This window comes from Lates calcarifer, linkage group LG6, assembly GCF_001640805.2.
Source record: "Lates calcarifer isolate ASB-BC8 linkage group LG6, TLL_Latcal_v3, whole genome shotgun sequence".
NCBI lineage: Eukaryota > Metazoa > Chordata > Actinopteri > Centropomidae > Lates > Lates calcarifer.
The window spans coordinates 23,092,971-23,318,028 of NC_066838.1; the positions used below are offsets into that span (position 1 = coordinate 23,092,971).

At 40.5% G+C, this 225,058-nt stretch overlaps 13 protein-coding genes and 1 long non-coding RNA gene across 27 annotated transcripts; 8 read left to right on the top strand and 6 right to left on the bottom strand.

Annotated features, from left to right (window-relative positions):
• Nucleotides 1–1,970: 1,970 nt before the first annotated feature.
• Nucleotides 1,971–4,318, bottom strand: fam43b (family with sequence similarity 43 member B). Its single transcript, XM_018686055.2, has one exon. It carries the CDS (start codon nt 4,111–4,113, stop codon nt 3,115–3,117), a length of 999 nt encoding a protein of 332 aa, XP_018541571.1. The 5' UTR covers nt 4,114–4,318; the 3' UTR covers nt 1,971–3,114.
• Nucleotides 4,319–14,681: 10,363 nt separating this feature from the next.
• mul1b (mitochondrial E3 ubiquitin protein ligase 1b) lies at nt 14,682–20,650 on the top strand. 2 transcript variants are annotated; one of them, XM_018686170.2, is made up of 5 exons: nt 14,682–14,802; nt 15,674–15,812; nt 15,924–16,011; nt 16,129–16,249; nt 17,711–20,650. In XM_018686170.2, exons 2-5 carry the CDS (start codon nt 15,693–15,695, stop codon nt 18,438–18,440), a joined length of 1,059 nt encoding a protein of 352 aa, XP_018541686.1. In that variant the 5' UTR covers nt 14,682–14,802; nt 15,674–15,692; the 3' UTR covers nt 18,441–20,650. The 2 variants fall into 2 exon arrangements, with proteins under 2 accessions (XP_018541686.1, XP_018541764.1); XM_018686248.2 differs by lacking the exon at nt 14,682–14,802 and adding an exon at nt 14,819–14,974.
• A 7,016-nt stretch (nt 20,651–27,666) lies between these two features.
• On the bottom strand, nt 27,667–55,874 carry vwa5b1 (von Willebrand factor A domain containing 5B1). The gene is made up of 22 exons (XM_018686432.2): nt 53,923–55,874; nt 51,297–51,453; nt 50,935–51,096; nt 48,697–48,916; nt 48,370–48,524; nt 47,344–47,475; nt 45,822–45,946; nt 44,278–44,454; nt 43,152–43,262; nt 42,004–42,206; nt 40,598–40,712; nt 40,201–40,386; nt 39,790–39,991; nt 38,985–39,181; nt 37,496–37,775; nt 36,535–36,828; nt 35,827–35,964; nt 34,675–34,806; nt 34,000–34,071; nt 32,429–32,498; nt 31,036–31,159; nt 27,667–30,464 (listed from the first exon to the last, which is right to left on the bottom strand). Exons 2-22 carry the CDS (start codon nt 51,433–51,435, stop codon nt 29,805–29,807), a joined length of 3,894 nt encoding a protein of 1,297 aa, XP_018541948.1. The 5' UTR covers nt 51,436–51,453; nt 53,923–55,874; the 3' UTR covers nt 27,667–29,804.
• An 837-nt stretch (nt 55,875–56,711) lies between these two features.
• On the top strand, nt 56,712–62,936 carry ddx19a (DEAD-box helicase 19a). The gene is made up of 11 exons (XM_018686546.2): nt 56,712–56,931; nt 57,125–57,188; nt 57,310–57,505; nt 58,656–58,748; nt 59,762–59,864; nt 59,962–60,076; nt 60,177–60,354; nt 60,463–60,700; nt 61,673–61,835; nt 61,948–62,139; nt 62,219–62,936. Exons 1-11 carry the CDS (start codon nt 56,869–56,871, stop codon nt 62,278–62,280), a joined length of 1,467 nt encoding a protein of 488 aa, XP_018542062.1. The 5' UTR covers nt 56,712–56,868; the 3' UTR covers nt 62,281–62,936.
• Nucleotides 62,937–63,268: 332 nt separating this feature from the next.
• Nucleotides 63,269–65,626, bottom strand: ubxn10 (UBX domain protein 10). Of its 2 annotated transcripts, none has more exons than XM_018686733.2 (2): nt 65,338–65,626; nt 63,269–65,158 (listed from the first exon to the last, which is right to left on the bottom strand). In XM_018686733.2, the coding sequence occupies exon 2, from the start codon at nt 65,083–65,085 to the stop codon at nt 64,315–64,317; it is 771 nt and encodes a 256-aa protein (XP_018542249.1). In that variant the 5' UTR covers nt 65,086–65,158; nt 65,338–65,626; the 3' UTR covers nt 63,269–64,314. The 2 variants fall into 2 exon arrangements, with proteins under 2 accessions (XP_018542249.1, XP_018542173.1); XM_018686657.2 differs by having other exon boundaries at nt 65,331–65,626.
• Nucleotides 65,627–65,739: 113 nt separating this feature from the next.
• On the bottom strand, nt 65,740–68,868 carry cptp (ceramide-1-phosphate transfer protein). Of its 2 annotated transcripts, none has more exons than XM_018686852.1 (3): nt 68,808–68,868; nt 68,495–68,647; nt 65,740–67,426 (listed from the first exon to the last, which is right to left on the bottom strand). In XM_018686852.1, exons 2-3 carry the CDS (start codon nt 68,626–68,628, stop codon nt 66,904–66,906), a joined length of 657 nt encoding a protein of 218 aa, XP_018542368.1. In that variant the 5' UTR covers nt 68,629–68,647; nt 68,808–68,868; the 3' UTR covers nt 65,740–66,903. The 2 variants fall into 2 exon arrangements, with proteins under 2 accessions (XP_018542368.1, XP_050927346.1); XM_051071389.1 differs by having other exon boundaries at nt 68,761–68,862.
• A 420-nt stretch (nt 68,869–69,288) lies between these two features.
• On the top strand, nt 69,289–80,627 carry ints11 (integrator complex subunit 11). Its single transcript, XM_018686964.2, has 17 exons — nt 69,289–69,481; nt 69,744–69,841; nt 70,663–70,736; nt 70,849–71,077; nt 71,190–71,288; nt 71,371–71,405; nt 71,499–71,637; nt 71,893–71,957; nt 72,364–72,553; nt 72,651–72,734; nt 72,811–72,900; nt 73,838–74,000; nt 74,110–74,220; nt 75,936–75,997; nt 76,143–76,285; nt 76,511–76,640; nt 80,500–80,627. The coding sequence occupies exons 1-17, from the start codon at nt 69,454–69,456 to the stop codon at nt 80,563–80,565; spliced, it is 1,806 nt and encodes a 601-aa protein (XP_018542480.1). The 5' UTR covers nt 69,289–69,453; the 3' UTR covers nt 80,566–80,627.
• Nucleotides 80,628–81,680: 1,053 nt separating this feature from the next.
• On the bottom strand, nt 81,681–83,418 carry LOC108885042 (lysophosphatidic acid receptor 6). 2 transcript variants are annotated; one of them, XM_018680324.2, is made up of 2 exons: nt 83,262–83,418; nt 81,681–82,788 (listed from the first exon to the last, which is right to left on the bottom strand). In XM_018680324.2, the coding sequence occupies exon 2, from the start codon at nt 82,696–82,698 to the stop codon at nt 81,730–81,732; it is 969 nt and encodes a 322-aa protein (XP_018535840.1). In that variant the 5' UTR covers nt 82,699–82,788; nt 83,262–83,418; the 3' UTR covers nt 81,681–81,729. The 2 variants fall into 2 exon arrangements, with proteins under 2 accessions (XP_018535840.1, XP_018535104.1); XM_018679588.2 differs by having other exon boundaries at nt 81,681–82,794.
• A 540-nt stretch (nt 83,419–83,958) lies between these two features.
• LOC108890336 (PHD and RING finger domain-containing protein 1) lies at nt 83,959–91,119 on the top strand. 4 transcript variants are annotated; one of them, XR_001962144.2, is made up of 8 exons: nt 83,959–84,520; nt 84,936–85,019; nt 85,093–85,217; nt 85,537–85,628; nt 86,003–86,199; nt 87,523–87,619; nt 87,715–87,804; nt 90,018–91,119. XR_001962144.2 is itself a non-coding variant. In XM_051071390.1 (8 exons), the coding sequence occupies exons 2-8, from the start codon at nt 84,398–84,400 to the stop codon at nt 87,744–87,746; spliced, it is 750 nt and encodes a 249-aa protein (XP_050927347.1). In that variant the 5' UTR covers nt 83,971–84,017; nt 84,380–84,397; the 3' UTR covers nt 87,747–89,134. The 4 variants fall into 4 exon arrangements, 2 of the variants coding, with proteins under 2 accessions (XP_018542781.1, XP_050927347.1); XR_001962160.2 differs by lacking the exon at nt 90,018–91,119 and adding an exon at nt 89,859–89,900; XM_051071390.1 differs by lacking the exon at nt 90,018–91,119 and having other exon boundaries at nt 83,971–84,017; nt 84,380–84,520; nt 87,715–89,134.
• A 3,756-nt stretch (nt 91,120–94,875) lies between these two features.
• On the top strand, nt 94,876–161,865 carry LOC108890208 (arf-GAP with coiled-coil, ANK repeat and PH domain-containing protein 3). 3 transcript variants are annotated; one of them, XM_018687076.2, is made up of 25 exons: nt 94,876–95,123; nt 123,386–123,443; nt 128,257–128,376; nt 129,118–129,171; nt 136,844–136,902; nt 137,269–137,452; nt 138,194–138,238; nt 138,354–138,449; nt 139,030–139,104; nt 141,514–141,525; nt 146,130–146,242; nt 147,315–147,366; nt 147,726–147,826; nt 148,506–148,617; nt 148,832–149,040; nt 151,369–151,438; nt 151,550–151,644; nt 151,741–151,958; nt 152,687–152,776; nt 153,003–153,104; nt 153,232–153,458; nt 154,202–154,311; nt 154,653–154,763; nt 154,871–154,932; nt 160,932–161,865. In XM_018687076.2, the coding sequence occupies exons 1-25, from the start codon at nt 95,077–95,079 to the stop codon at nt 161,036–161,038; spliced, it is 2,529 nt and encodes an 842-aa protein (XP_018542592.1). In that variant the 5' UTR covers nt 94,876–95,076; the 3' UTR covers nt 161,039–161,865. The 3 variants fall into 3 exon arrangements, with proteins under 3 accessions (XP_018542592.1, XP_018542662.1, XP_050927348.1); XM_018687146.2 differs by having other exon boundaries at nt 153,012–153,104; XM_051071391.1 differs by lacking the exons at nt 94,876–95,123; nt 123,386–123,443; nt 128,257–128,376; ... (5 more) ...; nt 139,030–139,104; nt 141,514–141,525 and adding an exon at nt 145,701–146,031.
• Nucleotides 161,866–162,944: 1,079 nt separating this feature from the next.
• hipk1a (homeodomain interacting protein kinase 1a) lies at nt 162,945–177,281 on the top strand. 3 transcript variants are annotated; one of them, XM_018687608.1, is made up of 17 exons: nt 162,945–163,283; nt 164,787–165,517; nt 166,527–166,900; nt 166,985–167,108; nt 168,447–168,566; nt 168,661–168,747; nt 169,761–169,942; nt 170,054–170,204; nt 170,298–170,502; nt 170,626–170,744; nt 171,730–171,867; nt 172,789–172,940; nt 173,519–173,671; nt 173,762–173,932; nt 174,020–174,213; nt 174,305–174,435; nt 175,313–177,281. In XM_018687608.1, the coding sequence occupies exons 1-17, from the start codon at nt 163,244–163,246 to the stop codon at nt 175,760–175,762; spliced, it is 3,522 nt and encodes a 1,173-aa protein (XP_018543124.1). In that variant the 5' UTR covers nt 162,945–163,243; the 3' UTR covers nt 175,763–177,281. The 3 variants fall into 3 exon arrangements, with proteins under 3 accessions (XP_018543124.1, XP_018543202.1, XP_018543276.1); XM_018687686.1 differs by lacking the exon at nt 171,730–171,867; XM_018687760.1 differs by lacking the exon at nt 171,730–171,867 and having other exon boundaries at nt 172,792–172,940.
• Nucleotides 177,282–178,995: 1,714 nt separating this feature from the next.
• On the bottom strand, nt 178,996–185,584 carry sdf4 (stromal cell derived factor 4). Of its 3 annotated transcripts, none has more exons than XM_018687872.2 (7): nt 185,353–185,584; nt 184,211–184,527; nt 182,911–183,047; nt 182,634–182,747; nt 182,341–182,499; nt 181,330–181,505; nt 178,996–180,625 (listed from the first exon to the last, which is right to left on the bottom strand). In XM_018687872.2, exons 2-7 carry the CDS (start codon nt 184,519–184,521, stop codon nt 180,449–180,451), a joined length of 1,074 nt encoding a protein of 357 aa, XP_018543388.1. In that variant the 5' UTR covers nt 184,522–184,527; nt 185,353–185,584; the 3' UTR covers nt 178,996–180,448. The 3 variants fall into 3 exon arrangements, with proteins under 3 accessions (XP_018543388.1, XP_018543458.1, XP_018543541.1); XM_018687942.2 differs by having other exon boundaries at nt 185,256–185,584; XM_018688025.2 differs by lacking the exon at nt 185,353–185,584 and adding an exon at nt 185,232–185,256.
• Nucleotides 185,585–186,993: 1,409 nt separating this feature from the next.
• Nucleotides 186,994–207,229, top strand: c1qtnf12 (C1q and TNF related 12). The gene is made up of 8 exons (XM_018688201.2): nt 186,994–188,919; nt 199,610–199,714; nt 199,816–199,927; nt 200,132–200,316; nt 201,280–201,387; nt 202,486–202,580; nt 204,740–204,818; nt 204,897–207,229. The coding sequence occupies exons 1-8, from the start codon at nt 188,740–188,742 to the stop codon at nt 204,993–204,995; spliced, it is 963 nt and encodes a 320-aa protein (XP_018543717.1). The 5' UTR covers nt 186,994–188,739; the 3' UTR covers nt 204,996–207,229.
• Nucleotides 207,230–210,204: 2,975 nt separating this feature from the next.
• On the top strand, nt 210,205–222,949 carry LOC127138997 (uncharacterized). The gene is made up of 3 exons (XR_007813355.1): nt 210,205–210,591; nt 221,392–221,482; nt 222,063–222,949. It is a non-coding gene; the product is annotated as an uncharacterized LOC127138997 (long non-coding RNA).
• Nucleotides 222,950–225,058: the final 2,109 nt, after the last annotated feature.

A 225,058-nucleotide genomic window follows, 5' to 3' on the forward strand; every position in this document is an offset into this window, starting at 1 on the left:
TTGTTTCTGTGTGTGTGTGTGTGTGTGTGTGTGTGTGTGTGTGTGTGTGTGTGTGTGCAGTCAGCAGCAATAAACTCTAAAAAACACACACAACTACTTTTTTACAAGGTCTCATTACTGTTTGTCTCTCACTGTACTGAGCAGAGTCTCATTGATCCACAGTGTCCTTCCTTCCTCTGCATGGGCTGTTCTTTATCTCTGCCATCCTCACAGAGAAGCTGCTTTTTTTTTTTTTTTTTTTTGGTACATTTCTCACTGGAACAAAATGGACTGCCACCTGCTGCCAGCTGCTCTGGGACACAACATTTTGTTCCTCCTCCTCCTCGTCGCGGTGGAGACGAGCGGGCCCGTGGTGCTGTCACTCATCGTCCTGTGCTCACTCTATCTGCATGAGAAAGAGAGAGCTGCTGAACAGCTGTGCGCAGGCAGAAGCAGAAGCTTTTTGGGTCTCGAGAGACACCCCGCTGTAAAATGGCACAGCACGGTTATATGTGATACTTGACAGGCCAGTGTGTCTGCCATGTCTGATTAGATTTTGTGTTCTTTTAAGTGCATCTCCTGTGGCTGACGATGAGACAAAACACAACAAGCTCCTGATCTGGGCTTGAGCCCTTGTTATTCTGGAAGATGAGTGTGATAAAGCTCAGCGTGCACCTTGCTGCTGCCATCTGCTCCCCTCTCTTCTGCTCGCCTGACAAGAGTTATGTTTACATAAAAGCACTGCGACTCCTCTGCTAACCACTCCATGTTAGCACAACATTGGCAGTATGTCAGACACAATGCATTTCTGCATGAATGTCAGTGAACAATGTGACTTTACATTCACGTTGTGCACTGTGTGTGTATATAATTACTCATCTATGCAGAACAGGAGTCTGTCGAATCATCTGAGGATAAAAATGAAGGAAAAGTGTAATAGAGCAATAAAACCGCATTCTCTTAGTATTCACATTCTGCAGTTATCTGTGCTATGAGCGAATCTGTGGCAAGGGCACAGGAATCCTTTATTATGTATCTTCTCTTATTAGGTCCTGTTCTTTTTCAGAGGTAGTTTATTTCAGGAAAGGAAAAATATTGATCTCGGAGGTTCCAGCTGAAAGTATCCCTTCAGAACAATCCATCCCAGTAATTCAAACCAGCTCAAAATGATTTTCTGATACATCAACAGAGCAGCACCTTTTCTCTTTTCAAAAGCAGAATTCTTAATGAGAAATGTCAAATCAAACAGCTTTTGATGTTATGTAACAGTTTTGACATCAATAATTCCACTGAGCATTAAAATATTTATTGCACTGTAATGCTATATTGTATAATCATATAATGTGCAAAATAAAAAAAGAATTCAAGAAAGAGACGCTGATGATTCTCAACTGCCTGAAAGCAAAACACCACAACATGCTCCAGTTTTAAATGTTTCATTGTTTTCACTTGCTGATGTTAGGTGATCCCAGTAAAAAAAAAACAGCTGTCGTCACTGAAATGGCTGATGTTAGCAGTAAAATGGTTGATGGGTGAGTCAACTTCCCGGTCCCCGTTTTGGATCACTCGGTTCTGTCAGAGCCTGACAGCCATCCTGCTGGGGCGGGTGCTTTATGTTCATTTCCCGAACAATTCAGTCCGCTGATTAATTGCCCTCCTCAGAATAAAGGCCCGGGAAGCCAGTACAAGGCCTGCAGAAATGTATCAAACCACATTAACATCTAATGGGACCGACTGGCAGTTTAAAGTTGACGTTGTGTCTTTTCTTATGGCAAAAGCATTTTTTACACTGTTTTATAGCAGAGGAAGCAGATTGTGCTTGTGTAAATATGCTGGGTTTTTTGTCTTTGAAGTTTAGGTTAGGCATGTTTTCACATCACAAGCATGCAAATACACCCTAGTGGAATGCAGAGTTGTTGGATTCATTTGAATAATATCTTTGATAATATCTCAAAATACCCTCCCTCCGAGACTCAAGAAGGAAACCCAAGTGAGGGTAATTTTTATTCAACATATTTGGAAAATAAATAGCTTCATCTCATAATAATCACAATGCATCTTTAGACAGTAGGACAGATTATATTACCAACAGGAGATTAGCTAAAGTCATATTCAAAACAGTTTGTGTTAAATTGTAAGTGTCCATCTGCATTTTTGCAAGGGCTCATGGAAAAACTGCATTAGCAAAACTTGGCTAAAAAGAGCACAGCAATGGCAAATTGATTTGTTCTTGTTTTTGTTGTTGTCTTGGCGAACCAGGTGACACTGCAATAGATACAACTACAAAAAAATGCATCACATAAACCAGAAATTGCTGCATGAACAGTTGTGTGTTTCGTCCCTGCTCACACATTTATCACAGTGTTCGTTTTAAAAGCCGAGGGATCAAAGATGTCACATGAGAAAAGACAAAAGCTCACCACGAAAAGGTTACTGCTGACATGTCATGCATAAATGATAAGGACTGTAAAAAATGGCAGCAATAAACATGTCGACTCAATGGCTTGCTTCCTAAATTATAGCCTTATTCATTAATCTGCCATGATCATTAGTAAAATTGTAATAAACTTCATCCTGCGATTGTGAGCGCTCCGAAAGGTCAGTCTGTGAACAACAAAGGTGAGGATTGTCATGTTAGAAAAATTACACAAATTTACAAAGAACCTCCCTGAAAAAATATTACAAGTCGTCCCTGCTGGCAAACACAGCCTTGTTTATACTCACAAAAATAAGAGATAGAGGACTAATAAACACATCCTGCTTGGTGCTGTGATCAATATGTGACCTGCGTGTCAGTGATCTCAGCATCAGCGCTCTCGTGTTTTCTTAAAAGCCACTGTCCTCGTTCGTCATTGTGCTATCGTAAGTCTGTGCATCACCAGCCCTCTTTGTAAACAGTTTTCCAAACTGCTACAGTCAAACCAGCATCTGAGCCATCTGGCCAGAATAGATATTACTCCCACAGAACGATCGTCTGCCTTTTCTCCACCACCTGGTAGTGGGAGTTTCTGGTAAACACTTCACATTACATGGACGGGGCACAGGAGGGAGCCTGAGTGGGGTACCGGTGAAGGGCAAAGAGAGGAATGTGTTACTTTAGTGTTGCAGAATCGCCTTCTATAAACTACGTTATAGTCACACTAGAGAGGTTATAAACGTAAACGTGTTGTTGTTGCTGTCACTGACAAAGTTAATTTGGCACTGCTCCAGTCTGGCAATATCTCCAATGTCCAACTCTGATAATAACTGAGTTGGGTCTGTGTTTGTTGTTAAAACCTTCTGTTTCTCCTGCTGCTCTTCTACACCCTCCCCTGATTCCCCCGCCTCCTGCTTCTCATCTTTGCTGTCCTCCTCCTCCTCCTCTTCTTCCTCTGTGATGGAGCAGAGGCGGGTGGCGCTCCCAGGGTTGTCGGCAGGCGGTCTGTAGTGGCACTGCCCATTCAGCAGCCTCCTCAGTGGCATCAGGGGCACCGCTTCCTCACCCAGCAGCTGCTGCTGGCAGTGCCGGAAATCACTCTGACGCTTCAGCCGTTTGAACTCGCTGAAGGCGGAGGTGGCGTTCTGGTAGAGGCTGTGGGCGATGGCCAGGGCCTTCTCCGACTTGCTGACCAGAACAGCATGACACCGAAGCACCACTGCCATGTTCTTGACTTGGTGTCTGTATATCCAGGCCAGGATCTTGGGTCGGCAGGGGTCAGCGGTGCAGTAGGTGATTCTGTTCAGGGAGTAAAGATGAAGGGGTTTCTTTTTCCCAGATTTGTCAGCACTCATCCGGATGCCTTGCGGCCCCACTGTTAACCTCATCTTAACACTCTGTTCCCCATAGTTGCTCCTTGCCCAGATCTTGGCAACTGCCTCCTGGGTGCAGCCGTCTCCCTTAGCCGTGATGGTGACCACACTCCCCAGGTAGCGTACATTGTAAACAGGCTCCTCTTTGTTCAGTTCCACCTTTTGCCTTTTGGTGTGGAAGATGCTGCCCATCCAATCGAAGGGGCAGTCGGGCAGCAAGTCAGGACAGGAGCGCAGCAAAGAGGAGAGGATGGAGTGGTAGGTCAGCCCTGTCCCCAGGCTCTTGGGTTTACTCTTGGTTTCATCTTCCACCAGAACAAACTTATTCCTTCTCCAGGGCAACATGGTGCGGGAGGAGTTGGAGCGAGTGAGCCCCTCTGCCGCTGCGTTTGCTCTTGTCAGCTCAGGCGAAAAAGAGTAGAAAAGCCGGTGTGTGCGAGGGAGAGAGGAAAAGCAGAGAGAAGCTGCTTTTACGAAGCACTGAGGAGAGACTGAGAGCTGCGAGCCTCAGCCAGTCTGTTCCCCTTGCTCGCTCCTCCTTCCTCTCCTCCTCCTCCTCCTCCTCCTCCTCTTTCTCCTCTGTTGTCTGCATCATGCAGCGCTGATCAGTGCAGGAGCTTTAGCCCGACGCTCAGGCACCCTCAGCCCCCCTCCCTGCTGTTTTGCTTCCAAATGGCTCCATACCAAAGCATTATTTATCCGTCCAGCTTTGCACTGAGGTGTTACTGTATTTATGTTTCTTGTAAAACAAAGGACGAGGGTACATCGCTCAGTCATTCTCTCTCAGGGCACATATGTGAATACTTATTAATTCTGGTATAGAAGTCAGTCAAATCCAAACAGTGTAATTAATTCTTCTTGTTTAGTGTTTAAATGAGTATTTCAGTGGATTGAACATGTAGTATTATTAGGATGAGGATAAAACTGCACCTTGTGCTACTTTCAAGTTGTTTGAGAAGTCGTTTAATACATGAACACTGGATGGCAACTAAATCTAAGTCTGTCCTCAAATATGCAAATAAACTTCCACTGAGACATCTAGGAATGTTTTGTCCAGTAAAGGAAGTGCTACATCTTAGTGTCAATCAGTTTGTGGAGAGGTGGTTTGGGTGGACAGTGGGAGGTCAAAGAGTAGTACTGAAAGATACATGTTTTTTTTTTGTTTGTTTGTTTGTTTGTTTTTTTGCTGAAATTTTAATGCGATAAACACATCCTGTCATGCCGCAGGCCACTTTTTGTTGACTTTTTCTCAGCCATGTTAGAGGCGTGGTTTTTAGGGATGGCAATGTTGGTCAGTCTACCACTTCTCATCAACTATTTGAGAGATTACTGTGAAATTTTGTATAAACATTCATGGTCCTAGTACTAGCAGAGAGTAGTACTACTACAGAGTAGTACTAGCAAATCTTAGAATGCTAATAGGCAATATTATACCTGCTAAACATCAACATGGTGGTATGATTATTCTGAACATGTTAGCATGCTAAGTGCAGCCGCACAAAGCTGCTAGCTTGGCTGCCTTGCTTAGTCTTGTTTAATGTTTAACAGAGACCACTGTAGTTTCCTGGCCTTAAACATAGCTACAAAAAATTGTACCACCATGCATTAGATGCTATGCACCAGCATTGTATTGCTATTTTTATTGTATTCATTGCAAGACTACAAAATACATTGTCATTGAATATTTTGCTGATACATTCCATATCGACATGAGTGAGTAAAAGAACATGGGTGAACATCTGTCTCATATTATTCCTGTCTCCACACATCTGTCTGACTGGCCAACACTTAAATAACGAGGGCAGATAGAAGCTGCTCTTTTAGTGGAGGATTCTGCTGAAATGAATCAGAATAAGGATCATCTGTGTCTGCCACTGAGCTGCACCGGGCAGCATGGACTGAACTGTGTGTGGATGGTGGATGAAGGTCTCTGCTGAGGTTACTGTGGCAACACTGGAAAATAAATGTTTCTTTTCTACTCCCAGTGTGTGCTGTGAATTAAAGAAAACCCTGAACAGAAAAAATGAATTGGTCTAGAGGCACAAGGGAGGGTGTGAGCAAATTTGCATGCAGAAATATTTTGGATTTCTTTATTTAATGTTTCTCTTCTTATCTATTCACTTTTGTTTGAAACCCCCGTTTTATTCTCAGTGGTTCACAAGGCACACAGAAAAGACTCTCTTTGTAAACCAAACACATAGCCAGAGGGTAAGTGGCTTAACTTAAAACTGTCAAACTTAAAGTTGAGAACAGTCTGGGCAGTGACTGTAAGGGAGACACTACCCTGGAGAAATGATTAAGAGACTTTTGCTCTCAGTCTAGCTGGATGTTTAGTGAATTAAAGAGTGGGACCATGATCTGATCCAGGATGAGCCAGAATCTTCTTGATTCACCAGAGACTGATTGAGGGGCCTTATACAAACAGCTGCAGTCCCATAAATCACCTCTGATGTGAGATAACTCATCTCTAACCACGGAAGATTAACGCACACCCTGATATGCTAAATTGAAAAAATCCATCATGGTTTGGCCTTTACAGAAATGGATGTGTGTATTCAGTATTGACTTATCTGCCATCTGAGATATCATCCAGTAAGAGGGCTGTTTGATGAAATTAGGAAATGTCTTGACTCTCGTGTGTTATGTGTCCAGTCTCATTATCTCCAGCCTGGCAGTTTGCTCTTTGGCTGTTTTAGCTCTAAAGTGGTGTGAAAGTGTGCAACAATTTGTTTGTGAGAAATGTTGTGACTAAGGGTAAAAGCAATACATCACAATGATCTGAGCATGCATTCAATTTACGTGTATACTGCTGTGAACAGTGAGGACAGAGGAAAAATGTGAATTTGCTCTCACAGACAGAGCGTGTGGTGCATTTTAATACAGCATTCAAGGTGAATGTTACAGAGTTTTTAAAAAATTCTTACTTCATATCATCAACATAAGCATGTTTTATCTTGTTGGAGAATTAGCAGTCCCTGCGACATGGTTAAAAAAAATATTATATAGTCAAGTGTTGTGAAATATTTCTGGCGTTTGTTCATTAGCCTTTTGCACTGGAACTAATGTCAATTTAAAACACTCAGCAAATCATCAGTGCTTCACCATTAACTCATCTGATTAAAAAGGGCAAAAAGTATTAAACAAGGCTGAATTTACAGTCATGTTAGAAGCTCTGTGAGGCTGTACTTAGGCACAGTAGTGCTTTGGGCTAAATGCTAACGTTAGCATGCTAACATGGCAACATCCTCTGGGTGCCATGAATATCTACACCAAATGTTTTAGCAATCCAACCTTGTGGAGGCACTAAAAGAAAAGTCGGGGAATCTCCAAATTCAGTTGAATATATCGCTTAGAAACTATGACTTTTTTGTGCCCCAGTAGAGCTTTATGCTGAGTAACACCCTTGTTCAAAAGTGAAGACTTTGACCTACTGTTGATGCTACTGGAAAAATCAAGGGATCGCCAAAGTCAACTGTTCTCCGGGGACCATGAATGTGTGTACAAAATCGCAATCCATTAGATACCTGTTGAGATATTTTACTGTGGACCTAAGTGATAGACCAAAAAAACTGCCATCCCTTGAGCCACACCATTATCATGGTGTTTGGTGTTTGTTGGTAATGGTTACAAATCCATCTCCAGCTCAGCTCTGAGTTCACATTCATCTCTGCCTCTCCTCCCCTTGAACATACACATCTGTTATTAAGTCACACAAGCACCCAGGGTGCCGAATGTTATAACAGGAATCCAATTACTTTTATCTAAGTGACACCCCACTCTCTCTCTCTCTTCCCAAATTCTTCTTCCTTATCTTTAGTTTCTTTTTCTTGCTCTTGAAGACAGCCTTTTATCCGGCTATATATTTCTGTCTAGCAAGGCCCCAGCAAATGTGTCCATTTGGGGTCCATGTGGGGCCATGTGGGGCAGGCACATTAGGGCTGGCCATGCATTTGCCCCACAATTTATCCTCCTCCTCTCTAAACCCCGGCACTGCATCTTCCTTCAAGACTGAACCCTAAATTGAAAGACCCCTCAGCAGTAGTCTTTCAGCTTTCTGTCGCTATGTGTAGAGACCACTTTTCTTTGTTTGTGTCTCCTCCACCATGGCAAGGGTGTTTAATGAAGACTCACAGTCTTTACAATAAAGCATAATTATAGTCTTAATCCTTGTCTGACCACATTTGTGGTGAATCTAAATCAACCCACTTAGAGAACAACATTAAGTGTCAGGTCTAATGGCGCGGGGCGATAGGACACTCGCTTGGAAACTCAGAGGTCGCAGGTTTGAATCTTAACAAGAGGAAATTAACGTTTATTGGACAAACTGAATGGAAACACCCAAAGGCTCAATGAAAGGCTGCTAAAGAATGAGATTAAATGGCACAGTCTGTTAAGATGCTTGCGTGGAAGCTCAGAGGTTGCAGGTTTGAATCCTACCAAGTGCTGTTTTGACAGCCAACACCCAAACGAAAATTGAAAAGCAGTCTGAGAGATGGTCCAGGTCTGAAGGGAGCTGTGTGACTATCAGAGGCTGTAAGGTGACTTACAGTGCAGAGTGTGAAGGATCGAAGCCTGTGCGTTGCTGGGACATGGATCAGCTTTTATCACTGAAACTGATTTTTTATCAGTAGAAATAAAAGCAAAGGTAACAGCTACTGTGAGGAGGAAGATGTATTTCTGTGGCATTTTACTTCTGTAATATGACACATTCCTCTTACCACTGCGGGAGAAAAGAACTCAGACTGATCTATGTGACGATATTGGACAATCACAACAGGATAAAATTAAGCAATTTCCTGTTAAGGATCAATAAAGTACCATTCTATTCTATTCTAAATTGTTAAATAGTTTCTAGCAGACGATGGTTTCGATCCATTGACCTCCAGGTTATGGGGCCAGCACACTTCTGCTGCAAACCCTTCTAGATGGGATTAAAACCCACAATCCCTGGTTTAGGAGGCCACTGGGTCTCTCTCTTGTCACTTAAAGACCGCATCTTGGAGGATGCATCCTGAATCACAAGACTTGTCAGGGTGCAGAATTCATTCATCCATTCTTTTTATCTGCCTCGTCTCTTTCCCTCTCTCTTGGACACACACAGAAAAACACATTTCAAACTCTTATTTTCAAGAATTCATCCTGAGAGAGCACTTTTCTTTGTTTGTGTCTCCACCGCCATGGCAAGCGTGTTTAATGAAGACAATAAAGCATAATTATAGTCTTAATCCTTGTCTGGCCATATTTGTGATGAATCTGATCAACCTACTTAGAGAACAACGTTAAGTGTCAGGTCCCCCCGGCCCTCTGGAAAGTCAGGAGCAGGAGGTTATCAGACAGAAACCAATAAATGAAATGAAATTTTGCGTAAGGGAGGGGCTAGCTATTGCCAGCAGCAGGACAGGAGGCAGAGCCCGCTGCCCAGGGGTACCACATGGGGTCACATGGGATTAGTGTGGGTTTTGTCCTGCCCACTCTGCCCCACAGTAAACCCATAACTACCCACAGTGGGCCTGCACAGGCATGTTTGCTGGGACGGCCTAATAAAATTGGGCTCTCTCTTCATCATGCTACACTCACCCAGTGCAGTGTAATCAATGAGAGGGGCCTGGCAGAGAGGGTCCCAGCTCTTAGGCGGCTGATTTATGGTTGTACGTGAGGGCAACAGCAAAGTAGTTGGGCACACAGTAAAGAATGGGAGAGGGGGGATGATGACAGGAAGGGGCTGTTGTGCTCTTCTTATGTATAACTGCTGCCTTAGATAACACGCCTGGACACAATCAAAAAAAAAAAATAAATCTCACAAAAATGATAAGGGAATGACATGGACATTTTGTACAGCTGAAGTAATTTCTTTGTTTACAAAAAGAGGATGTATAAACCTCAGGGGATGGAAATCAATATCATCTCATTCCCATGCTACAGATTCCCTGAGTACATTATGACTCATAGTGTAATGTACAGGGAGAGTGCGGGACATTAGATACAGGAAGCTCATTCCTTCCCTTAATCAGGAGACTGATACAGTCACAGGAGACCTGCAGGTCAACTTCTTCTCATTTACTCCTGAACTATTCCACAGGGAGATGCTGTACTACAGTAAGTGATTTATTAGTTTGCGTGTAAGGTCAAATAGAAAATAAGCCAATTAGCCAAATGAAATTAGAAATGAGAACTAATTAGTGTATGTTAATGTAAATTTGATATAGCTTCAGTCTTTAATCAGGATCCAGATCTGTAGCGCCTAAAGGAAGGAACAGCTAAACATACATGTTTTTTTGTTTTTTTTTCCCTGTTAGATGAGAAGATCCACACCACCCTCATGTCTGCCCATTAAGGGATCATGCTGGTGTTTTTGAACCAGGGCCTTGTTTTACCCATTTTTGGGTCTAAATGATGGATGGTAACATCTTTGTAAAATCTTTGTAATCAGTACAGTATTGAGCAAAAACGTTGTACCCAGCCACTGCAAACTGAAGCTTGATCCGTTAGTTAGTTTGTGTTGTTGTGTGGTACTTTTATTTATTTAAAAGGTCTGAATACTTCATCCACCACTGAAAGGCAGACAACAACACAATAACACAAACAAACTAACTACAATCAGCTGTTAGCTTAGCTTAGCATTAACAGCAGACACAGGTAGAAATAACTGTGTTGACAAAAGTTGACAAAGTCCACCTATCAACAGCTTTAAAGCTCACTAAATAACATGTTATGTCATAAATATTAAATGTACAAAAACTGAGGCGTAATAATGGCAATTTGTGAATTTCAGGGCTTATTTCTTGGCCAGTGACTTCCTGGAGTCTTGACCAAGTAATATTTGTTTTTAATTGATTAAATACATTTTTACAATGCCATAAAGTATCTGTCTTTCCTGTTTAAAAGCAGACTTTGGATCCGTGCTCCATGACATGTCCACTTATAGAGCATTTTCTATCATCACTTACTCATTCTGTGATAACTGCACATCACCGATACCACCATAGACAGTATCATTAGTATCATCAGTGTTACATTGTGCGTTGCAGGTAAATGTGTTACACTTCTGAAGTTTTGAAGGACAGAAATATGAGAGGCGCCACAATAAAGGCTGTGCCAAATTGCTTCATTATCATCCAGAGCTCTTGTTGAGTAATCCTCAGAGCCAATCCTCCAGGCACAGAATGCCAGCTGATTTCAATATCTCCAGGAACTGAGACTTTTTCCAAATAATATGCTTTTCAGTGGGAGAATAAGCAGATTGTATGCCAGTGTAGAACTAAAAAGCTATGCGATATGTTGAGAGAACATAGGAAAAAAATATTCCAATTATTCTAAACGGGTTTTTACATGTGAGAGACTCCGCTTTTGAAGTCTTTTTTTAATGAAATACCCAAAACTCTTTATCACAGTCCTGATTTTGAGTCCTTTAGAGGCACTTGAATGAAGTTAAATAAGATTTGTGATTGAAGCTGTATCCTATTTATATGCTGAACAATGGTTTTGTCAAGTCAGAATGGCATAAAAGTAAGAGAAGGTGCTGAAAGTTTGAGACCGTTAGTGCTAACTCACTTCTTCTCCTTCAAATCTGACACTTTAAAGGCTCATGAATCAGTTCTTTGGCTGTAAAATAATGAAGATAATGAAATAGACATTTTGACAAGTATATATTTTTTTCTATTTCAACATCTGCGTGGCAAATCCAGCACAGTATTAAATGAAATGTAGGTGCCTGCTGTTTGTTTGGGTGTCTACAGGGAAGGGAGTTTGTCTGGATGTTGACAGGTTTATAAACACATCGAATTCCAACTGTCATCCAACACTGCGACATCAAGAGGACACATATGATGTTCTTCTCGCCTCTTGTCCTCCTCCCATAAAGCTGTTGCCTCCATCTGCTGTCTCTATTTCTGCCTGTTTGAAATCCACGTGAGTGTGTGTCAGGCTGACATTCGAACGGAAGTCACTAGACAGACACAAAGGAAGTAAGGAAGTGGGAGATTTACGTGGGCAGAGTGGTCACTGGATTTGCCAGGTAGACTGTCCACAAAACAAGGTGACTAATGTTTGAATTGAAGCCCTGGGGACATTTTTGTTCTTTCACTGGGGTTGAAAAGAAAGTTGCACCTTTTTCCTGTCAGAAGTGAGCTGCAAATTCTTGTAGGCTCATTATTCACATGTCAGGTTGATTATGTCAGACTGATTCAGCCAGAGGAGCTTTTATGTGGCAGCTCTTCCTATTAAATTATTGAACTGCTAAAGTTTTAAGAAAGTAGTTCAAGAGGTCACATCAGAGTAAAACTTCAATCCTGGTTATATTTTTTCTCTAAATAAAACATCTTAATGAAAAATCCTGTCCAAAACAATTATAAGCAGAGTATTTTTATGCATTTATCTAAATGCAGAGTGAGGTTTTTGCAGTGTTCACCAACTTAAATTCACAAGTTTTTATGACCTTTTAAAATAGCACATAGAATACAATTTAATACCCAGTCATACTGCTCAAAGAATAATGGAAAGCCAGGATATTTTTGCACGTTTTCGATTCAGTTCATAATGTGTATTTACTATTTTTACTATTTTATAATTGTTTTAGTTTAATATGTAATGCTCTCTACTTCATATCTGTGTGTGGAGCAGTTATAACAAAACAATTACCCTGAGAGGATCAATTAAGTTTTTCTGATTCTGATTATAGACAAAAAGACTAATAGTTTATTGACATTGTCAGTACTTTCCAGCTGTATATGGCAGTACTTTCCAGTAATATAATTTACTTTACCAAATGAATGGAATAATCAATTTAAAAACAAAGAATTCAATTTTTTTCTAGCTACTGTGGCTAGCAGAAGCAAGTGTTTGCAACAGGTCTCATGGTACTGGTTTAAGCTCCACAATAATGCACTGAACGGCCGCCTGCATGCATAATCCACTGTTAATCTCACCCTAACCCAACTGAAAGCATTTACTAAGATGGTTATACTGGACTGAAGATAGAAGATTGGTAATGAAATGGCTATTCACTCAGAGAATTAGTCTTTAGGCTCAGACAGGATTTGTTCTTCCCTTGCCATGAACAAAACTGTTTTTACTCATAATTTTCAAACAACTCCATGACTTCTGATGTGTGATGTATCTGAAGAATATCCATTAAACACTGAGACACTTTTTTTTTTTTTTAAACACAAAGCAGCTCTGCTTGCACTGACCTAGGCTATCTGAAAAGACTGAAACTGGCTGCTGGTTATTTGCTCCACCGTTCACTTTCGAGTAATTCACTCACAACACTGTGCAGTACCAGTGTTTTAATGGATTGCAATGGGGCAGATTTGACAGCTGGAGAACCTAGAGCAAATAAACAGAATCAGAAAGGGTGTGGGATATTTTAGGATACATGTAGCCAACACAATCCATCATCTGGGTGTCCCTTGTTTTTCTGTGTAGTCTGTTGAAATCTGTTAATTTATCAAAAACAATGAAACCACTGAAGCACTGTATAGTTTCTTTATTTGGGGATTTATAATGCACTGCACTTAAGATCCCAAATTTCTGTAAAAAAACAAAAAACAAAATTGTGACTCATGTTCTTTTGAACATACCTGACTTTATGAAGTCAATTTTAGCAGTGCATGAATTTTTAATAAAAACATCTACATTAAGAACATTTTTTGCATGTTGATAACCCAACAACTCTGCAAAGAGGCAACATAATAAAAAGCAAAGTCAGTTATTTAGTTGAAATATGGTTCTTGTCAGATATGAGAAGCAATTCATTATTCAAAAGGCTTACCCATTCCCCTGAACTCACTGTTATAAATCTACTGACTAACACTCTGCCTTATGTTGTATGGTAGCAGCCGATCTCTTTCTGAGATTTGTTATTCAAATGTAACTGTGTGGATGTGTGTACACTTGTGGTAATTTTGAGTGAACCTAAAGTCATGGTTGAGGTTAGAGACTGCCAATAATACTAGTGTAGAAGCATAATTTGTATGCAGGGGGGATTAACCACTAGCTGAGAGGGTCAACACAGGGCAAGAAAGTCTTCCTGACCTCCATCTGGCCTGTGAGTGCTCCCTCACATTTTTATGGGTTGGAATCTGTATTAATTTTACTGTAGTACAGATTTTATGTCCTCTGCAGTGGCACAAGTAGACTGAGTAAATGGTGCAGCAGATAAATTAATATGACATGGAAATTAGTGGGAAAATGTTCATAACACTAACAGAGTGAGAAATCCTAGATACTTATGATGTGCATACTAACTGTCATATTGTTTTTGCAGTTAATATACAATCACTCTTAAAAAGTTAAGCAGGTAATAATCAATCTTACATCACGTTGCCACACAATTCCACAAAGATGAAGCACAACAGTGGTGGAAACTAAACTCATAAAGTATCATATCATATAGTATCATCATGAATTTGTGTCAGAAATCAGAGCTGCAACTCAGTCAAATCTGAATACAGACAGGAGGATATCATTATCTCTCATGTCTATCCGAATTAAATGCCCTTAAACCCACTTAGAGGTCAAGGAATGAATAGACGGTTATTCTAACTCCAGAACTTGCCTGAAAATCATCATGTTTTTATATTCTCCTCTGTATCTAAGTAATTTTCTGACAGGTTACAGTACATACATGAATACATTGCAAACAGGAGCTGCTAATAGCTAATTCGGCGTATTTAATGTTTCAATATGTGAACTAATCCAAGCTAAAACAAACGGCTCCCAATTTGTGGCACACAGCATTACTCTTCTTACAGCTTACTATTTCTTATGAATGTTTACATCTGTTCCACGTTTTCCTAAATAAACATGAATATTTAGGAAAACGTGTCCATAAAAAGATGGACAGTTACATGAAAATTTAAAATGCTCTGACAGGACAAATCTGGCAACTTTGAATGGCATTATTGATTCTACAGCGACATCTTCTGGCAGGGAGGAAAACTACATGTCAGTGTTATAACTGGTGTTTATCTTGAACTGTTGAGACTCGCAGGTGTTTTTAAAGCTCTGTGGACAGAGGGACGAGTGTAGACACAGGTTTGACAAATCCTTTTAACTGTGGTCCACACAAGCTGTTAGTAATTGCAACACTTTGTAACAAGACGGCTACAATATCTACTAAAAGGGTGGTTAAATGATGCTATCGCAGTTAGCCGAGGTACAGCTAGCAAACTGCTAATTTTGCTAACTAGCCAGGAAGCCCAGTCAAGTAAGTGTGTGATTGTTAGTTGAGAAATGTAACCTAGCTACGTCTTAGGTCTTTAGAGGGGTTCATCGAGAATTAATGACGAACAAAGGCTAATATCATGTTATGTCATGTCAACTTAAGCTAGTCGTGTCCCTTAATGGGCTCCAGTGATCAAAAGTTGTCGGTGTGCAGTCGATTATACTAAAGGTATTAACATTAAAACAGTCACAGCCAGCAAATAATAATGAATATTTCTGTGTGTCTGTGCAGTAACTTTAAAATGTTAGGGAGGCAGCTCAGTTATTTGTTTGTAATCTGTTAACGATGTCATGTAGGATATGAAACCTTTACCCCTGTTATATCCTGAAATATCAGCAAACTGTCCCAAAGTCAGTTTTATTCATATAAACAAATATCACAAATTTGTCTCAAGGGGCTTAACAGTCTTGAACCTTGATGTAGACCAGGAAAAAAACTTTTTACATGGAAGAAAATGTCTTTAACTTATGTTTGTTTTGTTTTTGTTTTTTTGTATATTCCTCTTGTGTAATAAAATCAGTAGTCAAGTAACTCAAAGTACAGTATTTCCTTTTGAAATTTAGCGTACCTCAACATTTTACTTAAACACAGAAATTGGGTAAACTGTGAATGCACAAAAACAACTGAATTTGGCTGACATTGTTAAGTCTAAATCTGTTATTGTCCCCTCTGTTACAACAGCACCGCCACAGATCACAGGATGGACTCCAGTGGGAAACCCTCAACCACACAGATCGTGGTTTTTGCCACCAGCTCTGCCCTGACCGCACTCTTCTACTCCATTTACAGGAACAGAGCTACGACGGTTGCCAGATTAAAGGTCAGCCACATTTCTGCTCATTCTGTCTTTGTCACGTGAATGTCACAAGTGTGTTTGTATTTATTGCTCTGTTATGTTCCATTTGTTAATCTTCAAAGTTTGTCCCTGCAGGAAGCCAAGAAAATGTCCATTGACCAGGATTTGAAAAATATCCTGTCTGAAACCCCTGGAAGATGTGTCCCATATGCTGTCATAGAAGGTTTGTTGAAGTATCTTCAGTACAAATTCAAACTTGTACAATCTGATTTGACAAATTGAATATACATAATTCAGAACAGTAGTTTTACCCTGTGTCTTTATTTATTGCTCTCTCCAGGTGTGGTGAGAAATGTGAAAGAAACTCTGAGCAGTCAGTTTGTTGATAACTGCAAAGGCGTCATTGAAAGACTGACACTGAAGGAGGAAAAGATGGTGTGGAATCGCACCACTCACCTGTGGTAAGTCAGTGAGAAGGTAAAAATATCGTTAAAGGTATTCTGAATGTAGTAAATACACTCACAAGGCGAAAACAGTGTAGTGTTTGTGTTAAAGCGAATAAATTCCTTTTTTTGGTCTGTGACAGCACTTAAATCTGCTCTGTAAATCACTTGTCCTGAAACCTGTTTCCATGCAGACAAGCATTTAAAGCAGTACCAGCAGTAACACTGTCTAACAGGTAGAGAGCAGCCTGTTACACACAAGCCTCAGACTTTAAAACAACAACCCACATTAGCTTTACTGCTTGAGTTTCCCTCATATCTGGACTTGCAAACAGGAACAGGTCTTGTCCTGCATCTTGCATAGTCAGATAGCTAATTACATATACTAGTGCAGTGTCCTGTTGGTAGGGGCTGATTGTTTGGCCTGCGTTAATCCATCTTGCAGCTTTCTGGAGAGCATCATCCAGACAACTTCACAGTTGACACTGCATTTCCTTGTTGGAGTTGGCTGCTCCACTCCACTATGATAGTGTTTGGGGCGATGGCATAGAAAGTGCTGTCACAGTTGAGTTCAGCCTTTTTCCATCTATCTATCCATCTTTTGATCCTAATCTGACTAAAACAAGAAAGGAACATATGCTGTTCACCAGGCACTCATATATTACTTCATGCACCTACAGGCCGTGTGGCACTTGTGTCAGGTGGAAATAAGTGTTGAAGCACTTTTTCTTCAAGACTTCTCTTTGATCTGCTATGACTTGTTTTGATTGTACCTTGTTTGTGCATTCATTCTGGAAGAGAATCTGCCAAATGAATAAATGTAAATACATGTAAATTAGCTTCTCAGCTGCATTGAACATCATATAAACATACCTGCAAATATCACTTCTGTTCATTGGGATGCTGGTGTGGTCCTCACAGCTAACACAGACACTGCCAGGCCCTGTCAGCAGCTGAGAGTAATTCTTATATCAAAGAACTAATAAACTATTTTCCTCTTTCTTTTAATAATAACAAACTATTAACAATACATTTAAAAACATTATTTTGTGTGCAAAAATGGAGACGAAAAATGTGCCCATACAGCTTAAACAATAAGTCGATTAATTGATTAGTCAGTCAGCAGAAACAGAAGCAGCAAATAATCAGTTTTTTAGTAATTTTTCAAACATACAAACAAAAATACCAAAAATTAGCTTGTCCTCACTCCTCTAATGTGAGGATTTTCAGTTTTTCTTTGTTTTATATCTTTGCAAAGTGAATATCTTTGGGTTTTGGACTGTTGGTCAGACAAAACAAGATGTTTCAAGGTGTTATCTTGGATTTTGAGAAACTGTGATGGGAATTTTTTTTGACATTTCATAGACCAAGCAACTAACTGATTAATCGAGGAAGTGATCGACAGATTAGTCGATACTGAAAATGATCATTTGTTGCAGCCCTGAACTTAACATTAGTAACTGGGATATTTCTAAACAGGAACAGCACAGAGAAAGTCATCCACCAGCGCACCAACACAGTTCCATTTTCCCTCGGGTCTCATGATGAAGATATCACTGCCGCAGTTCGAGTTATACGTCCACTAGATGCTGCAGAGTTGGACCTGGAGACCACATATGAGAACTTCCACCCCACAGTCCAGTCCCTGTCCAGTGTCATTGGCCATTTCATCAGCGGGGAACGGCCCAAGGGCATCCATGAAACAGAGGAGATGCTGCGGGTGGGAGACAGCATCACAGGGGTGGGAGAGCTGGTCCTGGATAACAACCTGATCAAGCTCCAACCTCCAAAGCAGGGCTTCCGTTATTTCCTCACCCGGCTGGACTACGAGTCTCTCCTGAGGAAGCAGGGGAATAGCGTCAGACTGTGGAGGATTCTGACTCTGGTCTTTGGCGTCGCTGCCTGCTCCACTCTCATCTTCATCCTGTGGAAGCGATATGTGCACCACCGACAGAGTAAGAAGGAGAGGAGCATGCTCGAGGAGTTCAAGGAGCAGCAGAAGAAACGAATGCGTGAACTTAACATAGAGGAGAGCAACGTGTCGCCAACTAGCTGTACTGTCTGCCTGAGCCGGGAGCGTTCGTGTGTGTTTCTGGAGTGTGGTCATGTGTGTGCCTGTGCTCAGTGCTATGACGCCCTGCCAGAGCCAAAGAAATGCCCCATCTGCAGGGCAGCTATTGACAGGGTGGTGCCTCTTTACAACAGCTAATGTGAGTTTTAGCAAACACAGAGAAGCGTGGAAAAGGCATTTTACAGTCACAGTAACAACGGAAATATTTCATTCAAAAGCTTTTACTCATCCTGTTTGATAATCAACAGGAATCTCTGTGCTGAATAATGACGTAATCACTTTTCTCTTCGAATGTTCAAATCAAATCTGGAAACTGTAATTCATCTTGATCAACACAATGAAATCCCTTCTTTCATCTTGATAAAGAAAATTAGATTCCTTCTGTCATCCAGAGAAACAGTGAGATATTTTCTCTCTTAGACACGCACAAATATTGATCAGACAAATGTTGGTTCTGTTTCCTGATAAAAGATCAGTCTTAGTGTCTCTTTGAACTTTCTTTTTTTTTAATGTGTTTCCCAAAGCAGCACTTAAGAATGAAGGCATGTGGAGTTAAGAGCTTTTAAATTCACTTTAAAGTAACTTGACATAACTCTCTGTTGGCCAGGCTTTAAATTAAAAACACATCAGTTACAAAGCAGAAATGTTGTAAACAAGATAATACAAGCATTCAGCATGAACATGTGCCTCCTTAAGAAGATAAGAAATCTCAAATGAAGCAGATGAATATCCACATCATTTAGGTGTAATATAACGACAACTAAAAACATGTTTTTATTATATTTGGTAAAAACAGGAAAATGCCTTTTTGTGCTAGTCAAACTAGCACTTGATTTACATCAAATGTTACTTCACAGAGAGTGTCATGGTCATGGTTTAATTGTATTTTATGAAGAGATGCATTGTTCTAGATTTACTCATTACTGTAGCCACTATCCAGGCACAGGGTGAAGGAGTAAACCTAAAAATTAATAAAAACAACAAAAATATCCAGAAAACATTTCTTATTTTTGGTCCATCCTGCAAGTTCTGGAAATTCTTAAAGTTAAACACTCTTAGATCTCAATTAGAGGGTGGAAGAAGTACTTTGATCTTTTACTTAAGTGAAAGCATTCACATATAAAATGGGTCACAAGAGAAATCACGGGGCTATGTGAGGATTAATGGCAGAGGAGGAAGAAAAATAAAGTTCTGATTTGTACATTTAAATTCATTATGATCTTATACTGAAAAATATTGGATCATTTGACCTCTTTGGGCCTCAAACAGTTTATTTAGATGAAACCATCTCAGAAGTTTAGAGGGGAAAATCGTGCTTTGGTGCGCCCAGACACTGCCTTTTTGTGAGAGGTTTGGAGCCACTGATTGAAGGCACTGCAGTGCATTTTATAAGCTCATTGTGTGTTTTATTGAATGTAAAATCTTACCTGTAAAGTAACCAGTAACTGTAGCTGTCAGGTAAATGTAGTGCCTCTGAAATGTAGTGGAGTACAAGTATCAAGTAACATAAAATGGAAGAATGTTAAAATTGTGCAGATTTTGAGTTAATGTACTCAGTTACCTTTCACCACTGGAAGCTTTCTTAGTGAATGATATTTTCTAAAAATGTCTAATATTATGAATCTTTTTGGGAAACACATAATAAGCTTAAGAAAGTTCGCAAAATGGATTTCACAATCGTCTTAGCCTTCAGATACCTGTGGGAAACAGGCCCTACCTTGTTCTTAGTCTCCACATTTGATTTGAAGTGGGTACAGATCTTTCTTCTGATGTCTAATTAAGCTTTGGCAAGGCCTCACGGTTCATTTAAGGTTGTGTTTTGTGCAGATGAGGCAGAGGAAAGGTGGCAGCTCACACCACAGATTTCTGTGTAAGAGTTTCAAGAGTGAGGTGAGGTGGTGGTGGCAGGGGGATAATTGTACAAGCTTCTGTCAGGTTGTTTCCATGTTCTGGAGAGAGGGAGCAAGCTGACCCTGTCCTGTGCAATTTTTTTTTGATCTTTTTCTGATTTTCCATTGGGTGCTTGCTAATAGAGACATGTGCAGCAGGTGCTCAGGCTCTATAGACGTTCAGCCACAGTACATGGATCAAGTGGCAACACATGGAAAAGTTGTTAGAGTACTGTACTTGGGTGACCTCTTAGACATTTCAGCTGCTGATTGTTTGGACTTGGAACCTGCCTTTCCTGGGACTTTGGCAAAAAATTAGATAAAGTCAACTCTCTCCAACACTCACCATTTTGCAACTGAAACCTCATTAAAGACAAATGTAATGCAGACCAAAAAAAACGAATTACTTTAATAAACTTGCAGTGATTGTGTAAAATAAAAAGAAAGCTGTTAAAAGAAGATGGGGATTTCTGCCAGGAGAGGGGGATGTCTGCCTTTGAGGAACATCAGGGATGCAGGATTTGGAATCACAGAGCATGAACAGACATAAAAATGCACTGCCACATGCTCCCTCAATGCAAGCAGTTGGTTTAACTCCTGCTGTATTTGTCAGTTCATTTCAAACTGCCTGTGCATTTAAATATTAAGAGCAAAATATATTTTAAATGTCACAAATCCAATAGCAATTTATAAGAGCTTGAACCTGTGTGAGATGCTCTATTTGACTCTATTTCTGTGGCATGAAACAAATTAATGTTTCAAGTGATTGTTTCCCTGTCATCCAGCCACATGTTTTCATTTTTAACAATGGGCAAGGTATGAAACCTTTATTTATTTATTTATTTTTTTGAAAATAGGCAATCACTCAAGCACATTTTTCATCAGACAATTGAAAAGCAAAGCATGGAGACAGGCTAGAGGCAGGAGAAAATGCTTCAGCACGATTCAATTTTAAGCCAGCGGGGAAGCGTAGCTACCTCCAGACTCCAGAGGAGGCCGACTTTAGGCAGCTTGAGCACAGAAGAATGCCTTTTGTACTTTCAAATGATTTTGTATTATTCCAAAAAAGAAAAAAAATCAATTTTATCATCCCACATTATGCCATGAAATCTCAGATGTATTATTTAACATTGCGCTGGGACCATGGTATTATCATTACATTAGTATTCAGTGGTGGACCCACAGATATCTATTTTCCAGGAGTGAGCTGATGCTGGTTGGTCTCCGAAGGAACCTGAGCTAAATGTCAGATATACAGTGTAATCAGGCAGGAATAGAATTATGCACTCATTCCTGCTTGATGTATTGACAGAGGCTAAAAGCCACTTTACCATCAGGGCTGCAGGATAACTGACCCAGAGATACTTAAGTATTCATGCTGCTTCTTTTCTTACTTTATTTTCCATGATTAATTGCAGTGTTATTTTTTACATTTACATTTTTTTGCCAAGATGTGTGACACATCTCAACAACTACGGGATTGATTGCTGTGAACTTTTGTATAGATATTCATGGCTTCCAGGCGATGAAGCCTGCTGATTTTGGTGGCTTTTTCCTGTTTACTCTTTTCCTCTAGCCTCACCAGCTGCCTGACATTTAGATTGATAGCCCGGAAATTTGGTACAGACAGCCATGTTTCCCTTAGGATGAATTATAATAACTTTACACTTGATTTACTTTAACTTATTAACCAGGAACTTTAGAGAGACCTGATGAAAATGGCAACATAAGACATGTGTCACATAGTTGCAAGAAAGTCTGTAACAACCTCTTTAGACTGAAGGCAATATGCAATGTGTTCGACAACAGTCCAAAATATAAAATATAGGGAATTTACCATCACATAAGACTAAGAAAGGCATCAGATCTTCACAAATGACAAGCTGGAACTGGGGAATGTTTGTCATTTTACTTTAAAAGTGACTAAAATGAATAATCGATCATCAAAATAGTTTCATTAGATTATTTTTCTGTCAAATCAAACAATAATTGCAGCTGTAAAGAAAGTACATCATTAAGTTACAGCAATCACAAGAGAGTCATCGAGAAACATGACAGAGATCAAACTACCTTGAAATATTTTTAGAATATGATGCTTGAATATGTGATATGTTTTTTCATTTTCCAAGCCCAGGTAGCATAATATGAAAATAGAGTTTTACCAAGAACTGAGTAGATTTTAAGGACATGATGTATTATTCATCAACAGTGTTTGGGCTGGTCTGATAGGACATGAGAGAGCAAACTTAGACCAAGGACAAAGAACAGAACCATGAACATTTTACATTTACTATTCTCTGTATTCAGACTATTCAAAGTTTTGAACAATTGGTAAAAGTAGAGTGGGTTGGTGGTTAAATCCCTGGCTCCTCCTGAAGTGTCTTTGGACAGGACAGTGAACCCAAGTTGCCTCACTTGTAAGTTGCTTTGGATAAGCACCTGCCAAATGACTTAATTACTGAATTAATCTGTAGCTGTATATGTTAATAAGCAGTTAGTGATCATAAGTGGTCAAACAGTCCATTGGATAGGTCTTTTAACTGATCTATAAATCACTAGTAAAGGAGGTAATCATATATTTATTATTAATAAATCCATTAATTACAGCGTATAAACCCTTTCTAAATGGCATCCTATCAGAAAGCGCCTATGATTTCATAACTTGTCAGATCTTTCGTGACAGTTTTGTACTGTCAGCTCTCAAATCTTTGCTGCCAGATGTTTACCACACCCTGACTTTAATTTTTTTGAGTGTTAAGAAATCAAGCAGTGATACCTCAAGATCTCACTGGTGAAAAAATCACTTGCTCAGCCACTAGTCACGCATTAACAAACCACTCTTTCCTCATTGTGCCACAAACATGAAAGCAGCTCCGGTCCAACACCATGGAAACCCTTCAGTCTAGCCCTGCAGTGCTTTTAGCAGCAGGAGCTGTCACTGTACTGACAGTGAGTGAACCATCAAAGACATTCCCTCTATTATTCTCCACTTGGGAGTTTTGAATTTCAATGCCACACGAGGACTGAGCAAGAACTGCATGATAAGAGGTGTACACAGGCTTAATGACGGAGGTGAGATGTTTACCGTGCACCGTTTACTCCAGGATGAATGCCATTTGCAGTTTAAAGAGATCACATTTTCCTGCACATGCACCAATCGCCCTTTATTCATATCCTCAGAATTCACAAAAGGAGTGACTACCGTGTCAGATGTGTTTTCCTTAAACAAAGATGATCTCAGACACCCAGACGGTAAAATTAACCAGGCCAATAACACCTCAGACAAGACACTGATCTGAGCAGCACATGGGATTGCTGTGTAATCTGCTCCGACAGCCATGGAAACCAGCAGCTAAATCTTTACGTTAATGTATATTTTTAAATGTGTATGTAAAAAAATCAGTTTCCTCAAAATGCACTAATTTAACTGTATAATTAACTTCTCTTTAGCTCTGTAATTTAATTAATAGCAATAATAATGGCATCAGAGGCAGCTCACACGGATCAAAGTCTTAATCCTGACTAATTCTTTCATATTGTATTTCATGTTTAACTGCACTCAAAGCTCCTTTATACCACAGGATAACTGCAATTGCTGCCACTCTCTAATAGGACACTATAAAGGCAGCCTTATTAAAAAGTGGCACCTTTGAATCTCTTCAGTTACGCTCTTCTTTTATCTAAAAAGTGGTGTTAGCTGTCAAGGCGGTGAATTGATTTTTTGATTCAATTATCCAGTCATGGTAGCATCTTGTCCAAAGTACACAGCTATGTTGCAATGAAAAAAAAACCCACATGGTTCATAAATTGTGCTTCTAGATGAGAGGAATAGTATAATCCTTTGTCTGAAGAAGATCAGAGATTTTAGGAAGGTTTTCATGTCACATCCTATTATTATCTTGTATTACTGATGAAGCTGATACAAATTAAATAATATAGTTACAGTTTGGACATTTCATGGACACACGTCAGAGTACATCCACAGGCTCAGATTTTGTCATTATAAGTGTCTGACAACATTATGCTAGGGTTCCTACAGAGATAGACCTTTTTATTAAAGAGTAAAATAATTTTGTTGAACCAGAAACATTGCTATGTATTGGTTCCAGACTTCTTTGACAAAATCAGTAATTTTACGTTGCAGAACACAGGAGTGGCTGGAATAGCGCTGCCTCAATCCATTAAGTTGTTTGTGCTATTGTGTGGTACTCTTACTTAAATAATGAATCTAATTATTTCTTCCACCTCTGAAAGTTAAACACAAACAAACTAACTGATTGAGGACAAGTATTTCAGCACCTCCTGCGTTCTGCTCGGTAAGGAGTCTGGTACCAATTCTGGCTAAACAAAAAGGATTTTACTCTTTAATAAAAGTTCTGTCTCTTATCCATAATGTTGTCAGACAGTTATAACAATCTGAGCCTGTCAGTAGTAAAAAAAAAAACAGTATTTCAGTGGACATACTTTGACGTGGACAATTGCCCAACAATTGAATTACATTCCAACAGATGTGCTTTTGCCTGGTACACTGTTCTTGCTCAATACTGCACCGATTCCAGTTATACTTTAAAAATAGCAGTACCACAATGTTTAAAGGTAAAAGTCCTGCATTCAGAATCTTATATATTTAGAATATTCTTATGTTCCTTATATTAGTGTTGTCAGCAGAATGCACTTAAGTATCAAAAGCAGCAGAACTTAATATGCAGTATGAACCCTTTTAGTGTTATATTGATATATTTTTATTTTATAAGATGATCATACATTTGTAAGCAAAATATGAATCTTTAAATGATCTATAGCTGCCAGTGGAATAAAAAGAACCATATATATACATTTTCACACAAAGACACTGAAACATAAAGTTAATCTACAGTATTTATCACTTTACTAATTAGTGATGGCTATTACAGGCAAGCACTGAGGCCTACTTCTTTAATGCTGAGACATAAACAAAGACCATATGCTCAGTGTCAGCAATAGTCTGTGCAGCTGAAGTGTCCTTGAGTGAAACTCTTGAGTCTCAACCAGCCCTCAGGCAGGATTACTGCTCTGAGCATCTGAGACTGGGCAAGGTACTTTGGCGAGATGAGAGTGTTTTTATTTATTTATTTATTTTTAGTCAAACATACACTGTTAATTTACAGAAGACAGAATAAGAGGTGGTCATTATCTTATTATTTACAGTTTGGATTAAGTACAAGAAGAAGTTAAAGCAAAAATCAAAGAGATTTGAAAGAGAAAAAAGGACTACAGACGATGAGTGTCTTTGTCTGTGATGATTTTGAATCTTTATTTATATATAATCTTCATTCTTAGTCTCTTTGTGGTCAGTTTGAGTCTCTGTGTTGTCATCCTGAGTCTCTCTGTGATCATTTTGAGTTTCCTTATAGTGTTTTTTCTTTTTGTGGTCTACACCAGCAAGCCAATAATAATCAATAAAAATTTGTGAGTAAGTTAGAGTGTAAATGGATAAATAAATGAATTATACATGATGCAGGACACTTTGGTCCAAAGTCAAGTAAACATCATGATTAAGATCATTTTCCTTGTAGCACTCCAGATAGACCGCGTTGGGGAAAAAAAAAAAACACCAAAGGTTTCCATGGGAACTGCTAATCATCCTCTTAACTCCCACACCCCAAAGTTGAGACAAGATTCATTTATTGTACCCTGACTTACCTCTGGACTAGCTTTCAGCTAGACAGTGCAATTACTTATGTTTGTTCTGTGCGCTATTTATGTGCACATTAAACTGCTGTGATATAGAGGCCTGGATTAAATTAGACATCAGCCTCCACTCTGCAGCCAGAGGAGTTTAAGTAGCTGTAATGTAAAAGAATACTTGTCACTGGAGATACACTGTCAACACACCTGTGTGGAAAAAAAAAAACATTATGGCAGTTTTTTTTCTGCCACACCCCCGCACTTGCGTTTATCTGATATTATACTTTATTATATGTGGCACACGTATAGAATATACAGTAATATAAATATTAAAATTATAAATATTTTCTTGCCTTGTTGTAACTTAGCAACAGAGCATGGCACAAAGCTCTTGTCACGTAACTTCTAACTTCTCTTTCTCTGTGTACAGTATTGCAGAAATGAATAGGCATGTTACATGCATGTTTGCTGTTTCAACACTTAATATCACAATGTGCCTGAGCAAAACTGTCAGATAATATAATTTACACTTTACACTCAGTGTGTTTCTGCATGTGTTCTCGTTAGATCTCTGCACACTGTCAGGCACTGAGTCTCGTTTGATCTCTGGAGCAGGGGTGAAGGTGGTTATTAGCACCACAGTAATGAGCAATCATTTTTCTTACACCACTGTCTGTTTTCTGTCCCCACCTCTCCACCCCCATCCCTCCCTCACCCACCCTTTTCAAGTCTCCATCTCTTATGCTGGGCATGTTTTACCTCGTAATAGGGTGGATGGTATAAATGTCTTGTCATCCTAATTACTAACACCATCTTTGATTTCAAGGAGCCATATTATAGCGTCTTTTGTTGTTAATGAGGCATGTGCTGTATCACGCAGAGAAGAAATACAACCAGTGCAGTTGATGTCACCTTGACATCACATCACCTACTGAGCCAGATGAAATTATACAGCATGTCTTCCTCCATGGGGTCTGCTGAGGAAGACCATGTTTGTTGTGAATTACAATAAGCAGACTTTAGAATGAACTGGATGTGTAAACTGTGAAGCACAAACTGTTACTGAGGTCAGAACGATGTAGCAATGTAGAAATAAGGTACAGTCCAAACCACTGTGGATAGAGGGGAAGCCATCAAGATTTAAGTGACACAGGTGTCAAATTTCACCTGACACAAGAACCTCAAGGTTGAAAGTGAATGGAAATAAGACAGCTTTTTAATAAAGAGACAACTTAGGTGAATACGTACTCTTGGAAGAAGTAAGTCTCTAAGCAATTTTTTTGAAGACAAAGAGGATTTATGCCACCTGAACTGAGATAGGAAACTTGCTCACACAGGAGAAGAATTTGAATTGAGATTTTCTGTCTTGTTGTGGCATCTTGCATGTGACTAGATATATTTAATTGGCTAATCATAGCAAACAAAATGACACATAACCCTGAATCAGGTTGGGTGTTGTGCCAGCAGCTACTTTATAGGCATAGCCAGATTAACCTCTGTCACTGTCACTGGATCCCCCTGAACTCCACTATACATGGTAGTTTTATTATTCTTCAGGTACCCAGAAACCAACCAGTGCTCTAGAGCTGAAATAATGATTCTTTTTTTGAGCAAAAATGCAGAAAATTAAATTTTCCTTCTTTCTTGAGAACGACTCTTTCTTATGTTATATAGTTCAAAGCAACATGATGCCCAGATTTGTTGCAAACTTTGACTGGGGCTTTAGAGAAATTTGAGTTGAAGGTGGCTTTCCATCATCCATTTTGAGATACCAGTGAGACAGGCCAAGATCTGCACCCATACAGAGGGGTAATGAGGCGGGAAGGATAGGTAGAGATGGATATAATTGGCATAGCAATGGTAGCAAAACCCATGTGAGTGGATAATCACACCAATGGATGGGGTATATACAAAGAGAAGGGGCCCAAGCACTGATCCATGAGGTACTTTGTTGTCAGTAGCAGGATAATAATAGCTACAGAAGCTGTGCCTTTGGTTGTAGAGTTGTTTTATTACATGCACCTGCAGAGCTGGTCATAGCATTGATAGTCATAAAGACACTACAGAAGCTTTCAACAGCCTCAAACAGTCAACAATCATTTATAAAGGCACACACAGCAAGTTGAAAGATACTGCACTATACAACTGACCCAGTACATAAAAAATACAACTTATTACAATTACAGCTGCACTTACTACTGCAATTACAGCACAAAAATATTACTATATGACATCTAACGTATTTCTCATTTCATTTCGGAGAGTGAAATACTGCACTAAGGGCTCCAATGTGGCAATTCAGTCATTAAACATTGTAACATAAACACCTGTGTCCATGCAGAAGTACTTATGCAACTCAGCCTGAGTGAAAAAAATCAATAAATACCTGAGTAAAGCAACACTGTGATGGAATAAGAAAGAGAAAAATCAATACTGACAGATGCCTACGTAGGCCACCAACAGAATCAAGAAAATATTAATAACGAAAAAAGGATGCCCACTGTATATTCAAGAAAAAGAACCCATCATTATCCTCACTGATTAAACTGCAGCAAACATTTTCAACATCTACATTTTCTGCCAACTTTAAACCTTTGGTTAGGCACTTGCGGTAAATGAGCTGTGACAATGATTGAACAAGCAGCGGCCTTTCCTCTAATTCCCGTTGGTCACTGCTCATATTAGGATTAGGTCGCACCAGCTATTTGTAAATCCATCGCTAAGTTTGTGTATAACATCCTTCCTAAGCGCCAATTAACTTCTAGCTAGTTTCAGACTAGTGAGTAAAGACTTTATTTAAATTAAAAACTTCCAAGTTTAAGTTGTTGAACAACATTTTGAAATGTTGACCACATTCCTTATCTCCTTTATCTAGCTAACGTTAGCTTTGTTAGCTGGTTCAGTTAGCTACACAACACCTACATCTGGCAGTTACAGGGTGTAAATTCTTATCAACAACAAATCTCTATGTAAGAGTTATTTTGTCTGGTTAGTAAATTAGTAAGTAATGAATATCTCTTTACATCCTAATCAGTTAGCTTATAATTAGGCTAACTTTGAACATACAAACAGATGGTGCAACTGACTCCAGGTCTCTGTTACTCTCTCTGAATCAAAAAACTAATGAATAATCAAAACCTTTACTCTTAGACCAGTATACTCAGACAAGTGAAAAAATATAAACTATATGTATCATTAAATATAGATAATAAACAATAAATAACATGCCAGTGGGATACACATTCACAGATTCCCACCGAAGCCACATATTTTTAAAACCAAATCTTAACATGTACTTAATATTTTCTTTAGCTGTTTGCATATTTTTTCTGTCTCTGCTATAATCAAACTGCAAAATGGCGAATATTAATAACACTTTAATGGTAACAGCCATTAGAAAAGACTGGCATAACTGCTAGCAAGTACCCAGATGTTCTCATGTAACATTTTTTTCCACAATACAATCAATTCAGAAAATGCTGTAAAGATGAAGATGTAAACAGTAGGCGTCAATCAGTGGAACAGTTTTCTCCAACTGTTGTTTTTGCAGCATTCTCCCCATAACATCAATATGATGACAATAAGAGCTTTTCTCAGATGTTGATGGTCAGTGGTCCAGCATGCTACTAATTTAACACTGACATTCTTCTCCATGAAACTCAAATCTGTGGCATAACTCTGATTAGATCCCTTGCTAACAGGGATCCAGCTACAGTATATGGCACCAGCGAGGTAACAGCTTGCACATAGTGCCTCTGAAGAACATTTGATATGTTTTTGGAGGAACAGCACACAAACAGAAGAGGATACACATTGTTCACAACTGCAACGGCAAAATCAGACTCCAGAGGACATACTGCTGAATGGAGAATAGTACAGCCTCAGTTAGCATAGTATCATATGGGATTGAGTACTCTGAGTGGTCTGGATTAGTCCTGAACAGGCCTCAGACACTGTTGGGGTTGTAACAGAGCATGTTCAGTTGCAGGTTTTCATCCCAGTGTCTGAGGATGATGAAGAGCTGGTTGGCAGCAGCCTTGATGGACGCTAAATCTCGGCCTTCTGGGATGTCCTGCTCACTCAACCACATGCTTGCCTTGGCGGCTACCAGTTCCCATTCTATGAAATAACTGGCAGAGCTGTGCTCCAGCCAGGCGAGGGCCACAGCTGTGGCCCACACCATGCTCTCTGGATTCAGCATCCTCTTAAGTGCCCCGCCGGGCGATGCCGTTTCTGAGCCCCCCGACCCAGAGCTCCGTCCACTGTCCACCTGGGGGTGTGGGGAGAGCGGGGGTTCAGCAGTGGTGGATGGACTTCCTAATGAGGAAGGAGTAACATCCGCCCAGGCGCCCCTGGACAGAGGAGAAGGGCTGTGGATGCCTACAGTTTGCTCTGCAGGGTGCTGATATGTTTCTGGCTCACATGGCGATCTGTGCTCTTCATCAGTGCTTTCAGTGCGGCGGCTGCTAGAGTGAGACAAGTGACCCAGGCTGGTGCGGTGGCTGGTGAAGGGGGACGTCCACTTGAGCTTGTCCATGGGCACATTAATGGTATCACACAGAGCTGTGTCCAGAGGAAATGCACCACAAGCCAACTGCAACAACAACTATACAGAAGGAAATAGTTTACAGTTTGACATAAAGTACAGCTTACATTATTTATTTATTTATTTATTTTTAAGAACCTTCAATCAGTGGTGTACTGCTTGTAGAGGAGGGGGAATGCATATGCAATCCAAGTGAAGGTGCACCTGATTTGAGGTGCCTTGCTAAGGGTGTGGTGGTAATTAAAAGAAGGGAAAAATCATTTCAGGGGCAGCTACACTGATCAGATTCAACAGATGTTTTCTCTCCATTGGACTTGGAAACTGATGAATAATATATGAACAAGATAGTATGCGTGGTCTCCGGGAAGGGCAGGGTTTAGTCTTATAATATTACATTATGTGTAGACATTGCTTTAGGTCCCCAAACAATTGGTCTATCTCTGGCAATTTTTCCAAAGAGATGGAAAGAGCTCAGAAGTGCTACCGCATATTGTTCTCTTGTATTCAAACTGGCTTGACAGATTGTGACACATTCGTTTCTCCAGATTAATCTACAGTCAGTTCAAATTAACATCCATCAAAAAAACATGCAGGTTGACAGAGCGTTCACATGTGTAGATTTGCTACCCACCAGAGGAATGTAGTCTTTGTTCTCGTTGTCGCTTTCTCCAATTGAATCACCGGACTTGCTGTGAGATCGACACATGAATCCTTTGGCAGCTCGAGTCAGCAGACGAGTCCTGCTGAGGGCCAACCTTAACAGAGGAGGGGGAGATGCAGATGTAAATCACAGTGTACAATGCATGTAGCACACACACCATTTGATTTAATCTACTGCCTTTATCAGAACAGAAAGGAGAATGGCAAGGTTTGCTGAAATATCTCAACAACTATTAGATGGATTCTTGTGAAATTTTGTACAGACATCTATGGTCTCCAGACGATGAAGCCTACTGACTTAGGTGATTTCCTGACTTTTCCTTTAGTGTCACCATGAGGTTTTATGTGGAATATCTCAACAACTGTTGGATAGATTGGCTATGAATTTCAGTACAGTCATGTCTGTCAGAATGAATTAGCTTACTTTGGTGATCTGTTAGCTGTTAACCTAGCACCATCATGAGAGTCAAGACAAACTGCAAAACATTCCCATCAGTCTCAGCTGTACTTTGTATTGAGTGCTAGTTAGCATGCTAACACATAACACATTAAATGTTAGGATAGTGAACATAGTGTCACTGTGAGTATGTTAGCACGCTGATGTTAGCATTTAGCTCAATGCTCTGCAGCACCTAAAGGGACCAATATAGTGCGCTGAAGTCATAACGTCAAATATGGGATAGCCTACATTCTATTAGCTTCATTCAGCCATTTTTATAGGTCTTTATCAAAAATTGTAACGCCCTCTTCTAAATTCTCAATATACTCCATCAGAGGTGCTGGTTATGGTCAAACAGCCTCAGACACCATACCACACAACAACTTTGTACCATTAGGATTGCTCTGTCTAAAAATTTCTGTGACAAACAATCACACTTCATACCATGGTTGGCTAGCTGTGTCTTTGGCTATTTCTGCTAATTTTCGTGTGTGCAACATTATGAATGACAACTGTCTGAAAATGCATGCCATTATCTCCTTATTTAAAAGATTATGGCATCTTGCCCCTTACTTTGATGGAACATGGTATGAACTAGTTCTTTTCCAGCATAAGTCAGCGCCACAAACGTTAACATGACTCCAGCCTCTGTTTTTAAATGAGAAAATTCTCATTCACCATTCTGGTCATGACTGGTCGTGAAATAGTCTGATATTGTTCTGATACATTAACCTCAGGACAGTATCTCTAAAAGTCAAAATCATCTGACAGAAATGGATAAATGAGGATGTTAATGTGCAGTGATTCTCTTCCTTGTGAGATGGCAGTTAAAAAGAATTATAATGCTGAAGTCCCTGTGTTTGCTCATGCAGTGGTACCGCAGCTACAGCACATTTATGCTGCCAGCCTGTTACCAATCACCCACCTGGCAGAAAAAAGGCTCTCCACCGATTTCTGTGATTGGTCAGAGGTCACAGACGGACTCCTCTGGGAGACTTAGAGACAGAGAGGCAGAGTCAGACAGAGGAAGGAGAGAGAGAAAGAAGCAGTGGCATTTTCTGTCACTTTTCTACTCTGTTCTCAACATGAGTCTCTCATAATACAGAGCTAAAACACACCCACTGAGCTGTAACAGTGACAGCCGAGGACACGCAGACAGGGGACAAATTGAAGGAAAAACCTCAGTAAACGAGTGGAGAAACATAACGAATGCAGATTCTTCCACACAGGTGCACTGCATGGTGCAGTTAAGCAATTAGCATCCAATCATGCTGTGTGGTATGTATGAAAATGCAGAGAGGGCCCAGATGATTCTGATTTTGTATCAATTTAAGTGACTATGAAAGAGGGCTCATTGTTGGGGCACAAGTGGCAGGAGCTTCAGTCACAGAGATTTCTCAGCTGGTTGGTGTTTCGATAGGAACAGTGACTAAAGTGAGATCTGCATTGAGATCTACGGAAGATCTTACGGAAAGACGTCAGTAAAAAGAGTCTGAAACTGTGGTCAACAGCACACATTTGATGACCATAATACGCATTAGTGCATTAGTGTGATATGGCACCTCTTCCTCAGGTGACTGAGAATGACAAAGCAGGATGTGATCAGACAGTGTGAGCCAGGACAGTCTGTTTATAATTATACAGAGAAGGATATTATATGTAGGGTTGCAGTGCAGAAACCCTTCATTACAAGGATGAATGCACATTAAAGAGTACAATGGATCAAAACCACTGGTCTACAGAGATGTGGAAAAAGTGATATGGTTATATGAGTCATTCTTCGCCATATTTTCAACAAGTGGGCGAGTATACACCAACAGAATGGTCCAGGCTTGAATGCTTGACCCCTACAGTGAGGGGATCCGGTGGCTCTGTTGTGCTGTGAGGGGCATTTTGCTGCCATGGTTTGGGTCCACTTTGTCCCTTTAGAGGGAAGGGTAACAGCCAATCAATACAAAGCTGTTCTGAGAGATCACATTTAACTTATGATGAAATATTTCTTTTCCCTTCAGGATGACAACGCCCCAATTTATAGAGCATGAGGGAGTCACTGAATGGTTTGAGCAATATGAACATGATGTGAATCATGTGCTGTGGCCTTTGCAGTCACCAGATCTATGGGAGATTTTGGAATGACCTGTTAGACAGGGCTCTTCGCCACCACCATCAAAACACCTCCAGAGACATGCAGAATCACTGCCAAGGAACACTGAAGATGTTCTGACACCTTACTGAGCCACTTTATGTTTGTTTTTCCTAGTTTATCTGTATATTCCATCAGCAGTGTCCCCTCTGCAGGTGAAACACTTCTGTGCATATATGTGTCTTCACTATGTGCTCGTTGTCCAGACAGCGTTTGTCAGTACAAGACACAAATTTATGTTGACTTCAGTCATCATTTACAAGAAGAGAAAATGTCAATAATCTCATGTTTCACATTTGGAGCAATACAACAACAGTCAGACAGTTTGTGCTGGCTGATGTAACTGCACTTACCTTCTGGGAAGCTACATCTTTCCCAACCAGAGGAGGAGGGGGTGCTGCATGGAGAGACACCATCCTCTCCACCTAAGACAATGATAAAAAAAAATATTGAAAATTAACTCTCAGCTCAGCTCTCCTCCCCTCTTTTTCCTCAGAACCTAACTGAACACAGAGTAATCAGGCACTTCTTATGCAGCTCATCTGCATCCGTGCCCACTGTGGACAGTCTTTTTTAACTGGCAGTGCCAAGCAGATGTTCAAGCAGTGTGCTAGTCATAGCGCCTGCTGTTGCTATGCCACCTCTGAAAACCAATTTAAAATGCCATGCCCTTTTGCTGAAGTTGGAGTATTTTTAATGTAAAGCAGTACACAGCTTTCTGATTGCTCAATATCTCATAGCTTTCTGTGCTGGAGGTGCAAGACTGCATCCTCTTTTATTTCAAATAAGGCCAGTTTTGAATAAATATAAATATATAACCTGCAGTCTTGAAAAATCTCATATTGCCTTCTCCCCAAAGAATTATACTCCTTCCTCTACATTCTCATGACTTTCATTCCCAATAAAAGTTCCCTTCTAACTTTCCCTGTAGCTCTTATTGGTTAGAGATAAAAGTTAAATCTCCATCCACTCTATAACTATTTGGGATTTATTGAAAATTTGAGCTAAAATTAAAAAATGCAGCCTACTGGGCAGCAGGACGTCTTCAACTTCCTCCGACACGCCCCCAGACTGAGAGCGACCCAACCCAATGGAATAACCTCTGTTCTTCCTGCTCCCTGAACGAGAGCTGGAGTGTGAGCCCCTCTTCAGACCTTCACCTGAAAACAAAAAAGTCAAACTTCTTCCTTTTTTTTAAGTAGGCAGATTAAAGCAACGCTTGTATCTGTGTTGCACATTTTGAAAGTCTGAAAGTTTTGAAAGGTGAATGTGAGCTGGGTTTAGTCTACTCCCATCTGTGATGCAAACCTTATGGGAAAAGTCTAAACTTTATTCAGAGGAAGGTTGCACTTTTAGAGGTATTTTTGTGATGCTACAGGCGTCTCTTCTCTGCTCTAAATGATAAAATATTTGCCCGGGGCAAAACCAATGTTTAAATCTAATATTTCCACAGACTCCTCTTTGTCACTGGCACGTCCTGGGTGTTTATCATGGCCAGTGATGTCTACTGAAACTCTGGGTTGAAACATTAGTCTCAGACAAATATTTTATTGTTCCAAGGAAACAGACATCTGTGAGATCACAAGAATACCTTATAAGATATAATCTGCCTGGATAATAGCCAAAAAATAAAGTTTTGACTTTTCCTCTGAAAGTTTAGCTCAGGGAACATTATGTGATTGAATCATGGTCTGACATAGAGAAAGCTGTGTTCACAAATGGAGCTTAGTTAAGTCTAAACATGTGGATACAGGTGAGTGTTTCAGTGAAGTGCAATGCAGAACTTAAAGTTCAACATTTTGGGAAATGCGCTTTCAATTTTTGTTGTTGTTAATGTTCTACAGAGCTAGGCTAGCTGTTTACCCATATTTTTCAGTCTTTATCTTAGGCTAAGCTAATCACCTCCTGGCATCAGCTTCATGAGATTGGAATCAGTGTAATCATCTAGCTCTCAGCAAGAGAGCAAATGACCGTATTTCCCAAAATGTCAAATTACTCCTTTAATGAGAGAGTGATTCTACCAACACAATAGCCTACTGTAAGTTAACTTTATAGACCAAACTGTCTAGTTTGTAACTGCCACATAAAGGAAGCCTGATGACACTTATGTTCAAACATGCAGAGAGAACAGAACAATGCGTTGTGTAAGCACTTTATCACATGAAATCCATATGACTTACCAGGGTTTATATATTCAATACATGTCTGCAAATACTCATTAGTGTCCAGGTCGATGGGAACAAATGCTGTGTATTTGCTCAGTATATTGCAGGCCTTGCTGGTGTGAATAGCGTAGAGCTGGTACTTCCTGCCAGAGCCTGTGAATTATAATAAATATAACATGATTATGTAACATTCCATAGGATTGCATTCTAGGAAATGCACTTATTTGATTTCTTGCCAAGATTTAGATGAGAAGATCAAAACCACAAAACCTCATATTTATTCATTTAACATGAAGCTAAAGCCAGGAGCTGGTTAGCTTAGCATAATGACAACGAAAGAGGGGGGTAAACAGCTTGGCTGGCTCTGTTGAATGGTAATAAAATCACCTATAAGCTTCTCCACACCTTACAAATTAACATGTCATATCTCATTTGTTTAATGTGTGCAAAATCCAAAGTGTAAAAATGGTGTTTGTAACACTTGTGCTGCACATAACGCCACATAAAACCACAACGTGTCATTAAACAAGATGTTATGTGTTGCATAATGAGCTTTAAAGGGAATAAAAATATGAGAGTGGTGTCAGTCTTCTCATCTAAGCCCCAAAAAGAAAGCAAATGAACATATTTCCCAAAATGTTGAACTCTTCCTTTCTGTCTTTATAACCTTAAAATCCTCAAATTTTACTCAACACAACCACCTTGAATCCACATGGAGCTCACCGTGCTCAATCTCGCACTCTTTATTCGCCATGTGCTCAAAGTCGTGTATGATGGAGCGTCCGGCCAGGTGGTGGAAGGTCTCGTTCCACAGCTCCTCGTGAACCTTTTCCTCACGTTCCCGTCCGTTCAGGAACGGCTCGATGTCGAAAACCACCTCCCACTTCATTGGTTTCCCACACAGCAGTCCGGACACCACAGCCTTGCAGTCGCCTTTGTGCTGGTTGGCAGCACCCAGATCTGAAATGTGGGTCTCCTGTGGGGTTTCTGCTTGACATAACTGGTGTCCATAACCATCTGAAATATCACAGGAGAGAAATTTGATTCCTGAATTTGCATCATTTATCAGTCACACTGTTTTCAGAGCTCCCTGAGGCTTCTTACCCGCTACTGCTCACTCGTGACTGGATTTGTATTAAATTAGTCCATCATTTATCTTTCCAAAGCTCTCTGTGTTCAGCCTGCTTAAAAAGCCCTCAAATAACTGCTATTCATCTCCCAGATAATTTTTTATTTTGTCCCCAAATATAGAAAAACATTTCCTGTCCTTCAGAGCCACCACTGTGCTCACTCATCTGCCAACACAAAAGTTCAGCCTCATTCATTTTAGCTTTAGGAAGTATCTATGCCATTTAAATCTACCTTTCAGGGGACCATTGTGGTGATCTTGGATTGAATTCAAGGGATGTTCCTTTTGTTGCCTCAATGCATCTTTGAGGACTTCTCCAGCCATTTATGGATGAATATGTGGGCTTGTTGTGGGAGGGATGGGATTATACTGTACAATACCTAAATAGTTTATTGTACCAGTGCTGTGTGAGTTGTACATCAGCATCTCTTCAATCTGACACTGGTATGCAAACAAAACCAATAAAATTTGTTTAAAATAACACAAAGAGAAAATTAATTCAATAAACTCTTTGCATTTGTCATTAATCCAGTATGGTTGTGCTCGTGATCTCACCTGTATCTCCTACGCTGCCAACAGATGGGCTGTCAGTGGAGGATCTGGATCCATCATCCCCAGCGGCATTACGAGCTGCTGGCAGCACAACACCACCGCCACCGCTGCTGCCGCTGCTGCTGCTGCTGCTGTTAGGCAGAGGGTTGTCCTGAGGCAGGGGATGGTGATGAAGCTCTGAGTCGGCCTCCTGCTGCAGGAGCAGCTCCTGCTGAGGGAACGGCCTGTGACAGCTGGCAGGACGCCCTCTGGAAGATGTAGCGCACAGGCTTGCCAGCTGGGGCTGAAAACAAAGAGAGAGTTCAATTTGCAACACCCTGGTCCTACCGCAGCTTTTAATAAGGTATGGAAACTCTTCTACTGATTGTAATTTAAGTGTGTTCATTTAATGGTGCTTACATACAGACTCTTCAAAAAGAGGAACTCATACTGAAAGAGCAGAATGTGAGGATTCACAAACTCTTACTGCCTGATGAAACTCATGCAAATCATCCATACTGGAAATAGGGCTGTAACTAACAACTATTTTCATTATCAGTCATTTTCTCATTTAATCCATCAATTATTTGGTGTAAAAAATGCCAGAAAAAAACCAGTGGAAAATGCCTGTCTCAGTTTCCAAAGCCCAGCTCAAGATTCTCATTATTGTCTGAACTAGAGACCAAAAACCAAAGATATTCAGTGAAATGTTCTCAGCTGAAGTAGTTGCCAGTTAATTTTCTTTGATTGGCTAATTAATTAATGAACTCATTGTTTCATCTGTAAATGAGATTTAATTGATTTGTGCAGTGCAATAAAATAAATCAGATTAATGTATGGTGTAATGTAATGAAGGATTGTTTATCCTGCTTTGGAGTTTTAGGAGAGGTATTGAAGCCTTCTTCTATCTATCTAGGCCTATTATCTCCTAATTTATATTTCTTTCATTTGTTTAAAAATAAAAAATAAAGAGAAAGTTACTATTTACTCATTCTAATTAGATTTGGATTGATTAAGCATGGCACAAGGGCAGTGGATGCTCAGCTGCATTTACAAAGAGAAGATATCATTTTTTCACAGCCCAGTGAATTCTGTTTAGTTATACAAAGATACACCCTGAGAAATATTCAGCCTTAATTACAATTCATAAGTGTTGCCCTTCATTACCGAGGAGAGCACATTAGTCTGTTCTTGATTACACACCAGTCCAGACAAGGGTCAGGTGTCTGTTTAATTTGTCAGCACAGTCTGAATACAAATATCACTTTTCCACATATAAAATAAGATTCTCCTGCCTGTATAACCATACTGGATTGTGCTTTATGTGTGCTTTAACATATGCAGCATGTGTATTATTATTATTATTATTATCAAAGAAATCTCAGTCTGGAAGCACTGGTTTGAGATCAATGAGCTACAACAAAATAATAAACTAAATTTTATAAACTAGACCAGAGCAGATCATCTTAAGATTGATCATGTGGATGCAACTCTTCACAGTGTGGTGCCACACCTGGTAGTCGTTCTTCCACTGTGCCTCATGCTCAGGGCTCATCTGGCCTATCAGCTCCTGGACCTTGGCTCTTCTCAGTGGATTCTTGGGCACCACAGAGCTAGGATCACTGGGAGTGTAGACCCTCTTTGCTGGGTTGTAGTCTATTATCTGGTTGGTGCTGTACGCTCGCCGTCTTGGTGATGTCTTATCCAATCCTGATGTTATGTTCCAAGATAAAAAACACAAAAACACAAACTATGTATAGTACTGTGCAAAAGTTTTAGGCACTCCAGGGGGGAATAGAAATACTGATCTGATTTAGGTTTTTTCTGTTTACTGCACTTCACATGAGGTTAATTGATGAATTGATGATTATTTTTGACAGCATCCTCATTTTACCATTAGTGCCTAAAGCTGCCTAAAACATTTGCACAGTACTGTATATGACAAAAAGATAATAATAATTGTTGAGTTTTCCACTTAAATCCATATTGTTAACAGAATAGTAATTGCTGAAGCTGGTTCTTACATAGAACAGCTTACGGGATTGTTATTAGTTTTGCAGGTCAAAAATGATGTCAGACACACTGATACTATGTGTGTGTGAATAGGTGAGCGAGCAGATACTTGGCAACTTAATCAGATCTTATATGTATGTTGTATTATCTTAAGTTAACCTACAGTGGCAGTTGTCAGGGCCTGACTACCATTGATGTTACAAAAGAGCAGTGGAACCAATAATAAGAACACACAAATTAAGATTTAACATCCGTAATCTAAGCCCTGTGCCCTCATTTAGGGATTACGTACTGTAGGTTCTTACCCATGGGGTCCTGCTCTGTGGTGACAGGGCTGCCGTCTATCATGGAGTCCTGGTAGGAGTCATACAGAGGACCAGAGGGCGCCTCCCTGTAGGAGCCCTGACTGTCGACACTCGTCTTCGCCGGGTCCTCCTCTTGTGAGTGGTAAAACACAGAACTGGCCGACTCAATGGAGCGCATCATGCTGTACCGCCTCCTCTTATCCTGTTAAGATTTTGAGTAGGTGACACATCCAAGACAAGTGCCTCAATGAAGTCCCATTAACAAGGTTTTATTAAATAGCTTCTGCACAGCTGGGCACAGCCCTTTTATCTCCTTTAGGATTTACTTCAAACAGATTTCAGAGGTAACAGATAATTGGTTTAAGTGAAGTCAGTGATCAACCTAAACATCAAAAAACATCTTCTACTCACAGATTTGGGATTGGCGTGGTAGCGGGTGGTGTCGCAAACCACACTGTAGCCAATTAGACTGTCCCCTGGAAACAGGAAGGTGTTGCCCACAGGGGACAGCAGCACTTCCTTGGTCTCAGGGAAGAGCCATTCGATGGAAATATCACTGAGTACAGGAGACATGGTTTTCTTCAGGGATTTTATCATCTGTGGAGTGAAAATAAGACGACTAAAATAGACTTTCACATATAAAACGCAGCTTCTGCCTGACCGGTACATAAAGCGAATGGCGTCTCTGAGATATGGTTTCCTAATTGGTATCAGCAGCAGACACTCTGTGCTTTGAGACCACTGCATAATGGCTCTCCAGTGGCCCTCGGAATAGCTGGCTATCGTTAGGAAAGCTGGAAATGAGTACCTTGGGTTGCAGCCTCTCTCCCTCAGCCAGGAACTCTGCTGTTCCTTTAGAAACTGTCGCCAGTCCCTGCACCAGCCTCCTGCAGGCGTTCTGCCCAATGCCAAATGTAAAACACCTGCAGGAACACATTAAATACTGCAGCTCCATGGACAGATCCACACATACATGAGCATGAAACATGACTTTTTGCAGAGATCTAAACAGATGCTGTGGATATAAATATATATAAAACATATAACAAATCAAATTTGTCAAACATAGCTTGGTGGAAAAAACAGGAAATCTTTCGTGGTGTAAAGTTGAGACATGCCTGCTGCTTTTTAGAGTTTTCCCAGGAGATTGGGAGATGCCTTATTTTACCATTTTTATTCCATTTTTCACAGAGCTGCTCCAGCATACGTCCCTTTGCATTTTTAATGAGATCAAAGAGTGCAGATAAGAAACGGAAATGTCACCTTCTAAATGGTTAAAAGCCTAACACGGATTCTGTACAACAAGAGTTTCGCCGTTGTTTGATCATGTCTCCAACCGGCTGCGCTCATTTGTAAGCATAGCGTGATAATGACCCAGGAAGTGTCGTCGAATTGGCCGAGCTCTGTGTACCTAATGCAATCGTCTGGGGGCAGTCATCCATTAAAAGGGGGACGACGAAAGTCAATTATTTCCAGAGCGACTCAGGAGAGGGATTCACAGTGTGAGGCTTGGATGGAAGAAATGAAATGATTTCCCTGTGTGCTGCAGATCTATTGTGCCACCAGTGCTCACTCTCAGGTTGACAGCTGCTGTTTGCATCCAGCAGGGAGCATTCTGACGTCCTTATTCTAGATGTAGTTTTAAAACAATGTTGTATTATTTTTAATCTAAATTTCGCTTTTCTAAGCATTGGCTTTCTGACACTTTCATTGTAATGATATATTGTGTTTGACACTGTCACAACACGAGCATAAGCATTTCCAGATTTCATTTTGAGAGGATTATAGCTCCAGTAACCAGGTGTTGCATTTAAGCCCCCGACAATCCTTGGATGTGATTTTTATGTTATCTGCGAGCTCTCCATTTGCAATTTGCATAATGAGCGTAAACAAAAGATGAATTTATTATCATTCGGTTTAGCACAACATATAGTACAGTACTTTCTCTGCCAGTGCTGTTGCTGCGACAGTGGTTTCTAATGAGCTTTGCACTTGATTCTTCACTCCTAATAACCAGGCAGCCTCCTCAGACACATATTCAGTGTCAGTGTCAGTGTGACATTATGAGCAGACATGAATCACATTCAGCATCAAATGGGTCATTTTGTAATGTGTTTAGAGGCCATAACAGCATGGGAACAGTCAATATTGATCTCCTTTTTCCTTACTCTAATGTTCAGCATGGTGCTCGAGTGCGTAAACAGTCATACTTGCCTGATGTAGCGCGCATGGCTGCGGACCAGTTCGATAACTTTGCCTGTGTTGCTGACGGCTCCGTCTGTGAGCAGGAAGAGCAGGCGGGGGTGTCCACTGAGCATCGGCTGCCTCAGGATCCAGTTGAGCGGCGCCAAGATGTTGGTCCCCCCCATGTCGGCTCTGATCTTCCTGACATACTCACAAGCCAAGGCCAGAGCCTCCTGAATCATCATGGTGAGGAGGAGAAAATATAAACCGAGGTTATGCTCACATAGCGTCCAAAATACATCATGAAGTACTGTATTACCTAGTTTCACAGCATTATATATGTTCATCTCTTAATTTTAATCATCAAAATAAAATGGTTATTTCCTCAAGACAAACACCTGCAATAATTTGGCAGAAAATTAATCAGCAGCTGCTTTAATTATTGATTTTTCAAGCAAAACTGCCAATAATTATATAGTTCCAGATAACTATATGACTATTGATTCAGTATCTTTGGATTTAGGGACAGTCGGACATGAGACATTTGAGATGTCACCTGTGGCTCTGGAAAATTGTATGAATGAATTTACTGAATCATTACTGTCAGCCTTAAATAGCAATGTGAGAAATAATATGTATGAATTTTCATTTTATCTTTTGAATAGGCTACATTATTGTAAATATAGATGATGAAGCCTGCAAGTTTAACTGTACAAATAACTACTAACGACTAACGATTTAATTGTATCTTTCATTTATATCATATTAGCACCATTAACTGCCACCCTCTCGCTGCAAAGCCAATAAATCACCTCCTCCAAGTTTTTGAGTTCTCCGAAAAGCAAGTGCCCACAGTGGTGCTGTGGTGTTTTGCAACTAAATCTATGTGAATGTCAATAGATGCTTGTGGTAATGTGGTCAGTCAAATATTAGTAAAACGCCTTAAGATAACCAGTTGGTGACACTACTTCCCCACTCAAGTGCCACTGAATCATAGCAGAACGAGATGACGCCATTAGAAGAGCGCCAGTCAAACCTCAGACTGTGGAAAACAACATGGAGATTCATCCAGCTGTTTTTTATATAGGTGAATGGAAATGATTCTAACAGTTAGGCAAAATGAGTGCGGTCAATTATGTCATAATTGTAAGGGATTTAATGACACAGAGCTCCTTTACCTCCTCATAGTTCTGGCTGGTTGTGAACAGTGATTTGAATGTAGAACCGAAGCCCACGATGTTAAAAAGGCAGCCAGGCACAAGGCTCTTGAGAATCACCACCATGGCGTCCTGAGAGAGAGACCAAGAGCAGATTAAGTACAAGTCCAGAGATCGTGCTTAATGTCCTGATGGTGTGTTTGAAATGCAGCTGCATGTGCTGATGCCTGGTTAAATGGAGGCATGGTGCTCTACACAGCTGTCATAACTGCACAGCAGATTTTCTCAAGGAGAGGTGTGAGTGGAGAATATTATTTCATCCATCACTGCCTCTCCTACAGCAGAGGGACAATTTCTAGAAGAATACCACTTATCTTAACCTTCATTCGGTTGAAGAGCACAAGGTTAACATCAGCCAGACAGTCTATAATAACAATGCTTATTCAGGCGCATTAACAAAGAAAAAAATCAATACATAATGCTCCAGTTTTTAGAGCTATTGTTAAAGGTATTCTGTAGGATTTCTCAGTGGTAAATAGTTGGTACATCACTATCAGGCTCACCTTAGCACTAAGCCCACACTGTGTAGTATTAGACACATCCAATAAAAGCCTGAGTCTGAGGCATAAATGAACATCAGTCAACATCACATCACAGGCCATGGTCAGTGGACGAGCAGCTAAATAACTAACAAAGTTATTAAAATGAAATCACATCAACCTTGGAAGTGGGTATTGAAATAACTGCAGGTGAAGTCTGATAAAACCTCAAAGACTGGCTGTCTAAAACCTAGCAACTGGGTGAAAAGTGAATGATTTGTCTGATCAATATTCTTGTGTGCATGCCTTTCACACAGCTGGCTAACCACCTCTGCAGACTGAGAGCATACAGTATGGCCATGAGCCAAGAAAGCAGTTTTAAAGCCTCTAATATCATGTGTTTTGATGCATTAACTTTCCATTTAATCTCATGTATTTTGAGGCGTAATATGTTTCAGCAGATGTAGTGTAATCTGCAAATATCATATAAGAAAAAAAAACTCTTTAAACTGGTGGGGATGTGTGATATACTACAATTTATATGTAAATCAGTGTATGCCTCAGTGCACCTATACGAGAAATAGAACACCATGCTGAGATTAAAATACCTTCACACGGTTGATGTTAACTCCGCTCATGCTGCCGCTGCGGTCAATAAGGAAGATAAACTCGCCGTGAACCTTCCTCAGGTCTGAACTGATGGACTTGAGGTCGGGACAAAAGTTCAACATGACCACAGGGTTGTGGAGGATGTCCTTATGTAGTCGCCTATGAATGACATCCACCTACAAAGACACAAAGGGACTGAGAGAACTGGATTTCCTATGAATTTGTGCATGCTTTAATTTAACACCCAAAGAAACCAAAAAAAAGAGATGAAAAAGAGACAAGTGATTAGGTCGATAGACAGAGCACATCAATTATTGTAGATGTGCAGGAAATTCCAGGCAGAGTGTGGTGAGCCTTTGGAGTGTTTCCATAGAAACCCATTTTTATGGCTAAGTGCTCTCTCTCTTTCTCCTCTTTAGGTCTGTTGGTCACTTAACAACCTTGTCACAGCGGAGATGTGAATGGAAACACATGCTTCTCTCAGGTTTAGAAACAAAGCTGCTCATCTAGGCAAGCTGAAAAAATAATAAGGCTGAACTGGTTTCAGTGTGGCTACTATTTCTGTGATTGGAATTGTAAAAATTGAGTTGGGCAGGTTGTAATAATTTACTTTTTGTACCATTAGGGCAGTGTCCACCCATGGTTCTCTTGAAGAGCAGTGGCAGTGAGGCACTTAATGTGGACACTTTTGACATTTAATGCCTTAAAGCCCAATTGCAGCACTTTGTGTCAAAGGTCAGAATCATAACTCAGTCAAATCTGAACACACTGACATGGTAATATACTTTTAGATTCAGTTTTACTTACACTTTATAAGTGTGTCATTATCTCTGATGTCTGTTGCAATGAACCTCCATAAACACGCTTAGAAATCATAGCAAGAAGAGGCACTTATAACTGCGGAGCTTGCCTGAGAAGCGTTACGTTTTTAAGTTCTTGTTAGGAGTTTTCAGCAAATCCATTGATGCACTGGAAATAGAAACTGCATAATTATTACATTAGATTATTAGATGAATCATTTAGCATAATTATTTTTCCAAAATGTGAATTAATATAGGATAAAAACAGGTCCCAAGTTGTTGCTCAGTATAATTTAATTTAAAAAAAAATTTGGGTAACATTACGGTAAAAGTGTTCAATTACAGGAGCAGATATATGAACAAGTTTTTGAGCAAAGTACAAACTGTTGTCTATACGCTTTCATGCTGGGTGGACACAGTGTCACGAACATCAGCAAAATCTATACTATTCCATTCAATAAAACAGGTAAAAATTGTGCTTGTGCAGAGGTCATAATGTCCAATTTTTGTTGAGACTGTGTCAGACAGGAGCTGATTCAAACCTGTAATAATTTTGGAACCAAAGGTTGCCGTATCATTGGATTGGATTGCATTATATTGCAAGATATAACAAAATAATGTGACAAGATCACTGCAGCTCCACAAAAATAATATTGTTCATGATACTGTGCTATCGTGTGGTCTTTACCATTCTCCATGAAATGATATTGGTACGATGTTGTTGTCAGTTCAGGTACACTCACTTTCCTCTCATTGCTGGAGTCCTTCTTGGTGGCCTTGATGAAATCGCTCCGGCCATGAAGATACTCATCATAGTCCTCCTGTGTCATGTCTCCGTTCTCGATGAGCACATGCGGCAGATGAGGCTCTAAAGTGACACAGTTGGTCAAGGCAAAGACATTACTAAATATAATACAGACAGATTGTAAAGCAGATGGACAGTGCCTGAAACTGACACCAGGTAGCAGCAGCACAGGATGGGGGAGAGCAGTAATCTGTGGTGCAGAATTATCCCTATATTGATTGAAAATTAAGAGGTGATTGGATATAAAGATGCTGTATCACAGCTGGGTCTAAAGGAAACAAAATGAGCTCAGAGGATTGAGTGAATCCAGGGGATCTGGACTCTTATTTCTGACCTTGTGTGAAATTCAGATGGACTTTAAATTAATTACTTATTCTTTAATTGGTGAATGCACCCATCCATTCATCCATCCATTTTCTGCTGCCTATTCAGGTCCAAGTCATGTACTGGGCCTTATCGTCCCCACTGGTTTTCATTGACATCTTTTATTCTTTGGCCAGAATGACCCTGAAACAGGTATTAAATTGTGGTCTATTTGGTCTATGTGGTATTAAAATGTCTTTGAAAGACTCAAATTTCACTTACAAATGTTGTAATTATGTTTTTTAGCATTGGATATAAAATGAGTTTAGCTATAATCAAAAAAACAAAAATCACCAGTGATGATTTTCAAGACTTCTGATCTTATGTAAAATTCATGCATCTGTAAATCTATACATCCATTGATCCATCCAATTTCTGCTGTTGTGATTGATTAAGGATTATTTGGGATCATTGTTCTATACTACTGGGAAATACTCACAAAAAAAGAGATCAGACTAGATCAGCCCACTGGTTTTCACTGATGTCTTCAGTTAAATTTGACAAATTTTTATGACACATAGTTTGCGTTTCTGCCCATTTATCAACCAAGATGATGATAGTTTGTTACAAAACACATGCATGCCTGTAATGCAGCTCAGTTTCCTCCATCTCTCTTCTCGAGTCGAGCATCCATGTTGTGATTGAAAGTGCAGCGCTGGTCTGAGCTGAATTAAATTGCCCAGCACTGGCCGTAGGTCTGTTTGCGAACAAAGCCCTCATAAGAGGCCTATTGGATCAGCGAGTCCGGGGCTCATTCCTGCCTCTGGGAGACAACTAGCCCACACATACTGTAGGTCAAGACAGCAATGAGGGTGAGACGAGAGCACAGGCCTGACACTGCACACCCACACAATGGAGTCTGACTCCGCTGGCATGTTATACATTAATAACAGGAGGACCTTTTTTTTCCTGATGAGGCTCTCATACACACAATATGAGGCAGTGAATCACCCTGCCACTGATTTGATTATAATCTCAACAGGACAAAAATGCTGTAAGAGAAGCTTGACAGAGCCGAAATAAACAATTTCAAAATACTGTACTTGAGACTAATTGCAGGGTCATGCTGTAAGTGAGTTTTGAAGCTGTACACCTACCGCTGGGGTAAATGAGGATTTTGACAGGACAGTCGTAAGTGTATTTGTCTGCCAGGGTGATGACGACACTGGTGGCAGAGCGAGCCAGAGGGTCTGCATCAGCTCGGATGGCATGAGAAGGGCTCTCTACACCTACACAGAGCAGAAACCATAGCAGATCAAATAACCAGCAGCTTCACCTCCAGTTATAACCAATAACCAACCAGCAAGTCCAAAACAAGTGACTCAAAATTACTGTTGTTCTGATGCTTTCAATGACTCTTGTAGTTCGAGCAAAAATGAAGAATCAATAATTCAACAACACCAGGTTGTCAAGTTTATAGTGAAGGAATAATGCAACATTTTGGAAAATACTCTTATTCGCTTTTGTGCCAACAGTTAGATGAGAAGATTGATACCACTTTCACATCTGTAAGATAAATATGAAGCTACAGCCAGGACTTATCTTATTTAATCTTAGCTTAGCTTATCTTAGCTTAGCTTAGCATAAAGACTAAAAGCAGGGGGAAACAGCTAGCTGGCTCTGTCCATAAGTAACAAAATCTCCAGCAAAGCTGCCAGCACCTCTGAAAACTCACTGGCTGTGGTTTAACGGGGGTTTAATCTGGTGCAAAAACTGTAATTAAGGAGCTCCCCTGTCTCCTGGCTGTAGCTTCATACTGAACACGCAGACACGAGAGCGATATCTTCTCATCTAACCCTTGGCAAGAACAAAAAATGTTTTCTAAAATGCCAAACATTCCCTCATTCCAACATGAGCGTTGTCCACTTATGTTATCAAAACCAAGCTCAGTTCAGAATCTGCTATACACACAAATGAACAGTGCTGAGGCTATTTTTTTCTGCGCCTCACTGCAGGATGCATCACAATCTCAACCCTCGCTGATGTCAGAGTTGTCAAGGAGCACTGAGGCACAATGCCTGATTACAGGATAGCTCAAGTGATTGTGCCTGTTATACTATTATACACACAGGCAGAATCAGTATCCCACAGTTGATGAGTGGAGTAATGGTTAGTTCTCTGACCTGCGAGGAGGTAAGGAGCGCGTATCTCCAGCTGGAAGTTAAACTCATAGTCCATGGAGTTTATGGCCTCCTCCTCCAGCAGTGAGGCCAACCACAGCTGAGGGGAGTTGGGGGTTTGATCGTGAGGACTTGTAGCACAGGTATGCCTGTCCCGCCTGAAAGTGGCAAAGCACAACTATTAAATGGGACCATCTTGAATGAACATATAATATGTTAGTATAGTCAGTTTCTATCCATTAATATTTTCAGTTTACAGACTAAATCTCATTTTAAAATACACAACATGTAACAAGGTGTTTTCTTGAGTTTATTTGATTTTTTTCTTACGCTCTAGAGAAATTTGGGGACAGTCCCTGCTCCTCGTTGATGGTCCTCTGCACTCGAGGCGTACACACCGATGGGGATGACACCCTGATGCCCCCACTGGGCAGGGTGGAGAGCTCAGAGGAGGTACTGACCAGGATATGGACGGTCTCCATAGGGGGGATGATCCCAAGGTTAACCACTAACACTGTCCTCTCCAAATCCTCATCCAACACTATGTGTCCTGTAACACCAGACTAAATTAGTAAACAACCCCTTTTTTAAAAAATGTAATGAACTTGTATGACTCTCAGGGTATCCCAGCTAATCTAAAGCTGTCCAGAAGCTGCCTGGAGTTATCTTTAATGTCTGATTTCTCTCATTTTAATCTCTAAAATAGACGCCAGCCCCATTACAGAGCACTGGAATGACTTTTTTCTGGTTTTTTGCTGATTTACATCTGAGAGCGCTCTCAGAGTTAATTCCAGAGAAGGAATTTCTATTTACATTTACTCACATTTACTCATTTGGCAGATGCTTTTATCCAAATCAACTTACAGGTGAAGTACAACACTCAAGCTTCAGTAGGAGACCTTGGAGTAAGCACTAAGTACTAAATCTGTTCAATAAGACGAAGTGCAAGGAGATTTGGTGAAGAAGTGCACAGTAAGTGCAAGTTGGGAATGTTAGGGTGTTAGAGAAAGTGCTCTTTTTTAAGTATAACATAGTCGACTATAATGCTATCTTAATGTCACATCACATTGTTTCTATTGGCTCTTGAAAAATAAAATGAAAGAAAACTCATTTCTCCCTAACACTAACCACTGTTTAGATACATGAACACTGTACATTTGGTGACTACGTGTTAGATTTTCATGTGCATACTAATTTAACAGAAGACTTAAAGTGGTGCTCCATCATTTCAGTATTCCCCTTCCAGAAAATTTGGAGACAGGTTTAAAAAAGAATGGTCTAAATCAGAGCAGCAGAGACAGAGATATTCTGACTTTTAGTCCTGACGTTCATCTGGATGTTACTTTGACACGTACCACCCACCTAAATATTGTTTTAGACCAAGCACACACCCCTGATGGCAACAACACTCCCCGATGTCAGGGGCCTCCCCCAGCAGGATAATGCTCCCACCACACGACAAAAACAGCTCAGAAATGTCTCCAGGAACACGACAAAGAGCCCAAGGTGTTGAACTGGTCTCCAGACTCCCCAGATTCCAATCTGACCCAGCATCTATGGGATGATCCAGAACAAGTCAGATCCATGGAGGGCCCATCCCAAAACCCACAGGACCCAAAAAATCTGCTGCCAATGTCCCGGTGCCAGACACTATAGGAGATCTTCAGAGATCCCATGTCCAAGCCCCAACAGGTCAGAGCTGTTTTAAATATGCAATATTAGGCAGGTCTCACAGATACTGAATCAGATTGGGATCTGGAGTTTGGAGCCCAGGTCAACAGCTTTGGCTCTTCTTCGTGTTCAAGACATTTCTGAGCAGTTTTTGTGGTGTGGTGGGAACATTATCCTGCTGGGAGAGGCCCCTGACATTGGGGAGTGTTGTTGCCATTGGAGGGGCATGTGCTTGGTTTGTGACTATATTTAGGGGGCGTGGTACGTAACAAAATAATGTCCAAATGTCAGGACCAAAGGTTCCTCAGCAGAGCACTGTGTTATAACGAGATGATCGATGTTATTCATTTCATCCACCAGTGCTCATAATGTTATGGCTGATTGGTGTATACTACGATGTCTTTCCCTAGACCCTCATAGTGTGGTTAATGGGTAAGTGCTTTTCAAACTCTACACTCTCAGTTTTTAATGAAGGCTTTCTATAAAAACATTCTGACCCCTCTCTGAACCATTAGCTCTCAGCTCTTTCCAGAGCCACAGGAGTAATTATTCAAGTTTTCTCACAGGTTAAGTACCACTCCTTTGGACGAGTAAACTGACCTTCATGTGTACAATTGATAGAGTGCCCTTTTAAACCTGCATTGGATGATTTTTTGGACCACTTAGGGAAAGCAACAGTGATATCACCTTGTAAAACTGATACGCCAAATGTGTCTTTTAGTTCTGTTTTGTCCCCCACTGACTCCTGAGGGAAATATCTGGCGTTGTAGCTGATAAATCTGCCTCTATGTTCACTAGATATTCCCTAATTTTGGATAAAAGTGCTAAGATCCTTTCACATTACATAGTCATTTGATCTGATGCAAAAAATATTGATTAGTGCATCTGTAATCTTACCACTGCCACTCTGCAGGGCTCCATTAGATGTGTTGCAGCAGTCGAGATAACAGTCCTCTATTTTTGCCTTGTCTTTGATTTGCAGTGTTATAATTTGACTGGATATCATCGCCTCGAACCCTACAACAATGGAATTTTCCTCAAGTGGATAAATGAAGATCCCTAAAAGGCAATACAGGAGGGAAAAAAACAGAAATAAGTGCATGAACCAGAGGCAGCAAAGAAGCAATTACACATATTCAGTCAATACAATCAAATTTTCAACAGTTTTTCAGAGTGTAAGGTGGATTTAAATTAATTCAAAGTGGCTAGCGTTCACCTAAGCGAGGTAAACAAATTAGTCTCCTGTAGTACACGCTTACCCTCGATTGCATGATCTTCAATATTCTCATAGGTCATAGAGGCTGTCAGAGCCAGAGTATAACCCCTGACACATGAAGTGATGTCAGAGACACTGAGGGGCAGGGCGCTCCGGTTCTCCTTGTTAATGAGTCCAGGCATGGTGCTGGTTTTAGGACTCTGGTTTGTTGTCACATGTGAAAGAAAAGAAAAACTCATCAGATAATGACACTTAATATCAGAGACAAAATCTGTCACGGGCAAAATATGGAACCTCCGAGTGTTCAACATTAGATCAATTTTAAAAAGACATTATGAAATGTTATTTCATTTTCAAATGTCTTAGGTTTGCATGTTCTCTTTGTGCCTGTGTGGGTTCTCTAGATTCCTCCCACAGTCCAAACACATTTAGGTCAATTGATGACTCTAAATTGCCTGTAGGTGTTAATGTGAATGGTTGTTTGTCCCTAAATGTCAGTCCTGCAGTAGACTGGCAATCAATCTGGGGTGTTACCCACCTCTCACCCAACGTCAGCTGACTCTTAAGGATAAGTGACATAGATAATGTATGGATGGATAAAACATGTAAACATCTTAACAAGCAAAACAAAGCAGAAATAGCTCTGAATAAACTAGCTAATATTTACTGCAGCTCTCAACACTAGTTCCTCTCATTGATGTTTAATAAGATCAAAACCCCTGGCTAGTTAGGTTGCATATTCACCCCAGTTAAGCTAAATAAATAAAAGGAAGTGGAAGATTAAAAATTACTGTGAAACTGCCATCAGGAGCTATTTGGCTAAATTTGGTAGCAAATGTCAGGACTATAACACAAAAGCATTTCATAATAATATAATTTGTGTTTCAGATTATTGTTTAATTTGTACATGTACTCATATGACTTTTTATTTTTTAATAACTCATCTATTTATTCAATATTGAACATAGTAGAAAGCCTGTCTTTGTTTTCATCACTTGTGCCACACAGTAATAACATCAAAAAACATCAAACACATAGCAGGGTCTCATTACAGAATCCAAAACTAGGATGAAAGCTGCTATCTAGATGTGAGTTCAGTGCTTCAGATTTTTTAGGTATTCCAACTTCAGTAATCTTCTGCAATGTGATGTAAAACCAAGGAGCCTGAGGTAGGGTGACAGAGATCATTTAGAGCCTTTGAGATAAAGGTCATACCAATAAAACAAATTTAAGGCGGTTTCATCATTACAAAACACCAATGCTGTAATAGGAGAGGAAAAAAGCAGCATTCGGTGCCATTTGACAGGGGAAAAAAAGAAACTTTAGCTGCATTTAAAATGCTTGTGGCAGAATAGAGCGTTGCTAATTATGTAAGTTATACAATAAAATTATCTGTTGCTTCAGGGCTATGCATCATTGTTAATGTCGCCCTCTCCACCAGCAATCTTGGTTATGTGCTGTCAAGGGTCTGTGCCTGCTGCACGACCAGAGCCCCAGCACAGGCTTGATAGGAAGTGTTATGACGAAAGCAATTTCCATAGAGACAGCTCTGCTTGCTCGCTTGCGGACTGACCAGTAGCATCTCTGAGAGCGTGCCTTCATTTGTGGCAGCGTGACTGATTGCAATTAAAACACCAGGCGATCTCTGTCCATCACACAGATCACCAAATTATATTCACATAGAAAAATTCACACCGGTCTCCCAGGACACAACTTTCACACTCGTAGTCTGGCTGCATAAGAAGTCCTTCAGAATCAATATCTAATTCAATCAGTCTTCCTAATAGCCTAACTGGGGTTTTAGGCACCACATGGTTATTCATGCCGAAGAAAAGGTCATGCAGATGCAGTTACAGACTATTTTGTTGTCTGTCTCAACAGTGCCATCATGTGTCCAGTCAGCCACAGATTGAGAAGCAGACAGAGATATCATCCCTTTGTCTCTCTACAGAAACAATCTCCTCTTTACATGTGAATAAAGAGAGACTTCTGAAGGAAAAATTCATGCTTGGCTGGACAGCAAAATATCCCTTTGCTACCAAGATGACACCACAAGTAATGTGAAAGACATTGTCAATATGTTATTAAATGATTACAAATTAATGTGAAATTAAAGATCGATCTCATGTGTTAGAGGGGATTTGCATTTAAATTCTAAATAAGTTAGCATTGTGTTTCAAAAACTACATTTCCGTGAGCTTAGCAGGTGTTTTCTTTTTCTTTTTTTTTCCTAAAGCATCTTTTCCTTTACAGTCTTTCAGCTTGTAGTAATTAGTGTTAAAAGTGGCAGTCCCAGGCTGCTTCTCTCCTGGTTGACTCACATGAATCACCCTGCCTCTCTCCAGGGGTTTGCTAAAAGACCAGCAAACCATCAACTCTCAACATTTTCTATCAGCGTTGCCACACTCCTCTGCACTCATTAGTGTCAAAACAGAGAGCAGATGCTGTGGTAGCCACCTGTTGAAACACACTGACTGTGTATATACAGTATCTGTTTACAGCACACAATCAAGATGGATCACTGGCAGTTTTAATCATCATCTCACTGGCTGACCTTTTCTTGATTTAAAACAAATGACAGGGATGTTTAATATATGCATCATCACAGAGACACGCTGCGGCATTAAAATGCATCTGATGTGATCACAGTATCAGCCCCATTATCTTACCTTTCATTTGTGTCAACTGGATATGCAGCGAGGATCTCTTTCTGTCAGAAGTCCACTTATCATGAAAGATATCCTCCTCCTCCTCCTCCTCCTCTCCGACCTCTCTCAGCTTCCCTTTTTTGTTGTCTCTCTGTGGCGTAGAGGGAATAGGAGTGCTGCCACAGGTGGCAGAAACTACAGATGCAGCAGCCACATCGTTAGTTAGACGTACAATGCAAAGGAAAGGGATGGAAAGGTTGGAGCTACTGCAGCACTTGAATCAAGCACAGCAACATGTGGTTGCAAAAAAGAAACTGTATTTATTCTCCTCCTCTTCCTCCTCCTTTTCCTCCCCCTCCCTGTGGATGCTGGAGTTGGAGGGCTTTGAGAGAGAAAGAGAAAGAGAGAGAGAGAGGGAGAGGGGGGAGCTGAGACAGAGGGTCCAGTTCTTCCAATAAATATCCCCCTTCCCATCCCCTACGCATTCAAAGCATCAGCATCACCCACTCACTCCAGCCCTCCCTGACACTGATGACAACAGGAACCATCCAGGTATCCTTTTTAATAGCAAGGGATCAGCATAAGTGACATGTACCGTAACAGCAGGAGAGTGGGGGGAAAGAGAGGGTGTGTGAAAGAGCAGATGGGTGGGTGAGGGTGCATTACATGTCTCCCTCATATCACCTATAAGGTCTCTCTCTTCCTCTCTGTGGTGTGAAAGCCCTTAATGTTTTTAATCCACCGTGTGGGTGTTTGGCTGTCTCTGTGTTTTGTGATCACTCGGTTTGATCCATCTGTTTTTTTCTTTCTTTTTCTTTTTCTTTTTTTTTTTTTTTTAGCTGGCGGGGGTTACCATGACAATTAATATGTGTTTATAAAGTCATTTGGTGTCGTCTCGAAAATGTAGATGGTGTCTGTGTGCTTTTCTGTGTGTGTTTCTGTGTGTGTGTGTGGGTGAGTTGGCTGAAACTCAGCATCCGCCTCCAAATTGAATTTACCTGCAGCCAATAAAACTTGGTCTGCACACCCCCCCTCCTCCACCACTGCCTCCCCCTCCACCCGCAGCCCTCTCACTGTCTTATCTGTTTCTCAACCTCTCAAACACAGTTACACACCAACGCTCACTTCCTCTCTTTCTCACAACAACCACAGAACAGTGTGAGGATTTAAGGCAAATCCGCTTAGATTTGGAAGTTACGTTTACGTGACTTTGAACGACAGCAACAGTTATTTTCATTATAATCAATATGCAGATTCTGTTTTTCTGGATTAATCATTTGGTCAAGATGTAAGAAAACAGAGACAAATACCCTAAAAATAAAGATTATAGTACGAAAAACCCCAAAGATGTTCAGTTCACAATCACATAAGACAAAGAACAGTAGCAAATCCTCATATTTGAGGAGCTGGAACTGGAGAATGTTTGGTATTTTTGCTTGAAAAATCACGACTGAGTCATCAATTAGTCCACTAATTGCATCATCTCTACTTTGAACAATGAGTCTGTGTCTCCATCATACGCATGCTGTTAATTGCTGAACGGGAAGTTCTGATGAATGTTTTATGCATTTCATGCTCCTAAAATATTTCTGTTTCTATGTCCGGAGTCAGAGTTTACCTGCGCTGCATTAGAGCTAAAACATTTAGGCAATTAGTCAATGGACAGGAAATTCATCAGCAGTTATCTTTTCAAAATTTTTGCAAGCAAAAATACCAAACATTCTCCCATTTCAGTTTCACAATAGTGAGAATGTGTGAAAGCATGTCTTTGTCTTAGGTATTAGTAGTTAATAGAACATCTTCACCAAGCAGTTTGAAGACATTACCTTGGGCTCAGGGATATTATGACATTTATTTACTTTTTACTTGATAATGAGCTGCACTCCTTGTTCAAAGTTGCTGCTGTTTCTAATTTTTTTTACAACAAAATCTAACATCAGCTACATTTAAGTGTAGTTTCCCTTTAACTTTCCTACTATATAGGGAAAAACTAACTAACCATTCCTTGGAGCTCTACTGTAAAAAGAGCAAGGATAATAAACAGTAACACTTTTTATAAATTGAGTGCTTTTCTTGATACTTTACATGACAAAATGAGTACAGGCCTACAGATAAACTTGTACTTAAACTAGAAAACAGGTCAACTCATACATATTAGCGCAAGTCAAGATGAATATAATGAGTGTTAGTTAAATCACCATGCACTTCAGATAACGACATAACAGAGATAAGATTTACGATACAGAAAGTAAAGATAAAATAGAAAACGAATAGAAAACATATTAGTATGTTTTCTATTCGTTTTCTATGTGCAATATTATTGCAATTACTTTTTTATGGATTTACGTAAGCATTTCACTAGTTCATCGCCATTAAACGGTGTAATACCTTTCATGTAGGCTAGTGGTTCAGTGCAGCTCATCTCTGATGGGTGTGTCAGCAGGTTCACGAGAAATATGCTACGGTGCATTCAGGCTGTCCCCATAAACTTCGTAAATGTAAAATCCAATGTGTTCAAGCGTTGTCTTTTTTTTATTCTGTTACAAATTGCGCCACAGTTGCATAACAAAGACAATAAACTACTTAGAAAAATAACTAACAACTACTTTCAAACAGAGAGATAAGCAATAAAGTAATGACAACTGTTAAATAGTCAACAGACATGATTAGCTTTCTCTAACAACTTTAACCTCTTGATAGGCCACTGAATTGTGGCTGACATAAGCTGATGTTATGAAATAATAAGCAGATTCCCATTTCTCGTCCATGTATATCTTTGATTGGTTGCCTGGGGTGGCACCGGTCTTAAAAGGCGAGAATTCCGAGTCTTGTGAAGGCAGCATCAGTGGTGCGGTCCAGTGTGTTGCGGTTGGTCCAGCTCCGGACAGCGGCACTTCGTCACTTTGACGCTAAACTTTTGGATGCAAAGTGTTGTCTGTCTACAAAAGAAAACACACTTTTCTCAAAATGTCGGAAGAGTCGTGGGCGCTGGCCGTCGACGTACAGGAGGCAACAACTCCTTGTTCACAGGTAAGTTTAACAGGTGACCAACAGCCCCCAAAAGTAGCATCAAACGCCGGCTAACTAACTTGCTCACCGGTCGTTAGCGGGCTAGCTTAATCGGCTGCCTCGCTGCTTTGCTTACACACGCAGTTTGTTGCATTTTTTTTTTTTTTTTTTTTTGTTAGCTAATAACGTGTTAAACTGTATTTTATCTTCATAGTTTGAAATCACAAAAAAAGTGGATCGACTTCGTGGTCCACGAAACCTTAAAGGCGACATAAACGGTGAGTTAATTAAAAGTTTTCTCTTATTAAATCTCCGCTAACTGATTTTATCGCTGAGTAATGGTGGTGTTTGACGGGGATTTTGTTTGGGGGGGGGGGTGTCTTCTCACCACCTGCGCAGGCAATATCATTCCGGAGAAGAGTCGAGGTGGAGGAGGAGGTGGAGGAGACGAAGACAAAATTGACTTGGCCGAACAGTCCTTGTTGAATAAACTGATCCGTCGCTCTCTGGTGCGGAACAGAAACCAGGTGGAGGTCCTGCAGAGGGACCCCACCTCTCCTCTGTACTCCGTGAAGACATTTGAGGAGCTGAGACTGTGAGTCTGCAAGGAAAAACCTCTGAGAGTTACTAGCTTGGCAATTTATTAGGAGCACCTGGCTAAAAGTAATGCAATCTAATACAACAGTCCTACAATAAAATGGAGCTTGTGGTGCTGTTGAACTTTACTGCATGACACAGAAAGGGGTTTCTGTTATTTAACCTAACCACATTTATGTAAACGAGGTTGACAAAACAATAGAAACACTATTAGAGCAGCAAAAACATTTTCAATTTGCTCCTCTGGGGAAACAAAAATCACACTGACCAGATTTATAACAAAAAAACTGAAAAAACCATAGAGATCCACTTTAAAACACAAGGAACATGCTCCATCCAGACAGGGTTTTATGTACACAAGGACCTGTGATCATACAAATGGAGAGACAGGAGGCAATATTGACTAATTATAATTGGGATGGGGTAAAAAAATGTTTTTTTTTTTTTTTTTAATGAATATGCGCTTCAAATGGGATTAAAATCACCCAAGAGAAAGCAATCCAGTCTTACATGGGCCTTAAATCAGTGTTTAGTTACTCCCTCTTTGCCAACTGTTAAGCATTATGGTAGAAATATTGTGCACAGGAAACATTGATAAAAGGAAAAACAGATTCCACCAAATAACAGTAAACTCTGGATGCAAATGTCCTGCAGTCAGTCAAGGAAGTAAAACTAAACAGAACAATAAGCAAAAGTAGATCTCAAAATCCATCATGAACTACTTCAAGAAACTAAACGTGGTGCAGCAGGACAGACTAAAAATATCTCAGAACTAAAGTGATGTGCGAGGAAGAGTGGGTGAAAATTTCTAAATCACGACTAGAAAGACTTTAAAGAAGTGTTTGCAAGCTGTGATATCTTAAGGGGAGGTTGCTAAGTATTGATTTGGTAGGGTGCCCAAACTTTTGTGCATGCCACAGTTACTTTCAAGTTCAAGAAATAAAAGGTAACGGTGCATTAGCATGTGAAGAAAGGCTCATTTTAATACCTGTTTGCTGCAGGGGTTATAATGATTTGTTTTCACTTCAAAAATCAACAAAGTGCCCACGGTTGAACACCCTTGCACCCTTTGCATACAACTGTTTTCTTTTTTTTTTTTTTTTTTCTTCCTCAAACACTGTTGCTGTTATATTGACTCTGTGCAATAGGAAACCTGAGCTGCTGAAGGGTGTGTACAACATGGGCTTCAACAGACCATCCAGGATCCAGGAGAACGCTCTGCCCATGATGCTTGCACAGCCGTGAGTTCATTTTCACTCTTCTGAGGTAGTGCCAAGAAAAGAAATGAAGTAATTAATATGTAGCGTTAACAATTTTGGTCATTAAGTAAGCTTTAATTATACTTTCAGGGAAAGTGCCTCTTTGCTGGTTCAAGCCTCTCAAATCTAAGGATTTTGTTGCTCCTCTCTCTTTTAATGTCATTAAAATTGAATATCTGTGTTTGGAGATGTGGTAAATAAGCAACTTCACAACCTCAAACTGCAAAGCACTTATCAGTTGATTGAAAATAAATATATATATATATATATATTTATTTTCAATTAGTATCAATCAGAATCATCTTCATTGCCAAGTAAGTTTACACATATGAGGAATTTGTCTGGGTATATTGGTACTAAAATGGTAATAATAAACTCAGAAAGATAAGGAAGTAAAAGTAAAAAGCAAGTATTGTTTTACAAGGAACATAAATATAAAATGTAATGTAAATATTGACAGTAATAGAACAATATGTTGAGTATATTAAGAATATGTACTGACTTTATTGTAAGGATAAGAAGCTGTGCAGAAGTTTGCAGTGTGACAGATCTTTTTAGTTTTGGTTGAGCCTCTCTGGATCTAACTCTTTATTTTCATTAGAGCTGCAATGAATTAATTGTTTCAAGCAAAAATACCAAACATTCCCTTGTTGCAGCTTCTCGTTTGTTATGCTTTTCTTCATCTTATGTTAATTAATCAACTTACTGTTTCCTACGGAGTCAAAGGACTTCAATTAAAAAGAATAAGAAAATGAGAGTTGCATATAAATGATTCTATTTTTCTCTATTTTTTTTTGTTTAAGTTTATTTTATACACAAAAAGCTGTATATCCTTTCATTTGAGAACCTGGAACTAACAAAACTTTTTGGCATTTTTGCTTGAAAAATGACCATGAACAATTAATAGATGATCAATATAGTTGTCTTTTTAATGCCAACAACTAACAGCAGTAGTTATGAAAACTCTTTCCTGCATATTCCTGCGTTCATTGCAGCCCTCAGAATCTGATCGCCCAGTCACAGTCTGGCACTGGTAAAACTGCTGCCTTTTCACTGGCCATGCTCAGCCACGCGAACCCAGCCAATAAGTGGGCTCAGGTAAGCTTATCATGTGAGTTACAGAGCCAGCCAGTGTCCACATTCAGCTGAAGACCCTGGAACGTACTCATCGTTAAAATTCGTTCGTTTTTTTCAGTGCCTCTGCATCTCGCCAACGTATGAGCTCGCTCTGCAGATTGGTCAGGTCATCGAGCAAATGGGGAAATTTTGTCCAGATGTGAAACTGGCCTACGCCATTCGAGGCAACAGGAGTAAGAATGTGACTGTAATTGCAATTGCCAGAGTGAATTAGTGGCAGAATGGTATTTCAGGTCATTAGGTTCACGGTGTTGGTTGAATGTCTGTGTTCAGTGGAGCGAGGAATCAAGTTGCAGGAGCAGATCGTCATTGGAACACCAGGCACGGTCCTCGACTGGTGCACCAAGTACAAGCTCATCGACCCCAAGAAGATCACCATGTTTGTGTTGGACGAGGCTGATGTGATGATTGCCACACAGGGTCACCGAGACCAGAGCATTCGTATCCATAGGTGCGCTCCTTGTTGAGAAACCTACAAGTAGCGATTGATATTATTAAAAGGTGCAGAGTTTCTGTCGTTTTTTCTTTCCCCCCCCTCATTCTCTTGTCACCAATGCAGACAGCTGTCAAAGGACTGTCAGATGCTCCTCTTCTCCGCAACCTTTGAGGACTCAGTGTGGAGGTTTGCAGAACAGGTGGTTCCCGACCCAAACATCATCAGGCTGAAGCGCGAGGAGGAGACGCTGGACACCATCAAGCAGTTTTACGTGCTCTGCAAGGAGAAGGAGGACAAGTTCACAGCGCTCTGCAATCTGTACGGAAGCCTCACCATTGCACAGGCCGTGATCTTCTGCCATGTAAGTCAGCCATGTTTTACCCTTCCAGAAACACAGTTCATCACACTGAATATTTCCATGTAATCTGTATATGGATACATTATCTGGGCCTTTTTGAATTTACACCTGGTTTCTTGTTACCTCAGCTTTGTCGGCACTTTGAGTGCCTTCTAATATGCATAATTCCCCAGAAGCAAAATTCTTATCAAATCCTTATGACTTTGGTTTTCCCTTTACTTTTCCTCTTTTCACTTCTTCTGTCAAATCTAATAATAATAGTGGTACATTTTATTTATAAATGCATTTCAGGACTCCCAAGGACACTTCACAAATCCAATAAGACATTCAATACATAAAGCAAGATAAAACAACAACAACAGCAGCAACAATTAACTGTTTTCTTCTTCTCTTGTGCCACCATGAGTTTGACGTTTGTGATTTTCACTTTAATATCTTATGGATTTCCATGAAATGTGGTTCAGTAATTACCTTGGTATCCATTAACATCTAATGCCATCACAAGGTCAACATTTTAATTTGTCCAGTACTTTGGTTTATGACCAAATACACACAAAAACTGATGACACTCTCCTCCGCCTCAGTAGTACTTTGTGTTCTGTGCTAATTAGCTAACATTAGCATGCTAATGTGCTTAGGGATGCAACAGTTTTCACGATTGTTGAATCTGCTGATTTTTCTCAATTAGTTGTTCATATTGTCCACAAAATGTGTTTACACCTTGAAAACAAAGCACTACATCTGAGCAAAAGTCATTGAGGGATTTGTTGTTATGCTGTGATTAAAATGTAAATGTCTCAATTTATCAAAAATAAGAAATGTTCCCTGACCAGGTAGTTTTGAGCCAAACCGCAAGGTGCAAGAAAACAGTCAAGGCGGCTGTGGTCATACTTCTCATATCCATAGATCCGAGCTGTTAGTACATTCTGGATATAGTATGAGCTGTTCAGTTTAGCTGATGCCCCCCACCCTCAGACTCGTAAGATGGCCGCTTGGCTGACCGCACACCTGACCAAAGAGGGCCACCAGGTGGCGTTGCTGAGCGGAGAAATGACAGTAGAGCAAAGAGCTGCTGTGATCGAGCGCTTCAGGAACGGGAAAGAGAAGGTGCTCGTGACCACCAACGTGTGCTCCAGAGGTGAGGGAGATAAAAGACTGACAAGAGCCAGATTTTAAAATTAAAACTTCATCTGTATGTTTTGAGATGAGTATAAATAAATACCTCAAACCCATGTGTGGTCATGTTGCAGGCATTGATGTTGAGCAAGTGTCACTCGTGGTGAACTTTGACCTCCCTGTTGACATGGATGGGAACGCAGACAATGAGACATACCTTCACCGGATTGGCCGCACAGGACGCTTCGGAAGAAGAGGGTTTGCTGTCAACATGGTTGACAACAAACACAGCATGGATATAATCAACCAAATTGAAATGCATTTCAGTATGTTCCAGTTTGTCAGTTTGATCATGTCAAACAGCACATGTAAGGATCCTAACTTGTTTTTTTCTTCCTCCCACAGATAGGAGAATCACAAAGCTGGACACCAGCAACCTTGAAGAGATGGAAAGTCTCATCAGCTGAAAGGTTTTCATGCACTACCAAATACTGAAGCAGTTAGACGTGTTACCTCAAATGTGACTTGAGTTCTTTCAAGGGTTTATTGTTTGCATTTTATTGTTTATAGAAAAGATATGCATACTTATGTTGACTATGCAAAACTCGTGTGCCAAAGTTTTCACTTTAGATTTCATTTGATATGTCCGACTTTGATTGATCACTGAAGTCACCTTAAGCCTTTACGTCTCCCAGAGACAATAAACTAACCACTAGCTGTTAAAACAGCATTTAAGAAGGGTGAAGATGATACTGTAGCTGTTTGTTTGCTGTGCTGTGTTTTGATTATTTGAAGTGTGTTATTAGTGTAGAATCGGTGGGACATTAGTGTCTCATCTGTGGATTTTTTGTCATGGCTCGATCACGGCTGAGTTCAGATTGAATATCCTTGAGTGACTTGAAGCATTTTAAGGTTTAAAATGCCTGTTTCAGCCTAGTGGTAGTTAATTTGGTTATTATATTTTTGTGTGGATATAAAAATAAATATACTGTCACATGTAAAGCCTGTTCAGACAGTTTATTGCTGGTTTTGACAGCTCTGGCTTATCTAAGGACAGGGTTTGGTACCTTTTATAAAGTAAGACCATTCTTAAAAGATCTAAAAGAATATATCAGTTTCTCACAATGTTTATTAAACAATGGAAAATATATTTCTTCAAAGAATATACAGTATCTTCAAAAGATAAGAAACCTGTAACCTCCTAATTTTCTGTGCACTTTACTGTGTGATTGTATGTTTTAATAAATTTTCCAGGAGTGAGCAGGAAACGTCTGAGTTTATGTTGAAAGACATTTGATTAGTCATAGTTTTAGTCTCCGTCATGAACAACAAGCTCAATAATTTAGTGACTCCAGTCGGTAAAATCGAGCACCTGATCAAGAGTTTGACAGCAGCCATGTTGACTCATCACAGAAAGAAAAACAGGTGTTAGTAATATTAATGATGACCTTGTTGTGGATTCATTTATCATTTAGTTTTATTTGCGCTTCTCTGGGGACTTTTCTTTCTTGTCTTTCTTCTTCATGTTTACATACTTGAAAAGCAGGGTGGTAGCTGTTATACAAAAATAATGTGTTGGTCATTCTTCACATATTTACCAAGTGCCTGTGCATCCTAGTGAAAGACTTTATTTGGCATATAAGAACATCAACCATAAAGAAAAGATGCAGCAACAGATAAACGTTTAGGAAACCCTGTTTGTTGTTGTATTTGTCAGCTGGCCCTGCTGATGTTACAAGAATCTCTGATTATGCTGTGGTATTGATTACCAGTATGACTGCAACCATCACAAAGTGAAACCAGATTCTCTAGTCTAAATCAATACCTGAAAGCAGATCCAAGTCCTTAATTTTGCCTGCTATTGTGATTAAAACATTGTGCATCAGCAGAATGTACACGTATTTTAAATGCCCTCTAAGGCCAGCTGTGGTTATATACATGCATACAGGATGCATTCATTAATGCATTGTACTAAATTTGATTTAGTCCCTAAAAAAAGCTTGTTTATGCTTGACAGTCCCCCCAGAAGATATAAACGTATTCTACCTCGAATAATGATTTGAATCCAGTGTGCTTTCTATAATTAAAAAGAAGTTAATTAATATTAGAAAATGTATATTTGTGGAACCAAAGTCCTAAAAGATAAGATTTTATCATGTGCACAACATATTAGCCTGTGTGTATAAAATCCAAAATATATAATCTTTCAGTGACTCTCTTGCCCTCGCTGGAAAAACCCAGAATTTATTAATATGCTAAAATTTTTAGTTGAACCACTAGACAGAAGATGTCTGCTGCTTAAAAGGAAAGTCAATTCTCAGTGTTTGTTTCCACAAATCATGCTTGTATAGAAACATTTTAAACTTGAACAGGGAAACTTTCCCAGATGAATGTGTAAGCAGCTCCCTGGTGTTAAAGACATCCTTCTGCACAGTGGTCAAAGGTCAAGCAAAACACATTTTCTGAGTGGATTGGGACTTTAAATACAGCAGAGCCACATTTCAACTACAAAACAAACCTTGCACATCTGAGTCATGCTCCACCACACTGTCATTGTTCTGGGAGATGCACAGCACTGATCTGTTCAAGATGCCACACTGGGCCAAAGTCATGTCCATGTCTGTGAAGCTCCTTCGTGGCACGTCCATAGTCTCAATGCAGACCTCTTCATACTTTGCTCCGTACCTGGCCTCTGCGCTGGCTCTCACCGTCAGCAGAGTGTCTGTGGGCTCGAAGTGCTGCTGAAACCTCTTGCCACAAGGCGTTCGGATAGCTAAGAGCAAACTGCCACTGGCTCCAGCTTCTTTGGTTGTTACTGGTCCTGGGTCCGGTGGTGGCTTAGGCCAGATCCTGAGTGACCCACCTTCACTGCTGCTGCTGGGAAGCCCAGGCTCCTCATGCCTCTGCCTTTGCTGCAGGATATCACCATCAGACAGGGTGAGCTTGGACATGTTTTGGTCCAGGCTTCGCCCTGGACTCGTCTCCGACCGCCTCCTCTCTATGGATGGCAGGACCTTGTACTTGTTCAAGGACTGTGGCGGAGCAGCAGGAGCGTGTTGCAGCATGTGCAGGACTTCATCCTGGCTCAGCTGGCCGGCTTGCCACATGATGGGCTGGGACTGGGAGCGGAGGTTTCTGTCCGGCCTGCTGTGAACAGGAGACTCTGGAGACGCGGGTGCCATCTGGATGCTGTCTGTCTCACTTGCAAACACAGAGTTGTTTACAGCGGGTCTGCTCCGTCCTTTGGAGGACTTTGGTCTTGTTAAATGCATTGATAACCCCGCTGTTTGTGGTCTGTCTTGTGTCAGTGAAGATTTCCAGTTGTTTCCTGGCTTCCGTCCTTCGCTAAAAGAGTGCAGAAAGTCACAGCTAAGTTAATATTGGTCTCCATTTTCCTTGAGGACAAGCATGGCTGTCGCTGCTCAGACACATTTAGAAGCTCTCATATAACTCGCAAATGCATATGTACATTACTGTAGCTATATAACAAGTTAAAACATTAAAATATCGTTCGTACGCGTTACTTTTCTGTCTCTTTCCTCCCAGTTGCTCAGTTTTAGTCGCTGCTCCCCTCAGCGTCACTGGTTACCATGAAAGTCTGGTTGCCATGACGACGACGGCCAGCAGTTTAGCGACAGGGAGACCCCTGGTGTTGGACGTTGGGAACTGCAACTAAATTAATCAGATTTACTGTTAACGTTTTTAAATCAATTTTTAACACTTTAATTTATCATGCATTTATCATTTATTTACAGTAAATACTACTAATAATAATACTCACTACCATTACAAAAACACAACACATTCTAAGTTAACTTTTTTCCTAATCTACTTTAGGCAATGGGTAACAAAACCTTATCTAGTAAAAGGGCATTGGATAAAATGTGCAGGTCAATAATCAATAGTCAAATAAATAAACCAACAACCAAGTGGAAAATGTTTTTATTAAGCTACACTGTTGATGAATTCTGTTTGAATTATATATAATATACAGTACAGTACAGTTTTTATAAAACAATAAAACATTCACTTTGAAAGAATAATCAGTTAAACCCTGTACATAAGCAATAAACAGCATATTATATCCTTTATATCTTAAATGAAGAATTGCACTGAGATAATAAACAGTGAGATTAACAACTCTGAGTCCACCGATAACAGTCTCTGTTTCTTAATTTACCAGAAACATTTCTAAAGCAAGTGTTTCATGATGTTAGAGTGAGTTTTTGTTTGAACAAGTTTGTTATTGGCACATTTTTTGTGGTTTGAAAACTGCTATTGTAATCTAACTATTAAAGTTGCAGTTTGCTGGTGGCCTTTCCCCTGTATAATAAATACAAGACCATAGTAAATTATCCAGTATCTGATATTATCATCCAATATCATCTAGTATTAGATTAGAGCAATTTCCACTCTGTAACAGGAGCATAAATGTGTTAATATTTGAATGAAATATGGTATAAGTACTCCAGGAAACCTCCAGGAAACGGGCCCTATTATTACATATTTCATACAAGCAACTCCCTGATTCATTCAAAACTCTGATTGGTAACAGATCTTAACAACTACAACTAACAATTATTTCATTATTGTTAATCAAATTGGTCAAAAGCTCAAGCTCCAAATTAACCCAATTCACTACAATGTAATGTACAGTGTACATTTATTACATTTGAGAATCTGAAAAGCAGAAACCTGGTGTCTCTGTAAGAACATGGTCTTTTCTCGTTTTAAATAATGAAAACAAATAGGTGTTAGCAGTGAGCAGAGACTTCTTGGTCCCACTGTATATTGCCTTAATCTATTTCAACGACAAGCAAATAAATCTACAAGCAAAACTGAATTAAAAAGATAATTCAGAGCTGACTGAAGACAAACATGCAACAGTGTAATTAACAGTAGTTTTATATTAAAATGCAGTAGGTAGAGAGTAGTGTCAGTGGAATTATGATTAATTACTTGTGCCCAACACTGTACAGATAATACACAACCCTTATCACCAAACAGGAGTAGCAGCTAGCTCAACAGCCCGTCAGCAGGGACATGTAGATGTAATGTATGAAAAGGCCAATAACAGCCCTTCTTCCTCCCTATGGTAAATCAAGCAGGTTGTGTTGAGTGTAAAGTTCCTCTGTGATCTGGTACACCTCTGAGATTAGAGGTAGGGCCTCTCCCAGCATGGCCACAACCTGCTCCGGGGGGCCAACATTCATAACTTCAAAAAAAGCAGGACGCCCGGGGAGCACACAGAATGCCATGCCCGCAGCCTTACGGACCACCCACGGGTGGTGTGGGGCGAGGGACTCGTTGTAGGCCTCCGAACACATGACAGATGTCTTGCTGTCCTCAGTGCTGGTGCGGAGGCGCTCCAGGAAAAGCTCCAGCCACCTCAACGCACGGTGGAGCCTCAGCAGAGTGCGGCAGCCCGACTCTGGATGGCTGCCTCTCTTGGTCAGGTCCACAAGCTCATTCTCCAGCTCGTATTTTACCATCAACTGGATGGTGACATACTGAGACCCGTTCTCGCCGTTTAGGTGATTGACCAGGATCTGGATCTTGTTGACAGCATCCTTAGAGATGAAGCCAAAGACACTTCCTAAGCTGTTCAGAAACCTATTAAAGCGGGACACAAAAAAAGTCAGTTAGCACCTCTTTCACATTTAGCAGTCTGTTACAGCCGAGTCAAGGCTGAGCCACAGACCCCCAAAGGCCACTTTTTGTCTTCATTATTAAATTTTTATAGCATCAAGTCCCTCCTCTGTCTGAAGGCTCTGGTCCTGAGGAGGGACCATGTGCCTAAATCCACTTTTAAAACCCTAATTGTTGTTATTCGTTGCTCATTTGTCATAGAGTTGTGTGTTATCAAACTGTTAGGCTGCAACCAACAGTTATTTTCATTATCAAATATGTCTAATAATTACTCACAGAAAAATGTCCTTAATTATGTCATTTTCTCTGAAGCCCAAGTTACACTGCCTCTTTTGCAGATTTGCTCTTTCAGATTGTTAATTCTTTTGGATATGCTCTGTCAGGGTTCATGTACTTGTTATAATCAAATTGGATAACAGAACATTGCCTCGCTTGTACATCAGATTTTCATTTTTATTGTTTTAATTCATATTTTGAGACACTCTCTACTGACCACGGCATTGTGTTTTATCATTTCTGAATAGTGTGTACTAGGGGCACAATCAAGTATGTGTTTATTACCTCAGCCAAGGAGGTTATGTTTTCATTTTCCAGTGCATGTTTGTTTATTTGTCAGCAGGATTACGCAAAAAGTACTGCAACAATTTGCACCAAACTTGGTGGAGGCATGGGCCATGGAAGAACATTCAACTTTGAGGCAGATACGGCCTTGATGGAGATCTGAGTGTCTGTTGTGAATCATGTACATATGGAGATTATGTACATATATTCTATGCACCTTGTGCGCGGCACAACTTCCCCCCTGGGAGCAATAAAGTATGTTTTATCTTATCAGCGCTACAGTGCTGGTTGGTTTCTGGATGCCTGAGGAAATAATGAAACTGCCATGGACAGTGGGGGTCAGTAGGGGCCAAAAAACAGATCCCCATAGGAGTTTAATCCAGCCATGCAACACAAAATACAGTCACTCACACAAGACTCTAACCACACAAGTCCATCGCGTGCTGAAAGGTTTCACCCTAAATTACTTACTTTACAAGCCCACGCCAACCAGCCACGTAGTGTTGAAGGTAGACTTCTTTATTTTCCGACAGACACAGCTTGAAAGTGTCGAGCACCTCCCGTAAGCAGAATTTCTGGTCTTCTGATGCCACAGAATCAGCCATGGTTTTCTATAAGGAAGTGCTGTCGAACAGGCAACAAATGAATGAGCAAACGTCTCTAACGGCTACAAAACAATCCTGAGGTCGCGGGAGATATAAGAGTTGCTGTCTGAAGTCAGGGACCGAACACAATACCTGTAAGAAAACTTAAAAGTGACAGGAAAATTCAGCATTTCTCTTACTCTGCCTGAAACGACAGGTCATTCCTGCTCTAATCCGCCTCTACTGCGCAGACTCGAGCCGGGAAACACCGGAAATTGGCACGCTTAGCCTTCAAAATAAAATGGTTGCCTTGAGGAGTTAGTTTGCAACACTGGAAAAGGCAACAATCTATGGAGAAATGTACTTAACTAGAGTGAAAATTGCATGTACAAACACTGTAAAGATGCTAAAATATCTTTAAAATGTTCATTGTATGCATGTGGGACGTTGTACGGAACTTGTTGTTGAAGGTGAAGCACTTAAAGGGTTTGAAGTGTAAGAGGCTTAAGCAGTTGAGCGATAGTGAAAGCATTAAAAAAAATTAGGTTAAGCTTAAAAAGCACTGTAAGTTACCTAAGAAAGAGAGTTGAATACAGGTGGAAAAGCCCTGCAACCGAAGTTTTCTATTGTTTACAAAAAGGGGCTTTTATTTTGAATGTGCTACCCGGAAGCTTTGTTATAAGCGGCGGTTAACTTGACAGCGCAAACGCCCCGCATGTATACAACAAGTTAGACAATAAGCATTTCTGTATAGACAAGGGGTTACTAATCGGAAACAATTGGGTTGTTTGGGTTATGTAAGTGTCACTTATCTATGTACAAAAGCGGCTGCATTGTGGAGGAAACATGCCTGAAATAAAAGTAACACCACTGGGTGAGTAACATTATAGTGGCTAGCTAGCATCTGCTAAGCTAGTTCCGTCAACATTTTGACTTTACTTTAGCTTTGAGAGCGTGTATCCGCTCTTTAGCAAGTATTAACTTGTGTTTTTTTCTATTACGGTGGTCCTGAGATAACTTGTAAATTTTCGTTACTGCTGAGTAGCTGTTTGTTAGCTCGAGTGGCTACATGAGTAGGCTTTGCTGTGTGTGTGTGTTTTTAAAGCTTTCTCACAACTTCACTTTCCCTCTCCAAGGTGCTGGACAGGATGTCGGCCGCAGCTGCATCCTCGTCTCCATCGGAGGCAAAAACATAATGTTAGACTGTGGCATGCACATGGGATACAATGATGATGTAAGTAAAGAAAAGGAAATATAACAACTGAATAAGGTAAATACTGTCAAGATTTTTTCATAAACCATAGACACATTATTTAGAAAACTATACTGATACTAAGTAGGTTCTCCCTTTGCTCTGAAAGCAGCTTCAGTTCTTCATGGCATGGATTCCATGTTGGAAAAATGCCCTTGAGACTCTGGTCCATCTGAAATTTCTTCAGATTTGTCAGCTGCACATTAATGCCACCAGTTTCCTTTCCTACCATATCCCAAAGATGTTTTATAGGATCCAGATCTGGTGACTCAGGAAGCCACTGAAGTACGCTGAACTCACTGTCATGTTCATAAAAACCAGTTTGAGAGAGCTTTGTTGTGGACACAAGAAGATGTGCTGTTGTCGTCTGCTGTTGTAGCACACTGGGACAGGGATTAGGCAAATAATCAATTAGTCAGTCTACAGATAATATCTGATAAAGTCAAAATGTCCAAACAGTCTCCTTTTTTTATTTAAGGGTTTGCTGCTTTATGTCACTGTAAATTAAACAGCTTTGGGTTTATCTTGGGAAATTGTGGCTGATGAAAATAATTGCAGCCATGCTTGAAATCAGCATCTAATTTCAAAGTCTAATTCCTCTTCCCTCTTCTTTAACTGCATCTCTAGTGACTTCAGTGCCTGTGACAGTCTTGTTACAAAAGGGGATTTTATTTTGATTGCGCTGCACTCACAGCCTGTTTTTAAACACTTTACAAAAGTCCTACAGATTTTTTTTTACCTTCTGAAGAAGATAATAATACAGTATGATCCCAACTGAATGCAAGTCTATAATGTCATTTCAGAGACGTTTCCCAGACTTTTCTTACATAACCCAGAATGGACGCCTGACAGACTTTTTGGACTGTGTGATCATCAGGTTTGTTGTCTGAGTAGCTACAGGATAATTCTCCAATTCTACTTCATCTATATCTATAGAATAAATAAAGCAATCCTGTGTTTTCACATGGCTGCACCTGTTGCTCTCTCAGCCATTTCCACCTGGACCACTGTGGCGCTCTGCCCTACATGAGCGAGATGGTTGGCTACGACGGACCTATCTACATGACCCATCCCACCAAGGCTATCTGTCCCATTTTACTGGAAGACTTCCGGAAGATCACGGTTGACAAAAAGGGAGAAACCAACTTTTTCACCTCGCAGATGATCAAGGACTGCATGAAGAAAGTGATACCTTTGAACCTCCACCAAACTGTGCAGGTGCAGTACAGGATATAATTTTTGATGCGATCTGTCCATTAATCATTTGTTCTCCAGCTGCTCGTCTCTTTTGATGGCAAATCAAGCTGTTTTTCTGTTGTGCTGCTGGCAGGTGGATGATGAGCTGGAGATCAAGGCGTACTATGCAGGCCACGTCCTGGGAGCTGCAATGGTGCACATCAAAGTGGGATCAGAGTCTGTGGTCTACACTGTGAGTATAAACAAGTCTGCACTGTGTTAGCATCAGTGAATCTGACAACCACAAACTCAAAGTAATGTCTTTTTCATTTTAGGGAGACTATAACATGACGCCTGACAGGCATTTAGGGTAAGTGGCAGTGACTGTATTTTAACGACTGTCTGCTGGAGTTTATGCTTGTGAAACACTGCCCAGTCTCATCCTTGTGTTATGTATTTGTAGTGCTGCATGGATCGATAAGTGTCGTCCAGATATCCTCATCTCCGAGTCCACGTATGCCACCACCATTCGAGACTCAAAGAGATGCAGAGAGAGAGACTTTTTGAAGAAGGTGCATGAAACAATAGAAAGAGGAGGAAAGGTAAAACTGAGTTGAACAGTGTATTTAGGGGTGGAGGGGCTGATTGCTTGGCCTGTGTTTATGCTCATTCAAAAAACTTCACATTCACCAAGTGCACTTCTTTGGGTCCTCACCAATTGAACTGTCATGTTTGAAGTAGATTGGATGAGCGATTGTCAAGCAGATCGAAACACAGACAGAGATTCCTCCATTTTGTAGTTCGATATCTTGGTTTTACTAATTAAATTGATTTGTCTTTTCTTGTTACCTTCTCAGGTTCTCATCCCTGTTTTTGCTCTTGGAAGAGCACAAGAACTCTGCATCCTGTTGGAGACATTTTGGTAGGGTTAAAATAAATCCCAGAATCTAAATTCAGAAGCTTTTTATATTTCCTTAAACTTTCTGTGTACATTTTTGAACGCAAACAAGGCTTTGTCAAAGCTAGAAATTAAGAGAGCAAGGACAGTGATGTGTGGAGATAATTACAGTCCACTCCCTGGCTGGACAAAATCAGATGAAGGCCATTTTTCTAGTTCATAATTGTTGGTGTTCCAATTGGATAAAAAGTCCTCTCAATCAGGAATAATTGCACATGATTACAATACACAAAGGTCATAAATTGTCCAGATAAAAAATAACTGCTCCCTAAAATAGCTGTGTTCATTTTATTAAGCCTGATAGAATAATGGTGGCATGGCGAACTTGTTCATTGGAGAGACACTCTAATTACGTCCTCTCACCACACAGGGAGAGAATGAACCTAAAGGCCCCAATCTACTTCTCCACTGGGCTGACGGAGAAAGCAAATCACTACTACAAGCTTTTCATAACGTGGACCAACCAGAAGATTCGAAAAACCTTTGTACAGAGAAACATGTTTGAATTTAAACACATCAAGGCTTTTGATCGCTCCTACGCTGATAATCCTGGACCTATGGTGAGTTTTGTCTCCCCTTCAAAGTTTGCAAGTATTTAAAAAGTTTCTGACCTAAAATTGAAATTGCAGTGAACTACAACAACATGTGCACTTTCAGGTGGTGTTTGCCACACCAGGTATGCTGCATGCTGGTCAGTCTTTGCAGATCTTCAAGAAATGGGCTGGCAATGAGAAGAACATGGTGAGTCTCATGAAAAAATGTAAGGTGTTTTTAGAAATAACAATACTTGATATACAACTAATTCTTCTTTTCTTAGGTAATCATGCCTGGCTATTGTGTACAAGGAACAATCGGTCATAAGATCTTAAATGGGCAGAGGAAACTGGAGATGGAAGGGAGGGCGACGGTGAGATTTTGTCTGAATTATTTGTTTGAGCGCAGTAGATAAAGTCATGTAATTTGTACCTGGAACTCCTTGATCTCCATAATGTCATCTTCTATTTTTCTCATCTTTGCTGTGGCTCCTGTCTGTTAATGCTGAGAAGCTTAAAGGAATAGTTCCAACATTTAAGGAAATATGTGTATTCACTCACTCACTTGAGGAGATCTTCACTCTTCCACTCTCATGTCACTCCTTTAAATAGGTTGGTAACCTGTGATGGTCTCCTCCCCTTCACTGTGGCAGCTAAACTCCTACTTGTACTTTTAGATATCCGTCTTATTTGACTGTTTACCGATCACTTTCAGGGACATCAGAGCTGTCTTAAGGTCCTGCCAATGAAAACTGAACCTTTCCTTCTCGTGCTGCCTCCCACTAAAAGCTTTCCACAGACGAACTGAAAAACAATGATTGTCACAGATATGGACATATTCTGCGCTGTTTGGTCAGTGGATCAGTTTTAAATATTAATAGTGGCATAGCACAAACAGAAAGAGCCACACTGAGATGAAAAGGGCTGCATGCGACAGGCTCCGACTGTGGTTTGTGTATAAAAACATGCAACAAGTCATCAAGGTAAACAACTTTACCATGCTGTGTGGTGCAGTGGAAAAACACTTGCACGGCAATTTGTGGCATGGATTGCTGGCCCCATCCCCCATACACACACACACACACACTATGAAGCCTAATAGCTTAGGCTAGGTATAAGCACTGAGAGCAGAGAGAGTGTCACCCTATGTTGTCCATTAGCCCCCATAAAACTACAAATTGTTGTTTTTATGCACTAGCTTTTTGTACAGATTAAACAAGCAAGTTTTAACGTGAATTATCAACATGAAATTATCAGTGTGATCTATGTGAAGAACAACACAGACTTTTATTCTTTCTGTGATCGTTACAGTTGGATGTGAAGCTGCAGGTGGAGTATATGTCCTTCAGTGCCCATGCAGATGCTAAAGGCATCATGCAACTCATTCGTATGGCAGAGCCTCGCAACATGGTGCTGGTGCACGGGGAGGCAGTGAAAATGGAGTTCCTCAAGGGCAAGATTGAACAGGAGTTCAGTAAGTGTAACTCTGTCTGTGGCTTTAGACAGATCTGCAGACTAGATCTGTGCTCTTCACATTGCTAACGTTGATGTTAATGTTTCTTCTTTCTGTGTTTAAATGGCAGGCATAGATTGTTATATGCCCGCCAATGGAGAGACAATAACTGTGACAACGAACCCCAGTGTGCCTGTCGATATCTCACTCAACCTGCTGAAGAGGGAGATGGCTCTTGGAGGTAAGTTTTTATGACTATTCAGAAACCTTTAGGAATTTTTTTGTTTAATTTTTTGTTTAATGATACTGGCACTGTGGCCTGTGGTAACAGTGGTCTAGTTATACAGTAGTGTGCCTACACAGTTTCGGTGCCAGAATTCTGTATGTTTGGCCTGATTTGATTGATGTGTTATGTTGAGGGAGCTTTACACCGCTGGTAACCCTGCTCTGTGCAAATATCATGACCCAGATTTGTTGCCATAATGACAAATGTCATTTGTGTAGGTTGTAAGACTCCAAAACCAGAGAAGACACACAGTCACGTTTATCAGAACAATGCCTCTCAAGAACAGATTTCTGTACTTACTTACTTACATTTTAAAAATGTCTTTATTCTGTGTGTTTAATTCCTGGTCTTTTTAGACTTGAGCATGATTCCTAGCTAGCCATGAAAAATATATTGTAAGATAGATTTGGCAATCCAATACTATGTTGCCTTTAACTCCATTGCTGTTTATTTAAAAAAAGCTCAATTTAAAGTATATTAGATTACAGTAAAGTAAGAGCAAGGTTGAAATGTCATAGCTACCTTAGCTGGCTACATTGTTAAAAGCCCAAAGCTAACATTAAATATTTAACAGTAGCAATAAAAAACATTTATTGCATTGAATATGGTGAAACTCTGTAGCATGTGTGTGTTTTTCTTAATAAGGCCTTTTTCCCAGTTCAGTTGTTCCTGGTCATTCTGTTCTTTTTTTCCCTTGCACATATTCTCTTCAATAATAATGAAGAGGTTAGGGGTTTAGTACATCTCTGCTGAATCAGAGGTCTTTTAGTGTTGTACTGCACTGCATTATACTGAGAGGTGTTTCTACTGTTTTGTTCACCCCATTTACAAACAGGGAGGAAGAAAATTGCAAACACATTTCATGATAATACAGTCTCATACAACACCACCACTAATTACAATCCCAGTAATGAACATGTAATTGAGTTAGTACCTTTCTCACAGTTTTTATAAAACCTGAACATTAGAGACTTTGTGAAGGCAGAATTTCTGGCAGAACTGTTGTCTTGAATTGTACAGATGTACCTAATAAGTGGTTGCTGAGTACAGAAAACTGAAAACTGCAATCTGGGAATTAGAAAATCCATTGTTTTTAGTTTTAATTTCAACGTTTTCACTGAAAACATCACACCTCCATGCAGTCTCAGAAAGTAAAAGCTATAAAAGTAAATCGTACTGCACTGTGGAGCGTCTCTCCTGCCGGGCTGCTTACAGCACCGTCAGTTTGACACCGGAGCTGAAAGTAGAGCAGCGAAACGAGTTGTACCACCATACCTTGTCTTATCCGTTTCCATCTCTGTCTCTACTTCCATCGCAGTTAGTTTTGTGGTTCGGTCATTTTATAGTTTACAGTCTGCCGCACTGTGGCTCCTGCACTGCTCTTTGTGTGTGTACTGTGAGGGGGCCAAAAGAAACTGTAATGAGTCAAGTGACATTTTGTGAGCCAACTTGGGTCTTCTCGACTGATGCATCGATTCAACTTTTAGGCGGGAGCCCTAGAAAAGTTACCTCGCTTTCCTTGAAAGTGCAATGAGATACACATCACATACAGCTGAGCAAGACTTTATATTTCTGTCTTCTGTTTTGTCCAGTTTAACAATAAAAGTGCGTATTTGTATAATTATTTGTTTATTTATGTATTTATGTACTAAAACATTCTTGTGTTGAAGGGCCTCTGCCTGATCCCAAAAAACCTCGCACCATGCATGGAACCCTGATCATGAAAGAAAACGTGAGTTCACTGTCATCACACACTTTTAACTAGATATCAGTGCAGTGACTGTGTTACTCCTTTCTGACCTGCAGTCAAGTGGCATTTGCTTGAGATCTCATGATTGACACACTCTCACTCTCCTGTTGTGTTTCCCTGAGCACAGAGTTTGAAGCTCGTGTCGTCGGAGCAGGCCCTGAAGGAGCTGGGCCTCAACGAACATCAGTTACGCTTCACCTGCCGCGTGCAGCTCCAGGACCCGCACAGCGACCCCGACACACTCCACAGGATCTACACACACCTCAAAAGGTGAGAGCGTTACCACAGGAAGAGGAGGGTCACTGGGCCTCCTGCATCTAACAACTCACCTACGTTATTTTACAATTCACTCACACCATCCACTTCTATCTTCACTCCTCTTGATATACTTGAGCATTTAACTTGCATATCATGTCTCTGAAAAACCTAAAAAAGAAAAAGATATGTAGTATTATATTTGTTATAACCCCTTGCTTTCTCATTTCCATGCTCCAGTGTGTTGAAAGGCTACACCATCCAACACCTCCCTGATGGCACCGTCATGGTGGAGTCTATTGTCATCAAAGTCTCCTCTTCTGCTGAGGACACCAACACCAAAGTCCTGCTACTTTCCTGGAGTTATCAGGTAAAATATTTTCAATGCTCATACCTCACTGATGTAATTTTACTGTAGGTCTTTAAAATGCCTTGAAAATTAAAGCTGTTTTGAGTTCACTTCTTCAGGTTCAGATCTTTATTATCCCACGAAAAGAAATTGTTTTTGCTTCAAGGCAACATAAAAACACTCACAATAAAAACACAAAAAGTCAGTTGAAGACATTAAAAACTATACATGCAATATAGATGAAAAGATCAAGTGATAAAAGCAAAGAAAAACTGCAGCAGTAAGTGTTTTTTCCTCCACCCAATTTTATGCACATTTTCAATTTGCACATAAAAAAAACATAACCTCAAAAACAATGGAGTGGAAAAAATGCTGGATGTTTAAAAAAATCATTATATGCTTGGCTGATGTGGAAAAGTTTATGTATTGATTAAAAACAACTTTGTGACAAAGAGCAACAGAAACAGACTTGGCTGATAAATCATGAGGTACCTGAAGCATGTGACATATTTATCACTCAGGCTTTCACTGAAGAGACCAAAATGGCAGAAGACAAGAACATCAGAGACTTCAACTTTCCTCAAATTAAAATGTGAAACAAACATGAGGATCAGATTTTCATCATGTTTGCCGCTGGTTCTTCATAGTTTTTGTTGTGCCCTCTTCTTCTTCAGTGGTTTAATTGAACCTGACTGGAGAATTAGCACCACCAACTGTTTATCTCGATGTACCAACTCTTTAGTTAAAATCTGCACTGCCTTTTGAGGGAGACCTGACTAAATAAATGAAAATGTGGACCTGTTGCACCTAATTTTCAGAAACCTCTGCCCAAATTATTTGAAAAGAGCATGGTCCAAATTTGCCAGATTGGATTTAGCTTTACACCAAGCTGAAAAGATCAGTCGATTAATTGACTTTAATTAAATTTAAGTCAATTTTCTAATTAAAAATTCATTATTAAATGTTTGTTTGTTTGTTTATTTATTTGCACAATTAATGCAAAAGACAAAATACTTAACTGGAAATAAAAAAGGGACTGTACAGAGATTAAAAAACCTCACAGGGATTTTAAGGAGATCACACCAAAAGAAAGAAAATAGAAACCATAACATCTAAACTCAATTTATCAGTTAAGGGATTTTCAGTATTTCCTGTCATATGTTACATTAGTCAAACTCTCAAGTTTCTCAAATGTGAGGATTTATGTCCTTTTTTAAAAATGTAATATCTTCTTGTTTGGAACAAAGCTATTGATTTATAAAAATGCCAAAACTTCTTCTAATTTCAGTTTCTCCTCTGAGACAAGTGAGGAAATTGAATATCCTCAGGTTTTGGATTTATGTTCCCTGTGGGTTCTGAGAAATTATACTGGACATTTTTCATTAGTTTCTGGCATTTAACAGCCAAAAAAAGCAATCAATTATTCAAGAGAATAATAGACAGATTAATCGATAATAAAAATAAAAATTGTTGCAGTAGTTGCCCCCTCACGGAAAACAAGATGAGTCAGTGTGAAGGTCTGATTCTTTTTCCTTTATTTTTTTCACACCTTTATTAGACAGTGATTCTAGTGTCTAGATAGTGAATCATGAAACTGGGGGAATGACATACAACAAAGGTCACAGAGTACAGTGTGGTTATATGGTATGCACCATTTATTCACCCTCTGAGGTCAGTGACTGTGTCTTTGGTTTTAGAAATGTTTGGTCTCAGAAATAGTGATCATCGCGCCAGATTACTGATCACCGACCCATCTGATTCCGATTTTGTCTCATTTCCACTGCAGTCAATTTACAGTCAAGGTGTCACGTTAATAATACTGACTCCTGTCAGTGGTGTAGAGAATAAACCGAGGTGCACACAGCAGCACACAAAACCCTGTGACGATTAATAAAAGTAATACTTTTGCTTCAGAGATCGACTCAGAATCAAAGTTGAACTAGGACTGAAAAACAATCCTATCTCTGTAGGAGTTTAGAGTTATTGATGAAGCTTCTTACGATCGTTTCTTATGATCACATGCATTCCGTATCTGGACAGCTGTGGTATGGAATATTAGTCAAGGATAAAAATCAAAATTCAGAAAATAACAACACAAACAACAAAGTTGCATATTTAGAGAACAAAATATAAGTAACTGTATTTAGTGACAGTTACAGTTTAAATAGTTGGTTATAAGAATACAGTTATATTCTTAAGATTGACTGATATTTAAAATTTAAAAGCAGTTGTAGTTTAATTGAACACTTAAAACCTAGCTAGCTACCTACCTAGCCAAATTGCTAGCTCACTGCAGATCAGCCTGTTAGCATAGCAGCTAGCTTGCTCATCAGTTTTAGTTAAAAAACAAAACACTGATTGGAGACCAGCCATTTTACAACATGCATGATGTGTAGTATATTTTTGGCTAAATATTTCTATCCAGTAACATATATATATATATTAAATCTTTTGTAATGAGTTACCTTCCTCCCTTTGCATTGCAGATTTAAGTTGTTAGGTAAAACTGCCTTTTCTGGCGCTATTTTTATTTTAAGGGGATTAGTTGCAAAACAACAAAGTGAAAACAAAATATTCTGTGGAACTATAAATTCACATAGCTTCATTTTCATTCTCTTATTTTGGTTTTCACTCTAACACAGTGCTGTGGAAAATAAAAGGTAAAGGAAAAATCAGGTCTTCTCCCTTTTTGGCAGACAGAGCATCATCATCAGAGTGACCCCTGGGTTCAGTCTTCTTTACATAGCAGTATTGTGTGAATGCCATATTTATTCACAAACACATGAATGTAAATCAATGTTAAAGTAGTCCGTCTCTCAATTAATTTAACAGAATATATCGCAAATTACAGTGAAGGGCATGTATTCTGTAATCTGTAGTGAAATATATTTTAAAACTAACCCTCGTAAAATTAAATAAAAGTATTCCTTTTAGCCACAGTACGCAAGTGTGTGTTTTTTTTTTTTGGTGAAATGCAGTCTGACCACACTGTCAGTTTAACAGTTTGTTGTTTTGCCCACACAGTCCTGAGTAGAGGTGCGATCAGTGAGAAGAAGTGAAAACCCTTATGTGGGTGGACAGTACCAGAGTAGGGGCCATGAAAGTGAGAATAAAATGAAAGCAGAAGGTGGGGAAACCTGCCTGTACAACTCTGTCGCTGTAATGGAAGGAGAGTGGTTTCTGTGGCCTCATGTGTTCCGTGCAAAGCACAAAGGGCGAGAAAAAAAAGATATGATGTTAATTCTCGCTGTTTGTCATTTCTGTTCCTTCAGAAGTGTCTTACTGGTTTGATTGCCACTTAAAGTTAAACCCAAGATTACATAAATACTGCAGTTTTTGTTGAGTAGATTGAGTAGATTGATTACACAAATACTGCAGTTTTTGTTGAGTAGATTGCTCATAGCACTGAACTTTGATATTATCAAGTCTACGTGTTGCTGATATTATCAGTGGTTTACTTGTGGTAATAGTTTTAAGATCATTTTTTCTTCTGTAAGCCTCAGTGTAGACACGCTTTAACATGCTGTTCTCATTTATTTAACATTTATTTCATGTAACACATTTTCTTTTATGTTTGTAAAAACATCTGTTTTCACTATGATCACTGGATTGAGAACATGATCTGTAGATTAAGTGATAATGAAAATAACTGAATCCAAAATGTAATATATCAATGGTTCCCAGCATGTTAGGGGTCACAGTATGATTTATAGGATAATATTGATCTTCTCTGACTTTTAATACACTTTTGCATTTTTTTTTTTCTTGAGAAATATAAGATAGTTTTACCTCACTGAGATGTGTTAAAGTGAAAATATGCTGCTCTGTTGTTTCCTACAGTGGCTCTTCTTTGACTTTCTGTTCTGGTTTTCTTTGTCAGGATGAAGACCTGGGGAGTTTCCTTTCAACTCTGCTGAAGAAGGGGCTTCCATCTGGACTGTGCTGAAATATCTTTTTGTCTCAAAACAATAAACATTTGACGGGAGCTCACTCACTCTCAAGAACTCATGCACTGCCATTCTTTGGATCCTGGATTTCTGGTGGTTACTAACTCGTTCCCAGTGCCGAGAATTTCAAATCGTTACCAGCAGACATAAACAACATCAAGGCTTAATTTGCGTTCATTCTTGAAGGATAAGTGGTGTTTTTGAATGTGGGCCTTATTTTCCAATGTATGTGGGTGTAATTGATTGATAAGGACAAAAATCTTTGGAATCTTTGCAATACTAGGCCACCATGAGCAGCTTGTTTTTGCCACTGACCGGCTCAGATTGTTATTTTAGGTGTCTGACAGGGATTCCTAGAGAGATAGACCTTTTTATTAAAGAGTAAAATCTATTTGTTGAACCAGAAACATCACTCTGTATCACTACCAGACTCCATAGACAAAAACAGTAGTTTAACCAAGCAGAACACAGGAGCTGGTGGAACACCTCTACCTCAATCAGTTTGTTTTTGTTACTGTGTGGTAGTTTTACTTCAGTAAAGTGTCTGAATACTTCTTCTACCACTGAAAGCCACACCACACAAACAAACAGATTGAAGCAGCAGTATTCAAGTAACTCCTCTGTTCTGTGAAGTAAAATGACTGGTTTTGTCAGTGGAGTCTGGTTGTGATATATAGCAATGTTTCTGGTTTAAGAAAAAGGATCTTGCTCTTTAATAAAGAGGTCTATCTCCTGTACATCATGTTGTCAGACACAATCTGAGCCTGTCAGATAAAAACAGGCACTTTAGTGGATGCACTCTGACATCCCATTGGATTACATTTCAGTAGCTGTTTGCGATGACTGCTCAATACTGCACCGATTATAAAGATTTATGTCTATATCAATCGTTTACATCCAAAAACAAGGGGAAAATACAGCCCAGGCTCAAAAACACTGTAGTTATCCTTTAAATGTATTATATCTCTTCAAATGTACCCATGTTCTATCCTGATTTGTCTTTTATGAGGACATGGAAGACACTTTTATAGACTAAACTGCTCAAGATAAAGAAAAATAAGATATCTGTATTGTGATTTGTTCCTTTATTTTGATGTACAAAGATATTTTTAACAGAAAAGATATTTTATATAAGATATTTACTGCTACCCCTCTCAGTTCAGTCAGCTTACTGTGATGGTATAAACACCTCTTCTCCTCCTGATTCGTCCCCACCGCCATGTCATCTTCAAGCTCTTCCATTTGCAGTGGCTGGTGGTGACATAATAAAGCACAGGGTCCAGGCATGTGTTGAGGGTGACGAGGGCCATGGTGACCCGCCTGGCATTGTGGATGGTGTTGGCAGTGGAGCAGCTCTTGATGATATCCATACGTCGGAGGAGGTGCAGCAGGTACACCATGTGGTTGGGCAGGAAGCAGAGCAGGGTGATAGCCAGGATGGTGTAAATGACCCTCACGGCTCTTTGGGCTGCTTTAGTCCTTATCAAGGAAATGCGCCTCGCAGCCATCGGGTAACACACCAGGATGATCAGGGAGGGCAGCAGGGAGCAAAAGATCAGGCTCAGAATGCTGTACGGCAACAAACGCGTGTCCCACTCGTGCTTGGCGAAGTTCTCGAAACAGCTGCGGCGTCCAGATTCGTCTGCATCAGTTTCCAGGGGTCCCATGAGGATGAAGACCAGCACGGCCACTCCGGCGACACACCAGAGCGCCACGCTCACAACCAGGGAGCACAAGGGGCTCCGCAGCCTCAGATAAGAGTGTGGATGCACAGTGGCCATGTAGCGATCCACACAGATACAAGTCATGAAACAGATGCTCATGTAGATGTTGGCGTAGAACAGAACACCAGTGATTCGGCAGGCGACATCCCCAAACACCCAGTCGTTTCTGTTGAGGTGGTAGTGGATCCTAAAGGGCAGAGTGCAGAGGATGACGATGTCGGCCATGGCCAGATTGCTAATGAACACGCTGAAGGCTGTGCGAGGAGTGGTCTTGAAGGAGAAGACGAAGAGAGCAGCCAGATTTCCAGGCAGACCCACAACTAGAGCCAGGATGTAGACGGCTGGAAAAAGGCGGAACTGGTACTCTTCTGAGGGGATGCTGCAGTTGCCCTCTGTCACGTTCATCATGGCAGAGGAGGTTTTTTGTGAATGCAGTCAGATGAAAGTCAGAGAGAGTAGGTTGATGCTCATGCACGCTGCTGCATCGCAGGCTGCCCTCTGTAACTGTATCAACACACACATGTTTCCATTCAGAGTTTTTCCACTTTTGGTTTCACTGTAGCTTGGAAACTAATATTTTAATCTTTTATTTTCTATTTTATTGTTCAGGTTTTTTTTGAAAGGGTGGACATTTCTTCACTTGATACAATACCTTTTTTTTTTTTTTTACAGTACTTGTTTCAGAGATAATCCAAAAAAAAAAGTGAAGTGAAACAAAGCAGAAAAACAATGATCACAAGTTTAGTAATACCGCATCTTTTATTTTTCTCCACCCCGCTTAGCAAAAGATTTGAATCCTGTTTACTAAATGAGTTGTTCACTGTTGGAAGTTTTTCACTACATTTTAAAGAGTTAAACATTTTCTGAATTAACAGATTCATTGTTATTTTGTTAAACTCTGACACAAACTAAACTTAGACTTCATAGAGTGATAAAACACAAGAACATTTTGATTAAAAAAAATCACTTACTAAGTTGCTGAGGCACTCCGTCTGATCTCCAAATGCAGAAAACTACGCTGTCGACTGGAAACACATGAGATGAAGTTGTTTTGTTGCAGCTTTTTCTTTGTGCAGCTGCTCTCGCTGTTGCTCCTCTCACAGTGACTACAGTGAGTATATACCATGCTGCGTTTTGCTCAGGCGTCAGTTTCCTGTCAGCGTATTGTAGCTGTAGAGTGGAGTGTGGAGCAGGAAACCATAGCATGAGACTAAATATTTCACCTACCATCCTTTGCAGTATAAAAATAATTTGAATTGTGTTGCTTTATGTTGACAGATGTTTCTAATATTAGATTCACCACAGTCAAATCGACAAGGGTAAATGATGTAAATGAAGGATTACAAGAGTGACGAATGAAAGCATTTCTAGTCAAGATATGGATCTTGCACATGTACAGGATTTGGATCATCCTAACTTGTGTGAAGAAGATAAGATACACAACATTTTATCTTCTGTGCACAAGATAAGAAAAACATAATTTCCCATATTATATACTGTGATGGTGGTATGTTTCTCAAGTCTGAACTCATGTTGTAGAGTAAAAGAGCTCATCTATCTATCTATCTATCTATCTATCTATCTATCTATCTATCTATCTATCTATCTATCTATCTATCTATCTATCTAATAAATGACAGTAATAATAGTGGTTTTGACGCCTTTATTCTGAAGGAATTAGACCGGAAGTGTTTCTGAGTAGCCGGGAACATGGAGTAAATTGAAAAGTGATCGCTATTTCTTGTTTTATCTAACATGCTAATTGTAATTCTGTAATGTAATATATGTCGGCACACTAGCTGGGTTATAAACCATAAAAACCGTTAACATTATATGGCTGTATCGACGCAATTCAAGGGCTCACTCTGAATAAATTTTGTTAGCTACCAACTAAGCTAGCTAACAAGCTAACAAGCTATTGTTGTTACAGCTCACAGGAAACTGCGCACAACAAACCGAAGAAACTTTAAATATAATAGTTTTATGCTTATCACTCTCCTTGTTTTAACTGTCCAAACGGTAACTTATATTTTGTCGTCATTGTTGATATTTTTTATGCTAAGAATGGTTAAAAATCTCCTCTAAACAGACATTTCGTTGCTAAAATATGGACAAGTCCACAGTAGATAAATGTTACATCTGCCTGAGTCAGTTTGAACAGCAAACTGTAGGCTCTCTGGACAACTGCCAGCATGTGTTTTGCCTTGAATGTATCCTCCAGTGGTCCCAGGTAAACACACACCTCACCTGTCACACCTGTGTAGCTAAATATGATTCTTGCATCACAAGAGAATCCCACTTTAAAGGCACATTGTTTAGAGTAAAAGGTTGACACAATAGCAAATGCAGTAACGGGTTAAGATTTTTTGCTATCTTGTAAAATGCATTTGAGATTAGGGCTGGGACTATTTGTTGACTAATTGCTTGTGACATTTATCAAGCAAAAATTCCAAACAGCCTCTGCGTCTAGCCATGTAAATGTAAGGATTTGCTGCACCTCCCAGTTTTACGTCAATGTAAATTAGTACTGTAACTAAGTGATGGAGATTAGCATCAATAGCAAACTAAGCTAAGCTACTGTCTGACCAACAACTGAAAATATTTTGTTGTAACTGAGACATTTTATTGTTTGTCCTGAACCTCAGACAGCCAACACTTGCCCGGTGGATCGGATCACTTTTGCCTGCATCCACCAGAGACGGTGTCCTGGAGGGGACATTCAAAAGAAGGTGATTATCTGCAGCCTGTGACGAAAGCTGTGGTATGTGAACGGCGCTGGTAGCTGAACTGTTTGTTCTGCAGATCGAAGTGAGGACACCAAAAAAGGCTGATGATGAAGAGGAGGCGAGGGATGCTGTTATCTGTGAGGAATGTGGACGGAGTGACCGCAGGCACCGGCTGCTAGTGTGCATACACTGTGATTCAGGGTATGGCATAACACTGTTTCATTCATGAAGCTACACATTTTTATGTAGTGTTCATTGTCTCAGCAGATTTTTGATTTGTCATGATTCAACCCTCAGATTTTCCAAGTGTTTATTTTAGTCATAACAGTAGCATTATATTACAGCAATAAGACTTTAATGACTCATGTTTTCCACTCAGGGTTTGTATCATCAAAACACAGCTTGCTGTCAAACTCTACTGTAACTGAAGGAAATGCCTGAAGATAATGTCATGTCATCTACATTTGTACAAGTTTAAGTCATTTCATCACAGATCATTAGTTGTGCTGTTTGTTTCCAGGTATCATATGGACTGCTTGACACCATCATTAAACACAGGCCCTGAAGGCGACTGGATTTGTCCTGAGTGTGCAGTCACTCCCCATCATACAGGTAAAAATGTGTAGTTTTAATACATGTTTTGTTGTGTGAAAAGAAGTAAATATAATCCCTGCAACAAACAGTCATTAAAGATGAGCTTTATTTTTGTATATTTTTATTCCATGAGCTTAAAAATAGGAAAAACTAAACTAACTGTGGCAAGTTCAAAAGTTTGGGTATTCCCCTCAGTGCTTAGTAACCCCTGCTTTGCCAACCGTTAAATATGGGGGAGGAAATTTGTTTTAGGTTTGTTTGCCACCCAGTGAAACAATGATAGAGAGAAGAATGGTTTCCACTGAATATTAGCATATTTTTGATGCAACTATGTGTGCAAGAGACCATAAAAAACTCTCAGGACTTGAAGCTGTGAAATTGTCTTTGCACAGACGACTCCATGGTGGAGGAGATCAGTGATGGAGAACTAACAGATCTCCTGGCCGAAGTAGATGAAACTGCTCTTACTAGCAGTCGCCTTCGGCCCTCAACAATAAATCGTCCCAGCAGCTCCACCGAACGACGGCACAGCGCAAGGATCCAGAACAGAACCAGCAGCAATCCTAATCCTCGCCCACAAACCTCCATGGTGAGTTTAACATTACAGAGTATTGTGTTTATTTACCAGACACCATGAGGTGAAAATGCAGTCTCCATTTTGGCTTTGCAAGATGTATACACACACATTCATTATTTGATTTAGCAGTAAACCTTTCATTTAAGGCTTAACAGTACGAGCAAAACATCAGAATATTTTAACATTATTGCCAGTATGATGGTATTTAAAGTAAGTTAGGCAAAGGAGAATTCTTTAAGCACTCATCAGGAGGAGAAAATCTCGTCTGAGACTTCATTCATCTACAGATTGTGTGCAGACAACCTGTCATTGTATGGGCAACGCTGTGGTACTCAACCACATTTCCTGCTTTGCTTAATGCTTTTCTTAAACATGCACTGTTGAGAGTGGTGCAAAAAAAAACATTTCACCAAATCAGTCAGCCTTCTGCAGACGCAGTTGCCTCATCTTTGGCTGCATGTAGGTGGGAGAGGGAAACTGCTGGTGTCTGTGGTTACTGTCTGAAAAAAAACCTTCTTTGTCTCATTGGGTTCATTTGTGTGGGTGACTGCTGCTGCCTCTGCTTGTGACTTCCGACATAATGTACCTTGCCTTGAAGCAGGGGGTCAAGGGGTCAGATATCTTTTACCATCTTCCTCTGAGTTTGGTAGGCCTGTGTCTTTTTTAGACATCAGGAACATCTCTGTGTTGGCAGTGTGTTTTCTTTTTTCTCTCTTCCCCAAAGAGTTGAACTATGCTTTCTCAAGTAGAGACCGCCATATGTTAGTGTTGCAGTGAAGAAGTCAGTCAGATTATTTTGGTGGCACAGCAATCTCTGCCGTCACCTTGTATAAAATAATGCCAATTCATTCTATACAGTGACATACACAGATTTAAAATTTGGGGAAAAGAGAGAACTAGTATGGGATTGTAAATCATTATCAGCAGACACCTTGAATTCAGATATTGGAATCGATATCAGAAGAGAAAAAATCAGATGTATAAGTACATGAAAAAAAGTTAAAATATTCTATCTTTAAAAACAAGAAAGAAATGACTTGTGTATTAATATTTTTTCGTTCTTAGTTTTGGTCAGCTGAGGTCTTTATTGCTCCACTTTTTGCAGCAAGGCAGCCTAAAAAAATCCAGTTAAACTGTAAGAGATCTGAGGACAGTAAAAGTGCCAGTACTATACATAATATAATAAAAGATTTGTATAATAAAAGAAAGGCTGATACAGTGTTTTTAGTGTGTCATTCAAACAAATTCTGTTTGTATCTGTAAAAGCAAACCTTCCATGATGTTTGTTTATAGGGCTATGAATTATCACGACTGTATTTTGTTCTTATTTTTCAGCATGTTCCTAAATACCTGATACGAGCATCAAGGCCTGCAGTCACAACAAATGAAGTGACTGCACCTCAGCACAGTGATGCCAGCAATACTTCAGCCAGTAAGTTAACAACTGTCATCAGCTTCACTTCCAAATAGCTTCAAGAGTCTGTGCATTATTTGATATTCAATGCAATGTCTTTTTCTGTGTTTCAGACTTAAATACACAGAAAAGAAAACGGGTTTAACTTGAGCTCCTGACACCAACAAGCTGAGAGGATGTTGGAAGACGGTCGTCACTGACTGGTACATGTCTCAGAAGTGACCACAGGGTGGCAGCATTGTGTTAGGAGTTAGGTTTGGTATGACCGTAAAACTCATGTGAAAGAACACATTTGCTGAGGATTATATTCAGTGGCAGCTTCATACACAAGGTGTGCAGGATGTGGGATTTACCCAAAGTAAACTACAGTGTAAACTGTTTTGTAAGATGATCTCATTCATAGTAAACCACCTCTAATCTGCAAGATATACAATCATGTTAAGGGGTCAATTTTGAGATGTTGTGGAAATTAGAAGTGGAGTGCAAGCTTTTTACAACAAAACTATTTCATGTCTTTTTAGTACTAATTGTAAAACAAAGGATAAAGAAGAAATTATAGCTGTTCTTGCATGTCTGTGGGACTGTACTTAAGCACAGCAGAGCTTTGAGCTAAATGCTAACATCAGCATTTGTCCTATGGGGACAGTGAGTGCTTGTAGCAAATTTCAAGTAAAAATCAAGATGGTTCACTGATAATTTCACTGTTTCACTGGTGGTAAATGAGAAGTCAGGACCTCTTAAATGGCAGGTTTTTGTCATATAGGCTGAATATAATTATAATAATACTAAATTTCTTGGTAGTCCATCTAACAGTCATCAGAATATAAACTCATTGTTCACAGTCACATTGGCAGGGGTACTGTTGCGGGTGTAGACCTCACAGGCAGGTGGACTTTATGTCAGACAATCAAAGAGTAAGACTTCAAACAGGAAGCAGCTCCTCTGATCGTCTGCAGGATTCCCTTATCCCGCCTCTCTCAGTCAGCGCCGAGCCATCGCCTAGCAACACCAGCCTCAGTGATTTCTCCGGGTGTCGTGCAGCCAAACACAAGAGGAGGCTGTCTCAGTCTCACACACACTCTCAGATAGGTTGTTTCTCATTGTTTGATATTAAATCCACCCTCTGATGTCCATAAGCATTGTACAGTATGTTACAACAAAAAAAGACCCTGACGTCATGAAATAAATCCACAGATATTACTACATTTATCTAACTGAGGCTAGGACATGTGCTTAGACACCACCTTACTACTGCACATTGATTCCTGATATAGTAAAGTTATTGTTGCTCATGGGTATCCAGTCTCTGCTGATTTGTGTGTGTGTTGTGATTCAGTGGGTGGGGACGTAACAAGCCTGCAGCTCATCTTGTCCTACTTTTCCCCCAAAACAACGTGCACAGAGAAACAAATGTTCACCTTCATTGGCCAGACATGTTTGCTGAGCAGAAGTGTTGAATTGAACAAAATGTCCTGGTCGAGACACTCTAAGGCGTGTAAAACCAAGTGTACATAATAAAGCACTCTCAGTTTCTTGTTGGTTTATTCTTACTTAGGCAATCACTTAAGGATCAGAGAGCAGTTACTTGTGTTATCAGTTATTTATTCTTTATTAGTAGTTCTTCATGTAAAGAGCCAGTTAAAGTATTAAATGGAATTAACCTAAATATGGCTGATTGGTTGCCTTCCTTGTTTTTGGGCAGTAAAAAGACTTGTTTCTACTAGTTTTAATGATAATCTGAGTCTTACCAAACATCATCCAGAAACCTTTATTTTAAATGGGATTCTTAAAGCCTGTGTATTCATTCATTTCAAATTTCAGGATATGATATCTGTTTGTTTTTTCTGTTTTTTTAAGCCATGCTAGCGGCTAGTAGCTCAAGCCATGGCAATGTCAGTCTGTCCACCACTTTGGTCTAGACTCTAGACTGAAATGTCTTTGAAATTTATACAGACATTCATGGTCTCCAGAGGATAAATCCCAATAAGTTTGACTTTTCTGACCTCTGACTTTTACTCTAGCGCCACCATGAGGTTGACATTTGAACTTTTGAGTGAAATATCTCAACTTATTGGCTGGCTTGTCTAACTCTCTGCAAGAAAGCAAAAAAAGCATGTTGCCCAAAATGTCAAACTGTTTCTTAAAGAGTTTTTTTTAACAGACATTCCTGTGTTGATACAGCAGTGGCTATAAAATTGTTTTTCTGAGGAGGTCAGCTGATCTGCTGCTCTAATGACGTATATGTTTTCATTTTCAGCAGTCAAACTGAGATCCTGCATGACCCTGATCCCTTTCGTCCTTATACCTTGTGGTGGGGATTTAGATTGCTTCTGGTTATCTGAATATTTGATACTACTTTAGCTGACACAGTGAAACAGGCTTCCTGAAAAAGTACTTTCCTTTGTCTCTGTTCCAGCTGTTCCAGCTCTGACCCAGCGCTCACCCTCTCCACTCTTTATGGGATCCTGTCACTGTCTCCCTCACAGGAGTCACTGACAGGAACAGCAGCCTTTTGAAGAGCCCTCCAGCGGATAAGGAGCTGGGCCTGCAATTGTGAAGGGCTTTTGGCAGTAAAGCCTGTGACTCCTTAAGCAATTAGGCTTACCCTAACACGATTAACGCACAATGGAGCCAAGGTCAAAACTTCTAATGAGTCTCTGCTCCAGAGAAAGTCTGTTTATTAGTACAGTAGATATGCCAAATGACAATAAGGCAACAGTGATGTGACTCTAGGGGAAGGGAAAAACTAGTTAAAACTAGTAGAGACTTTAAGGGAATTGTTCAAGTTTTTTGGGAAATACACCTACCCGCTGTCTCACCAAGAGTTAGATAAGAATATCAATACCATTCTCATGTCTGTACACCGACAATGAAGCTTTAGCCAGGAGGCGATTAGCTTGGCATAAAGACTGAACACGGCGGAAACAGTTAGCTTGGATCTTTCCAAAAAACAAAATCCTGTCAAACAAGACCTACAGTATAAAGCTCACTGACTGAGACTTCCCATATCTCATTTGTGTAAGCTGTTCGAACATTTCCAGCACCTAAGCACTCCTAAAACCACAACTTGGATTTTTTTTTTGCCATATAAGCACTCTATGTCTCTGGGGATGGCAGTGTCAGTCTGTCTGTCCTGGTGATACTCTGACTCTTACTTGCATGCTACCACGAGGTCGTCATTTTTGTTGTTTAGTAGATGGATTAACATGCAATTTGATGCATGATGACATTTGTGGTCATTTTGAAGTCTGGCAATCTTCAGACCTTCCATCTAGCACCACTATCAGATAAAGCTGTCCATTTGTCCATTAACTACAACAACAGTTGGTTTTGTTGTTGTTGTTAGTCTTGTCTTGTTTACTTTTGGAGGGAGCCAAAATAGCCCTCTCCACCTGCTTTCAGTCTTCATGCTAAGCTTAGCTAACTATCTGCTGGCTCTAGTTTCATATTAAGTGTACATACAGGAAAAGTGGCATCAGGCTTTGGTGCTGTAAGTAAAAATAAAATTGTAAAAATCCCCCAAAGTTATTTTTGCTGCAGCATCAGTGTTGCAGTGGAGCTGATGCCTGAGAGGCTTGTAACACCCAGGAGCAATGCTTAAAGCTGCAGAGGAGCACTCTGCCTGAGACATTAGCTGCACACGCTAATGTGCATTGGCAGAGCTGCTAAATAAGTCAGCAGAGATGTTAGCATGATTGCAAACAGCCTCTGATAACTGGAGTTTCAAACTCAGAAAGGTCATGTGTCAAGGGTCTTTGGATGTGACCCAGTATGCAGAACATGAATATCATTTATTAAAATAAGTATTATTATCATTACAACATGCAGTATACTTCAGTGATTCCCAAGCTTTTTGGCTTGTGACTCCTTGTCACTGGTTGCACAGGTCTACAAGCTGACAGACTAATGGCATGTAAACAAATACTTGCCAAAATGGAAGATTATTCTCTAAAGATTTCAATTTTAATTTCTTTCTTTTACACTGGATTACACACCATGCAACTATATCTCTACATATCTCTCCATCTTTTAAGTACAGTTGGCACATGCACACATTTCCACCAGTGTGAGTGCAGCAGTCCTATCGCAAGATTAGAATTCATTAAGAATAGACTTGCAGATGTATTGTAGGGTTACTCAGTGCCAAGAAGACATATACATGCATAATACACAACATTCATACAGCATCTGTACATGCCTCGTTGGTAGAGCCTTGCACCTGCAGTCAAAAGGGATAACATTACAAGCTGTGTGCTCAGCAGTGTGACTTGCGGCTCTCTTCAGTAGACCAAAGAGGGGAGCAAAAGTAGGTCACCCTTCTAGAGACCCACACATCTCTCCCAGTGATTCCACGCTGCAGTAGTGCTTGTGTCTGCCATGAGAGGGCTGCTGCTGGGAGCAAAAATGGGAGTCGGCAGCTTCCTTCCATGTGTGTTTTGCTAGACTGAGGCAGGGAAGCCTCATCCCTGCTCCTGGTAGATGCCACACCGTGTTGGAAACAAAGGCAGCAGGATATGTGTCATGAACAGTCCATCACTGATATGATAGCTAGGCTGTCTCTGATGTAAATCATCTTACAGCCAATTTTAGTCCTCATATGACCAAGAATCTGACCAAAAACCTCACTGACTGCCTCCACAAATCATACATTAACAGTTTGACATTTTGGGAAATAACATTTATTTGCTTTCTCGTCAAGAGATAGAAGAAAAGATTGATATCACTCTCATTTCAGTCTGTTACGTTATGAACTACAGCCAGCGGTAGGTTAACTCAACAGGGGGACGACAGCTAGTTGTAACAAAATAAGCACTGATTTAATGCAGGGCTGTTTTCTGTTGGAACGTCTTTGAGCTAAATGGCAACATCATTATGCCAACATGCTCAAAATGACAATGCTAAAATGCTAATGTTTAGTAGGTGTGCATACAATGTGCACACAATTCATGAAGACAAGAAGGGGAGAGTAGGAGGGATCAGCAAAGACATCAGGATTCACCCTCTGAGGACAATGAATGTCATGGTAATCCGTTAAATAACTGTGGAGATATTTCACTTTATTGACATTGCCATCCCTAGAGCCTTGGCTGCTAGCATGGCTAAAACTTTTAAAACCAGAAAATATTCTCTGAAGTTATACTGAATTTGTTTTATCTCTGCAGGTAGTGAGCTTTATGTGGATTGTTACTGCAGGACAGAGCCTGGCTAACAACACCTATAGTGGCAGAGATGAAAAAAGGAGGCAAGTTCAAGCAGTTAGCAGTTTCCAACAGATCACACACAACAATTGTGAGCTGCTGCTGTAATAAAACCCACAACAGTGTAGATTATACAGTGTATATATTACATTATACACCACCAAGTTTGCGCTAAAGTTTCTCCAGCAGTGTGCACTTTGAGATCAGCCGACTGCTGACTCAACTGCTTCACAAAGAAGCACTCGGTGCTTTGATCTCAGATTAGTAAAAGGAACTGGGGATGAGGCAAAGAGGGAGAGGGAAAGGAGGGATGGTGGGGAGGGACTCCAAAGACTGAGAAATGTCCGATCTAGTCTACAAAGCAGAGGAGGACATTTATGCAAGAAGCCACTATACTGGTGGATCCATCCAATACTTGTTCAGATGTTTTACTCAAAACCAAAAATGTCAACCTCATGGTGGCGCCAGATGAAAAGTTACAAGTTTGCCAAATTTTGTGCAAGTCCATCTTAATAAGATGTTGAGATATTTCTCTAGATGAGTAAAACCTTCGCTGGTGCCAGCAGAGGAAACGTGAAAGTGTTGGACCAACCAACCATCCAACCTTACCATCCCATGAACCAGCTGCTAGTGTGGCTAAAACTTTAAAAAATCTGATAAAGTCTGTATCTTTCCTTTGAGATTTCGGTGAATGAGAGTGGCATTTACTCAAGACACCTCTCCTGAGAGTCGATGAGATCATCTCCATTCATGGCCTGAGCGGCAGCCTTTTTAAAGCTGGGATAGGAAGGAACAATGGCGCTCTATGAAAGCCTGCAGTGAAATCCCAAGCAGGCGCTCTTTCTCCGAGCTTCCTACTTCCTGTGAATTAATAATAGCCTTGCTGGGGAAATGGATGCACTTAAGATACCCTCATTTTATAGCTGCATGGGAAAGTAGTATGATATAGCATCTGCAGAATGTGTTAAACATGTTAATGTTTCTTTTAAGTGTTTTGGAATCAAGTAACTAGTTTCAGTGAGTCAGGCTTTTACATCAAATTAGATTTTGCAGTTTGCACCGCTGTAAAACATGATGATCTAACATGGAAATCATAGCACAGTATCAAAGGTGTGAAAAGATGAGAGGTGTGAATCAGACTGCAGGGAGCACCAAGAGCTGTAACTGAAGCTATTGTTACTATTGTGGTTGCTTATTTGCAGTCTGAGGTAACACAGCCGAGAGTATAAAAGTACCTTTATCACAGTTCTCTTTAGCTACATTAATATGTAGCTATGGGCAGCTATGGGCAGCTGCTGGCTGCCTGGTTGGTAAATGTCCTTGCCCATAGTGATTTTACATAAACTTTTTGCTGTTTTAGTAGAAAAATAATGAAAAAAAGACTTTAATCTTAACTTAAACTAAACTATCACTGAGATCGCAGTACAGAAAAATTAGGCTGTATCCATTCAAATGAGTTGGAACGTGACGTCAGCGTTCTACTCATTGTCATGTAGAGGACTGAGCATTTGTTGCTTTCATGTGCGATCGGAAATAATAAAGTTGTGACAAGTGTTCGCAAAACGACACTTCAACTTTTAAATAATATGACGAAGTTATAGCTAATGAAGATAGCCCTGTATGAATTAAGCTTAATGCATTAACGGGTAAACTGTTCCTAAATGTTGGAGTTAGTCAAGATGAAGCAAATTTTATTATTTTCTTATGATAGAAAAAAGGAGAAAGGATAATAATGATAACAACAAATTAAATGTGAAACGGTAGTAATGATAGTGAATTATATATATATATATATATATATATATATATATATATATATATATATATATATATATAACAATGTAAATTTGCCCACTGTGGGACTAATAAAGGATTATCTTATATAAACACCGCTTATGTTTGCTGAACATGCAATTGTACTGAGTTTTTTTGTTTGTTTTCATTTACCTACCTGATTACATGTTCCCTTATATTTTCAAGATATTTGCATGTACTTATTCATATTACACTCTATTACAGGCTACAAGTCGTATGTCGGATATGGAAGCTCCAACCTCCGAGTTTAGAATGGGCACCTGAATGCAGCACAGGGTCCAGTACTGAGTGGAGTGGCTTCAGATCCTCAGAGCACGACTGAGTGAGGGAGCGAAGCACCACAGGAGCAGGAGACCGAGGGGAGGATCACTGTTATCGGATACTAACATCTCTACTTTCACCTACCCAGGAGATGAAATCCACATTTTAAGCGCGTTAAAAACTTTAGTCCAGCCCAAGAAAATGACGGTGGATTTTGAAGACTGCATTAAAGATTCACCCCGGTTCAGGTAAGAAACATGAAACTCAGTATCCCAATTTGCTCGTTGAACTGTTGAGCGCCACAGTGCTCGTGGAGGCTGGTATTTGATTGTAAGCGTGTGGTCTCTCCGTGTGTCTTCTGTGCACGTTGTATGTTGGACCAGATTGCGACACGTTGCACTTGAATCTCTCGATTAATGCCATAGATCCGATGAATGGTGGATTACAATTACAGTTTGGAACATCTGTCAGATTTGCACGCATTTTCACAACCTCCAAGTCAGTCATGATGATGATGATGATGCAGCCTATGAGTTGTCAATGGACTGACTGGGAGCTGCTGAAATCAAAGTCAAAGCTGTTCCTCATGTTTCTGCATTGATTTGGTTTCTGCGTTGATTTGGTTTCTGCATTGCATTGATTGATTTCCTTCAACTTTCTGCCCCGACTTAACCACATTTCAGAGGTAAATAATGTGACAGGACAGCAGTCATTTGACAGGTTTAGTTACTTTACAAGTTAAGAAATCAACAGTGTACACAAGAAGAGCTGAAATGATTACTCAGTCAATCAATCTGTCAATGAATTGACAGAGAATAAATCAACAAGTATTTTGAGAAGTAATTTTTCAGATAAAAATTCCAGACATTTTATGCTTCCTACTTCACAGATGTGAGAATTAGCTTTTTTTGAACTTCCACCACTGGTCTCCTGTAACAAGATACCATAGTCCTAATCCAGGAGAAATAAAAGTAGTGGGTGGAAATGGTTTACTGTAATGCTTTACAGCAGGAATTCCTCATAACATTTAGATTTCCATCATAAATGAATGAGCTCCTGTCCAGAGGAGGCTGTTCACAGTGGGGCTGCAACTAATGATTATTCTCAATCAACCATCTGGTTTAGAAAATGTCAGAAGTGAAAAGGTCTCCTCATATTTTCCTAAAGGCAGAGGGGATAGAACAGTTTACAACTTAAAGATATTCACTTTACTTCCACGTAAGGCAAATCCTCAATATTTAGAAGCTAGAACCAATGAATGTTTGGGATTTTTTCCTGAAAAAGATCAATAATCAAAACAGCCACTGATTGATACTCTGTCAGTTGACTAATGCTTAATGGACTGATTTTGTCAGCTCCAGTTCAAACAGTCTCACTTCAAACAGCGTCATTAATGATTGGATCAGAGGAAACTGAAGGTTTCCACTCGCAGACTGTGCCAAAGCCTCTGACCGCCGTGCACCAAAGGTTACATAAATAAGGCAGGAATTTTCTACACCCACATCTAAACCTGGTCCTCTGCTCCCAAACAGTCGAGAGCCTCTCTGAACCAGGGTCCTGTTACACTTCAGAAGAGGTGGAAGACCCTTTACTTAAGAAAAAGCACCAATACAACATTGTAAAGAAACTTCATTACAAGTAAAAGTCTCGTATTCAGCATTTTACTTAAGTAAAAGTACAGTACAAGAAGTGTTGTTAGTAAAATTCACTGAATTTACACTTACATTTACTTATATATACAGTAGTTTTTGTGAAATATTGGATCATTTGTCGTTTTGACCCTGAAAACTTTGAGGGGAAATGACTCTGCTAACAACTCATGGACATCTGAAACATGACAAGTGGCTCCAACTACACACTGTTTTTTGCAAGTACCAGCAAAGAAAGGTTGGGAACCACTGGTTTGATGTTGAAAAATGTACTGCAACTTCTGTTCATAGCTGAGTTCAAGTACAAAGTGGCGCAAAATGGAAATACTCAAGTAAAGTACCTCAAAGTACGTGTAGTACTCAAGTGAATATACTCAGTTCCTTTCCAACACTGCACTTGTGTGCTCTTGGAGATAAAATCTCTGCTTCCAAATCAAAGACTTCCAGACTTGGCAGCAGCACCTTAATGACTGCCATCTGGACTTGGAGAAAGGCACATCTTAGGAAGTGCTGAGTGAAGGGTATTTGCACTAACCTTCTCCTTCCTTGTTTCATATGCTAAGCAGTGCATCGAGACAAGCTGCATGCTAAAGAGTCACCTACCTCATTAATTCCTCACTGTGTCTTGGGTGGATAGAGTTGTCCCTTATCTGACTGGAGCTCTGAATGTAGAGTGAGAATATGCCTCCTCCCCCCTTCCTCCTGTACAGTACGGATCTTTCCCACCAGAGAAAGATGTTCCTATTTGCTCAGGTTATTGTTTGCTTTTTCCCAGTTTATGTTATGAGTCTTTTATCTGCTGCTCAGGATGTTTAAATGACTAGAAGAGACACTGAAAGAGATGTTCTTGTAGCCACTGAAGCCTGTAACTGTGTTTTCAGAGAACATTCAGACGGCTCCTTTGTGGAGCTAAAAGCAGCGCCACAGTATGAAGTGTTATGTAACAACCCTGGAGGTGGATGACTGGAAGGAAGCAGCAGGCCCAGAATACAGGAAAATCAGGGCTTTTCATAATGAGGATTGGCATGACACACCGATTCCCACACATGTAAAGTCATGCAGGAAATCAGTTATGCACAATTACCTCTCACATATCCCCAGATTCTCTATTTATTAGCTGAAGCTTTGCCCTAATGATCGGTCGCTCAGTATTCTGACAAAGACAAGGAAGAAAATAACAGACAGTTAAGCTTTTCTGCTGTTTAAGCACTTCCCAACGACATGACAAATAATCAGTCCAGTTCAGAGCCCAGAGATCTCTCAAACAAACTGTGTGTATTCTGTGTTTAGTCTCTATGGATACTCCGACTCGGACAGATGTTAGATTGCAACCAGTGATGCTCTCCACATCTGGTTCGAGACAGTTCTCTGTAATGAATACACGGCCACAGGAACTCGTGTGTGTTTGTGTTTGCTCCAGCACAACATTGACAACACGCACAATGTTTGCGCTGTTTTCTCCCCACTGACATGTTAATTTGAGGTCACACTTACATACTGTTGGAGGATGATATATGAGGGACTTAACTCACATGGCAACCACTAGCTCCTACTATAGTTTATATAAAATATATCAACTAATGATAATTTTCTTTACTGATTAATTTCCCAGAGCTCACTCAGTTTTAGATTCTATTCTATTGTCTTGTTTTGTCTGACCAACAGTCTAAAACCCAAAATATTAAATTTACTGTGATAGAAAACTAAGAAAATTCATATATGAGAACAGAGCTGATTAATCTAATTCACTCATCATCTTAATCTAATCTTAATTAATCAATGGACAGAAAATTTATCAGCAACCATTTTGTTTTGATAATCAAATAATCATGTAGTAATTTTTTAACCGAGAATATCAAAAAATTTGCAGATTCTGGCTCCTTAAATTTTTTCTTTGACATTTTCCATTTTGGTTCCATTCCCATTCTCCAGTGCTGTAGAGATAGGTCTGGCTATATGACACTACTATTAACATAATGAGCATATGTTGTTAATTTACATGTTTGGTGAGTTGCAGATACTTTTATACTGGACATATCAGTAAAATGTTTGTTTTCCGTCCTGTAGTACAGAACCTGTTTATAATGACTACAGCCTCATTATCATTAACTTTTATATGGTTAGGTCATGGTTTGGTTTAATACAGAAGTAGTAAGTTCACAGTGTGTGTTTATTTACATTTAAACTGAACCAAAGAGCTTTTGTTGCCCTAAATCTAACCACAGACTGGACAGTAGATGCCAACCTTGGTCTTTAGTGTCACTTTGTGCGCCTGCCATCCACCCCAACCACGTCCTGGTGGCTCACTGCCGTTAATAACAGTAGCTCTTCATTCATTAAAAAGAAAACGTTGCCTCTGAACATAATCCAGGCAGCTATTATATTTACCATCACTAAGTAATTGAGAAAATGGTTTGGTTGTGTATGAATGTCATAAACACTGTAATGGTCAAGCCAAGGTCTGAGTTTTATTTCTCAGCCTCCTGGTTTTGTTTTGCACTATTTTACGCTCTAAATTGGTCAGAACCACTATGAATGGCTGTAGTATTTATGGAGAGCTTGAGAGGATATTTCGTAGATGGCCCTCTTGCCATTTGGCGGGATATTCAGTGTCCTCGATGGTCCGTTCCCGTGTCCTAACAGTCCTCCAGCAGAATATGACTATTGTCCAGAGAGCGTCTTGCTTCCGCTGAGAGACAGACTCTTTTCTCTGTGCCTGAATGGCCCAGGGCAGAGAACCCCGATGATCCTTCCTCCCGACACCCCCCCCTTCCCATGTGAACAGCTGGGGGGCGGAGAGCTGAGGCGAGGCTGCCTTCACGGTGACGGGCTTGTCATTGACTCACAGAGCGGCAGCAGAGAGCCCTGACAGGCGGGGAATCCGAGGCCAATGACCTGTGGCGCTCGCTGCTTGTGTGTCTCCGGCGTCTGTGAGAGAATGAGTGGATGGATGAATTTGTGACACACAGTCAGATGACAGGATGAGGCAGGGATTCGCATGTCAAATTGCTGGAGATGCCTGGTATGAAGGAATGCCAAGCATCTAGTGTGACGTCTTGCTTTGCAGAGGTGAATTAACTATGCCTGTTCAGAGGAAAATTAAGTACATCATAAGAAAATCAGCAAGTTGTAAAGTCAGTAAGAAGAGTTCATGCTGAAAACATCAAATGTCCAGTTCATTTTCTTTAGACTGACTGATTTATTCCATTCTCTGTGGGGAAGGAATTTATGGTTGGATTTCATTCGCTGACTACACGTTCATAACTTGGTGCCAACACCCTTGAACGCCCTTGATTTCTGCCTGGACGTCTGTTCCTGCTTATGTCTGCTATACGTATTAAAGTCATAATGGTACCGAGAACATGCAAGGCCTTAATGAGCAGAGTCACGTCGAATCCTGAGCATCAGGTTCGTCTCGGTTCATGGTTGTTACAAATCATCTTTGTGTTTCGGGAGTTTGGAGGATGTTTCTTGTGTTTCTGGAAGATCTGCATCTCCAGCTGCATGGAGCTGGAAGGGATTTCTACTGCGTGGTCTCGTTGCTTCTGCTCTATTTCAGACTGACCTCCTTCCATTTTGAATCTGTGTCAGTGGCCCTTCTGTTCAGCCAAGAGCGCTCCTCCCAAGACTGCAACTTTGGCCAGTTGAGGGTGGGTGGGTGGGGGCGGACGACGCTCCATTACTGTGATTGAAAAAGCACTTTGCTGATATCAAGCTGGCCTCTGTCACATCCATCTCCCTGTGCAGCAACAACTGCAGCTGATGTCTTTTATACGTGAGAGTGTTCTCAGTGGTGGACTGTAACTAAGTACGTTTACTCAAGTACTGTACTTATGTGCAGTTTTGACTTACTTGAACTTTACTTTTCATGTCACTGTCTACTTCCACTCCACATTTCAGACGAAAATATTTCAATTTTTACTCCACTACTTTATTTGATAACTTTAGTTACTTGAATTAATGGAGAATTTGTATTTTAATAACAAAATCTAAATATTTTATGGTTTCAGCTTCTTTGCTACTTTTTCTTAAAATCATTTCAACCGTTTTACTTAGTATTCTTTTTAATTTGTCTATTTTCTCAAGTTTTACAAAACAAACTTATTGTCAGAATAAGAATTTTTTCATGTAATTGAGTATTTTTACAGTGAGGTATTAGTACTTTCATATATGTAAAGGATCTGAATAATTCCTCCACCAGTGAGTGCTTTTCAAATAAAAAATAAGTGTCTCCTAAAGCCTGTGTCCTGGTTTAATGACCTCTGCTTGTGATTTCCGCATTAAACACAGTAAACCCACGCTTTACTACCATCTCCTCCACCCATGTGAGTTTATTCTGCTATTTTAATTTTCACCCGTGTGCTTGATTTAATGACCCAGAAAGCTCAGTGGCGCTGGCCTGTGGGCATTTTGTTAAGGAGCATCAGTGAGCTCCACACGCCGCAGCTAACAACTCCAGGTAATGAAAGTGACGGGGGATTAAGTCAGCAGTGTGCAGTTTGATGGCGGTGTGTCTTAATCAGGGATTGGCCCACATTCGCCAGCTCAGTCCCTGGACCGCAAGGTGTCACACCTGGAGGCTTAACGTCCAATTGGTGTCATCCTGATGTGAGGGAATGCAAACAGATCTAATGATACACACTGTAGGGCAATATGATTTCTTAATCACAGCGTTGTTGCTCTCCTACTGAGAAGGCACTGCACCATTAGCTGAAAAAAGGCTTTCATCTTTTTAAAAATGAGACCAGATGAAGGGCTTTTGCCAGTTGGAGCCTCGGAGCACGCCAGGCTCCAAAGCATGTAGGGCTGGAATGTCGCTGCACAAAGACGATCTGAGTGTTTGAAGGAGCGAGTGTCTTCGATGTAAACATATAAGAGTCTTCAGGGTAGACCTCAGGAGATAAAGACAGCTTTTGTATTTGCACTGCAAAGAACATTGAAGCTGCTCTTTCTCTGCAAAGTTTCTTGTGCCCAGAGAAGAACAACATAGCAGATCTAGTAGAAGTTGTCCCTCCAGTCAAGGATTTTCATAGCACCTTAACTCCTCCAGTGATGGCCAGCAGAGATGATCACCTGTTCTTTATAGTATCACTGTGTGAGGAAACAGTATATCTCTTTGCATGTAGAGCATGTGCTCCACCCCATGAGGTCACAGAACAGTTTTAATTATTTTATACAGTGCTGCATAAAGAATTACACTGTGTCTATTTATATGCTCTGTATCCCAGAAGTTAATTGATGATTTGTGTAAATGGAGATTAATCCCTGGTGACATGCTTTGGGATGCGGAGATGATGTCATCCCTGAGCCTTTTGTGTCGAAGCAGGGGACTCGCCGTGTGAGCCCTGGCTGTCTCTCTCATTTCATTTTAATGAATAGCAAGACGTTTCGCACACAAAGAGCCATGAGAAGCCGGGTGCTGCATTCTGAACACCATGCTAATCTGCTTCTATCGGACATCCTGAGAGGTGACAGAGAACTGGACCAGTCAGCACACACACTGGCAAGAGTGTGAACAGTTTATTAAGTGCGATGAAATCCAATAGCCGAGACTCAATTCCCCTTCCCTCTTTCAAATCAGCCATCCGGTGTTGCTACAGGTTGCGCATGCTGTGCCGCAGACATTGAATCAGCACTATGGCAACATCCTGAGCCCTAAATGATGGATGAGTTGTAGTAAATTGGCATTAGTATTCCTATCACAACCCACGGTGAATAAGACCAGCGATGACTAATGCGAGGCAGGGGAGTCAGAAAACAAGAGCTGGGCCAGAGAGTGCAGCATCACACACACTGAAACACACTGAGCAGACTTTGTAACGCCGATAATCTAAGCCTTTGGTCTTTCTTCACAGAGTGAGTGAACAGAATCGCTCACAAACTCGGCATTTGTTTTCCCTAGCAGATTGGATTATGGTAATGGAGACCGAACATCTGATCTCAATTCTGTATGGCTGTAAATATCAGATGTCTCATACTGTTTGGAAATCCACATTCCCCTTGATATGGAGGAGAAGGGCTCCAATTTGCCCAGAGACACACTAAGTCATGTGTTTTGCCCCGGGATGGCAGGGACAGAAACATCTAGAGACATGAGTAAAACATAGAAAATTTGTGTATCAGAGCATAGCTAACAACAGGTTGCTGGAATCTCTCATATTTGGATTAGTATCATCTGTGCACCTTCGACCCCTCCTGACCCTGCACGGATGGAGTTAAGCCTCATCTGCAACGTGACTCTGTGCATGGCTGCTGGTTATGCCTTGTGAAATGGAGGATAATTCTGAGTTAATATAAGTCTGACTAATGTTCCTGCTGGATTATCCATGCTGTAAAGTACAGCTGTCAGATGGACCACAGGAAGGGCTCTTCGTCTCTGCTCTGATTTCTTTTTTGTCATGTTAAAGGAGTAGTTTGACATTTTATTTATTTCTTGCAAAGAATTAAATTGTATGATTGATACCTTTACGTTAAAGCAACAAACTGTAACTTTACCGAGCAGCAGCAGCCTCTGCAGCCACAAGTGTGAATTAATTCTGGGTTCATACTCTGCATGATCCCCGGCTTCTGGGGCCAGGAAGAGCTGTCGCTGTAACAAACACACCAAACTCCATTCAGAATTTTTGATATCTTTAAAGTTTCCTTGAAGGAGTTCAGAGATGAACGCTGGTTTTTAATGACTTCTGAGTCTTTTTAACTGATCCACAGTTCGGCATTACTTTAAACTTGCTGGGCCTGATTCCAGCATTATAAGCTGCTGATTTTGTTAGAGGGAGATCGTACCTGCTCACCAAAGTTAATCAGACCAAGAGCAAGTAGTCAGGGCACAGAGTGGGAATGACAGAGGCACTATTCTCCTATACTTTGTTGCTTTAAGTATCAGTTAGCTTAGCTTAGCTTAGCACAAGGACCGAAAACAGCAGGAAACGGGTCGCCTGGCTCTGTCCAAAGATCACAAAATCCAACAATCAGCTCCTTTAAAACTCATAAATTAACACATTGTATCTCTGGCTGAAAAACTGTTTTTAAAAATGACAATTTAACGTTTCATGGTGTTGTTTCCAGGTTCTATTTTAGCCAAACACGGTAACTCCCTGGAGTCTCGGCTGGTTTCCAAGGAATACTCCAGCACATAACAGCTAATTGTCATTTTTCAACGTTAACTAAACAGATATATTTTGATTTTGTTACCTTTAGACAGAGTCAGGCTAGCTGTCTCCCTCTGTTTCCAGTCTTTATGTAAAGAAACACAACTTGTTCCTACAAAACAGCAGCTACTTAACATACAAATGTAAGGTTTGTATCAATCTTCTCATCTAACTCTCCAACAGAAAGCGAATAAGCATATTTCCCAACATACCAAACTATTGCTTTAACTGCTTCGAGAGCCTGGATTGTTTGAAATGCTTCCTCCCTCATGAGTGCATGACCTAGAAACATTGCAAAGAGGTTCAAGCTTTAGGTCTTAAAAATCAGATTAATCTGTATCAGGTTTTCTCATTAGGGGTGCAGTGTGTTCAGCGTGGACAGCATTTAATCGGCCGCGCTTTACATTCAAGAACGAGCACTAATTGGAAAATACCCAATTTCCTCAGCGCCTGACATCTCTCCTATCTCGTGGCTCATCTCTCAGCTGTGTTTTCAGACTGTGCTGGAGGGGATCTGCTGTTTTTTAAAAGCATGCCTTCCAGTCAAAGGCAGCATGTGAGGAGCAAACTCTCAACCTCTCAGTGAGACGGTGACTGAGCTCGGTTCTTTGGTCGCGGCTGTGCGTCATTTGTCAGCAGACTCACAGACATGATGACTTGTATTTGGCCTTATTGTACCAGTACACTCTTGATAAATCAAATAATCTTCACACATGGTTGAATCTGTCTTTAACGGGGGCAAATAGAAAGGCTGAGAAAAGAGTTATGACTAACACTGTTTAATGTCGTGTCTGTGAAACTTTTCCCCTGATGACCAGACTGCTTGGAAATCTGCAGTCTCAAGGGGAAAGTGACTTGGTAGTTTCCAGGTGTGTCAACATCAGCTCATGCTAAATGTTTATCACCCTATGGGTCAGGAAATGGGATAAAGTTATTGATAGAAGTGGGGATTTCAGCCACACATCTGTGACTGTTAGTCGTCACCTGGGGAATATGAAATAACTGTACGTCCAGTCCAAATACGAAGCTGTTAACCTCAAAGTGTGAGGAGGAGATAAGGGGAGAGTTCGTCAGGATACACAGACACTTAGCTCTGTCCCTGCTCGGTTCTGAAATGCTGAATCACACGTGTACAAGCATCTGTTTTTGATTTGTTCCATCCCTCTCACTCCCTGCCTCACACTCTCTCCCCTTCTCTTCCCTTCCCCTTTTCCGTCCTCCCTGCCTTCCTCTGTGTGCGGGGGCAGACTTCTGGTCGCGGCTGGGCCAGAACCGGGTCTAGGGACGGGTCAGGAAATGCGTCAGTCTGCTCAAATATTAAAAGCAGGTTCAGCGTAAAAGGGCAAAACCCCGGGGAGATGGTGTGTGTGCGAGGAGGTCGCTGACTCCCCCTGTTGTGACACCCAGCCCTGAATCACAACATGAATCCCTTAAACGAGTTCCAGCTTAAATAAAACTTAAATGACTGTCCACCACTGTAAACCAGGAGAAGACTGATTATTTACTGAGAACATTTCTTTATTCCGCTAAATTACAGAAAGGCTGTAAGCAAAGACGTGTGGTGGGTTTTAGTTAGTTGAATAAAGTAGTGCTGAAATGAGTGGATGATCGATGGCTGCAATTTAGGTTCCTGGTTCCAGGATTTTCAGCTTCTCTCTGTTTTATGATTGTAAATCGAATATTTTTGGATTGAGCTGCAACAGTCAGGTGATTAACTGATCAGCTGCTTGACAGACCAACTATTTTGATAATAGATTAATCACATGGGGTAATTTTTCATGCAAAAATTCAAAGCATTTCATGGTTTCTGGTCATCAAATCAGGGAATATGCTGCTTTTCTTAGGGTTACATGATAGTAGATTGAGTATCTTTGGGTTTTGGGTTGTCGGTCCTGCAGAGGAGCACATTGGATGACACAACCTTGGGCTTTAGGAACATGTAAAGGGTATTTTCTTGTGTTTTCTAATGTTAAACTGATTGAGGTTCTAGGCAATATTTGGTATTTTGCTTTAAAAATGAATGAAAAATTTATTGATAATCAAAATAGTTGATTAATTTTGTGACAGTTAGCTAACGGATGGTTCTGAGCTTCCCCGTCATGCTTTTGGGGATGCAAGCAACAGGTGCAGTGTTACCTTGTGCCCTGTTTGTTGAGCTTATACATGTGTTGACATTTTAGAGAATCTGCACCATGAAAACTCATGCTCTGTTAGCGACAGTATCAGCAGTTTCTATCATCAAAGTGTAACTCATGATGATTGTAGTAGTGTGTTTATCAGATCTGTTTGTTCAGATATGACTGAGTTACACCAAGTGGCCTATGCACTGCTGCGTTAGGCAGTTCCCTGTTTCACCTGTAACCATAAGCCACTGCTGACTTTTGTTTGGCAGCATGCGCCACTTTTCCCTGCAACATTTCCTTATCTATTCATCAATCTTTAAACAGGAGTTTGGGTCGTATTATTTCAAGTTCTTTGGATCTTATCTGCATGCACTGAACAGACAGATGAGCCCGAGTTTTGCATTCCACTTCACTCATTTTTCATTGTTTTCTCACCATTGTTGGTGTTTGTTGTGGCGCTCTCTGGAGAGTGTGGTTTGGTGAAGAGACCAATGAGCCGTGACTCGGCTTTTTCTCACAGAACTGTTTAATTCTCCTCTTTTCATTCCTCACTCTGAGTCTGGCAGAATAACTGTAGCTGTTTTCTCCAGGGGGTCATTTTCAGTGCCATGTTTCAGCGTTGTTAACTGAGGACGGGCCGCAATCCCACGCTTCGCCTCAGTGCATGCTGGCATTGTTTTTTTGCACATGAAGTGTCACTGTTGATTTTTATGCTGTCCTGCTGTTGTTGGACTTCTCTCACACAGTTTGTGGGTTCGTATAAACGACCCATCTCAGATTGAGCAACAAAGACTGGAAACTTTGGCATCCTTGTTTTTTCTGTATCCTCCCTCCTTTGTCTCCTTGTTGTGGTTCCTCGCTGTCAAGTGTCAGGGCCCGGTTAGGTCTCTGCTGGTTGACACAAGGGTAACATCAACATTCAGGTCCATGGACTGAAGGGAAGAGATCAGGGGGTCATGGAGGAGAGCCAGGGACTGACGTCAGGGACACGTTGCTGACTTGAGCTCAGAGGAAACACCTGGGGGGAAACCCAGAAGGAAGTGACAGGACCTCTCCTGTTACCTTTGACTGTCTTTCAGTCATGTGACATTCACATGATCGATGTGTGGTCACCAGCTCCTCATGCTGCCATGAATCTTCTGTTTCGAACACGCCTTCAAGGCGGTTTAATTTGTATCGTGTCATTTTCTGATCAAATGTAAAACAGCAGACTTCCAGTTGTTTCAGTTCACAAAGAAAGGGACGTCAGCGTAATTCACATGGAAGCTGTCTGTCGTTTGAACTGTTGTTTCTACGAGCTCCATCTCTCCAGCTCCTAGACAGGAAAGAGCTGAATGCTTCACACGTCTGGTATGTCTTTCTAGTGCAAGCCAAGCTGCATGTTTAGCCCACAAAAATGCCGGGAAGACTCCCAGCTCAGCCCCACCACGGGCTGGACACATCACGCCTGTGTGGGGATTTCACTGAGCTATTTCACCAAAATGTCAGCGTGTTACACCGTAGGATTGGCTCACTGTTAGCGCCGCTCGATTGTGCGCCTTTTTTTTTTCCCTGCCTGGTGTGTTGCCCAGAAAAAAAAGACCGCGAGAAGCACCACGTCTGTAGGCTTTATTGTCTTCCTCCCTTCAATGGAACATTGTCCAGGCTGGTTCTCACAGCCCAGGCCTCTTCTCAATCCTCAGCGTGTGTGTTCTTTCTTTCGTCTCCCTCGTCCTGAATATCTTCATTGACATTTTTGTGTGCTGGAGTCATCTCAGACCACCCTGAGTTAATATAAACCTGCGCCGCCAGCCGAGACCTCTCATATCCTGACCTTTCTTTGGCCCGTTAGCCTTTCTCCTGTTTAACCCTCCACCCCCAAATGATCAACAGCATCCGACTCCCCACCCACTATTACAATACTGCTGTTACGTCGCACACATCCTCTTGCATCCGACAGTACATAATAATAAACACACAATTTGAGACCATCCATTCAAGTCTGTTTCCCTTGTGATGATACACAGGAAACACTCGCAGACCAAACTCATTCAGTTTGTAATGCAGGAGTGGTGTAAACGCCGCAGAGCATTGTTGTGCTTAAAGGCTTAATCTCTGTCACATTTCCTCTACGTGACCATCTCTGTTGGCTCCCTCTCTGAAGCGCCGTTTCCCCATAGGCTGCTGTGGCCTAATTGCATGACCCACCCACCCCCCAACCAACTACCACCACAGGTGATGAGGGATGGATGGAGCTGGCATTGCATTATGCATGGCCACTACACCCAGCTGGTTTGTCAAAAAGCCTAATTGAAGCCATCGTTAAAGGCCATTGTGTACCGATTTTTACAATCATGTAGTAGTGAGATGTTTCAACATGAGGTCTGGAAAGTTTAAACTGAACTACTCTTCTTTTGAAAGACCTGCACCGGAGGTTTAGATGAGTTAAACCAGTATTGTTTTTTATCTTTTTTATCAGTTAGTGGCTGAGCTTTAGCACAGGCTGAAATATCTCATTAACTATCGGATGCAAATTTTGTTTATCATCTGCGGAGGATGGCGATCACCTGACTCTTCCTCTAGCACCACTGTGACCTTAACATTTCTGGCTTTCAGTGAAATTTAACTAATAAATCATTCATGCTCCCCAGACAGTGAATTGTAATAATCTTGGCGATCCCTTGACTTTTTATCTAGCACAATTATCAGGTCAAAGTTATAATTTCTTCTACCAACAGGCAGTCAAATGCGTAACCCCTGCTCCCCTCCTTCCCCTCCCTAAGACCAAGGTGTAATAAACCAGCACTGTAAGAATTGGTAGTGCATTAATCTCCTGTCACGCTCATTTTTCACTCTGCACTTTATATTATTATCATTTTGTACTATTACTTTGTAGATACTACCTCATTGTGTATTTATAATTCTTGGCTATTTTTATCTTGTACTTGTCTACTACTCTAATTTGGGTTTAGTTTCTTAAATCACTGATAATCAATCGATTCTTTGTTTATTGACTTGTTCTTTAAATGTTAAATTTTTCTGCAGCAGCTTTCAGGTTCTTGGTCTGTGTCAGTTGTGTGCACTCTGGTATTACCCTACCATTGCTCTAGAAGAGCAGAAAGATACTGTGGTATGTAAGATATTATGTTAAGTCCAGTTACAGACTGTTGCATCACACCCGCTCTGCGCTCCCCTTCAATCGATCGGCGGCGGTGGTTTTCTCTCTCGCTGGTGTTTTATCCATTAAAGACGCTGAGAGCGAAAGCAGGGTCGTCGTTTCTTCCTGTGTTTATTTCAAAAGTGGGAGTTGTTGTTTATGACTTCCACGCTGACCCACAACAAATTCAAGGTTGCCGGTCACGTTCCCTTTCATTGTCTTCTCCTCAGCTGCATTCCTTTTCTGCTTCCAAGAACAGCGCTGTCAGCAGGAAGTTCAGGAGAGGAGCTAAACATGGCTCCTTCCGAATTCACTGTAAATACTGGAAGCTGAAATTGGCGGTTGCATTTATAGAAACCTCTTGTCTCATCCTTTTCTCCTCTCTGGGTATATTGTCTTATTATATGCAGCAGATTCAGCTCTTTGTCTGGTGTCATCAGTTGTTGCTAACTGATCCCTATAATCTCCTGCACTGTGGTTGTAGTGTTCAGTACAGACTGGGGATTTATTAGTAGCTAATACAGCTCTAACCACAAAGCTTCAGAGGCTTTTAGGATCATGAATGGCGTGTGGAAAACTGCTAAAAGAGCAAACCACATTAAGTATAAACTTCAAGACTAAATTGAAATCGCAGTTTTAGGACGGAGCATCCTCGTCTCTGTCAGATGCCACATCTTTTTAGTTCAACTTAATCTTTCCTCTGGTGATCTGATCACAAGTGGACAGCTCAGGTACAGGTGTGAATGCACCATTGAGGATGCATTGAGAGCACGTTAATGCCAGGTATAAACGGGGCCAGTGAGATGTCGGTTAGTGTGTCTGTAGTGAAAAATACTGAAAAATACCTCCTGCAGCACTTCAGTGTCTCAAAAGTGTGATTTTGGATTTAAACAACTGATAATTTCATTCTCTTTACAGGTTTAGGGCTGCAACTGCAACAGCTGTTCTCATAAATAATAATATGACAAATTTTGTCTAATTGGTTAATCAACCAAGCATTTCATATCAACTATCAAAGCTAAACTGAATTTTTACAGATGGCCTAAGTGTGGTTCAGTAAGGATGCTAGTCTACAACTCTGTGGTGTCCTCCTCCACCCTGTCTCTACTTCACCGTCCCTCCAGACTCCAGTGTTGTTATCGGGTTATTCAAACAGACTAAGATGCTCTGAAAAGATGCTTTTTATGAAGCGAAGTCTTTTTTTTTAAATGACTGTCTTCAACATTGAAATCTATCCAGCTGTCTGACTGGGTAATGAAAGGCGATATTGTGCAGGAGACGTCTGTTCCAAAGCTGACCCATAGTTAAAGCTTTGAAATATTAGTGGAAAGGCTGACACAGGAAAGAAAACCCTCATGGATCCAACTCCTGTGCAGCAGGAGCGAAACTTTCTGCCACATTACGGGAATTAGAGGTTATAATTGTGGAGTTCAGGCATGTGCCTCGACACGTCTGGTCCACATTCGTGACGCAAGCAGAAGAATTCTGCTTTAATATCAAACCCAATAACTAAGGCTTCACTCGGGTCGTGTGCCCTTAAATCAATCTGAGTAGAAGCTAAAATTAGATAATCCAGATGTTTTCCCATTTGTCTGCTGCACCAAATCCCTGAGCCAGACAAGTTATAAATGGAAACAGTGTTGTTGAGTGTTATAAAACAATCTCAGTGGAGGACTTCAGTGAGAAGAAAGAATCAGTGCTTGTCACATTTGCATATTTTGTACTTGAAAGGGCCTTTTATCATTTGGTAATTATTCTCCTCGCTTTCTTTAACTCATACAAAGATGCTTATGTGCTTTAATCCAAATTATGTGGATGTCTTTGTTGTAGTGTTGATTGAAGTGTCTCCATGTTGTCCTGGTGGATCTGTCTGGGGCTGACTGCTTCGAATTTGAGCGGACTAGATTTCAAAAAGAGCGGGAAAGGCCTCCTCAGCTGCTGCCGTTGGTCAGCAGCAGTCTGTCTGTCTCTGGCTGTGAAGCAAAGTGGGGAAACATACTCTGTTTTTTCTTGGCAGTCGACCTTACTTCTTGTCTATGTGTGTAGCTCTGTGCTGCCTGAGTCTGGAGTCCGATCAGGCAAGGGGGGGCAGCTGCCCGTTCCCCAGGGGTCGGGTCACTCTCACAGGGTCGCTGCAGGTTCAGGAGTTGGGGTTTGGCAGCCGTTGTTTACTGTATGAGTGCATGAGCCAGTGAGGTGTGAAAGGGCTGCTAGTACATTAACTTTTGGCCACAAATAAAGTACTGTGGTTTGTGAGTGGTTGCGTCATCTGAATCTGTCTTCAAATATTTTTTTTTTAGTCAGTCCAGGGCTTTGGTCCAGACTGAAATATCTCGACAGCTATTGGTTGGATTGCCATGAAATTTCGAACAGACGTAATGATCCTCAGAGGATAAATCCAACTGACTTGGATAAATAACTTTATTTCCCTTTTGGGAGATACAGTTATTTGATTTCACGCCAGGAGTTAGATGAGAGGATTGACACCGCTCTCAAGTCTGCACAGTTAATACAAAGGCACGGCCAACAGCAGGTTAGCTTAACTTAGCTTAAAGCTCCTATGTGTAGGTTTTTGCTGTTGCTCCAGAGCGAACATTAGCATTACAAGACAAGAGCTTTTGACTCACTGTTGCGAAGCAGCATTATGCGACAGGATGGAGCTAGCTAGTTAGCATCCTAGCTTCAGTAGAAGAAAAGAAATGCTAAAAATAGGAGTAAAGGAGTGTGATGCTGAATATCTCTTCTAGACTAGTATGTAGACCGCTATTAATGCTAACAAAGCGCTAGCAAAATTGATTGGAAACAGGTGAAAACTGCTAGCCTAGCTTTGTTCAAGAGCAACAAAATCAGCTAACCGGGTGCTGGCTGTAGCTTTACATGGACGCACAGACACAAGAGTGGTATTGATCTACTCATCTAACTCTCAGCACGAAGGCAAATAAGCACATTTCCCAGAATGTCAAACTACCTCTTTCATTTTGAGGTTTTCACTCCATATTTTGAAATGATCTGCATCAAAAGTCGTGTTCAAATTAAACTCTGAATCTGCCTGATTTTCAGTTTTGGACGTTTTCCTTGGACGGATCAACGAACAACCCTGGCAGGAGTTTTTGCAGGAATAAGCTTGGCTGCAGAAGTTTTGTTTGATTTGAAATGTTTCTGCAGAAGAATGTCTCTCTGTTCTTGTTCACTTTATGTGCACATTGAGAAGATGGGATTCATCTGCTCAGCTTAAGTGGGAATGTTATCCCTGTAATGTGCTCAGGGACTGCCTGGCTGCTTCAGTGCCTGGGAACGGTTGGTCGTTGGACAGCGCCAGAACTAATGCCTCTCACCAAGGGAGGGTCTGAAAATATGCACACATGTTGTTCAAGGTCCAAGCAAGACACTAGCAGGCTGATACAGGAGGAGGATTTGCAACAGCAGAGAGAATATTTGATTATATTTCAATGGTTTTCTTTCTGTAGAAAACTTGGATAGATAACAAAATGTGTGACGAACAGTCTGAAAAACAGATTTGTTCATCTTCCAGAATGTGCTGCATTATTTTCATGCAGGCAGGCTTTATTTTTTAAAGGGGCATTCCACCAATTTTGCACATGAAGATCAGTTTACTCATCATGAGGAGTACAACTCAGCCTGTTGTGTAATGTCTTCTGTGGCTTTGCAGAGAACCTTTTAAAGCTGGAGAGAAAAACCATGGTGATGTAATGATCAGGCTCATCTTGGTTTAGGGGTCGTGACTTCAAATTTGTAACAGAAAACCTGCGTTACAAATTGGAAGCATGGAGTCTGAAAGACGTGGCTGTTTACCAGGCAAACAGAGTCTCATGAATGATGCTGCTGGTTGTGTGGCTGTGGCTCAGGAGGCAGAGTGACTCATCCACTAATATCAGGGCTGGTGGTTTGATCCCCAGCTCTGCCTGGTCCAAAATGTGAAAGTGTCCTTGGGCAAGACACTGAACTTCAAGTTGGGCAGGCCAGCAACTTGGATGACGGCTCACTGGCATTGGTGTGTTGGTAAATGAATGAATGAGAGGTAAATTATAAAGCACTTTCGATAATAGTGCAACATAAAAACTGAAATGGCTACACTGATACTGCACTTTTGATACTGGTATTGATATTTAGGACATCTGTTAATGATATATCGGCCAAAAATCTTAAACACACAACACTGACAATCTTAGATCGCTTAAATTAGTTTTTGTTTTTACGTTTCACAGTTGAAAAAATCGACTTTGGGAGACAAACTATGTGATGGAGACACTGTTTCAAAATAACTTCAGTCCTAGTTTGGCATTTTCTAGTTTCATTTTCTTGTTGGCCAACATATACACAGATACCAGTATATCTGCAGTATGTTCTGCTGATATATCAGCCTGGCCAGTTTATCAGCTCTAGCTGGTTGCAGTGTTTTTGGAGCACTTACTGGGGACTGAGAGTCGGGATATCTTGGCTTCTGCAGCATCAGTTTTGACCAGTATTTATTTAAAGTGTGTCTCTTGAGTCCCACAACTTCATGGAAATGCAATAACAAATTGCTGGAGCAAGTGAAATTTGGATGAAGTCAAAGACTTGATGTGTTAAACCGTGGATTCACAGTGATCCAGAACTGACAAGCTATAGTTGCTATCAGTGCATTGTGAAGCAAAGTGAGACCAGAACAGTCAGCAAGAGCTGGCTAATGTAGACTAGTTGAAAGCCACTTGTAATTATGAATAATAAAAATGTTATTTTAACCAGGGTTTATATTTATTTGCCAATACAACAGACCAATATTGGCCCTTTTCTAAAATTTGTCTGGTCATGCGGTCCTCCTCTGATATGATTGAGGGTTGTCTTTAACCACAGTATATAAAAGCAGTCAGTAAAACCAGAAATAAATCTTATTTTCTTCCTTTTTTATTACTTTTTGTGAACTTTTTAATTACTCTTGGTTTTCCTGGGCAGTTAATGTGTCAAATGAAGATCTTAAGCATCATTTCAACATTTGTCATTTCTGGCAAAGTAATGGTCATATATAAAGTTAGTTAACACTAGCATTAACCACGTCAGTCGTTTGGGTATTAGACCTGGCCTGGAAGTGGAGCCTTTATTTTAAACATCTAAAATATTTATTTTATATGTTGCTTCTGTTTGTGGCTTCAGTGAATGACATGAAAACCAAAAGTGTTTCTGACTTTGTTTTTTCAGTGTTTTTGGGGCTGCTTTCTGAGGAGACACACAGAGCCCCCGGGTTTTTTTTACTCCCTCATGATTTATGTGGTGTGGTCTGCGGCGTGCAGAGAAGCACCACACAGCCAACCCATGAGCATGTGGGAGGGAGAGTTTGCAGGGGTGTGGCAGGGAAGGAGGAGGAGGAGGTGGAGGAGGAGGAGGAGGAGGCGTAGGGAGCAGACAGGCAAAAGTTCACCCACAGCAGGCAGACTGGTCATCTGAGGTGGAGCGCTCAACCCATCGCCAGACTAGATATCTCCTTCAGTTAAAAAAAACCATCAGGAGTGTTGATTTTGGAAAGGTCCTGTGCACACAGGAGAGGAATAGATTAGCCAGACTCAAGTTATCCAGCTCTCTCTCTGCAGTCAGACTCCTTTACCTTTCCCTGCTTCTTTCACTCTCCTATTGCATTTTCATTTTTCCCTCCGAAACTTTCCACTCCAGACAGATTTCTGGATGAGAGATGTTCTGATTCCGGCCTGTTACAGTAAGCTCAGCTGGCTCCAAGTGCACTTACTGTAAGTTTCTGAGTTCAGGCTTCGGGAGATTCCTCACAGTGAAGCCACAGCAGCACATGGTGTATGTTTTCATAATTTTCAGACTCATACTTTTTTGGTTTGGTGGACTGACACCTTGCTGACTTAAGTCATTTGGTCCAAACTAGATACTGGACTCAAAGGTGGTGGTGCTCACCCTCTTGACTGAAAATGATTCCCAAGTTTTCTAGCTCCTAAATTGGCGTTTCCCTTGCTGGTCCTTTTACATTTGGATGACACACTAAAATAAAACTCTGCAAAAGTTTTACAACTATAAAACATTAAGAATTCATAATAGAAAGAATAATAACCAACGCTGTTTGCAGGTGTCCTGTCAACTGTTTTACGGACATCTCATTTGTCGTAGTAGGGAAATGCTTTTTTGGTTGCAGGGGATTTTTTTAGTTGCAGTATCGCAAGCAACCACTGGAAATTGACAGCAAGGCCGCCATATGCAACTTTTTTTCATTAGTTGCAGCTGTAAGTCTCATCAGAAATAATGATAAAGTGTTGCAATATATGAAGCATTCCTAACTAAATCAGCAGTGACTCACAGTGACTGCCTACTGCCCCCTGACCGCCCAGGCCCCCCCCCCAAAAAAAAAAAAAGAAAAAGCTGGGTCTATTTTAGCGGAAGGACACGTGTGCCCTCTCTCTCTCTCTACACAATGAGAGGCCTCGTAAACCACTGACAAGGACAGAAGCTAATTCAATCCAAGAGCAGGACAGCTCTGTCTGCATGAAAAGTTACTTAAAAAGACTCCCAGCAGAACCACATTTATATGACAGACATACTTAATCCGCTGTTAACCAAAAAGGGCATAAATAGAATAATCCTGCAGTGTGAAATGAACACTATTAGGCTAATTCCGCACAGTTTTGTTGTTGCACGCAAAGAGAAGTCTCTGAAATGCAAATTAGATTAGACAGGCTGCCTCAAAATAGATATTTTCACCAGCAATATTCCTGCGTTTTAATCACATACGTATTTCACTGGTTTAGTAAGTTCAGTTTAGAGGAAACAAACTGTGCTCCTGCTGCAGTGCGATCTGTGTTGTTCTTTCCCATTATGGATCCGTTTGAATGGAGTAGTTTTACATTTTGGGAAATATTCTTATTCACGTTCTTAACGAGAAAGATCAACACCACTTGCACTGAGTGTATTATAGATAAGAAGCAACAGCCAGCAGCCTGTTAGCTTAGCACAAAGACTGGAAACAGGGGGAAACAGCTAGCCTATCCAAAATGAACAAAACCTACCAGATATAGCTTGTTTTTTTTATTGTACAAAAACCAAGGTGTAAAAGCAACTGTTTTTGTCATTTTCAAGCAAAAATGGAAAACATTTTTCTTCCAGTTCCAGTTTCTCTGTCACATTTTCTTTTCTCATTTTTTGTCACACATGATGGTAAACTGACTGAATCTTCATGATGATGTTGTTGAACAGACAAAACACGACAATAACTGCCATTTCTTCACTATTTACTGTCATTTTATAGACAAAATTATTAAGGTAGATTGACTGACAGTGAATTATTCGACAGAAAATGAATTGGTTACTGTTTTGATTATCAGTAAGTCATTTTTCTTTTTCTGCTTTATGTCTTGTGTAAAAAGTAGACTGGATATCTTTGGGTTTTAGACTGTTAGTCAGACAAAGCAAGCTATCTTAACATGTTACCTTGAGCTTTAAGAAATTGCGACATGTGGAATATTTCACTGTTTTTCTGATATTTCAGAAAATAATCATCAGTTTAATCAGTAATTAAAGTAATTGTTAGTTGTGGCCCTTTGTATTGTTGTTGTTGCAGAGGCAGCAGGTCTCTTCCTTTTTAAGTTTCAACTAGATAATGTCAGAAAATTCTGGGGAAAAAAAAAGCTTATTATAAGATTCAGATGTCTTGTTTTGTCTGACAATCCTTGTAATTGAGAAGCTGAAACTAACGAATGTTGGCCCAAAACAATTAATTGCTTGTCAGCTTTTTTATTTTATATTTTTTCTGTGGAAAGTTTCATAGGTCCTGTCCTTTTGTGAACTCAGCAGCAGAGAGTATGTTAACAGACGTGGCAGAGATCAGACACACACATGGCCCCTGCGAGGAAATAGTTTGGTGGGAGTGTTGGTGGTCTCTGTATTATTGAGTCCGCTGAATGAGTGGGTGGGCCGGGAGGGTCGTCTGTCTGTGAGGGTAGATGATTGTCGCCGCAGAAATGGGGCTTGGTGAATGGTTGCCACTCACCTGTTTGGCTACACACAAGTATTTGGCACAGTAGGCAAACAGAAGGGGGGAGGGGCGGTGGTGAAGAACGACATCCACTTGTCCTGTGATTGATGGATACCACACATACAGTACATGCTGCTAAATCCATGCGTTCGACCGCTGGCTTGATGCTCGGGCCTGCAGCACGGTGTAATTGAAGCATAAATGAGTAATTATTGCCGCAGCAGACATGTCACTTCTGTGAGGCCATTAGTGCAGATGTGTGTTGTTGAAGAGGGTTTGAGGTTAATGCAGCGACAGCGGCGCACTCAGTAGAAATGTGAGCAGTGTTTATAGAGCGGCTGAGCTCTCTCCTCTGTCAGAACAGAGAGCAGGCCTGCTTAAGTATGAGGAGCACATCTGAGCTTTCAAGTGGAAATAAAAGCCTGGGCTTATGAAACAATAGTCAGGGCTTTGAACACATGTTGGGGAGGGTATTATTGGAGACATTTGAACTCCCTCTGCACCTTAAATGCATTAGGATTGGGTTACTACAGATTACCCGGCATTGTCATTCTTAAATTATTAGGATGATGATGTGAACGTGACGCCAGCTGGAAGAGTGCAAAGCATTCTTTGGAGGTCTTAAGGTCTAAGTTTGGGCTTGCAAAATGGGCTGCTTACTTTCTGGATAGGCTGTGGTAATCAAGCCCTGATTAGTTAGTGGCGTGTTGCCTGTCAAACGTCACATAATGCAGTTTACAATGATACCAGAGGCAAATTTACCATCGAAATTCTTAATGTTTTCAGAGACAATGGTCCTTAATTTCAGAGCAAGACAAAAGTGGGCATCTGCTGCTTGTTATTATCTTGTGGCTGCATTTTAGCAAATATCTCACCAGTTCTATAATATAAAGTTAAGTGTGAAGGACTGAGAGAGCTGGAAAAAATTGGAGACTCACATCAACAGTAGTCTGACACATCGACCACTAATGACATAGTAGAGCTAAATTAGATCAGTTCACTGCTCATACTGCACCAGGGATCAGCTGACTGTCTGTAATAGCCATGATGACTGGTGCTGGTGTTTTATTATGTGTTTTATAACCGTATGATATCATAACAGAATAAAATGTCTGGCTGTGGGCACTCAAAACACATGCTAATACAATATTTCCTCATCCAAAATGTAGTGCAGTGTTGCCGGGTCTTATGTCCTCCTCTAAAATGTGGACACAGGTTCCCAACTTTGAGAAATGCACATTGGGTGAAGTGATCGTGGAAGGTGATCAGGACTTGGCTTTCAACTTGAACCAGCTGTAACAACTGGAGGTTGTGATATGACGTGATATTGTGCTTAAAGTCTGAGGCTAAAGCTAAACATCCCAAGAAAAAAGCAAACACAGAGACAGAACTGTTGTTAAAAAGCTAGCTAGTCCCGTAAGTGTGATATTGATAATCCTGTTTGCTAGCCTAATTTACATGTCATATGTTTTCACTTTTATCATGAGATGAGAAAAGGCTTTGTAGGATGAATTGGCTGAGATTGCGGGGGTTTAAACGTCCTCAAAGTAGGTTTAGAGCAGCTAAACTGCTAACCTCTGATAGCATCCAGCATTCAGGGAGGGTAATCTGAATCCTGGATGCCCCACGAACCAAGGTAGTGGTAGGGTTCCTACTGTAGGGCAGCAAGCTAGTGAGCTGGACATGCTAACAGCTGTAGTTTATGTTACAGCAGACGTTTGCTGTTCAGGAAAAGAGGTTTAGTAGTAGCAAATTCAAGTGTGTGAGGAGGTAAGATATTTCTGTGCTCCGAAAATGCACTGGGTTTATTTTTTAAGTGCTTGGCATAGCATAGCCAGGGGTGCCTCCTTGACCCTGCATTAGTTCATGTAGTGGTCTAGAAGAGGAGGAGGAGGAGGAGGAGGGTGGGGGACAGCTAAGAATAACCCGAGCTGCTGCTCAGCGAAGCTGAAGGGAATATGCTCGGGGATCCACCCCCCCCCCCGGCCCTCAACCCTGTAGACCGGCCTCAATTAGGACACTAAAGCAATCAATATTATGACAAAATGCCGCCTTTTCTCCAGACAGGAAGCTGCTTTGTCACAATGGGGCCCTCAGACAGACTGGGCCGCCCTGTCTCCAACCGTTCTTACCTCCCCTCCTCCCCTCACCCCCTCCTCTATAGCCTCCCAAAGTCTTCACACTGATGAAGCCTTTTTGTGGTAGGTTTTGAATTAAGATGAGATTTGAAAAAGATTGAAGAGTGTAGGAAGGAGCAAACAGCAGATTGGTATCAAACAGTGTGCTGATTACTGAGGATCACTTGAAGCTAGCGTCTCGTTCTGCTCCACAGCTGTTCTCATTTGTATGCTGGCACAGAGACCAGAGCGCACTGACTCCGCTGCATCACTCAGTGGCTGATTCGCTCTCTCCCCAGCCGGGCCGCTGTCTGTAGGTTTAGTTACCGTGCCCCAGCTGGTGGACCCCTTTTGGGTTTGGATGTATTTTAGGGGTCACTACCTGGACACGACGCTGGCTTCCTCCTCAGCATCCCACCTGCTCGTTCTCCGTCCAGACCACCAGTTCTCCTCTGAAAACATAACCCTCTGGGGCATCTGAGCCCAGCTGCATCGTCTTCAGCCATCCGGTTCATATGCAGCAGCCAAGACACATTTACTGGCTGCAGTGGAAAGTAAAGCACAGTTACTCATTTTTGCACCACAATGTACAAAGCTGAGGTAGTTGAGTATTTCTATTTCATGCTACTTTATACCTCTACTCTGTATTTACTTTTTTGCACCACAGCATTTATTTGACACTTACTTAGTTACTGTTTACTTATTAGGATTTTTCATAGAAAGTAAGATAATGTCCTGGCTTATTTTTCATTTTCCTGTGGAAGAAGAAGGCGTTTTCTGCTCATTCAGTCAATATCAATCAAGCAAATCACTGATGTTTTGCATGCACAATGCAAAAATGTTAATTATATCTAAGCATTATTGCTCAGTGATTATTATGTAATGGTATAAAACTCACAGGGCTCATTTTTCTATAAGCACTGCTACGTTTGATGCTTTAGGCACATTTTGCGATAATATGTACCTTTACTTTGTTAAACTTGTTGTTTTTAATGCTGGACTTTAACCTGTAATTAAGTATTTTTTAACATTTAACATTTTTATATAAAGGTTTCACAGGACAACAGGACTAAACTAAAGGAAAAAAAACTTATATCCACTAATTGTAAACAAACAGTAAACAGACAGTTAAGAGACAAGCTGGTGAACACTGGAGCAGCTAAAAGGAGAGTGAATGTTGGACTCATATTCATCAAACACAACACCAAATGATATGTTGTTGCTACATAGCTCCTGGATGTGTAAATAAGCAGCTGTTTGCTAACAAGTTCTTAATGCTGTGTTGTTTCCATTGGTCAAAAATTTTCTACCACTCCTTTCTGGAACAAACAGTAGAACATCTGAAAGTCAAAACAGTGCCAGCTTTTGCAAAATGTTATTTTATATTACAACATTTCAGAAGACTTCAAGGCATCATGTGAAACTAGTTAGGATGGTGAGTCAGCTCATGGATTAAGGAGAAACAGAGTTGTTCTGCAACTTTTTTGGGGGCCAGTAAACGGCACCTCAGCCGCTCCTCTGGACGCCCCGTCAGCAGCCAGAAACCACCGGCGCTGCAGCTTGCTCAGCACAATCTCTGTGTTTATTATGTTTTTACACCGCTGCTTAACTGCACTGTTCCACGTCAGATAAATGATCCCAGACTAATCCTGCACACTAACAGGCGTGTATAACCTCAGTCTCCTTAGAGAAACGTATTATTCTAAACTTACTGTGTTGTTGCTGCTTTGTTGTAGTCAGCTGAACAGAGCAACCATCGACTCACGAGTCAATTAGCGACGTCGGTGAAGTTGAGGTGTGAATCATGAGCAGATTTACTGCTGTTTAATAGTCTCCTGACGAGGTTTTAATGGTGCAGCGATGGTCGTCTCTTGTCACAGTAGCCTTGTTGTGAGTCATGTTATTATCTACTTAGCTCCTCCGCTCCCTGTGGTGTGAATAAGGGTCAACTCACAAGCGCATCGTGGGACCTCTGCGGCCCACTTAGGAGATGGTTGCCGTGGCTACGGGCCCGGGGGCACTGTGTGCATCCATTATGGGAGGCATGTGCGGCGAGATGGGGCAGTGGGGGGTTACAGCCCTGGGGGGTTTGGGTTCAGTGGGAGCAGCTGTCCCAAGAGCCAGAGTCTGCACATCTGGATCATCTGGCTGGGCTGTCACCATGTTGATCCACTCTGGTTCAGTTTCCATTTGGAGCAGTGGTGTGCAGGAGATCCAGGGCCATCCCCAGCCGTCACCACAAGGCACTGACCGACATCTTAAGCAACTTAATATATATATAGTTTCCCATCTGTAAAGCCTGAGACATCTTTTTTAATAAACATGATAATCGTGATCTTGAACATGAAGCAGAACAGAAAATTGAACAGAACAGAAAAATAATCTGTAAATATTTTCATTCTCGATTCATAGTTTCAGTCATTTCTCTGTCTCTTGTTTTTCCCAGCGTGAGGATTTCTGCCTCTCTCTGTTTAACATCATTACAAACTGAATATCTTTAGGTTTTGGACTGTTGGTTGGACCAAACAAGACATATGTCACCCAGATTTTTGGGAAGTTGTGACGGACATCTTGAACATTTATTGACTAAACAATTCATTTGTTTTGTCTATCTGCTGCTCAGTCGATAATAAAAATATTACTCCCAGTCCTAAAATGAAGCTGTTTTTCTTGGGGTTAATGTTTTCAACACTTTTTAGGTTATGAGCCTTTATATCCAGACTGAATAACCAACAGGTTGTCCAGGAACAGTTTGGAAAATGGCTTGCAGTAATGTGGTTTATTTTTTTAATGGATCCATTCAATAAAGATCTTATGGCCAAGGAAACGTAATTAAATATTAAGTTTTACAATAAGAAGAGAAGAACTTTAATCATGTCAGTCCATATCAAAGGTGCAGCAGAGCGCCTGTGTTTGTGTTAGAATGGATAATTTATGAACTGCATTGGATATCTGTAGACGACAAAATATCTGAATAATGTTTCAAGATGTGTCTGGCTCCTGCTGAAAAACGAGAACCCGCTAAGCTCTGCATTATCACATAAAAAAAAGGGCAGTTTCAAAAATGACATCAGCAATGAAAACAGCTTTGCTCACTGCAAGATTATCCCTGGGTGTGGTTGGCTGAAGGCTGCTCGGTAGGAGATCAGCTGAGGTCACAATAACACACGTCCACACGTGGAATAATATGGTATTGATTATTTAGATAATGTATGTTTCCATTCTGCGTGAGTCCGAGCTTTTGACAGATATTTCCTCCCTGGAGTATTTTTCTTTCCCCCCCTCCGCTCCCTCACTTCCGTAGAAAAAGGAGATGGTGGGAGTAAAAGCTGTGGGGGTGGAGAGGAGCGAGCGAGCACGTGCCATCCTTCGTCCCCCCTGAGCTTTCTCTCTCTCTCTCTCTGCAGCCCGGCCAAGCAGGCTAATCCACCCAAGGCCAGGGAGGAAGAGATGAGACAGAAATCCAAGTTTTATATCCTGCCAGGCATGGCCGTTATGTGCCACAGATACTCTCATCACAGAGCTCCTGCCTGTGTAGAGCTGTGATTCTATCTCCTTGATATCAAATGGAGAGCGAGCTTTAAGTGTGTGTCCGAGAAAGCTGCCAGATTACCTCTTCAGAAGTCGGATGGCTTTGGAAACCTCCTCCTCCTCCAGCCCTGTCTCCTAGATATCACATGTATATACAACAAAACTGCAACAGCAAACAGGTTTTGTAAGAAATGTAATTGCGACCAGATTACATTTTCTAATAATGTAATGGGGGCATGTTGTTAATTTGAGTGTTTGGCAAGTTGCAAATATTGTCCGACATCAGCTGTGGAGAAGTTACTGAGTGGGATTTTTTTTGGGAGTTACATCATCCAGCTGTGAGGCTCTGGGTGTAAATTCCACCTCTCCCTGTGGGTCTGGCTCCAGATGCATTTGGGTGTGATATCAGTGGCGGTGGTGTTGACAAGCGAGTCGGTGAATTCGGGGGTTGCGGGATGAGCCAGGCGACCTCACCCCCTCGCTGTGTGGAGGCCGTGTTCGTCGCTTTGCGTTGACAGACCGAGCTCAACCGCTCACCAAGACGGCGTCCCGCTCATTTAAAAGTACAACCCAAACTCTCATGTGCCTGTTGCTGCGCGAACACGTCTCTGGCTTTGGCTTTCGCAAAAAGGCCCCCCCCCCCCATCTGTCTTTCACAGATTTATGGAGTGTCCTCATACTTTCTGTGAACGTGGGAAATCACAAGCAGATTGTGGAACGGCTGTTTTTCAATGAGATGAATGACCTTAATGGAATTTCTTTACAGTTATACAGTAACAAATTTCCACGCACCAACTGACAGCTTCTCTTGCTTTTGTTTTTCAGGGCAAATATCGATGAGGTGGAGACGGAGGTTGTGGAGATCGAGGCAAAACTAGACAAGGTAAGAAATTTGTTTAGGAGAAAATGGGCACTAAATAACAGGACAGGAAATGATTGGCAAATTGTATCCACCTGTTTTTATTCATATTTAGAATTTCCACATTAAAAAACTTGAAATAAATTCAAAAAAGTCTACATCAAAGAACATTTGGCTGAGGTGAAAGAGTTTGTGTATCGATGAAAACAAAATCATGTATGTGAAGCTTTCCACTGAAGAGACGAAAAATAGAAGCAGATGAAAATATCAGATCCATGTGGAGTGATGAAGACACTGTAACCTTCAAATGAATACGACACAAACATAAAAGTCTTTTTACTCATGTTTTCGTAATGGTTTCCTGCTGTTTGAGGTTTGACTGATGCTCTTTTAATTGCATCATCTCATTAACGCCCTCCTCTAATGCAGTAATTTAATGGCACCTGACTGAAAAACCCTGCTCCTCATTATCAGATAATGATAGTCAATTGAAGGTCATATCCTCTTTTGCTAATAATTTGAAAATTCTGTTGAGACTAGCACTACATTGGGATCAAACCTGATGTCAGAGCTCCTTGTGTGTATACCACATGTTGCATCGAAGTAAACACAGTGAAAACCACTAAAATGCAGACGAAGCAGTAGATATTACACCAGTTTTCACTGGCTGGAGAAGTGAAAATGCTGCTGGTTGAGCATTACATGTTGTTGATCCAGAACACTGGAAAGCAAAGTATCAGAGAAACCCGATTTGTGCATGTTTTTAATCACATATTCATCTTTATCTGTGGCATCTTCATACGTTTTATTTTGCTTGTGCTTCGTGTAAAACACAAGCTTGAAAAGTGCTGTATGCTGTAAATAAAATTACTTACTTGCCACTAAATTGTGCCAGAAAAAATCAGGTAGGATAACGTCATTCAAGTCAACATTAAAATTCCTCTTTGTGTAACATTTTGGCAAAGACCGTGCAACAGCCTCTCTATTTATATTCAGCAGGGCCAGCCCACACTGTTGGTTCATGCTTGTTTTCTTGCTCAACAAGCCGTGAGTTGAGCTCAGTCCAAGTGGCATCTGCTCCATCTCCTCTCTGTTGCTGAATTTATATGGAGCCATTGGCTGCAGCTCTGTGCCAGTCTGGTTTTAAAGCGTGTGTACCTGAAGGCATCAGTTACATCAGTGTTAAAGGTGTGACACACCTGAAAGTTTTAAGAGCAGCGTCATTTACATGATGGTTTACAAGCCACTGTAGTTTTGTGTAACAATGCAACATGCAAATAATAAAGAAATGAAGTTGTGCTTTTAGATATTAAATTCAGAAACAGATTTTGTTTTGTTTGGATGCCTTTATATTCTGTAAAGAGATGTTTTTATCAACTATTAACATCAGCATTCAATAACAGACCCCTTGTATTTGGCAGTGTGTGAAGTACAAAGGTTCTCAAGAGTCTTTGACCCATAAATACCATGTTAAAGAACCTCAGATTAACACAAAAAGCTCACAAAAATAACATCAAATAACCTAGAATTATTCTCTATTTATCTGTACTTTAATGATTATTTGCATGTTGAGATGTTGAAGGTGAGGAGCAAATACAAATTTAAAGCCTCATTTAAGGGCTAAAAGTTCTGTATGTAAACAGAAATATCTTCTACAGTCCTCATTTTAATATGCAAACAAGAAAGTCAAATAATCACTGTATGAATCTACTGTAACAGGTCACCAGTGTAAACAGAAAGGTCAGCTACCATCTTGGTGCTTTGAGGCAACATTTACATAATTAATGAAGGTATCCATGCTGTGCCAGCTGCTGTGGAGAGTGTACGTCTGTGCTGATGAGTTCGTCTGCTCAGGCAGAAACACAAGTGAATCTAACTCATTAAAAATATTAAACAAAATAAAAAAAACATCTTTAATATTTATGTAATTCCCACATATATTTCACACCCTGATCTTTGTCCTATTAGACAGTAATACCCAATAAATAACTCTAAGAAGGGATGTTGGAATGTGGTTCTCCTCTTTCTGTCACAGTATATCTTGTTGCAACAGACATTCGACACACATTGCCCATTATACTCAGCTGCTCACAACGTTATATTACTCCACACTGCCTAATCCTGCACAGCTAACATTGCTAGCCAGCACTCTACATAACATAATGGGCAGTGTAATGTCGCTCAGTCTTGTTGAGCAGCTCAGCTCAGGTCTGTTAAAACGTGACGTGGCAGCGGTGTAAGATGGGATCACTCTGGCTTTTAAAGCATCCAGTTTCCCTGTAACGAAGCAGCCAGATGCTTTTCCCATAATGCTCATGTCCATCTGCTCCTTTTGACTCTGAATCACGGTATGTGTCAGTGAGAGCAAGGGTTAGTCAGTCCTCCTTTTACTGCCATCAGTGTTGGGAACCTCCGCTAAAGGTGGTGGAGGCTGTGTCTTTAAAACACTGGAGAGAGAGAGCAGTTGAACAAGTTTCACTTTTACTCACTTACTCACAAGCATCTAAATTTGATAACATCTGCAGTTCTGGGATCACTTCATACTCTTTTCTGCGCTCTGCATGAATGATTCTAATCTAATCCAGTTGCACAGTTTAAAATTAGATCATGAAAAGGGGGGTAAGAAAAAACTGTTTAGAGCCACATTTCAACTGATTGATCTAGATTTCCAGCGCTCTGTTCTTCACCACTTTAAACTCATTATTTATGTGTAATGCTACATTGCTCTGTTTTATTAGCTTCAGCTATAGGTTTAGGAGGTTGCTCTCACTCCTCATAAAACCACAACTTGTAGTTATTACATTTTGCTTTGGATACAAATTGAACAAACAAGATAAAACATGGTAACCGGCGAGCTTTAGAGGAGAGGTGTAGGTTTTTTTTTTTTAATTAAGACAGTAATTTCCCCCCATTTCCAATCCCAATGCTAGCTGTGCTAACTGTGTCTCATATTTAAACTATTTTACCTTAAAATAAAATAACAGCTTCAAAATCATTTTCATGCATCTTCTGAATGCCAGTAGTAGTGTGATAAGTTACAGCACTATGTCACACAACACTGCAGCATGTGGAGAAGATGTGGATCGTGACGTTGGTTGAACATATTCACATCAGTCCACCTCCGTCAGTTTAAAAGTAGCTTCTAGCATCTTTGTTTTAGCAGACAGCTGCTGTGGATTGAGATGTTTTTGGTCAATCGTTTTAGCTGAATACTGACTTTGACGTGAGTTGACACGATTTTGATTTTGTGTCCTGCAATCACCACTTGTGGCTGCAGAGGCCGCTGTTGCTGCTCCTCGGGAAAAGTTACATAACGTTGCTTTAACTAATTTCATATCAGTCTTCTCATCTACTCAGTAAAAAAAGCTAAGAAGCGTATTTCCCCAGAATGTCCAACACGTCCTTCAGACTTAAGGGCAGAGTGGCTTAGTCTCATGTCTGGTTAGCAGATGGGAGGAAGTGGGACTTTGCAGAAAAATAGAAAGCCTGGCCACAGAACACAGGGTGAAAAAAAATTAGGAGAAATTAATTTTCCTCTCATGAAAGCAGAAGCTAAACAAAGCAGACTTTGTGGCAGATGTCACGGATTCTGCTGACAGCCACAGAGAAAATGTGGTGTGTTCACTTTGATACGTCACAGTATGTGGTCGAGACACAAATCATACACAAAACATACATGCTGACTTATCAGCGTCTGGCGTCAATTCTCCAGCCCTGGAGGATGCTGTCGTCAGGGGTTAACATATGAACCCCACCTGACAACGCTCCCAACTATCGTATGTTAGCGCAGGTGATAACTAGAAAACAAACATGCATCTGTGTGACATGTGTCTATGTCCATGCGTGATTAAAAGCGTGGAGAAATGTGGAGATTTTGATGTGGAAACAAAAGTTTGAGTATTGTGGCTGAGCATGTGATGTTGAGCCATAAACGCTGCCGCCCTAAAGCAGTGATTGTACCTCAGTGTTACAGTAGTCACATGGAGCCTCTGGTGGAGCAGATAGTTCACTGAGCCTTGGTGTAATTGACATATATCTTCATCTGTCTATTCTGTAAATGTTATCTCCCTACATAAATCTCTAAAGCTGTTTCAACTTTACTCTGCTTGAAATTTAAGTCTAAAGTCCGATTTGGACAGGATTAATATCATAGGTGGAGGTAGGGAATTAAATACTCACTGTGCTCAGTTTAACCCATTTAACTCATTTACCTAATGTTAATCATCAGGGAAATTACAGGATGTGGGCTGTAATAGACACAGACATTTTTCAGGACAAAGCCAAAAGAGAAAGCCACAAGCCTCCACAGGCCGAGGAGAATTTAAGTCAAAACTCATTAGATCTTAACACACAGGCAGGAAACACACATTGATATGATTTACTGTAACTTACTACAGATTTAACAATATTAAAATCTCATGATACAATAATTTGTCAGTAACAAGTCCACGATACGATAGTTATTGTGATATTTTTTAAAAAACAATGAACAAGGCATTCATTTTAAAGTGCAAAAAACAGTTTCCCCTCCTCTCATTTTGTGACACGAGGAAACTTTTTTTAAACTGGACAGGATCTTGACATTGGTTCCCAGATATACTTTATATATGTTGGTGTCAGCATGTTTCCATCAATCAAATTAACAAAAATTGTCTTTTCGTTCTCACACAAAAGTCAAATTGTGCACTCAGCTGCTCGCACATGTGCTCCGGGAGTGACTGACATTGTTATTAGTGGTAGCTACAGCCCTGCTAATGCGTAGTGACAGCCCCAAAAATGCACAGTACGGTGTGACACCTTCATTTATCCCCTCTAAATGTGTCTCTTCTCTCCACAGCTGGTGAAGCTATGCAGTGGGATGATTGAAGCGGGGAAGGCGTACGTGAGCGCCAACAAACTCTTTGTCAACGGGATCCGGGATCTGTCTCAGCAGTGCAAGAAGGATGAGATGATCTCGGTGAGTTTTTCTGATGAGGCGGAAACGCGTCCAAGTCATTTCGTCTCGCCTCTGTTTGATCCATTATCGTCTCTATTGTGGCTTTATTGTCTTTATTTGTCATATTTTTCTGTCATTTAGCAGAGGAGATTGTTTCCATAAATGTCTCCAGGGATGGGGGACTTTCCTCCTCTTTGGGTGTTATAGCCTCGCAGCTCTGTATTGTATTGTACATGTGTGCGTTTTTGTGCGTGTGAGTAAACCTGATTACTAACAGATTAGTAAGCAAGGATCAGATCGGGTCTGGAAACTTACTTCTGGCTCGGCTCACAGCACCAGCGTCTTGGACTATTTTCATTGCTGCTGACATTAAGTACTATTAAAAGCCTTCTTGGCTTCAGTTGCATGACTAATTGTGAGTTTCTTATTAAAGTCTTGTTCATATTTGTAGTTTCCATTGTAAAAAAAGATCTGAATCAGCCCTGCAATTACAGTTCCTTTTTCCCGTACAAGGTTCAAGGGAAAAAATCCTCCAGAGCTCAAAAGTACACCTCAGTGACATTAACCAGCTGCGACTTAATTTTAGCATTGTGGATCTTTTCATTTTCTTCCATTTAGAATTCAAATAAATTTTGGTTTTCGTTTGTGACAGCTTTTTATTTGCCTCTGTTATTCTCAAATGCAAATTACAGCTGCAGTTATGAGAATATTTCTTTATACATTATGTAGTTAAAGAATGTTTTTGTGCTGTTTTCTTTGCAGGACTGCCTGGAAAAGTGCGGGGAGAGCCTCCAGGAGATCATCAACTACCACATGGTGAGTCAGCCTGCGCTCCACAGACTGTCCCCACATGTTCCACATACAGTAAAGACAAAGACACACCAGCACAATGACTTCACCCTGTCTTGAAATGCTGACAGAAAGTGGCATTTAAGGCCTCACCAGGGTCCTGTAAAGTGCGACACAGAGCATCAGGCTGAGCTGATTCCACATGGATTTTGTCTTTCACACATCATTAAATCTGTCTGTCTGTCGCTGTGCACCTGTCAGTCCTGTCCAGTCCTCTCCCCAATTTGTTATCTAGAAGTTGTATATAAATGTGTGATAACACAACGTATTATAATGAAGTTAAAGGCAGATATATTAAGGACATTTTAAGTGTTTTCAACAATTATTACTTCTCCAACTAAGTCATACTTTATAGAGTTATTATCACGTTATGTTTTATTGATATTCATATAATCTCTTTATGTACCAGCATCCTGTTATGGAGGCGCACAGTCAGAGTTATAGGTTGTTGAAAGCTACATTAATAAACACTTAATCTGAATTCCCTATCAATTTATTTCCAGACCTGTCTAATCAGCTTTTGTTGGCTGAGAACACAGAAACACTACAGCTGTTTGTAGCAATATAAATATAAATTTTATATAAATTATTGACAAAATGTTGATATGATTTATAATGATTAAATAATGTGACCCATTAGCCATTAATAAAGCCATTATTTACATGTTATGACCTCTTTATAAAGGATCAGAACGTGGCACAGTGAAGTTTTTAAAAGCAGTTATCTGCCATATTTTCCGCCTCCCCTGTTTTGTTACTGTATTTTCATTAGCCACATCTTTCCCCTGACCTCAAACAGAGCTTGCACTTCACTGCTGTGTGGTTTCCCCTCCCCGCCTTCAAGGCTCCTGACCCCCTGCCCCCATCCTGTCCCTCCATGGCCCTTTGAAGTCCATTAGCTTGAACCCGTTGCGTGCCTGACAGTGCCGTAAAGTGCAGTGTTTGTGTGAGTGTGTGTGTGGGGATCACATTCCTTTCTGAGGCTGCAACAAAGATGTGTCATCGCAAATCAGACTCTCCCTCCAACCCATTCACTCCCAGTCTATCGGTACTGGGAGTTAAGCATTACAAATGGAGGGTTAATGGCTCAGGCTTTAGCCGTTAGACAGAAGTGACCCTGTATAACCTTGACATGTCACACAGTGTGTTACATATGGCCGGGCGCGTGTACAGTATGGATGTGCGTGACTGTCGATAGCATGAGGCCATTCAACAGTGTGCTGTTGTCTGGGATCAGCCAGTGTAGTGATGAGTAAAGGCAGAAAACACAGCAATGAAAAGGAAGAAGACAGATAAGAAGACATGATAACAGACAGGCAGGATTGTGAAGAACAAGGCAGAAAGGATATAAGTTCGTTAGGCAACAATTAACCTTTGACACCGGAGCAGATTGCTGCCACTTTTCGTAGCATCCACGAGATATGAGGCTATATTCAGGAGCTGACAATAAAGACCAGAAACAGGGAGAAACAGCTAATCTGGCTCTATTCGAAGGTAACAAAAACCTGGCAACACCTCTAAATCTCACCAGTTCACATGTTATACATTTAATAAATTATATAAATTGTATAAATTGAAGTATTAAAAATGTGTTCCTTGGTAGCACCCTAAAGGATCCCATAAGAGGTAAATATTAGACATGTCTCAGTATAAAAGATCTGCACACTGTGCTAGTAGCTCCCAGCTATTTTAATTGAACGTTTCGATTGGCATTGTAGTAGATCGAAACATTACTCAGTTAAAATTGCTGGGAGCTACTAATATAGTGCAGGGATCTTTTTTTATGTACTTTACATTTAGAAACAATAAGATTTATTCCCTTCACCCACCCACCCAAAGTTTACAAACACAGAAGAAAAAAAGATAAATAACATATTAAGAAGATAAACTTATTGCACATGTATGAAACAGTAGGAAAGGAAAAAAGAGACTTTGCTAAGCAATTCTTTAACCCAGAGCTTCTTCCCTGGCCCATTCCCCATCCCTCCACCAAGTTTGGTGCAAATTGGTTCAGTACTTTTTGCATAATCCTGCTGACAAATGAACAACATAACCTTCTTTGCGGGGGCAGTTCTGCAAATAAAAAAAGCTGCTTTTCTAGCTTGTATTGTTGATGTTTTTTTACAGCTCCAGTCAAAATCAGACTTCAGAGCTCCATCAGTCCATCAGTGTCACACTAACAGATTCCCCCATGTTCGTCTGGTTCAGTGTGTCACACTAAGAGACCACAACAGAGCGTGGTTTGGCCTGGGACCAGCTGGCCTCCTCCATCGTAAGCTCAGCTGGGTTTTCAGCCTCCTGTTTCCCCTCTCCCTCCCTCCAGTCCATTAGAGCCTGAGTCTGAGTCTGACTGGACATTAATATGATTGGCTCTCAAAGGTTTTCTTTGTTGCTTTGATGTAAAAGCAGAGCAGAGGAGAACGGGCGGTGGATGTAAGAGTAGTGGGAGACTGAAGCGATACGAGGGATTCCCCCCGAGATGATAATATTTGCAACGGCGTGGCCTGAACGCAGCGAGGAAAGTCTTGTGATCTGCTGATTTTATTTGCTGAAGCTGTAACATTTTCTCTTGACATCTTATACATGTTCGTCTTTTAATCAGGAAAGACATCATGTGCATTTCACTGTGTAGCTCCCCCTGTAGCTGAGGGACTCCAATGAATAAGAAATGATGATGGTTATATCTGCTACTTGTGACGGATGTCCCTCTGTGTGCATGCTTTGCCGTGTGCAGCTGCCGCTGCGCTTATCCGCTACGCAGCAGACACTCAAGAATATTTAATAGCACCGTACAAATGGGGGCCGCTGAGTGCCAACCGGCCTTGTCGAAACGCATGCTCAGATGCCTTTAAAGCCCATAAAATAAACACAAACAGCACATATGTCTGAGCTGAGACAAGCTTAAACACACCGAGCCAAGAAAAGTATAAAAGAGTCTTGGCCCTTGCTTCCCTCCATTTCCTGATAGCTTGGCTTTCTTGCCAGTCCCAATACCACACAACAGAACAAACAGGCTCTGTTTGTACGAATGTCAAACACAAGCCAAGTGTAGCTCCTTCTCGTCTTGAGCTCAGAGACTGTTGCGTCCCTTTTTCCCGTTCAAAAGATTTCACAATTGAGTTTTCTTTCAGATGGGCAGCATCAGAATCAGGCCAACATTTTAACAGTCTCTTTTTAACTCAAGCATGAAACTCCATATGAATACTCAATAAATTATTGACTTATGTTTGACTCTCTGAGCATCCATTAGAAATGAGGGGAGACTGACACAGAGATGCAAAGAGACTTAACATCTGAGCTGCCAAGTCTTAATGCATTGAAAACAGTAAAGGATTAAACACAGGGGCTGCTGGGATTTACAGTAGGTAGACGGGGAGAAAACATGCACGAGTGGAAGAATTTAGGCTATAATTACGTATGATTTTCAGATGCATTTTCAGTTACGTGCAGTATGATTTTCTGGATTTTAATGCCTTGAATAGAACATGTATCCTCTACATACTGAGGGAGTGAGTGTATCCTCATGTGGGATGCCAGCACCAGTGTCTCAGTTATATTTGGAAACTGGAAAACAAAGCAAGACACAGTAGGAAGGCGCTTTTTTTTTTTTTTTGGTCTGCATATGCAATCCTTATCATTCCTTACAGACTGCATCGTTTGTTTAGAAAGTAAAAATATATGGAAATGTGTTGGATGCAGTCGCCTGACTAAGAAACTGATACTTAAACACTCCCATATTTTGTTCCTTAATATATGTCATATTGACAGCTGGTCATTCACTAGCTGTGCTATGCAGCACCGACCCTCTTATAATGGTAAGATTAGCCCTGAAGCCCTTTAACAATATGAATGTAAACAGCAGTTTTGATCTCCAGTTGCTCAGACATCCATTTACTGAAAGGACACTTTCATCACATAATAGATAAATAAATAATAAGGGCAATAGACGTGATATATTCCAAGTTATTTTAATATTACATGGACTTTTGCTCATATATATATATATACATATACTGCAGCTGAGTGTATGTTTTGATGTAAAAAAGCAGAGTAGTACATTGATTATTAATCTATTTTAAGATTGCATCTGTGAGGGAAGATGTCACAATTTCCAGTAGTAACCGAGTTTCAGCAGTTTCATTTGACAAAAAATAACTTTGCTTTACTAGAGGACTGGAGATGAAACCGATTGATCAACACACAGACCTGCCTCTTATATGGCTGAATGAAAACTATGAAAGTACTAATGTTGACACAAATCTGTTCTTGTGAAAGAAGCCAAATTATTATTAGCATCTCATACCTTTATTAGACTTTTCACCGTGAATTGTCTCTTCATGTTGCGGCAGTAGCAGATGTTAAACTCAGATTTTTGGGGATTTACCTGAGAATGAGATTATGTTGTTAGGTCAGCGGTCATCCAAAGCACTTGACTGTCACATTAGAGACTAGGCTTCACATCCAGAGTCCCACCTGTTGTTAGGTTAGGGAAATATTGTGATTTGCGCGTCAACTTTGAACAACAGAGAACAATGGAAGTCTATTTGACTGCAGACAGCAAAGCTGCTGAGTTGCAACAGCAGAAGACCTATTAGACTTTTTATTTCAGTAACTGTGAACATGAAGCAGAGCTGTCTGACCACTCAACCCTCCTGGATTAGATCTAAAAACAACAGTTTGTCTTGCCACACTATGACATTTTCTCTCCGATTTAGCAGAGGTGCTTAAACGAAGTTGTGTGTTCACTCTTGTGCACAGTCTGGGCTGAGGGTAATTGCTCGATTGATGTCATTAGATCAGTCTGTGTCCCAACATGCCACTGGAATGAGAGGGAAATTAGTGAACTGATACTCAGGACAGTGGTCCATTGTGACGGCGTTGGAGCCGTCTCATTCCTTAGCTCTGATATCAGGTCAGAGAAGATGAGCCATATATTCTTTTCTTACCTATAACATGCGTGACAGTGTTTTCTTTGTTTGATCACATTCCTGTGCTGTTCTGTCGAAAACAAGAGTAAATGTTTTGACAGTCAGTAACTGTCTAAACACACAACTGAATATCTGTAGCTACAACATTAGCCCCATGATAACGCTAGCATTATCATGTAGTATTCTAACATTAAAGTCAGCTCTAAGGAAAAAAAATTATAAAATCTTCATTTTTCTTCTTTAGTATTTATTGAATCAAATGTAATTACAGCGACTAACTAACTATTTAGAAATGCGATAGACACAAACATGGCGAATGACAGTATCCTGATTGGCTATCATTCTGTTTCACATGATAATCCACAGAGTGCATGCTCGGCTCTCCTTATTGAACATCTTTAATATTTATCGGAGTGGTCCCAGTTGTTTTCTGAGCAGATCAGGGAGGGTAAAATCACTCTGAACACACCTCACACCACAGGACAATCTGACAAGATCATCTTCAGAACCATCAGATTATCGGACCTTTGCAGACTTTGATCGGAAGGGAGTGTGTACCCTTATTAACCTTGTCCATCATATGAAAATGCACTTGCCACCATCCAGTATTTGCTAACACAAATCTTAGTCGCCATCGGACTGACAGACCAAACCCACCATCACCATCCATAGAGCTACATCACCAGAGTGGCTAATTAAAATACAATATCCCTTTAGGCATATTGTATATCTTCAGGCAATGCATAGTTAATCCTGCCTTCCTCTCTTTCAGTTGGGTTAGTTTACATCAAGCAGAGACAACCTGTGAACTCTCGGTCCTCTGAAAGTAGGGTGTCAACTTGCCATAAAGCAGCTCAGGAATGCCACAGGCTGCACTAACCCCAGAGTCAGAGAGTCTCATAGCGGCTTTCCTGCCACCACTCACTCACAAACATCATGGCGGGCGCACTTGTTGACTTGACAGCATTTAAAGATCGTGGTTTTACGTTGAACCGCCATCCACCTCAGTCCCGTCTGCACGCGGCCCAACCTAATCTTACACTCGGGTGTTTATGGCCTCCGCACACCGCTGCTGCCCCGCTGATCTTGTTTTGAGTCACTGCGTGTTTGTGGGAGCCCTCGACGGCACAAACTTCCAGCTCTCACTCGCGCTTTTCTGAGAACTTGTTAAACTGCAGCCAGGGAAACAGATTGACCACACATGCGTGATCAGACCCTGGTGATTTGCAGTCAAACAGGGCGGCCTTTGAACATGACACTTTGCAAGAAGCCATGAAAAACAGTTTATTTACTCCACTAGAAACGTTGGCTCACCTGTTGGTGGGTTGGAAAATGCTGCTGTATCGGAGTTCTTTTGTTCGTTAATCACATACAGTGAAGTGGGTGGTTTTCTGATGCGATGATAGGAATCACAAAACAATAAAAAGAGTTGGAGAGCCTCTTTGTTGTTCCACTTTCACACATATTTAGACCCAGTGAGTTTATAGAGCAGTAAAATGAGGCCTGAACCCACGATCAAAACAAACACTTCTCTCTCTTAGAGGTGGCGGCAGGAATGCAGTAAAGCTGACCACTTCCATCTGAGCCACATTTTTATTTTGAAAGCTCATCAAGTTAAACTTATCTATATTTATTTTTCATTTCGTTAGTGGCTGCCTCTGTGTGCCGACAACAGTTGCAACAATAGAGAAGAGTCTTACTCATCATCAGCCCCTGTAATCCCTGGGTTGAAACACCCATAAGCCCAGTTTCATAGGGCCTTGCAAACTCAAATCTTCTAATCCACACACACACGTGTTTATCCAATTATTCAGGCAGGATGAGGACACGAGCCCTTCAGCTGTTAGCTGCTCAGTTGTAGCTTGTGACAGGACACAGGCTACAACAATGAGTGGGGTTTGCATCCCTGCATTGGATGCAGACTCTGCAGTGTCACATTGAACCAAAAACTCCTCCTTCCCTCCCTCCCTCACTTCCTCTCTCCCTCTCTGCCCGAGTGACCTATTTAGCAGCAGCAGCAGTGGGATGGCAGGAGCAATCACAGACAATGTGCTCAGAGGGTGAAGGAGAGGAGGAGGGATCTTGGGTGTAAAACACCTAACTGACGGCTGTGTGTTGTTGCATTAGAGCGGGTGTGTTCGAGTCCGAGTGGCTTTCTTCTTTCATTTATTCCACCAGGCCTTAAGGGCTGATTTGCATCATTTGAATGCATCTCGTTGGGGGGGAAAAGTTGTGTTTTGTCGCCCTCTGTTGGTTAAAAATACATGGAGGTGGTTTGACAGTAGAACAGTTATTTTCCTTCCTAACTGCTGTGAAAAAGGTTGTGCGACATTCTCATTTTTTTCAGTTCAGTACTAAATTAATGTACAATCTTGAGGTACTTTACTTGAGTATTCCATTTTCTGCTAATTTATACTTCTACTCCTGATGTCAGAAAATGGTGAAAAGTGCCCATCACAGTTTATTAAAGCCCAAACTGAGGTCTTGAAAAGCAGCAAATCCTGACTTTTGAGAGGCTGGAAGTAGATAATATTTGGCATTTTGCTTTGAAAAATTCTTTTTCTGTCAACTGACTAATTGTTCCAGCTCTAAATGATTGATATATTGATATATATACACATGCACCAGCAACATATAAAACTTCTGCTCTGGTATACAAAGTTTCAAAACATGATCAAGAAATGCTAATTCCTTCTTTCTGTCTGTTTCAGATCCTGTTTGATCAAGCTCAGAGGTCTGTGAAGCAGCAGTTGCACAACTTTGTGAAAGAGTGAGTAAACCTACAATTCACGATGCTTCAGTCAGGTATTCCCCTGCAGAACTTTATGTGTATGAAAAATTCAGCACAGGTAGAAAAAGGCAAAGTCCACAAATTTTAAAGTGCAGACGTGCCCTTGTTACCCATGAAAACCTTTTTGGTCTTTTGAAATATTGAACAGAGTGCAAACCTTTTGCAGCCAAGATATTTTGTCACAGACATATCATGAACAATCGAGATGAAGTAGGTTTCCTCTAACCTCACTCTGACTTTGTGGCGACTCTTGAATAAATATTGAAACTCTAAAATCCCCAATTTCCTGAACTGAGCGTTTGGCTCGGTGGCTGTATTTAAATTTCACTCGTCTGTGTCTGTCAGGGATGTTCGGAAGTTCAAGGAGACCAAGAAGCACTTTGATAGGGTGCGCGAAGATATGGAAATAGCGCAGGTGAAGAACGCTCAGGCGCCGAGGAACAAGCCTCACGAGGTCGAGGAAGCCACGAGCACGCTCAGCATCACCCGCAAGTGCTTCCGACACCTCGCTCTGGATTACGTACTACAGGTCAGAGAAATGACTCAGACGTGTGAACCAGTGTTTCTCTCTTCTTCCCGTAGTTGTTTGGTTTGCAGTTGGTTTTTATTTTCTGTTTTAAAATTACATTCTTTGTACATACAGCGCTGTTAGGCATTTAGCTGCCCTCAGAATACATATTTTATCCATGTAAACAAATTGATTAAATCCTAAAACCTTGAGGAAAAAGTGAAATTGTAATTTCCTCCTCCTCCTCCAATGCAAGACTGCCTGCGGGAACAAAGAGACTGATTCAGTGCGATCGCTGTGATGGCCATGCCCTCTTTCCATTCTTGACTTTGTCTGCTGGCAGCCATCTCTGACCGCTCTCAGACATCTGACCCTTTTCAGTCTTAATTGAAAGTGTCTCAAGGCGTAAAAGGTCAAAGCTGCGGGGAGATGCGCTATATGTACAAGTGACCTCTTAAACGTAGCACAAAATGTCATTTAGGTTTGCATCAGAATGTACAATGCAAGGGACATATAAAGGAAACAAGTCTGTATTTAATGTTGCATTAACAGCTCAGAGAAAGGTCACCAGTCAGGCTGTGTGCTCAGTTTTTTCCCACTTCTTCCCTGCACAGGGTTAACAGTGTCACACTGAAGGATATTGTCCACTAGAGGGAGTTTTCTCAAAAGTCAGCAGGCTGCAAATATAGTGTGTTGCTGTAGATATCAGTAGATAATCAGTGATCCAGACTATCTAATGCTCACATGTGTTTCCTCCTGCAGATCAACGTTCTACAGGCGAAGAAGAAATTTGAGATCCTAGATGCTGTAAGTCGGCGCAGACACACAAACACCTGCGTCTTTAATAATATATTTTAGAGTCATCTAAGTCGTAAAACTTAATAATGTTTGGAGACTCTCTGCTTCTGTCCCGCCCTCCCAGATGCTGTCATTCATGCACGCCCAGTACTCGCTGTTCCAGCAGGGCTACAACCTGCTGGATGAGATCGACCCGTACATGAAGAAACTGGCTGCTGAGGTGAGCACAGCGTCTTAATCTCCACCCGGCTTGTACTCCACCAGCCGGGATGTGTTTATTTCCCCAACTGGAACTGGTTTGATCTGTATTTGAACTATTGACAAGGGCCAGTTGCATAATTTATCCGCTGAATTTCCGTTTGATGATTGAAACATTTACTTTATTACTTTATTTATTTGCTATTAAAAGCTTCCTCTCTACATGTGCTTCACTTGTGACTCATGAAAAAAGGCTGCATTACAGCTGTTTGGTGCACATGTTATTGTGGGACACCTTGTTTGTCACAGCAGGTTGACTGCTGCAGGAGAACCAAGAATCAATGCTTCATTACTGCATCCATCCACAAACACTGACCTAACGTGTCATTGGAGGCTTAGCCTGTGTTTGCGAGTGGAAAGTGTCACAGTCAGCTACTCTGAGTCACTGTAGCTTGGACATTGCCTTTACTACTGTCACGCTACATGTGTTACAGTTATTTCACTGCTAAATGAAGAGTTTTAATGGATGTACTTTTGGCTGAATGTCTCTGAAGCAACACTGAACCTGTGTGTGTTTTTTTTTTGTGTGAACTGACTTTCAGCTGGATCAGCTGGTGATTGATTCAGCCATGGAGAAGAGGGAAATGGAGCACAAACATGCCACCATTCAGCAGAGGGTGAGGTCACAGTAATTTAATTAATTATATCTTTAGGTATTATAGTTATATTCAGCTGTGAAGGGCTGGAAAATATGAAAAATATGATGTGACATTCTGTGTCACTGAAAAGGTCTTTAAAAGTCTTTTAGCTGGACAACCCTGCAGAAACTCTGATATGGATTCAGTGTTTTCTCTCTCATACAAAAAAAAAATGGCCGCACACTGACCAAAAAAAAGTGCAAGAAGCTCCTGAGATGCAAAAAGAATTTAGTACATGTGCAAAAAGTGGTTCATCGTCAGCAGAATTTCACTTTCCACTGGGATGGGACTGTTTGTCTTGGCTATATTGGTTTCACGCTATTTGAAAGGCCTGAATTCAAGAACCAAACCCTTTCACATTTCTTTGTCTTTGGTATTTCCTTGCAAAAAAAGAATTCATTTTGTTCAGTTGGGATGGGTTGAAATTACACACATGCGATTTGACCCTGAAGAATCTTCCTTTTGTCTGTAATGTTTGGCAGGTTGACACTGAGCTGAGAAGCTAACAGGGTGTGAATGTGTGCACATCACACCTCTGAGATCCAGTCTGCCACTTAGCCCAGTGCGTCTGTTGTGACTGGGGAGGGATTAGACCTGGGCAGCTGGGAAGTGTTTGATTAATCTCCCTAACAAAGTCCAGGCATTGGTTTAAGCATTAAATCAGGTGGAATTAAGTGTTTTTAAGGAGATATTAATCCCACTGTTGTCTGCTGTAGATGGAAACCGTCAGCACATTGACTAGTGTAGGAGCTCACTATGTTCTTAGTCCATTGAAGTGCTGATCTGATGGTTTGTTGAGGATTTTTTAACCATGCACTTGTTAGATCTTCTCCACTAATGGATGAATTGATATTTTGTACAGACAGTCATGTTCCCTGGAGGATTAATCCCTCTGACTTTGATGATGAGCGCCAGTTGGCTAGTTTTTAGCAGCCTTCCTAGCATGTCTGTTTGTACTGTAAAAGGAAAACAAAGAGGAAAATGCTGATAAACCTGCTGCATTTCTTTTAAATCATAATCATGACAGAAACAGACCTCTATCAAGCTAACCTCCCTCGAAATTTAACATTATATCTATTAAAATAAAACATCCAAAGAAGCCAGCGTTAGCATTAGCGGCTGTTTACTTATCAGTCCTGAAGAAACAAGTTCAGCGCAAACTTATTTCTTTACTTGCCAAGAGTTGTCTCAAACAGTAGAGGCCAACAACAACATTTTGTTTCTAAATCTACCACTGTTTTTCTTCTACTGAAATTAGCATGCTAAGCTAGCCCCAGCCTATGTGGCCTGTCTCGTCTCTTTCCGATCAAGACTCACTGTAGCATCCGGTCTGTTTTTCAAAATCTCATTGTTCTGTTGAAACAGAATTTTCCCACAAAGTCTTGAGTTTGAGAAATATCAGATTGTGAAGAGGATGCACCTTAATGCTAATTCAGAGAATGTATCTTCTAGGGACCTTGAATATATCTTGTAAAATTCATGGAAATCTATTGAATAGTTTTCAAGATATTTCGCTCTGAATGACAAATGTCAACCTCTTGGTGGAGCTAGAGGAAAAGTCAGAGGCTCACCAAAGTCTGTATTGTTCATCCCGTAGGGACCATGAATGTGCAAAATATCAGCCGCCATCCATTTAATAGTTGTCAAGATATTTTTGTCCGTAGCAATTTGGCATGCAGTAAGATCGCTAGCAGTCGTACTAGCTTAAAAATCTGCATGTTAATATTGTCACGCCCTCACTACTTTGTCGATCCATCATCGTATTTTACCAGAATTTTGATTCTATTTTTACACATCTTCAAACTGGCTCTGATGTTCCACATAATGGAACCCATAAATGTAGGGGTGCACTCTCTGTCTGGCATCTCCTTCTTCAATAATTCAAAAACCTTTATTTTCAGCGGGCCACTGTCTGGCTCCTCTGTACCCCAGGATCAGTGACCATCTGTCAGACAGCTCCAGTCGACGCTCTTCCTCCAGGGCGCTGCGGTCTGTGCTGTGGATAGAGCCACGGGGAAGGGCTGGGTCACATGTGGGGGCCAGTTATTGATCTGTTTTTGCCAGAGCTGTTAGACATTAAGCTTCATGTGCCATCCATCACCAAGGGACATGTAGTAGTAAATAAAAAACGAGGTCACGAGTTGAAGAAGCCATATTAGCATGAAAATATTGTGGTGTTTTAGTAGGTAGGTGATGAGTTTTTTTGTTGCTGATGTGTGATGGGCAAGTTCGTTACTGGAAGACCTTCTAAAGAGGATAATTAGAGGTGCATTCAACCTTAAAGATTATTGTATTATCCCCATTAAAACCAGTCTGCTTTTGGCGATTCTAACGCTCTCATCTCTTCTCTTCTGTCTGCATGTTCCCGATGTCACCATCTCCTGTCAGACCCTCATGCAGGTGAGTACTCCTCCGTTTGTTTTTCCCCTCTGAATTTTCATTTTTACTTCTTTGGTTCGGTGCACAGGGAAGGGTGCAGCTTAGCCCTAAGTGTTAGTGCAGAACATTAGCAAACCCCTTTGAAGTTTTCCTCAGCTGTAGTCAGACTCCAAAAGCCTTGAGGGCAAGCTGGAGTGCATCCTGAATCATTTATATGGAACAATTAGAAACACTGAACTTAGTTAGAATGACCTGTATAGAAGCTGTCTGTTACATCACCCATCACAAAGCCATAATTGCAGTGTCCTAAAATAGGTAACAGTGTAGTTTTTGCTTTTTCAAGGTGTTTTACTCAACATGCATCATAAGAAGTATTCCTCTCCTTGTTTCCTTTCTTCCTCATCACATTCAGCATGTGCAATAAGCGTTGTGTAAACTAAAACACACGACAAAGGGGGCAGCCCTTATTCGGTACAAGAAAAAAAAAAAACCCGGGGAGCAGAAAGGGAGTTAAAGTGCTCCACCTGTGGACTGTCACTATTGCTGGCTGGGGCACACAGAACAGCGAATGCATCTAAATGCCAGAGCCATTCATTTTTAACCACAGGTTTAATGGAGAAGTCCTGTCAGAGGCATTTGGCTCAGCCTACTATTCTATATTTCTGCATTTACATCACCGGGGCAGAGCTACATGCCGTCGCTGTGCGTCACTGGATTTATTTTTATGACCTGATACCCCAGATACATGTTGTAATGAAATAATGATTGAATATTTTGTTTGAATGTTTGCTTTTTATGAAAGTCAGTAACCCTCTACACCAGGCAACAAACCATGAGATCACAACAACAATGTAAATATCCAGACATATAGAAGGCTCATGCATAAATAAATGCATATACATAATGTAAGCAGGGCTGCAACTGATGATTATTTTCTCACATAAAATATCAATCAATCATCCAAAATTTTCTAGCATTTTTGCCTGAAAGTTATGATTATTAAAATAATTAATGATTCATTTTTGTTTGGCTATAAATCTAATCATTGCAGTTATAAATGAACATATAAAAAAAATCAAAAATATAAAATCCTCTGGCATTTTTCTAATTAATTTAACAATTAATTGATTTGGCAAATTAGAAAAAGTTTATATTTTATATAGAGTAAAATAGAAGAGAAGATAAAAATATGATACAGTAGGATAAACCTGGAGGATTGACAAAGTTTTTTTAGGTTTTTTTTGTTCTCTCTGTTTAAATATTCTCATCCTCCAGGAGACAAAACAGCTATGTAGACAAAAATAGCTCAATTTATTCATTAACACATGACGTATTGAGCCCAGGGCCTTCAGTAGATGAGTTCATTGGATAAAGGCCAAAGACTAAAACGTCACATGCGACCTCAGCATCTCTTTTGTACCAAGCCCGAGCTCAAGAGAGGGGTCAGTGAAGTTACCAAGGATTCAGAGAAAGCTTATTTTTCCAGCTGAACATGAAGAGAGCTTTGTTTTCTCGCTGTCAGGAACTCGATTAGCCACTGACCTGTGTTAACGTTTGCTCCTGAGGACTCTCGTTAAATCTCATTTTTTAATTTAAGCATTAACGTGAGCCTGTCTGATCACCACAGTTTGGGCTCTCTGTGTTGCTGTCCCTTCAATAAATCAGTTACAGAAGTTGTGGGGTATGTGTCGTGGCTGGATAGTTCTAAGAAATGACTTCAGAGTTGTTGTAGCGTTGGGTAACTTTGTAGTGAAGTCGCCCGGGTGTGTTGCAGATTAGTTGAAGATGGCTAAGCAGATGTCAGGCAGGTATGTAAGGCACAAAGCCAGTCTGTAACAGATGAAAGCTTTCAGACTGTAGTAATAATGAGACACAGAAGGATCTTAGAGATAATAAACAAACACAGCAGACTGAGTAATCAGTGCTACCAACTGGGCTCGCCATTTGGCGTTACAGCTCGGCAGCATTGCCCGCAGGCCACGCTTCGAACAGCAGCAGCAGGTGGACGAAGCATCAGAACATTTTGTCTGCATCATCCGGTGTTCCAGTCTGTTTTCTGTTTGTCTGCCTGCTGCTCCACAACCAATTTACTTATTTGCTTCTAACATCTGAAAGTCTCTGTTTCCCCTGCGTTGTTCAATAATTCACAGATGTTCAGTTTCTGTCCATGTGACGTTGAATCATTAAAAATACATGATCTTTGTTGTGGGCTTGAGAGATTGCCATCCAGTGCACATTTTGTTCAGTGCCGCCTCCTGTGTCTGTCATGTGTTAATGATCAAAAAACAAAGGCTTCAGACATCTGAAGGTAAGCTGCATCGACTTGATTTCTTGATCTGAAAGTTGCATTGCAGAGATTTTGGCTGTGAGCAGAGCTGTCACGAGTGTAGACGGTCACTCTGACCTTCAGTAGTATTTGTCTGGCGATCTTGGCTGCCTGCCAGTTAGATTCGCTCTGGGTCAACATGGTGGGACTGAAACTCCCATCTTCCCCAGCGAGGGAGGTGTGTTTAAGGAGTTGTAAAACTGAGGCAGACCCGGACTCTGAAGTGTCAAAGCAGCCTGCTTGTCTTTGGGAGCTACAGTACTGCATGTTGCAGTCCACTATTCTTCCACCCTGGTATGGATACATTGGCAGCTGTATGGTAATTAGTCCTAATCCTGGGGCTCACAGGGTGGCTGGCAGGTGGCTGCAGTGGAGGGCACACATGTCAGTGTTGGAATTACGCACCGTGAGAGCTGCAGCACCTCAGAAAGTGAAGACATGTTTCTACTCTGAGAGATCTGGTTGTTAGGAGCCTTTTATTGCTTTTGTTTTTTTTCTAACTTTTTGCTTTTTTAAATGCTGTTGGAACACACTAAACGTCTGAAAATGAAGATCTTCTGTCGCTGGGACCACAGTTTGGTGGGTTGATTCGCATTATGTTGGCTGTTTGTTGCTGCTGTTACCATAGTTGTCATGTAGATATTCTAATATTGTGATTGTGTATGATATTGTGGTGATATTGTGAATGTGTGGTCATTTTTTTGACTTGACTTTTAGAGGTGTCCAGGTTCGCAAAGCAAGAGTCGTTCTCTCATTTACTCTCTTTATCTCTGGCTCTCTCTTAATCACTGTCACTACTTTTGCTTTGCACAGTCTTGCTAAAATCTGATACAATTTTTAATTACCAGGCTCAGTGACATGTGCAGTGTATGTTTAAATGAAGAAATAAGTGTTATCTAATGCACACTGGTGAATAGATGCCTTGGGAAATGCATTCATGCAGATAATCCTGCACACTTCTGAAAATATACTTGATATTTTGTGTGATATAAGGCTGTTTACTTGATATCCAAGGTTAAGAAGGTATTCCCAGTTTAGTTATAAAGTTTGGACTGGTTCTTGCCTCACCTATGTCCTTTTTGAGCCACTTTTCTTGTTGGTAAATATCACTTATTTTGCATTTACCATCTAAAAGGATTTCTATCTTTTTTTCTCTTTGTTTCTAATATGTATTTTGGTCTCATTTTAAAGGTATTTCTATGGTGGTAGTTTGGTATTTCTTTTTGATTGTATGTTACAACCTGCAGCTTTAGTGGAGCCGATGCGCGACGAAGGTCCGTGACAGAAACATTGTGTCTCTAATAAACTCGGTGCTGTCTGTGTGTGGGAATTCAAAGTTAAAATGGTGATACACGGAGAGCAGAAAGTCATTCTATTATTCAAACATGCAATGAGTAGTTAATGGTGTGCTCAGGGCTGCTGCAAGTACACATACCCTCTTACGAAACAACAGAGAAGTCAGAGAAGGTTGTTTCATATATTCTAGGGCACTTTTTCTTTTCTTTTTTTTCTAACTGATGCATCTCTGCAGTTTAAGCCTGCAGCCTGAATTGACTCTGGTGGGAAGAGGTTCATTTTTTTCTCAGGGATGCATGCATGCAAAGTTAAAATTCAATTCTGGATAAGTTAATGTTCTGTCCCAGCTGCATATTACATTACTTCTAGCATGTCGTGTATTAGTAGTCTGAGGACATCCTGTGTCATATTTCTCTTCATTCACATGAAACATCAAAACGCTGATGTTTAAACGATGATTTATGTCCTTCTGTAACCCTTTAATTTAGGAATGACTCTGCTCTAAGCTTTAAAGTATCTGTGTGCTACTCTCTGTTAGCGTTAGCATTAAAGTGCTAAGTGTCATGCTGTAAGTCACGAAAAGGTTGGAGGCTAATTTCACATGAATCACAGTCTGTTTATGTAATAGTGTGCGTCACACTCACATCTGTTGAGTTATGAAATGCCCCCGTGTGCCACACAGGAAGCTGGCATGCAACTCCACTCAAATACTGTACATACATGGACACACACGTGACCGTTTCTACACGATCGCACGATTTCTGATGATTTGGTTGGTTTGTGGACTGTATGTACAGTACAATGCACATTTGAATGCTACTGGTATTCCAGGAATGGTGCACATGCAACCTCTTCATCACAGAAAAGGGAGAAGTGTTTTGTTTCCTGTTTGGCTGTTAAAAAAGGTTAGAGCAACATCCTGCCAACGTTCAGCTGCTCTGATAACCTTTGCTACAACAGCCCGGGTTAATTTTTGGATCTCTCTCTCTTTCTCCTCTGTCAGGACTTTTCGTATGACGACACTAAGGTGGAGTTCAACGTGGACGCTCCTAATGGTGTGGTGATGGAGGGGTACCTGTTCAAGAGGGCCAGCAATGCCTTCAAGACCTGGAACAGGTAACTAAATGGCAAAAATCTCAATCTACTCTAACATATCACATTTATATACACAGTAAATTGATGGCAGAGTTACAGTAGGAGTTGTATTAACTTATACACAATTGGCAACTGTAAAAAAGGGGGGGTTGTGTCATTTTCACATGATGCATAGTAATTATACTCAGTCAAAAAGTAAGATAAGTCTTTATGATTTCCTGGGTGAATTCACATTACAGCAGCACAGACAAAGAAATTAGAAAAAACTATTTTAGCAAGATAAGATTCAAGAAATTAGAGAGATATTACATTTAAAAAGTTACACTTTACAGTATCTTGAACTATCTCAGTGAATTGTGCAAGTATTTGTGTGAAAGAAAGCCAGTAGTGCAACTACAACAGCCATGATGCCACATGTGATGTACACTGTACATACATTTAAGAATATACGTAAAGGTATCAACTATATCTAACACTTTTTATTTGTTTTATTTTCTTTTTTTGTGTTTCTGTATGTCCAGGTTTATGTTGAATTGATTCTGTGTGTTTTTGTTTGTCTGGTTAGTTATGTGAAGGTTGTTTCATGATGGAATCAAACAAACCAAGCGCAATAAACAGTACATAATTACATTATCTATTTAAGCCTATCTTGTAATATACTGTAGGTTATGTGCAATGTATGTAATGTAGTAAAGAGAGTAAAGGGGATGGGTGTTTGCCAGTGCTTTGGCTGCTGATTTGGTCCATAATTTTATGTAAAAAATGGTAATGGCAAATGGTTTCTCAGAGTCACAGCTCAGTGTGATAACATTTTCTCTACCGTCTATTGCTAAGTGATAGTTGTCTGTACATCTATGACTATACTGCAAACAGGAACTGCTAACTCAGCTAATGCTAATCATTTTAATGATGCCAAAATGTAAACAAATGTAGTTTTAAAAAATGAGGATATTGTGCTGCTGGGAGTAAAACCCATCTCACTCACTTTTACCCATCACTGGTGTCCACAGTGGTTCACCTTTGCACGCTGACCCTTAAGCATCGAAAGGATATCCATCTGAAATATGTTTTATTTATCTCCCGCTCTCTCTAGACGGTGGTTCTCCATACAGAACAGTCAGCTGGTCTATCAGAAGAAGCTCAAGGCAAGTTCACATATTCTCCAGCTATCAGTTTTCCCCCGGGGTGAAGCAGGCTCTAAGAGGTTAAGTGCAACAGTAATGGAGGGGTTGTTGGATGTTTTTAACATTTTTATGATCCTCACTGATCTCTGCTGATATCTGAGCACTCAATCTGAGGCTCGACCGAGAGCAGAAGCCTGTGTGGCTTCAGCTCATTTTCAATTCTCTGCTTGACATCAGTGAGTGTAAATATCTAATGGTGAAGTACTGTGAGGCTTCCAGCTGCCAGGGAAAAATGTCTTATCAGGGAAGAACAGCTGTTTTATATTTGTGTTGTGTTGTGTGATGAGTGAAGAAATGAGACGTCGATTGTGTTTTTGTAGGACTCTCTGACGGTGGTGGTGGAAGACCTCCGGCTGTGCTCTGTCAAACCATGCGAGGACATCGAGCGGAGGTTCTGCTTCGAGGTCGTCTCCCCCTCTAAGTAAGGCACCACTCTCACTGCCATAACAACATCTTTTATGTGCAGTGTCTGTTTGAACGGTCGATCCACCCTGAAATATCTGCACAACTACTGAATGGATTGTCATGAAATTTGGTGCGGACATTCATGTTCCCCAGAGGATAAATCCTAATGACTCAAGTGTCTCCCTGACTTCTCATCTAGCTCCACCAGCATGTCAGAATTTCATGGTTTTGAGTGAAAATATCTCAACTTAAATATTGAATGAATTGCCATGAAATTTGGTTCACATACACATTCGTGTTCCCCCTCAGGATAAATTGTAATAACTTTGTGGATGCATTAAATTTTCTTCTTACTCCATCATCAAGTTAAAATCTTAACTCGTCTTATGCCCAAATACCTGCAAAACTAATGACAGTCCCGTCAGCCTCAGCTGAACTTTCTGCTTAGTGCTAATTAGCAAATTTAAGCAAGATACTATGGATCCTTGTAAGATTTAAAAAACGGAGCAAAACTGATTTTATCGTCATGTTGTACATATAAATCATTTAACACAGTGCGTTTTCTGATCACATTAACTATTGCAAACACATCAAACCAGTGATGTTTGATTAGCATGTTGCACTTTATTACTGTATGTGCGTCTGTCAGGAAGTACATTATGATTTTTTAAATACTATGATTGTTTATTTTGCAGGAGCTGCATGCTTCAGGCTGAATCTGAGAAGCTGAGGCAAGCGTGGATTCAGGCAGTTCAGGCGAGCATCGCCTCAGCCTACAGAGAGAGCCCAGATACCTACTACATAGAGGTAGGTCACAATAATTGGTTGTAAATACAAACATGTTTTATACCTTGTTTATGATGTTTTATTATGTTGTTGCACAGGTTAGAAAGTAACTAAGTATGTTTACTATCCATACCCTAACATGATTATCCCAGCTAATCTGCCACAACAGACAAAGGGAGTCCATTTGCCAAACATATTATTCTAGTATTTCACAGTCTAATCTGTTTCTATTTAGCATCTGGATAGAACTGCTTCCCCGTCCACCAGCAGCATCGATTCAGCCAGCGAGCCACGGGACCGCAGCGCCCGGGGGGAGACCATCCTGCAGCGGATCCAGTGTCTGCCGGGGAACGAGCAGTGCTGTGACTGCGGCCAGGCCGACCCTCGCTGGGCCTCCATCAACCTGGGCATCCTGCTGTGTATCGAATGCTCCGGCATCCACAGGTAGAGTCCAGGAAAAACATCTGCATCTCACAGATTAATCTAAAAACAATCCAAAAGAAATCACCGCCTTTCTGATTATTTACTCAAGTGCTCTTCCTTACTACTTTATACTTCTACACCACCACATTTATGTGATTGTTGGAGTTACTTTGTGAAATCTTCATCTTACCAAGTAAGAAGTGAATCCTAAAAGTCTCATCTTCTTAAAAGAGGTGAAAAGTCGTACTTCATTTTGTTCTGATAGAGCTCAATCGGCTTTATGAATTTTCTACAATAGGGTGACATATAGAAATACTGGGCTTTCTCCTTGTCCCTCATTAAAGAAATCCATCACACACAAGCTGCAGCATCTTACAGATTACAGTCGATAGGGATACTCTTTATTTCTACTCTTTACTCTTCAAACAAACAAGAAGAAATCTGAAGCAAGACTGAAGCAATAGTCTCGACCAACACAAACATGTATTATGCGATTTTATGTGGCTTTTTTAGGTTATAAATTCATCTTAATGTTGCTTTTGCGCGTTTAAAGTTCCCCTTCTTCTACTTTATAACAGTTTTTGATGTGTTGTTGATATTTTGATGTACTGCCTTTGTACTTTTATTCTTTGAGATTATTATTATTAATGGATTTGAGGTGTAATCAACCTGAGTTCAAGTGAAATAACAATTAGAAAAACACATTTCTCAGTGGTTGAGTAAAGGATCTGAATACTTCTTCCACCTCTGCCATGTGCAGTGTGGTCACTGGACTCTGAATACAGGGAGTGGTGCCAGCTATCCGTGCTTTACCTTACGCCACTAAAGGCGGCGAGCACGTTCGAGCGCACACACACACCGCCGCGGGGATTAAAGTGCAGTACGCTGCTTATTGGATCAGTCTGGCTTTGATTAAGAGTTTTCATTGAGGGAGGGAAGTGAGAAGATGAAGGCGGCTGCAGAGCTGACACACACACAAAGTAAAGAGTTGGTTGAATAGTTTAATTCACCGTCAGATCCTGGTGAATATGATGTAATGCTGTTGAATGCGGGTGTCCTGCTGCAGATAAACACATCCTCTCATCGTCCAAATCAGTGCACCGTGCTCATGTTGGGTTACATCACACTGTTGCGTCACTGAGGTTAGTTAGTTTTCAAGCTCCCGGGTGGGAAAAATTCCCCTCAGGGGCTGTGTGTGTTATTTTTAAATTGCAATTATCACTGCTTACGTAATCACAAACACCATCCCCCTGTGTGTGTGTGTGTGAGCTCCCACCTGTTGAATATTCATGCTCCCTCTCTGGCCTCTTGTTACAATGCAGGGCAAATGAAGGGAAAAGAAACACTGTCATTTTTTTTTTCTACTGTGCCATTGTTGCCAGGATACCAGACAGCATTATCCGTGGAACTTAGCGATTTGCATGACAGTAGGAGCGGCATCTCTCATTTCCCTCCCCGAATAACACTCTTGTGATTTTAGTTTCTCACAGCTATTCAAACCAGGTCACTGAACGACACCACAGTCTTGCACAGATTATGAGAAAATGGGCCTCTGGCTACAGACAAGAAAAAGACCCCACCCCTCCTATATAGAAGCAACACACCCAGACTGAAAGTGACACAAAACAACGACAAATAATGTGCCATATTGTCTCTTTGTAGACGTTTGCATTTCTGTTGTCATTTTTATCTCTATGAGGTGGTTGTTCTGCATCTCTTTTTGGTCATTTTGTGTCTCTTTAGAGTTTTTTTTCTTGTTTCTGTGCGGTCATTTTGCATCTCTGTGGTTGTTTTACATGTCTTTGTAGCTGTTTTGTGCCTTTAGTTGTTTTATGTTTAATTCTGGTTCTTTTGCCTCTCTTTATTGTAGTTTTGCATCTGTTTGTAGCTGTTTTGTGTATCTTTGTGGTCATTTTGCCTGTCTATAGAGTCATTTTGCATCTCTGTGGTTATTTTGTGGCTCTTTTTGGAAGTTTTTTGTCTCTTTTTTATCTTTCTTTGTTATCACTTTGCATGTCTTTCTGGTTGTACTGTCTTTTAACTGAGCTCTGTGGCTTTCAAACAAAAATATTGACACTTCATACTGAAGCACAGGCCCAGAGGCCGCCTGACCTCTCAGACCCAGTAGGCCCGTTCAGTGATCCATCCACAGCCATGGTGTATGATTCATTTGTAAAATTTCTTCTTTTCTTATTAGAGAAATATAAACTACTTTTGTTTTCTTGCACTGGCCGCCATCTGATGCCTTGTAGTCATAACAAAGTCAAGTTCTTCCATTTTACCTTCAAACTGTTTGACCACAGAACATAAACAGCATATTTTTTAACCTGAAATATGTTTTTGTTGCAGGAGTCTCGGGGTTCATTGTTCAAAGGTTCGCTCACTCACACTGGACTCATGGGAACCAGAATTATTAAAGGTACAGAGAGGAATAGTTTGATGTTTTGAGAAATACTCAAACTGCTCCTTTTAAAGAAAACGTCAGCCATCGTGACGCCATTAATGTCCCGTCTCTTGTCTTTCCTTGTAGTTGATGTGTGAGCTTGGAAACAGTGTCATCAACCACATCTATGAAGGCTCATACCAAGAACAAGGTCTGAAGAAACCATTACCCTCCAGCTCAAGGTAGGAATTCATAAAATACAGCTAAACTGCATGCATTATTCAAGTCTGTTCCTTTTGAACTCTAAAATCTGTCATATGTGGTGTGGTCTCTCACAGGCAGGAGAAAGAAGCGTGGATTAAGGCAAAGTATGTAGAGAAGAAGTTCCTGAAGAAGCTGGGCTCCACAGAGATACTCATCAACGGAGAGAGGAAGCCAGAGCGGCGGTGGAGTGTGAAGAAGTGTCGGAGACACAACAGTGCCACCACAGTACCCAAAACACGGCGAAGATACCGGCAAGAGCCCGGCAGCACCTCCCCGTCTACCCTCTCCTCAGGTACTTTGACTGATCTCTGTCTGTTTGGATCTACTCAGAATAGAGCTTTCTACTGATGGGGATCGTTTGTTTTTGTGTTAGCGCCACATTGCTGCAGTTTGCGTCAATGATTGTACTCTTTGTCTGAGACCACACAGACATGATATTTTTAGATCCAGTGTGACGTAAACTTTCAGAGGATGTCATTATCTCTGATGTCCTGATATAAACTGATGTTACTTTCCAATAATTCAGCTTGAGAATATTTATTTTTAATTACGTTTACATTTACCCATTTGGCAGATGCTTTTACCCAAAGCTACTTACGAGTGAGGAACAACACTAAAGCTTTAGTACAGTAGGAGACCTTGAAGTAAGCACTAAGTACTAAATCTCTTCCCTAAGACAAAGTGCAAGGAGATCAGGTAAAGAAGTGCACTGAAACTGTGTGCTAGTTCGGCATGTTAGGGTGTTAGAAGAGGAGGAAGAGATGAGTCTTAAAGAGATATTTGAAGATAGAGAGGGACGCTCCTGCTCTGATAGTATCTGGAGCTTGTTCCACACCTGGAGAACCACAAACGTGAACCTGTTATGTATTTTTAGGAAAGTTGGATGACTTGAACATGCTGTTAATACATAAGAGGCCCAAACTGGGGCTAAGCCAGTACAATGGTTCAACAAATGTATTGTATTTTAATGCTTTTTCCTGGTGTTCTCACTTGTCACTTTCACTTATGTTTGTCTCACAGCCGCTGCCAAGTTCAGACGAGACTCCCTGTTTTGTCCTGACGAGCTGGACTCTCTCTTCTCTTACTTTGACACAGGATCTGGGCCTCGAAGTAAGCGACTCACAATTTAGTCTGGAAATGTATTCACCCATTCACAGGCTGCTGCATGACACTCACACCTTAAGCAGCCTTATAAGCCAGATTAAAGCCAGACAGCATGTGGATAAAGATGCTTGAATCTTGTGTAGAAGACTCTGTGTGTGTGTGGCTTTAAATAATATCGATCAACCTGAAAGAGACGGCTGTAACTAACGTGTCCATGCTCTGGCGTCTCCTGGTCCGGCAGGCCTGAGCAGTGACAGCGGGTTGGGAGGCAGCACAGATGGCAGCACAGACATCCTGGTGTTTGGCTCAGTGGTGGACAGCGTCACAGAGGAGGGTGAGTCCAGTACAGGAATGTTTAACAGATGGTCCTGTGGTATTACGGGTTCACTGTGGGCATAACATGTGATGTAGGGAAATTAATTTCATACATGGCCTATGTTGCTGTCGGTATAAATGATCAGAGTGTGAGGTGTCCGAAGACTCGAGCGGCGAAGCAGAGCTGGAGGCCGAGCCAGAGACGTCAGATCCAGAGGATATTCGGGACCTTCATCCCGGAGCGCTGCTGTACAAAGCCTCAAAGGCCCGAAACTTGCCTGTCATGGCCGAAGCGCTAGCTCATGGGGCCGACGTCAATCTGGTCAACGATGAGGACGAAGGGAAGACGCCCCTCATACAGGCGGTGGTTGGGGTGAGAGTCACCAGATATTAAGTCAGATAGGAAGTGTTGTATCTGTGCATCTGAGTTGATGTTTTAGTAAAAGAACAGAACAAAAGGGGGTGTAATGCAAGATGACTATTCAGTTGCATTATGGGAAATGTAGGACCCAGTGTTTTTAGAGCTTGACCTGCACTAGAAAGACTAAAAGTCTGGATTTTGCCACCTCTACTGCTTTTTAAATCTTTTTCTTGAAAGTCCCACTGTTTTACTAAAGAACGATCCTAAACTGCTGAAATACACCTTAAAGACAAACATCCATTTTATCATTAGGCCCTAAAAACACGGAAACATTTTTGTAATTAATTTCAGATGTGAAGTGTGAACTACCACTATAGGTAGTGTAATGAAAGAAGTGAACTAAGTTAATTAAAATCAATGTTGGACAATAAAATGTGGCCAAGACAATCAAGTGCGAGTCTGATAGTGATAATACCTTCAATACCTTAATAAAAACTGAATAATAGTTGAATAAGATAATATTAATAACCAGGTTTCTTATGTTCAAAGCTATATTCTTAACATTATTTATACGAGTGTAAGACTCATAACAGGGACGCTAATTGACTGTAATTTCCTTCAAGAGACACAAAAATAAAAAAACAAGTCTGCAGCTGTGAATGAGAAATCCATTTTAAATACCCTTTTACTTCCAGAATCAATAGCAGTGTTTTGTTGTCACTGCCGAGCTAACTGTTGTCGTTACTTTATTTCAGGGTTCATTGATCGCCTGCGAGTTCCTGCTCCAGAACGCTGCTGACGTCAACCAAAGAGACTCGAGAGGGAGGGGCCCCCTGCATCATGCCACATATCTGGGTCACACAGGGTGAGTCATGAGGCAGATAGCGACTGTTTACTCCAGGCTGCTGCATTTGTAGCATCTTTAACCGCTTCACACGCAAACACGCACACGGTTTCCTGAAGTCACGACCAACAAAAATACTGTTTCCGGGTCCAACTCCATCTTGTTTTCAATATACCACAGGGCTGTATCCCATGTTGTTTGAATACATCTAAGTCCACAAAACCTATTTAGTTTTTTAACAATTAGAGAAAAAGTTAAAAAGGAGGTAAAGGAGAGTCAGTATTACACTTATTATGCATAACTAAAACAATCATCAGTCTGAAACGAGCAATTTACAATCTCAATTTCCTTTGTATTTCCAGGCAGGTGTGTTTATTCCTCAAAAGAGGAGCTACACAGAACGACGGTGATGAGGACGGCCAGGATCCTTTGAGTATAGCTGTACAGCAAGCCAATGCCGACATAGTCACACTGTATGTTAATTTAACTTTTGTGTTTTTTGTTTTTTTTACACCCCTGCTTTCAGTGAATTTTTAACACTCTGCTCCTCTTCGCTTTGTTTTTCCCCTCTGCTCCTCAGGTTGCGTTTGGCCAGGATGAATGAGGAGATGCGGGAGTCGGAGGGACCCTTCGGACAGCCAGGTCAATACCCAATCAGCAGTCCCACTGAGCAGCAGTATAAGAAATGCATTCAGGAGTTTATCTGTCTCAATATAGCAGAGTGCTAGAATCAGGCCCAGTCAGGTTAAACCACGGTGTAAAACCAGTGCAGGGGGTGCCAAGAGACATTTGACTGACTGAGAGAGGATCCTATCGAGGATCCTGTTCTTCAAGCTTGTTTCCTCCACTTGTTCTCTTGAAAAGGGACTTTTCACCACCAGATTAACTTCATCTCTACATCAGATATATCCAGAATATTTCTAACGTACTTCTCCCCAGCACCGTTTGTCTACTTTAGACTAGAAACCAGAGTCTACCAGCAGTTAGCTCCCCTCTCAGGATCACACAAGAACTCTCCTTTAAATGATGTCAGATTTGAGCGACTGACTTTGCCAAAAAAAAATCAGTGTAGATTAGCGTAGTGAGGTTCAATCAGTCAAATCATGGCAGACTTGAGAAATCACTGCCAAGATTATCCAGCAGCACTAATCAGAAGACCACCTATAAAGTCATCAGCAGTGTATTTGGGACCAACTTTACCCTTTATTTTGGAGGTTTAGAGGGTACAGGGTGCTCTGAACCAAAGACCTGCAACAGCTCATTTCTTCCAACAGTTCTAGGTTTAATTTCATCTTGTTGTCATTGTAGTGCAAAGTGGGAGGAGATATTTTGGCTCCTTCTTGGTTCTGAAAGTAAAAGTCCCATTTGATTTTCTCAGAGACAATAACACAAACTGAAATTCACTACAACCCCCAAGGTGCATGTTGGCAAGAAACATCCAGTCACAGAGCATAAAGTGGACAAGTTAAAGGTGCTTTGTGTTTTTGCTATTGCTACATAGCCAATGTTAGCATTAATAGCTGTTTACTTACCAGTCTAGAAGAAATGTTGTGAGTTTGTATTAAACTTTCTTCTCTTACTCGCCAACAGCTGTTGCCCACAGTGGAAAGAAACGCAAATGTCTTCCTCTATTTCTATCACTTCTTTTCGTCTACTGAAGTTAGCATGCTAACCAGCTAGCCTCGTTGTATCTTGTAATGCCACTTGATGATAGGGAGTCACTGTTGTGTCCAGTCTGTCCTCAATCAAACATGAGGGGATGAAGAAGTAGCGCTGTTCAGAAGGAGTATTATAACCTCTCATCTTGTAAACGCAGCAATGGCTGACGCTCTTGCTAAGTAAACAACTGCTAATGCTAACGTTGGCTAAGTAGCAATAGCAAAAACTTACTAATAGCACCAAGTTTATTTTAAAAATCTTGGTCAGTCTTCGGTGAATTTAGCCAACGACCAAGTGTTTTGAATTTTTTTGTATCTCTGGCTGACTTCTTCTCTATGGCAACAGCAGCCAAGGCTCATGGGTACTGTAGTACATAGAGCCATCCACCATACCGAAATGAACTAGATATGGTTTCTTAGAAACAAAGTAGAAACAATTAAAAATGGTGGTCATAACATAAAACTATAGGATTGTTATGCTACTCAGAAGAGTCTTGGGTCAATAGGAATACAGAATGGGTAAAAAAATTCTTCTGGAACCAGCCCTCCCACCTTCCAGCTCTGTACAGTATTTGTTGAACAGATGAGTATGGGAAATATGCCAAATTGACGAGTACAGGGTGTTGCAGCCAATTCGCTCGCCTGTGATCAACTAAATCTGATCTGGCTGTGCTTTTTCTAATCACCTTAGGATCTGTTGTCCATGCACATGCGATCAGTGGCAGTAGAGCTCTTTATTTTACATTTGTGACGGTCATGAAGGGGTAACTGTGAGGCTGCGATAACTGTGACTGAGAGTAAATGATCGTAGAATCATTTTCTCCGTATTGATCGAGAGACTGATCAAGTGAAGCTTTTATGTTTACTTAAAGGCGAAATTATGCACTTTTTCTTACCAACAGTGATTAGATTTTTCTTTTGCTCTTATGTCGTACCTTTTTATTTTTCTCCTTCTTTTTTTTTTTAATTTATGACAAAACTCCCAGAGCAATAGTGCAATGATTATTTCAGTACAGATAATCTGTATTTTTTGTATTATGTTTGACAACAATGCAGATGGTATTTTTTTAAGCTGGATATATTTTGTTAGATTTTATTTTGCTGAGCACTCACACATAGCGCCAGTATTATATTCTCATTGTGAGAAAGAGAGCCAGTGCTCCACAGTTTCATAGTATGTAATCACTCAGAGTAATTCTGCGGTACAAACTGCACCGGAAGATGGACATTTTTGATAAATCTCACAAACATGTATTACTGTATATACAGTATTTGTATGTTAAAATGTTTGTTTATGGTAATCTAATGTATCATGATTAGGCCAATATTAGATTTGTTCTTTGTTTATAGTGCATGGGTGGCTGTTGCTCAGGTCTTCCTAAGCCCTGCTGCTTTTGTTTACTTCTGTACCCAGTGTATGTGAATATTTGACCTTTAGTATTGTTGAATAATGTTAATATCCATATTATAAATACTGCCAAATCATGACAACAGTGCATGGAATGACATTCATGACACGAATCAATAGACTGAACACCCCTTTCCTGCTGTCTTTCATTGGCTGGATAATGTTGGTGCAAAAAGCTCGATGACAATGAACACGGCAGCTTGGCTGCTGCCCAAAACTGTATTTAATGACCCAATTTATGCTCTAAGATGATGTCAGGTCTAATTTTTATTTGAGTCCCTTGGTAGCTCAGTGATCCAGAAAGTGCTGGAGATGACTGTTAGTTAAAGCGCTGAACAGCCTTGATTGTGACTGAGCTGAGTGTTGTTCACATTATCTGAGGTAAAATTAGCCTGAAAGAAAAATGTCGGTGAATGACTTTTTTCCCAAAGATGTTGCTAGTCTTTCACAGATGCTATAGACTGTTTGGGTTTTGTTCAAACCAAAGACCAGAGACAGTTTTTCAGAGAGCCAGCCAAGTATTTTTAATAATTTCTTCCTCATTTTCTTCCTCAATCTATAATGATTTTATATACCTTTAAGTGACTGTACACAAATTATTTTGTTGGGGCGCTGATCTTTATCTTTTACCTTTTTTTTAAAAAAAAAAAGCAAAGTATTCCTCAGGGTTATTAATATTTGGTTTAAAACTTCTGCTTAGAAAAAACCTCAAAATCCTCCCCACTAATTTCTTAACTCTAAATATGTCAACGGGCCATTAATTTCTGAATAGCCCAAATTGGTTATTAGGAGTGCAGTCAGCAGTTGCCACAATTACAGGAACATAACAAATGCCAAAGTTGTTCATGGTAATTCTATTTAACCACAAATTCTTGCCATTTTTATTGAATTTTAAAGAAAATTCAGAACAGATACACAACCTTCCCCCTTTTCTAAAAATTTCCATACAGTCCCTAACTTGTATTTTCCAACCCATGTCTGGAGCCCTTTAGCAATGAAATGTTTTTAAAGGATATGGCAGCAATGGAAAGATCAACTCACTAATTTCCTCTTTTTTCCTTGTTGCTTGTCAGTGATAGATTCAATGCACTTTGAAACACACAATCTCTCTTAATCCAGCCTTTTCTTATTTAGTGCAGTACTCGATGAATGATGTCAACACTGACCAAACAATCATTTACATCAAGCCATTGAATGATTATGTCTTGTACAGTACGATGTGTCTACAGTGTTATTAGTCAGTATGTCAACAAGTTGACTGTTGTGTATATAAACTAAAAACTATTAACACTTTAACTGCTTGCTTCTAACATGCAATTTTTAACTTTGTTGTATTTTTTCTCTCTGACTGTTATCTGTACAATTTCTTTGAATATTGTAAGAGAACGTGTGTCTCTGAATATACAGTACCTGTGCATATTAATACTAACTGCTACCTATGTTTGTTTTTTGTTTAATAACTCCTCTCAGTGTCTTCTTAAATGATACTGAAAATAAATGGAAGATGTGACTAAAAGCTAACCTTTCCCTTTGCTTGTTTCCTTCTTCGTTCCTAAGTGTTCTTTTCCTTGCTTCGACAGCCTTTTACTACGTCTAACAGAATTAACAAACTTCTAACTTCACTAATTACAGATCAAGCATTTCAAATATTTTAGCACAGTTGTTGTGTAAATAGAATATGTATGACATGTTTGAATCTGCACAGAGAGTTTGACGTTTGATTTTGATGAACAGAAGGAACATACTCAGTTATGTTTAATTTAATGTTAAACCCCCATTTAGCATTTATGAATGGTTTGTAGCACACTGTAGCTGTCAACACATAGAAGGAAAACCTGTGAATGACTTATTAATGTGTATGAGTTACAGTTCATGAAAAGACTGATAGCACGGTGTCGTTAAAACTCAAACATTTATTCTTGACCTCTTGACAGTTTCACAAAAATTTCACTTGCAGCATTTCTTGTGGGGCTTTCAGCTGCATCTTGTGGCCTTCATCAGCTGATGGAGTTGTCATGAGAGTGAAGAAAACATTTCTAATAATCTAATAGATTCAGATAAGATAATTATACGAAGTTGTCCATTATTAGTCCCCTTTGCCTTGTATACCTGTTTTCTTCTACAGCTAGTTTTAATGTACCAATTAGAATAAGATGAAAATGAATGAAAACAGGTACATGTACCTCAAAAGTGTACTTAAGTGCAGCCCTTGAGTACTTAATAACTTTCCACCACAAGAGGTGTTATAATTGTTGACATTTTTTTTTTGTTTGTTTGTTTTTGTTAATTAATTCTGTAATATCTGCTCACAACTGACACAACATTACAGTGTGTTATAAACCATATTTTGGTACTTTTATCATCAGGATGTCTAATGACTTAATGTCACAAAATATTTAAAAATGCTTAGTAAAAGTTTGAAATGCCTTGTTTTGTTTAAACCCCCAAAATGTCCAGTTTAGAAGAAAAAAGCAGCAAATTCTCACATTTTAGAAACTGAAACCAGGACTGACTCAAAAGATAAATCAATTAATCGACTGATTGTGTAATTTCCAGCGTCAGAAAAAACCCTACATATCAAGTATGAGGTTTGAACTCACTGATCTCTCCCTGTTTTTCTCACACACACATACAGAGGGAAAAGCCAGGAATGTTCATTCCCCTTTTTAATTAGCCGAGCCTGGGAGCTCTCATGGGACACAAAGGAGTTCAACTGCTTTTGTTGTGCCTGTAGATTCAGCGGTTACCATGGCCACAGGAAAAGTAAAAGCTCAGTATCTGGAAAGTTGAAAGAGGGAAGCTTCATGGTGCCTCAGCCTGCTCTCGCCTCTCCATTCATCAGGCTTTTTCTTACCCGTGGCTCCTCTGCCGTCTGTTTTCCTCATCGCTTGTATTCTTAACTTTCATATAAAAGATGTTTTGACTGTTCAAAGACCAGCACCAGACTCTTCTCCCTGTGACAGCCAGGGTCCTTGTTTATCACACATATAAGAATAACACTCGATGCCTCTAAAGGACCAATTTAAGCGTAAAAATTGCTGTGTGAGCAATGATACACATTTTTCAAGTGACTTTTCTTTTTCAAGTAACTCAAGTAGAGAGCTCTTAGTTGAGCTGTTTTTATGTTTGATTCATCAATTTAATCATTTTTTAAGCATAAATACCAAACATTTGCTGGTTGCAGGCTCAATGTGAGGATTTGTTGCATTTCTTTGTTGCACATAACGGTAAACTGAATATCTTTGGGTTAATAGTACAGTCTGCAGATGAATCATTAGTGAAAATATTCATTATTTGCAGTCCAACTCTTAAATAATCACATGAATAATCACATTTTTTCTCAGAGAAGGAAAAAGCTAGTCTGACCCTACATTTACCATATTGTATATTCCTTTAAAAAAAATTATGACTTATAAGTGTAGAAATAGTGATGAAATAATGGGAAAATGGATGTAATGGAAACTAAATTCTGCTGCTGTTGTTGATGGGGAATAGTCCTGGGTGAAGCGCCCAAGATCAGTGCTCAGTGATGTAGCATCATTTTCATCATTTTCATCCGTTGTTTTCTTCATCAGGAGACGCCACGTACCTCGACATCTTCCGAGAATTCTCCCACATGGCATCCCACAACCCAGAGAAGCTGAAACGAAGGAGCGTTCACTTCAGGCACTCCTTCAGGTAGTCGCCAAGAGTCTGAAAAGCAACATCATCATCATATACTTGAAAAGTGCAACGACAGCCACTTTCCAGATACACATCACAGAGGGGAAACCTGATAGCATAAGTAATTCTGTTAATGCATAATAAACCACCTTATCACCTTTAAAATGCATTATAGTGAAGAAATCATGAAAAATTTGTGTTGCTGTTGTTAGAATATCTGCATTATATCTGCAAGAGTCTTGTGCTGTTCTCAGATCAGACTTTTATTTTGATAGGATTTTGTTCTATGAGGATTTGCTGGTCTTTTCCTCTTATAAACATATAAATATAGCATTGCTTTTGTACAGTGTTAGTTTTAACTTTGGATAAAAATCCCCCAAGCACTTGTTTTGACTCTTTTTCTATGTTTGTTGGTGTAAATCATCATTTGTTTGCTCTGTCTCATTCATCAATACTTTACATAAAGGAATTTTCCTGTATGTGTAATGCATGCATTTACTCCCATTATATTTCATTACTTAAACTTGAATTCTGTTATGTTATATGGATAAACAGTGTCATGTATCATCAGTAGTTATCATCACCAATCCAACATCTTGAAGTCGCAGTGTCATTATTTTCTCCATGAGCAGTTTATTTTGATATGAATGTGTTATTTTTGCATTGACTATGCTGGTGTAGTCTTTGTAATATTTTTGTTTAAATGTACTTTGCAGTGCCACTATGAAGTGCAGTGCTTGTGTTACTGCGTACATGCTGTAGAAGCAAAAATGCTAATATATCTGAATGAACAGGAAAACTGATGAAAGGTGGATTGAAATAAACATCGTCTGTGTTTACATATAAGGGATCTCTGTCAAGTCTGTAGCTGAGACACTGGCGCCCTCTCGTGTTGAAATGTGGGACTGGTGAGCCATTTTAAACCTACATATATACTATTATTTATCAGCAAACAAACTGATAAATGACAAACATCTCTGTTAGGGCTGGGAGAAAATAAAATAAAAACCAAGTATTTAGTATCTAGAGATGGATTATATAGATGTAGATGACTATAATAACACATCACCCATCAGATGCATGAGTTGGAGGATAATTCACTGAACAATCCAAAAAACAATAAGAGTTTAACCCACTGGCTTTAATAACTGATTATAAAATAATGATTACTATGCATTCCCAGAATCTAGTACAACTGCTGCTGTAATACACAACATCTTTAATGAAAACAACTGTGAAACCCTGGTCTGTATATGTATTATTTTTAGGTTGTTAAACTGTGTGTATGATGACCTGGCTACTCACAGGATGAATTTCATTCTATGAGTAGTGGTGGAGGAAATATTTTGATTCTTTGCTTCAGTAAAAGCATCAATACAAGAATGTAAATATATATAATTACAGGAAAAAGTCTGAAATGTTTCTCAGCTTCTACAAAAAATATCCAGTGCCCATGTGAGTTACTTATATAGAGTAATATAGAGTCAACTTTGCTTTGCATCAACCAACCACAACAGTAGAAGGCTACTTACACTTAGATGCATCAATAATAACAATAATAATCATAACTTTATCTATTTAGCACCTTTCAAAGACCAGCTATCAGCTACAAAGTGCTTTAGAAAGAGTATTTTTCTGCATAATGAGTAATTTTATTTTGATATTTTAAGTAAAGTACTATTCTAATTTTACTAATTTAAACTTTTGCAGGACTTTTATTTTGAATGGAGTATTTTCAGCGTGTTATTGCGACGTTAACTTTCTCAAAACTCACTAAAAAAAAACTAAAAAAAAAAAAAAAAACAGGTTAAAACTGTGGCGCAGTGTTTTTAGTAAACACTGACACATTCTGAGGCACAGACAATCTGTGACGTCAGGCAGCGTCTCGCCGTTACGTTGGTTACGTTCGTTACGTCGTCGCGGTAGGAAGTACGTTACGGCGTTCGGACAGTCCGTGATGATGGAGCTCCGTCAGCTCAGGCGACACCGCTCATTATGATGATACCTGACATCTGGGGCGACATCATGCACTCGTTGCTCGCTCCACACGCGATATGACTGCGGCACCGGCTCAGATGTGACTCAGATGCTCGTAGCTAGCTAGCTGTTAGCTTAGCCAGCCCTCATCCTCCCTGCTACGGTCAGAGCTCCAGCGGGCAGCTAGCAGCTCAGCTGATCAGCTGCAGCACCACACAGAGCCCGGACACAACATGACGAGGCCTTAATGTCAGATCGGAGACGGTGTGTCCAGGCATCAAATACAGGTACTGTCATTCACGAGGAGGTGAAGCTCAGGTGATGTGGTTTATTTAAACAAACTGACCCTAATGTGTGATCCAGGTGGGGCACAAACAGGAGCGCTATGACAGACAGACAGATACTGTATATGTGTGTGGAGAGATGCAAAGCTGTATCTGAATGTGTGCAAAAATGTGTAGTAGTGTAGCTGGATTGGTGAATGTGTAAACGAACCTGCAGGTGTGTGCAAAAATATGTAAATCCGTGCACAAACCACACCTGTAGATGCGTACACAGATATGTAAATGTGAAATATGTAAATGTGATGAAGTTTGGAACATGTGTAAAAACACTCTGCAAATATATGAACTACAAAACTGAATATAAATGATCTTTTATTCATGAAACTGTAAGTATTTAGATTCAAGAGCTGAAAACTGATGGGATGTGCCTCTCAGCTGGCTTTGTGTTTGTTAAACCCCTGCTGTGCCGTAAATGTGCAAATACGTGTAGCCGATCTGTCTGAGGCTCATGGTTTTCTTCTTCTAATAAATGTAATGTACACATTAACAAATCTGAGTACAGGTTAAGGTACAGTTTTTGAACTCTCCACAGACATTTGCTAATGTTTTTTGCTGCAGTAACAGCACCATAGAAATGACACTAAGAAGGACCATTAGTCATTAAACTGCTGCAAGTGTGTGTTTTTATGTGTGTGTGTGTGTGTGTGTGTGTGTTTAGATTTGATTAGTCTGGTCTGATATGGTCTGGATGACATGTGCCCTTTTTTATCTTTTCAAAAATAGTATAGCGGTTTCACAAATCTAAACAGTTACTTGATTCTCTTGTTAATAAAGTCAGGCTTTGCTAAATATAAATGTTTGGCTTTGGTCTGTTGTTGTCTGGATGGATGGTTGTTTTTAAACATTTGCTCAGTGTCGTCATTTAAGTTCCTCTTAATTTTACCTTTAATTGCTGACTGATTTAATCAATTGTCAAATTAGCTGGTGACTAATTTTCTCTGATAAACTAATTGGTTAATCAATAATTGTGGCTCTAATTGATTACCAAATTGGTAGCCAGCAATGCAGTCAAAGTGAGTGGGTCTCATTGGATCTTTTTCATACAGAATCAGAATCCGTTATTTATACGTATGTATGTAAGTAAAGAATGTGTCTTGGTGTTTGCTGCACAAATGCAACATAGAAAAAAAAGAGCAAAATAGAACAAAATTATGGTTAAAAAAAAAAATTATAATAAATGATGAAATAAAACAAATAATCTGTTTACAGATATAGGATATAAAAAAAAGTGTGCTATGGAGAAAGACGTGAAAGGTGAATGAAATATATGAAGGTAAAAATTAGAAGTGACATGCAACCAATAATTAAATAATATAACAGTGTAAAGTCTGGTTTGATAACACTCCTCTCTGTATGATACAAACTCTTAATTCCACCTGTTTCTGGTCTCTGAGGGTTTTAGACGTCCTGTTAATGGCTTCCTCTGATCTTTAATCTTGTCCACAGACATGGCGTCGCAGCTCCAGGTGTTCTCCTCTCCCTCTGTGTCCTCCAGTGCCTACTCCCGTTCAAAGAGGCTCAAAGTGGAGAACCCTGCCTGGGATGTGTCCAACCAGCTGGGAGACAATGGTTACTACCAGCAGAGCCCCACCCAGGGAGCTGCACCGTCCACCTCCGGTTCCAACTTCAACCCGGTGTACAACCCCAACCAGGTGCATCCGCCGACTGCGGGCTCCCGGGAGCAGACAGTGGTGCGGGCGGCAGACAGCACGGGTAGCCTTCGCGGACCTCCCTCCTCCTCCTCGTCTTCTTCCTCCAGCCGGCGGGTCAAGGACGCAGAGTCCTCCTCCCAGCCGTGCGACCTCTACCACAAGCAGTACAGCCTGAAGCGGAAAAGCGAGGAGGTGGACAGCAGCGACAGCGTCCAGATACTGGAGGAGCTCTCAGCCCCCGTGGTCTCAAACCGCACCGGTGGCGGAGGGGGGACCACCACAGCTCAGTCCATAGCACATTCCACGTCTACCACAAAGAGCAGCAACTCCCACAGCGAGGGCGACTACCAGCTGGTCCAGCATGAGATCCTGTGCTCCATGTCCAACAGCTACGAGGTGCTCGAGTTCCTGGGACGCGGCACCTTCGGCCAGGTGGCAAAATGCTGGAAGCGAGGCACAAATGAGATAGTGGCTATTAAAATCTTGAAGAATCATCCCTCTTATGCTCGGCAGGGTCAAATAGAGGTGAGTATGATGTTGTAATAATTGAAAACACCAGGTTAGAAAGAGAGAAGTCTGTCGCTCTTAAATAGGTGATTCAGAGATGATGATGCTGCTTATTACTCCTGTGAATTGTCATGTCTTTAGCTTTTCTTCAGTATCAAAACAATCCAGCGAACATGAACTGCTAAAGGCTAATTCAGCCCAAAGAGACCCAAGTAATGATATTAGATGTTGAGCAGGATCGTAGGAGCAGCAGGAGGCACGCCATCACAGATCAGACTCCACAGTCCTGCAGTAAGAAACAGGACAAAATGAGAGAGAGACGAAAAACTACAAAACTACAGGAGAGGATGATAAAGAGAGGGGACAGAGAGAGACAGGCACTCTGTCTGGACACTGGTGCTCTTGAGGGAAGAAACAAACAGAGTTAGAGTGGTAGTCTTGTCAGCAGGACAACATGGATTAAACTAAATCCTTATTGTAACTGGTGCATCGAGACAAAACTCCACGGCAGCATTATACCTCCCCCAAATCATGGCTGCAGACTCTGTCATGTTTTACAGAGGCTCAGAATGTTTACATGCTTTTATATCGCTGGGGCACTGATACCAAAACACATCTGACCTGTTAGGACATGGACACAGGACCCCTGGAGGTGTCCTGTGGCACCAAGACATTGACAGTGGATCCTTTGGGTCCTGTGGGTTCCAGGGGCAGGGCCTCCGTAGGCTTCTAGGGAGATTGGAGGCCAGGTCAACACTTTGTGCTCTTTGTCGTGTTCCTCAAGTCATTTCTGAGCAGTTTTTGTGTTGTAGTGGGAGCATTGTACTCGTCAAAGTAACATGCAGATGAATACTCACCTCTCAGTGGTTTTAATGTTGCGGCTGATCAGTGTATATATATTCCTATCCTATCTACAATATGCCTGATAAGACATGTAGAGAAAACCAAGCAAAAAAGTGGATGTATTCTCCATTATTATTCATTAATGAACACAACTGCATCTTCATCCTCCTCCTCCTCCCTGCAGGTGAGCATCCTGAGCAGGCTGAGCACAGAGAACGCCGACGAGTTCAACTTTGTCCGCTCGTACGAGTGTTTCCAGCACAAGAACCACACGTGCCTTGTGTTTGAGATGCTGGAGCAGAACCTTTACGACTTCCTGAAGCACAGCAAGTTCAGCCCCCTGCTGCTCAAGTGCATCCGGCCCATTCTGCAGCAGGTCGCCACGGCGCTGATGAAGCTGAAAAGCCTGGGGCTGATCCACGCCGACCTGAAGCCTGAGAACATTATGCTGGTGGATCCTCTGAGGCAGCCGTACAGGGTGAAAGTCATTGATTTCGGCTCTGCCAGCCACGTGTCCAAGGCGGTTTGCTCCACCTACCTGCAGTCACGATACTACAGGTGAGTGACTGTTAATGGTCAACTCATTAAGTCTGTAATATGTAAATTACCAGCTGTCGTTTATTAATTCGGACATGCTTGCAGAGCTCCGGAGATCATCCTGGGCCTTCCTTTCTGTGAAGCGATTGACATGTGGTCGTTGGGATGTGTCATTGCTGAGCTGTTTCTGGGATGGCCTCTCTATCCTGGTGCCTCAGAGTACGATCAGGTCAGCCGCAGCTCTCTGAGATTTAAAAGTGACATTTATATTCTCTATTCGTACGAAGTGGAAACATTTCACAGAATCAGGCAACATTTAATTCTTATTTTTTCTTATTCACTCTGTACGGTAACTATGAAGCTACAGATAGCAGCCTGTTAGCTTAGCTTAGCATAAAGACCAGAAACAAGGGGAAACAGCTTTCCACCACCTCGTAACCTCATTAATTAACATGTTATATTTCATTTACGTAATCAACACAACTAAATTAAACTGTAGGAAATGACAAAGTGTGGTTCTGCTGGGGTTTGTGTCGGTCCGGTTTCCTTTTGTGTGTATGTGTTTGTTTTTAGACAACACATGCATTACATTACATTCATTTGGCAGACAGTGATCTACAATAAGTGCGTTTAAACCTTGTAAAAGCAAGAGCTACAGTAGATATAATCCAAAACTGGTACTGTATCCCTTTTAAACCAGTGACTGAAATCATGTTTAGTGCTATTTTTTTTTTTTTGACAAGACAGAAATACACTGACATTGATGATTTGGAAATATTTTCCCATATATATAAGAAATGTGATCTTGAAAACAGACTATTACAGAGACAACTCGACTTTTTTACTCAGCAATGAATAAAAATTAAAACGGCAACACCGGATCAGTTCTCATAACAGTGTTCTGTTTAGATTAAGGTGACTGTCAGTCCAGTGTTGTTAGTGTAGTCTGACAGCTGGGTCTTTATGTCGTGGTGGAGGATGGGCAGTGACTCTGCTGTCCTGACTTCACCCGGGAGCTCATTCCACCATTAACATGGATCCAGAGCGGAGAGGAGCCTTGACCGAGATGAGCGAGCACAGGGTCCTCTGAGCGATGAGACGGCAAAATGTCCAGAACAAGTGTATATATAGAACGAGTACATAACCCTAATGCCTTCCCCTGCTCGCTGAGCACAGCTAAGCTAACTGGCTGTTGGCTGCAGGTTCATACTGAACAAACTGATGGGAGAGTAGTGCTGAAGGTTTAATTTAAACCTCTGCAAGACCACAAATAAGCATGTTTCCAAAACTACTCAACTGTTCCTTCAAGGGGTTTTAGCACTTTAAATTGTGAATGTGTACAAACTGTGACTATTACTGTTGTCAGCAGTTGAGTCATAGCAGCTTTGTCAGGGTGTCACACATGAGAGGAAAGTGTGTTGCAAATGTGAAAATCTCAAAGCATGTTTGTGACGGTTTAACTAGAATAATGACCTGTTGGAGAACTGCTACTGACCACAGACAGAGGCCACGACGTTTCTGTTTGTCTCACACCTGCAGCTGACATTGTTTTGCATTTCTCTCTCAGATACGTTACATTTCCCAGACCCAGGGCCTTCCAGCAGAGTACCTGCTGAGTGCAGGAACCAAGACCAGCCGCTTTTTCAACAGAGGCCCCGACTCGAGCTACCCCCTCTGGAGACTGAAAGTAGGTGTCTCTGCAGATGCCGGTCACCAAATGAGAACAAACAGTATGTTAACAGGACATTTACTGAGGAGTTGCTGTGGTTGTTTTTCTGCAGACACCTGCAGAGCATGAGGCAGAGATGGGGATCAAGTCAAAGGAGGCGAGAAAATACATCTTCAACTGTCTGGATGATATGATGCAGGTGAGGATGTGACTGTTAAATGTCAGATTAGACTCGAGTCCATCCATGTACATGTACACAGTAAGGATGGAATCATGATCACTGTTCATTCTACACTTTATATTGTTATAATTTGCACTACTACGTCTGTACTACCTCATTGTATTGTGTTTATCTCTATTTTATTTTATCTCTATTTCCCATTTATAATTTATTTGGCTATTTTTATCAAGTGCTGCTAAATTGTCTTCAGTGACAATAAATAATTCTATTCTAAAATGTTGAGTGTAGATCTTAAAAACAGTGACTACTTTCTAAACAGTAGCTGTGTTTCCATCAAGTGTCAGGGGTGTATTTTGAAGTATTGCAAAAGAAAAGATTGATGGAAACTGAAAAATTTGAATTGAGAAAAAAAATGTACGCTCACTTGACTTTTTTTTTTTTTTTTTTTTTTTTTCGTCTTTCAAAGGTGTGGAAACACCTTTTCTGAAGAAGCGAACATTCACTGATTAGCTGACACTACACGGTCAAATTTATTCAAAACATGCCTAATTTGCATTTTCTTTTTTGGGACATTTCAAAAGTTTGCTTCAAATTTACTCAACAATTCTATATTTGCAGGATGACCACAGAAAAAAAGTCCAAGATGACAGAAATATATAATATAATTATAGATTTGCAAATACTAAGCACAACATTGTGGATATCTTTTTCTGTCATCTCAACAATTATGTAGAAACACAACTACTGACTCTTGAGGTGGAGAGGTTGGGGTCAGGTGTCTGTGCCCTGTGCCAGATGGCCTCTGCAGTTAACAGTCATATTATTTCTGGAGCTGGTTATTTTAAATCCCCTCCCCCCCTGCAGGGATACAAGGCAGGACACTGTGTGTGTAGGCAAATTAATCGTGGGTGTGTGTCAGTCTGCTCTGCTGTGAACAGAGTTCGAACTCTGATTAATCTAACATGTGCTGGGTACATCAAGATCTTTGCCTCCGTTTAAACAGACGCTGACTTCCTGTCCTTCTGCCGCAGGTGAACATGACAAACCTGGAGGGGACAGACATCTTGGCGGAGAAGGCCGACAGACGGGAGTTCATAGACCTGCTGAAGAAGATGCTGACGCTGGACGCGGATAAACGGATCACGCCCATGAAGACTCTGAACCACCCCTTTGTTACCATGACGCACCTGCTGCACTTCCCTCACAGCTCACAGTAAGACGACAAGAAGAGGAGGCGGACTTCTTGTATTTCCCTATTAATTGTTGTGGCTATGATTTAGTCCACATGTGCTTCTTTTTTGACGATTCTTTTTTTACCTTACAGCGTGAAATCCTGCTTCCAAAATATGGATATATGCAAACGCAGATGCAGTGCTTTTGAGAATGGAAAAAACATGTTTGCCAGCAACAATACCCCAAGTGCAGCCACCAACCTCACTGTCACCTTTAGTAGCCAACTAAACCAGCACAATCAGGTGAGGATCTTATCTCCAGTCTGTCTCTGGGTCGCTTTCCTGCACTGAACATTTTGCTTGAACACAGTGTTTTCTGCACGTTGTGTCTTCCAGATGGCCTCTACAGGAGGCCAGTCCCTGTCCCTCAGCAGTAACGTCCCGCTCCTGAACTACCAGCCCGGCCTCTACCAGCAGGCCACCATAAACATCCCCGGTCTGACCCAGCAGGGCGTACCCCTGCAGACCAGACCCACCCAGCTCTGCACCCAGACTGAACCCTTCCAGCAAACACTCATAGTTTGCCCCCCCACCATCCAAGGTGAGGATGAAAGATAATTCTTTTGTGCTGCTTCAAAGAAAAGAAATCTCAGTTTACACTTTCTACTTAAAGTCCAGATTTGTCAGTGTTTGTAACCTACTATAATCTGCTTCCATCTTCTAGGTCTTCAAACATCCAATAAACCCTCTGGGTATCCAGTGAGGATGGACAACTCAGTACCTTTAGTTCCTCAGAACCAATCGTCCCAGTCTCTTCACATTCAGCCCGGGATGCTGGCACAGGTAGGACCCGCTGCAGGAGCACTGAGGTTGGGTTTCCATGGCGTTTATTCTGAATCTGAATCCATTATTGAATTCATCAGCATCAGCAGTGGTGGAACGTTTAATCAGGTGGTTTTCTGAGGTACTTGTACTTGAGTATTTCCATTTTATGCTGCTTCATAAAACCACTCCTCTACATTTATTACTCCATTTCATTTACCTGACTTAAGATTTAAACCAGTGCTTCCTAATATATTTGAAAGAAGTTGTGCCTTGCTGGGTTTCAGATGTCTATGATGCATTATTCTTAATAATATGATAATGTAATTTGTGATTATGTATCATTCATAGAAACAATTTCTCTGTAAAATGAGTATGTTTGATACTTCAGTTAAGTTTTGCTAGTAATACTCATGTACATTTGCTGAAGAAATATTTAGTTTTGATGCTTGAGTTAAAGATCTGAGTGTTTCTGTGGTCAGAGGTTGTTGCTGTTATTCAGTTACTCCTTAACCAGAAACAGCTGAGTTTCATTTTGACATTTCAGCAGATCACTTTGGTATTATTAGTCACACCTGATGTAGGCTGCTGCTGGTGATAATTTTCATTTACACCTCTCAAATTAACAATCAGTCAGGGCTAAAAATGAAATGCTGCTTCCAGAAAGTTTTGCACATTGTTAATTAAAATGATTGGAGAGATAGGTTGTGATAACAGATTTTTTTATTTTTTATTTTTTTTTGCCTTGTAGCTTCAACAGTGGAGACAACTTTCAGGACCCAACCCTGCTGCATCTGTGTTTCTGTTTGTGTACATGTGTTTGACTGTGATTATCAGTTTCCTGTTCTGTTATCGTCTCTAACAGAAAGCTCTTGACTCCCTCTTCTTTTTCAGTAAAATATGAAGCAGATCTGTTCCAAATGTGTCCTCTCTCTGTCTGTTTTGGTGTCTTTAACGTCTCCCCTCCTCCTTCCACCCTCCTCCCCCTCGTCACACCTCCTTCCAGGCCTCCTTCGACCCCCTGTTGGTAGGCAGCCTGTACGCCTCAGTGGCGGGAATGTCACATTTAGGCTCAGTCCAGCTTCCAGTTGGCTGTAGGGGTGGAAACCTCTGCAGCTTTCTGGATCAGAATGCCTCCATGCTGGTAAACAAAAGACAAAAAACACCATCATCACAACTGCCACCATCTCTTCTTTCTTCCTCACAGCACATGTGTGTTGTCGGTGTGCAGCAGAGCATGGGACGCATGTGCAACTCACCTGTCTGGTTTGTGCTTTCGCTTGCAGCTTCTCTGATTTCTGAGTGTTCAAGATCAATCAGGAAGCAAGCTGGATGAAGACGGAAGCACAGCAAGCAAGAGACGTTGTCATCCGCCATGTTTGTTTACTGTAAAGATTTTAAAATCTTCACACAGATGATTTTAGAAATCCAGAATTCAAAAAAGAGGCAGTGGCAAACAGCAGTGCGCACCACTACATGTTTAAAGCTTTGGGAACTTTTTTTAAAACTGTGTTTAACAAATGCCAGGAGCTGTCACTGCAGCAGTGAGACCAGCGTTGACTCCTTCCCTATCTCACACTAACACATTCCTTTTGATTTCAGGTTGGCTGTCTTTCCACTGGACTCACAGTGCAGCTGTTATGGCATGCATGCTTGGCATCAGACCCTGTTTTTTTCTGTCGTTGTAAGAGCTTTGTTTGGTATTTACTGCTTCTGAAGTCTCTTTTAGCACATTTCCTTCTCAGCAGTAACAAATGTGGCTCTCTCTGCACAGGAATAAATCTGCAGATGGCGACCTCATCTCCTGTTCAGCTTGTCACAGCTTAGTTTTGATTTGACATCTGCTCGATGTCTTTGTGTACGACAGAGATGGAAAGCTTTGTGTCTACAGGCTGCATGTCTTTTCTTTCAGTATGATTCTCTGAGAAAATAACTTCTTTCTCACTATGTTCGACACACTGCTCTTTGTTCCTCTCTTACAGACTGTCACTGCTGAAATTGGTCTAAGTGAATTCTGGTCATTGCAGTCTTTTAAACTTGTGTTTATGTGTATGTGTGCATACAGCAGGGCTGGCCAGCAGGCACACAGCAGATACTCATTCCTTCCACATGGCAGCAGATGCCAGGCATGGCCATCCACAACCCCGGGCAGACCGTAGTGCCTGACTCACCTATGGGAGCCCCCGTTTCTGACAGTCAACAAGCTTCTGGCTGGAGGTAAGTTCAGGCTACACCCACACTGATACGTTTTAGTTTTAAAGTGCATCACTCTTGCTATAGTTTACGCCTAGTGTCCACAATTCTCTAGAGTTTTCAGCCCCTGAAACTGAGACTTGTGGAAACACTGTTGGCCCCGGATTGAAAACTCCAATGCCTTTTAAAAACGACAGAAACAGAGACTTGGAAAACGATGAAGCAGACACCCACATTGGCTTCCTGATTGGGTCTTATCAGTCACAACATATCCTTCCCTAATTCACCTTATACTCATGTGTTACCTTCAGTAGCAGTTCCAACTCATCTCCAGTCTCTGGTCTTGGTTTTAAGCATTGCTTTTCCTTCCTGTTTCCATGTATATCCAGTGTGCGTGAATGGTAATGTGATGTATGTTTTTAGGTGTTAGTGTGGGTGGAGAATATTACCAATACCAAGCTAAAACACTCGTGTGTGATGTGTTTTTGTTTAAAAACAGCTTTTTAAAATGAAAACATTTTAGTTTGGACATAGCCTTCATCATTAACATGTAATGATTGGTAAATGATTAAGCAAGTTAAATCTGTTCTTCTTTTTCTAAGGGGTCGTCATGGCAGCCAGTACGATGGTGTCAGCCAGCAGGACTCTGGTGTTGGCCGTCACGCTGCCTCCCAAAACCACAACTCAGGGGCCGCTCACTCAAGAGCCCAACAAGGCAAGAGGTCAAAGGCTCGACACGCTGAGAGCAGAGCCAGGTATGTTCTTACATGTTGTTGGGGAGAAGTCCGAATCTTTTGCCAAAAGTGTTAAAATAGATTTTGTGATAGATCGTCTTTTTCCTCCAGGCCTGTGTCGTCAGTGCATTCAGCCACCACTGTGGTCCACAACACTTCTACGTTTGCTGGTGACCAGTCTCAGCCCATCGTCATCTCGGACACACCTAGTCCCGCCGTCAGCATCATCACCATCCACAGCGACTCAGAGGATGAGGATGACAGGAAGTTCCCCGCTGCGTGGTGAGCTCTTTCCCCCGGCCGTAGGAAAACAGAGAGGTTTTATTTCACTGACCTCGCTGCTCACTCTTCTCTCATTCCCTCCTGCAGCTCCGGAACGAGCCAGAGAACCAATGTGATCAGCTGTGTGACGGTGCACGACTCCCACGACTCTGACTCCTCCACCAGCAGCCCCCTCAGCCCCAAGACCACCTCACAGCCCACCAAGTGTCTGGCCATTATCATGCCCTCTGTGAAGAGCCAGCCTGGAGAGAGCACAACCCACAAAGCTCCAGCAGCTCCAGGTCCACTAGACCAGAAATCCACAATCAGTTGGAATTTATACTTAAACTCTTTTTAGTGCTCACAGTATTCTGTCTGGTTTTCCACTGGTAGATCAAGCTACAAGTGGCTCTGGAAAGTCCAAGAAGGGGGCGACTCAGCAGTCCAGTCGGCCAGGAGATTCCAACACAGATCGGCATCAACGGGCTGCGTCCAGCAGATCTCAGCCTCTTAACCTGAGTCAGGTAACAGCTTTCAGATGTAGCTGATGTCTGTTCCCCAGGTGAACCCCTTAAAGAGTCTTGGTCTTACTCCAGTGACTGCTGCAGTGCCCAAGTCCTCATTAAGACCACAAGAGCGTAGAGGTTAATCTGAACACACTGGAATAGGCTTGATGATTGAGGTCATCTTATCAGTCATGCAAATATACAGATGCTTTGTTGGTTTCACTGAACTTCTGTATGATTAACATTTTAGTATGGACCTAATAGAGAAATTAATCATCAATCAATGTTGTCTATGAAATGAGAAGTTTCTGTAAAAGGTCAGGTCATTGATTCAACATCTAAACCAATCAGCTCTTAGATTAGAAGAGTTTCCAGAGATTTTACAGTCTGGGGAAAGCAACTGTGGTGCCTGGCTCCAAGAACTGCTGCCCCCTTGATCTCCCCTTATCGCTGATTTTGTTTGGACAGTAAATCTCAGTGGCATGCATTCTGATTCTGATCACTGGTGTTAATATTCCTCCTAATATTCCTCTGCAGGTGGTTATGACTTGTAGACATAACTGTCATTTCCACAGGTTTGAGGTCTTAACAAGAACAGTTGTATTCTACAAAAACAAAGTACACACAATTTTTTAATGTGCTGATAAACCTTTTAACAACTCTATCCATCGCACTGTTTTTATTAAATGTAATGCTCTTGTTTTGGGGGGAATCTGTCAATCGACTAGACTAAGGATCTTCCGCAATCTAGCATTAATCAAAGTGTGCTAATTTCTGAGTAAATTAATGTCTCTAAGAACCTTTGGAGAAGCTGAAGTTGAACTCACTGGTGCAGTGGTCAATGTGACAGTTACCAGACCCTGTTTGCAGACCTGAGCGTACTCTGTTGTTTCAGGTACAGCAGTCTGTGATGTCCTCATCCCAAGACCAAACAGGAAGCAGTAGTTCCCTGCGACGGCAGCCAACGTACCCCCCTGCCGTCTCTTCCCACTCATCCTACCGTCTTCACGAGAACGCCCTCTTCAGCTCGACCCCCAACCTGTACGCCTACCCAGCGTCTGCCGCCCTGGCCTCCGTGTCCCAAGCCGTAGATCAGATGCAAGGAGGCTCGTCCCGCCACAGCAGAGCGAGCGGAGCGTACTCCTCCCTGGCGCTGCTCCAGAAGAACGGCAGCTTAGCCCTGGGAGGGTCTGCTGCTCCGGGACAGTACGGCAACCACCACACCCATCAACAACAACAGCAGCAGCAGCAGCAGCAACAGCAGCAACATCAGCTGGGAGGGCAGCCCTTCCACCGCTCCACTGCTGCTTACCAACGAAAACTCAACCAGTATCCCTACCTGTAAAGACTGAACGAGGGCTGACTGACACAGAAGCTCTGCATGAAGACCAAAATGGAGACCGAGACTAGAGAGGAGCACAAGCTCATCACAAGCCGCTGTGATTGGACTTGTTTTCAACTCGACTTTTTAACTTTCCTTTGCTGTCCAGTCTTTGTTTTTAGAACTTTCTCTGATTATTTGATCCAAAATAATCACAGAATGTATTTATATTTTAATCATGGTCAGTTTTTGTGTCTGTGTGTGTGTGTGTTTTCTTAATCTCTTCCTACTTTGGAGTTTGTGTTGCTTATCTGTATGTTAACAGCAACAAACAGTGCAGTCTGTAAGTATTGAACACTCCAGCACATTTGATTTGAAATGACAGAGCGAGGAGGAGGTTAGATGCCGACTTTCATCTTAAATTTAAGAGCATTTATATCCACATCTGATAAACCAGTTGTAGCCTTTTTTATACACAATCCCCCAAATTAACAGCATCATTCTTCTACTTACAGACTTTACTGTATGTATGTTGATTCTCAACATGTAAAGCCCAAACTCTCAATTTTATTTGAGAAATGTGTGTTGAGGAGAAACTGGAACTTGACTAACTGTTATGCTGCTCTGTTATTATTATTATTGATTATTATTATTGTCTATCATCAAATAATGATTCAAAAGTTGCATTTACATATACACAATCGCCTTATGTATTTAGGCCAACTTCCTTTTGTTATTTTAATATGTCAGCACGTTGTGATGAGTTAGATGAATATGTTGTTTTCTTTATGAATGTACCGTGTGTGTGTGTGTGTGTGTGAGTGTATGTTTTATCTGTACTACAAAAACACATGGAGAACGTAAGCTATGTACTGTACTGTATAATGATGTGTCACTGTGTTCTTCAGTGTTTTCCATGTTAATTCTGTTTTAGTAACAGTCCATTGACTTCATTATATTTATATATTTAGTATGTTGAATGATGCAGCACATTTCACTGTAGAGTAGGGTGTGGTATTCAGAGGGGATTGTCATGTTTGTTTGTTTTTTACAGTTTTAAAAGTTGTTGTTAAGGTTGCATGTGTCTGACATGGAGTAGCATTCAGGAGGGGTTTGTAAACTACAGCTGCACTCAGAAGGATTAGTACTATTGTGTTTAATTTGTACGACAAACACATTTAACGATTTCGGGGGAAAATGTAAAAGCTCTTGTCTTGTGAAGTGATGTCTGTGAAGTAAAGCGTGCACATATAAAAATCCAATTGGGGTACCACATGTATCATGTAAAAGTTAAAGCCATTTAGATGACAACTGTAAAATTCACAGTAACGCGTTTGAATTGTGAATAATCAAATCTGACAAAGATGATTTATAGAAAAAAAATGAATCGATGTTCAGTATGTTACTGCTTCTAAACAAAATCATTGGTTTGGTGAAATGATGGTTGTTCTTACAATCCTGCTGTGTTGTGAAGTGCTACATTACATAGAACACACAATGAACCTTAACCCGTATATACGCAATAAAATCTTATCAAAACAGAGCCGTGACTCACTGATGATCTCATATACTTTATACTTTACATATAAATTACACCCAGCCCTGTAACTAGACTTATCAAATCTGGAGTGAGACGTGAAACCTTTTATGGCATTTGTGAAAACACAAAAAAGTGAATTTCACTGCCTTTTTTCTCACACCCAGACCACATCAGACCAGGTCTCGATCAAAAATTACCTTTACTAGACTTGTAAAATTTGGACTGGATTAAATTGGTCGAATGTGGTCTGTGGTCCGTGCTGTTGAAGGACCCCTTTTGGGTCACGTGGTGAGCGTGGCCTAGTAATGAGCATATCAGCTTCACCTGTTAGTTTTTATTCTGTGAACGGAGAGAGGGTCAGAGAGGAGGCTATACTTTTGCTGGACGTTGTTTTTATTATACCTGTGAAACATGTTGAAAACCTCGGATGCTTCTGCGACACAGGTTTTGTTTGTTTGTTTTTAGCTGCAGTAAAACTACAAAATTGAGTTCTTTGGATCCCTGATTCTTTGACAGCCAGTGCGTCAAGCAGGTCAGTGTCTCCTATTTTTCGCCTATGCTGTGTTTGTTAAAGGGTCTTAAACTTGTCTGTGATAACTAGTCCCGATGTCTGTAACTACGAGGCAGGGTTTTGAGGTTAGCGAAGTACTTCCGGTTTAACATTCTGTTGTCAGGGCTACGGCGTTGGTTCACGTAGCTGGCTACATCACCATGGTAACTTATGCTGAATGGCAAAACGTGTCAACAGCCCAACTACTGGCCAATCAGATCACTCGTACAAGATCGCGACATGAACAAACTGACACATGAACACGGTATCAGGTGGCCGAGGCAATATCTCCTGCCGCCGGTAAGGGCGCTAATTCAGGAAACGCTCTTATGGGTCGTATTTGTATGTTTATATTTTTTTTTATTTATTTATAATTCTATATATTTATTAATTTATTTATTTATTTATATATATTTATTTATATACAGTCTATGGTAGGAACAATTGACCTATTTAGTTGTAGGGTTGGAGGACCTGGGGAAAAGTGTTTAAAATTAAGCGACAAATAATAAAGAACAATAGATATTCGTTGAATCATTTTGCTGTTTGAGGCTTTCCATGTGTCCACTCTGGTTTATAAAACAGAGCCTCTAACAACCCTCTTAAAACTACTTTATTGATGGTTCTGAGGATGTTGCTTGTAATTAAGTCAATTTATTTATATAGAAGTTATCTCAGGGCACTCAGTGAGACTGTGGTTGTTAGGTTTAGTGGCGTCAGATGATGAAAAGATGACCTGGGTATGTTGAAACTGCTTCGTAGCACAGGCCTCAGATTTGACAGGTCTACCTATAATGGTTTTTGATCTGGACTTGATCTAAAGTGGTCTAGATGTTTTTAACAAAAGGAACAACATATCATTTTCTTGTTCTCATGAAAAAAAGCTGCAAAAAACAGGATCAAACCAAATTGTAAGTGAACTTCAGCATTGTTGACTTCTCAAATGTGAAACTCTGCTGGTTCTGAAAGTCCTGTATGATACTAAATTGAATATCTGTGGTTTTTGGACCACTGAATGGAACAAAACAAGCAATTTGAAGATATTAGTACAGCCCTATTCCCTATTTTTTGACATTATGTTGACAATACAATTAATCATTAATGAAAATAATCCTCCCTTGCAGCCCTAAAAAAAAAAAACTGAACACTAAAGAAATCCAGGTGAGCTTTACTTGATAAGAAATATTTATTGTTTACCAGTATGTTTGCAATACATTTTATAAAGCTGTGTCACATTCTGTTTATCATAAATCTTATTTTACAATCTGAACAGGACCAAGGACAGAGGAGACTGTAGCAGGATCCATACGCTTCCACAGGTTATTGAAGGAAAAAAAAAACAGAGGAATGTAATTCCATTGTTTAATCATGCATTTATAAACATGGTACAAGTGGAATTAAATCATTCAACTAAAGACATTCAAATTTTAACGGGTAACTTTCAGCTCTTTGTGAACCAGGACAAAGACACCAACACCGGCCTCCAATATAATAGAAAAAAATAAGTCCAAACCTGTGTAAAGTTTAAAGATGCACCTGATACTAACTACACTGGTCAAATAAATGAACTCATCTTAATCCACATCTTAACAACAGCATGATTTAGATTGTAGAACAAAACAACAGGAGACATTCTGACCTGAAACACACAGGTGAAACGAAATTACGTTAACAACAGCTTCCATTTAATCGTTAATGTTTTGGAAACTGGTGCTTTTTCCTTCAATCAGTCCAAACATCTGCAGTGAAAAAGACACATTCTTCTTATATATTAATCTGTTTTCCTCCATTTTAAGTTTTTATTACTCTGACAATAAACTGTTAATGAAAAGTCTGTGCTACGTAGAAGTATTATTATTGTTATTGAGGCATTTTTTAAATGTATACTTCTATTTTTACACAACCAATACCCTGTTCATAAGTACTGTAGAAGGACGGATGCTATTCATAATGGAGACCAGTGAACTTGTGCAACATTGATGACAAAATCACCTTTGAATTCAGGGAATGTAGCAGTAGCAGATAGTGTTGTGTGACACCATTAAACTTTTTTTAATAATGATATGATATCTCTACATGGGTTGTTCCTTTCAGCAGCATTATATATTTATTTTTTCAGCTTTTCTCTCGGACAAAGGCATTGGTGCGAGACAATGAATATTTACACTGTATACAGACACGCCAGCTAGAAACAACAGATCCTGCAGCACAAATAGCTCGCCTAGCTGCCTAGCAGTCTCTCTCACCACTGCACCAGAACAGAAAATCTAGTCAGGGTTAAAATTCCTCATATACACACATTTCACATTATAGCACAAGTAAATTTAGAGTTGATGCAGCGCCTCAACGTTTAAAGATCAAAAAGTCCAATGACACACAGAAGGCAGACTGTGTTAACTCTGCTGATAGTCCAGGCTTGAAAGAAATGTGTATTAACTGGAGTCAGCAGTGAAAGAGGCCGTTGAGGCTAGGCTTTGAACACAGAATTGCACACTAGGACATCCTATCATCAGGCTTCCCCATCCACCCACCCCACCCTTTCCCTGGCTTGTCCCTGAAGCAGATGTAGGATGCCGCCCTCTGCCTCGCTGAGCAGACAGAGGAGAGGATGACTTTGTCTTCAGAACTCCTCATGAACATTTCTGGCGTAATCCATGAGCTTGCTGCCTGTGAAGTATTCGCTGTACTTGAGGATCTCGTCCAGCTCCAAATTATGGTTCTGATTCTCGTCTGCAACGGCAATCATCTGCTTGGCCTCATTCAAAGCGTTGTGTTCGTTCATTGGGTCCATGTACTCCTGTAAAAAAACGCAGAGGAAGACATGCCAGAGGAAGAAAAGGGGGAAAGATTTGTCATTGTTAATCAAGTTTCAATTTGACTTGGTTTGGTTTAGATGTTGATTTTTGAGCCATGGTTTGGTTCATGCATTCTTTGTTTATTTGTTTTTTTGTGGAGGTGGAGACCAAAATCTCTGGAATCTCAGGGTTATTATTCATTTTGAGCCAATTAAACTAGCCTAACGTTTACCACAGGGGTGTATCGTGGTTCCGTCTTCCCATATTGTGATACAAGATTGTGGACGTTTGTATCATAATATTGGTCTTAAATTCAGAATCATTACACCCCTACTCACAGGACTAGTACTTTGTCATCATCAATACTAACAGAAGTTTAAAAACTAATGATAATAATAATAATTTACCTCATTTATATGATATATTATGTAGCATGTCACCAAAATCTGATCATATCAAGTATCATGTTGGCAGGACATAAAAGCAAACACCTGCATTTATGAAATGGTTAACTGGATAAGGATAAAAATAAATGATGGTGTGTTATGGCTTTGTTATGCTGGCCATGTTAAACACTTTAGCCGACTGGATACAGAAATAGTCCAGAAGCAGTAACTGGAAAACATCAGACAAAATAAAAAGTATCAGGAAATATATAAACAGTATAATGTGATTAAAAAGGGACTTCTGCTTTTTCATTTCTCACCTCCAGTTCCTCCATAGTTACGATGCCATCGTGGTCTGAATCAATGACTTCCTCAAACTCCTTCTTCCTCTCTCGCACCCAGTCGTCGTCGATGTCCTGAGCCTGCTGGTTCTCCACGGTGCCCACAGGTAAAGAAATGAACTCTGACAAGGTCAGTTTCTTATCACCGTCCTGGTCTGCAAGCGAAGCACCATAAACATGTGATTTATGCTCTGTTTCTGTAACATACATATTCATAATGACTGATGCCAACATGTAGCAATGATGCAGTGCAAAGCTTGCTTGTGCACACAGCGTGACCCAAAAGTGAGAAGGAAAGAGGGATACGTTTGCATAACCTAGTAGCCTGTTTATCAACAAGCCCAGCCAAGTTTATCAGCTCTCTCATAATAAGACTGTAACTTTACTGAAACTGATATTTACATACAGTGACACAAACCCAGGTCATCTAACAAGGTAAAGAAGATAAATTTCTCTGCATACAGTACCATTGTAAATTAAAGTAGCTACAAGAAATATTTTATATTAACAATGGATGGCTGCATGTAATGTGAAAAGGGTTGCTTGTAACATCAAAGTGTAAAATTATTTGTAGTTCCCTTAAACTGTATGAAACATTTCATCATCTTTCAGCTCAGTATTTTGGTTTTATGGCCTGCAACTGTTTTAGTTCTCACTGCTATCAGTGTTTTTTCCAGACAAAGCAGGCAGTTGTTTTCAACAGAAAAAACATCTAAAAACCCCACTGTACGCTACCTGCTCAGCACCAAATGGCAGACTGACAAAGTTAACAACTAGCTGGTGAACACAGTGCACCATTTAGCTGCTGAAGAGACAGATATTTCCCTCAGGAGTTGGCAGAGTTTACGGCAGAGCTAACAGGAGACTTACAGAAAACAAAATACATTTTATGGCCAGAGACCATAAAATAAACACTAATGTTGCTCTGTATCTGATGGATATGTAAATAAGCAGCTAAAACAACAAAGCTAATGATTCAGTAAAATGTACCTAAGTCCCGAACGATCTCCTTGACCATGTATTTGAGCATGCCTCTGCTGTGCTCAGGGTGGAGGAAAGAGAGGAACTCCTGCTCGTTCAGCAGCTGGTCAGATGGAGGGTTGTCAGCCTGAAACCAGCGGTCCTTCAGGCTTTCCAAAACCTCCTGAGCTGCAATGATAAAAATAGAAAATATATTTATAACAGAGCAACTCAGACAGATTTAAACTAAATGTGTACAGATTTAGTAGCTATAAGCAGCTATGATTACGTCAGAAATACTGGGACATAATCCATGTACTTACTTTCCTCGTCCAGTTTCAAATCTTCATTATTCTTTATTTTCTCAGCAATTTCTTTTTCATTGAAACCTTTGCTGGCCAGAAATTTGATTCTGTATTCATCCCATGTCACATGACCTGTGGACAAAGCATGAATTCAGGGTTTGCGTTTTGACTAAGTACACAATATTTATTAGTTTAGGACACAGAGTTGCAACAAAGCTGACCAGATGTGAAAACAGACCGTGTGTGTTTTAAGATATAAGTGGATGTGACTTCCTGTGCGCTTTCTTTCTCTTACCGTCTCCATCTGGGTCAACTGCATGGAAACTGTTCTTGTTCTCCTTCATGGCTTCCTGAAAGTGCTCCTCCGTCTTCTCCATAATCCAGCGCTGCATCTCCTTAGCGCTGACACTCCTGTCCTTGTTGAAATCAACTCTGTGAAACAGGAATATAAAAAGTAATGAGTGTCTAAATTAGCTCCAGTTATTGAGCATTAGCACTATCATTATACAGTATAGTATCAGCTGTAATGACCCATTTGATGCACTGTCTGTCTGGCTTGTGTCCAGTCCAGTCCAGTCCAAGGACTTATACCTCTTACTATAGACAATTCTTAACCATTTACAGTTAAATAAGCACAACTAAAATAATTAGTTGATTCATCAATAGAATATTCATCTTCAAGTACTGTGATAATTGATTAATTGTTGATATTTTTAAGCAAAACTTATCAAACATTACCTAGCTCCAGCTTCTCAGTTGCTTGCCTAACTGAATAATGTTTGGTTTTTCACGGTTGGTGGCACAAAACAAGCAATGGGATGTTAACTCTTTTTTTTAAATCAATTACCCAAGGATATAATGGTAGATTTATAGAATATACAGAGATATTTAATTACAGCCCTAAAACTAAGAGAAGAATAGTGGGGTTTTGTCAAGTCAGGGAGAATGATTAGCTGAAAAATAGAACAGGTTTTCCATCTATCATCACTCTGTGCTGTAACAATGGCATCTTGCCTGGTAACTGTATACCATACAAAGGACCAATCTATGTGCAATCTTTCTTTCAGACAACAGTTTCACTAACAGTATACATTACTTCATGTTTGTTCTAGACAGGGCGGGGCAAGTTTATAAAGCATAATTCAGACACAAGACAATTCAAAGTGCTTTACAGAGGCACAGAAATACATTGAAAATAAGGCATTAAAACTGCATTTAATAGTTCTTTCTCTGTGTGAATTGTGCCTTTTACAAAGAGGAAATGACATGGTAAATAATGCTGTAGTCTCACAATAATACTTAACAAATTACTTTCACATTCTGTGTGTGTTTTGCAATACCATGTTGTTGTGACATGCCCCAAGGACATCTAAACCCCGCACACACCCTTGATATAAATAGTTATGAGAATGCAGGATATTTAGCCTGAAGATTTGCCTCTCGGTTTTACATTTGAAGTCCTGCTAATGCTCTCTGACTCTAGCTCTCTGGCTCTCTGAATTCGGGTGAATTCCCAAGAACCTGATCAACTACTGCAATCAACCATTCAGTGCATTGTATTCACAGATATTCAAAGAATGAAAAGCATGTCTTACTTGGTGAAAATGTCAATGAGCTTCTTCCTGTTCCTCCTCGGCTCTGAATCCTCGTCAAACTCCTCCATCTCTTTCCCCAGGAACACTTCCTGATGGAAGTCCTTGTTGAGGTGCCCGTCCATCTCCATCTTTACCCCGTTCAGGTGGTCTGGGGGAAGAATCTCGTTCTCGTCTTTGCTGGCTGGTGGCTTATCTTTAAAGGCTGACATGTTGGCTGGCCGTGCATGCACGTCCATGGTGTGGAGCAGGATGTAGAAAAGCACAGATGCAGCCATGAGGTTTCTACACCTCAGTTTCCTCCAAACAGCCATGATTGCCTGTGGAAGCATGAAGGGGGTTTGTTAAATCTGAATTTAAGGTATCAAATCAAGCTTGCACATGCTACTACTGCCGTGTTCACGTCCCGTTGGAGTTTCCAGAATTTTAACACGCCCACTGGAAAATCCAAAATTTCAACCTTATTACTAGCAGCAACATTTACGATAAAGGACTCAAAGCTGGAAGTCAGTACAATCCTTGATAATCCAGAAACTCCCGGTTACAGAAAATCAAACGCAAACTACATTATATAAATGCTACAGCTACAAAACACATTCAAATAAAATTTAATACTCGATTGATATCTGCTACAGTTGGTTTATTAAAGCATATTTCACTAAAATAAACAAAAGTTGCTAATTTGTAGCAAGAGATATGTTTCTTTTTAAGGTTAGGACGATATTTTATGGAAAATGAACGCCACACAAGGGCATAACATTTACTTGACAACTACTGAAAACACTTTACGTTTTTATTTACTCACGTTCACTTTATCCACATTAATATTTATGAAACTACGTGCTCGTAAGACAGTATACGGCTCCTTAAACTAAATACCGGTTAGCTTGTTAATTTAGCTTAGTCATGTCATTTGAGTAATTTTACATCGTAGTTATGCTAAGTGGCTAGCATAGGCAGGTTAATGGAAATATTATGACTAGCAGCTGGTGCTATAACTAAACAGTCCGGCGTTAAATACAACCTGTATTCGCAGAGAACAACCGACCTGTCAGGCCCGGTAACTGGAGACGACTCTCCGGGGAAGTTGAAACAACTTGGGGAGTGAGAGGCGGCTAGTACCTGCTAGCTGATGTTATACAGACCTGCGGTGGATCCAGTCAGTCAGAGCTGTCAGGCTCCAGTTCCTGTACACGTGGCTTCCCCACAACACCCCCGCTCCAAAATGTGGGACGGGTCAGACTAAAATAACACTATAAAGGCCCAGGTCGGCAGTAAAGTCCGTGCCGATGTTCCAGTTTGCGTTAATTCACTCAAGCTGTCAGATGCGCTGGTGGTTGGCTAGCCGTTAGCCTTAGTCTGATTCAGTTGTAGTAAGCTAACGTAAAGCTTACGCATAACTTCCGGTCCGCACTTTCAAAGTAAAACCCTTGATGTCTAATGTGCAGTTAATTTGTGGCGTAAAGGAGTGACTTATGATACCGGGATACCTCTGCAGCTGCCAAGGAGTAAGTAGAGGAAAAATGGAAATTATTATTTTATTTATATACATATTTATCTCAAGTCAGTTAACACTTGCAGGTGTTGCGATAGAGAGTGCATTAAAACTAGTTAGCAGGCTAATAAGTTGAGACTGTTGGCTAAAAAAGATAAACGGTCTAATAGATTGCAAAAAAAAGGGGGAAAAAAAATGGATGAATGGCCTAGTAGTTTACAAAAGATTATGGATAAATGGTTAAAGTGTATAACTAAAAGTAATGAATGAAGTTATTGTTGCTAAAAGTAATGGATAAATGGCTTAAATAGCTAGCTAGCGAAACGTAACAGAGATAAAATTGTTAGCTAAAAGTAATGGCTAAATAGTTAAATGATAGGTAAATGATAACTGAAATAGCTGCTAAAATGAATTAGTAAGTGGCTAAAATGGATTAAAAAAAATAAACTAATAATGGATAAATAGTTGAAGTGGATCACTAAAAGTAATGGATAAATTGTTAAAATTGTTAGCTAGCTAAACGTAATAGAGATAAAACAGTTAACCAAAAGTAATGGCTAAATGGTTAAAATATAGGTAAATAGAAATTGAAATAGTTTATCGAAGTAATAAACAAATAGAAATAGATCACATTAACCTAATAATAGACAAACAGTTGAAGTAGGTCACTAAAAGTATTGCATAAATTGTTAAAACAGGTAACTAAGAGTAATAGAAATAGAAGTAATAGATAAACTGTTAAAGTTCATAACTAGACGTAATGGATGAATGGTTAAAAATGGCAAAAGGTAATGAGAAAATGCTGAATGTAGCGAAAAGTATTAGATAAACAGCTATTAACAGTTATCTGCAAGCAGTCTGTAGCCTAAACAGTTGAGATTAGCTTTCTAACTAGTCTTAGCTAATTGATAAGTGGTTGAAATAAACAATAAACAAACATTTTAAACTGTCAGCTAAAAGTAATTGATAAATAATTGAAAAAAAAACATGTTTAATAACAAGTAACAAATAAAAACTGAAATATTTAATGGATTCATTTTACCTTATTTTATCCAAAAACATGTAAATTGATTTTTTTTTTTCTTTTATTTTGATGGTACGTTACTCAATTTCCATTTTAGTTCTGTGTCCCTGTGTGGAGCTTGACGCCTTCCTGGCTGCTGCTACCTGCTACGTTTTCAGACTGAAGTGCCAGCGGATACAGGAACTGGGATGACACCAGTATGGAGCCATACTGGAAAGGTACTGGCCGAGTTGTTTTGTACTTCAGGCTGCTGCCTCTGGGTGGCGCTGTGTTAAAATGTAATAATATCAGCCAGAGCAAGTCCAAGTAGCAGCCTGAAAATGTAAGATGTGAAGTTTAAAAAAAAAAAAAAAAACTCTGGTGAGCTAACATGTTATTTATTCTAATAAGAGTATATGGGGGCTGAATTGCTTTTAGACAAATGAGCTGAATGTAAGAATACACAGACTAACAATTTGTTCACATTAGTCACAGGTTATTTCCTGAAACCTGCAATTTAAGTTACTTGAAATATAAGTATTACTTCAGCTCACGTCTTACTAGAGCATTCAGAAAAACAAGCAACATCTACACAGAATAAATGCACTGTATGTATATGGCACAGTCAGGATTCATTGGCAGGTTTTCAAGTGGCAGATTACACAAGATAATGCCTTAAGGTCACAGAAAAGTGCAGGAATTTGTTTCTAATTCTTGCTTAGATCTAAACACGGGGCTTTAGTAGGAGCAGGCTAATATTGAGCCAAAGTGACAGACACACTCTTAGACAGATACACAACTTTATACACATCGCACACACACATACAAGTTGACTGCCAGAGAACCTCTTCAGCTTGAGCATTTCATCTATGAGATAAAACAGAGCTGAATAAGCCAGTAAGGTTGCCAACAGAGGGAGGGAAGGGAGAGAAAGAGAGAAAGAGAGAGAGAGAGAGGGAGGGAGAGGGAGAGGGGGAGAAAGAGTAGCGGGGAGGGAGAAAGGGTGATGATAAAACTCCACTGTGAGCCCTCCTGTAAGCTCAGTCAGAGAGCAAAGGAGCGACTGAGACCAGAGGGACTGTGAGTGCGACGGAGCAAGAGAGACCTGCCACACACCGAATCTCTGCACGTGGCCTTGGACTTGATGACTTGTTGGGACAATCAGTAGGCAGCACTTGAGTTGTGTCAGCCAGAAGCAGGAGAGTGTGCACTGCTACCTGTAAAGTTTTGTTGTTTGGTGTGAAACCAGTTTATACTTCCAAGTGGAAAAGTGGACCTCATCTGTCTCCTCTTGGGCTTTGTTCACTCTGCATCCCAGCGTGACGGGGGGTTGGTGGTGGTATGGTGTGCGGACTTGAGTGACTGATTTGCAGAACTGCATCTTTTGATGAAAGCCCAACTTTTGTGGATCTTGCAGCTTTTCCAGCTACCACACCATTTTGCTGGAGACTGGATCCAGTGCTCAGTGTGAGAAACAGCAGGAGAGACCTGGTTGGGGGGAAAAAGGAGAATATTGCCATCCATCTCTCAAACCCCATAGCCCACCCATCCACAGCTTTGGACGCCCCTCCTCTCTGCCTCTTCTTTTGCCCCTTGTGCCCCCCTCCCACCCACCACCTCCTCCTCCTCTACACCTCACCCCCCAACAGAGCAGAAAGCGTGAAAAATCTCACTAATGGGTTTATTTGCTGTCAGATCTGCGCCGATCTGTCATTCCCTTGGCCCATTCTGCTTGACACATTTCATAGTTGAGTAAGCCTCCTGGCTTTCTGTCTAGAGTTGGTGCCCCTTCAACGTTGTGCTGGCTGAGAGCTCATCAAGAGGGGAGCAGCGGCGGCAGCAGTCAGTCTGACAGCCTCTTGGACAGGGAGTCCCTGAAGCTGCATTCCTCTGGTCTCCTTCTCCCCGTTGGGACTTTGTGTTTGTGTGAGCCTTGTGGGCATCCTCAGCTCCCTGTCTAATCACACGACCCGGCCACAGAAGATTCAGGTTGTTTCTGCAGGGATTCTGGTGCTGATCGAAAGGAGTGTGAAGATGTGGTGTGGGGCTGGGCCTCTGGCTGTGGTGGCTGCAGTATTTTGGACTCAGTGTGTCCTACTGGATGGGGTGGATGCCAAGAAGGAGAGAAAGAGGCCGAAGGAGGCCACGCCACAACACACAGAGACGTACAACGCGACACTCTCCAACAGCGAAGAGGTCGGTGGAAGCGTAAAGGTAGTGACTGAAACTCTCTAAATGTGTGTTAAAGCAATGTGTTTGATGATTTCAACCTGTCTTACACTTGTTATACATTCACCAGCTGCTTCCTTATGGCGGAGTCAACCTGCAGATATGTAAGATATGTGCAAATTTCTTGTCAGCACAGGCAATAATGCAGGGCAGATAAAGTGTGGCAAAAGGTAAAAGCCAGGACAGGACAGGTGTGCCCTACTAGGTCAAGCCTTTGACCAAAAATGTGTGAAACACTAAATGGATGACTTCCGGAGGTATGCCAGGAATGTGGACATCTAAAGGCTGATCAATGCATCAATTAGTGCGCACTGCGGGTGTCTGCCACCAATTCTCCAGGCTAGGAGATGAAATCAGGACACAGTGAAGTTTCATGCATCAGGGAGGGAGATAAGATATCATTCCAGCAGGAAATTAAGCAACAGAATAACTGAGGATGAAAATAAAATTAGTTTCTATTATCTAGAGGGAGAGAATTGTTGCTATTATTAAGTGGAAAAACAGTTATCTGTAACTGAAGACCAGCGTTATTTTTATTAGAAATGTATTCCTTCTGCAAAACAGCATCACAGCTGTACAAGTCCATTTTCAGGAGCAACAGTTGGCCCTTGACTCTGTTATTTATTGGTTTATTGCGGGTGTTGCATATTTGCGAGGGTTTCCAACAGGCTATTTGTTTTGCTTTCAGCCCACCCATTATGTTGGCATTCTCATATAACTCTCACTGCCCTATATACCAGCTTTCACTTCAGCTCCGACCAGCAATCCCAGTCTCTGGATTCCTAATGGTAACCTCCACACCCCTCACCCCCCACCCTCCTTGAAAACCAAGCAGTGAGGTCTCCTTTGTATCTTTAAGAACACATTGTAGGTGGTTGTGGCCTGGTGGTGTTTATTTGACTTGCTTTGCCCTGTAAAAGCACAGGCTATGAAGGATGACCTTGTGTCAACCCTCGAGCCTGCTGAGGATTGCACCCCGTTGGGATTTCACTCCTCTGGTCTCGTCCCGCAGGGAGCAGAGTGTCTTCACAAACACAGCCCCCCCCCCCGCCCCTCTCTGAGGTCTCTTGTAGGCCCGGCTTGCCATGATGTAACTCCTGGGAAAGTTAGGTGGGCAGATATTTAAAGACCTATGGCGATGTTGTTCCCAGCCCATTGATTCTGTCATTCACAGGCCTAGTCTGACTCCGCTGTGTCTGGGACATCCGATAGGGGCGGTGCGGCCCCGAGAACTGGGGCAGCATGCCGTGTAAGCCCCTCACAAAGCCCCATAGAAAGGGTCCTGAAAGAGAACACCTCGGTGAGGATTAGCCCCCAGTGCCTCCCTCTCTGACATTCTTTTCATCTCATCTCCCACAATCAGAGGGTAATGACATAATCACTCTTAAGACGCAGTGTTATGCCAGATAGCGTCTTTGCCAAACATTGTCACCTCTGACGAGAACCTGAGCTTTAAGCTTGACATCTTTGGAAGTGGTTGTATTCAAAGTCGCATTTGTTGGTGCCAGTCTATCCAGGTTTCTGTTCAAGAAGAAAAAAAGCAAGTGTACCACACACTGTGAGAAGTGGTAAAGTTGATTTTCTTGGGTAGTTTGTAAGTTTATCCTATTACACATCTGTTAGGGTCCCAGAGAAAACAACACGTCCATTGGAGCTGTCTTGGCAAGAAATTTGTGTTCTCAAACAAGCCAAACATTTACACTCCACATTTACATTTTTTTCCCTTGTGCCCAGTGGAAACAGTTGAAACAGTTCTTATAATGGCATTTGCTTTCTATCTGACCAATCCTGTGTGTGGGCTGTTGGCAGCATGTAGTCGTACACTGCATTCCTCAGGAGATTTTCCATTTGAAAGTGATCACAATAGTGAGGTGTGGAGTTGTGCTGCGAGTGGAATTTTTTTAATGAGACGATAACTGAAGCACATTTCAAACAAGCGTGATCTCTGTGAACCGTCACGTCGTGCAGTCTCAGAGCAATATGTCAAAGGTACGCATTCGTAAGCCTTATTGCTCTCCACTCCAAAGATGAGAGGAATCTGTCATTGTTGAGAGCAGAGAGGGATCTGTGATGGCTGTAATTGAGGGAGTCAAGTCAAACATCACGCCTGGCGTGTTGAGTAATGGCTGGGTTTAGCCCGAGGCAAGGGTTTTTGTTTCCTCTCTCTCATCCCCTGTGATGATTAATGCAGCAGTGTGTGGGACCTTTTGGATCAACCTACACATGAGAAACAAGAGCGAGTCCCATAGGAAACAGGGCCACTGTGAGAGCACACACCTCTCATGGTCTACTGATGGTGTGAACTACCTTTTAGTTTGTGTTGCGTGATAATTAACTCTGCTTTCAACATGTCAGACCCCTGAAAAGGTCACGCTTATTTAACATAAAAATTACCTAATGAAGTCATCTGAAGGAGAGAGAAAAAATAAACAAATAACAAATGATCTTTTGTCATTACATCTGAAATTTGAAAGTAAAATAAACTGCACAGTATGTGTGTTTTACTTCACAGACATAGAGGGGCTGTTTTATTTGGATTTTGTTTCATTTATAATAGCTGCAGATTGATGCCAGATTTATAGAAATCCCTTAATCTTGCCTGATTCTTGTCATGTGCTGGTCATATTCCTGAAACCACGATTTCAGAATTATTGCTACACTTTACAGTAAACTGGTCAATTGGGGCTTCAAGTAAAAACAACTATAGAGCTGATTAGGCAACAGAAGATGGCTGTTTTATTTTTTGTTGACAATGAAGGATGATTTGTTCATCCCACTGATGCATATCATGGCCACTGAAATGTGTAGCTGTATAAAGAGAATCACATAAAAATGCATCTGTGAGTGTTGAAATTGTTAAATATTTAGAGTTACAATTTTCTGTGCAGCAGTCAGATCAAAGCAAAAGTTTGACATTTTGGGAAAAAGGCTTATTCACATACCACTTTCATATATAAAGATACAGCCAGCAGGTGGTTAGCTTAGCTTAGCATGAAATTCACTAATTAACATTTTAGCTTGTCTGTTTTGTCCATACAAAAATTGAGGTGTAAAAAGTACATGTTTTATGGTTTTATGATGAGTTGTGTGGTAAATTTGTTTGGGGTTTTGAGCAGTTTATCAATTGGTGAGTTTTATAGGAGCTATATGTAAGTTTGCTATTGCTATTGCTACATAGCTGATGTTAGCATTAACAGCTATTTACTTTGTTGCGAGTTCTCTGTTAATGCTAACTTTGGCTATGTAGCTGTAGCAAGAAAAGTAGGTGGATTTTGTTGCCTTTGGACAGAGCCAGGCTAATAGTTTCCCCTGTTCCCAAACTTAATGCTATGCTAAGCTAAGCTGAACATCTTCATAGGCCTATTTATTGTACCAGTATGAGTTTGGCATCAATCTTCTCCTCTAACTCTCAGCAAAAAAGGAACAAAAAGTACTCTTTTATTAATAAATACTATTGTTTTTATGTCATCTTTAATATGATTTACAACTGTTTTGCAGTTTCAATTAATAATCCCTGTTTGTGTCACCACCATCATATTTTTCCACTCATAACTCAACACGACAAGGGCAAATTAGTTGCATAATAAAAATGAGAGATGAAAAATGAACCATTTACAGTATGTACTTATGTAACAAGATGCAGAAGGATAAATGAATCATATTACAGGGAGAGGATCTAATGACTTCCTACCCGAAACGTTGTGCCCAAAGTCAGACCATGGGGCAAACCTGTACCTGAGATGGAACTGGATCACTGGAACCTTTCAACAGCCCATTTTACCTACCACAGGGAAAATGAGCACTCGCTCCATTTTTAAAGCTATAATTTGTACACAAAACAGATGTGACACAGCGATCAAAGCAATCAGCTTATATCACCTTTTTTATATCAGGAGGAAGCAGAGGCTGTGTCTGGTGATTTCTTTAGCATAAACACAAATTTATTCACTTTCTCTCACACATGATAAAAGCATACACACCTTTGTTTGGGCAACAGTGAACTGAAAATCAGGCCATATTTTTACAGAGCATGCTCAACCATATCATTATATAACTGTTCTTCATTCGCACTTTGAAAAGGTGCTCCTGCAACATTTGTTGAACTAATGGCAGCGTCCTCATAGTGTGATAGAGTAATTATGTTTTGCACACGGTGCTCACCAATTGAGTAATAACACAGTGAGACGAGAAAAGAGTCAACATCGCATGCCTAACTGTGTTTAGCTTGTCGGCAATAAATCCTCAAGGCAGTCTGTTTCTGTGAAGTGCAGCGGTGGGGAAACAGCAACTGGGATGCACGCAGGTAACCAGGATCCCCTCATCCCACGCAGCCGTGGGGATCCCTGCCTCCCGGGGTGGGATGGGCCCAGCGTCGGGCCCGTCCACCCATGCATGGATGACTGCACATGGGAGCAGCACTGGGATGTAAAAACAAGGGATTATAGAAAGCTCTCCATCATCCTGTCCAACCCTTAAACCTGCCTGTGCAACATTTTTATCAGCAGCAAAAACGTTTCTTGTCATCTCGTGTGTACGAACAGGTAGACAAACAGATAACACGTAAAAGAAAATAAGATAAGTTCAGCCGTACACATGGAAGAATTCAGGAGCTGGCTGCAGCAGAGTAGAGTTTCAGTATCTGGTTGCAGCCCCAGAGACATGTTTTAACAGTTGTGTTTGTGTTTTTGGTGGCATGCTGCCCCAGGGAAATATTTTCCCATTTTATTGCTTCAAATAAATTCAACCTAATTTTCCCCAAACTACATGACAAACACACTTAAAACAGTGCACATAAAAGTATTATTCATGCAGACCCCAGTCATTCTTTTCAGGGTCATAAAATCTCACATGCTCTTGGGAATGATCAGCTATGATTACAACTGATCCAGTAATTGATCCAAATACTCATAACACACACTGTGCTGTGGGTTAATAAAACAATCTGTTCACTTTTATTGTGGGCCATGGGTGTAAAGTAATTTGTACAGTACTTGTACAGTATTTCCATTTTATGTCACTTATTACTTCTACTCTAATACATTTCAGACTTACTCAATTGCATTTATTTGACAGCTATAGTTACCTCTCAAAGATTTTACATAAAAGACATAAGATGAACTTTAAAATACGTTTAAAGTAGTAGTTCCCAACCTTTGTGCGTATTTGGGGCCCTTTGTCACAACTACTTAGATAGTTTCATTAAATTAAGTGCTTGAGGCCAAAAGATGGAAAATTATGCAAAATGTCACAACAACAACAACAAAGATTAGATAAATGTCAAAAATATGAATACAGATTTGTGTTTTAACAGTCTAGTATCAGAAAAGGTACTTTTACCTAAGATGGGTTGAATTGAGGGTAACTGGGCTTAGTTGTCTATTTAAGGACGTTTCATCCAAGAGGCTAGTTCAGTTCTGAAGGACTGAAGAACTTGGACACAAAACGTCTATGGGCAAGTCCAGTTTTCTTTAATTCAGCCCTTCTTGGATAACCATGACCTGGACAGGGAATCACTCAAACACTTTTACTTATGTTCTTTGAGTACATTTTGCAGCTGTTATTTCTGCAGTTTTACTTCAAACAACAGTTTGTTGGGAAATACTTTGTTCGTTCTCTTGATGAGTTAGCTGAGAAGAGTGATATCCCTCTTGTGTCTGTAATTAAATGTAGGTGTTTGACTAGTTAGCTTAGCTTAGCATAAAGCCTGGAGGAAAAAGCTAGCCTGACTTGTGCTGTGCTTCATTCACATCGGAGTAGTTGATGGTGTTCCAGCTGAAAAATCAGAATAACATGGACACTCATAGGGCCTTTGTAGTTCCTCTTTCAAAGTGTAGACAACTTCAAAACAAATATGCACTCAGTTGTTAACATTAGATTGCCGTTCAAATTTAACTGTTCCAGAAAAAAAAGACACATTAAGCCACGAACGTGAACCGTTTGAAATGTATCCTGAACTAGCCATTATTAGCAATACCAGTTAATATTCTGCACATATGAACAGTGTAGCAACATATCCACAGATAAAAACTGAACAGTACTATGTGTATGACTGACTTAATGTGAAACAAATAAGACAGAGCTGCTATAAACAGTAAAATTAGCACAGTGTTCACTACTGTTGATGCAAATAGCAGCCATCTTGAATTCTTATGTTGGGGTTGGTGGGGTTTCTCTGACTTTCTGAGTTGGAAATCCGACTTCAGGGGGCGTTCCACTTGAAACCTCTGACTAGGAACTTGGAAATTTTGTCTTTTGAGTACAACTGGAATGCACCATAAGTCTATGGTGGTTAGTTTAGCTTAGCATAAAGACTGGAAACAGGATGAATAGTAAAAAGACTTCAGGACGTTACTGTTTCTGACCAAGAAATGACATGTAAGCTGCAACTTGACGATTTTTTACTTGAGTAATCATCTCAATCTTCAACAAGAAAGCAAAGAAACATATGTCCTAATTGTTGAATCCTTGTACTGGAGTATATTAACATTGCTTTATTGGTACTTTGTAAGTAAGGATCTGAATACTTCTTCCAACCGTGGACACAATGCATCGCATTCTTAAGATCTGGGCCTCAGTAACGTGTCATGATTTAGAGCCCCATCAACGAGGATAAATACTGGCTGGAAGATTTAAAGTTTCTCACCTTTCGACAGAATACCTGACACATTCTCTACAGCCGTGCTGGAGAAGGCGTGTGCGCTCACACCTGCTGACAGACGAGGCCACTTTGAGGCACTCGCACATCAGCAGTGATCAAAGCCAGAGCCCTGGTGTTCCTCATCAACTCTCAAGACTGATACCTGGATCCGCTCCCTCCCCACTTTGTTCACAACTTGTGCGTGCTGATACAGAGCTATGCGAGGGAATCCATAGTTTACTTTACGCCGCAGTCAATAGCGGCGAGTGAGAGATTGAACGCCTCTGACAGCTTTTTCTGTGTCATCAAGCAATATGGTTTTCATGTCTGCATGTGTGGAGTCTTTGAAGTTTTCAGTCGAGACAGAGACTCACCTGCATACAATGAATCACGAGGTTGTATGAGCCTTTCCAGCTGTCACTATATGTACGTTCTGCTCTGACAGTGAAGACAGAGAAAGAGAACACAATCGGTTTAATGGAAAGAGCTGAGCATTTCTTAAGCTGATGATTAAATTATTTATACAGTGATTTGCTATTATTTTTTAGTACAGAAATGAAGGTAATAATTACCTTGGTCATAGCCTTTCTTCCTTGAGCACAGAAAATCCTGGAGGGCAAGGTTTTAATGGTTTAATTACAATGGCGTGTGCTAAAGAGGATAACAAGCTCAGAGTATGGCTGATTTCCTGGCAGTGATATTCTATCTTTTTTTTTTATTATTATTATGCAGTGCTAAGATCTATAATTATAAACCACATGTGTGGGCCAACTGGCTCTGTTTCATATCTCAGGAACATTCTGACAATGATCTTTGACATAAACACAAGAACAAATGTAAAGTTGTTTTTTTTTTTAACTTTATTTGGAGCAGCAGCCACTGGCTGTCATAACCGCGTGGGTGAGTTGATGATTCACAGTTTTACTACTATTCCCAGTGGAAATATACTCAGGCTGCCACAGGCGTGGAATACTAGTACAACCCCAACACAAAACCCTTTCATCTACATGATAATATTTGTTTCAGTTTACAGAACTGCTATGTTAAAGGAGTAGCATGACATTTTGGACTGTGCTTTTCCACTTTCTTGTCAAGACTACACAAACGCAGTCTGATTGTGACACAGTGTTATCGTGGCTGACAAATTTCCAGCATTGGACCCGAATATGAACGTCAGGAACGATGAATGGGACTCGTAGCGTGACATAATGATGTGGTGTCTGGGACTCCCCACAATACCCCAACGAAAAGTCTAGCATGTTAGAATTTTTCTTCCCAGTCATTTTTACGACATGTTTCTTCACATCGAAAAGAGCACTCTCTGGCATGAACATGATGTTAGGGTTAGATTGCTGCTTGTTGCTTTGGCTTGCTCTTGACAGCGTGTTGACAATTTCTTGACCCTCCTCCCAGATCACACAGTATGAACAATGATTGATGAAAATCTACCTACCAGCACCTCAAAAACTCACTAATTAATGTCATATCTCGTTTTGTAATCCGTACAAAAACTGACATTGGACATTGTTGCCTTCAAGTCTTACAGGATGGATGGATGGGAGTTGGGAAAGACTCTCCGTCCACACTATCCGACATCTTAAGACAATTGCTAAGAGTTTAAAATGCTGTGCTTTACCAATGCAGTATAACACTATATGTATCAAACTGGGGTTTAACTACATTGAACAATGAACTCTGGCTAACATGAGGCTGTTGGCTTGATTTTCAGGCACTTACATGTTATTAAGCTCCAAGAAAAATCAGTTTCCCAATCATACACATTGAAAACTTATAATCACGATAACTCTAATATGATAAGTAGCCCCTTTTAAACCACAAATTGTTGTTTTTACATTTCTGTTTCTGTGCAGATTAAATAAATCAGATATAACATAATAATCAGTGGGTTGTAGAGGAGCCATAGGCAGATTCTGTCGCCTTCAGACAGAGCCAGACTAGCTGTTTCCCCTGGTTTCTATTCCTTGTGCTAAGCTAAGCTAAAGGGCAGCTGGCTATAGCTTCATATGTATGTATTGGACGTACTTCATCAGGTGGACACAAACATGACTCCAAATAAGTGATCATGCTGCTTCATAACTGCTGGATGTGTAAATAAGCAACTGTTTGCTAAGAAATTCACCACATCAACTTAAAAGGTGATGATTCATCAATGTTGCATTAACAGCTTGTCTCCACTGCCCCCAAGTCACCAAAAAAAAGTTCAGTTTTTGTAGCTTTAAGTATTTCCCCAACTGTTGAAGTATAGATTGCTCATGAATGTGAAAAGTTGACATAGCAAAGGAAAAAGCAGTTTATCCAACAGGCTCCCAGTCTTATGGAAACAGAATTGAGTAGCGTACAAGTATTCTTGTCTTGACCAAATCAAGTCTTGCTTTTATCTGTTTCCAAGCCTCAAAATCACAACAAAAACAGAGAGCGATCCAACATGCAGCCGGCACAGCGCCTGTTAAGTTGTTTATTTTGTCTTCTGTCAGAGAGAAGAGAAAGTCACAGAGAGAGAGAAAGAACTGCTGCAAATCCCCTAAAATAAAAAAACATAGTTTTTTTATTCCACCATATCAAAAAGACAAACAAGGAGTTACTTTGTTGCGGTGGAACAAGCAACAAGACTTTAACAGCGAGGAAAGGGGCATGTTGGTTTTGCAGATAAGTGATCCGTGTCCCGCTGCCAAACCTAAACAAATTCCATTTCAGGCAGCTCACCTCCATGGCTCGTCTTTATCTCCTCTTCTATCTCAACTGAAGGGACTTGACATTTGGGGAAGGGTTAGGGTAAAATTCGAGCTCGTCTGTAATTGGAATTCACTCAGCCTCGCATTTTACCAAAATGAAAACATGCCAGTCGTAGCGCTGTGCATAAAAATGTTTCTTCCAGGGGTCGTCTTTGAGTTTCTTATCTCCCTAACAGATCCCAGTCTCTCTTATACAGTGATTTATTATAAATGAGTTATTTCAGATAAGGAGATTGAGCAGACATACAGTTAAGAAATAGACAAACAATCTTAAATCATAACTCGTCCTGGTATACACACTGTGTATACTTGTGTTATCTTGTTTATTAAATTCTCCAGCGTAACATTACTCATACAAGTAGTAAGAAAACACTAGTGTGTCTTTGGATGGAGGAGAAAGTGTTGGCCATTTTGACATGTTGTTACAAACTACAGTAATTGAGGTCTGCAATCCACAGAATCTACATCACACGAGCAGACTCATTTTTCATCTGAGTGCTCATGGAAATTTTCATGTGCTTAAAAAAAAATAGCTTGACAAGGTTTGTTTACATTCATCCGAGCATATTGGGCAAAGAAGAACTGACGTGGCACCTGAGTGGATTATCGGGAATGAGAAAATAAGCATAAAGTGAACCTTTCAGAGAAGAATGGTGACTAAACTTAGATGGCAGATTGAAAAAGCCACATTTTCTTCCTTGAGGAACAGCAAGTCAACTGGGCAGGACCAACAGAAAGAAAGAGGTTTCCCTGTTTGACCTTCCTTGGTGTCTGGCACCAGTTAATTGTATTTTGGGCAAGATTTTCCAGTGATGGTTTAAGGAAGAAATAATGATGCATTGGGTTTAGCTTCATAGGTACAGTTCTTTGCATTATGCCTTATTAGGAAAAATATTTCAAAATAAAATATATGATTAAACTGGTAAACAGAACCTTTTTATAGGCTTGGTGTAATTACTGATTGAGAATAGAGTGTGGTGACTTAAGAGAAAAATGTTCCCTATTATTGAATTTTGCTTTCCTATAACAGGACATGTCCATATATCTATTTTCATCGTGTGTTATTTATTTTATCATGACATTTTTAAAGCATTTTGAAATCCCAGTGTGTGTGAAATGCCTTATGTAAATAAATGACCCTACAGTTTGTCATCAGTTCACGTCAGTATTGATTATACTGTAATTTGCCTTGATATTTTCGGTTTCTTAATGGTCAGTACAGATGTTGACCTGGTAATTAATGAGGGAAAATGTTCTTTTTCTGCGTCTTTTTTTTCTGCTGCAGATTTCTGACAACCAGAGAGTCGACCCACTGGGATCATGGATGGACTTTGTCAAAAGACCTGTTGGCAACTTCCCTGGAAAGTGTCGCAAACGCAAACGTCCCCTGGTAAACCCAGAATAAATATATTACTACAGTAACTGGTAAATAATGATTTTCAGACCAAGATTGATGCGTGACAGTGTTGTGTACATCTGTTCCTCCATTAGCCGGGCCCACCTGGTCCTCCAGGTCCTCCCGGCCCACAGGGACCTCCTGGATCTCCGGGGGCCGAAGTGACCCAGGAAGTTCTTCTCAAGGAGTTCAAAGAGATGATTAAAGGTAGCAACATGTTGATTTTCCAGCCAAGACACATTTCAGCTCCTCTTTAGGCCACAAGGTCGTTCTTTCATCCAGTTTGCAGAGAAAACCATCAGTTACACAACTTTACATCCACGGTGTCAGGTCTATTCTTGGTATTTTGGTAGTTTGAAGACGGATGTTAACTCATTCTGAACTGTAATAACCTGGATTTGTTTCTGTCAGAGGCTACAGAGAGGAGATCAGCAGCACTTGACAGACAAACCAGCCCCAGCCAGCTACCTACAGCTCTCCTCACCCTGGAGGGGATGACCTCCTACCGGCGAATAGAGGAGGCTTTCCACTGCAAGCTCAAGGGACCTGTGGTGGTGGATAAGAAGACTCTGGTGGAGCTCCAGAACTTTCAGACAGTATGTTTGTTTGAAACCAAGTAAATGTTTATGAATTGATTCGGCCTTGCTCCCTGCTTGTGGCTGAAAAAGTAAAGTTTTGGCTAAGCCCTCCTCTGCATGGTTACATGGTTTGTTTCTGACCCATTTGCTTCTCTCTTTTAACTGCGTGTGAAAGAGCGAGTGTTTGGTAATCATCGTTTGGTTTGCATGTGGGGGAATTATGAGCAGATCATCCCCTCAATGGTAACTGGCACTGGCAAAGCATGCAGTGCCACTCCGAGACTCAGACTGGCTCTTTGGTCAAAAATATCTACTTTTTCAATTCTACACATCACTCTCTGGGCGGCATACAAAAGGCACTCTGTCTCTGACTTGGAATAAAGTATGGAGAGGACAGAAATAGACACTGTTCGAAACAGCATGCTGTAGTGGAAGAACTATGCCCTGTTGGGATGGGCTGACAAGGCTGGAGGGGGTGGGGGAATTAAGCTTTCCCAAAGTATTTAACATGCTAACAAAGCGCTGTGTTCATGAAGATTTGTTACTATGGCTTTGGAAAGTGATGTTTTAATATTTTAGCAGAGTCAGAAGTAAAGAGGAGGAGGAGACGAGGAGGCAGAGGATGAAAAATTAGGTCTTCAGGGGCCTTAAAGCCTGACCACACCAGAAAGTGGGACAGCAAAATTCTTGTGAAGATGTGTGGTTCTACAGGGTGGTTGCTAAATTGCATTGTGGCCCTTACTCCCCCTGGTGTTTCTACCGAAACTGATTGATTTCTTTACAAAATCTTGCTGTTTTAAATGCAGATGTGACCCGTCCTTTAAGGTTAACCCTACTTAAATGCCCTTGAGCAAGGCACTGAATACCTTTACAGCGCACTGAGCTTTTGTTTTGGTTCCTCCTTACACTCTGCCGCAGGAGGAACTAATGGATTATTGCTCTGAAATGTAAACAGTAATGTAAAATTATCTGTGCTTTCAGCCACCAGCTAAAGGAGCCTTCCTCAGGGGGTCAGGAATGGACCAGTCTACTGGGAGATTCACAGCTCCCATCACAGGGATCTACCAGTTCTCTGCTAACGTCCACATTCGGTAAGTCGCTCAAACTTTACTATATGAGATATTAGATATACCAAGGCCTTAAAGCTTCTTATGCTGGCTATATAGACTTCCTCTCTGGAGAGTGCTGATTGGCTGATCTCCTTGATCCTTCTGTTGGTTTTGCTGCATCTGTTACAGCGGTATGATTTACTGTGTTAGCTTTTTGATTAGTTAGAGTTTGTTGACAACATTTAATTCCCAGTATTGCTCCACCCAGCTTTTCAATTATCCAGAGTGATCAAAAACAAAAAACTGGGTGTACAGAGCATTTGGGAATTAAAAAAAGTGAAGGAATGGGCCAAATTCTGTGCATTAATGATTAAAGATGTAAGGTTATAATTACAAAAATGTAATATCTGGATGATTTAGTGTTCCCAGTGGACAATGGTGGTAACAACGTGTGGTTTAATACTACAGATCCCAGAATACTGCAGGCAGCACTACACTCAGTGGGGAAATACTTTGAAATATAACACAAGAGCATGTGGTGTATCTGTTTACAGTGCAGCCAAACAAATTCACATTATTTAAATTAAGATGTCAGTCAGTAGTCAGCCTTCTTCTACCAAGTCTGATTTCATGCTGAGCGTGACGCAGGTAAGAGGAGCTGGTCTCTTTGGTGAGGACATGGAGGTATAGCTCACTATGGCCACTCCTTGTTGTTCTACAAAGTGCTACAGTATTTAAAACTGATCCACTGTCATCAAAAGCCAAAAATGGTGGTTTTGTACTGATAGTTTTGTGGACAAAACAGTGGCTGTCAGCTCTATTATTGGTAATGAATAAATAAATAGCATTTCCTGTGACTGCTTCACAATAAAAGTCTCCAAATGAGTCTCTCTGTGAACTGGCAGCATTTACATTAGTAGCAACTTAATATAACTCTGATGCTGCTGTAGGAGAGAGAACAGTAATCACAGAATATAAATTGAATAACTGCTGAAAGATTCCTGATCATACATCATGTCTAAAATGGGGTTTGATTACTTGTAACTTTAAGAATTTAAGGGAACTAGTCATATGTTTTTTGTGAGCTATGGGTAAGAAGGTATTTCAGTGTGACTGTGAACGTTTTGTTTCCTTAACAGACCACAATGAGGTGAAGCGAAGCAAGAGTCAACTCAAGGCCAGGGACAACGTTCGGGTGCTGATCTGCATCGAATCACTCTGCCACAGATACACGTAGGTATTCAGTATCATTTTCAAAACATGCCGGAGAACTCATCCCCCTGAATCCAAATCAGATATATCCTATCTAACACCATTTTAGCCATGTGGTTTTCATTTGTAATGGCTATAGCACATGTTGGTCAGTAATACCCCCACCTAGCACTTATAAAAGCTAATAAAATTTATCTTGGGAAGTAATTAATCTGACTGCAACAGCCACACTTTGCATTCTTGACATTCTTGTTTGGACAGTTGTTTACTTTTCCCATGTAACAGTGATATTTTATTGCTGCCTCAACTTTCACCAGAATTTATGAGCTGTTAAAGGTGTTGTCTGTTACAGTTTGTGTGGAACCAGTTTGGCATTTCCTGCATAAAAAGCAGAGCAGGTCTTTAAAGGAAATGTCCTTTCACTTAGAGCCCCTGTCACTGTCGCCTAACTAATCTTTATAGACTCACCTTTGACACCTCAGGCAGCCTGTAATAATCTGCAGCACAGTAGTGAAATGTCCTTATTTGGGATCTGGGAGGCAGATAATGAAGTATCTAATACGGCGGGTCTACATGGCAAAAAAATTACAAATCCAGTTGGGAATGGTTCTGAGTTCTTTCCAATATTTCAAAATTTCTATTTACATAAAGTCAGTGAAAATTGCTGAAATGAATTGCTCCCTAAAGTCTCCCCCAGACTGCGCAGAGCTCCACAGCCTCCCTTCTAGTGTGGTACAACGAGGGGAACGTATAAATAATATTATTATGATGGGTTACCTAACCCAGAAGAGTGCTTGGCTTCTGCTTTTTTGAGCCAAAGCCCCAGCCAGTCTCACTCTCCCACACATGAAAATGCAGAGAATGTGAAATGAGGCTCATTGTGATGGCAGTTGGAGTGAAGACAAACATGATTGATTCGCCATAAAAATGTAGCATTTTCCACTTAACAGGAGCCAGTGCTCTCACTGTGTGGTTAAAGCCTGCAGCGACCATTTATACAGGCTCTGGGGGCACTGAGTTGTTAAAGGATAAGTTTGACATTTGGGAAATAGGCTTATTCACTTTCTTGCTTAGATGAGACAATCGATATGAAGCTACTGCCAGTAACTTAGCCTAGCTGAAAGACTGTAAACAGGAGGAAACGGCTGGCCTGGCCCTGTCCAAAGTTAACAAAATCCACCTCTAAAGTTCACTAATTAACATGTTTTATCTCTGTTGTGTAGCTGATGCCCTGACGAAGCCTCTTTTCAAGTAGCTCATTCAACATTTCTTTCATTGATCTTTCTGGAAAAGTGTGTTCACGAGGTTTGCTTTACACATTCTAAGACCAAGCAGCAACCACTAACAACACTTGCTGTTAGAAAATGAAACCTTGGTTGTTTTAACAAAATTTGAACACAGAAAAACTGCAGCTCCCATACTCATAACAGTCACCAGCGCCTCTTTCTAAAGTAAATTTCCCAGGTTTTAGTTGTAATCGCTGGTGTCTAAAAATTTCTCAAGTGTTCAGTCCACCTGCTCTGGACTGGACTATGGCTGACTTCCTTTGTCAAGTCATGAAATTCAGCCCGTGAACATCCAGGGTTTATGGGAAAAGGTGTCCATGAAAGGTCGCTAAATCATCAATAGTAAATAACAATGATATTAGATTGTTTTACAAAAAACTACCGTCCTTATCTAAACACGTCAAGTAAAGTCAGTCTATTTATAGAGCACATATAAAAACAATTAAAGTTAAACACAGATATTAAATTATGTGATTTTTTTGATTAATGACTACAATAAAATGAAAATTCAGACCTGGAAGAACCTGTAACTTCACGGCTCTCAATAGTTTGGTGTGCAACCCCTCCTAAAAATAGCAAATTGTCATTTGTATTCTTTTGTCTTTGTATGGATTAAACCAACAAGATATGAATGTGAATTAATGAGGTTTAGAGGCGCTGGTAGACAGATTTTGTTATTTGTTGTTTGTCTGTTTTCAGCCTTTATGCTAAGCTAGCTTCTTGCTGTAGCTTCATATTTACCTTACAGATGTGACAGTGGTAGCAATCTTCTCATCTAATAAATGTCTATCCTTCAGCATAAGATATTTTGCACCTGGTTGACTTAAGTAAGTTTGAGGAATGCAAATTTGACACAATATTTACGTAGAAATGTCATTTTTAATGTGATTGCAGCTCACTGGAGATGATTGTCGGATTAGAGAGTAACAGCAAGATATTCACCGTCAGCGTGCAGGGGCTGCTGGAGCTACAGGTGACCGACACACAAACATAAAATATCTGTATTTGTGCAATTGTTTTGCTTCATTGTTGTATTTATTTTCTTCTGCAGGCAGGGCAGTACACCTCCATATTTGTGGATAATGCAGCCGGTGCTTCCATTACAATACAGAACGGTTCAGATTTCATGGGCATGCTGCTTGGTGTATAGCCTCACATATGAACAGGGCATCATCCAAGCCATCCACTGCTGCCATTTTGTTTTTTTGTTTTTGTTTTTTCATTTCAATGGACTGCTTATGAGCACCATCACACAGTACCAAACCACAGGGGAGGTTTGAAGGAAGGAAGTAAGGCTGACATTGACTTGACTGCTTGTCAGATGGTGAAAGGACAATGTGAAGAACTCAAGGACTGAGTTTGTTTTTCACCGTGCACTGCGACTTCCCTGAGGAGCTTGGTTGCCTGTTGCTTCACCTATAAAATAACTTGTATGTACAGCAGTGAATATGTCTGTCAAAGTATATTTTTCATGGCTGTCGAACATCTTTGAGGTAAACCAAATATCAATGTTTTTTAAGCTCTCTGGATAGATGTTGGAAGAGCTGGGGATCATGAAAAAGTACATTTGTGTGTATATGACATGTTGATGTTTGTCTACATGATCTCCTGGGTACACACTCATGAACTCTAGTTATTTTTGTCATAGGTTAAATGTTACATTTAAGTTATATGGTACATAGACTCTGTGAGTACACTGGACAATAGAAAAATGCCCAATCAGCAGAATATGATCTTGGAAAAGTGATAGCTCACATATTGTAACATAGCTATCAGTGCATTTTTAGCAACATTAGCAGCATGGCTCTGTATGGTAATGTCAGTCAGTCAATCCACAACATTGGTTCACACAGCTCGGCAACTCTTAGACAGATTGCAGTGAAATTTTGTACAAATGTTCATGGCTCCCAGAGGATGTATCCTACTGACTTTGGTGATGCTCTGTCTTTTAATTTAGCCTCCCCATGACATTTGTGGTTTTGATTGAAGTATCTCATTAACTATTGGATGGATTTCCGTGAAATTTTATACACACACTCATGTTCTCCTCATGAGGAATTGCAATCAATGCTAGCATGCTAACTCGCTAAACTAAGATGGTACAAATGGAAAACATTATACCATTATACCTGCTAAACATCAACATGCTAGCATGTGAGCATGCAGCTGGCATTAGCATTTAGCTCAAAGAACTGTTGTGCTAAAGTGACTCATAGAGCTGCTAGCAGAGCTGTAGATTTTTATCGTGTATTCTCATTAAAGTAGAAAAACAAGGCTCTTGTAGCTGCAGGTGGATGAATTATTTTGTGCTACATGGTGTCACTTTAAGCCTGGCACACACTAAAAGATTTATAAAATCTTAACCGATTTGTAAAATGTGAGAGACCACACACATGACGACAAATAATTTCACAGTTATGCTCTTATAGTGTGTGATGTGCAACCAGAAGACCAACACAGCACACCACACACTAACAGATTCACCACCAACAACCAGATCTTGGCTCTCAAAACTTGAAATCTTGTGCAGTCACACGAGACTTAAAACAAACATGGCGGACAGTGATATCTCTTCTTTGTTGTGTTTCTGGCAGCCCCGATCATCTTCCCAGCAGATCAGGGACGGTAAAATCACTCTTAACACACCTCACACCCAGGAAAATCTGCAAGATAATCTATAGAACCATCAGATAATTGGGGTTTTGCTGACTTTGATTGGGAATGCTAATATTGCTAGCACTAAGTACATTTCAGACACTCAAGCTGGCAGCTACATATATTTCTCCAAGGTAATATCTTTTTGTCTGGTCTTGACATGAGGCCATTTTTTATTGTGCAGTTATGGAAATTCAGAAACACAAGTAATTAAATGTTTGTTCATTTTTCAGTTCAAAATTTCACATCAACAAATCTCAACTTTTGGCACACCATTTCTCCACCGGCCCCGTGGACATTTGTGCAAAAGCTTTTTTTCCACTTCAATGTGAATACGCCTTTAGTCTTGTTTAAATGTGTTAAACAAATCCACAAATTGACTGTAAGAGAGGTGTAAAAGAACAATTTTTGGGTAGACTCAAGATTATTTTTACAGTTCTTTTTGCGTTATCATTTATTATCCGTTTATTTTTCACTGTATTTTATTATTTTCCTTGACATTTAGATGTTTGTAATTTATCGTAACTGAGACACCAGTAATATTGGAAAGCATTGAAATTTGATATGGTATTTATGTTTGAGAAAATGTATCAATTGTGTGTTGATTTACACTTTTGTGGACTATTGACACCACAGATTATTGCAAGAATAAAATTATATCTTTTTACTATTTTTTTATTACCCATAATATTCTGTAATTTGAAATTAAACTCTTTAAAAACACTGTCATTTGGTCTCTGCACATAATACTGATGCTTAATCATGGAAACACCTTTTAATGACATTAGCTGAGTTCTTTCTTCAAATATCAGAATTTCTTTTTCTTTCTGCCTCTCTAATGTATTGATGAAAGCATCCTCTGTGGTGCAACAAATTACATTTCTCTGTGGTATGATTTGAATTGTAAAATACCCAAAATACTTCAAATACCTTTGCAAAAACTGGCATTGTGCCAAATGAATTCATGACAGCAGTTGCCTGTAAACTCAACATGTCTGTTCAGGGAACTAAATAGAATGGCTATTGCCTTTTTTCCAGACTGTTTTTTATGCATTTTATATTCCTCAAGTTTCCACTTTAATTAAAACTGAATAGCTGTGGCCAATCAGCTGCAGTTCAGGTAAATCAGTTCACTTTATTGCTGCTCTTTAATATTGGTATATTGTTTCTTGGGTGGTCTCACAAGGCCCTAATAAGACAGCCTTAGACTTTATGGCATGAATGCTTGTCCAGTCAGTAAAATGAGCTTGTTAGCATCATTGCATGAATGCCTTATAATAGAGGCTTCTCATGGAAGCATTGCTGAGATGCCAAGTGTCACATACTGTACCCAAGGACCAACCACAAGAACGTTGCACCCACGTGCTATTTCAGCCGCCTACCATAGCACACATCTCAGACAGGAATGGGGCTGCTTGCTGCTGAAAAGCACTCCCAAAATTTTGAAAACAAACATTACATTTATAGTTTTAAATGAACTGCTCAGCTTTTTTAGGTAGCAGTTAATATGTCTTATTCCCCCCCACACATCTTAATTTTCACATAAACTACCAGTCAAGAGACATGTTTTGAAAATGACAAATGAAAATAAAGATGTTGAAAATAGCCCAGCCAGAATTGTGTATATTAGGTGACTGGGGTTGCTAAAGCATATTCACTTTCCCTTTTTTCTTTATAAGCTGCAGTCTGTCAACATGTTTAACTGTGCAGGGATGAAAGACAACATATGTACCACATAATATTTGCCTTTTCATTGCTCAAGAAGCAAGAGAATGGCACACACTTGTGAGTTTTGATTGTCTCGTGTTTTTTTTTTTTTTTTCAAAATGTGTTTAATGACAGCTATGTGAGCATGCCGTAACGCATTCGCTGCCCTGCAGTGGAACGCAGAGCCTGCCAAAGTGGTTGTGAAACCACCCTGCGCCACGACTCTGACAGGAATTTCCCATCACCCCATTATCAGAATCAGACAAGCTGAGTGATTGCAATTACATCTGCCTATGCTAAGAGCAACTGCTTTTTCTCCTTTACCTCGGAGACGTGAGGTATTATGAATGGCCCCATTGTGAATCTGTGAGGTTTCTGTCTGCCTGTGAACCAACATAGTTGCGCTGTGAAGCTTTAATGAGACCTTAATTATGAGATTCCTCTACCTTAGTGACTGACTCATTGGGTGATGGCTTTAAGTAAATCCTCCTTTGTACAGGCATCCTTAAAACAAAGAGAGAGCAGAACAAACTGTGTCCATATATTGGCAATGCAACACATTTTTTAAATACCTAATGCTTTACAGAGGTCCTGTAAAACAGGGAAATCAACCCAAAGCACTTTTAAACAGTGTGATATTCACTCCAAACATATGCAATCAAGCATAATTATGAAAGGTGACCGTAGCTGGAGCCCAAATATGAAGAGGACGTGACATTTTGGCGAGTAGCCAGCCACCGGCCTGGACCCCATGCATTCTGTCTTTCTTCTCTGTTTGTCAGCACTTCCAAACATGGCTACCTGCAGAGAGGAACAGACAGTAAGACTCTCTCTTAGGGATGCCAGGCTCCTGTATATTATGTTTTTAGCATGCCTTGGATTTTTTCACAGCAGCCTAAGTTACTCCAAACAGAGCCGAGCAGCCCAAATCATGCTGATACCGAGGCGGCCCTAAACAAACCTGTTGCTGTGATACCGTCCCCCCGTCCCCATCTGTCCTCTGAGAAGCAGATGAAAGATAAATGCAATGCAGTGGAGCTCATTACTTGCTGGGTTTTGCTTTAATATAATACATATTAGTCATCCTGGTACCACTTTAAAACAAGGCAGCTTTTATACAGCATTTAGATAATGTTTCATTAGCCATTTTCTAGACTTTATAAATCAGTTATACTTCATAAATAGGCGCAACTTTTGGGTTGCCAGGTCATGGAAGATCCTCCTCTGGTATGACAATTATTGTCTTACATGCTTGCTCTTTAAAGCTGGCTATAATCAGTATTTTTACTGAGGGGTCGCTCATAGTGATGTACCCAGAGAATAAGGAAGAACACTCAGACATGAGAAAAAGGGTTTTCACATAACTTATAAGTGCATTTTACATTAAGCTTTTAAGTGATCTATCTGGATTGCTGCCTTATCAGAAAGTGGTGTCCTTATCCCTCTTGCCTTCCGTGACTTTATGCACTTTTATCCATTTGTTTGAACATATTCAGACTTTGTAAGACACTGGCTTAAAAAGACAGACAGTACACACAGTAGTCATGTTTCCATCCAATTTTAGCTTTTCATCTATCCATTGGAGCAGAAGCTTAAGTGGACACTTAAGTTTATATTGCCTTTAGCATTTGTAGTTTACTTTTATTGATGGACCAACTTTTCCACCTCAGCCAAATAAAAAAGTTTTTTGAGATCCTTTTGTCAGCATCTCCACTTGGGTTTTTATAAATTTGCAAAGTCAAAATGAGCGTAAAAACAGAAGAACAGTAACATACTTAAGTTGATTTTTTAAAAGGTTTTAAGTTAGATGGCTCTTTAGCCATTTAAAGTTATAATAGACACCTTTTTTGTTTTAATGTATAATTAAAAATAGAACGTTGTAACGGCTATGGAATACTGACGACGTCACTCTCACTAATACTGTGTGCCACTCCTCATGCATTTTCGCGGTAAAATGAAGATTCGATTTACGTCATCACGGAAGTGCACCTTGCCACTGCGCAACCAAATCAAAGAGAGGACAGCAGCTTCTATTTTCTAGTAGCTACAGGTATCTTACCGCAGGTAGTGTAAATGGTGCGGAACAACCCGTGTAACTGTGGAAGTTGTATCGGGCCAAAGAAAGAAAAAAAGCCCTGTTGTTGGAGGCGAAGAAGACAAACAATAAGTGATACAAACCGCAGTGGAAACACGGGTGAACCTGGACGGGCACTCAGTGGGTGGAGAGAGAAATTCAGGCCTGGATTTATCCTCTCGAGCCGACTTTATGGATTTTTAACGCTCCACTGGCACGTCGGGATTTGTCCGGGTTGTCAAATGGAAAGAGCTTCGGGACTTCAGAAGGTTCAGAACGACAGACAGCTGGCATTATTTCTACTAGATCAGTAAGTAAGAAAACATAACTACTTATTAATACAAGGCAATGTTTTACTCTGCCTTTATCATGTCACTGAGATAGGGGTTGTGGTTCAAACTAGGATTTTTATAGTTGTTTCTTGCTTTGGACAGTAGCTAGGCTGTAAGCGGTAGCCATTTTGCTAATGCTAGCTAACCGCTAACAGCCAGAAACAAACAGATGATTCAATGTCCCTTTGATAATTTAAACAAAAACACTTTACCTCACAGCGACTTATATAAAATGAGAGGTTGGGAAACTTACTATATTGCGACTACAGTATTGAACATTTGAAAATGTTGTGCCACTTTAAATGCGCTAAAAGATGAGATGGCAGTTGGTACTAATTGGCTGAGCTAGGCTAGCTAGTTAGCTTGCTTTTAATGGAACTAGTTAGCCCGGACGTTACTTTTCCCTTCATTATTATTGGTTTTATCGACAGCATTAATAATTACGTGTAGTATAGTAAATAATTAATATGTTAGAGCATCAAACTGATTTCTTGATTATAGGATAAAGGCTGGAAATGCTTCAGCTAGTTGTCTTTGGCGTTCCTGCAAATTTTACAAGCTGTTTCTGTCTTCTGCCACATATTTAACTAAACATATGTCTTGACCAAATATGTAATTACTGAATTTGACTTGTAGAACAAATGATTGACCTGCTAATTAGGTACAGCTAGAGTTGGTGTGTGATTCACCTGCCATCTCATTGACTTGTTACTGAACTTTAAATTGAAAGAGACAGATTTTAATTCTCATTTATTTGTTTCTGGGTGTTGTTTGGTCTCTATGTCATTTATAGTTTGTCTCAACAACTTAAATGCACTCATCACTCATGCACTCATCCTTATTCAGTGCCTGCAGGACATTATCTTAATATACCTGTGCAAATTGAATGTGATGGCCACTTTTCTGGCAGCCCAGGCGAACTGAGTGTGTCTTATCTTCCACTGAATAATCTTGCATTAACAAGTGTCTGGTACGAGAATGGTTTCAGAATCAGACAGCAACTATGTAAGTATTTTCAAGCAATTTAGTTCTCAAATTGCAGCTGTCAGGTGCAGTTGAAGCTTCCCTCAGTCATGCATGGCCCCTCAAATTGTGTCTCATGTCTACATCTCTGCACCTTTACAGGCTCACTCAGCAACCTGTGGTGCAATTACACAAAAAGTTATATGAGGACACAGGATGCATTAGAATCACTGGTCCAGCTTGACATTTACACAGCAAACCCCCAGCAGGAAAGAGTCTGTTGTAGTTGGAGTGGAGACGGTGGGTTTTAATGACACAGTATCTTGCAGAACGCCGTTCCCATAATTATCCTCTGTCTGACGTGGATCTGTCATTGGCATTGATTGTTTGTCCTGATGCCCACCTCCTCGTGAGTGTAGAGGGGAGGGAGGGGGTGGATGTTTAGATTCCCTTGAGCTGGACAGGTTGCATTCAGGAGCCCATGGGAGGCCCAAACTGGAGCCATTGGTAAGATTGGTATCGTGTTAATGGCTCCACAGGCTCCAAGATACATAGCAGCAAAACCATAAGAGGCACTGGAATGTGGACTCTCTTGAATCATTGTCATAATTAGGGACAATTGCACACACAGATCCAAGACAGGCATTGTGCTCATTTGGAATCTGTCTTGTCTGACTTTTCTCATGCATTACAACACTGGTTGTCTCTCTGTGTTTGTGTGTGTTAAAAGAATAGTTTGACATTCTGTGCAATGGATGTATTTGCTTTATTTGAGATGACAAGATTGCTGCTACTGTCATACCTGTCTGTATAATATCAAGCTACAGCTGGGAGATAGTTAGCTTAGCTTGGGAAGACTGGAAACAGGGGGAAACACCTGACCTATAGCTCCGTCCAACATGTTGTTTTTACACGTGGGTCTTGGTATGGATTAAACTAGGGGTTTGCAAACTACAGCTGTTGCTATGCTTCTGTTTGGGGGCTAATCATGCTCTGAGCTTTGGATCTGCAGTTGGTGGACATAAACAGGAGGCATAATGTTGCTATGGCTGTGGGCTACAGCTGGAGCCCTGTTTATTTAGCATATATTTGTTGACATTTTGGCAAACCGGCACCATTAAAAGTACCAGAACCTGTGCCTTAAACTAGTGAGATCTAAAACATTAATTAGTGAGCTTTGGAGAGATAACATCTCTCCTACTGTAATCTATCTTAATCATATTTATTATACAGACACGAGTGGTATCAATATTTTTCTAACTACCTGACTGTTGAAACGAAGCCTTGAAAATAAGCTTTTTTTTCCAAGAATTGTGAAGTATTCCTTTAAAAATGTTTTTAAATGTGCATTTTCTCAAACTTCTAGTTACAGCAGTATGTTATCAGGCTTCCTTATGCAACAGCAGCACTGAGCTCAGTTGTTATGAAGAACATTTCAGACATCCAGTGTAGTAGGTGCCTCTCCATAGGACAGATGATAAGACCTTAAATAGCACTATTGACACTAATAAGGGCAAATATCCCTCATTATCTTTTCCCCCAGTGATAGCAGAGGATAGAGCTAGGGGTGGGGGGTGAAGGTGAAGTGACTCAGGCCCAGGCTCCTGGGAATAAAAACAGCAGATCTGCTGGTCTGGATGTGGGACTGGTGGTTCATGTCTAAGGGTGTGGTGACTCTGAGGTTGATGGTGTGGATAAGATAAGGCTTTGCAGTGATGAGGGTGAGTCCAGAGATTGATGTATGGAAGGCTGAGGGGCCCCTGAGTGATGAAGTAGCTGGTATGTGATTGCAGTCATACCAGTGCTTGAAATTTGTTTCTTAAATCAAAATGATATTGCAGTTAGTCTGAAGGACTATATCTGGGCAAGTTTCAATGCACTATAGTGTTGTTTCTTGGCCTTTATCATTCCAGTGTTGCAGTATAACTATGTATAATTTGCGTGAAACAAGACAGACCTCTAGAGGTAGTATAAATATACATATAATACTTTAAACATAAGTTGTGCTTTGGTTGACCTAGCTACCACCATGATTGCTAGCCTCTTAAATTGTTTTAAATGGTTTTAGCTAGCTTACATAAAAGCAAATCTGATTTAGCAGCTAGCTACTGAATAAACACTTTCTTGCTCATTACATTTTAATACCCCAGATCAAATATATAGTAGGTAATATCATCCAAACTGACTGGACTGGATGTAGTCCTTGGGCTCAGATGCAGTAGTATGGCAGTAGTAGGATTCTAGAAATGCTCTGTGCAAGTGATGGAAGAATGCACAGTGCAGAGTAGAAATTTAACTGGATTTGCATTAAATCTGGTTGTTTTAACCAAGATTATGCTGCAAGATGTTTTTTTTTCCAACTACATTTAAGTTCCCTGTTATAGGCTTATCTGCAATGTTGCAAATTTCCAATTTATTCCTATGAATTCCCAGTAGTTCCAATATATTCCCATTAATTCTACAGCTATACTTAGAGGTCTTCAAGGCTGTACTAAAACATAGTGGTGCATTTGAGCTAAATGCTAACATTAGCATTAGCAACATCCTTACAATGATACACAATAATAATACTAACATGTTGAGCATGTTAAAATGTCCGTATTTACATATTAGCACAAAATACAAAGTATAGCTGAGGCTGGTGGAAATGTTTTTCAGGCATTTGATTATAAGCCAAAATGTTAGACATGATGAAAGGTCAGGGGACGAAATGTTTTTCAGTTCATCCTCTGGGGACCATGAATGTCTGTTGACATATTTCAGTCTGGACAAAAAATGGTGGACTGACTGATGGATGTTGCCGTCCCTAGAGCCATGGGGTCACTGGCGTTACTGATACTTAGGGAATATTATGATGGTGTGTGTGGTGATGTTTCGTTTCAGTAGCTCTTGAGAAAGCTTGAAACTCAAAGTTTTAAAGCCAAATAAATCAAAAACAAATATATTTAACTCTAAATATCCCTTAATACCTCGACTCAGCACTCACTTCTCTAATGAACTGGCCACACCCTGCTTTTTTAACACCTACCACACTGCCACACTAAGTTACTTTTGGTGAATCTTAGGTGATTATGGTGCTTTGGCCTTTGCAACCTTGGGGGAAGAGGCTTCTCCCAAACCCCATGAGCCTTTGCCTTTTCCTCCCTGAACTTCTGTAACACCTCAGTAAGCTTTCAGACCAGCCTTCCTCACTCTTCGGGGAGAGCCCGGTTGTGGTTTTTCATTACTCAAATCAAGACTGTCAAACGATCGTGCATATCCTGGCAGGGACTCATCCAGTTGGCTCATAAATGCCCAGGCTCCTGCCATCCGTTTGTTCACATGTGTGATCTCATATATCACACTTGTCACTCCTGGGCGGCTATAATCTCCCAGAAGCTTTTAGTAGAAATCCCGCTGACAGTGTTATTTGAAATGCCCCGTGATTATTCATTATAAAGTTTACACATCAGTGGGAAGATCCACAGAAAAACTGTAAGGACAAAAATGACTTCTTGGATGGATTTTTTAACAGTGTCTTTTGCTTTTTTGCCCGTTGCTGGGACTGTTGCTCATCGACATTGCTTAAAAAGCTGGCGTATTACCACCTTAATACGCTGGGATATAATGAGATGGCTTGTGGGATGAGTCGTTCAGTATGAAAGGATAAACACAAAACACCAGTGTACTTTCACACAGTTGAAAGACTCCAAGCTATAATCTTCCAAATCCTGTCAAATCCCAGGGATGTATGTTTCCCTAGTAAATATACACACTTACTGTACAGTATGTGCTGTCTTTCTCCCACTGCTGTGTGATTACACCCATAAATGCATCTGAATGAGAGAGAGCGCATCACTAGATGTTTTGGCAAGCTGATAAAACCTGCACAAAAAAAAGAAGTAATATTTGTGGACGTAACTCTTCTGCCTTGAGACAGGTTTACAGTCTCGTGCTGGCAGGATGGATTCCTGAAATAAACTTTCCAGACCCAGGGAGTGAAAACAACTCCCTTTCTTTTGTGAGGGAGACGAGGCTCGGCCCGATATTCATCAGTGGGGATAACCTCTGACCCCAGAATCATATGACGCTGAGTGCCGGAGATCCCGCTGCAGCCAGACAGTCTGTCTGAGACGCCATCTCTCTCTCTTCCCGACACTTCTGCTCTCTCTCTTTTCTCCCCCTGTCTCCCACTTTTTCCTCTTTCCTCACCTCTCTTGCAGTCGTAGGGACTGTAGAAAAAGTTTCAGGGTGGGGAAAGGAGCTGAACCTTGTTTCACTTCTTAAGAAAGCAGAGTTCTTAATGTTTTCTTTGGACCCTGCCAACATGACAAAATAATAACTTAATAGCTCTAATTAATAATAACTTTAACTATATTCTCTTTAATTCTTTTATAACCCTAAGAGGCAAAGTCACACTGAACTTGATTTCTTGTTTCTCTTTGGCAGACACAGGACTTCAAGAGAGTCTGTGGGGCTGGTTACCGGTTTTAAGGTATATCGTGTGTGGAAAAATTTCAGGTACAGAAAGAGTAAAGATGGACGCAACTTGGTCAGTCGACTTCAAGGTGACACTGTCACTGAAATTAATGTCTGCAACAGCGTTGAGAGTTATTATGTCAAGCATCAGTGAAATAAATACTACAGGCTTACTACTGCGGCAGATAACTATTAACTAGTTGACATCAGGTAGTTTCCCTACCTAACGCTACTTCACAGAGCAGAGAGGAGCAAAGAAGCATTCATTTCCTGCGAAATTAGTACTTTTACTTTAGTTCTAAAGCTGTAATTGCAATACTGTGATACTGTGAAACTATGATCTCTTTGCTTAAGGTTATCTGGTACTGTCAGAATCTATGCCTAGTGCTCAGCTTGTTTTTGGTTAGGATTCCTTTAGTGTTCAATGCTCAGAAAGTTTTTCCTCTGAGCTGAATTATTCCCAGAGATCTCCTTCCCTCCAAGACAAATGGATCAAGTGATTAAAACCAGTAAAAAACGCTACTAATAATTTTCATACGGTCCCTTAGTTGCCTCCTTTTTAAATATTACTGACATACATCTCTGTGTCTCATAACACTGTATAAATGCCTTTTTATAAGCTAAGGAGATGCTGAAGAAATGGGAAACCTTAAAGAAATATCAGTATCTCCTCTATAACAGCCCCTCTCTCCCCCTTTTGCTCTACAACCTTCGCTGTCGCCTCCACTCCAAACCCCTGAGATACCAGCATGCAGACAAGACGGTGAGCTCTCACCAGTCCAAACAATTACCATTAGGTAGGCCATGACAGAGCTTTTCCACACCGAGCAGCAGACTGAAACAGCTGCTGACAAGCCCATCTCTCCAGAGCCCTGCTCCAGTCTGCCACGATGCTCCAATTGTGATACCGGTTGTCGGGTAAATACTCTCAGAACGTACAAACAAAAATACCTAATGGGCTTCCTACAACATTTGATTTAATTTATTCGAAGTCCAGGAACTCTCTTAATTGTTTCCATCTTGTAGCACCATACTGTTGCTAATTGTAGTTGCTTATCAGCGTGATCACAGGTTTTAACCTTAACATGATGCAGTGGATGTCATGGTAATTCACTGGAGGGTTTTTGTATGAGACATGCTGTAATTACAGAGCAACTACGGATAAATCTCAGGGTAGGATGCATTCATACTTTCACTAATCCAGACATGGAGCCTCCAAACATGTAATTACCTTATAAAAGAAGTATGCCCCATTTACATGCACTCAGATCACTCAACAAAATGTAAGGGCTGATAATGTGGTGATTTTCACAAAGATAAGTACTTCGACCTGGTGTTTATGCACTAATCAGTGCTGAAGCACTGAAACAGGGCCTACATAATGAACTTGAGCAATTATAGCAGCTGTAATTTAATGTTCTCGTCCGCAGACTATTACCTCATTTTTATTGCTCTAGTGTTTACAGTAAATTAAATATATGTCCTCATGATGTATGGTGGCAAAATATGACACTGTGTTTTGATGAAAAGGGGGCTTGCAGGTGGGCTGCAAGTGGCTGTGTCAAATACCCCCCCCCCCAAAAAAAAAAAAAAAAAACAAAAAAAACCACCCCTCTGCTTACAGGAAGAGGAGGCCGAGCCCCATGCATACATTTCTGTTCACTTCATAATTTGGCAGCTGTAATGTTTGAGGCATTTCACTCAAGTGAGTCATGGTTAGAGTGGAGCCCTGTGCCAAAGAGGTGTTGGGTTTGAGTGCTGTGGTGTTCAGAATGAGGCGGAGAGCGTGAGGTGACATGTTTTGCTGGTATAGAGGATATGGGGAGATACTCCTGTAATGAGTGCTTTGTGAGATAATGGTATGCACGAGCCCACCTCCCGCTATGTTTCCTCACTTGGCTCCAGAGGCAGAAACAGCAACAAGAACAATGCTGAAACATGTCATGTAGACGAGCTCGGGACGCACACGCATGAGGCGCTTGAGGAGTGGTTCGGAGGGGTGTGTAGGCAATATAATCTGATTTCTACATGGCACAGGATTGTGCGTGGCTGTGTTGAATTAAATAATACTCCTGACAGCTCTGGTGCTCCCACATATATTTCAAGTCTGTTTTAAAAGAATACTTACATACAATTAAACTGTTTTAGCTTGAATCTACAGTTCTCCTTATTACAAGTCAGTGAACCATCAAAATGATGTTGAAACTGTTATTTGAAGGCAAAATACTTATTTATATTGCTTTAACATAAATGTGGAAACATATCTCTGCCCAGAACAAGGACTTTAGGTTTGTCCCCCATCACCTCCTTCTTTGTTTTAACACCTAGTATGAACAACAAGAATGATTTCAACAAGTAAAAACTGATTCAGTGCACATTTGGGTGTGTGACTTGAAAAAATGTGAACCTATCCTTTTAAACTGCTTGATATAATGCAGTGCCTCTTGCCTGACAGTGACAGAGCGGTTGTACTGTTTGTGGATGCTCAGCCATGCTTGTGTGTGTGTGTGTGTAACATCAGCCTGCAGCGTCTAGACCAAGCAGGAGTATGGCTAACAGCTGTGTGCTCCCGTCCAGGGACAACTGGCTCTGACGGCATTTCCTTGGATATTCTCTCACATACTGTGTCTTTATTTCCAGCGGTCAAGCTCCCATGCAGCGCCCACCATGGATAAATGCAGCTTTGTCAGAGAGTTTTTCCCCTCTGAGCAGCTGTCTGCAGCCCCTCGGGCAGTCCTCCGCTCAGCAACCCAAGCAAGTGCATGTCGGCTGTCAGGACAGCAAGAAATTAACATTCAAGTTGAGAGACAGTTTTCATTACAGAGCACAACCTGCTTCAGATATCATGTCGAAAAAATATTTTCCTCAAGAAGCCCCTGTATGCAGTGAATTAAAACTAGACACACCTGTGTACTGTGCGTACTTGATGTGTGTAAATAATGCATACCTCACCGAAATCTGGCTTGGATACACCATTTCACAATTCCTGGTAGTTACATGACTCACCGATGCTATGTGGATGTTCCCAAAGTTGGTTTGTAGTCACACTAAGCTGTTAACTTTCCGAGATTATGCGGCCAACAACACAAACACTGAGATCCAGTGCTGCTTTGACCGTAAATAGACATAAATTTTGTGGAAAATGAATCATTTTTCACTGCAAATTCTTGCAAACAAACATGAATAGAAGAGTCGGGTTATAGGCTACAGAAACTTGTATCAGCTTTTGGTAGTTGCTGTCTGTGTGGGCCCTCCCAGGTTACCACAGTGGTGCAGTGTTAACAGAGTGTGAGCTGTATGCTGTATTTCAGACCACTACTTTCTTACTGTTACAAATCACGTCACTGTCATTTCTTTAAATAACATTTAAACTATAATGTTAAAACGGATGAAGGATTTTTGTCGTCAGATGTTTGGTCTGAGAAACAAGCTGAGCAAAAAGCCACTCTGGACATCCTGTCCGCCCAACAGCGCACAGAGAAACACTGTTTTAAACTGCTTTATTCTGTGTTTTTTAATTTGGCTCCTAGAAACAACCCTCTAAAGGATGAACACTGAAGTGTTTCTTCCAGTTTTAATCATTGAGTCCATTTGTTTTGGAGCAGTTGAAACCTCTGAGGATAATTCAACCTCCTGAATGATGAACAGAGAAGAAATCTTAACCTACAAACACGACACACAGTGACTTGTGTGAGTCGTCTAACAATGCAAAAGATAACTTCTGATAAATTGTAAATTCATGATGCGTGGTTCAACCAGTCTCTTTCAGAGCTGTAGCGCCAGCGTCATTCTCCTCCTCCTCAGTGGACCTCGCAACCAGTGTTGAGGAGCTGTTTCTTCAAATTTGAAGTAGTTTTTCGCAGTTGACAGACACTTAACACCGAAGCACAATTTCAAATTCAAACTAATGTTACATCCTCTCTGCGATCTCGTTAGCTTAGCTATACCTGTGCACTCACACGCTGTAGGATGGGATACCTTCCAGTAGTAGGAAAGAAACTGAAACTGAAACTGGTTTTGTAGTAACAATGGGGGATTGCTTATTTGTTATCATAACTAACTGATGATTACTTGAATTGCAAAAGTAGTTGTAGTGTCATGTTACTCATTTCAACATTAAAGTAATCAGAATACTCTAACGTGTCAATTTGTCACGCGTTATCCCCAACACTGCTCTCCTGTCAGGCCCTTGGAGGTGATCAGAATTATTTTCTCCCTCTAATTGATGTCGTATACTAATTAAGATGATTTACTCATGCTTTATGGAGGGATGCTGCTAAAGCAACAGAAATTCTCCAGTAAGATGTGACAAAAAATGTGGAAAAATTAAACAGTTTTACAGCAAATTCTTGCAATACAAGAAAAAATAAATAAAAAAAGCAGAGCGTTGATTATAAGGTTTATGGGTAAATAGAGACCTAAGATGCAGAAAAACTAGGCTCTCAGTGGCTGATTAAATACAGGAGATGCCGTCGAAAGGTTCGGAGCCAGGCAGAGCATGTGTGTCACTAATAAGGTCTTGACTATTACCTGGACTGACAGCCAGAGAATGGGAGGAGAAGGGCTGGCTCCACACTGCTCAGTCAGCCAGAAAGCCCCCAAACGGCAGGGCTAACGCAGGTCAAGTGATTTGGCGCCTCGGGTGTATTAAAGCTATTTACAAGGGACTAAAGGATTTACGTTGCTTCACCCATTTGGTCTGCTCTTTTTATACGACCTGGCACCGGGCTGCTGCGTTTTCTGACCCTCTCAATCAATACGAAAGGGCAATAAAGAATGTTGCCTTTACGGGTGTTTGGCTTTTTGTTTAGTTGCAGAGGAAAGAGAGTTTTTATGGGTGGCTCCTGACGCCTGGTGTGAAGGCAAACACACAAGATTACATGAGATCCTCTGCACAATGTCACACACACACACACAAAAAGCACAGACACATGCACACATATTCACTATCAGCATTTTCTAATTTTTGCTTTAATGCAACATTATGCAACTGTTAATAGGGAAACAACAGAGAATGGTGCCTCTGTCATTTCCACTCGTGCTCCATATAATTTTAGTGAGCAGGTACGATCTCCTGAGGGAAGTGCAAAACTGAGTGGCTTAAACTGCTGGAATCAGGCCTGGCCATTTCAAGAGTAATGCTGAATTGTAGATCAGTTAAAAAAGACTTAGAAGTCATTAAAAACCAGCGCTTATCTCCAATATCCAACCAAGAAACTTAGAAAATATCAAGAATACAGCAATTGATAGGCTTTGTTTTTGTACTTAATATCTTATCTGTAGTTGGATGAAACATCGAAATGAAATTGTAGGGAGATATGATTTCAGTTTTCAGGTTCTCTTCTTCTTCTATGCAGGTTTTGTGGATCTGCACACAACTACTCCAACCTAATCTTAATTGACAACAGACATGAGTATCATCACGTTCAAGCCCAGGCTGTGGCAAAGGTAAGGAGAATTACTTTGATACTTTCTTATGTAACTGTCTTACTGTTCATTTCTGTTCTTGGTAATCTACTCCACTACAACTCAGAGGGAAACATACTTTTTACTCCACTGCAGTTACTGTGCTGTAGTTACTTGTTACTTTTCAGATCAAGATTTTACAACACCAGTGGTTCACAACATTTTTGACAAAAAGGGAAATGTCTTGGGGTCGATTTTCACATTTTAGATGTCTATAAGTTGTTAGCAGTTCCACCTTTATCTTTTAAACGTCTCTGATGTGGTTGCATTTGCACTGGGCAGCTTCCAGGTGTGAATATGTGTGTAACTGTTCATGTGAATGTGATTAGCAGGTTCCCACAAAAGAGGCAACCTCCCTCAATAAATACAGATTAAAAAAGAAAAAAATGAATATAATGCAAAATGCTGCTTACACACTGTTGATATATAATATTTAAGTATTTTTACCTTTGATACTTTAATACTAGTACATTTTAGTCATGGCACTTTTATTTAAGAAGGATTTAAATGCAGGACTTTTACTTGTGATGGAGTACTGTCTTGATCTGGTAATTTTACTTAGTCTACAGGATCTGAATGCTTCCTCCACTGCTGGTCACTGTTGACTTCACATAAAGACAGATACTGCCATCTTGTGGATAACTTTATAAAGAAACCATGCATATTCATCGGTGTAGACATTTCTGTCTTCTTTCCACTGAATAAATTGAATCAGTGATACCCACCCCCTGAACAAATGTCTGAGCAACTGTTACAGCCTTTCATCGTTTTTCAGCCCTGAGCGAAAAGGTTAGGAGGCTGCTATACGCTGATGCTTAGCAGAACATAATGAATCCTGAACGATGCTTTGCCCTTTGATCACATCGCACCACTCAATGATGCAATTAAGCCGGTAATTAATAATAGATTAAGCATCTGCACTGAGTGGCAGGCAGTATGAGACACATGCCTCAAATCGATTTAGCAAAATGGAAAAAGGAAAAAAAAAAGTGGGGGGGGATAAAACTGTAATTACTCACATCAGTCAGAAACTATGATTGAACAAAGCCTCTGGGGCATAAAACCACACACACACATAAACACACACTATTTTACAGCCATTGGCCTGTCAATGCCCTCGCCTGCCAGTTCCAGACAGGCAATGCGTTCCAGATTAGATCAAACTCCAGGTTGCCCATTTCGATTCTAAAAGCAGCTGTACGGCACTTTGTTACCATGACGACACTCACCGTCTGGTCTGCTGTCTGCAGGCATAAAAATAGACAGAGGTGGTGGTTCAGTTCAGGACTCACTGAGATGATAGTGGGCAGGAGGCAATCAAAAAAAAGGAGGGCATGATTAGACGATCGTCATTATTTGGCTCCAACCCCCTAATCAAACCATGATGGCACAGCAACAAGTCTTGAACTTTTCTGACTTCATCGTTTGTTTCCTGACGTGTGGCCACAAACCGGTGCAAAAATAACCAAGCAGACACACAAAACAACCAAAAATGAAGCTGCAGAGATACACAATGTCCACAAAGACACACAAAGTGACCAAAAAGAGCAGCAAAATGACTGCAAAGTGACATAAAACAACCTCAAAGACACACAAAGTGACTAAAAAGAGAAACAAAGTGACTGCAAATAGACACAAAATGTCTACAGATACGCTAAGTAACACAAATTTTAAAAAAATAGATACAAAAGTACCAAAAAAAAGAGAGACTGAGAAATGACAAATGAAATTGTCCTGTTTTGTGTCTGTGTAGGAGTGATGTGGAACCTTTTACATGTGTTCCTGGTTCTTGTGTTTCGACATTGTGTCTTTTTGTTGTCGTTGACTTAGTCTCTTGGTTGTTGTGTATGTCTCTGTATTAGTAAATGGATCTGATTGTTTGTGTTTTCTGTAGTTGATTTGGGTCAGTACTGGAGTGTTGTTGCGTCCTGTAGGACAGCAGCTGTTTACTGGTATTATATTTAAGGTTGTTTATGTGGCACTCATTTACCACACTGAATACACAATGTAACTGTTAAAGATGTATAGTTTATTATTGCCAAGAACCAGGGGTTTACATACATTTTACCCATTTTACTAATGTGCCCTCCTTTGTAACTTTACCTCAGTCTACCCAAAAGTTTGTAACGCCTTGTCAGTCAGTGTGATCGCCTGTGTTATCAAATCCTCATGCAGTGTTTCCCCTGCAGGGAGGATAATATACGGTGTACGCAGCTCTCTCACATCAGAGCAATGCAATCTCTGTCCAAGTAGCAGCGAAGCGTTATTGACTAATTCTAGCTGTTGATGTTGAGAGGGAGGGGATAATGTCTGTCTCTTGTTTAATGGAGCAAATTCGCCTCTGCAAATGTTGTTTTCTTTAACTTTTAAATAACTGCAGTTTGGTACAAGTGTAACTGTTTTCTTCAGATTGCTTTAGCTTCTTAATGTCAGTGTTTGTTTTAACACTTCACCTAAACTGGACTTTTTCCTCCAGGAGTATTCTAGCATCTTCTCCTACTCTTTTTGTTTATTAGCCTCTTAACCTCTCTGTGTAGTTTTGTTCTATTGGAACTGTATAGATCCCTTTTATATATAATTCTTTAATTCCTTTATATGAACTGTTTTCATATTACTGCTCTTACTACATCCCATATATCTTTTACTAAAAGCATTTTATATCAATGCAGTTATTTGTATTTAAAAAGTCCCCCTACTTAGCATTTATAAACAGTATAAACAATTAAAAATAGTTTATAATACACTATAATGTAGTTGTAATCAGTTGTTACCAAAGTACAGTATTTGACAGTGATTATAACTCTTCCTATGAAGACATATTTTATATCACCACAACTGTTCTGTCATTCATTATCTGTTTATACAGCAGCGTCCACTCACAGGTGCCTACAGTATGAGTTAGCTCTTAAAAAATACATTAATAAACAGTTTAAAATGTCCATATATCTGCTTGCATTATAGTGCGCTATGAAACATTTCTGAAATGTTTACATTAGGCATGGGCCAGTTACCGGTTTCAGTGTATACTATGATTTAAAAAAGTCAAGGTTTTTAGTCTTAAGTAGGAGAGATGTGCAGAAATGGTGCAGACCACATGTAAATATTTGGCACATGTGGAGAGACAAATAAAATACAGGTATAGCAGTGAGGGAAGAAGTGATTTCACTTCCTCCTGAGAGGGATATAAACGTCTGAACCAAATATCACAGGGATCCATCCAACATTTGTTGAGATATTTCCATCTGGATGAAAGTGGTGGACAGACCAGCTGTCAGACAGACAGTGCCTAAAATAATGTGGTCATATTTGGTCCATGCTTCTAATTTAGTACTAATATTCCCCCATTTCATTTCTTTGTACGTGTGATTATATGCTTCTGTGTTGCATGTTATAAAAAGTACCTGAAATAAAGTTCTGAATGACGTTTTTTATAACCTTAATATTCTCCTCTCTTTTTATTATTGCTTTACATGCTTGTATATGGCCAATAACTTTGTAATATTAATCTCATAATCTTATATTCTGCTTTCATGGCAACTTCCTAACAGTTGTTTGGGG

Excerpts from the sequence above, each read along its gene's own strand:
- fam43b (XM_018686055.2), bottom strand. The coding sequence starts at position 4,113 with ATGTTGCCCTGGAGAAGGAATAAGTTTGTTCTGGTGGAAGATGAAACC.
- mul1b (XM_018686170.2), top strand. The coding sequence starts at position 15,693 with ATGGACTCCAGTGGGAAACCCTCAACCACACAGATCGTGGTTTTTGCC. Across the intron at positions 15,813-15,923 it reads CGACGGTTGCCAGATTAAAG|GAAGCCAAGAAAATGTCCAT; the intron begins GTCAGCCACATT and ends TTGTCCCTGCAG. Across the intron at positions 16,012-16,128 it reads CCCATATGCTGTCATAGAAG|GTGTGGTGAGAAATGTGAAA; the intron begins GTTTGTTGAAGT and ends TGCTCTCTCCAG.
- vwa5b1 (XM_018686432.2), bottom strand. The coding sequence starts at position 51,435 with ATGCCTGGACTCATTAACAAGGAGAACCGGAGCGCCCTGCCCCTCAGT. Across the intron at positions 45,947-47,343 it reads AATCCTCATTTACCCCAGCG|AGCCTCATCTGCCGCATGTG; the intron begins GTAGGTGTACAG and ends GTGTCACTTTAG. Across the intron at positions 30,465-31,035 it reads ACAAAGACTACATTCCTCTG|TTGTTGTTGCAGTTGGCTTG; the intron begins GTGGGTAGCAAA and ends CCTTCTGTATAG.
- ddx19a (XM_018686546.2), top strand. The coding sequence starts at position 56,869 with ATGTCGGAAGAGTCGTGGGCGCTGGCCGTCGACGTACAGGAGGCAACA. Across the intron at positions 59,865-59,961 it reads CAGCCAATAAGTGGGCTCAG|TGCCTCTGCATCTCGCCAAC; the intron begins GTAAGCTTATCA and ends CGTTTTTTTCAG. Across the intron at positions 60,701-61,672 it reads AGGCCGTGATCTTCTGCCAT|ACTCGTAAGATGGCCGCTTG; the intron begins GTAAGTCAGCCA and ends CCCCACCCTCAG.
- ubxn10 (XM_018686733.2), bottom strand. The coding sequence starts at position 65,085 with ATGCATTTAACAAGACCAAAGTCCTCCAAAGGACGGAGCAGACCCGCT.
- cptp (XM_018686852.1), bottom strand. The coding sequence starts at position 68,628 with ATGGCTGATTCTGTGGCATCAGAAGACCAGAAATTCTGCTTACGGGAG. Across the intron at positions 67,427-68,494 it reads GGTTGGCGTGGGCTTGTAAA|GTTTCTGAACAGCTTAGGAA; the intron begins GTAAGTAATTTA and ends CCGCTTTAATAG.
- ints11 (XM_018686964.2), top strand. The coding sequence starts at position 69,454 with ATGCCTGAAATAAAAGTAACACCACTGG. Across the intron at positions 69,482-69,743 it reads AATAAAAGTAACACCACTGG|GTGCTGGACAGGATGTCGGC; the intron begins GTGAGTAACATT and ends TCCCTCTCCAAG. Across the intron at positions 76,641-80,499 it reads TACTTTCCTGGAGTTATCAG|GATGAAGACCTGGGGAGTTT; the intron begins GTAAAATATTTT and ends TTTCTTTGTCAG.
- LOC108885042 (XM_018680324.2), bottom strand. The coding sequence starts at position 82,698 with ATGATGAACGTGACAGAGGGCAACTGCAGCATCCCCTCAGAAGAGTAC.
- LOC108890336 (XM_018687265.2), top strand. The coding sequence starts at position 84,398 with ATGGACAAGTCCACAGTAGATAAATGTTACATCTGCCTGAGTCAGTTT. Across the intron at positions 85,218-85,536 it reads TGCATACACTGTGATTCAGG|GTATCATATGGACTGCTTGA; the intron begins GTATGGCATAAC and ends GTTTGTTTCCAG. Across the intron at positions 86,200-87,522 it reads CTCGCCCACAAACCTCCATG|CATGTTCCTAAATACCTGAT; the intron begins GTGAGTTTAACA and ends CTTATTTTTCAG.
- LOC108890208 (XM_018687076.2), top strand. The coding sequence starts at position 95,077 with ATGACGGTGGATTTTGAAGACTGCATTAAAGATTCACCCCGGTTCAG. Across the intron at positions 151,439-151,549 it reads GGGAACCAGAATTATTAAAG|TTGATGTGTGAGCTTGGAAA; the intron begins GTACAGAGAGGA and ends CTTTCCTTGTAG. Across the intron at positions 154,312-154,652 it reads ACATATCTGGGTCACACAGG|GCAGGTGTGTTTATTCCTCA; the intron begins GTGAGTCATGAG and ends TTGTATTTCCAG.
- hipk1a (XM_018687608.1), top strand. The coding sequence starts at position 163,244 with ATGTCAGATCGGAGACGGTGTGTCCAGGCATCAAATACAG. Across the intron at positions 172,941-173,518 it reads CAACAAGCTTCTGGCTGGAG|GGGTCGTCATGGCAGCCAGT; the intron begins GTAAGTTCAGGC and ends TCTTTTTCTAAG. Across the intron at positions 173,672-173,761 it reads CACGCTGAGAGCAGAGCCAG|GCCTGTGTCGTCAGTGCATT; the intron begins GTATGTTCTTAC and ends TTTTTCCTCCAG.
- sdf4 (XM_018687872.2), bottom strand. The coding sequence starts at position 184,521 with ATGGCTGTTTGGAGGAAACTGAGGTGTAGAAACCTCATGGCTGCATCT. Across the intron at positions 183,048-184,210 it reads CTCATTGACATTTTCACCAA|AGTTGATTTCAACAAGGACA; the intron begins GTAAGACATGCT and ends CCTGTTTCACAG. Across the intron at positions 182,500-182,633 it reads TTTGAAACTGGACGAGGAAA|CTCAGGAGGTTTTGGAAAGC; the intron begins GTAAGTACATGG and ends TTATCATTGCAG.
- c1qtnf12 (XM_018688201.2), top strand. The coding sequence starts at position 188,740 with ATGTGGTGTGGGGCTGGGCCTCTGGCTGTGGTGGCTGCAGTATTTTGG. Across the intron at positions 200,317-201,279 it reads AGCTCCAGAACTTTCAGACA|CCACCAGCTAAAGGAGCCTT; the intron begins GTATGTTTGTTT and ends CTGTGCTTTCAG. Across the intron at positions 204,819-204,896 it reads AGGGGCTGCTGGAGCTACAG|GCAGGGCAGTACACCTCCAT; the intron begins GTGACCGACACA and ends TTTCTTCTGCAG.